Source organism: Haliotis cracherodii, unplaced genomic scaffold, assembly GCF_022045235.1.
Source record: "Haliotis cracherodii isolate W230 unplaced genomic scaffold, xgHalCrac1.p SCAF_1, whole genome shotgun sequence".
In the NCBI taxonomy this organism is placed as follows: Eukaryota; Metazoa; Mollusca; class Gastropoda; order Lepetellida; family Haliotidae; genus Haliotis; species Haliotis cracherodii.
Window position 1 is genome coordinate 14,330,646 of NW_027266264.1, and position 264,044 is coordinate 14,594,689.

A 264,044-nucleotide genomic window follows, 5' to 3' on the forward strand; every position below is an offset into this window, starting at 1 on the left:
ACTGATCTTTGAGCCATCAAGGAATCAGTTGAGTATTACATCGTCACATCATTTACTGATGCCAGGAACAAGAATATTATATTTCAATAGAAGACGAATATCCGGGAGGGTATTTCGATAAGGGCGCTCCTAAGCATAGCAGTCAAGGTGTGATGTTTTAATTCACGCTGATGAATAATGCACATCTATTGTTCACTGTCCCAAAAAACTGAAGATGAGGTCATCACCCGTGGATAATATAAGTAATAAACTAAAATCTGAACATAAAATTCAAAATTTAAAAGACAATTTTAAGATACGTGTCTTATGAGTGTTCATTTTATTGAAAAATATTTCACATACATATTCATACATTTGTGGAAATTTGATGTTATGTGCCATTTGTTATTATGCTGAAATAATTCGTATTGACACCTGATTCATACCCATGCCACACACACGTCATGTACTGACACAATCAATCATCACTAGTGACTTGCATGTTTCAATAAATATGCGTCATCAAAAGCGTAATATTCGCTGAAAAAGCCAAATACCCTGCACAACACATTTTTGAAATAATTACGTTTTATATATTAACATATCTACTAACTAATGGCTATAGAATACATAATGTATGCATTAACGTGTACGAATAAAATACAAAGAACACAATCCAGAGATAAATATTGTTCACTATATGGTAACAATCATATGTACTGTAAAACATCTACTCGAGTTTTCTTTCATTCAGTTATAGAGAGTTCAGTGCATTGTCCATGTTGACCGGAATAATAGCTGTGATTGCATTTAGCATATAGCAATGCATTATTATGCGTTCATATGCAAATAGATACTCATTCCCGATTGTCCAGTGTATCCGTTTATTATTTATCATAACTTTATTCATAATTATTAAATTATAAAATTATTGATATAATATAACTGAATAATCAAGGATTCGTCACAATAGAAAGGGGATTTAAACATTGGATCAAATTTCAATTGTTTGTACATGATTTGTACATGATAATTTCATGATTAGTTCATGATCAGTTCATGCAGGTATAGTCTGTGTTCTATTCGGTACAGATACATCTATTGGGCGCATGCGTAACTCAAATGCACAAACCTATCGGTCAACAATGGCTTTTTTCGTGTGTCGTGGTAAAGTTACCATTTTATGATTAACTTGACCAACTCTCTTTCACAAATTAAACGTTTTCTTTAGGCGAGGCTTCCAATATGTGGTTCTTATCAACAGGTGTATAAAAATCTTACGTCTTGATTAAAATACTATTTCAGTAAACTTCATACAATCGGCGCAGGGGTCGGTTAGGTTTACACCTTAGGTTAAGTATATGAACAAATGCCTGTATAAAAGGCGAGTACAAATAAAGGTTTCAAAATTCTGTATAAAACACTACTTTTACTATTTACGTCATTAGAAAGTGTACGGTGCGTGTTTTGGCGGGTGGTATTTTGAAGTGGACAATTTCCGACAGACTTCGCATAAGTATAGACATGTTTGTTACCCAGCTTAGGATACGGTAAGTATCAGCCAGGAAACATATGACACGGGAGAAGGAATGAACAGACCGCCAGCAGTCAGTACATACAAAGGAAAAGCAAGGATGAGGCCGTGATTTGCACTATCCTTACAACATATATGTGTATCTACATACATCAGTTTCATACATAGGGGGCGGTCGGGTGGCCTAGTGGTTAAAGCTTTCGCTCGTCAAGATGAAGACACGGGTTCGATTCCCGACATTGGTACAATGTGTTAAGTCTATTTCTGGTGTCCCCCGCCGTTATATTGCTGGAATATTGCTAAAAGGGGCGTAAAGTCATACTCACTCACTCATACATACAGAAATAAAGCCTCTGTACATATGAATATATAATAGAACTAATGCCGTTCAAGTAATGGATCGATCGGTCAATAAAATCCTTTGAATGAAACAGATCTAAAAATAAATTTTGTAACAATAGAAAAGCAATATATCGGGGATCATATACACACGAACAAAATATATGATAAACAACACTACAACAATGATGACTTACATTCAGTGCTGAATAACTGTTGCCTTACGGGAGTCCTTATAACGGGAATATAGCTGGGGGCTACCTGCTCCTATTTAAAATATATGACATTAAGCACCATTATTCTGGCCTTTTAAATGGGATATTCAACTCAGCAGTAGGGAGCCGGTGTGCTAAAATAGCATAGAACATAAAAATAAAATTCATTACACTGGGAGATTCATTACACTTCGACGCTCCCTGTACGTGCATTGGAGATTCCAGATGACATCCTTCTACTTCAGAAGATCGTATGTACCTTGTGGATAAGTTATAAGGTGATTTGTGTTTAACGCCTCCTTGGAAAATATTTATGTGGAAGGAAACGTTAACTGGAGCACGGGTACGTTGCTGACAGACAAAGGGTCATAATAAGAGAGTACTATTAACAGCAGATCCTTGACAGACTAATGCCTTAAACATTATCTCATCCAAATACTTTTTGATGAATGGTAGACTTAAAACAGAAGTCAGATCGTAAGTTGTCTTTGAATACGATTTGAAATGCCGAAGCAGAGCTAATTCCTCCGTAGCTCTGATGAAAGACTGGACAGGAAATGGTATTGAGCATGTTTTTGTCACAAAATATTCACTCTTAACATTCGGACTTAAACGGGTCCGAGCAATTCATACGTTAGTGGATGTGAACGCGGAGACGATGAGCTACCTCGGCCATGTTCTCCCTGATCAGATCGAGATCTTGCTTGTTGGTGCATCTGCGTTCCAGAGTATTTTCCCAAGTCTGTTTCCTTCTGCGGCGCCTGGGACACGACAGTCTCGTACTCTGGGGGGCTTTCTTGTGGTATTGTATCTGTAACTGCATACGGGGGTGGAGCCGGGAGGTTGCTGGGAACGTCTGAAAAAACGTCGTCATACATGTGTTCATTCCCCCTGGGTGGCGCATGGAATTGTGGGCTCAGTGGTTGTGCGTGCTCAATACCAGGGTAAGATGGCGGAAGGTCATCCAGCGAACTGGAGTACGCTGGGTTAGTGAGACCGGGATAAGGTGGTGGGTCCGAGGCTGTCGGGTTGGTAGCACCTACAAATATAGGCGACACAACGTAGACGGTGCTGTTGCTGCGGCTGTACGCAGGGGGGTCCGTGTGTGATGGCGGAGCTGACTGTCGTGACTGTGGTGGCTTACGTCTCAATTTGCCCAGGAAGCAGAAAAAGCATGTGATTGTAACGATCAGAAGGAAGACTCCTGCTGTAGTCGCACCTATTAGTAGACCATCTGATTTTTTCTTTTCGGCTGAAAGAGAAAATGAACATATACTAGTACTGATTGGTTATCATAACGACAGTTTGGGGCGTAAAGACACTAAATAACTGAACCCTTAAAACATCGAATTTGTAAAACATAGAACGAATTTAAATGTATGCCAAAGCATTAACATAATGCGCAGTGATCGAGCGGTGGTGACTGGATAGATTGATGGTCAATAATGTCACAGGCAGCCTAGCTTGAGTAACACGTCATCCTGTCACAGACAAATGAATGAGTGAATTTGTTTTGTGCCAGTCAGCAATATGGACATACAGAGTATTGACTCAAGCCATGGGAGATTTATGACAAAGGTGACTTTTTCATGACCCAAACACTTTAAGGTCGCCACCGAGCGGCCATTTCATAAACGGCTTGGGTGTAAGCGTTGTGTAACAAAATACAGAGTGGTACAATGTTCACTTGTGTAAATTATTTGTTTTGCGCTTAATGTTTGATTGTTTGTTATTTAACGCCGCACTCAGCAATATTCCAGCTATATGACGGCGGTCTTCAATAATCGACTCTGGACCAGACAATCCTATGATTGACATCATGAGCACCGATCCACGCAATTTGAATATTATGGCATGCATCAACCAAGTCAGCGAGTCTGACCACCCGATCCCGTTAGTCGCCTCTGACGACAAGCATAGTCGACTTATACGTCAAGAATGGGTTACTGAAGACCCATTCTACCCCGGATCTTCACTGGTCATTACGCGTAATGAAAATGGTATACTGCTTCAGTGTGCTGAAAGGGAATTCCATTGTGACACATTTTGGCTTCTCGATATTTCAGGACTTGCAGGCTTTAAGTAGGAATCGATGACTATCTGTAACAACGTGTCTTGTATTGTGAGACACCAGGAGTACATACCGTCTGGCTCCTCGACGTCCGGTTTGACTCTGTATCTGAGGGTGAAGCCGCTACCCTGGTTCAAGTCATCGCTGACGAACAACAGGAAGAGGTAGCGACCACTGCTGTAGAACGTGGGGGTCTGCTTGCCACAGAATACCCCCGTCTCGGGACTCAGGGTGCTGTAACCTAGAAACCAAGTGGATACAACTGTATGTGAATGTACCAAATTAACAAGTACAAGTGTAATGGCAATCTGCTTCCGATTATACATGTAAATAAGCAAAACTTTAAAATAAAACAAAAATGAAAACATGAGCTCTCATCAAACATGTACTGCCATCAACATGTATTCCATCAAACATGTATTCCATCAAACATGTATTCCATCAAACATGTATTCCATTAAACATGTATTCCATCAAACATGTACTGCCACCAGACATGTACTGCCATTAAACATCTACTCCTATCAAACATGTACTCCATCAAACATGTACTGCCACCAAACTTGTACTGCCACCAAACATGTACTCCATCAAACATGTATTCCATTAAACATGTATTCCATCAAACATGTACTGCCATCAAACATGTACTGCCATCAGACATGTACTGCCATCAAACATGTATTCCATTAAACATGTACTGCCATCAGACATGTATTCCATCAAACATGTACTGCCATCAAACATGTATTCCATCAAACATGTACTCCATCAAACATGTACTGCCATCAGATATGTACTCCATCAAACATGTACTCCATCAAACATGTACTGCCATCAAACATGTACTGCCATCAGACATGTACTGCCATCAAACATGTACTCAATCAAACATGTACTCCATCAAACATGTACTGCCAACAAACATGTATTCCATCAAACATGTACTCCATCAAACATGTACTGCCATCAGACATGTACTGCCATCAAACATGTACTCCATCAAACATGTACTGCCATCAAACATGTACTGCCATCAGACATGTACGGCCATCAAACATGTACTCCATCAAACATGTATTCCATCAAACATGTACTCCATCAAACATGTACTGCCATCAAACATGTACTCCATCAAACATGTACTGCCATCAAACATGTACTGCCATCAAACATGTACTCCATCAAACATGTACTGCCATCAAACATGTACTCCATCAAACATGTATTCCATCAAACATGCACTGACATCAAACATGTATTCCATCAAACATGTACTGCCAACAAACATGTATTCCATCAAACATGTACTGCCAACAAACATGTATTCCATCAAACATGTACTGACATCAAACATGTATTCCATCAAACTTGTACTCCATCAAACATGTACTGCCATCAAACATGTACTGCCATCAAACATGTACTCCATCAAACATGTATTCCATCAAACATGTACTCCATCAAACATGTACTGCCATCAAACATGTACTCCATTAAACATGTATTCCATCAAACATGTACTGCCATCAAACATGTACTGCCATCAAATATGTATTCCATCAAACATGTACTGCCATCAAACATGTACTGCCATCAAACATGTACTCCATTAAACATGTACTGCCATCAAACATGTACTGTCATCAAACATGTACTGCCATCAAACATGTACTGCATCAAACATGTACTCCATTAAACATGTACTGCCATCAAACATGTACTGCCAACAAACATGTACTGCCATCAAACATGTACTCCATCAAACATGTACTGCCAACAAACATGTATTCCATCAAACATGTACGGCCATCAAACATGTACTCCATCAAACATGTGTTCCATGAAACATGTATTCCATCAAACATGTACTGCCATCAAACATGTACTGCCATCAAACATGTACTGCCATCAAACATGTATTCCATCAAACATGTACGGCCATCAAACATGTACTCTGTCAAACATGTGTTCCATGAAACATGTATTCCATCAAACATGTACTGCCATCAAACATGTACTCCATCAAACATGTACTGCCATCAAACATGTACTCCCATCAAACATGCACTGCCATCATACTAGTACTGCCATCATACATGTATTCCATCAAACATGTATTCCATCAAACATGTACTGCCATCATACATGTATTCCATCAAACATGTACTGCCATCAAACATGTACTGCCATCAAACATGTACTCCATCAAACATGTTCTGCCATCAAACTTGTACTGCCATCAAACTTGTACACCATCAAACATGCACTGACATCAAACTTGTACTGCCATCAAACATGTACTGCCATCAAACTTGTTCTGTCATCAAACTTGTTCTGCCATCAAACTTGTACTGCCATCAAACATGTACTGCCATCAAACATGTATTCCATCAAACATGTATTCCATCAAACATGTACTCCATCAAACATGTACTGCCATCAAACATGTATTCCATTAAACATGTACTCCATTAAACATGTACTCCATCAAACATGTACTCCATCAAACATATACTGCTATCAAACATGTACAGTTAAACACACAACTGATAAGATTCACCTTGTATAGGTTTACAATTTAATTTATTAACCTCTTAAAGACTTCACAGGTAATAATTTCAGATGCATATGCATCGTTATATTCGTATTGCAACGATTTCTAATTGGTGTTGAGAGTTGGAAAGACAAAGCTGTGGGCAGAGTTACCTCCTCGAATATCCTCATGTGAAGACATATCAAGGAATGTGTAAACATAACGGAAATCCGTTAATGCTAGACATGTATTAACATATTTAGAAGAGGGAAGTAGGGCATACCATCAAAAACCCGGACTGCGTCGTATTTGCAGCTGTAAGACTCTTCCAGGTCGGATACCGTCACTTCCACAACGATGGTGGAGTTGGGGTTGTCGGTCCACAGTTTCCACGCACAGTGGGCATGTCTGGAAGCAACATTTACAAAACAGGATTGTCACGAGTGCAGTCTACGGTATTACACTTTGTTTCGATATAAAAGCGAGCTCAGGTTTTTGCCAGGTAACCAGCTGATATATATAATTGAATCCGTGGAGTGATTTAAAATGTGACTAAACAACCCCAAGGCTTATGTCTGCCTTGTGATCATGCAACTACAGTCTCTCGTTACTTCCGGGTACCCCCGTGGCGACGTAATAGGGTCGAGGGGTAACACATTATACGACTTTGACGAAACCCAGAAACACCGTTATGGTGCGAACAGATGAAGAATCATAATCGTCCCAAGGTGGGATTCGAACCCAACATTAACGGAAACTTGTACTAATAGATCACAACCTATAAATCAAATTTTATTTTATGTCTTCAAATACAATTTTTATATAGCAATACAATCTTGAAAGCCAGGAGTAAAGACAACTTAAAACTAATAGATTCATTAGTACTTCATCATTTTGAGTACATTATAAGTACATTAACAAGTACATTATATATGGTACAAATGTGTTACTGGTAAACGCGTTTAGAAATAAGCAAGGATGAGGCCGTGATTTGCACTATCCTTACAAAATATATGTGTATCTACATACATCGGTTTCATACATAGGGGGCGGTCGGGTGGCCTAGTGGTTAAAGCGTTCGCTCGTCACAATGAAGACACGGGTTCGATTCCAGACATGGGTACAATGTGTTAAGTCTATTTCTGGTGTACCCCGTCGTGATATTGTTGGAATATTGCTAAAAGGGGTGTAAAACCATCCTCACTCATTCATACATACGGGGAAAAAGCCTCTGTAGAATATATAATACAATTAATTCCTTAAAAGTGTGGGTAATTCTATGCTCACGTTGATATAATGGCATTGATGTTATGGACTAGTGAATTACATCAACGTCGACCGCGGCTGTCGAGGTGACCTACCTTGGATACTCTCCCCTCACTGGATACTTCAGATACTGCCAGTAGGCCTGTGTGCGCAATGACTCCATCTCACCAGGAAGACAGGCGCGCTGAGCTGGAATAGATACATATAGGCTTACATCAGAGCTTAGCTGACCGCGGTGGGGACACAGTTAACCAATCAATTAGTTCCTTTACCGATTTAATAAATGTTTTAGAAATGGTGTATTTGACAGTATCTCATAAAAACATTCGGTCTTGTGATGAATATAATATTTCTATACTTTTTCATCAGTATTGTCTTTATCGTGTTAAAAAACAGATAAAATGAAAGTCAAAGTTAAATAGGGATCGGTAGACAACTGTTCCTGATCATAATACATTCGTTTATCTTAGAAGGAGAAGCAGCTAAAAAGAAAGATAGGTCGCAGATATAATGGATATTTATGTTCGGTATGCCTACATTGGTGTCCTATCCCTTCATTATAATTAAGAATGCTATGCGTCGCGGTACTAAAAACTTTGATGCCATCTTTCGGTAATACAGCGTTTCGCCCCAAATATACACATAAGATGCTAAATAGTTTTAATAATACCATAGGCATCCATTGAGGCACGCAGTCATGCCAAATACAGTAAACTACGGTTATAACGAACTTAAATGGACTGCTAATTTTAGTTCGTTATAACCGTAGTTCGTTATAAGCATATATACAGCATAACTACAGCAAATAGTCGGGACAAAAAAGTAAGTTCGTTATAAGCGTGTTCGTTATAACCGTAGTTTACTGTACTACAAAAGAATTCTTTTATGAAACATGTTATGAGATATGTATCTCCTCCATGGGACTATACCAATAACTTAGGGTCCTCGTATCATCATCCGCTATAGCATATTTAGAATTCAGAAAGCACATTGCCTGAAGAACTTATGCACTATGTATTGTGAAGCTAGGACTTGTAAAGTACAGTAAATTCCCGTTAATCCGACATTGTTGGTTGCATGTGATTATGACGGATTAACGAGTATGTCGAACTTAACTAGTATCAACGTGCGTGATCGAAAATCGGACAACTACGCGATAGATAACGATACAAACACGTAATAAAAAAATATATATGAAATATTCATATTGTTATGTTACATTGTTAACGGAATATGTTGTCTAATCATGCAACTTCTAAAGCTCAACACAAAACAACTATTACGGACTGTATGACTTATTCAAAATACATTAAGAGCATAGTCTGGAATGAAAGTCGCAAGTTTGAAACTGGTACCGCTAAGCTAAGAAAACTGCTTGCTAAGTGGCTAATGTTAACTTCCTGTTAGTTATTCCATTGGTCGGTCATAGTTCGCGAAAGGTTGTACATGATATTATCTGATATTGCGCAGTTACCAGATTTAACCCTGTGGATGTCACCCTCAGTGAGCTGAAGTTCTATAATGACAATGTATATTGTTGTTGGCTGTACGGGCTATGTTACTAGAGTTGCGTTGTACCGGTACATTGTGAATACCTTTCGTACTTAAATATTCCATGTAAAGAACGGCACCCCGCTTTTCTAGACCTACGGATAACATGACATGTTTTGAAGACCCCAGTGACTTCCTGTAAAATATGATTAAGCTGTTAACAACATGTAAGAGCAATTACCCTGTCCGCTGAAATAGGTGACGCTGAAAGTTCCGGCGTAGCCGGATTCGACGATGCTGTCAGATGAGAAGAGGGACAGATACAAAAATTGGCCGCTGCTTTGGAAGACCATATGTGCGTCAACTGGAAGGTCGATGTGACAGAAATAGCCCAGCAAAGTGTTTGTTTCGCTTACACCTGTGTAAAAAGATGGAGAAACCACATGCTGGGAGTGAGTAAATAATTGATGTTTAAAGCCAGTTTTTAACATTCCAGCTGTAAACAAAGACCTGAAAATAAGGAATCTGGACCAGGCAAAACTGTGAGCAATCTCATTAAAATCAGATCTTAGTTCTCGCTATCGCTAAACAAAGATCTGAGGACATCCCATGACGGGTCACGCCAGAACGACCTTTTATCCGACCAATCAAAGCGTCGCTTACCAGATCATGAAAGTGACAGTCGGAATGTCTTTTCTAATCATGCAACCTCGAAAACGTTAACACGGTGTATTCCGAACGACAGTTACGGCCCGTACGACTGATTCCGTCAAAATTATCGTCTATCTCTCGCTTCCGTGGGATAAATATTTGAACGGAGGAGGCGTTGCACAGTATGCGGAAAGCACTGCTATACAATCTCAAACATGTTTTAGACATTCCAGATTGTTCGTTTGTTCAGTTTTCAAAATTTTAAACTGTGTCGACATATTTTTCAAGCATAGTCTGTAACAAAGTCGACAGGTTGAAACGAGTGCCGTAAAGCTCGAGGAAGCTGCTTTCTAATTGGCTGATACCAACTTCTTTCAGTGGTCTGTCAAAGTTTTCGAAAGGTCGTTCTGACGTGATCCGTAATGGGGTGTCCTCAGATCTTTGTTTCGCGGCTGATTTTAATGGGATTTTAATGATTGAGGGGAGTATGGTTTTAAGCCGCTTTTAGCAATATTCCAGCAATATCAAGGCGGGGGCACCAGAAATGGGCTTCACACATTGTACCCATGTCGGGAATCGAACGCGGGTCTTCGGCGTGACGAGCGAACGCTTTAACCACTAGGCTACCCGACCGCCCCTTAATGAGATTGAACTGTGAATGAAGCATAAGGACTGATCCATTCCACTGGATCACAGTGACGCCTTACCAGCCAGGTAACTGGGCTAAAAAACCCAATCAGGCATTCGTGGCCACCTCGTGTTATTACGGGACAAGCCGTATAGTGACTCGTGCCCCTCTCCTGGCAATTTTTGCGACCGGGTTCCGTCTTAGCGCAAACGGGCATACCTAAAACAATTGGCTACTCGTTGCGTTATGGTTCACGTATTATTTCCCCATGCGTTATATATATTTCAGATGCAATTTAAAGCACATTGGAACGTGCAGAATTATACAGTATGATTGAACACATCTAACTGTGTCTTGGGTATATTTTTAGATCCAAGACATATGTAAAATCAAAAATTATTTCTGAGAGATTCTTTGACGAAGAACTTGAAATCATACGCGCATTCTGATTCGTTTGTGGTATTTTCGCACATCACATTCATCGATAGGGGGACGAATCTTCTTGCAGGTTACGGAAAGGGGCGAGTGGTGACGAATGCCCGACCGGTTGACCTGGCACTTAAACCATGGACAGCCTCTGTGGTCTAGTGGATAGATTGTCTGCCCGGAGAGCGGAAGGTCGGTCGTTAAAACCCTGATCACGTCATACCAAAAGACATTAAAAGATGGTAAATGTGGTTACCCTGCTTGGCGTTCAGCATTAAGGGATAACACAAAGACTGGTCGGCTCGGAGTCAGGAATGTGTGTCTGAGTGCGGTATCCATGTTAAACTGCGGCATGGTATCTCAGCGGGCTAGCACTATAAAACCGGAGCTAGCCCGGGCTAGTACAAGCAGCCACACATACACGTACATCCACGTCGCTATAATCTTGAACGGACCGTTAAACCCTATTTCACCTCACCTTTTACAACCATGGTATAATGTTCACATGAATCCCCAGGTAGACGTGACAGGCATGTACATTTCATGTATAGAAATGAAGGTATATTCAGACTGATAAAACTATGTTTTTAGTTCACCTAATTGTTTTCAGTCAACATATAAATAATTGTTGATGTAAATAGAGGCTTTCCTGGGGTTAAGCGATGCACAAATGCAGAAAAAAGATTCTTGGATAAACTGCGTCCCAAGGGACGCACAATAATATTCATTGTACCCAGAGTACATCAAGAGCAGAAATGGGCGTCTAACATTTCATCCATCAATCATGACCACTGCAAATCCACATGATCATTGATTCATAGCAGGCTCTAAAGTAATTATCAAAACGTACAGTACATTGTACCATTTCTTTACTTTACAGGACTCTCATATTGCGGGCAAGGACCGTTAATATGTATAATTAGGGTTTCCCTTGATCCCCACTTTTTTAAATCAAGGTAAAACCCTGAACTGGTTCAATGTTTTATCGATTAGCTGCGAATGAGGTCTGTAAATCTATGGAGGTATACATGGGGCATCAATACAAACATCGGTTGCATTGAAAGCAAGAAACAGAAAACAGTTTTCAGATGAACAAATGATGCAAGATATTTCCCTTTATATCCATTTACCATTTCAAAAGAAGTGAAATTTGGTGTTTTGGGAACACCATCTACAGAAGAGCCGACACCTTTGCCACACACAATTGTGTCCTTCACATTGGCCTTAATTAAGTAAACACTCGACGTTGGCCATTGTGGACGATGTTACGAAAAACGATTATTTACTATGCCGTTCTTTTGTAAGCCATTTAAAACATTTTGGTCTGGATCCTTTACTTCAATCATAATGAAGTCATCAGTTCTCATGGGAGTGGTGAACATCCTCCAAAACTGAACGTTCATCACTTATTGCGTTTCAGAAAACAGGTTGAAGTTAACGGAATAACAGACGGAATTACAAAGGCTGGTAAATTATCGAGCAACCCAGTAGCTTGCAGCCGCCTGGCCACAAACGCTCAACATCAGCCAAGTCACTCTTTGCAACCATCCTCATTTGTCAGTGTTACAAAATATGGGGTACTGTGGGCCTATTCCGCCCCGGAGATAAGTGAGGCGAGGTGAAATGGGGTTTAACGTCGCGTCCAAGATGCCGATTTATAGTGCTAGGTCACTGAGATACCATGCCGCAATTTTAACATGAATACCCAACTCAAACACAGTATACTGACCCCGAGTCCTTGTTTTAGCCCCTTAATGACGAGCGCCAGACAGGGTAACAACAAGTACCATCTTTTTAACGTTTTTGGTATGACGTGGCCGGGCATCGAAACCAGGACCTTCTGCTCTCTGGGCGGACGCTCTACCACTAGGCCACGGAGGCGGTCCACAAGGTAAGTGGCGACCAACACAGTACATACCGTCGTAGACTGCTAGGGTGTCATGTCTGTTTCTGCACTGTCTCTTGCTGGACCCGTACGTTGTTGAACGTTGCACGGTCACCACGTCGTCGCTTGACGCTGTAATCACCCAGAACCTCCTCATGTTCCTGGAAATACAACCGATGTATACAGCGTCTACCCGCAGTGTATTGTGAGGGAACCGGCGGACCAAGGAACTGTGTAAGATTTTATTGAAAGCAGGATTTACTGAGGTCCACTATAGATTATAACAGAGAAAGCGTTACAGTAAACTTCGGTTATAGCGAACTCAAAGGGACCACAAATTCTAGTTCGTTATAACCGTAATTCGTTATAAGCATATGTACAGCAGAGATACAGCAAATGGCAGGGACCTAAAAACCAGTTCGTTCTATCCACCAGTTCGTTATAAGCGTGTTCGTTATAACCGTAGTTTACTGTATTTGGTAAATGTAGATACAAAGTGTATACTTTACCTTGGGTACGACAACGGGTAGTCCGGTGAGTTCAGTGTCGCGATGTCTTCGCTGGCCGGGATCCTTACAACATCGGGAGTCTCTGGAAATACAGATGTCTTAGATGTTATATCATATGCATTAAACTGATTTTGGATTTAAAACACGTTATTCGTGTCAGTTATCTGATCTTAGAACTAAACAATCGCTAAGTCTGTGCTTACGTAGTTAGCGTCACAGGCAGGCCCTTTTTGACAATTTTAACCTGATCGCCCTTGTAAGCGCGCATCCAGAAATGCATCTACATCACTAGATTTGTTAAATGTACACTGCTAGTTTTAACTGCTGTTAAAGAAAGACATCGAGAAATTCCCAAAAAGCTTGATGATCTAAAGTGAAACGTGACCTAACTATGTCATGTCATCGTAATGATCCTTTACCAATCTCTGTGTAGACTTAACGTAACACTACTTGTCTAAAAGCAAGAGACGGTAGGGTAGCCCAGTGGCTGAGGTGTTCGCTCATCAAGCTGAAAGCCCGAGTCCGACATCACTCATGAATACAATATATGACGCTTCTATCCGTCAAGCAACGTCAAATCTCTTGCCATTTATTCAGTCAAACCCATGAGTACGGGTGGCCCAGTCATCTCAGGCCCCGCAATTCGCGGGCCAAAGTTGCTGTCCCTTGAGATCGCCTGAAACCTATGATTGTGGGCTTGACTCCCGATTCGCCCTGATTATATTTCTAGGCTTGTCAGCACCACATCCGTGATCATAGGTTATGGGTTTCATAACCGTGGCGGGGCGGTCGGGTAGCCTAGTGGTTAAAGCGTTCTCTCGTCACGCCGAAGACCGGGGTTCGATTCCTGACATGGATACAATGTGTGAAGCTCATTTCTGGTGTCCCCCGCCGTGATATTGCTGTAATATTGCTAAAAGCGGCGTAAAACCATACTCACTCACTCTCTCACTCATAAACGTGGCAAAAGTCTGAGACCTGCATCATTTCGGGCTTTCAGACAGACAGACAGACAGACAGACAGAAAGAAGTGTATTCAATATTTTAGGCCTATAGTACAGAAGTGTTGTTGTTTTTTGTATCCACAGTGTACAGTCACGTGTAGGTAATAATAAGTTTACATATAATATTAACGTCTAATTTCAAAAATCTTCTTCAGGAATATTGACAGAGATGATATTGTATTAGCATTGCGGGAGTTCAACAACAAAAAAATTCAGTTGTTCATCTCTGTACATTGTTGAAATCATAGGGAGGTATCTATTTCTAAGAAACTGATAATATTTACGAATGAGAAGTACATGAAACTCATCCTCAACATAGCCCTTCATTACGATAACGGCATAAACTACTTTCTTTAGCTTGTACATTTTTCTTTCTAAGATTATTAACATTAAAATTATGTAATGATATACGTAATTTACACAAAGATCTTCTCCAAGTTCTATCCTGAAGTACAGATACATATTTTTCAGGTACAAGTAATGATTTTATATTCGGGCTTTCCTCCCACATCAAGCTGACACGCCATGATGCAACTGTTCAGAGCTGCGTTAAAACTCACTCACTGACAAGTTGATGTTTACATGACGAGTGGCGCATCTTCACTCGCATCATATTACTCTGCTAATCCTACTTGGCTTCAGTGAGCCAGATTGAAAGTATTTCTGGCATCAAGAGTAATAACGATCTTATATTTTCAAATATAACTGAATATATAATACATAAAAACCAGAAACAAACACACCATGATATATCAGGAAAGTTTCGGTTTGCGGATGAATACGATATTGATGATGACATGAGATGAGGTGTTTCCAAATTAACGAGGTTCTCATGAACACTTTTCAGCAGTACGTGTCATATGCTAACAAAGGGAGGCAACGGGTTTGAGGACCGCATGGTTTCACAGGCTCGTCAACAGTGCATGTACACAGGCAGTACTTACCTCCTGATGGATGGACGCTGTAATAAGCTAGTTTAAAGCCCGTGTCGGTAATGGTACTGTCCGTCGTGAAAGTTATATAAAGGCTTGAGCCAAAGGACTGAAGTGTCGAGGTCGCATACCCCGACCCGCACATCTTGCCTCGGAGTTGACTGGTTGAGGTACCTTAAGTTGAAAACATCATACTTAGTGATCAAGCCTATTGGAGAACTCGGCGGAAACATTGTCAAAATTCAGCGGTAAAAACATAAGTATAAACTTAATTTTAATTTCGTGCATTTAGACGGTTCAGGGTTGGTTTAACACGTCAACTTATGTTGTCATAATACCACAAGACAATTAAAAGTGAGAATTATTTAAGACATTTTTTTTTGTGGGATTCATATTTTGTATGTCTGAAACGCATGTTAAATGTTTGGGCATCATTAGAGTGAAATATTCAACAGAAATGTTTTTAAAGAAATGAAAAATAGTGTATTTATTTCAAAAAGGCAAATTCCACGATTTTTATGCAATTCTGCGGTAAAGTCACATACTCTGTAAGTATTTCCGCGAGAATTCGACTGGGACTTTCCAGTACCTAATTGAACAATTATTTTCGAAACACAAATTGATTGCTTAGAGTGTGCCATCTATGCCAATAGCACTTTTAGCACAGTCACATTTTTAACGCATCTCATCTCTCATTTGTTCATATTAACATTCCTTCCAATCGATACGTATTTAGATTTCTCAAGAGTGCAGCCTTACGCACCTTCGTACACGTTGATGACGTCATGATCGCAGCTGTGTGTATTAATCTGTATGAACTCCAGCTTGATGTTATCTGTGGTGAGCCGGCTGCTGATCACCCAGCTGCAGTTGGCGTTGCTGTGGGAGATAATCCATCCATGAATGAGAGAACAGGCAAATCGACCTTCCTGTGGCCTAAGTTCAGCCTTAAACTTTGCTGGGGGCACGGGTGGCCCAGACGTCTAAGGCGCCGCGATTCGCTGTGCGGAGTTGCGTCCCTTGGGCGCGACAGAAACCTATGATTGTGGGTTCGAATCCCGGTTCGCCCCAATTATGTTTCTAGGTTTGTCAGCACCATACCCGTGCTCGTGGGTAAACGTCTTAGACCTGCATCACTTCGGGATTTCCTCCCACACTAAGCTGACACGCCGTGATATAACTGGAATACTGTTAAAAGCGGCGTTAAACCCAACTCACTCACTCACTCACTTAAATTTTGCTACTGCTACTACATGTTTCATTAAATCTCACAACCAGAAACTATTTATATTATGGGTTTGTGCTACTGGTGCTGCTTCTGCAAGCGGAAAATGATTATCATTTTGCACTTGTATGCCCTGCTTTTAATGATTTAAGATATCGATACATTGATCCTAAATTCTTTGTAAATCCGTCACTGTAATCCTTTGTTCGTCTGATGTCAACTAACCATAAACCTACTATTGTACAGCTGTTGAAATTCATATTGAATGCAATGAAATTGTATAAGTAATTTTATCAGTAATTGTATTTCTGCAATGTTATGTTCTATGGGCCTGTTGCCTCTAACTTGAAACAAAAGGTGTTACATGACGCTGCTACTGCTGCTGCTAATACTACAAGACACCTATGTTTACATCACAAAACCAGAAACAAAAAGAAACCAATATACTTGTTCCAGCCATACAATCCCTTGCATGGCTGCAGCTGACGTTGTTCATGTTAGGGTATTGCTTAAAGCGGCGAAAAAAGAACTACTCACTCATTATTTACCGTGGCTTAGAACGCCAGAAGTAAGATTGATCTTTAAAACAAATGTATGTTTACAATAAACTACGGTTATAACGAACTCAAAGGGACTAATATTTTTAGTTCGTTATAACCGTAGTTCGTTATAAGCATGTATACAGCATAATTACAGCAAATAGTCGGAACTAAAAAGTAAGTTCGTTATATCCGTCAGTTCGTTATAAGCGTGTTCGTTATAACCGTAGTTTACTGTACTTTGCAGCAGATTTTGCCACGAGTGAGACACCCACTTTGGATAGTTGGCCGGAAATCCAGGTGAAGTCAGGTAGTTCCACTGTGTAGATGCGGACAGCTTCCTGTCCTCACAGGTGTCTAGAACACAGGACCGTCAAACGCATATTTAGAACGAATGATGCATCTACCCTTGAACATGGAAACTATCAGTTACCTTTGTTAACATGTTTCCGGACGTTTCGAATGATTTACTCAAGTTTACCCTCCCCGTGATGTTTGATGCAGCTACACTGCCTCAACACTTCAAGAGCTAAATGTAGTTGATAGAAAGTGTAGTTCTATATTAGGAATAAGTTTGAAATAAATGCACAAATAGACGGAAGTAACTCACAGCCCGACTCCCGCCAGAATTTGGCTGTGAACTTCCGTTCGGACCGGAAGTTATTGACTGCGACCATGAGAAAGATGTCACCGAGGGAGGTTACATTCCCGTGTTGAGTATTGCACCATGTCTTGATTTCTTGTGTTTGATCGTTGTCTGAAATCGAGGTAGATGGTATTACTATTGCAATTACATCGCCTCTCGGCGATAATGAAAATGAGTGTGCATTTATCTTTTATTAAGCACAAGGGGTGTCAAGATTAAGGATATTGGTATTGCATACCCACTAGCAATGCTACTGTGAACGACAGCATATCTGCAATGCAGTGAATATCGTTTTAGCTGTCGTCTGTTTAATTAATGCAGCTTGTAAAGCTCACACTGTAACCTACTAATTACTACTAACTTAGTCAGATGTTAGAGAAACATTTGAGCTATTCCAGCAGTGCAGATATTTCTGATCAGTCACAGTCGAACGTTATCTGACACCTTACAATGGCCTTGACACATATACTCATTTCCTCCACGCACTATACAGTTATAGAGTGGTCTGGTGGTAGAGCGTCTGCCCCGGGAGCGGAAGGTCCGGGGTTTGATCCCCGGCCGCGTCATACCAAAAGACGTTACCAGATGGTTGTTGCCCAGCCTGGCGCTCGGCATTAAGGGGCTAAAAAAGTAATGGTCGACTCGGAGTCAATATCTGTGTCTGAGTGGGGTATTCATGTAAAGCTGCGGCAAGGTATCTTAGTGGACTAGCACTATAAAAATTGGCATCAGTCCGGACTTGTTCAAGCACACACACACACACACACACACACACACACACACACACACACACACACACGTGCATGTACTTCGCTATATAAGTGCAGTAATCTAGAACGCGACGTGAAACCCAATTTCTCCTCACCTCTTCACACAGAGGCCACACTTACTTACCGCTCGAAGCCATTAGATAGTTTTCATCACATGTTGTCATGGACAATAACAAATCATACACTTCGAGGTATGTGAGACCCCTGTTGCCATTTGTGCGCAGCCTCCATTTGCAGTTGGTGTTGCTGAAGAGACATCAAAGAAAAGGTGTATATTTATCATGACATGAAGGTTTGCTCCACCTTCTTTGACTGCGGACTGTAAATAATCGAGCATGAAACAGACAATCCAGTGATTGACATCATGAGTATTGCTCTATCCACTGAAATACAGTGGCATGTATCATCCTTTGCGAGCCTGAAAGTGACTACCCGATCCCGTTTACGAAAAGTTCCACCTCGCAAAAAACATCTTAAAGAACAATATGCGATGAGTCCGTTTCGGCAAGTAGAACTGCCACTTTCCACATATTGCGAGTCGTTCAGTTCATTGACGGAGCGTTCAAAGGTACGGTCAATACATTTTCTTACAAAACAACAAAGAAACTGTACGTATTCAAGTTCGAAATATGGAAGAATTGTTGTTCTTGCAGTTCGTATCGAAAAGTGGGCGATCAGTTGGCCTGGGTTTTATGGGCTTCTTTGAACAGCATTTCAGTTGTATTAGGGAACATCAGCTTAATGCACGCACAGATTCAAACCAGAACCAGAAACTGAACACAGGCAGAGACACTATACATGTCTTAACCTACCTGGGGAAGTTGTTGTTCAGTTTCATCCGCGTTGTCGGGAAGGTTAACCTCTGTACGGTGTTTGTTACGGTGATTATCTCGGTGTCTCCGTTACAGTTTTCTGAAACCCAACATGATACGGTGATTGCATTGTAGTAGTTCCTTGTATTAAGTGACCAGAAACAGCAACGACATCCCAATGTCTCCAATGCTATTTTCCTACTGTGAAGAAGTAATGTGTCGGTGCCCATGGCCATACCAATACTGATACTTCACGTATACGATAGTTTGATGGTATGCATATCTTCGTTTTGTTCACTTGAATGGGTCGTAGCGAGGATATTCGTGAACGAGCATGAAGTAAAACTCTCCGACGTTTCTTATTGTATGCTAAAACGCTGAATTCAAGATTAAATTTCTAAATGATCAGAAACAGCACTTCTGTATACATATATTTGTGCTTGGGAACTCCCAGGAGTTGCCCCGGGGATGTCATCTTCCCGAGGCAAGAGAGTTAAAGAGGGAAGATGCAGGGATGTGGGAGTAGTCTGTTTACATCATTTCAAGAATACAGTCTCGTTAAAATCTCAGTCCGTCAAATTATGTCATTCATACACTAATGAACGTCAATTTTGCGATCATGTGACCGACCTCTCGTCCAATTGAGAACTTCACATTAATGTACAGTAAAGTACGGTTATAACGAACTCAGGTTTTAGTTCGTTATAACCGTAGTTCGTTATAAGCATATATAGAGCATAACTACAGAAATAGTTGGGACCAAAAAAGTAAGTTCGTTATATCCGTAAGTTCGTTATAAGCGTGTTCGTTATAACCGTAGTTTACTGCATGTAGATGGTGATCACTGGCAGCTGACACAGACTTACGTGTGGTGTCGATCACAAGCCAGAAACCATCGTCCCGTACTGGTGTCTTGACTTTGATTTTCAACGTTGAACCAGTCCCGGAAATGGCAGGATGGTCGTGTATTGAACACACGCCAATGAGGCGGGCTCCGTCCTGTGTACCTATTGAAGCGAAAAACTAATGCTCAGAACCAATTATGAGATTCACAAACTACAATTGAATAACTTCCCACAGAAGACTAAGTGAGTGACGCTTCACGATGTACTCAGCAATGCTCCAGCACAATATCACAAAATGTGACATCAAGCATGCGTTCCACACATTGTATCCATGTGTGGGACAATACCCCAGTCTGAATAATCAACGATATTTATATCCACAAGGCTACCCCAACTCCACGACATAGAGTAGACATTTAGAGGGAGTGAATGAGTATGGTTTTGTGCCGCTTTTAGCTATATTCTATCAATATCACGCCGGTGGAAAGGCATTTATAGAAGTATACATATTCAGTGAATGAATCATTTAGTGGCAATAGAATCAGATGATTTTATTTGTGATAGCTCTGAAAATTCATACCATCAAAAACATCTACAAATTCTGTGAAGGACATTGTGATCTGGTGCCGCCATTTATCTTGAGCCTCGATGTGGATACACCGCCCTACGACATCAGCTCGGATGTTGATCACCGGTCTTGAAATGTAGAAAACATTAATGTAAGGCATTAACAATTTATTCAGCTGTTGATAATTATGTCCGGGGTTCTAACCAAAAGGCATATCCTTCTGTTCCGAAATGAGCATGGTATGGAATGCTCCAAATCGCCAGTTCAGAATCACGTGACAATCAGAAACAGATTGCCCAGGAGGCTGCGGCGCCGTCATTCGCTAGACAGAGTTGCGTCCCTTAGGCCGGCCAGATATCTTTCTGAACATGATCGGCCATTTCTGCTGAAAATAGACCCTTCTTTGCGGTGACATTTGCCGGCCGATTGGCCAGTAATGTATGGTTGATGGCTCCAAGATTCGCCCTCATGATGTTCCTAGGTTTGACAGCACCGTGATTGCCCGTTAAAATTTCAGCAACGTGATGAACGTCTAAAATCTGCACGATTTAGGGCTTTCATCCCACGTGGTCAGCGTGTGATAATTTGTTCCAGAAAATGCTGAGAAATAATTTGGCTGATCATGACAAAAACAGGTGTGCACTGGACGTGATGTATTGTGTTGTTGTTCGCATACAATTTGCTGGGCTTCTCCTTTAAGGGAAAAATAACTTATACGTATTATAGGGGTAATTTGGAATTGCATTCTGTTTCTAAACAAAATAAAGGTTATTATTTAACAGAGGGAGGACAAATAGATCGAGGAGACGTGTGAACATAACACACACCAACAAGGAGACCAGTCAGTAGGGGCATCTGACCACTCACCTTTGAACATCTGTAGTCATGGATGGAATCCAAACAAAGGATCGAGCAGTTACAGCTTCTTTGTGATATTCCTCGTAGTCATCTGTAACAAGCATTATATCGTGGTTTGGTGTAAGGCCATTTCAAATAATATTTTTGTTACTCTGACTTTGTAGGTATACTATTTTGTGTGTTCCTAGTAAGAGCCACATTCTTAAAAGCAATGATTCTATCTGTATGACATGATCACTATTGGTGACAAGGGCCCCTTGACTTTCAACCCAATGACCAATCACTGCTTTGTTCAGTCAATAATAACAGTGACTGTAACAAGTAACTAGACGGTTTAAAGTGAAGAATTTGTAAAATAACTTGAACACAGGGCATGTTGTTAATATGAAGCACAAATGTGCCCTAATGTTAATCAGTAAATTAAGCATTCACTTCAGGGGCGTTATAATGCCATCACATTCTTTCCCAAACTCTACCCGTGGGGATTCCGGACTGGAAAAGGCCGCCAGTAAAAATTTACGGGACGAGGGGACTAAATGGATCGGTGGTCAGTTTCGGAGACCCCGAGAGCGTCATAATATCAGTCACTGGTTTGTCTGTCCCAGACCCGCTTATATACACATCAGCGTTTTATTGTTGGTATATTGAGGCGTTCACCAAGAGACAAAAACGCCATCCTCAAAACCATGGGTATTACATACCATTACAATGATTATTTGTGATTGAATAAAATATGTAGCCTGTATTTGTGTTCACTTACATTTATATGTGGAGTAATATTTGATCCTGAATCCTTCTCTTATTTTGTTGTGGCTTAACACCTTCAGCGAGGAGCTGATGTAAGCCGAGTTCTCGGAAGTGCGTATAAACCCAAAGGGGCGGGCACTCCCGCAGCTTGTCACGAGTTGGTTCCCCTTGTCGTCACTTCCTGTAACGTAATCAATTCATGGATTGAATGACATTTTACTGTCAGAAATATTTCACTGACTGTGAGTTGCACAGTTGTCGGTTATATCAGCTTAATGAAGGAGAAAAGCCCAAAGTCTAGCAGGTCGAGTTTGTGAGTTTACACCTTTCAGAAACAGCCCAGCCATATAACGGGTAGGGGAACCCGATACGAGCGTCACACATTGTTCCCATGGCTTTCACACTGCGCTCCACAGCTTCACGCAAGTTGACGAGCAGGGTATAATGCTGATAAACCATGATGTAGGATTCGAACCCACAATACATCTCGATCACTGGGCTACCCACTGTATGTTGGAAGGACGTCTGTGCTAGGTAACGTAATGGCCCGCGATACGGCCATGTTTGAGCACACCGTGTTGCTTAAATGAGTCATACACTAAATTCACATATTAGCTTATTTAGTCATATGACTGATTCAGTTTAACATTCGATATAACATATTAATCACATTTGGTAATATGTCAGTGTTTCCGATGCCTGGACTTTTTTACTCATACCACTATGGATGGAATGGGCACGGGTAGCCAGTGGTCAATGGCGTACATTCACCCAGGCGTGCCAGAAATATATCATCGTGGGCTCGAGTACCAGAAACGCCATGATGATGTTCTTGGATTGTCGTCAGCACCACACCAGCGCTGGTGGGCTTCTCATCTTAGGGATAAACGTCTGCAACCTGCATCATTCCAGGCTTACCACATTATGCTGACACGCCTTCACTGAATACTGTTCAAACATTACATTAAACTCACTCACTAGACTGAGCGTGAGTGAATATAGTTTTACGCCGCTTTCAGCAATATTCCTGTAATTTCACGGCGGGGGACTCCAGAAATGGGCTTCACACATTGTACCAATGTGGGGAATCGAACCCGGATCTTCGGCGTAACGAGCGAACACTTTAACCACTAGGCTACCCGACCGCCCTTTCACTAAGCTGAAGTTATTTATCAACATTTTAAATTAAATCACCATCTGAGTTTCAACATAGTACAGTATTACATATCCATCAAGTGCTTCCAATGTCTGCCCTATTCAGGACGTACTACGATGCGGGGTTCTATAGACACGTATTTATTGCATATGTACTGTATGGTTACTAAGACAACAAACTACCGTCAAATATCTGGAAAGGGTTGTCAGCACATGACAGCACATCTTCATCCCAGGATACAATCTCCAACACTATCACCTCATTCTGAGTCTGAGCTTGTATAATCCACGAACACGCCATCGAGCTGAAACCAACCACAGTCAAGTCGTGTCATAAGAGGGCAGTCTCTCGAACGTGCACACAAAAAGGAATGACTGAATCAAGGGAGCAACAGAAATTTCCGCAGCGTTTATATTGTTTGTAATTTGAGATAGTTGCAGTATTAAGCACTGGCCATCTAAGTGGACACTGTTTTACACCATTGTCAGCTCTTTTCCAGCAACTTACTTGTTGTACATGTCCGTGAGAGACAATAGTTCTGCCGTGTGATGAGCCGGCAACACCCGAATACGGCTCCCGTTACAGTTGGTGTTTTCTGGAGGACATAAAGAGAATTACTGTAGAGTGTATATATGATGAATCGGAACATGGCAAATTAATAATTATATTATTATTTTGTTGGATGATTTTGCGTTGGTTTCTTTCAGATTCAATCATCAAAATTTCATTCATTGCTCGTATTTGTGAACTTGAAATGTTGTTTTTGAAAATATTCTTTCATTGTCAGTTCCCCGTCCCCGGCCTATGGCTCGTGTGGTTCTGTTGATGTAACCTGATTCCTCCCTGAGACCCATCAATCTTCGTCCACGCCTCGGCTTCACCTAATCCCTCCGTGGTCTAGTGGTAGAGCGTCATACCAAAAGACGTTTAAAGATGGCACTTGTTGTTACCCTACCTGGCGCTCGGCATCAAGGGGCTAAAACAAGGACTGGTCGGCTCGGAGTCAGTATACTGTGTCTCAGTGGGCTAATCTCAATTTTGAACGTTTCCTTGACTCATGACTTTCAAGATGAAAGAGAAAACCATGTCTTTTGTCAAAGTGTTGCTCTGTCATTTCCTCTGTGTGTATTGTTTCATAAATCTTCGGATATTCATTCGTCCTGCCTTGTTTTTGTCCTCTTTCGTTTTAAGCTCTGGGCTTAACTTTGGATACAATGTTACTCATTACAATATAGGCAAAATCCGTAAATTAACCCAGGGCTTAAAACGTACATTCTCGGTACGTTGCTGGGTGGCAACTCTACACCTAGCCCCTAGGGGTGGGTGGGTACTCACGTGCATATGTGGTGTATACGCGGAGAAGGAAACCAGTACTCTCCTTTGACCAGTCGGTTCTAAATGAAACCCGAACGTGGTTTTTGCCAGAGAAGAACCGCTGCCCGGCAGCCCCGCACCAGACAGCCGTGGTATGTGCACCAGTATCTGAAACGCAGAATAGACATGGTGGACACACATACCCCATTTGCACGCAGATGTTTACACTTATATAAATATAAAATGCCCAGGTATATAAATGCCCAGATTGAAAACTTAAACAGTGGGTAAAGGTGAAGTGTAACGTTTAACGCATGTATGTATGTGGGGATTCAGGTTTTGAGTTGTAAGTATACCATTGATTTATAGCCTCTTTGAAAAACAAAAGGTGTATGGTTTGATGAAATATAACAGTAAAGATGACAGACTTTTTTAAATGACTCTTATAGATCTGAATTTGGATCTAGTTTGGAGCATCCCAAAGTCAGAGTGAAAAGGCTGGAAAACAAGAGCGACGTTAGGCTTTTGATTGTTCCGTCTTATAAGGAGTGAGTGAGTGAGTGAGTTGAGTTTAACGCCGCTTTTTAACAGTATTCCAGCTTAATGTGGGAGGTAAACCCGAAGTGATGCAGGTCTAAGACGTTTACCACTTCGGTGAAACCCACGAGCACGGGTATGGTGCTGACAAACCTAGAGATATAATCGGGGCGAACCGGGATTCGAGCCCACAAACATAGGTTTCTGGTGTGCCCAAGGGACGCAACTCCGCACAGTGAATCGCGAAGCCTTAGACGACTGGGCCACCCGTGTCCCCCTCTTATAAGGATAAATAAAGACGCCGGATTGTCAAAACTTAATATTTGTGCCAATAACCATAACACAATACATATATACCTCATCACATTCTATTTATGTGTTGATGTTACAATGACAACGTATAACATCTCCCTACAAGCCACGTGACTCTTTAACCATAACAGGGTCGGCTCCTGAGATTTGAAAACGAGGGGTTTCACACATACCAAAGTCAGGAATGAAAAAAACACCATGTTTTTATATGTTCATGCGTGACCCCCTGTGTACCGCCAACTGGGCGTGGACAGATATTTTGCAAATCTTTTCATGTTTTTAATCAAGGTGCTCAAGTGATTTGACGCACTTCGCGGGGTAAGACCCGTTTTATTACAATATGGATCTTGATTATCCATCAGATAGTCTTGAATGGGCACAGCCATTTTGTTTGAAGCAAACGCAAGTGAAATGAGGAATCTGATTGGTCAATAGGAGGGGCATAAAAGGGACATAACTAGTAATAGCCACGATGGCAATACGATCGAGGCTGGACATTCCAGCCTAGTTCGGCAAGGGTTGAAACTGGATATTCATAGTCGGTTAACGCCCTTGCCTCGGGAAGATGTATGCCAGTGGCACTGTCACTTTGTCAAATACAGACTTGAACAATCGGTATAAAGTATAAACATGAATGAGAGTACATAGTTCACGTACAGTTAAAAACGTGGTGGTCGGTCTCAGACTATGCCCTGATTTATACAACTTACCAGCGGTGAGTGTCAGGTTGTCAAACTGACAGCGGTCAGTGTCCCCGGGTCCTTCCAGGCTGAACTCCACCGCTTCAACGTTCACCTGCTGAGAACGATCCTTTGCCTGCAGGTGCCACGTCATCTTCAGGTTTCTGTTTGTAAGTGACAATTGGCTGACCATCAGAGTGAGAAAGTGAGTGAGTTGGGTTTAACGCCGCTTTTAACAGTATTCCAGTTATATCGCGACGTGTTAGCTTAATGTGGGAGGATAGTCCGAAGTGATGCAGGTCTCAGACGTGTACCACTTCGGTGAAACCCACGAGCACGGGTATGGTGCTGACAAACCTAGAAACATAATTGGGGCGAACCGGGATTCGAATCCACAATCATAGGTTACTGGCATGCCCAAGGGACGCAACTCTGCCCAGCGAATCGCGGCGCCTTAGACGACTGGGCCACCCGTGCCCCCTGCTGACCATCAGAGAGTGATAGGATTACAGTACAGAAAGTATTGATGAGTATTTATCCCACGATTCTCTGAAAAAGTATATGGGTGAGTGTATGTTGTTTTACATCGCAGTCAGTACTATTTCAGCTATATCGAGGCAAAATGATCGTGCCTGGACTAGAGACTAGCAAACCAGTTAATGATATATGGTAAGAGCAACGGTCAACGCCGTCGGGGCACGATGACACACAATCAGGTGCCTGGCTATAATACACCTAGGCTAATTAGTCGGCGCTTACAGAAAGGATGGATTACCGGGGATGTACTCTGCCCCAGATGTTCTAACCTTCAGTTGAATCACTAAGGAACATTACTAAACCTCACATTTTGGTGTCCCACTTCTTATTATAGCTGGAACATGCTAGAATCGGTATGAATTTCAAGTTATTGTAGATCAAATCGGAGGTCGATAGCGTGTAAAAGTTTACCTCTCCAAGGTCCCTTTAAACATGTGAGTGTAGAGTTTGAGGAAAGCCTACATATGGCACAGATCGTAGACGTTTACTATCATGATAAACCCATGAGCACGGGTTTTGTGCGACAGACAGGATGCAAATAGGGGCGAATCTTGAATTTGAACCCATGATCAGCAGATCCTCACAAGCCTAAGGGATATAACTCTGCATAGCAAGTTACGGCGCCTCTGACCACATCAGTGTAATTTGGGTGGCATATACTTACTGAAGGTATGATGAAGGGTAACCCAGAGAGTATATATACATAGGGACTTGTCCCACTAAAATGGTCTCTGTCAGCTCCTTCTGGTAGAAGCTCCCTGTAAGGATAAAAGTATACAATCATCGTGTGTACATTATAGTCAGGTCGAAATGAACTTTGATGAATGAAGGAAATGTGTGAGTGAGTCAGTGAATGATGTGTAACGATATAGCCAGACAAATCAGGCCTATGACCAATCGGTGGGACGTGAGATGATGTGAAATGGGCTATAACGTCGAGTAAAAGAGTATGGCACTTATACAGCTAGCATGCGTGCCTGTCTGCCTGCCTGTAATGCCGGTTTTATAGTACTAGCCCACTCAGACACAATGTATTGACATCGACTCGACCAGTTCTATCCCCTCCAAGGGCAATTAACTTAAGAACACAAATTGCGATTTTCTTGCGAATATCAATTGTCTTAGATATATGAAGTCAATTTCCGAGAGAAACTATATCATAACATTCGTAGCAAGGTTTTAAATGTTTAAGTGCTGAAATCACACGCTCCGTAATCGGATTCCCAAACAAACCTATTTGTGGCCGTGGCCTAAAAGCTGTGTGAAACGACCTTTGATCATGACATTGTGAATAATTGAAATAACAATTAATGACTAACTCCTGTTTCGGTACAACAGACGATGACTTCATACGTTTAGCTGGTCAAGGGATAAATGTTTGTTTACGCAATATACACAAATACAAAATGAACAAGTGATAAAAAGAATGAGCATTGTACACAATGTTTGTCCAATTTCCCATTTAACATTTACATTTCCATAATTGACAGCCCAACTAGTTGTGAAACAACATCGTGATAATTGTTCACAGGTTTCTGGTTGGCAAGAAGTTGTCTCTTCGCCCTGTGAAGGGCATGGTCTTGGTTTCGATACTTCTTCGTGATTTTGGTCTCAGTATTGCCTTGCCCAACCTGCACTATCTCAATGGGTATAGAAGGGTACAACAAATCTCTTCAGGTTTGAATGCCACCCCTCGAGGTGATTTGTTTCTTCGTGGTTTGCCAGGAACTTATAAACAGTGTTTCGTGAATCAGCAGCCTAATTATTGTGGATATGATTGTACTTCGTGACAAAGTCATAGCTGGTGTTAATTGTTTATGACAAGAAATACGGTAGTAGAAATATCAGGAATAAGAAGCATGTAGTGAAACCCAGATAAGTCCAAGTCAATCAGATAAAACAGGTTCGATAACACTTCTTCCGGGACCCTAAAACATGTTCTGATATGAACAAATGACGTTCGAGTTATTCAAGGGACTTGGACAGAGGTCAACTGAACAAACTGACAAAGTTAATTATTCGTGACTGCTATTCATTTATGTATTTGTTTGTTGTTCAACACCGCACTCAACAATATTCCAGCTACAAGAGGAAGCCTGTGAATAGACAAAACCAGTGATTGATATTATGAGCAACATCCCACGCCGTGGGGGTACGCTGACACCTATCAACCAAGTCACTAAGTCCTACTAGAGGACACAGCACCTCTTATCCCCACGTGGACATATTCTAAGCCGGAAAAAAGGACTCCAAAATCTAAAGGACTGTTGGGCATCCTTACTTGCTTGTGCAATGACTTCTATGCTGAAGTCCCGCGAAGTGTTTGACCCAGCTTTATATCTGATCTTCACGGCTCCTTTGATGTCCACAACCTTGGCATACGATTGTCCACACCATCGTCCAAGAGAGATCCGTTTGCCTGGCGTATGCGCATAGTTTTCTGCAACACAATTATATACATTGCACGATAACGTCACGTATGTGGCCTCTTCATCTAGGCAAATATCTCCGTTCTTGAAAGTGTTTATTTAATTCATACTGACTGATACTTCTTTCTACAAATATTTGAACTATCCAAATGGATGAGACCTCCACGTTTCATCTCGAAATATCCAACAAGTTTATATCTCGTCATTTATACTTAATTGTTACACGGTACTCCATTATATGTCCACAAGATCAACTATCCCGACCCCTCTCTGCTGCCCCCTTGACCAGCCACATGTGGTATTCGTCACTAGTTTCACTCACGCCAATGCTTAATATGCATGAATTAATGATCAGTATCTCGACATGTCCTAACTCGGAAGTAGTAATCTGTAACTATACATCTCTAACTGACCTTCACCACGAAGTCTACTCAGAATGTAACCATTTTCTACTGATTAATGTCGACATGTCTACCTTTCCTACTCGTGAATATTTCGATGTTTTCTACTTGTCAACATTTCGACGTCTCACACTCGACAATATATCTATGTCTCCCATTCGCTAATATATCTACGTCTCCCACTCGCCAATATATCTACGTCTCCCACTCGCCAATATATCTACGTCTCCCACTCGCCAATATATCTACGTCTCCCACTCGCCAATATATCTACGTCTCACACTCGCCAATATATCTACGTCTCCCACTCGCCAATATATCTACGTCTCCCACTCGCCAATATATCTACGTCTCACACTCGCCAAAATATCTACGTCTCCCACTCGCCAATATATCTACGTCTCCCACTCGCCAATATATCTACGTCTCCCACTCGCTAATATACCTACGTCTCCCACTCGCCAATATATCTACGTCTCCCACTCGCCAATATATCTACGTCTCCCACTCGCCAATATATCTACGTCTCCCACTCGCTAATATACCTACGTCTCCCACTCGCCAATATATCTACGTCTCCCACTCGCCAATATATCTACGTCTCCCACTCGCCAATACATCTACGTCTCCCACTCGCTAATATACCTACGTCTCACACTCGACAATATATCTACTCCTACTCTCCATGTGTATCACCGGTCAATATCTAAACGTGTATTTATGGGTAAACTATCAAAATATTCTATTCAACTTGGCCAAAACTCTCGCCGTTTCCTTATAGGTAATGTCATACTTCCTACCTGTTAGTATCTCGATATACTCTTCTTGACAGCCGGTGCTCTCCTCCAAGTCGAATGTCGAGGTCTTAATGCGGAGTATGTCAAGTGGGTTTTGGGGACTCAAGTTGAAATCACAGGTTGCGTTGCTGAAACAGAGAGTGAGTGAGTGAGTGTATGGGTGAGTGAGTGAGTGAGTGAGTGAATGGGTGGGTGGGTGGGTGAGTGAGTGAGTGAGTGAGTGAGTGAGTGAGTGAGTGAGTGAATGTTGTTTCAAGCCACAGTCCTAAGTCAGATAAATAGTGGTTGATAGAATGAACAACGACCCAGGCGCTCTGGTTACCATAAATCAGTTACCATCATCAGTCCAATTGCTGGGGACTTATTCTGACCATGAATTCCCCGTCTGGAACATGGAACATTGTCCACGACACCTGTCATTATCTACGTTTCACATATCAGACATATAACAATCGAGGTACTACATGCTGTACCTGTGAATAATGTCAGGCCGTCCATGACAACGATACAGAAAATAAAAGCGACAATGGCCTTTCCATTATAATTAAAAATATCTGAAAAAGAGGAATCCACTGTCTGTTCCGATAATATGTGTTAATGAATCACTATCGAATAGTGATGATACCAGGTGTTCGTGAAAGGGTGAGCGTATCCTGCCCCACCCGTCACAAACACATGCAAAAGAAAGCCAATTGTTCATCTACCAACAACGGGAATATACGGTACAAATGAATACAGGGAATGCATTGGCCATCATTTTGATCACCGGTGCTTCAAATTTGGAAATGCCCTCCACAAGTCTACCAAAAAACTTTTGAAATCTCTACTAAGGCCTTGAACGTTGTAACCCTGATCAAAAACTCTTAGAGCAAGAGCCAATGCTTAAAAAGCTTGCAGTTGCAGCACTACGTTCCTCACTGATGGAGCATGGAAAAGCGGGATAAAAACGTTTGGGGAAATCGAACACAGATCGAGAAATGGCTACCATCAGCCCCTAATGTCAACCCAAATGCAGTTCAAAAGATGTTTGCCTGTATCGACATACACACATAAAAAGGTACTCACGAGGGGTAGGAGAACGGGTTAAGGTATCGCAAAGTAGATATGGCGGTCCAAGTGTTTCTAGTTACCACAGTAGCACTGGTGTTACATTGAATGCAGCATCCACCACCCTGGCTGTATCCTGAAAACATAAAGAGAGTGACTGAACGAGATATTACACCACCGGCATTACTATTGTATGCTTCCATACAGACCCTGAAACTATCCAAAACAATCATCATTTCAAGTCTAAATTATTTTGGCAAGTCTAGATTTCCCCTGAAAATAGAATAAATTCTCAAGGCTCCTTTCTTCTTTCATATGAATAACATTTAACAAACATTTTCATGAAAATAATTTTATTTTAGAAAAAAAATAGTTTAATAATGGTATTGCAGCAATATCACAGACTGGTACACCGAGAGTTGTACACTGCAAATACGGATGTGGTGTAAAGAAGTGTGAAACAAAGTGATGCAGGTATCTGAAATTTCAAAATGTGTAGTCCGCCTATGTGCTTAATATCCTTCCTTATTTGTGTGCGTAGAGCGTCCGCCCGGTGAGCGGAAGGTCCGGGGTTCGATCCCCGGCCGCGTCATACCAAAAGACGTTAAAAGATGGTACTTGTTGTTACCCTGTCTGGCGCTCGGCATTAAGGGGCTAAAACAAGGGCTGGTCACCTCGGAGTCAGTATACTGTGTCTGAGTGGGATATTCATGTTAAACTGCGGCATGGTATCTCAGTGAGCTAGCACTATAAATCGGAATCAGTCCGGACTAGTACAAGCAGCCACACAAACACAAACACATACACGTACATGCACGTCGCTATATAAGTGCAATAATCTTGGACGCGACGTTAAACCCAATTTCACCTTATTTGTGTGCATGTCAATATTTATAGTAAGGTGTGTCTTCTGGTTTCTGTTCACAATTCCCATGGGTTTTTTTCTGTCGGGGTATCGTAACAGTAATTCCAATGAAACCTTCTTTGGGATAGTACACTCACCGTTTATTGTAATATATGTTAAAGAGACTTGTTAGAGAATGTCTTCAGCAACCCACGCTTGTCGTAAGTGTCAACTAACGGAATCGGATGGTCAGGCTCGCAGACTTGGTTGATGCATGTCATCGTAACCAAGTTGCGTAGATCTATGCTCATGATGTCAATCACTGGATTGTCTGGCCCAGATTCGATTATTTACATACCGCCGTCATATAGCTGGAATATTGCTGAGTGTGGCGTTAAACAACAAACAAACGGGACACTGGCAAGAAACGTAATATACCTCAGTACCTATGTAACCGCTGGGAACTGATAAGTGCAGTTTCAAAGAAACAATAGACAGTGGGAAGGTATCGGTAATAATGTGCATTGATGTATTTTCTCTGCCTCGGCTTATTGCATTTGAGCAACACAAATTGTAAAAATAAATTCGTCTTTGGAACAGACTCTTTGGCAGAGGACGTTGGTGTTCCATGTAATGGGCGAGCGTGTCACCCACTGAGCCACCCCCCTCCGAAACAAAGTATGCTGATTGCTCAGTATGCTTCATCTGGGCCAGTTATCAAATAGCCTAGTCAGAAACCATCCGGTTTTGTCACATGAAGAGCAGTAACAACTGCAATGGGATTGTTTTACTAATCCTGTAACAATGCCGGTCATTGTGTAATTTCGTGCGTCAATTAACGTCATCGTCAATCCCTCCGTGTTTCATTTTCAGGTTTGATGTCAGTCACGCAATCTCTTTTCAAGTGGGCGATTCGTGTTTATTTAAGTATTCATCAGATTACCCACGTATTCAATTCATAAACTGTAAGCATGTCGTTTAGTATTTTCTAAACTTTATTCATATTCATTCTGCAGCTGAAATACAATCTACAAATATACACGGGCGGATCTCGGATGTTTCAAAAGATGGGAAGGCATATTTTGGGATATCGATAATCCAGATTATTACATCTCCATTCTATACTGATAAATACATGGGACACATTCGTACTTGATTATTTTGTTTACTCTTTCGTACCATCGCTGGTGGTTTGAAGAGAAATAGACTGTTTCTGTTTTGTTTCTTGGGCGTGTCAGAAACCTTTGCACGTGGGTTTCACCAAATTGGTGAACGTCGAAGACCTTCGCGTGTCTCCCACATCATGCTGACACGCCATGACATTATTGTTCGAAGTCGCGTTAACCCAAACTCCCCATATCAACTCAAGTCTCAGAAGGCAGATACTGGTAACTGAAACAGAAAGTCTAATTTATTTTAATTCAGCCCATGTTACTATGCGTTAACCTTTGGCCACGAATAGTCACCTGATTCACTACCTCCCAGACATCCACAGCACAGATTGTGCCTTTATAGATCGCCGATCACCTTTAACGTGACAGTCACAATGACTGTGCTCTATCGGCAGTCTATGCCTCGCTCCCTCGAGCGTTCTTTTAAAGCCAACGTGTTGCAATATTTGCTTTTACCTCAAGCAGTGTCGTGCATACCAGTTTGCCTTCTAGCCATCCAGTATACTGGGGTTTGTAACATCGAATGAGATGGGGGGGCGGAGGGAGGGATGTGTGTGTGTTATATGATGCCCTTACAACCCACGTATCTGGAGCGTAATGTCATGCATGGGTGAAACAGAGCGGGAAAGACAGTGTAAGAAGAGGGGCATAGAGATATACATACATAATTTCTTAATAAATTTAGCACATATGATATTAACTATTGATCAGATCAACTTCAATTTTGATCATTCTCCATGTAAGATTTGTGGTCTTCACCATATGTGAAGTTTTCTATGGCGTGGAAGTATTTCATCAAAAATGTATAAGCTATCTGAATATATATTAGTACTTTACCAATTGAAAACAAATAATTTTCTAACACGTTTTACTTGGGGTCTCCAAGTATATGACGTTTGATTTAGTTCTGAAGGCCTTCCGTAATTTCTTCATACCATTCTTTTAAAGCATCTATGATTTGATTAACTTCATCACATATGTAAAAAAAGATATTTGCGAGATCATTGCATAAACTAAAGAGATCATTTTCACCTTTTTCAACTTTAAGTAAATAATATTAAATGTACACTGTTTATACATAATTGGAAGTAATTTCTTGATTTTAAAGGAAATTATCGAGCGATGTCCAAAGGCTGGAAGACCTACAGAAACACGTGACCTACATACGTCATTCCCTTTCTGCACAAGATGTCAATGTTATATCCTCCATTTACGACTTATGTGCACTACACGGTAAACAGTGACGGTTACTTTAGCACTACGGTTTATGCTTCGTTTTGGGATCTTGCAGTATTTTGAATGAATGTCCGATGGCTACCTTTAACCATACCGTAACGAGACAAATCGATAATTTAAACAAATGAACTTTGCTTGAAAGACGAACTTGGTTCTTTTTCTACTGTACCGTATTTACTTATGTGTTATGTTGCATTGTTAAGGAAACCGACTTTCAACTCTATCAAACCCGTTCATGGTTTCGCAAGTAACATTTTACGAGTTTATGGAAAGAAACAGCAGTCCTTCATTCATATTTCATTCGCAGTTTAATATCATTTTAATATGTATATTTTGTAATAGGTATTTTATCATCAAATATAAGATCGTATCGCAAAGCCTATAGCTCAGCTCGAAAGCTTTGTGGCTATCTGTTTGGATGCCAAATTCACGCTCAGGGGGTTTATGTATGTATTCAAGCATATTAATGAGTCACATCGGAACACCTTAGAGGCATTATGCGTCAGCAGTACCGCGCTATATAATACATGCTCAAAGGCAAACCAACAGTGACAGCGTTCTTTTTTATCAGGTTAATGGTGTATGTTTTTTAGATGGATCCATTAATACAGGTTTTCTGAGGAAGGTATTTTTCAATCATAATTTATAATTTAACCAAAGTCAAACTTCAATTTCAGATTCTGCCAAATATGTTTTGTGTTTAACAAGTCGTTGTGAAATAGCTTGTAACATGTATTAATATTCCCACAAGAAATACACAGCAGTTTGCAAGAGAAACAATGAGATGTGACTTATTTTTACCTCAGCCCAATACGTAGTTAAAAACTACCTTGGTATGTCTTGACAAGTGGCTTGAGTATAAATGTTTACGTAAATGCAAAACGGTATAGTAGTATAGTAGAGGCTGTAATATTGTCAAAACTCGAACTTAAATGAAACACGTGTCCGTATAATGTTAAATGAAGATATATTACTATATTAGGTTGAGTGTGATATCTTCAGAAATTGTTTTATACAATCAACATTGCGCATAACATCATGTCTCTTCAATTAGATACCCATGAAGATCCGGGTTAGAATAAGTCTTCAGCAACCCATGTTTGTCGTAAGATGCGACTAACGAAATCGAGTGGTCAGGCTCGCTGACATGGTTGATTGATGCATGTCATCGTATCCCAATTGTGTGGATCGTACTCATGATATGGCAATCACTGGATTGAATGGTCCAGACTCGATTTTTTACAGAAGACCATCAAATAGCTGGACTATTGCTGAGTGCGGCGTCAAACAACAAACAAACATCAATGAGGAAAGAATAATAAGACAAATCTATGATTGCTTTCCGTATCACGGTAAGAGCCTTTGAAGACGTTCAAGTGGCATGTCACGTACACAGGCGTGGCAGACGTGATTTACAGACTTGCCGGAGCGTCAACGAGTAAGACGTTACATGATAATTATGTCATGAGTCTAGGAACTAACGTAAGTTCATCATTACCTATGACGCATGAAGCAGAAATACTACAACACTTTAAAACATGTTTTACAATAGCATTAACCTTATTTGTTTACAGAGAAAAGTAGACAGAAAAAAACAACGTGACATTACATTTCTTCATTAAAATGGACCATGTCCAGAAAACGAAACGTGTCCGGGTAAAAATGGAGGTCAAAATGAAAGGGTTGCAAAGAATTTGATGCATTGCATAAACAATCGTACTCATAATAGAGTATACATGTTTCCACGTGCATATATATATAGTATAAGGTCTTGGGTGTGATATTGGATATGCTAAAATAGTTTACATGTATGTTTATTGTTTCACACACTGATAATTTCTATCCATATTGTATTAATTCAAAATAGAACAACATGTTTGGGTTTTTTTCAAGAAAACCCTTCTGCACATATGCATATGTGCAGCAGCACGCATGATCAAAATTAAAGTGTGACAATTTGATCCGATCCTACATACACCATAGATGGTGTTTCAATAATAATTTCATGGCGCCACAAAAATATGATTGTTAGTCTCTTACAGACTCCAGAGCATATGTTTTATATGTGTACACACTGCGCAAAAAATACACTTGAAAATTTAATTTCATCAAAACAGTACAAGCGTTACAGAAACGTTCCTCGGGTCGCCGAAACACTGCAAGGTCCAAAACCTAACTGTGATACCCCGGAACACGTATCAAAAACATCACCGTCTAATAACCATTTCTTGTTTGTTTCATTTATATCCATCATCAAACTTTCTTTTGCCCGGCAGGCTTGTTTCTTATTTTCTATGTTCGTCGAAATGAGTGTCTGTTCACTGGAATCTCACCTCATTTAAAAAAAATAAAAAATATTATACCTCCCTTGTTGTGTCAAGGAACAAAGGATGATTCATATGCATGTATGCATACCAACTTCCTTGTATAAAAGCCTCACAACCAATCGTTTGTATGAAAGGGTAAAAAATAAACCCAATTAAACCTCAGTGTGTGCACTGACAATATAATGTTAATACCGTCAGTGAAATACGTTTCAAACACACTTCCAGCGTCCTTTGATCTTAAAACATATACATGTACTGATCCACATATTTCTCAAACCAGGTCCATATTTTTCACATTGTAATGGTCCACGCGACATATAAACTACTGAAATAAATCTGGCGCTCTGCATCGAACGAATAAACATTTAGAAATTATACAGGCACAAGAGGCTCACGCTGTGTGTAAACAAACCACACAAATGAAAAGGCAAACACCAAGACTGCCACAAAGCACTGTGCTAAGGGTTAAGTCGCGGCTAGGAATTAACGTTACGCCCGTACTTTAGGGCGGTGTCTCATGGTATTATCTATAAGCACATGAAGCACATGTACTTTTACACTGCCCCTATATAAAAATGTTACTAAAAATATGTTAGTTTTATGTTCAACGTTAAATGCCATTTTTTATGATATGTTTGATGTTAATCAGTTAGCTTTTATTATGTCATGCCCATATATTTTTAAAGTTACTGCCAAAACCTGCATGGATGTCTTAGATGTAAGAAAATTACTTTTATATACATCTTAAATTTTTATAAATATTTTTATGCTATTTACCCTTTTTAATAACGTATATATATTTATTCCATATTTTATGTCTGCGTATCTTTTTACGTTCTATAGTCTCTCATAATCCCATACGGGATGGCTCATCACACGTATTTTATCACGTGACGTGTATATATTTTATTTGTATGAGGTGAGACATGAAATATATTACTTACCTACCTATAAGGAATGTTTCACTAAAACAGTATTGTGTGTTGCCAGGTATGGTAGAGTTTTCAGGAGACAACTTACTATGAGGTTAAAAAAACGGTTAACGAACTCGTCACCACAATTACATTCAAAACGCTGGCCTCTGTTACTGTCGTCTAAATCGTCCTATCATCAAAGTAACGAAATGCTTGAGAATAACATAGTTTAGTCTACACTAATTTAACGGGAGCGAGTCACATTTCAGTCATGAATGTCAAGGTCACATATGATAATCCGGTTATTGCGATACAGCAGTAATCCACAATAAACAGGTAGCACAATGAACAAAACAATGGTGTTTACATGACCGCCACAATATAGCCACAATAAAGCATTAGTATCAAATACACAACACAGATTATTGCCGACATAATCTCATTAGTCGCGGCTCAAATATGTACAATACCTCGTGGTTCGTTGAACATTATAGGTAGCTAGTTATTACTTACCTTGATTAATTATCATGTAGATACAAACCAGGTGTATCAACCAGGCGACAGGTACTGTCATGGTAACGTTTTGTTAATCAAATACAGCTCGGAGACACTCCGTCTTTTGAGTAAAAACTGTGCAAGCCCATTTGTAATCCAGGTAAAACAGACGATAATGCTTGTGCGTGCGTCACTACTTCCCGTTCACCTGTACTCCACGCAAGACAATACGCCGATAATCCTTCTAGTATCGAATAAGAGTTAATATTTTTCACGGTTTCGTTGAAAATACATCTAGATATCGTACTCAATGACGGTGGACAACGTTTTAGAGACCCAGAAATGGCGAGTCTATTCAACTTTGAAGCACCTGGCGCTTGTCAACCTGACTGTATATCTATAAATAGACCGGAACGGGACATTTCCCCCGCTATAACACCCTCCGGCATGAACATCAGATCTTGTAACAAAACTGGTTTGTTACCAGCTGGTTACATCAATGCTGTTAGTTTTGTAAATCGATCCGCCTGTTATATAACATAAGATGTGCTGACGGCGACGTCACTCAAAGCTGTTAAACGCGTTATAGTGAAGCATTGGGATTATCGATTTAATCTAATTGGCGAGAAATCGAAACGAACTAAGAACATACATGGAATAACCGGCAGAGCAATTTTAGTATGTGCTGAAGTAGCATCTTCACTTCGTTAAGGATGACAGAGCAATATAATAACACTGTTGTGTACAACACATGTTCAAGGAAAAGACTGACAAATGATCTCAGGAACATGAAATGTTGAACTTTGGGAATCTGATAAAATCTTTCGTATTGTCATCCGTATGTTAAAAAACCTAATTCACAGCATCAAGTAAGAAGAACAAGTGTATGCAGACTGGATAAATACACTTAATAATTTCAGACGTAGATTTTGAAAGTGTACTGTGTTATTCAGTGTCCAAGCTCTTAATTAATTCCCCCCTTGACAGTCAGTGGCGGCATATATGATCCGGTTAAACAATGATTATTTCCAAACCATTAAGAAAAAATGGGGATGGTAAACAGACGACAAAATGTCTATATGAATACTTCTCGCCATTAATACAAAAGCAATATTCAAATGTTTTGTTTGTCTGTTTGTTGTTTAACGCCGCACTCAGCAATATTCCAGCTATATGGCGGCAGTTTGTAAATAATCGAGTCTGGATCAGACAATCCGGTGATTGATATCATGAACATCGATCCACGCAATTGGGATCGATGACATGCATCAACCAAGACATCGAGCCTGACCATCCGATCCCGTTAGTAGTCTCTCACGACAAGCATAGTCGCCTTCTACGGCAAGAATGGGTTGCTGAAGACCTATTCAATCCCGGATCTTCACGGGTCATATTCAAATGTAACCAAATTGCATCTATGTATCTATGCACGACCACCTAAGCCTAGACACGCAGAATCGGAGTTTTAATGTTAATGTAAATTATTTTTAAAATATATTCTGTCTTTAGGTACATGCGTCTTGTGACAATGTTTTTGCATGTACATAACACCCGTGAAGTTTTGGGGTAGAATAGGTCTTCAGCAACCCATGTTTGCCGTAAAAGGCGACTATACTTGTCGCATGAGGCGACTAACGGGATCGGGTGGTCAGACTCAGTGACTTGGTTGATGAATGTCATCGTATCCCATTTGCGTAGATCGATGCTCATAATGCCAATCGCTGATTGTCTGGTCCAGACTCGATTATTTACAGACTGCAATCAAATAGCGGGAATATTGCTGAGTGCGCCGTTAAACAACAAACAAGCATGTACATAACGGTAGTCGTAACGGACAGAACAGAACTGTATTCACTCAAGGCAACACAGCATAGCATGATGACATCGTTATCAGAGATCAATATACAGGTAGATACAGGACAGTAACCATTGATCGTTGTCATAGTTACCCAAATGTAATTATTCAATATGTAGCAATACCGCTAATACACTTTAATAATAACTTAATGTTGGGACGGGTTAATGGATAGTGTTTTGTCCATGGTATATATATATAGCAGTGACAACTGGGATTCTTCTTATTTATAATATATGTTGCTAATGGTCTGCCGGATTCATGACGACCTTGGGCGGACTCGCCATGGAAGTTGATCGATTATAGTTGGGCGTTGTCCTTCAGTTGATGATCAGTGATTTTGCTTGAGACAAATGGCACTCGGATATGTTTTTTTATGATTTTAAACCTGTTTATACATTACGTATCATTACTTAAGTAGGAAAAACATTCTTTAGGATATTTTGGTGAAAATCAGTCAGTATCCTACAAAATGAGCCTTTATATACATGTCGTGATAAATTGTAATTCTACATGCGAATTGTTCCAATTTTGTTTAAAGGACTGCACATTAAAATATAAATAAATGTTAAACTCACTGGCTTCATGGCACGATTGTAAATTGGCCATGGGTATCTTTTACGTATGCTTCATTTAACACTGAAGCCCAGTAAGACACGGAAATATCCGAACATCTCCGGAATTTGTCGGCACCAATATGCTCATGGATAGGCTGAACTGTTTTTGTTTACTTTGCGTAGGGTTATACCAACAATGCACTTAAGGAAGTGATTTAATTATGTACTTATCAATTCACTTTTTTGTCGAGTCTGAGGACGGGGAAAAGGTTGACGGAGAACGAAATAAATGCCAACATGATTTCTTTTAAAGATTTTTAAGGATGTTTTCCTTTGAAAATGGTCATGTATCAATGTTTGATAAGTCGTTATTATAATGCATTATCTTAACCAATGCTTGGTTTGTCCCAATCATCTGTCTTCAGCTATTTTAGACAAGGCAGTAACATAAAAGAATTAATTAAGGAGGTACAAAAGTTTACGGATTAACTCCACAGAATTATCATTTTGGAACAGAAAGTCACTCCGGACAGATAATCCTGTATATTTTATGTGTCAACCAGTACATTTTCATTAAAATAAATACTTGAATTTATGTCGAAAAATATTTGTTTGACGATCACGCTAAAAACAGATATGAAAACATTGTGTTCCAATGACGTCAAAACTCATGTGACGTCATGAACAATGGATGGTGTTTGTGAGGTTGCACGTATACAATAATCCAAAGTTGCATTCACTTCTCTTTCTGGGTAAAATATAACAATGACACCGAGCTCCAGTTCAACAATGGGAATGTCATGATTAAAATTGACAAGCTCACTTTGGGAGGGTCATATAATTATAATAGGCAAGGCGGTCGCATATAAATACGGACAATTTGGGAGTGTCATAGATATAATATGTTTGTACACGCATTGCACAAAATCGTTCCCTGAATCTGTCGGATTATCTTTAACACTGAATTGGGATTAACTGTGATTATTGTATTAAGATTATATGGGACTTAACTGACGACAGGGGACAAAATGATAGTAAAAAATAAATTGTTTATGGGTCTTACTTTCGAATCCAATAAAACATATTTCATTCAATTAATTTCAGTATTACACTTGTTTGTGCGGCCACTAGGCCTCATTTATATATACGACTATATAAACGTATTAAGAAATATATATGAATAGTTTATATATAGCCACGGGCCCACATGTATGGGTCCGTGATATCGCGGAACATGAATTTGGGGTAAAATAACTCAAAATTAGTTCACGAACTATTCAGAGTGATAATTCAACACAAAGAGGTATAATTAATTTTTATCACCTGTATATGCCATCATAACAACAGCAAAACCCCTGAAATCCAATCCGACCGACCCCCATCTCGCTGCACCCTAAATACGAAATGCTCCCTTGGACACGTCGAAACAATCTCCTCAATACACCGTGGGAAACTGCCGACACTCTGGTGAGTTTTCCGCATTTGTTTCGTTTCCGGGCTTTTAGGGACCTGTTCAGTTTTATAGATGCTACACGTTGTCAACCACATCGATTTTGAATGAATGCTGAAAGGGTTCGATGCAGAATCAGCGCAAACCCGTAGTTTGATAATGTTCTTCCAACATGCAACAAGCACTAGAAACCCTTTTGACCCTACAGCGAGTTGGGGGCGGTGACTGGGTTTATTTCCGCATTGAAAGGCTCTTGCTTTTGTCGTGTTCAGCGAGCTTGTGTGCGATACTCCCAGACTCGGTATTGTTGGTTTTAGTCTTTCTCTCACACTTAGAATGTTGGAGTATACAATTATTGGCATATTTACTGTATTTGGGGATTCTTTTTCATGTCTGTTACTAATTTATTCCGCCAGGAGTCGCTCTGGCTGGGCCCCTAGGGGTGGCAATATGGCGATGTGACTGAAGATGCGATTTGATTACAAAATTGTTATGGAGCCTGTTTTGACAACTTTTAAGCTAATTTGTAACAGACAGATTGTTGTTATTGTTCCTTAATCCGGTAAGAATAAATTACTTCACCGTGATTGTATTGACTGTTTGCACAAGGGGCTTCGAGGGATTAAGGGAGCAGTCATTATTTCGTGTAACAACAGGTGCTCGTCTGCTTGGTTCTTCATTGCTTAGGAATGCTGTTTGTTCTATATCTATTTGTCGGGAATCCAGGTGGAACGTTTGGCGCATTGTGACTCTTGTTTTGCGTGTGCATATTTTAAGTATATTTCATGTGCATTCATGAATTAATAACATTAATAATAACAACAACAACATGTATAATACCATGATAAGTTGAAAACTGGATCCTATTTGACATGGCTCTATCATATTCTGTGTTGATCTTTGTATTTGTTTACATATATTGTCTTGAGATGGCATGTTTGTTATCACTGAGGCTTAGCTACAAAGATGAGGGCAAATTGATAGATACATATTATTTTTAATTCTTCATTGACTTTTAGCTTACATGTGATCAGTGTATTTACATATTATGTTGATACAAGCTAAGCATAAGTTAACAACAGCTCATACGGGAGGATTTACACAATAATGGTATTTCACTTCTTAACATTCTCTATAGATTAATATTTTTGAAAATTGCACAATTGTTTGACATTCTGTACATTAAATAACTGCATTGATTTAAAGACTGATAGATTATTCCATTAGTAAGGCTTGAAAAACAGAATCTTAATGTGATAAAACATGTGACAAATAAAAATAAAATGAAACTTGTCTTCTACACTATGTATACAAATGGACACGCCCTGGAACTAACTTCTTAATCATGTTAATGTTGATACCTTCTATTTCGATAGCTAACTCATGTGTTGATATTCTAAATTCATACGTTTTCTGTATGGTAATGGTATTGGTTTGCTCAAATAGTATTGTAAGCTAAAAGAATCTAGAAGATGTACATACATTTAACATTTTGATTACACAGAAAGTGGACAAATTTATTGCCTGATCTATAGTTCTCTATTTAATAATGAAAAAAAAGAAAAGAAATAGAAACGATAAATACTTAACCAAATGTTTTAAGGTTCTAACATGTTTAATTTCCTACATTTGAATATTTACTTTTAAAAGCTTATCTGCCTCCGAGCTTTCTGCAATCAAGAACATGTGGAAATTGTTACTATGTTTCAGTGTTTGATGTGCATTTTACATATTTAGAACTTTGAACAAAAAGCAATTGTTATTATCATTGGGGAAAAAAAGTAATTCAAAAATATGATTTTATAATAGAGCAAAATATTGTGCAGAGCTCCAGATAAGATCTGTATATGTGTAAAATACTTATGTAAATTCACTATTACCCAATTAAGTTTGAGTTCCATGCAATCATATAAAAGCACTGTGCATAATTACTGAATGTGGCCTTAATGCACAAAAGTGCGACATTGTGCTATGGTAACTTATCATTGTTATGAGCTTACTAAAAGATACCAATCTCATTAAAATCAGATCTGAGTTCTCGCTACCGCGAAACAAAGATCTGAGGACACGCATTATGGGACACGTCAGAACGACCTTTCATCCGACCAATCATAGCGTCGCTTACCAGATCTTGAAAGTGACAGTTGGAATGTTATTTCTAATCATGCAACCATGTAAACTTTAACACAGGGTATTCCGAATGATAGTTGCGGGTTTAATGACTGAATCCATACAATCTAGACCATCTATTAGCCATTCCAGAATGTCCTTTTGTTCACGTTTCAAATTTGTAATCGAGAATTTGTCAAAATATGTTTCGAAGCGTAGTCGCCAGTTTGAAATGAGTGCCGTAAAGCACGCGAAAGCTGCCTTCTGATTGGTTAATGTCGACTTCTTGTCGGTCATTCCATTGGTCGGTCAAAGTTCGCGAAAGGTTGTTCTGACGTGACCCGTAATGGGATGTCCTCCGATCTTTATTTAGCGGTTAGCAAGAACTAAGATCTGATTTTAATGAGATTGTAAAAGATACATAAATAATATGAAGATACATAAAGATACTTGTGTGTGAGTAAAATACTCAATGGTATCTGAAGCACTAATGTGATATGCAAAATGGATGAGCTGGTGGCATGCATACACTTGGGTATACCAATATTACCATACAGATCTGTGCTGATAATTTTAGGATGCCATGACTTTGTTCATTTAACTATTGAAAGTGTGGTTTATAACAGTATGGTCAAGGTGAGTAGTTGCATAATTGGTATAAAACAACATTCACTCATTAAGTAGGAGGGTCACATAGGTTTTAGAATCTGCTGGTCATCTGACTACATCGCAGATTCACCGCAATTGGTCTGCTTACATCTTTGTGCTTGTGGATTTAACCAAAGTGGTAAACTATTACGAGCCTTGTCACATTATGCTTTTCTCTGTCCTGTTATAACTGTAATGCTGTTCCAAATGGAGTAAGACCCATCGCAATCACTGAAGATCCTGGTTAGAATAGGTCTTTAGGCAACCCAAGCTTGCCGTAAAAGGCGACTATGCTTGTCGTAAGAGGCGACGAACGGGATTGGGTAATCAGGCTCCCTGACTTGGTTGATGCATGTCATCGTATCCAAGTTGCGTGGCTTAATGCTCATGATGTCAGTTACTGGATTGTCTGGTCCAGACTCGATTATTTACAGATATAGCTGGTATATTTCTGAGTGCGATGTTAAACAACAAATATCAGTCACTGAGGTATTTTCATAGCTTTCTTTTTCTGTTTTTTAGAAGACATGGAACAATGGCGTAGGTGATGATGACTTTTCCAACTGGCTATACCTGAAACCTGACCTCTGACCTGTAATCCCACGATGCGACCCAAAGGCAGCACTAAAAATGCAGTGCAGGTCATTACACGCTACATGTGTCGATTCTGTGGCCGGCAGTTTCAGAACCTCCAAGAGATGCAGACTCACACACAAGTGCACTTCAGCGAGAAGCCGCCACATGCTTGCTATGTGTGTGGCCGCACGTACCGCACACCATCCAAGCTACAACGACACGTGCGTGTACACAGTGGGGAACGCCCATATGCCTGTTCCATCTGTGGAAAAAGGTTCACACGATCTGACCATGTGAAACAGCATCTGAAAGTGCATATGCCACAGCGGCAAAAAAATGTGTGTCGTTTGTGTGGGATGAGGTTCATGAGGCGACAGACACTTCAGGCTCATCTACGGAGCCATGGGATTGTTCAGGTGGGTAGGCATGTGATTATGTCAATGAAATGTTACAAAATTTTATGTCTGTTTCCCTATCTATTTTTCTGTCCATGGAGATTCTCCAAACAGAAGAGGTTCCTGGTAGTAGTAAGCCATGCTTGTCATAAGAGCCGTCCAGTGGAGAAAGGGTGGTTACAATGTATGACCTTTTGTGCCGTCCAGCGAAAGGACACATCAATGCATCATGATACGTCAAGTTTCAAAACAACTAGGCCTGTGAAGATTCCGGGGTAGAATAGGTCTTCAGCAACCCATGCTTGCTGTAAAAGGTGACTATGCTTGTCGTAAAAGGCAACTAACGGGATCGGGTGGTCAGGCTCGCTGACTTGGTTGATGCATGTCATTGATCCCAACTCGATTATTTTACAGACCGCCGTTATATAGCTGGAATATTGCTGAGTGCGGCGTTTAACAACAAACAAACAAACAAACAAACAAACATCAATACAACTATCATATAACAAGTAAATGTTAAGTAATGATATGTTACATTAGTCAGGTAGTTACTTAAAGTCAAAAGCCCCAATCTGGTTAGAATTTATTTTGGTCTCACTTCAAAGAATATTTCATGGATGCAAGTAAACCTGAAATATATTCTAACCTGAAAAGCTATAACATATAGGGAGACCCCTAAAAAGTTTGAAATTTTACCAGTGAACAGGATACCTTTAACATCAGACAGACTGACTTGCATCTCCATTAGTTTGCTGACTGCCGTGTCAAACAACATTCACTAACTGTGCTTGTCTATTCAGGTTTTCTCTTGTAACCGGTGCGGAGAAGCATTTGAATCAGCGCTTCAGCTACACCACCATAAGGAGACTCATAGCAACATCTTCTATGGACACAGCAGTGATGGCCTTGATGCAGAGGGGGGATTGCCAATCAGCATCAAACGAGAGCCAGGGGAGGGGGGGGAAGTAGAGGAGAGTAGACCCATTCTTGGACTTGCCAAGTTCGGTCTTGGACCTCAACCAGATGTCAAAGAAGGCCTGGATGGACAAGTGAGAGAGGAGAGTAACAACCCAGCTGTCCTGGCCAAACAAGCACTTGACATGGCCTTGAAGGCTCAGGAAGAACCAGAATACTCAGAGGAAAAACCTAGTCAGGTTAATGGACACTTAGGGGATGATGATGAAAGCAAGTCGATTGTTATTGATAATGACATTGCTGAACAAGATGATGAAGATGTTGAGAATGATAATGATAATGATGGGCCTTCTGTTTCAATATCTAACTGTTTCTCCCTAGCCGAGGGTGAAAACTCCATTGCCGATGTAGATCTTAAAGAATTGGAAGAGGTGAAAGCTACAACTTTCAGTGATGGCATGAAGATGATCCTGATTCCTTCAGATATCGCCGATGAGGACAAATCGGAGGATTCCAATGAAGAAGCAGACGATGCTTCTGATAAGAAAGATGATGAAGATGAGAAGAAGGATGATGATAATATTCAAGTAAGCAGCTCAGCAGACGTGTCATCATCTTGTAACCGTGGAAACCGGGCATCTGGTCATCTTGTCTCCCTCCTTCCAAAACCTCCACCAATCATAGCAGCTCCATCAATGAGAAAAGAAACACTGAGCAACCAATCAACATCATACATCAACATGAGAAGCCTTTTAACAGCAACACCAACACAAAGCATTCGACCATCTCGTCCAGAACCGCCATTGCTCTGCATGGGAGTTCCAGGGTTGTCATCGGCAACAGCAGGAGGCAAGAGTTCAGGGTATCTTTTCGGAAAGAAGATGATCCGGTGTGATCACTGTTGCATTTGGTTCGAGGACCATTCAATGAGTCTTCTTCACATGAGTCTTCATTCGGCCGACCCATCTGATCCTTTCACGTGTCGCAAGTGTCTGAAGCGCCTCGGGAACCGCCTGGAATTCATGGCTCACATTGTCTGGCATCTCGACCCCAGCATGGAGGAGAGGCTTATGAAAAGTTAGTCAGTAACGGCCCACTCAGATATCTGATCATGCCATTTTCTTGATTAAGTATTCCTTTTCAGAAGATGTCAGTTTTTATGAAAAGGTGTCATGGATATTTTATAAAGTGCCCCATGCCATGACTAAGATAAGAGACTACATATCATTAGAACAATATTGAGATTCTTATTTCTACCAGATAAGTGTCCCACCCTTTATCAGCTGTTTATGAGTACTCTCTGTTACAGAGTTTGTCTATTTTGCTTGCATCCTCCCTGCTTGCAAAAATACAGTTGTTTTTATTAAGTGCAACAGTCCCTGAAGGGGTTCTCTAGGAAATCATTTCTGTAAGCAATAATTTGTTGACATAATGTAAGCATGACTTAGGATCACATTCAGGCATGGCTATTTCTCCAAAAGGCCATAAATGGCTATTTATATGTATTGGGAAATATCTTCCACAATTACAGATTATAATAAACCATCTTTAACTGTAAGCAAAAGTCGAGGTCCTGAGAAATAGAACTAGCTATTTAATGAAACACGTATCATTAAATTGCTCTCTATTGATCTGCAAGTAAGCACATCTGTACATGCAAACATAGGAACTACTCAACTAACTCACCGATAGTATGCTGATAAAGATACTCACATGCCTTGCAGAAACCTATGTGCCTGAGACAATTATTTGGTTGAATATGGTAATATGGTATACAAGTGTACATTGTGGTGAATGCAGTTACCAGTTAGGACAACATACACATGGTAGTAAAACTGTGTTACACACGATTCTTTCAACAAACAGCTGTGAAAGGAGGGATAAGTATCTTGTTGAAAAAACTTTTAAGATTAGTGAGAGAAAAGAATTATTTGAAACTTTTTAATATTGCAATTTATGAAACTGTAGAATTCAATTTATCATCTGAAGCGATTAACACTTTTTCATGGGTTTGGCTTTGTTGGTTGGAATAAAGTCTCATGTGATTTCTGGTTTGATTTTGAAAATATTAACCAAGAAATATCAGTATGGTCAGATATAAGGTGCTTTGTGTTTCAACATGTAATTATGCACAAATTATCTTGCCCCATATATTATAGATACTGCTTGTCCATGACATGCAGGAACTTCACTGGAATATTAATCAATGTTCTGTTTCATGGTGTGATACAAAATACATCTAAGCAATTTTAGCAGAGCAGAAACGATAATTATATCATAATATGTTTCTTGTTTGTGTATTGTTGACTTCTGAAATGTGCCTATACACTCTTTCTATTTTGTACCCTCAAGTACTTGTTGCAACAATTGTGATATGACTGTTATTGATTGTGGGTTTGTATTTCATCACTCACATTGAAGAGTTATCTCCCTTGTATCAGTGGTTTATCTCACTGGAGACTTTTCCAGGTTGGTTATCATTGTTATATTTCAGAAAATATTCAAGATATTGAGTTAACTTTATTCATACACCTGTATTTTTGGAAATATTTTGAATAGGTGTATTTGGTATGATTTCTGAGAAAATACTTAAATTTGACAATTCTTTTATTCAACAAGTTAGTCCTCATCTTAATTTAATTTGATTGCATGTATTTCAGAAATTTGATTTTCATATGGAATCGCATAATTATTTAGGATAATCTTCAGATAATCTTATTCTGAAAGGTACTTCCTGTTTAATGTACAATGCACTGGGGCTGAAACGATTGCCTGGTAAGTAGTAGGTGATTACTCAAGTACTCTAGGAGTCAGCTCCCTTCTCTATTTAAAAAATGACCACCATGACAAAGTTGGTAGACAATGTTTATCCCTCTGAATCCACCATGTGGAATTTTTGCAACCAGAACACAAGAGACTGGCCATTCAATACTCTAGGGAAGTCTGAAATTTTTGTTAGAGACAAAATATATTTTCGGCCAGAGACATATGATGAAATTATTATTTGAACCACAAAACAATTTTTTTAAGACACATATTTGGCTCGCTTTCCAAATATCAAATAGTTTTAACGGTAATACAAACTGAAGAATACGCAACTCAGTATATGGGTAAAAGTTTAGCGAGGAACGCTTGCACCAAAGCCACTAAAAACTTCGACACTTAAGACTTCAAATGTGAATATTTGAGTATTCATTGAGCACTTCATGGCAAGATCAGTCCAGGAAAACAATACTACATTGTACCTCTTATAATGCACCATACCCAAATCCTGCTAGTAAAGGAAATTACAAATCTTTGCATATTCCACTGGAAAGTTTAAGATCGTATTTATTCCTCATTAACATGCATTTGTAAAAGACTTTTGTTTTTTGTATTCTACATTTCTTGTTTTTGTACGCACCGCTGTATTACAGTGTTATAAGTATTTTATATATATATATATTTTTTTTATTCAAAATCAAAGTCTTTTTTTTCAAAGTAGGAAAACCATCTTTTGATAGATATCAGGGGTGTGGAAATACAATTTGTAATGTGTCCATCCTGGAAGAAATGATTGTCACACAAATAGAAATGTTCCGTTTGATCATCGATGGACAAATAATGATATTGACTAGCAACTATCATCAAATTTCCAAACAGATGATTTTGCCGAGTTTTATATTAGAAAACTATTGCCAAAACTATCCTAGAATACGGAAAACAACCATTGACTCTATATATGTAGATAGGGATAGTTCACTTGTCCAGGGACATGTGAACATTGCTAAGATTTCCACAGCCCTGGAAAATACTTTCGTTTATTATCTATGAATCACAAGTGCACATTTTCTTTAGCATGTGGTTTTCAAGTGTAGTGTTTGAATCATTGTCTTTGTTTACAGTTTTGCATGTTTTCTTGCATGACAGTAGAGAATATAGAATATTTATTGTATTTGTATGAGATTATTGTTTAATTATTGATATTTTGTCGTATTTGAGTGTTTGTATTAAAAAGCACCGTTTTCCCATTTTTCAAAAGAGGGTCAATTTAGATGCATGGTAGTCAGAAAATGAACACAAAGAGTAATGTCATATTCTTTCTTTGCTTCTCCTGATTTTCGTTACCTGTAAACTGTTTTTGTTACAAATTAAGAGATAAAGGAGGTAGCTTTGTGGTTCGAGTGTTCGCCCATCATGCCAAAGATCCAGGTTCAATTTCCCACATGGTTGCAATGTGTGGTGCACATTCTTGGCATCCTTCATCGTGATATGACTGGAATATTGGTAAAGGGCGTATTATTCAACTCATTCACTTAGAGAACTGAGGTAGAGATAATTTAAGAAAACATAACCGTTACCATGGTAACATTCTGTTGCCTACTGCTAATGTAAGCTTGCTGTAGCACAATCATCTATGAATAGCACAAGATCATGTTAAGATGACTTAACATATTTCAGTCATTAGTTATTTTCTGAAGGCTCAATGTCTTCTCTCAAAACAAAGGAGAATATATTTGTTTTCAGTGTTGGAAGAAATATTGTTCGCATAATATTCTGTGTAGATGAAGAATATAGAAACAGGATAATTTATGAATTGATTTCAACATGCATTTTATTGAAATTGTTATTCTTCTAAAAGAATGTGTTTTTTAAGACGATGATCAGATGGAATTTATGCAGTGTTAATTTATAAAAAATGTCAAACAATTGTCTTTGAAACTTAGTGCTCTAGTAAAATTAGCTGTGAATGTATACATGAAATTCAAGCATAGTACATTTTAAGGCGATGTGATATGAAAATATTTGACACTATTGTATGAAAAGCCTTCTTTTTATTTTATTATGTTGTTTATTTAATCTTATGTTTGTGTTTACTTTTACCTGTTAATTACTCTGAATAATTTAATTTTCTTCTGTAATTTATCACGTGTCTTCTAGTCTTGTGGTAGCTCTTAGTTGATATTTATGAAGGTTTGTTCTTGTGTTTGTCAAGTCAAATATGAAAATTTGATAGTGAGGGCATGTACCAATAGACTGGTACTCTGGGAATTTGTACAAAATGTACAATTGTTTGTTTTTATTCAAGGAAAAGTATATATTTGCTATTTAAGACATTTTAGACAGGAATTATTGTGACAGTCACAAATTGATTTCATCACCAGCACTTCAATTATTTGCCAGACATCTGAACTGTACTATAGTATAGGCTGGAAATACAGATGTAGATGGTATCCAAAGTTTGGAAATTAACCTGTCAGAGTTGGCTTTGCAGTACTTGAAATAATTGGTTGAAAAAGCACCACTTAAAAACAGGATTTTTATTTCTTTAAACTTACTACATGTGTGGTTATGGCTAAAATGAATGCAACCAAAGACATATGTCTCAAATTGTTACAATCATGCAAAGAAAGTTGATCATCACCCCTAAGGAGAGTACAGTAGATCATTTGTCTAAAGTGCAGTAGTTTGCTGAGCAGAGTTGTCTTTACTGGTTACACCAGGATGCACTGGTTTGGATTTGAATCCTAGATTCGTACACATACTCTACTTGAAGATGACACATGTAGGATGACATTGTCGCCTCAGGTCACCCATCTGGTGAAACCTGTAGATGTATGTATTTCCAGCATGAGGGATGTTAAGTGTTTGACAAAAAGTAGTGAAAGGGAAGTAACTCTTAAAACATGTTATGCACATGTAGTGAGAACTTCAAATTACTTTCATGTAAATTTGTTAAAATCTGTCTCATAAATATTTTATATGAGATATGAACAGACTGTACTAAATTTAAGACATGTCAGTTGTCTAAAAACAGGTACATGTACATTAATTCATCTAGCCTTCAAGAAGGATATCCAAATTAGCTGTGAGTCATACTTTTGACAAATTCAGATAGAATTAACATTGTCTTTTTATAATTGAAAATATCTAATACCTAATTGCCTTCAGTTTTTTTGGTTATGTGTTAGTCTGAAGTGGGCTCGATCAGTCCCAGCATAATGAATCCTACAGATAGGAACCCAATGCCTAGTGACTCTGTTGTATTTGATCATGTCTGCGACTTCCTGTAGGGTATGGCTCTTGGTGGTGACATCTCATTTTGCCTTTATGATATATTCTAGATATATTTTGTGTAAATGGGTTTTGTTTGTAAGTTCAGTTGTTTGGTAAAGTGTGCTGTTTGGAATTGAGACATTGTAAGAATTATTAACATTTGCTATTCAGGTTATCTACAGGAAGACTTATCAGTGCCAATGTGTGATGTTGGAGTGCTCGTTTTGAGTCAGTACTGCCAAGAAGCTTGCATGCATCTTTGTCAGTAGTGCCCCCAGTTGTCACATGTCATTTAATGTCTATTTATATGATTGCTTTGGCATATTTAACACATCTGTGGGTAGAATTGAAATTCTGTTCTGAAACCCACTGACCGATGCCCCCAGCAAGTGGACCTTTGAGGATCAAAATTCATTCACAAAATAAAAACTTTTGTCTGGCCATTCAAAAATGTAGGTGAAACCTCAATCATTCAATTCTTTTCTGATGGAATAGTACAAATAACATGAGGTTTGAACTGAATTTTTTTAAAGAAAACAGAAAAATATTTCATGTTATAAGTGGGAGTTACTTGGCCCCGAGCCCATTATCCAAATATCACATCCCCCGTAACACTGCTTACCCGTCTCTCCTTATCCATCACACAACCCCCATCATCCTGCATGCATCCCCCTTACACCTTACCTTTACCCATCCCCCTAACCCACACCATCTCTCCTTACTCAGAACCATCTCTCTTTACCCCACAAACATCTCTTCCAACCCCACACCCATCACTCCTTACCCCACACCCATCTCTCTTTACCCCACACCCATCTCTCTTTACCCCACACCTATCACTCCTTACCCCACACCCATCTCTCTTTACCCCACACCCATCTCTCTTTACCCCACACCTATCACTCCTTACCCCACACCCATCTCTCTTTACCCCACACCCATCTCTCTTTACCCCACACCTATCACTCCTTACCCCACACCCATCTATCTTTACCCCACAAACATCTCTCCCAACCCCACACCCATCACTCCTTACCCCACACCCATCACCCCACACCCATCTCTCCTTACCCCACACCCATCTCTCCTTATCCCACACCCTCAGACAAGCAGCAGTAACCTCCCTACCGCCCCATCTATATTCCCCTCTCTCCTGCCCCACCCTCTCCCCATCCCTCTAAGATATTGGCCCCTCCCATTTCTGACTGTACCTTGTGAGTGCCTATCAGCTGTTCATGTGATGTTTGCTAGAGATATAGCAGTTGCTTGTTATATGTTACAAATGTAAGGGAGGGGGAAAATCAGCAGCTTTGTTCCTGAAATCAGATTTTCGACATTTGTAACCCGGATATTTTAAATCATTGTTATTGCAACTATTTCATGGTGAATGAATTAGGCTGTGTATCCCTATCAATGGTTAAATTAGATGTTCATGTTGGAACATGTTTCTCTGTTTTGCTTCAGTGTCCAATCGGTATTTACCGTTACCCAAAACACACCCTTGATCAAAGTGCCAGCTCACCCTTGATCATGGCGGCAGCACACCCTCGATGGTCGTAGCACATCCTTGATCATGGTGGTAGCACATCCTTGATCATGGTGGTAGCACATCCTTGATCATGGTGGTAGCACACCCACGATGGTGGTAGCACATCCTTGATCATGGTGGCAGCACACCCTCGATGGTGGTAGCACATCCTTGATCATGGTGGCAGCACACCCTCGATGGTGGTAGAACATCCTTGATCATGGTCGCAGCACATCCTCGATGGTGGTAGAACATCCTTGATCATGGTGGAAGCACACCTTCGATGGTGGTAGCACATCCTTGGTCATGGTGGTAGCACATCCTTGATCATGGTGGCAGCACACCCTCGATGGTGGTAGCACATCCTTGATCATGGTGGCAGCACACCTTCGATGGTGGTAGCACATCCTTGATCATGGTGGCAGCACACCCTCGATGGTGGTAGCACATCCTTGATCATGGTGGCAGCACATCCTTGATCATGGTGGCAGCACACCCTCGATGGTGGTAGAACATCCTTGATCATGGTGGCAGCACACCCTCGATGGTAGTAGCACATCCTTGATCATGGTGGCAGCACACCTTCGATGGTGGTAGCACATCCTTGATCATGGTGGCAGCACACCCTCGATGGTGGTAGCACATCCTTGATCATGGTGGCAGCACACCCTCGATGGTGGTAGCACATCGTTGATCATGGTGGCAGTACATCCTTGATCATGGTGGTAGCACATCCTTGATCATGGTGGCAGCACGACTTCGATGGTGGTAGCACATCCTTGATCATGGCGGCAGCACACTCTCGATGGTGGTAGAACATCCTTGATCATGGTCGCAGCACATCCTCGATGGTGGTAGAACATCCTTGATCATGGTGGAAGCACACCTTCGATGGTGGTAGCACATCCTTGGTCATGGTGGTAGCACATCCTTGATCATGGTGGCAGCACACCCTCGATGGTGGTAGCACATCCTTGATCATGGCGGCAGCACACCTTCAATGGTCATAGCACATCCTTGATCATGGTGGCAGCACACCCTTGATGGTGGTAGCACATCCTTAATCACGGTGGCAGCACACCCTTGATGGTGGTAGCACATCCTTGATCACGGTGGCAGCACACCCTCGATGGTGGTAGCACATCGTTGATCCTGGTGGCAGCACACCCTCGATGGTGGTAGCACATCGTTGATCATGGTGGCAGCACATCCTTGATCATGGTGGTAGCATACCCTTGATGGTGGTAGCACATCCTTGATCATGGTGGTAGCACATCCTTGATCGTGGTGGTAGCACACTCTCAATGGTGGCAGCACACCCTCGATGGTGGTAGCACATCCTTGATCGTGGTGGCAGCACATCCTTGATCATGGTGGCAGCACATTCTTGATCATAGTGGCAGCACACGCTTGATCATGGTGGCAGCACATCCTTGATCATGGTGGTAGCATACCCTTGATGGTGGTAGCACATCCTTGATCATGGTGGTAGCACATCCTTGATCGTGGTGGTAGCACACTCTCAATGGTGGCAGCACACCCTCGATGGTGGTAGCACATCCTTGATCGTGGTGGCAGCACATCCTTGATCATGGTGGCAGCACATTCTTGATCATAGTGGCAGCACACGCTTGATCATGGTGGCAGCACAATCTTGATCATGGTGGTAGCACACCCTCGATGGTGGTAGCACATCGTTGATCATGGCGGGAGCACATTGTGATCATAATGCCAGCACACCCTTGATCATAGTGTCAGCAATATGATTTTTGTTAAATGTGATTTTTTTTTTTAAGTACTTGAAGCCTGAATAAATTTATGGAAATGGTGTGTTGGGAAACTTATAACAATACCAGAATAATAAGAGAAATATTTTGTTTTGGTGTGTTTAATTTGTTAAAGTGAGACAAGTTATATGTTGGTTTCACCACTGAAACGTACTGATTTAGTCTGTTACGTATTTTATTTATCTGTTTCAAAAACCTTAAAGATGTTTTGTCACACTGTAGTTGTTCGAGTCGATTCTGTGCTTGAGTTTGTTTTATTTTATTATTTGTTCACAAATTACCCTTGAATATATCTCATCACCTCCACCGTGTCAACTTCATTGTTTATTTATGGTAAATAAACACTGTTGAATTATTTTAGTGTTCTTTTGATTAATCCATGTTGGGATTTCAAGGCAAGGTAGGTACCTAGAGTAAGCAGAGAATTCTTTCCTTGTGATAATTCTATTTAACAAAGTGAAACAGGAGGCATAAGTATGTTTTCAATCTGTTATCCTGGGACATATTTCTCTACGGACCGTCTGCGCACCGCTTTCCTCCACATCAAGCTGACATGCCATGATAAAACTGGAATGCTGGAAAGACTTCCGCCGGTATCCCCCTCCATGTATGCATTGCCGCTCAATCCTTTTAATTATATATATATTATTTGAAGGCTCTCCACGTACAAAGGCTGGGGCGGGTAACTCGGGTACTCAGGTCGGGTGGGTCCTGAGTAGGACCAAGGTACCCACAGGACTACCGGACCCGTGGTTATCGTCACGATATATTAAATTGTTTAATGCCACGAATTATCTAAAAACTCTACGGTTACACTATAGGTCACTAATGTTGCCATTTCTTTCTGACAATGCACCTCTGTTTTTTATATGTTTGAATAATGATAAAACTTCATGCAGTAAACTTCAGTGTTTGCATGACCAGATCGTTTTACATGTGTATCTAAATACAATTTGCCAGGGCTACGATCAAACTTTTCCAAATCGGACAGTTTGTACCTATCTCTAGATATCTACAGCGGGTATCCGGCCGGGTAGAGTCGGGTGATAGGGTGGTGGGTACCCGGGCAGTAAATTTGGACTCGTCCCAGCCCTACCATGAACCGTGGTTAAAGGGGCACTGATCTACAGCTTTAGCGCATTTGTCACTTTGATTGATAGTATAAGGGTGTATGGTCACATTGATCAACCAAATGATATACAGTTTTGGAAATAATAAGGAAATGTAGGTGTCTTTGTGGGTAGCATCGGCAATTGTGACGAAGTTTTGATAAGTCGCTTGGTAATTGTGCGATTTTCGTTCACACTATTCTGACTTGCAACACAAAGTAAATATTTCACCTGAGCATTGCTTATTTTATCGTGTTAATATTTTTAGTCAAAATGTGCAAAATTTTCACTTAGGAAATTTCTTAAACCCCTAAATCTTCAGTTATTTTACAAATTGACTGAAAAATATGTCTATCTGTAATATGACAACGAATTTCAAACATTTTCATGATTAATATCATCACCAAGAGACTGAAAATGTTACGATGAAAAGCACATTTCTATATTGTTTGGCTTCTAATCCTACATGGATTCTAATAATCTATTGTGATTGTTTTTTTGCCAATCCGTTAAGGAAATGGACAGATTTTTAAGTCAAAATGACTGAAATATTTTGACATTTTACAAATTGACTGTAATATATATACACACTTACAAAGGAAAAGACTTGTGAAGACAACATCTATCGCGCATCAAAGAATTTCCCAACCAAGATGTAGAGGAACAAGAATGAATCTGTTCAATGCTACAGCAAATGAAGGAAAAAAAATGCAAATATCATAATTACAATCTACCAAATTTATGTGTATAATTTTAGGCAGCTTCGAATTCCTAGTTCGAGGAATGTATCCGTGAATATCCACATAAAGGAACAATATCCCACACGTATGCAGCTGTACGAAGAAATTTATTCGATGCCACGTGTCTCTGTCATAATCAAATATTTTAAAATATATATATCGTTTCGGGATATTATAACCCGTGTTCGTTTCTTAACTGATCACTTAGATTGTTTCTGGTGTTTCACATAGGCGTCAGGTCGGCTGAGAAAGCCCACGTGACAACTTTTTTCATAACTTCCACGGTTTCTAAAAAAATCCATCGAGTTAGATGACAATGAGCAATCAATCAACGTATCATCGGTTAACCAACCCTTTGAACAAAGTATGTGGTTTTTATATCGGCACTACACGCCATGATATGAGTGTATTCCTCTTTGCTTTAGTAAACCTACACATGTAAACACTCACATTTGATATCTAGATCTATCCACTGTGCAAGATAAAAGTGATTAATCAACGTATTTCTGTTAATCCTTTGATGACAAGGAATGATCCTTTGATTTACAAAAAAGTAAATCAACTGATCATTCTTTCTCTTGCTGGGCTGTCACGTGCAAATTCACACATACAGAAAATACAACAAAAAATTAGTCCAGCGATCCCGTGTATCTAGGCCTAGATCTACGCTGGATCGAAGCAGTTGGGCCTTTACTGGCAACTGCAAGGCAAGAACATTTCAAAATGTACAGCTGATTGTGCCACTATTTCAGTTTCAGATTTACAGAAGTGGTCTTCCCGTACTATTTATAAACCGGTGAATATATTATTTACGAGTGCAGAGTCAACAAGAACTGTACCCCTCGCACTATCGGCCATAGTGATGGTCACGTGGTTACTGCTGTATAAGGTCACGTGATAAACGCATAATTATAGGCGTAGTATGGCATCATTTACAGAAAGGAAGTTGACAATTAAACCAACTATATTTTAATCATTATATACTAGGACCCCTCGCATGCAATGAAACACTACTATTTGCAAATTTGTACCACTTATTTCCCCATCGACAACATGGAGGTTCTATGGTGTAATGGTTAGCACTCTGGACTCTGAATCCAGCGATCCGAGTTCAAATCTCGGTAGAACCTAATCCTTTTCCCTATTTTTGTAAGTGTGCATTTTATTTTTACGAGATTTCAAGCCAGTACACATACCCTTTGGATTAACTACGGTTTAATTCTACTAATTATGATAATGTTGATGGGTATGATTGACATGTAGGTGAATCCACATGTTTGATATGTTACTGTATGATCTGTTTTGTGAAGTCAGGAAACAATGGAGGACACACTCTAAATGTCTTTGCAGGTGTTGTAGACAATAAAATGCTGTGAGGCAGGGTGTTTGGTTGTGAGATGTGCAGGGATGAACTTATGATTCCATCTGAAGTCTGTTATGAACTGTGGCCTATATGATGTCAATCACTGGATTGTCTGGCCCAGACTCAATTATTTACAGACCACTGTCATACTGCTGAGTATTTCATTAAGCAGGCAGACAAACAAAACAAGCTATTGCCTATTACTGAGTGTTAAGTGGGTGAAAAGTTTATTTCCATCTCTCCTAATAAGGGTGTTAGTAAATATATTTTAGGTAAATTCATTCCATTTATATTTATTCATTATAATAACTAAGTGAAATAAGAAGTTTATGTACCCAGTAGCTGCCGTAACTATATCCCTCTAGCGCTCCCTATAAACTATAAATATAGTTTGATAATTGAAAACGTTTATGGGGAGCAACACAGAGATGTAGTTACCGCAACAATGTACCCAAACTAGGGCTGGGACGAGTCCAAATTTACTACCCTGGTACCCACCCCGCTATTACCAGACCCTACCGGGTATCCGCTGTAGGTCTCAAGAGATAGGTCCAAATGTCTGACTGTGAACATTTTGACCGTAGCCCTGGGAATACGTATTTAGATACTCGTATAAAACGAACGTGTCATGCATACACTGAAGTTGACAGAAGTTTTATCTTTATTCAAACATTTAAAGTCAGAAGGAATGCCTGGATAGTCAGAAAGAAATGTATACATTTGTGACTAGTAGTGTAAGAATGGAGTTCTAGATAATTTTGCCAATAATCAATATATCACGTGACTAACCATGGGTCTGGGTAGTCCTGTGGGTACCTGTTTCCTATTCAGTACCCGCCCAACCCGAGTACCCTGTCCCAGCCCGAACCCAGAAGCATTGAACAGTTTGTTGTAACATATATACTTTCAAAAATGGCTCTTTATACTTGCCTCAGCTATTAAATGGGTGAAAATTAGGGCTGGGCCGGGTAACTTTGTTTGTTTATTTGTTGTTTAACGCTGCACTCAGCAATATTCCATATAGGCGGCGGTCTGTAAATAATCAAGTCTGGACCAGACAATCCAGTGATTGACATGTGCATCGATCCATGCAATTGGGATACGATGACATGCTTCAACCAAGTCAGCGCACCTGACCTCCCAATGCCGTTAGTCGCCTCTTATGACAAGCATAGTCGCCTTTTACGGCAAGCATGGGTTGCTGAAGACCCTAGTCGCCGGGTAACTCGGGTACTCAGGTCGGATGGGTACTGAATAGGACCCAATACACAGGACTACCTGGACCCGTGGTTAGTCTTGTGATAGAGTCACATTTAATGAGAAAAATTCACTACTAAAACTCCATGGTTACCTACAAGTCGCTTATGTTCGCATATCTTTCTGACAAGACGCGCATTCCTTCTGACTTGAATATACTTTGAGTAAAGATACAGCTTCAGTCAACTTCAGTGTATGCATGACCAGATCAGTGACAGATGTACCTATATAACTTTTAGCCAGGGATCTGGTAAACAAATCCTAATCAGACACTTTGTACCCAACTCTTGACACTACAGTAGGTACCGGGGGTGGGACAGGTACCCGGGTTGGGACAGGTAGCTGGGGTGGGACAGGTACCCGGATTGGGACAGGTATCCGGGGTGGGACATGTACCCGGGTTTGGACAGGTATCCGGGGTGGGATATGTACCCGGGGTGGGACAGGTAACCGGGTTGGGACTGGTACCCGGGTTGGGACAGGTACCCGGCGTGGGACAGGTACCACGATAGTAAATTTGGACTAGTGCCAGCCCCATGAAAATATTATGAATTAGTGTGTCCATATGTTCCCTTATTTAAATATCAAGAGAACACAGAGCAACTTTTTTGCATTCAGGACCGGTAGTAACAGGAATATGTTGTTGTTGTTGCTTTGTTGTTTTATGCCGCACTGACATCATGAGCATCGATCCACGCAATTGGAATATTATGGCATGCTTCAACCAAGTCAGTGAGCCTGACCGCCCGATTCCGTTAGTCGCCTCTTACGACAAGCATAGTCGCCTTTTACGGTAAGCATGGGTTGCTGAAGACCTATTCTACCCCGGATCTTCACGCAGGAATATGTAATTCCCTAAAATGAAATTTTAAATATTCAGTTATATTTAATATAAAATTTGATGAACAGAAATGCATGCTGACCTCTTGAGTAAAAATTGAACAAGATAACATGGCAGATGTCTTTGCAGATTTCGTAATGGGACCAAATGAAACTTCACAGCAAACAATGAAACCATTACATTTTATAAGTAGAGATTATTTATGGATAACAACTTCTTTATTTACAACATGATGGACAGAGAACAATTGTTCAATTGGCTTCCTCATCATGTGTACTCTGTCCATTATGTTGTTACTCCGTCACTTCTGTTGTCATTGTTTTTTACCTACTCATGTTAATCTCTCTGGTGTATGCAATTGTTGTTACTGTTAATCTTCCACCTACCATATATATTCTGTATCATGCTCATTTTCAAGCTTTGCTTGACAACAGTATAAGGATTTATACCGAAATATCGCCTTTACGGTAAAAAAAGAAGTTGTTTCCATAAATTATCTCTACTTTGTCATCTGTCAGCTTCTAAGTAATGCCAATCAAACAATTCAATACCTATGCTGATTTTTCTAATATTTTCAATGATAATAAAATATATGATGATCAAAAACTATATATTTATATTCAATACCTATGCTGATTTTTCTAATATTTTCAATGATAATAAAATATATGATGATCAAAAACTATATATTTATTTCAACAATTCAATATGTCAAAACATTCATAAAAATGACAAACTGTACAGCAACATAAATTTGCAGTAATGCATAGCTACAACTATCTCTAACATGCAAGACCTAAACAGAGCCATTGTAAAACTACAGTAAAATACACGCTAAATACCAGCAGTTGTCACACAGAGGGAACACAATTTAATACATGGTTGATTTCAGTAAATAATGTATGATTAGCAACTGTTTGAACTTGTGATATATCTTTCATTAAAAACGATCTCCAAATATTAAATTAATTTTCTCATTTATGAACGATTCCGTGTGTAAAAATATAACGCAGTGAGTATTGTGGTTACAAATACAGTCGACTTATGTTACAGTTGACTCAAATTACGTAGATTATCAGAGGAAACAGGCAACTCATTACATACATATTAGTTTGTTCATTTAACATCACATAATACCACGCTTCCCTTTGTGGTATTTCAAGCCCTTTGATGTGTAATATCTTTCTATTTAAAAGTGTGTAAACTTACACTATTGTCCACTGTCTGTCGATGGACAGGGCATCGTAAGTTGGACAACTTTTGCCCAATCACTTGACCTATTAATGTCAATTGAATTTCTCTAATACAAAAACTAAATTCTGCTAACTAAGTCGTTTAAGAAGATATTCATCATTGCACAAAGGTGTTCTCTAAACATGATATCTATTCATCAATGAAAAGATTGATGGTCATGTTTTTGCATCTGCAATTACTAAGTCATCCTCAAACATCCATTGCTTTAAATCTCCATTTATTATTATATAAATACTCTGGATACATATCCACCACAGCTTTGTCTTGGGAGTGACGTCACAATGTCTATCTCTGTAATCACCTACTAAATACTGGATTTCTTGTCACTTATGAGAGCAATCCGACAGGACTGCTCTTGTTAGTGGCATGTGTGACAAATATGGTTCAAAACAATATAAGGGTGGCGAATAGGTACAGGGTATTTATCACAAAGGAATAGAAAGGTAATTCGTTGGGTAATCAAGGATGTTACAAAGCATCCATCCTTTTCGTACATATTTCAATTCAGGGTATTGTATCTTCAAGATTCACAACATGAAAGTGCTGGAATCATCTGAGGTTGATAAGTAGAATTACCCCGGTAGTGATAAGTAGTTTTGGGTAAGTAGTTTTGGTCCTCTCACTTCAATTGGCATATAACGAGAGTCGACTATATCAATTCAGCATATGTATAGAGTTGCAAATTGTTATCATGTAGCACAACAGCAGCACATTGTGATATAATGAAAGCGTGATGCCAGTCAGCAATACAAGTATGTCAGCTATAGTGGTTGTGTGAACACCTATCTGTTCAGCTTTAGTGGTTGTGTGAACACCTACCTGTTCAGCTATAGTGGTTATGTGAACACCTATCTGTTCAGCTATAGTGGTTATGTGAACACCTATCTGTTCAGCTATAGTGGTTGTGTGAACTGGGAACTACAGTTGCATCCCGGTCTGGAATCCCCAAAGTTGTGACAAGCATTGGGGACTACAGTTGCATCCCGGTCTGGAATCCCCAAAGTTGTGACAAGCACTGGGGACTACAGTTGCATCCCAGTCTGGAATCCCCAAAGTGGTGACAAGCACTGGGGACTACAGTGGCATCCCGGTCTGGACCCCCCGAAGTTGTGACAAGCACTGGGTACTACAGTGGCATCCCGGTCTGGAATCCCCAAAGTTGTGACAAGCACTGGGGACTACAGTTGCATCCTGGTCTGGACTCCCCAAAGTGATGACAAGCACTGGGTACTACAGTGGCATCCCGGTCTGGAATCCCCAAAGTGGTGACAAGCACTGGGTACTACAGTGGCATCCCGGTCTGGAATCCCCAAAGTGGTGACAAGCACTGGGGACTACAGTTGCATCCTGGTCTGGAATCCCCAAAGTGGTGACAAGTATGGGCCACTTTGGATGTATTCTGCCCCGCATTTCTCATGTAAAACAAGCACGAGGTTCGCATCTTCCCTGGAATCCTCATCATGGTCTTTTGGAACCAGATACTGTGTCTAGAATCCCAAAGAGGGCGACAACCATTGAGAACCAGATACATGCCTTTGTCTGGAATCCCAAACAGGGCGACAACCATTGAGAACCAGATACATGTCTTTGTCTGGAATCCCAAACAAGGTGACAACCATTTGGAACCAGATACATGTCTTTGTCTGGAATCCCAAACAGGGCGACAACAATTTGGAACCAGATACATGTCTTTGTCTGGAATCCCAAACAGGGCGACAACCATTTGGAACCAGATACATGTCTTTGTCTGGAATCCCAAACAGGGCAACAACCATTTAGAACCAGATACATGTCTTTGTCTGGAATCCCAAACAGGGCGACAACCATTGAGAACCAGATACATGTCTTTGTCTGGAATCCCAAAAAGGGCGACAACCATTTGGAACCAGACATATGTCTTTGTCTGGAATCCCAAACAGGGCGACAACCATTTGGAACCAGATACATGTCTTTGTCTGGAATCCCAAAAAGGGCGACAACCATTTGGAACCAGATACATGTCTTTGTCTGGAATCCCAAAAAGGGCGACAACCATTTGGAACCAGATACATGTCTTTGTCTGGAATCCCAAAAAGGGCGACAACCATTTGGAACCAGATACATGTCTTTGTCTGGAATCCCAAACAGGGCGACAACCATTTGGAACCAGATACATGTCTTTGTCTGGAATCCCGAACAAGGTGACAAGCAAGGTTGCTTTGGGCTGTAACCTGCCTCGTACCCACATTGAGCATTGACATACAATCTTTGAGCACGGAGAGTTAAATAGGACTCAATAAGAAACAAATAAACACAAAGAATACATAGCTCACCTGGGACAAGGAATTAATGACCTCAGTTAATACTAATCTAAGTCCTAAATAATACAATCAGCTCACCTTAGCATCTTTGGTGAGGTGTTTCGCTGCTGTTAGCAATACCCCAGCCATACTACGGCAATGGATGCAAACCGTGGGCATCACACACTCCAATCTATGTGGGGAATCGAACCCTGTTTTTACGTTACAAGCTAACACCACAGCCACTCAGTTATCCCACTGTACTTCTTTATAAAATCGATGTGTACCAAGAGAATCTACCACAGAAAACATTTGACAAAAGTTTTATCCAATTATAATACAGATTCAGAGATGGTTGTGGCCTAATTTCAAAGCCTCATTTCATTTCAGAGTTACTTAATCTATCACTTTTGATTTTCCAAAAAAGCTAAAACACTTAAATTCTGAAACACAACTGTTAAGAGTTCATATGTAAAACCGAAATAGAATTACTCGAAAAAATTCTAAACTATTTACAAACATTACTCAACCTCATCTTCATTGATGACTCGACAAAATATTCTAGAAAAAAAAAATATATGTCAATGTCAACATGCTCAGAAAAATCATTTTTTATGACATACAAATTTCCCACTGCTTGCACAATAAAATCAGCACAACAATACTATGCCAACAATACTGTATCTAGTTAAAATGATTTGGTAAAATCATCAAATTATGCAACCCCAATGAACAATGACAGCCATGGAACGGATGGAGTGACTGACAGCCCTGTGTGGACCCATGGCCTTGTGCCCAACTAGTCTAATGTAATCTAACTAACAAATATAAAACAAAGAATTGCATTTGCAAATATTTTGATATTTCCTCATAAATTATTGTAAACAAAGTCTTGGCAAGTTGCAATGTATATAATAATAAAAATACCAGTACACTTATAAAGTGCATACGTCCATGTGGAAGGCAAGCTCCAAGCACACAAAAAAAGGGGGAGATAAAACTCTCAATAGTAAAAGCTTAATGTAGAACTATGGATTGAATAAAGGTTTTATGATAAAACTTTTATCTGTGAAGGGATGTTTTTTTAGTTTTGTTCTGAACATTGTCAATGAAGAGCACACTGGTTGATGACATGTAAATGCAAGATTTATCTTCACACCTTGAGGCTGGAATCCTGACATAGATGTTTAAACTTTAGTCACCTAATATTCTGAGGATATGATTAGTAGTTAGCAAAACATATATATAAACAATTCTGGATGATTGTTAGTTTTTGGTGGATTTTTTTACCCTGCTTTAATCTGATTAGCTAAGCCTTTCTTGATTTTTTTTCAACTCATTTGCTAAGTGGATTCATGGCAAACATGAAATAGGAAAACATGGGAAAAAATAAATTTGTGACCAGATACAACTCAATACAATGCTTTGATTTATGCACTTTCAAGTCAGAACAACAGTATTCACACCAAGGAATATTCTGCCATTTATCACAGCATTGTCTTATAATTGTGTATGGCACAGCTGCAAAATATCCACTAAACTACACAGTGACAACAACTCGGATCTATAACACATTTACCCCACATCTTCATGACACTACAGTAGACATGTACAACAAAGGCACATGGAATAGATATGAAATGTGTATTCTACATGTTCTCCTTCAGCAACTGGTGTCCTCAAGGAGGCAGTGTTAAAATATTGTATCATAGTTTTAAGCCAGGGTGGTCAAAATGTCTTCTACCATATCCAAAATGCCAAGCAAGGTCTCAGATTAGCGTTTTTTCACCAAAAGCTAGAAAGGCTTGTATATACTGTACTTTACCATAATCAATGTAATTAGCAACCTAACAACTGCTCTTCCCCTACCAATATCACTCCAATCTGAGCCAGCCTGGTTCAGCAAGGGTGGAAGCTGGACTTTTACAGTTAGTTAATTCCCTTGCTGCAGGAAGATGAACATCACTTTTTTTTTCATTTTATTTTCTGACAAATTATTAATTTATAAAGCATGATCATAGGATGCAATGTATGACTGAACTGTCCCGATGCACTGTGACTGTCAGTTGACTTGGCAATACATCGAGCGAGCGAGCGAGTGAGGTTTTACGGCGCTTTTAGCAATATTCCAGCAATATCACGGCGGGGGACACCAGAAATGGGTTTCACACATTGTACCCATGTCGGGAATCGAACCCAGGTCTTCGGCGTGACGAGCGAACGCTTTAACCACTAGGCTACCCGACCGCCCCGGCAATACATTGCTGCCAGTTGACACCAATACTATGCTGGACTAGTTTCAACAGACGTAAGTTTTAACGTAAACCAATGAAATACATCCATGATCAACTCAGGAGAGTGGGTTGGGCTTCATGCATGTCAGCTAAACATGGGAGCAAAGCCCCGAGCAACACTGACATTGTTGAATTACACAAGATTGGGCATTGTGACATTTGAACTCGCAGTCACAGGACCCTTACACACATAAGGGAGACAACTCCTCACAGTGACTGGGCCACCTGTTTCCCCTCTGGCAGTCAAAATTGTTTTGTAGAACAGTGCTCTGGATGCTTATTAAATCAATTCATCATGGTGGTATAACACAGTATCCTGGTTCAGAGAGAGTTACTCATTCCAATAGTCTAACACCACAAAACAGCCATCCACCTAGACTCTATAGAACTTCATAGACTTCCTACACAAGCAAGAGGACACAGCGAACACATATGTTGACAGTGTAAAATGTAATAGAATTAATATAGCACAAACCAGGTAAAAAGAGCCCCGATAACAGTTTGATTGTTCTGGCTTAAGTCAAAGGACCATTTATTGCACATCGTCTTAGCTACAAATATCAAAAACATGAGATGAAAGAACTCAGTTACACCAGATGCTGACAATCTAAACAAATGCAATGATAGAAAGGACTGATTTAAGTACACCACACTAACTGATTTAAGTACACCACACTAACCTCTTAACAGGATAAAACACAGCCCTCATTTTATCCACGGCCCCCTGAATGGGGACACACTTTTTTTATAGTCGACTAGTTTATAAAGATTTAGTCAACCAATTAGTCTGGGTAGGTTAAAGGATAAACACCTAAGATTGTGTCGCTCAATCTCTTTTATTGTATTGAGCTTGACCCTTTGGGTCTGTCGGTGGGGACACTAAAGGCTAAATTGGTTTAACATGCAAGAATATAACTATCTTCTACAGTGATATGTAAGATCGCTGTAACATTAGCAGTCACCTGGTCCAAAAGATGGTGTATTAACATCTGCCTGCAAGATAAGTACCATGCATGGGCTAAAAAAGTCCTATTTGTAATGCATATGTCAATTGCCTTCCCTCTGCTAAGTACCAATGTCTGATGACATTCTTCTCCAAATCACCCCCCAAAAAGTAAGATCTATTTTAGATCTCTCTCTTCTCCATATTAATATCATTCTTAACAAGTGATATATATTGTCATTATGCATAAAGTTACAATTCATATTTAAAAAGGGCAACATGCAAAATACAAGCAAGTGAAATATTGATAATACATGGAAACATTTGCAAGACAAGGAGAAAGTATTATAGCTGAGATTCAACATACATGTATCAAGCATAATGTCCACAACTAATGTTCACAAATAATTCATTAAAATGTATAAGCACATCACACTTTGCCTGGACAAAACTTAAAGCACCTTCAATACATGTATGTACAACATATTTCACTAAAGATTTGTCTGATTAAAACAGAAGTTACTCATGGTTTGTGGTTTTAATTCAGATTACGGCCCTAAGGTATACCAAACTGTATTTCAACATAATGGCTAAGAGAATCGTCATTGTTGCCTGGTTCTCCAGCCGCAGAAACACACCCAACATGAAAACCTTCAGGCAAAAAAACCTTTTGGCAAAAAAAACCCAAAACATCCTCAGGTATAAAAAAAACCCAAATAAACAAAGACCACTCATACAAGATGTTTGATTGTGGTCACTGACAAAGAACCAGTTGTTTCTATTTTCTTAGTCTAATTTTTGTTATTATTATTATTGTAAAAAATGTCAAAAGGACATGAAAAACCCTAATGATATGGTTAACAGTTTAGTGAACCGGTAACCATGGTGACTACTTTACTTTTTGCATTATTGGCACCTCATGATCCTACAAGGTGGACACCAAAAGACAACGCTTGAAGCATTAAAAGATAAATACTTGTTTTGACTACCTGAATCAGACATTTGCCAATATATTTGGATACAAAAAACTAACTTTCCCTGAATTCCTTAAATTAGAGGTGGGAGGAATTTCATTTTAGAAACATTATTTTGTTATTTTGTTTTTTGGCAATTCAGAAAGAAAGAACAAGCAGAGGTTCCAGGCAACAAGTAATGTCACAGGTCTGGCTGATGCTGGATCTGTTTCTTGTACCAACACACCAATAATACACAGTCAGTAAATACAAACACAGTTGCCAGTAGCAACTGTACATACAATCAATACAAGTAGGGGTGGAGTGAAGTGAAGTGTTATACACATATTTATGTTATAGGTGTCAATAGTGACGGTTCTCAATATTTGGTTTACACAGCTGCTTTAAAAAATATGAGAGTAAAAATTCAAATTAAAAACATAATTGAAAAAATACCCAATTTCCTTCTCTGACTATGGTTCTAAGCTACTGTAAGCAATATTCAATCAATATCTTGGCGGAAGACACCATTAAGGGTGCTTCACACAGAGGGGTAGGGGTACCCATTTGGGGAATCAAACCTGGGCCTTTGACGTGACGTGCAAAAGCTTCAAGAACAAGGCTACCCCACTGCCCACCTTCTTAAAGTGATGTTTTATATATATATATATGATCAGTAAGGTGGGATAACAAACATGAAATGTTTGTTTGTTTGTTTAACGCCTCACCTAGCAATATTCCAGCTATATGACGGCGGTCTGTAAATAATCGAGTCTGGACCAGACAATCCACTGATTGACATTATGAGCATCAATCCACACAATTGGGATACAATGACATGCATCAACCAAGTCTGCAAGTGAAATGTGCTGCTTGTAATAATCAATAGAAGTAAAATTCTTGAGGCTACATTTTAGCCACAGGTAGGCCTATTAGAGTTACTTCCCTTGTCACACCAATCCACTGTACCGGTACTCAAATTGTTAGAAGAAAATGATACTGATCATACTGTTCTAATTTTTTTTTACTAACATTTTTGATATTTTGTTTAAACAAACCTGTACACCAAGTACTAAGAACCCACCAAAACATGTAGTCTGGTACAAAGTGACAATGTGAAGATTCCAATAGTATGTTCTACATCAGATCACCATTACATGTGAAAATATGTACATACTCAACCAATTCAGTTCCAATCCGATTTCACAGCTCCAATCCGATTTCACAGCTCCAATCCGATGTCACAGCTCCAATCCGATTTCACAGCTCCTATCCGATTTCACAGTTTCCGATCCGATTTCACAGTTCCGATCTGATTGCAAAGTTCCAAGGACTAACACAAAACAATCTCATTAAAATCAGACCTTAATTCTCGCTACCGCTGAACAAAGATCTGAAGACATCCCATAAGGGGTCACGTCAGAACAACCTTTCATCTGACTAATCAGAGCGTCGCTTACCTGATCATGAAAGTGACAGTCGGAATGTGATTTCTACCTCGAAATACATAACACGGGGTATTCCAAACTATGCTTACGGGTTTAACGACTGAATTCATACAATCTAGACCATCTATTAGCCATTCCAGAATGTTCTTTTGTTCAGGTTTCAAATTTGTAATCGAGAATTTGTCAAATTGTGTTTCGAAGCGTAGTCACCAATTTGAGTTGGTGCCGTAAAGCACAAGAAAGCTCCCTTCTGATTGGTCAATCCCTTGGTTGGTCAAAGTTCACGCAAGGTCGGTCTGACATGACCCGTAATGGGATGTCATCAGATCTTTGTTTAGCGGCAGCGAGAACTAAGATCTGATTTTAATGAGATTGAACACAAAATGACAATTCCTGCCCAGGCATGGTAAATATACAAACACGTTGAGGTAATTACCCTACAAGGTTGCTCACAGCAGGCTACAGCTGCACAAATCCACAGTGGTACTAACAGGGCATCGTGATAAGGTAAGACACTGATATGTTGCACTACACAGAGACTATCATACATCAGGTTGAATCTTATATCGAGTGCAGATCAATGCAAACAGTGGTACCAACAGTCCTTTTCTACAACACAAATTGTGTTCTCAGGAACTGTGTGCAATACTCTGTACAAAGATAAAACAATTAATTTCCATATATTGCACACTCATGTATGTTTTGTCCACACAAAAAAATCTGCCTCTTGCATATTCACATGTGTCAATAGATACATGCATTTCTTGACCTTAATGAGAATATCTTCTCAATAAATACTGCTTTGGATAAGACTGCTCTTGTAAAACATCTTCTATTCTACATTCATTAATTAAATCAGTTTTGATTCTAATTATGGTTACTTAATATTTTAGTTGATGACTAGTTTATTAAAAATCACATACATGTATATCAATGAGTAATTCCATTCTAAATTAGATTTGATGGGACTGATAATGAACATACCTGATTCTGGCAAGGAAGAGGCATAAATATTAAAAGCATTTCTTGATACTGTAAGTTCTCAGAAGTAAGTCAGATGGGTGTCTCCTAAGAACCAGTGATTGGTGAAATGGTTCATATTTTCAGATGAGATTAGGGGTCAGTGAGCAGGACCCTTTTTTTTACTCAAACCATTTATATAGATAAGTTCTCCCTAACTCAAATCAACACAATGATGCAACCGTCTCACGCCCTGCCTCCTCTATCAAGCATCTGATTCTTACAATGATGTTCATAAGGCCACAAAAATTTGTTCCGTGGAATTACCAAGACTCATTATCAAATTCCTCCTGGAATGAAAATCCTATCTTTCAAGAAAAATAAGTGCCCCCAAAAGCCAAACTTAATGACCTGTTGTCTGTTCATGTGTTGTAAAATACAAAAAAACCCATGAGTATAAGACATATATATACTGAACAAATGACTTTCTGATTCTATCTTAAAGATAAATTAGTCATTCTAAAGGAGAATGCTGCAAGGTCCATTCATTGGACGAATATGATAACCAAATGATAAACATGTTGTGACCAATTATTTCTTCTGCTGTTTCGTCACCAGTGATGTGGGTTTAGATGGGTGCCAGTTTCCACTTGAGGTCGTCCGAGAGACCAGGGTGCCAGAAGTCCATGATAAGAACCAGTCGGAACTTGTCTCCGTCATGCCACACCTCATGCTCGAACGAGTCATCGAATATTATGAACTTGCCTTCCTCCCACTCTCTGGAAAAAAAATTTAAAATCATTTGTTTGTTTGCACACATCAGTATTCCAGCTATATGACAGCAGCCTGTAAATAATGGTGTCTGGACCAGACAATCAAGTGATTATATTATGTGCAATAATCCACACCATTAGGGTACGTAAAGTTGCCTCGTATAATCAATAGGTTGCTGAGGACTAATTCTAACCAGGAATACCCACTGGGCTGAGGAATAATATCAATGGAGTAGGGAAAGTGGCAAATCATTTTCATATTTCGATTGCATGTATGTATCACAGCTAGGTCTGAGAAAGCATTGAGGAAAGTGACAAACAAAGAATTTGTCTTAGTATCCGAAAGGGAGACAACCCAGAATCCTGACAGAATCCTCATTTGGGAACTCACCTGGTCCTGTTCCCGACTCACCTGGTCTCATTACCAACTCATCTGGTCTCATTACCAACTCACCTGGTCTCATTACCAACTCATCTGGTCTCATTACCAACTCACCTGGTCTCATTACCAACTCACCTGGTCTCATTACCAACTCACCTGGTCTCTTTACCAAACCACCTGGTCTCATTACCAACTCACCTGGTCTCATTACCAACTCACCTGGTCTCATTACCAACTCACCTGGTCTCATTACCAACTCACCTGGGCCCACTTGCACAAAGCGATCTTAGCGCTACAATTATTGTAAATCCTTAAGATCGCGATCTTAGGCTTCGGCTACAATCGTCATCCACTTGCACAAAGCGATTGTAGGCTAAGATCATTGAAAGCTACAATCGAAACTTACAATTGGTCCGGACCAATCGTTGTAGTCCCTGAATAAGCTTGACAAAATGGCGTGCGAGGCTTGGTCTGTTTCACATGAATAATCTGCTTTACGTTCAAACATTGCCTCTGTATTTTGTTAAACTTTATAACTCGAATCAACACTTTAACAACATGAAGAACGCACCACAGATTTAACGTCAGAAATATCGTTAATTACCATAGTTAAACACGTAACTATCGAGTCGATAGCTGAAAGGAATATTCCCATCCGACTCAATACTGAAAGAAATGTGAAACAACATACCTTTTCGCTAAACAAGGGAAGGAAAAAAGGCTAAGTCGTCCCGCAAGCGATTTGTAACGTCCTTGACCTTTTCGATAAATCAAGGGCAGCTGATCTTAGTTTATACTCTAGATGAGAGTGGTTTCCCTTTGTTTCCCTATAAGCCCGTAGAGTACAATCTACCTTACCCAGTGTATCAATGTTGTTGAATCGCTGAGCTCCCCCTATATTTCTTTTGGGTCACATTCGTGTCAGTTACTTTGTCTTTAGTTTATCATTAAATTAATTTACAAATAAATACAAGCTGAAGAGCAAATCATACATGTTTAAATCTAAAATCAAATGGGACGGGGACAAGCGGTTAAATATCAGAGTTTAAAAGAAAGAAAATACAAGTATTCATCGAACAAGCAAATATTCATGATGAAACATTTGATTTTTTGGCAAAATATCCCATAAATAGCAAAAATAAAATTCACATTATTCATTATTCTTATTTCCCGTCTATGCGTTTTTGAAAGTTCCCGTCTTTCTGTGTTTTGAAATGGTAGTCATAACATCCTTTGTTGTAGCAACGAAACGAAAACATGAAGGATATATTTAGTATTTTACGAAAAGCTCCCCCAAACAATGACGCTCATGCATTTTCGCGTTATGGTTTTAGGAAATATTATTATTATTATTTATTTTAATTTACATAATAATTGTGTTACTAAATAATGTATTTAGATTCTGTTCGTATTTCAATACTTTGATAAAAACATGATTAGGTATTTATCTTGTTGAAATAGAAAGCAATTCCTAAATCACGACAGTGTTAATGCCGACAAGAATATATGCCTTCGGTCTAGTAATCGTTTCCTTCAAATAATTGGGATAACTGTGCAAAGTGCGATGGAGGGAGGTACGTGTTGCGTGTCGTTACCGGTTCCACTTATTGTATGCGCAGCAAACTATGCGCGTTTGCAGACAACTGTAGACAGGAGTCGAGTTTAAAATATTCGTACCTCCACCATTGAAGATTTCAGTCTTAGCTAAGATCGCAATCTTAACTTCAAGCCGTCTTACAATCGCGTTACGATCAGTTTGTGCAAGTGGAATAGGACAATTAAATGGTGATTTTAAAGTTGATTGTAACCGCCTAAATCGATTGTAACTAAGATTGTTCTGTGCAAGTGGGCCCTGGTCTCGTTCCCGACTCATCTGGTCTCATTCCCAACTCACCTGGTCTCATTCCCAACTCACCTGGTCTCATTACCAACTCATCTGGTCTCATTCCCGACCCACCTGATCTTGTTCCCGACCCACCTGGTCTCATTACCAAACCATCTGGTCTCGTTCCAAACTCACCTGGTACCATTACCAACTCACCTGGTCTCATTACCAACTCACCTGGTCTCATTACCAACTCACCTGGTCTCATTACAAACTCACCTGGTCTCGTTACCAACTCACCTGGTCTCTTTACCAAACCACCTGGTCCCATTACCAACTCACCTGGTCTCGTTAACGAACCACCTGATCTCGTTACGAACTCACCTGGTCTCGTTACCGACTCTGATGCGTGGCCCCGGGGGAACCACGAGTCCCAAGTGGGACCTGATCCGGCAGTTGGTGGGCCCACAGTGAGGCCACACATGCACACCTGGCTGCATCACGGAGAACTTCACCTGCAAATACACAGCACAATGTTGGTTGTTAACATACTGTTATCAATGCATGTTACAGTAGATTAGCTGTGGTAACTGTATCTCATGTTCTGACAAGTGCTACATGGTTCACTCCCCAAGGCACTTGTCTTCAAATACGAATACCTATAATTTAGATTGTGCAAAAACATACTCACTTATTGAGCTGGAAACTCGATCAGTAAAGATTGTTTATCCACCATTGCACTTGGTGAGGGGGGACCCAAAAATCTGTACCCTCTCGATGATCCCAACGTGATAAGTGTATAGAAAGTTGCATGATGGAAAATATAAGTACTCATATTTGAAGGCAAGTGTTTCAGGAAGCAAATCATGTTGCAGTTTCATGGGCTTACGATTCATGCACATTATACCATGGTTGTTAGTGAAGTATGATCCGAATTGGAGATCTATGAGGAAATCATAGTCTGGAGCAATATCAAGCTCGTTTACAGGGAGCAAGAGGTAGGGTACCTGCAGCTAAATTGTTACCGAAAAAGTACTTAAATGGTGGGGGCTGGTGGGGTAGCCCAGTGGCTAAAGCCTTCGCTTGACACACTGAAGACCCTGGTTCAATTCTCAACATGGGTACATTGTGTGAAGCCTATTTCTGGTGTCCCCTGCCGTGATATTGCTGGAATATTGCTAAAAGCGGCATAAAACATACTCACTCACTCATTCACTTAAATGGTGGGAAATGATCTCAAGAAAGTACTGTGTTTTTGGAGTATGTTACTTTAGATTTGATTGTGGTAAAAGGAAAGGTATCAAAGCAGTGGTGCACCAAGAGCCTCACTCTGGCCCAACACCAAAACAGTCAGGAGGAGAGACACCAGACATCATGGGGAATCTCCATGAAATATTTTTGCTCCCCACAGATGTTCAACAGATATGAAACTGATACAGCAATTGTTTCACGTCATGGCGACAACCTATCTCCACCCCAAACATACCAGTATAAAAAAGAAATGAGATCTGAGGGTAAGAATAAGTATTCCTCAAGCCAAACCAGGCATTTTTATGTAAACACATTTCTGATTGGTTTAGACTGACAAGAAGTAAGCAGAAGACAAACGACATAAGCAAATTGACCTTATTACCACGAATGCTCACAATTATTCAACTTGATACTGACATACGTAATTCTTGAGCAATACAACATTTCAAGAATGGCAGGGCAAAATTAAAAAATTAATTGTGTCAACAGTTCATCTGTGAAATAAATGGGAGATACCCACAATTTCACAACTTCAGGACTCGATTTATCTGAAAAGCACACCCATATTTAGGAACTGAGGAAATATAAAGTTATATTGTTATCAGTAATACTGATAGTGTTATTAGTGTCCACACGACTGAGAACAGCTGGTGACAGAACTGGGTGGTGGAAACCATGACAACCAGACTTAGTTCCTTGCCAGACAGCTATCACTGGAATAAGATCTAGTTATCCGTAGTATGAGATAAATGGATGTACAAGAGTGCCATTGTGCCATTGTAGATTCTGAGAGAATGGTAGGGTTACATCATCTAAAACAAGATATCAAGTTAATATACTGTTTACAAAGTTTAACTGTATTTTTTCACCGACAGAAACTGGTTCTGGCCCAGCATCATCAACAGTGTTCCCACTGGCTTTTGAAACTGCCAGTCCCAGTGGACTGGCAACTCTAAAACTTACCAGTCCCACCCAATATTTGTCAGTCCCAACTTTGAACAAATAAAAATTGCATGAAAATTACCTGGTCTTAATTCTTTCAACATCCGTTTCAATGCACTGTACTTTGTTGGCTGACAAATTCAGTGACATCATTTCTGAAGTAACTTATTTAGATCTACACACAAAGTTCAATCACAATTTTTTCCTATTTCTGAATATTTCACTTTGATTCAAGACTAAGTCACTACAAATAGATATTTAACCTCCAAGCAAAGTGAAATATTATTTCCATGCACTACAAATAATCCAGGGGAAACCCTGATGGTAATGGACAAGCCGACATCTTTTGAAAAGTATACTTTTTTGACTATCGACTGTTTTGTTTAACAACAAAGATTTACAAGATACCTTATTAGCCGGTTCACAGGGACTGGCACTCACAAGAACGACCGATCTAAACCTAATTTTGCCAGTAGAAAACTGGTAATTACCAGTAAACGGGACCACTGTATCAATGATGGGTAGAGATGATATTTGTCATAATCTATTTTGATTCTGTTTACAGGTGATGGCGAGGTTGGAATTTTGCTTTTATTAGTGACCAGTATTTTTTATACAGGGAGCGATAATATATGACATATTTATGTGTTGGTAGTTTCAAACCAAATAGCGAAAAAAATATGAAAAGTTTGGAAATATGACCATGTATGTTGACCATGGTGAGAGTACAGACCTGGCCCCGGGTACAGTCCCGGACGTCCGGGATCTTGTCCACCAGGGAACACGTCACAGGGGCCTTCTCACAGTTCTTCTGACTCTTCTTCCCTGACAACACAGAACACATTGGAGATGCATAATTAACTATAACCCTTATACGAAGCTCATACAGATTTCAAAGGGCCTGGGTGTTGGTCAAACTCATGTCTTTGCATTAAGTTACATTTCACACGCTTGTGAAATGTTAAGTCCACATAAGTACAGGGCTGTTTGCAGATTACTCAATAAGCGGATGGGCATCTTATCAAATACCAGTATCTCAAACAGTCCACTCAAACAATGAACAGTTTGATAAGCAGCCTTATCATCTACCTAAGTAGTAACAGTCACACATGACCAGACCAACTGCATCAAGCTCCTTCCCAACGCGTGACACCTTCGTTACACTCTCTGTAACATCGCTGCCACCAGTGTGGGCGCGGCCATTACAAGAATCTTGAAATTTGCCCTCTAACCCCTTTACGTAGTAACGTTTATACTTTTGTTTATGTCTTTGGGAATGCCATCATATTTCATTTTGAAAAGGTTTACGACTGACCATGTTTTCCAGATGAATTTACTATGTTGTTTTAATAATCAGATTGGTTGAGATTGCAGACTAATGGAAAATCAACCAACTTCTCCCTTACATTCTTACTATATCAATTAAAGATGATACTCTTAATGAAATAGAAATTCAATTTGACAAACAAAGAAAGTAATTTATCAGCGGTAAGTGATGAGTCATCACTTGTTTGTAAACATAACAGTCATTCGGTTGCGAGTTCAAACTCCAAGCATGGTTGGAGCCACCTAATCAGAGTGGGGAGTTTTGACTGGTGGCAGCGATAGTATAGAGAGCTCCGTGAACGGACTATAGCTGTGAGGAGCTTGCAACTGCATATGCAACCAACAATGCCCAATTCCTTCATGTCCAGATCAACACTACCAATGTTAACCCACAACATCAAACAACCAAGGAGCTTAATCAACTGGAATATGTTTTCACTCAAAAACATATGTCTCCACACTCCTTTTTTCGATACAGTTGTTCAAGTTGTCACTGTGAATGTGTTTGCAAATAATAAAAAAACAACAATAATAGCAAATTATGGCCCCGAAAGATAATAGTTTCATGCAGAAATATCCATTAGCTGTAGAGTCTTGGAAGGAAACAAACACTACTTATTTCAGATTAAGATCAAATTGTTTCCATGGAAACGTATCAAAATAAATCTTAGAACAATTGCAAAATAACAAAGGGCACCTGTTAAGCTGATGAGCAATGCATATCCCAAGATTCACTGAAAAATGTTGAAAGGTTGTCAAGTTTGAGAGACAACCACCACCCTCTCACTAAGAAGCTTCTTAAGAGCCCCCAACAAACCATTGCTGGTCTACCTGCAGCATGCATTCAACACAGAGTCCTATACTTATAGTATATGTCTCACTAAGAAGGAGGTTCATGCAGTCTTTTTAGATAGTCCTGTTTGAGTGTGTTTTGTATTTTATCTGTTAAATGTTTACTATTTGGTTGGTTCACTCTTTCTCACCTTGAGTATAGAGAGTGAACTGTTTCCACTCGCCCTTTTCTCTGAGATTCTCGTCTTCAAAGATAAATCTGCTGGTATCAACATTGAGCTGCCGCAGTCCCTCGTCTCTGATCTCCTGCCAGTGCTGCTGTAGTGCCTGCCAAAAGAACCTCATCATTATCCTGTATAAGGCTATACATACTCTGTCCCTCGTTATAGCCCTCAGGTGTTGAGCAAGGCCTGTCTCACACTACCCTCTTTCAGTCCCCCACTACCCTCCTTCAGTCTCCCACTACCCACCTTCTGTCCCCCACTACCCACCTTCTTTCCCCACTACCAACCTTCAGTCTCCCACTACCCACCTTCCGTCCCCCACTACCCACCTTCAGTCCCACACTACCCACCTTCCGTCCCCCACTACCCACCTTCTGTCCCCCACTACCCACCTTCTTTCCCCACTACCCACCTTCAGTCTCCCACTACCCACCTTCCGTCCCCCACTACCCACCTTCAGTCCCACACTACCCACCTTCAGTCCCACACTACCCACCTTCTTTCCCCACTACCCACCTTCAGTCCCACACTACCCACCTTCTGTCCCCCACTACCCACCTTCAGTCCCCCACTACCCACCTTCAGTCTCCCACTACCCACCTTCAGTCTCCCACTACCAACCTTCAGTCCCACACTACCCACCTTCTGTCCCCCACTACCCACCTTCTGTCCCCCACTACCCACCTTCTTTCCCCACTACCCACCTTCAGTCTCCCACTACCCACCTTCCGTCCCCCACTACCCACCTTCCGTCCCACACTACCCACCTTCAGTCCCACACTACCCACCTTCTTTCCCCACTACCCACCTTCAGTCCCACACTACCCACCTTCTGTCCCCCACTACCCACCTTCAGTCCCCCACTACCCACCTTCAGTCTCGCACTACCCACCTTCAGTCTCCCACTACCAACCTTCAGTCCCACACTACCCACCTTCTGTCCCCCACTACCCACCTTCTGTCCCCCACTACCCACCTTCTTTCCCCACTACCCACCTTCAGTCTCCCACTACCCACCTTCAGTCTCCCACTACCCACCTTCAGTCTCCCACTACCAACCTTCAGTCCCACACTACCCACCTTCAGTCCCCCACTACCCACCTTCCGTCCCCCACTACCCACCTTCAGTCTCACACTACCCACCTTCCGTCCCCCACTACCCACCTTCAGTCCCCCACTACCCACCTTCAGTCTCCCACCACCCACCTTCCGTCCCCCACTACCCACCTTCAGTCCCCCACTACCCACCTTCCGTCCCCCACTACCCACCTTCAGTCTCCCACTACCCACCTCTAGTCTCCCACCACCCACCTTCAGTCCCCCACTACCCACCGTCCGTCCCCCACTACCCACCTTCCGTCTCCCACTACCCACCTTCAGTCTCCCTCTTTCCACCTTCAGTCCCCCACTACCCACCTTCCGTCTCCCTCTTCCCACCTTCTGTCCCCCACTACCCACCTTCCGTCCTCCACTACACACCTTCAGTCCCCCACTACACACCTTCAGTCCCCCACTACCCACCTTCAGTCCCCCACTACCCACCTTCTGTCCCCCACTACCCACCTTCCGTCCCCCACTACACACCTTCAGTCTCCCACTACCCACCTTCCGTCTCCCACTATCCATCTTCAGTCCCCCACTACCCATCTTCAGTCCCCTACTACCCACCTTCAGTCCCCCACTACCCATCTTCAGTCCCCCACTACCCACCTTCAGTCCCCTACTACCCATCTTCAGTCCCCTACTACCCACCTTCAGTCCCCTACTACCCACCTTCAGTCCCCCACCACCCACCTTCTGTCCCCTACTACCCATCTTCAGTCCCCTACTACCCACCTTCAGTCCCCCACTACCATCTTCAGTCCCCTACTACCCACCTTCAGTCCCCCACTACCATCTTCAGTCCCCTACTACCCACCTTCAGTCCCCCACTACCATCTTCAGTCCCCTACTACCCACCTTCAGTCCCCTACTACCCACCTTCAGTCCCCTACTACCCACCTTCAGTCCCCTACTACCCACCTTCAGTCCCCCACTACCATCTTCAGTCCCCTACTACCCACCTTCAGTCCCCTACTACCCACCTTCAGTCCCCCACTACCCACCTTCAGGTGCTGAGCAAGGCCTGTCTCTCTGGGTGTCCACCAAGGATGAGATTTGAGGTCTTCTACGTTGTACAGTGATCGTTGGTACGGAGAGAGAAACAGACCCAAGGAAGCTGCCTGCTTGTAATATCTGTAAGCCTGAAACACGTGATCGTAGCTATACATGAAATTATGTCATTCGATTATGAGATTACCCAGGTTAGCGAAAAACGTGTTGCCACTAGACCAAAGCCTGAGTCTAGTGAAATTATTTGGGGTATGGTTTGTTTGGAAATACGAGTCCATATGATAACACTAAAATTGACCAAAAATGATGCTGAGAGCCAAGTTTGGGCTAGCAGACTCAAGAGTTTTTCACACAGAATGCAGATACCACAATATCGCCTCTAATGTACATAAGCATTTAGTACTAGACCAAAAAGGTAAATAAGTGTTTTGTATTTTTTCGTTAAGAGCCTCTTTGTTTTCATACTGGCTCTACCTTTTCTGTGTTCCCGAGTCTATGCAGTGCATCACCAAGATGGTAATAGAAACGTCCATCACGGGTCCCCTTAGCTGCACTCTTCAGTCCACGTTCCAGGTATGGAACTGCCTCAACAGGATTCTTCTCGTCTGTCTTCAGAATAAATCCAAAATGGACGAGTGCAAAGCCATCATTTGGGTCCAGCTTCAGCACCTGCAACATGACATGTGAAAAGAGTATCACGTCATAGTCAGCCACACAAGAAGCAGTTGTGTGCAGTTATTGCAACTGATTGATGCACTAACTTTCACAATCACAGTCATGTTTTTTCTTATTCAGATTCCAAAAAAATTCATCCCAGACTTTGAGGCCTTTTTCGACCTGACTTGTGTCTTATCTACTTGCCGAGAGTAAACGCCAAATTAATGTCAGCTTCCAACGCTATTCTGGATTCAAGAGCGGAGACATGGCTGTTTCAAGGCATTCCACGGTGCCAACATGGTAGACATTTCTGAGTGCACCTGCACTAAGTCTAGGGCCTGCTACCTATTGGTGCTGCCACTGAAGCCAACCTACCTTTGAGAAGATTTGTTTGGCATCCTGGTTATGGCCTATCATCAGGTAGCTCACTCCCAGCTCCTTCATCAGCGTGATGTCGGTCGGGAAGCGTGATGTCAGCAACTCAAATGTTTTGGCAGCTCGGGGACTATAGCCTTAAAGTAAGCACCCAAAACTAAATAAAACCACCAGCGAAGTAGATAGTTTGGCATGGTTGGGATTTATCACAATCAGAAACAGTAGGAGCATCAACTATAAAAAGATGCTAACATCCTGGTTCTATTTCTTGAAAAGACAGAAAAATCTATATTTTGTCTGAAATCAGGATGTTTTAAGTTCTTAAATACAAAGGCAGGGATCCGGAAACGGTCATATGCGCCGGACATGTCCGATTGGGTATCTCAAATGTCCGGTTCAAAAAATTGCATACCGGACATTTTTAAAAACAAACAGGGTCCAAATAATTGATGAGCGTTATCATATCCGTTCAGAGAATTCAGGTGAATAAACAGGTATAACAAACTTGGTCAATAAAAGTATGAAATTGGATATAAAACATCACTAGACATGATGATTTACCATTTAAAATGTATTTCCTGCTCTCCAAGGCATTGTTTTATATGCAGAGATTAAGATTACTGTGTGTATTTTCTCATAAACTAAGCCAGAAATAGCAATCAGCTGTGCACACGTTTCCTCCCAATATACTGATGATTCAGTTAAAACGTACCCAATGAAACAACTTCAAAGAATTTTGATGCAATGGTTGGAAGAAATTGTATCTGAAATCATTATTTTATAAGGAATAATATATTCCAATATCGTGTTAATTTAGTTGCAGCTTCCACCATGTATGCTTAAACAATTTTGACCAGTCACCGTAGGGACTTCCCGTGCTACATGTATTTCAATTGTGAAAACATTATGTTGACATTTAATAGTCAAACTGTCACAGATATGACTTCTAGCGAGTCATGGTACAGTATTTATGATATGTATATCCATTCTCTTGCAACTGAAATTCATTTCACAGCCCTCTAAGTTCGTTTTTTTGGCCAGGGTGCCAGGTGGCTCCAAAGGTAAAATATCTGGGAACCAAACATACATCTTTCGGGTATTTTTCAAGGAGCCAAATATTTACAACAAAAAACAGCAAAAGCAAGTTTTTCTCCAGACTTTTAATATCATGTTGAACTCAAGATTCAGTATCTTGGTGTTAAATTGCTGCAAAAGACAGCTGAAACAATATTGTTCAGATTAAGGGATTAATCTCACTGTACAACACAACACGTAATACCGTTACGTTACCAAAACTCACTTAAATTTCCAATAATAATGCCACAAATGACAACTGAAACTGGTTAACTTTCTCAAACACTGACTGTCCATCAGAAGTGTACATCTTTCTCAATGCAACTGTGCATCTAGCTCAATACAAGGTATAGCTATAACATGAGGTACATCATGTTTCAGTTTAGCTGCCACACCCCCTTTCTTCCCATCATAACTGGAACCCCATCTGAAGTAAAATCCACTTACCTATTTCTGTTTTATTTTCATTGTTTACGTAATTGGAAAATCATTTTAAAAAGAATTATAAATATGTTCTGTCATTACCCATTTCCCGATAACAGCGGCTGTCCGCTCAGTAACATGAAGAAATACCCCCGTTTTCAAGGCTTCGTATGAATAACACGTTTGTCGAAGAATGGCATATGACACATCGCTGGAAAGCTTATACCTTCATCTACACGCTAATAACATCGCCTGTTTTTTTTTAGTAGTTATAACAAGCGATTTCATTGATTAAAATTGGTTTCTAATGACGCTTTCTTGCCGAAATCTGCTACAAGTTTCGTGATTGGTCAATTTTGAGCACGTGACATAAGGCAGCCAATCAAATAACAGCTGTGATACCAAACTAGTGTTTGATAAATTTCAGAAGTTGGCGAAAGATTTTTGTTAAATCGTGTTATTCTGAACGTTTTAAGCAGCAAATCACGATATATATTAAAAATATGGAACTTTGTGTGTGAATGTATCGTGCTAGGTTACGAGCTGTGACAAAGATTTTTCATGCATATATTTTTACATTAAACATCGTGTCCGAGCTGAGAATTAAAGGCGACGAAAGCCGAGATGTCATTTGACTTACATTACACGCGATCGCACGAAAAGATGGAAATAATAACTTAGATGTAAGTTTGATTGCTTTTAGATATATTTTTTTTGATTTTATTTATTACTTTGTATAATATATTTAAAGATTTGTTTAAAACGTCTTTATTTTGCTCTTTGACATGTTCGATGTGGACCCATTGTCGAAATGTGTGTCCGAGAATTTTATTTTCAATAACATCGCGGGAAATAGTGAATAATTTTTTTAATTTATCGATAAAAAATGATAAATTGAAATGGAATACGTATTTCAGACATTGTGAAATGTGATAGATTTAATAAAGGAATGATATTACAGGTAGGTCCATAAAAATATATAGATTTTCTACTATTTTGACGTGACTACGGCTTGGCCGGTTCACCGGACTACGGTGTCTGGGGACTCGACGCTTCTTTGGCTGGAAAACCGGCCTTCGGTGTTGAAAGAGTTAATTGCTGACGAGATTGATATTTATCATTAAAATATGACTTATATGGCAAAGGTAGATTATTAATTCCTATTTTCCAAGCGTGCCATCGAGGCAAAAGATCATGATTTAGCCGTGCCATTTTTATTTTAGGCATGTGATGGCACGCAAAATACGGTTAATTTCGAGCCCTGTATACGATCGCGAACATGTACAAAAAACATGGCTCTTCGTAAATTTCCAAAATAGTCGCCAACTGGGTTTAAGATAAGGTAGCCATGTGGCGACTGGTAGATCAATTTAGGGTGCCAATTATAAAATAAGGTCGCATTGGCGACTAAAATGGTCGCCACTTAGATGGCTGTTTCAAGGTGTCAATAGCGGTAATCTGACCGTGGTTGCTGTACAGTGAGTTGTGCGATCTACCGATCACTTCGCCAAAATTATTGTAAACATTATCATAATTATTGAATGAAATTTGGAATATGATTAATAAAATATATTGCAAACATTAGTCCAGATAAACAATGAACAATTTTTTTATTACCAGATATTACAATAATAGGATTTAAATTGCGTACTTCAGCTCGGATTTGTTGACTGGTATTTCCGGTGTTACGTTATCGCGGTGATCAGCTGATAATGTTTTCTGAGATGGGGGGAAAACATTGTGTCATTGGAAAACTTGAGTTTATTAAAAATGCTAGTAAATTTTGGGAGCCATGCTTTACCAGGCGCTAGAACCGAGTAGGTGCTGTATTGAAGGGCACAATAACGAGGGAACACTGAACGTAACGACTTGTAATGTGTTTGAAAAGTCGTACTGAAACACGCTACCGGGTATTTGAAGGGGGCGTGGCCTAAATGCAAATGTCCGATTGGGATTTAAAATTTTCCGGACGCCTGTACATAGGTATTGTTGACTGAGTTTAACACTAACTGTAAAACCAAATATCATACCTTTTCCATTTTATTTGTCATGTTTTCATTTAAATACAAGTTACCTTTCAAAAGCTGTAAATAAAACATTTTGTAATACACCGAGTTGGGAAATTTTGAATTCCAATTTGGTAATTTGTAATAATTGTACTGACATTTGATAAAGACCTGAAGCTAATATTAACCTCTTAAAATGCCAGGAAATAATAAATAAATCTGAAGGGAGAACAAAGAACACTCCGCAAACTTCAAGTCATTTTACAGCGACCTACAAATACTCAATCTGGGCCAGGCAAACTAGTGTCTGAAAACAGCCAATATCCATGCCATTCGGGTCTGATGACTTGCAAGTCTAAAGATAAAAGACACTTCTTTACAAAACATCTAGCAACAATCAGAACCAATATCACAATTACAACAGCTAAACTTCTTACCTCTAAATTGCTGCCTGTCTGCTAGTCGCCGTCCAACTATCTTAAACAACTGGTCTGGTACATCGGGTATTTTCAACACCTTTTCAAACGCTACCATGCACATCTCCAATATCTCATTGCTGCGACGCTGTTCGGCAAGCCTGTCCAGGGCCACACCACGGCCGTACAGCGCCCTCGGACTCACGGGGTTGCTGTCCAGGATCTCATTATATTCAGCCAAAGCCTCATCTACCTTGTTCTGAAAAATAGAACATTCAGGGTTTAAGACTGAGGACCAAATACTGTTTGTCATGCACTTGCAAACATATTTGTACCACCCATTTTTAAATTCCAGGCAGTCATAAGTGTTTCTGTTGACCAGTAATTACTGGTTTTGAGGCAGTCTACTGACTGCGCTGGAATCACAGGAATTCTTCCGGTAACTATGGAAACTATTTCAGAATAGCATTGACTTTTGAAAACGTTTAAGACACAGAGTGATGATCTAGATGTTAGCCAGCTGACAACTGAGTCTAGCCATGCTGGAAGCTCTACATCCAGAACTTGCAGACAAAAATAAATGATTTGTGATTCCATTAACTGTTGTAGAAATCTCATTACCCAGACAGAAAATCAAATTCATTCTGGAACATGGAATTTTGTCATTTGTCAACTATTTTCCATAGTAAACTAACTACAGTGTCTACTATTTGCAGAGATAAATCTAGGCTGCACTGTAGCAGAAATCTCGCAGTATCACTGCAAATTGCTCCAAGATTATTATCTTAACAGCCTATCACTAATATCTGTCAAACATTTTCAGTATCATGTTGCACAATCAACTGTCACTTGTCTATTGTCACTGAATAAAATCTTCAAGCACATATAAAACTCAAGGAGGTAGACATCTGCCATTAAGTCAATAAGGAAAAGGAAGTTATCAAAGCAGCCAATGAGAGAGGTTGTTATGATGCTATTAATGACAATATTGTCATCCTCTAATCACACATTGTGTTTCAAAGCGCAATAGTCCACAGTCAGTCTCCCTGCTTCATTTTCATATCTGTGAATGTCGGACAGTAATTAATTCAAGTATGCTTACAAGTTAGTTTAAATGCCCAACCCACTCTGCAATATTAGTGAAAGAAATTCTTAATCCCACCCTTACAATTTGGATGGGGATCTTCCTCTCACTACATTGGTATCCTGGATTTTTCTCCGGGCATTGCCACATTACCTGTTCCAGCAGAGCGTCCACTTGATCCAGATCCTTCCTGATCCGGAAGTCACCAGCACTGGTGATGTCAGCCTTGGCATACACGTCCTCCACCTTCTGTCTCTCCATCTTGCTGGCCCCTCGTGCAGGGGGGTCACCCTCCTCACTCCTTACTTCCCTCTTCTTGTCTTCCTCTTTGCGCAATTCTTTCAACCCCTCCCCTGGGTTACTTCCCTGAGTTTCTCCTTTACTGATGTCGGCAGATTTATACTTTTCTTCCCTTGTCTTCCCGTTCCTTGGGGAGGAATCATCTTTTTTATCTTTCTTGCCTTCAGGGGAGTTTTTCTCAAATTCTTGATCCTTTGTATCCTTCTGGGATGGTTTCCCTGAAGACTGTTTCCATCCTGGACTGGGAACATCGGTTTTGTCACTTGTAGCACCTGTGGCATCTGTTTTGGTATCGACACTTTCACCCTTGTCCCAAGATGAGAAACCAGGGAAGTGTTCATGGACATATTTTGCTATCACCTCACCTGAAACAAAGTGCCAAAGATTTGGAATCTCATATAATGAAACTTCTAGAATTGCGAATATGTTTGTTTTGTTTTCCTTGTTCTTTAATACTGCACTCAGTAATATTACAGCTTTATGATAGAGGAATCTGGGTCAGACAATCCAGTGATTGATATTATGAACATTGATCCACGTCCTCAGGGTACAATGACAAATGTTGCGCAGTGGAATATAAACTATTAACAAAAATGTGAATTCCCTCACTATTGTATGCGGGGAACTAAACGTGACCATCTTGATATGATGAAATAATTCAGATCATAAATCTGGGGAACTAAACGGGAATCTCTAGAAATGTAAATGTGACAAAATTAACTAAATATGATTCTCAAAATCTATTGCTATCAACCCATCAGTGTAGCCCTATTTTGGCTAGCATTGTTGCGTCCTATTGGGACATCCTATTGTACGAGGAGTGTTCATTAAAGATTTCCCCTAAACCACTTAGGGTTATCATATTTGGTTGAAATTTCACATGTGTAATGATACATGTATCTATGGGTTATGTCTGAATTTGCAGCACCGAACTATTAATCTTACCACTTTTACAGGTGTTATGATCGAGTAGGGTGTGACAATGGAGCCAGTAGAATACCGAGCAGTGATTAGGTTTTTATATTTGAAAGGTCGCACACCAAAAGACACTTTCGATGAAATGAAAGCAACTTATGGGGAAGATGCCCCATCACATGACGTTGTTAAACACTGGCATCGCCAGTTCAAGTGTGGTCGGACATCTGTGGAAACAGCTGCCATTCCTGGTCACCCCCATTCAGCCATTGATGAGGACACTATCCATCAAGAATCTTCCCGAAGCAAGGGAGTTAACTGACTTTAAAAGTCCAGTTTCCACCCTTGCCCAACTAGGCTGGAATTACTGGGCTCGACCGTAGCGCCACCAGTGGCTACTACCAATTACGTCCCTTCTAAGCCTCTCCTAAGGACCAAGCAGATTCCACCTCCCGTATCACTTGCGTTTGCTTACACAAAACGGTTGCGCCGGTCAGGACGATCTGATCGATAATCAATATATATATTGTGATAAAACTGGTCTTACATCTCGAAATGCACAAAATCACGTGAGCACCTTGATTAAAAACATGAGAAGATTTTGAAATATCTGCTTACAACGTGTTGGTGGTGCACATGCTGCAATCGACCGAAATCTGCACGGCACTTTACGAACCGGATTTCAATTTTGGTGTGCGATTTTGATTGGACTATGCATAGACTCGTTAGTCCAGCCAAAATGTAACTCCATAATACCAGCCTAGTTCGGCAAGGGTGGAAACTGGACTTTTAAAGTCAGTTAACTCTCTTGCCTCGGGAAGATGTCCATCAAGTGGAGACTGCCATTTTGGCAGACCGATGTATAACTGTTCACCAGTTAGCACAAGATGTCAAGATCAGTGTAGGGTCTGTGGAAAAAATCATCCATGACAATTTGAACATGCATATGGTATCTGCACAACTGATTCCCAGGTTGCTCACACCCTTCCAAAAGCAAGGAACGAATCAATAGCTCAAAGGATCTTTTGGACATGTGCCAAAAAAAACCAGGCAAACTTTTTTGACAGACTTATCACTCAGGATGAAACATGGGTCGATCACTATGATCCTGAGACTAAAGTTCAGTTGATGCAATGGAAGCATGTGGAGTCACCACCCCCAAAGAAGGCAGATGTCAAACCCCCTGCAGGCAAGGTCATGCTCACGGTGTTTTGGGACCAGCACGGAGTAGTGATGATGGATTTCTTGGCAAAGGGTACCACAATTACAGGAGCTTATTATGCTTCACTGCTGCGGAAATTGCGGGACGCTATCAAGCTTAAGAGGCGTGGCATGCTGACCAAGGGTGTCCAGTACACAACTCTCATGTTGCCCAGACAGAAGCACGGTCCTGTCGCTATGAAATCCTTCCACATCCTCCTTACTCTCCTGACCTTGCACCATCTGACTTCCACCTCTTTCCAACCATGAAGTCATTTTTGAAGGGATAACATTTCACAGATGATGAAACACTGATTTCTGAAGTCAAGTCATGGTTTAAGACGCAAAATGAGGGCTTTTACAAGCGAGGTCTCCATAGTTGCATAAAACGATGGGAGAAGTGTGTAACTCTTGGTGGTTCCTATGTGGAGAAAGACTAATACCTTTGCCAAGTTTCATTCCATTAGGTCCATCGGAAGTGGGTCAGGGGAAATCTTAAATGAACTAACACATTCTACTATGTGCTACCTTGACGCGCAATAAAAGGAAATTGTTCAATGTACGTCATATCGCGACGACATATGAAACCAAACTGATGAATGTGCGTCCTATCGAGCCAAACTATCAAAACCAAAGTGAACTTAACTCAAGTCCAATTTACCTCGTTTTTCACGTGCTCGGACAGCATGTGTGCCATGTCATACATTTGTTTTTACTCAGCGAAGCAAGATGCGTTCCAGCTATCTGTTCCAGCTGACCATGTCTTCAAACGAAGAAGCAATCAACCAAGACACTGAGTGGCAATCAGGGATGCAACTTGGCACTAGCTTGGTAGCTCCAGTTAGTTTGTCCAATGTTAAAGATACCCAATTAGGGGCTTACAGAATTCTGGGACATCACTATTCAGGATAGTAAATGTTTCAGGTTGAGCTGCATACCTGTGAGTCTGATTGGCCAATACCAATAGGTTATCCTCTACTGGGACTGTGTTACAGATACAGTGACTGTTACAGTGTAACTTACCCACAACATGCTGCACTTCAGGACTGACGTAGTAAACTGCTACTGCTGCTACGAGGCTGCTGGTGAAGACAATGGCCGCTAATCTTATGCTGGAACCTTTGCCGGCCTTCTTAGTTTTGGTCTGTGCCTCCAATTTAGGTTTAACACCATTTCTTGCCTTCTCTGGTTTGGATGGTGGTGTAGTCTGGCGTGACGGTTTCAAGTCTACATAATAATACAGACAACTTTCACAATTGACAATTTCTTTGACAGAACTGCCTCCAACCATCAGGCATACCAATGTAAAATTCTAAGTTGTGTTCCAAATGAAATGTGTATTTTATTGGTTTGAGATGCCCACACATCATGGATTCTTGAAAAAGGGAAAAAGGAAGTAAATGTGTGAATACCTCAAAAAACATCATATGAATCATAGATCCTATGAGCAAATGAGGTTTTCTTTTTGGAGATTTCCAACCATCTAAAGAAATAATGTCAAAATGTAAGTGTATTTCACACCATTTAAAACATCTTGATGATAAATCCCCCCGGCCTTAACAAGTTCGAAAGAACAATCATTTGACTTATTTTAAGTCCAACTTGATGAAATTCTATCTAACCTGTCTGTCCATATACAATAGTAGTTATCAAAACAATTTCATGGAATTAGGGTTCGGAACTGTGTATTTCTAAGTCAGGTACACACCACAATGAAAAGAGTCAAAGTCAAACTTGCTGCCATGGAAACAAGAAAAACACATTTTTAAAAAAACAAAACATTCCTAAATAGCAAAGGGCACCACTTCAGCCCTTGATAAATACCTGTACCAAGTTTGGATGAAAAATATTGAACAGTTTTTTAATTCTCCTCTGCTTCTAAGTTGTTTCCATGGAAACATAGAAAAATCAAGTTTTGAAAAATTCCTATATTGCAAAAGACACCATTTCAGCCCTTGGTTAATACATGTACCAGGTATAGATGAAAAGTCTTTGACAGTTTTAAAGTTGTGCTCTAGAAACGACACCAAGTACAAACTAAGTACAAACTGTTTCCATGGAAATGGAGAAAAACATAAATGCCAAAATCTATAAATAGAAAAAGGCCCCACTTCAAGATCCATTTGATTTACCTGCCAATTTTTGTTGAAATACATTTAGTGGTTTTTGAGTTACGCTCCCGAAAGAAATGGCTACGGACGGACGGATGGACAGACGAGGCATTGACATTATATGCTGGGGGGATAAAAGGGGTAGGTTGGTTCTTTTTTGGTATTCTGGTTAAATGACTGAAAATAATATTTTCATTTTTTTTCACGTGTGTGTGTGTTGGGGTGTGTGTGTTGGTGGGGGGGGGGTGGGGGGGTGGGGGGGTGGGGGTTGGCTTTTGGGGGTGGGTGGGTGGGTGGTAGGTGGCTACTGAATGTGGGGTGGGGTTGAGGGGGTATATTTTTTTACATGTATTGTCATCAATTTATCATATAAGTCAGCTTCAAATGAATCATTTCAAATTGCATTCATACAGTGAGCAATTTGTGTGACCTCGATATTATTTGGAGCTGAAAGCTGAGAGACATGAATTAATATGTCATAGCACAATATGTTATATATACATTCCACTAGAAGTCGAAAACCATATTAATATTACCCATGTTTCTTAACAGTGACTCAATTTCACGTAAACGTAAACAGATACAAATATGTGTTGCAATTCTAAAGTGACATAGATTTCTACTGAATGTATTGCCGATAGGTCCCCAGGCTGTTGTGTCATGTCATGAGCTATCGTGCAGTTATTTTGATTATTACCCTTACACTTGTAATTATATGCATGAATAACTAATGAATCAACAGAAACGCATTTGAATGAAATCATTTTCTTTGTCCCGGTGACGCATGGCGAAGGTTGAAGTGATAAAGGGGGAGGGGTACTTCCATAACAGATCTCGACTCGGGACCAAAGTTAGACAATGCTGCCATCGTGGCACCGGCACTATTGACGTGTGACATGTCACTGGTTATAATGTAAATGTTGTTACCTGTTCTCTGCGCTGAGCTATTCTTTGATGCATTCTTCTTCCTGGACCCCATCGTCTGCAACTCGCATGCATTCACCAACCTGTCATTTCAGCTTCGGTATTGTTGTTATTGATCGCTCCCGCCACGAACGTGGATCGATTGCCGGAAGTTTTGATAAAGGGGGATAACCCAAAAGAATTTCCTAGGGAATACTAGTATCTTTACAACCAAATAAAGACTTGTAAATAATGTACAAACGTTAGATGATACAAATATATAACCATGACAAAATGCTTCTATAATAACAATATTCTGATGATTAAGATATGTTATTGGCCGTATCGTATATTTCATATATTAGAAATAAATGTTGTATGCCGAGCGCAATGGATGTTTTTATTCTTAATGTGTGCTCTTCACAATACGGAAACAAGCGAGGGTAACAAACTCTTTTATGTTATAATGTCATTCTTAAAATAATCGAAGATTAAAACTATTGCTATTCACTTTAGAAACTGCATTTGAAGACAAGCCTGCGTGAACAGCTCCATTTATGATGCAGTGCCAAATAATTTACATCCATTTTATTTTTAACAGAAGCACTCACGCATCAAGAGAGTGATATATCACATTTTGAACATCGATGTACAGATCTTACAAAAGCTCATTTGCACATACGTTTATCGGACTGCCTTTTGCATCGATAACACTTTCCGTTATAAATATATATGCAAATGCGTTCACCTACCAGGAACTACTATTAATCCTTATACATCGATGCAATGTCTGCTCGATCAACTACTTATCTGACGTTGTCTAGCTGACGTTCCCAAGAAGTTTAGATGGGGTTTTCCCGATGTATGGTTGCAAGGGTGGATCCAGCATTTTAAAAAGGAAAGGGTCCAAATTGTCAAAATTAGAATGTCTTTGCCAAGGTTTGATTTCAGGAATGACGTATATAACGATCTATATACGTCTTTGATTTCAGATTTGAGAGATGTTGGCGTTTCCAGATCTGTTTCACAAAACATCCAATCAGATTCAAGTGAATCAGTATCTGAAACAGACATGATAGTCTATGGCATCACGTTAAATATTGCCGATCCAATCCTATCGTCAGCCTTAAACCAATATTCATCTCTTGCACAGCAAGGGGCGGTCGGGTAACCTTTTGGTTAAAGCGTTCGCTCGTCACGCCGCCGAAGACCCGGGTTCGATTCCCATGAATACAATGTGTGAAGCCCGTTTCTGGTGTCCCCCGCCTTCATATTGCTGGAATATTGCTATTTACGGCGTAAAACCATACTCACTTGCACAGCAAAGTTTCGCCGGAAGTGGTCCTCTGCATTTGCACTATGGGAATGTTAGGCGGATGACATTGCCTTCCAATCTAGATGCCTGTACTTCGCCACCTACCACATCTGCAAGTTTTAGAGAGACATGAGTGGAATAAATGTCTTCAAATTCTTGTTCAATATTCTTTGTCCCCTCTTGTCTCCCACAGTTGGTGGTGTCTATCAAAGCGTATACGCGTGTACAACATATAAAGTTCGACTGCCAATGGCTTCAAGTCAAGAACGTTTTCCCACACGAGGATGAGTGTCAGACTGCAGTGTGCGTAAATATCCTTTGGTAGTGTTGCACGTTTCTCTATCATATGACCAGTCACCTGACAATTCAAAGGCTGGGGGATCATTGACTGAATCAAAGCAGATTTAAAAGAACACCTCCAAGTGAAAAAGGTTCAATGTATCAAACAAATCAAACATTGATATCTACTATACTGAGGCACACTCATCTAATAATATCTATTTTTCAAATCATTCACTGTAACTTATTTTTACCGGCGGTTTTTTTAAAAGAGGAAATTTCTAACGTGTTAGTAAATAGCTACCGGCTCATCTGGAGCTGTAGGATTCCGCCACTGTTCCCATTCCTAATCGAAGTCCAGATGCTGCAATCAGTTTCTTGTGTGAAACTGAGACAATATCGTCATCGTGTAATTATAATATTAGAAACCAGGACAAGGCGTTGTCTGAATATCAAACCTATACGTGCCGCCTCCGTGGTCTAGTGGTAGAGCGTCCGCCCGGAGAGTGGAAGGTCCGGGGTTCGGTCCGGGGTTCGATCCCCGGCCGCGTCATACTACAAGACGTTAAAAAATGGTACTTGTTGTTACCCTGTCTGGCGCTCGGCATTAAGGGGCTAAAACAAGGACTGGTCGGCTCGGAGTCAGTATACTGTGTCTGAGTGGGGTATTCATGTTAAACTGCGGCATGGTATCTCAGTGAGCTAGCACTATAAATCGGCAGCAGCAGCCACACAAACACACACACGCACATGCACGTCGCTATATAAGTGCAATAATCTTGGACGCGACGTTAAACCCACTTTCACCTCACCTCACCAAACCTGTACGTCTACAAATCGACTGCAAATTAAACTATCAAATAATAGCAGCTCTTTAGTACTCAAGAACAGAGACATTTTTAGAAACAGTCCACAAAAGAGAAACTTTACAGTCTACCTGTTTATCCTAGTAATGGGAACAAAGTCGACATATTGATTCAAAGCATAAAATTAAATAGGTTCTTATTTATAAGATATATGTGCACGTACGCTTACAGGGTTTGTCATTGGGATATGTTTTGGGGAAGGTGAATGAGTTGCAGCGTATAGACATCACGACGTGTCAGTTCCGTGACATTGTTGGTAACTATATATGGTGAAACCTACGAGCACGGCAATACAGCGTAATGTGTGACAGAGCAAGGATCATAATCGGACTGAAGCTGTATGATATTCGAACCAATGCATGTCCAGGGAATCCAAGGGGACATAACTCGCACTTAGGCCAATAGACATTTTTTGCTTCCCTTAAACAACAATAACGTAAACGGAGATGCACAACAGCATTGACGGTAAATATCAAATCAGAGGACCATGTAACTAATAATAATATCATAACAACTATAAGTCAGCGAGCCTGGCCACCCGATCCCGTTAGTCGTCTCTTACGAGAAGCAAGGGTTGCTGAAGACCTATTCTAACCCGTATCTTCACGGGTCCACATCTATTTCAATGGAGCATCTTGTAGTCGCGTCTGGCTGTCTTATGTCTTTGTTGCATAACATTACTCAGCAATATTCCAGCAATATGACGGTGTACATAATCGAATCTGCGCCAGACAAACCAGTGACTGATAATTTGAGTAGCACGTAAAGCTGCCGGATACGATGACACCGTATACAGTTATTAAACCAAGTCACCGAGCCCGGCCATCAGATCCACATATAGAGTGAGTGAGTGAGTTGGGTTTAACGCCGCTTTTAACAGTATATTCCAGTTATATCGCGGCGTGTCAGCTTAAAGTGGGAGGAAAGCCCGAAGTGATGCAGGTCTCAGACGTTAACCACTTCGGTGAAACCCACGAGCATGGGTATGGTGCTAACAACCTAGAAACATAATCGGGGCGAACTGGGATTCGAACCCACAATCAAAGGTTTCTGGCATGTCCAAGGGACGCAACTCTGCACAGCGAATCGCGGCGCCTTAGACGACTTGGCCACATATAGACACTCATTGAGACAAGATATAGATGCTGGGGAATTGGTCTATAACCCAGAATCTCCAAATAATATATGAACACCTCGTGAGTATTCAGGGTAAGAAAATAGGTCCCACAGCAACCTAGATCTATGCTTGAAAGAGGATCGGTGGCTTTGTTGATTGCATTTACCGTTTCCCAGATACGTGAATCGATTATTTACAGGTCGCCATCGTATAGCTGGAATATTGCTGAGCGCGGCGTTAAACAACAAGCAAACAATTGCTCATGTTCCCGAAAGCCTTTACTGACTAAGTTATTTTAGTCACAGACATGCAAATGTTGAAATAAGAACTCATAAAACGATACATCTGTAAAATACAATATTGAATTGCGCTTGTGATTATTGTAAGTGGATTTACGAGCGTTTTTGAGACAAATCTAATTGCTTTAGAAACAATTTCATTTTCTAAAAAGGACTAAATAAAATACAAAAATAGTTTTGTGACAAGGAACTGATATTTTTGTCAATTGCATATCGTATAACGTGTTAAAAACATCGGATCTCATGTCACTCATGCGTAGGAAGTTGTTATAGTACTATCAGTGGTAGGAAAATAGTAGACAGACAACTCGTACTGGCTTCATTGAAAATGTTGACTTTTGTCACATTCCTCGATTTCTTTACGCTCTCTTTTATATATAACATTTAATCACCAGCTATCCCTTAAATTAAATGCATTATTCGTCAAATGGTTGCGATAGGTGTTGACACGCCCCAGACACATGTTTATCCAATGTTTTCATTTGTTTACAAACCGGCTGAGAACGACTAACTAGTCCGACTGATTACTACGCCTTTGCTATCTAAAAAATGCAGCCACAAACAGCCACAAATCCGAATTGAAGTATTGTTCGGGTGTAAATATTTATAGACACTGCTGGTATAATATGAATTATATTATTTATATAAATGAAAAATATATTTGCAAATTCATAGTGAGACATATTTCTCAAAACAAGCGGACTACGTTTTCACACGATCGGCGGCGAGTCCGAGGCTCAGCACGGTGGTGTGACCATGATGGAGTCGACATGAGATGAATACCTGAAGATTGTAGGTTTACTTTGAATATGATTTTGAACATTTCCTTGCTGGATTTCACGTGAACAATCATCATGGGGTCATCGGAGAAGTGTTTCACAAGAGCTGTTCACACGACGTTGATCGTGATGTTCAGCGTTCAACTGGTGAGTTGAAATATGCGACTTGAATCTCGTCTCGAGATGATTCACAAATCGCAAATAAGGGGTCGAGTTTAAAAACAAACTATGTTGGCACGTAGGTATGGAAGCAGGACACTGTTACTGACATACAGTTGACAAAACTTGTTACCTAGAGGCCTTCTAAGCCATCAAAGTACTGGTTTACTTATCACTGCCCCGGTATGTCATTACGTCAAATAGTGATCTTGAGCGCACCTAATGTCAAAACACTCTCCAGATGAAAAACAGTATAATTAACCTGAACAAAGTTTAGTTTCCACAGATGAATATAAATGTTTGTTTTTTTAGTGACTGAAATGATTATGAAAAAGTTTCTGAATTTTTTAGTTTTAATTTTCTGATATCAACCAATTTTGTATTGGTTAGTGGTAACATATCTATGGGTTAATGTTAGCAAATGATACTGGTAGTGTTATGACTAATCACATAGCTGTATCTGCTCAGTGTCTGTAATGATTGACAGTAGACTTGGTAGACAGTAGTAGACACAGACATTACAATAAATCATTCTCAGTCGCCAAATTGTAATCCGTGTCACCTGCCAACAAAATGGCCGAAGCCTGAAAGCCCTTTTCAACAGTGGTTCATCCATTAACCAATGTTAACAGAAATGTTATGAAGAGTAATCTTGATTTTTCATGCTTAAATTTGAACCTATTGAATGCTGCTAAGATATTTGTAAGAGTTGTCCATGTTAAAGTGTAAATCCTCTATAGTGTTCGAATGCAAGGTGGGGCCTGGGGTCCTTAAGAGTTACGGCTATAATATTTGAGTCTAGGGATCTCATGATCTTTAGCTTTTAACATTGTTGTTATCATGGTTGACAAGGACCCCACGACTGTCATGCTTAAATTCAAACGCTGCTTCGCTCTAGTGACATATTTTGTGGCTGACAACAGTAGTAAGGCACAGAAAGAGGTCCTGTTTCCTGCTAACTTCATTCGTGGGGCTTGTGAAATTGTGGCAATTAGCACAGGTAGACCTGTATAGCAGTATTGTGCTCACTGATCCATGCAATAATCTGATAACATGCCTTTACTGCCAGCCCTGGGCTATTCCCAGAAGTACTGTTACTGCTGGTTGTAGTGTATAGCTCACAATTGTGACATTGTTGGCTCAGGACAATAGCTGTTTCTTGTGTGACTTGGTTAGGTTTAGACTTTTTTGTAGTGACTTATTCAGATATGTTATGTGTAATGCAAGTTGAAATGTCTGAATATTTGAACCAACACCCATTGTGTACAGACCAGGGTACCTTATTGTGCACTAAATATCTACGACATCTACACTAACTGATATTCAGTTTACATGGTTTAATATTTTCATCTTTTCGTGGAATATTTGTTTTGTTTAGATCTGAATGTGTTCCAAATATTACATACTTGTTGTACAAGGCTGATGATGGAATGGTTACAATGCTTACTGCCAAACTCTGGATTTCCTACTTGATTATTTACAGACTACTGAGATCTAGCAGACTACAAAATTCATTCAGGGATTTGAATTCTTGAAATTTGTCATTTCTTAAATAAGATAATTTTCGTAGTAGTACTTTTTAAGATGTGCTGACTAGTGACAACTAAGTGACCGACTATCAACATTTTATAAGCGTACAAGTATATTTACTGTTATATTTCTGCAATTAAGTAGCTGCTTGATGGAGACAGATGTTTACTCTATTCAATATTATATAGACAATATTCAACATGTTCAAACTGTTCCAAGTATGATACAATACAAATCTATATATTCAAATTCACATGGTTCATATAAATGTCAATACAGTTTAGTCCTTCCCTTGGGTTATCTGGGATTATTGTTAGAAAGATGCAAACTGAAAGGCAAGGAAATAGAAAGATGTTATCAGTATTACACTGTAAGGCACTGAAAACACCCACATTGTCAGGTCCCCCATTGTCAGTGAGATTGGGAGAAGGGGGTCAGGTCAGGGTCACTGACATTCCAACAAGGGTCAATTTTAAACGGGACAGTACAATGTTCTGGCTTACTTCATGCCTGTTTGGTTTGTTGGTCATGTGGTGTGATTTGTTACTTCACATGAAAACTTGGTCATTTCAGTCTTTTTCTTTTTTGGGAGGGGGTGCTAGGTTGAAAAAATAATACCAATTTCAAAATATGTTTTTCTTTTTCTTATGATTAGTCATAATTCATTGTTTTGAAGATACATTTTCAACGTGTTTGAGTATTTCAATATTTGAGAATTGGCGGATATGTAAGCCAAGTTCATGTAAAATCTGTCCTCACGAAAGTGTCAACTGATTTTGATGTTATCGGTAACTGTGGTGAAGCATCTGCATGTGAAAAAACTTAAATTTTAGACATTGTCATTCTGTATTTGAGTTTATCATGTTTAATTATTATACTACTCAAAAGAAGTTACGTACCACTTTACTATAGTTAACTGTCTTTTCAGTAGTATACATAAGGATGATATAACATTTTCATTTGTATGTGTATTTTTGGATCTTTGTCATAGCCCAGACATGTTGACTGTTTAAAGTAAAAGATTTTGGGGGTCGTATCCTAGATTCCAAAGAGGACCCACAATTTGCCCAATAAATACTGTGATACACACTGTGACGTAGTAAAGGAAATTTGGATAGTATTACACCATGTCTATACTGTGTGTATGTGATAAATTCAGTATCTCTCAGATCCGTATGGTGATGGTCACACCCTGTTTATGAGAAGGATCTGGTGAGTAAGAGTTGATTGGTCACCTCCCTGTCCTTGTGTGGCAGTGTTACTTCTCCAGTATTTGCACAATGTGCCCTGCACATTCAGGGGCTGAATGTCTCAAACACACAAAATAAACACAAGTCGCATTATAGTGACCATGGAGAAGCACACCGGGTCTGTAGAGAACATTTGTATGGGTTGTGAATGGATCCATGGCAGTTTGCCAGTGGATTACAATGGGTTGTAATGTGAATTATGATTTTGTATAACATGTCTAAGTTGTAATCGTCCTTGCAATCAGGTTGCAAGTCCTCTCCCCCCAATATTTGGATTTTCAATAACTGACTGCCCCTGTATTTTACTTTCTAGACTATTGTTTATTCATATGTTGAATCAAGGATTCACTGATCTTATTTTTGTCAAATACGGAAAAACAAATAAAAATCATAATGTATACTTTGTTTTTCCCACCAACATGTGACACAGGCAAAATGTTTTGTGATTACTGTGGGGGTTTTTAAAACCAAGATAATTTGATGCTTAATTTTAAGTTCATATTTATTCAGTCATTCATAATAGCTGATCCCATGCATAACGATATCATATCTCTTGCCCTTGATACTGAGATTTTGATGAATTTAATCCTGTAATCTTCTGAAAACCCCAAAGCTTTGCTATAGACAATGGGAACTTGTAGTCTGTGTTACAGACCCTGATACAAATGTATCAAATATAGCCCATGCAAGTCTATAATGTTTGGCAAGTCTAGATTACTGCAGTATCTGAAAATAAAGAGCATCTCTGGGCTCCTTTTTATTTAATTTTTATTAAGATAATTTAACAACTGTTGTTTTTTTCTGTACGATATGTTCATTTCAGAGTCTAGATGTTAGTCTAGGGAACAAGGTCAACTCCTGTATCCACTGGATTCATCTGTGGTGTCTGTTTGAGTCCAAATGGGATCAAGTTGAAAATGGCTTTAGCAGAAAATAATCTGCTTTTCAACAAATAGAACTAATGACCTTCCTGTGAAGATTCATGAAAATTACGTTAAAATATGATGAAATTTATTGCCTGGCCAACCAACATCTGTGGTATACAGTATAGGGAGAGAATAGTTATAAAACCTGAGTGTTTTATTTGTTTGCTAGTTAAGTATTTGATGTATGTTAGGTATAAAAGTTATTTGTATGTCCTGTGCAATAGCTGTAATGTGTATTTTTATAAGAGGTAACACCCACCTAGGTTCAGAGACCAGCACTAGCTGCTTATAGCTGTTGTCTGCTTGCACTGAATGTAGCAGAGGCCAATCCAGAGTCACAACATAAACAAATACACATAAGCTGACAAGTAACCTGTAAATAAATAGGGTGTGCGCTCCCCTTGCACCTCCCTGTGGATGTGCCTGTGTGCAGTGTGGTGCACCCATGTGTAAACACTGGTACCAGGTTGAGACATGTGACTGGTGTTAGCATGGTCAGATGGCTGGTATAATTCACCAACTCCACTGTACATTTCCGAATATTCCAAATTACATGCTGACGTGTCACTATGTCATGTATATGTGGAGGTATTTTATCTTGCTTATAATTGCACTGATCTTGCTCTAAACTTGGTTTTACAAATGTTGCCAAAAATGATCGTCGGATAATGTTGACAAAAAAGGCCATCAGATAAAACCAAATGATCAGATGATCCTCATATGAGATTGGTCTTTTTAAAATGGCTTATGTAAGTGATTTAATCATTTTAACAACTATATTTTAGAGAAGAAAAAACTCCACATTTTCCCCAGTGCCAGACGAGTGGCTGTGTCTAACTCTCTATGTTACTGAATAGAATTAATTCAGAAATATGGATCTGCGTCATGCCCATGTACCATGACAAGTGCACTACTCCACACTGTCAACATCAATGTTTATGACTAAAGCAATATGGATAATTGATATGTCTTTTGTTCCTCCAATATGTTTTGGGGGCATCATTTTATGTTTTCAATTTATTCAACACAGTATATTAGGACACAGTTACCAGCTGCAGATTTGATGGTTTAGATTGTTGCAATTTGCACGGAGTCAGATCTTGCTTCTAACTAGTTTGTAAAGTGTAATAAAAAACAAACAACATGTGCATGGAGATATGTATACGAACTATTTTGTCACACATGTAGGTTAACCAGGTTTCGTCATATGTAAACATCAAAGTCTAGTTGGTCAAGTCTCTTGTGGTATACTACTATGTACACAGCAGTGATATGATATTCATGTGTAAACATGATGAAGGACACTAGGCAGTAGAGGACATTGTCAATGAGAGATTACTTATGAAAGCAATTGATGATATAAAGACTTTGAGCATGTTCAAGAGCTTGTATGTCAGGACCTGGTCCTTGTAGTTATGGATGGTGATAGTCATAGAATCAGTATTTAAGCTGGTTTTAAATTAACAAGATCAAAGGTAACTGGACACATAGGTATTAGCATAAATAAATAAAAGAGATACACATGATAACAGACTTATTCTGGAATTGGTTACAATCTCAGCTTCTCAAGCTACAATCACCTTTCATGCCCACTGTGCCTGTGGCATAGGGGCTGGTGTCAAAGCAGTCTCTGCAAATGTGCTGCAGAAGGGCATTAAAGCTAAAATCATTATCAGACAGTAATGTCTCATTGGTTATTTTCTTTGCCCTCATCAGTTGGTGAGGTTTTAACATTTTTTAAGATGGTTGAGGTAAAGTTTTTGACATCCAATCAGTTACTGCTGTGACAGGGTAGTCTTCTTCTTTTTAAAAAAAAAAATCATCTTGAGCGTGTTTGTTTTCCATGCTGTAGTGTGGGAGAATAAATGATGAATTTATTGTTTCCTGACAACTGTTTTGTTCTGAATCATTATTTTAATTTTATTTTAGGCAGTTACCTTTTCTACTGTAGACATGGTAAAATAACTGTATGTATTAACTCAGAAATCTTGTTTTGTTTGACCCTTTCCTTTCTTCGGAAGTATTACATATGGCCTTGTATTATGGCCATAGTTAACTTGCATGTATGCATACATCATGTATATAAAAGTAATGATACATTCTTGAAAAAATACTCTCCAAGGACAGAAGTATTGATTTTCACACATTCTTGGATGTTGGCAGTGACCCATCTAAGTCGATTAGTCTACAGATTACAGAATGTCAAGACAATATGCATACTAGCTAATGTGGAAATCACTGTTTTAATGTGATCAAGAGTCTAGGATTGTCAGTCACTCTGAATTATATCTAACTCTGTCTAACTCCGCTGCATATTGTATCATCTGCTAGCCGATATTGACAGGTCATAATTAAGCATAAAAGTCAAAGGATTCTTCTCATAACCCTTATGTTAAAAGGTCAGGATTGGGGGCATGTGTTGGGGGTAACCAGATTCAAATACCTGGTAACCACAGGAGAAGACCTCAAGGGCCCCAGGGGCGGTCGGGTAGCCTAATGGTTAAAGCGTTTGCTCGTCACGCCGAAGACCCGGGTTCGATTCCCGACATGGGTACAATGCGTAAAGCCCATTTCTGGTGTCCCCCGCCATGATATTGCTGGAATATTGCTAAAAGCGGCGTAAAACCATACTCACTCACTCACTCACTCAAGGGCCCCATGACCTCTTAAATTTTGTACACTGCAGATGGTTTCTTCATAAATAAATTTGGTGTACTTGTTTAGGAACACTTTGTATGTACCAGTTTATTTATCAGTCAATACTGAGGCCAGAAAAACAGGAACAAGATTAAAGACTTGGAGATTCTGGTAGTTCTAAATGTGATGAAGTAGACATTGTTAACCATCAGATTATTTTGTGAGGCTTTCGTTTGATATTAACATGGTGTGGGAAGTAAGACATTAGTCTTAAATAAGTGGATTGATATGTCAGTATAATTTGTGAGACTGAGGGTGTATGTGGTCTAGATTTTTGGATCACGATATGTTTTAAGGAAAGACAATTATTCTGAACATACAGGAAATATTTGTGTTAATAACTGAATGTGGGTGTCACCACTCAAACCTGCATGAATAGCCTTGCATATTGGAATCAACATTATGTTAATCATACAGTTATTTATAAATATATGGTAATTCTTTCATTGATAAGCTGAATTTGATCGGGGTCCTGATTCAAAAATTGTGTTCATATTGCAATTAGCAGTTGGAGCCTATTGAAAACATATTTTTCTTGTGTTCTTGCACTTATCTTGTGTAGATCAGTGGTAGATTTAACAACAAATTTGTATGTAGCCAGCAGGGCTTGCTCCTTTTGAAAGTTATCGGCCCTTCTTCAAACTAACTGGCCAACAACTAAAATTTTAGAATTCCCCACCCTTAAAATGCCTTTTCCTGCACTCTGAGATTAGATCTTGGCTTACATAATCCTCATTTTGTGGTAGGCAAATAAAGAACACAACATTACAAACTGGCACTGGTTGTCATTCTACTGAGATGATAGACATATATTTTTCTTGGAGTTAATCATTCACATTACCTCACCCCACCCCCCCTAAATAATTTCTCATTGAAATTACATGATTCACAAGCAGTGTCAAATAAAAATTTGAATATTCATGGAGAAGGTGTGAAATTTTAACTACCCAGATGGGCCATCTAGTTTACATTTCAACAAGTCCTTTGTAATTTGAACGGGTCAGCAGTTAAATCCACCCCTCTACATCTGTTTGACAGAAAACTGCAGCCCAGAACGGGTATATAATTGCCTCGTATTGTTATCCCAAGGTGGGTGACATGTACTGTTATGGCTGATATTTTCATCCTCTTTTTTTGTTACAGGTGAGCACAGTTGAGAGGCAGGTGTTCGACTTTCTTGGCTTCATGTGGGCGCCCATCATTGGCAACTTCTTCCAGCTGTTTTGTGTCATCATTGGCCTGTTCGGCACCTGTCAGTACAGACCAAGGTTTATAATTGTGGTGAGTCACTGGTCACTTAAGCCTACCATCTAAGGCAAGGGACTGTAAAAGTCCAGCTTCCACCCTTGCTGAATTAGGCTTGAATTTCGTGGCTCGATTGAGCGTCACCAGTTGTGATTGGAAGTTATGTCCGTTCTATGTCGCTCCTATCGGATTCCATCCGTCATTTGACTTGCATTTGCTTCAAACAAAATGGTGACACCCATTCAAGACAGTCTGATCGATAATCAACTGACAAGATCTATTTTGTCATATAATAGGTCTTACCTCGCAAAGTACATCAAACCACTTGAGCACCTTGATTAAAAAACATGAAAAGATTCGGTAAACATCTGTCCACATGCTCTGCAAATCCTGCAAATGACCGAAATCTTCTCTGCAGTTGCCATGTTGTTTATGAACCGAATGCCAATTTTGTTTGGATGTTTGATTGGACTATGCATAGACACGTTACTCCAGCCACAATATTACTCCATAATTCCAACCAAGTTTGGCAAGGGTGGAAACTAGACTTTTATAGTCAGTTAACTCACTTACCTCGTGAAGATGAAGCCTACTCGCAGGTTCTACATGTACTAGACCCCTTTTCATAGGATTAGGTGCAGTGTTTTTTATGCATTGTAACTTAGAACCTAGTTGCTCTTACGGAAATATTTTGATGGATACTACTGGTACTACAAGCTGCTGCGCCACTGCTTGACATATAATCACAAGCAGCAAGGCAAATTAGAGATCTCTTCAGGATGTGAAAGAGAGGGAAGTTTGCATTATAAGCCCTGACCATTCTAGGTTTCACTTATTTTTGTTTAACCATGTTGACACCTAGCTGTTTATTATCCTGAAGCATCAATAAATTGTTCCCTGAAGTTAAGGTGCTCTGACTTTGCCCAGATAAAGTTGAAGGCTGTACTGTGAGCTGTTATTGGTTGGGTTCACTTGAACTGAAATACCTTATGTGGGTAGATATGTCCTTGTGGAATGACGTACGCCAGGTTACTGTGGTGATATATCCCGGATAGGGGAAATCAATACTCATTGGTATCAGCATCATGGTTAATTACCATAGTAGGAGCAAGGCCCACAGCTGCTTCTATATGTAGATTTATGATGTATGAAGATTGTTCTGGTAAGTCACACAGCCGAGATACTTGGTACAACTGTTGATCCCAATCTGGATGCATGTCCCTGAGGTATACTACTCAGTTTTACAAGCCAAGGGGTAGTCAAGTAATTGTTAATCCCCGTTAGTATTGGATGATCTGGATCATATGAAAATAAATGTTGACATTTATTGGATATTCATTGATTGTCGACTGAAGGAATAATCATTATCCCGAAGGAAATTGAAAATTTTGATTATTTACTGTCATGTTCGTGAAGACTCAATTGATTTTAGCACAGACTGCATTTATGATGTGCCATAGTGTGTTGTGAGGGAATAAATGTGTTCTACTAATTTCATTTTTTAAGTGGAAGGAAATGTGTGAACAAAGTGCTGATGTGACATATTTTTGGCCAGTGATAAGAAGATTAATTGATTTGGTTCATTAACATGATCAGATGCCCAGGTAAGTAGATAATCTGGCTTGCACTAGACTACTAGCTTTTGGGGATCAGCTGTAGTCTAATTGACTAAGGGATCGGAATAGTCACATGTGGCAATCTGTCCCATACTAAAGATATCTTTGACATTGTTAGGGCAAGTAAAACTTGATCCTGTCAATAGGCCCCTCTAACTGATCACCTTATTCAATGTTGTTGGTTAGAGTAAGGTCTGATATTCATTGTTCTCTAACATTATATGGCTGAATACATGTCGAAATGCAATGTAAATATTGACAACTCCTGCATGCTAAGATGTTTGGACTAGCCTTGACTTCTTATGCTAATACTGGTAATAGGATTACGTGTATTGACCATGTGTAGCACTGCAGCTGTGTGAGAGAAGGCTATGTGGCACTTGATGTGGGTGACCACTGGAGGTGGATTAAGGATGATCTGTTATAATCTGGCAGGATAATCCTTACTCCCATCATCCAACATGTGGAGACATACAGGGACACTGAGACGAGCATGTTGTACACAGTGCGTGGAATTCTTACCTCAATCCACAACAGTGACGTTAGTTCATCATGTCAGTGATTAAACTGTTCAGCATATATAAAGCAAAATCTGGTGATATGTTATCTTCTGGATGTGGCTGTGGATGATTTCCTAACGGATTTCCTTCCTTGGTTGAAAAAAGACAAATAGATTGTTTGTTAAATTATATTTAGTCATGTTGGTGATTGGGATTTGTTTATTTTTCTTAGGAACTAGCCATGATTGATAAAACAAGTTACTGTTTGTTCAACATGTTCAATTGGGACTTGTTTCGTGGAAGACAGGCTCAACATATGGATAATCAATTAGGTGGTTTCTTTCAGGAAGTTACTTTGTAAATGCAGGTTTTGTCATTTGCTCAACTGGAATGAACTTTTCTTGTTTGATAAGAGTTATATTCAACATGAATTTACCGTACCATAATCATGATAATGATTTTGACACATTGTTTGATGCCCATGTGAAATAAGTGGAATAATCTTTCACATATTTAATTGAAATTCCATAAGCTACGTGGGTGTAATGTAAATGTATTGCAAAGATCTCAATGAATTGTGTTATCATGCTCACTATGCGCATTAGGCTCCACATTTATTTCTTCAGACCGATTTGCAAATGAAACTAATTTGAATGTAATATAGGCAGTCATCTTGAGAAAAGGATGTGATTTACACACATTTATTTGTATTTCCCTTTGGTATTTCCCCTTCAGTTTGAACTTTGACTGATTTTACACAATGATATTTATCTACTCATCATGTTTTGTATTTTTTAAAACTCTGATCATTGTGGGGTCTTTACCCTTTTTTGATTTAAGTTTGTGTGAGATGAGTGCTTTTTGTCGGACTGTTCAATAAATTGAGTTCAGATAATGTATTTTAAAAAATTCTTGATAGACATCTGTTAGTAGAAGTTACTACATTAGCTTCTCAGCCAAAGCATCAGATGTGTTAGTTTGTTTCCATACATTTGATTGCTAGTGCTTCATATATTATTCAACATCCATTGAGAGTTCAACCATGACACAGTATGATTTGGTCAATTGATCAGAAGCAATCTTTGATTGAATTGTTTTAATCCTCATAGAAATCTTGGTACTAGTATAGTAATCTTTGGTTTGTCTGCATTTATCATTATCTTCACTCGATATCTTCCAGCCTGAACTTTCCTGTTGCCTGGTCACTGGATTATGATGTGAACCCATGAACTTGACATGAGATGTCCTGCACCATGACTTATGAATATATTGATTTTATGAAAGAAAACAAAATCTAGATATGTATAGAAAAGCAAGTCTAGCCAGCTCTTGCTAGCTCTATTCCATATATGAAATCAACTTTGGAAAAATTATTGTTTAATATAAGCGTCCAGAAGGGTATTGTGTAATGTTAGATTCATAGACTGAATGTTAGTCTATGGTATGAGCTAAGCTAAGACATACATTTTTCTCGTCTCATCTTTGGACTATTGGCAAAATTCAAAGACTGCAGCACTAACACTCATTTAACAGTGGGGAAAACTTAAGATGGTAAAGTAATAAAAGTTTTATGAAGTACTCTAAAGGTTACCATCGTAATATATCATGATATGTACTGAAGCAGTTTGATACTGGTAGGAATATTGCAACCGTTTCATGTTGCCATTTTGAAAACTTCAGTGGGAATACTGTGCTTCGATAATTCATGGATTATATGTTATAAAAATCTATCATGATCGTTTCGGTCAGTTTCTCAATAAACACTTGTTTTTTCAATAAAACAATGTACAAAAAACTACAATGGCCACAGAAATTCCATGCTTGAATGATCTTGCATTACTGAATAAATATTCATGTACCTCCTCAAGTGCCCACATAAACAAATGCTTGAAGTCATTTCGTACCATTTTTACTTTATCATATTTATTGCCATTGTAACTAAGGCCAGCTTGAATTAAACATTTGGAAATCAATAAACCCTTTGCATTGCATGAGAGAATATTGTCCTGTTGCCACAAGCTGCCTCTATGCTGTAGATTGCCCCCACGGAATCCAGCTGAGTCCAAAGTCCACTCTGTATGTGATTAGCTGTGGTCTCTATCAGGCTAGGAAGAGATAGCTTGCTAGGGAAGAACTGGATCATTAAAACTATAAATTATTCTTCTTTCCTAACACCATTGTGTCCATGGACATGCTGTGTTGTGTCTGGGTCATGTCACTAACCGATATAGCTCTCTAAGTGTCTAGCATTATTACATCAAATAGGTGTGTGTTTGTTTGTTTGTTTGAGTGTGTGGGGGTTGTTGGCCAGAGATATTCATCCACGCATGTGTTTGTTGTTGAATGTCGAACTCGGAAAGATGGTAGTCTGTAAATATCCAAATAATACTGTGATTGACATTATTGACATTGATCCACACAATTGTGATACGATGGTACACAATCAACCAAGTCACCGCGTCTGACCACAGGATTCATTTAGTCGCTTCAGGATTGCTGGGGAACTGTATTTTTACCCTAAATCCCTACACATGATTATCTCTGACACATGGAACTTGACTAGAAAGTACCCATCTGTTGATCTGTAGCTCAAAAAGTGTGCATGTTCAAGACATTTCTGTGATGAATCCAAGGGTAGACACCAGTGGTCAAATCGATATAGTCCACCTCTCATTTTGGACTGGTGGTTTATGTTAAGTAACTAGATTTTGTGAGAACACTTCTTAAATCGTGTGAAATCTTCACTGGTATTGGACAAATAGAGTGCTTGCTGTGTCTATCAATGATGATTCAATGTGAACATGTTGAATTGAGGGTTAGCATTGTTAGGTGGTTAAGAAGTCTTGTCAAGCACTTTTTTGGTGAACTTGATGTTTTCCTTCCAGGGATATGATATATGTGCCAGAATGTCATGTAAGATGTCATAGATGATGATTGCTTTAGCATGTTGGAGGGTATACAAAATGTTTTTCTCAATGTTTAAAAATTCAAAATAAGACTTGTATGGTGTTTGTAGCCCTTCACTCACTTGGTTAATGAAACTAAAGACAGTTATGCAAATGATTGGTCCTAGTTGGTAAACTTAAGATCACTGACAGAAGTCCAATTAGATTGAAGCTGGTGTAAAGGGTGCATGTAGTCACTCAGCCATGAGTCTATATTATTATCATTGACAGAGTCCTTAGTTTCTCATCCATGTCAAGACAAATGTCTTGTGGTTCAGTGAGATCAGCTTCTACTAGCCCAGGACTCAATATGCTAAGGTTAAATAATACTGAAAATAATGCCCTTATACTTATTCAGGCTAGTAGGCCCATGTTATTGGCACAGACTGCATTCCTAATTTGAAACACTGGGAGTGAATAGTCATGTTTTTATGACCAGAGCAGCCTTTGCTTACTGGAAAGCATTGTATAATTTAAACTGTTGAAGTCAAATTTATGTTCACTGCAAGCACTGTTTTTGAAAGGTCACATCAGGTTGTCATTGTTGCAAAGGAAGTGTCTATTCACTTTGCTCTGTCACATACATATATTATCCCTTGAGGAAAATAAGCTCACAATGATGTCAGCCTGAATGAATTCATGCTGAGAAAATAATGGTTCAGAATTGCACATCAGTATGCGAAAGCCACATTAGTCAGTTAGTGACAATTATAGGGGCCTATTTATGTCCCTGAAAGGGTTAGCTCACTTCCCAGTGACTCATCTTTGTAAGGCTACACTGTGGGACCCAAACATTTGCCACAACTTCGCAGCGATCCATCAGGTTGTGAGGTAATTCTAAACAAGAAGAGTAAACAAATGAATTTATCCTCCCATTAAATAATCATACCTACATTTAACTTGATGCATTCATGTTTACTTGTACCATAAAGCATGATAAGATATTGCACACTGGAATGTATGAAAGGATGAATAGGTTCTGTCTGGGTTGTTGATATGGCAGTTCAAGGTCTAAAGGAAAGAGGGATAACGTAGACTCAAGCATGCAATACACACATACTGACACTTGGGCTTTAGCAGTTCTCATAGTGTCTCCATGGTCTAGTGGTAGAGTGTCCCCCCCCCCCCCCGAGAGCGTAAGATTTGGGGTTTGATTCCTGACTGTGTCATACCAAAAGATGTTTAAAGATGTTGTTACCCTGCCTGTTCTTGGTCATTATTGAAATAAGACAAGGATAGGTCGGCTTGGAGCCTGTATAACATGTCTGAGTGGGGTATCCATGTCAAACTGCTGCTTGGTATCTCAGTGGGCTATAAACCGACATAATTTCAGACTAGTGCAAGCAGCCACACATAATCTTCGAACGCAGAACATCACCTCACCTGATATTTCACGAGCCCTTTATGTATCAATTTGGCCAAACACATTAGCCTACTGAACTTTGCACCTTAAACAAATAGGAATGTCTAACCTGGTTGTGTTAAGTACTAGTTTCTTCAGAACTGGCTTGAAATGTGTCTGTGATGAAAAGAATTAACTTTGTCCTGGTTGTGAAAATTATCGTGTCATTTGAAGGATATAATCAGATAAGTGGTGAGTGATAAAAATTGCTACTAGTGTATCTGAATAAATCAAACTGATTTAGACTAGTCCATTTGATATGAAAAGTTCTGAACCGAACTATGATGGACTGCGTTGATGAAGGTGGTTGCAAATCATATTTTAACATATCCTCTCTGAGATCTGCCAACTTCTGGAGTGCCTGGATCCCACTGGTGTTGAACGCTTTTCCTGGCAGTGTCGGAAGTCTTCTACGACTGAAATGATGTCATCATTTGTGTCAATGCATGGCAAGTTTGGGAATAGGTGGAAATTTGGTGAATACAGAGAATGTTCACCAAATCCGGTGAAGATGGAGGAAGTTCAATGAGATCAATGCTTTGCACCAACAGACTTGTGCATAGGTTTTTCTGATGTTGAGCCTTGTGTTCTCACGCTGTTGCCTAAGCAGATTAGCATAATGTTAGCTATTAATGGTCTGACCTTTGACTGATGACACCATGTATGCTTGGATGGCTGTTGGAGTTAGCCCTTTTGGTTGGAGAAACTTGATGACTGTCTGGTAGCCCTTTTTGTCTATTTACATTAACAGGGTATACCTATTCACTTTAATACCTACAGAAATATGCTTTCTGGTTGTGTATTTTGTTCATATGCAGCCTGTAAACATGGGACGTATTGTGCTTTGTACATGCAAATTGTTCAGGGCATACCATTCATTCTTCATAGTTATGCCTCGGAACCTTTCAGCCGCCCCTTGTAGCCTTGGGTGAACAGGACTGCATAGGTATTGTACGCTGCTCTGACTTCTCTTGACTTGCCCCAGTATGACTAATACAGGCCATCCATATCAATACCTAGAAGAAGTTTCATTATACACAACATGTTTACAACCTCAGGAAATTAATCTAGCAGTGAGTTAATTCTAATCATATGAGATCTTACTATTATACATTAAAAGCAATAGCAATGTTTGTCTCCAACATTTAGAGAAACTGCAAGCACCCGTGCACACCTGTTGCTATCTTTCACTCAGCATGGAACTACGGGAATGTTTATTGACTGTTACATAGTATGTCTCTCATAAAGTGAGTTATATTTGTGAAGCTTATTGACTTGATGTCATGCGGACATGCAGAGCAGGAACAGACATGGATGTTGAATGTTATTTCCTTGATGCTTGCTAAGCATGTTAAGTAGATAGCTAAGTCTGTGATGACATATTATCCCTGGTGATGTTATCATAACATGCAGGCCGCATTTTAAGGGTTTTTCTAAGAAATCATAACTTTTAACCTTTGTCAAACTCATACTGATACAGCCCAAAATTTTATCTTGGAATCAGTAGATTTTGGTATGAACATCGTTTAAAATTTAGGGGTTGCCCCTATAGTACATGATAGTAGGTTAACATTATCCAGGCAACTCCTTCAGTCTTTGAAATATAACATAAAGGGTTATGATAATGTGCAATGTCAACTGAAAAAAATACTAATTACATTTATGTTTATGTATTTCTGTTAATTGTCTACTTAGGAGAAATTACATTATACTTGTGTAGTTCTGTTTATTGTCGACTTTAAGAGGAATGAGTGCATTTATATATCCTTCAGCTGTTCATTTCATTGGCATGTGGGAGACACTGTGTAATAGTCGTAATTTAATATATTCAGAGTGATGACATGAAATAGCAACTGTTGTAAAAGGTTTGGTGGATAATTGTATTTAAGCAATGCAACATTGTTTTATTCTTGTTGTGTCAATGTGAGTGTCTATGTAGATGATACTATTGAAAGTGTAACTGTTAGATGTATGCGACTTTTAAGTCACGCTGAATAAATGTTGACGCGAAATCTATGACAACTATGTGAAAATATTGTGGAAGTGCAACCCAAATCAACTATAAGGGTAATGCTATTTTTCAGGGCATTATCATTTGCAGAAGCTCGAGGTCTTCCATTAAGTGCCCGAAGGAGGGCAGTTGAAATGACCGAGGGCTTCTGCAAATGATAATGCCCTGAAATAGCGTTACTGTTATTATAGCTATAATGGATGGAATTTCTTATCATATAAAAAGAAACAACAATATAGGTTTTGAAACGTTTATTGCAATCAACATGAATGTCTCTGACCGACTTTTACAAATATGGAAACGTCATAGAACAAACCAGATGACATCACTATTGAACGTGACGTCACCTATTCCTATCCTATGACATCACCTAATATCAGGCGTGATAATGGCCCGTCATCAAGCAATATGAGGGCATTATCATGTTACAGTGGCCTGCTTTTTCTTTATAACATGCAGGCGGTTTTATGATAATTCTATCCATTTTAGCTATAATAGATTGCAACTCAGAAGCAGACTGATGGAAATAAAGTTGGATGGTTCAACCTGTTTGACCTGAGAAGGGGATGAGAATAGAATGGGGGTGATAATATTATTACTGTATGCTCTGGGGTCTGTAAAAGATACAACAGAAGATCATTTATGTGAAGTGAAAATAATTAGCAATTTGTGACGCGTGACCATATGCAAATACCATCCTGAAGATAAATCAGAGCAGACCTCCCTCCGCAACTGGATGTGAATCATTGGATGCAGTAGATGAATCCTTGGATGTTATCCGAATAACTATAACTGATTACAGGGTTGACAATACCCATTAATCATTAATCGTTAATCATTCAGCCAAGGTGTTTCTCAAGGCGACTGTAAATGGAGTTTGATGATGAGTGAGAAGAAGAAAGATTTTTAATGTTGATGAATGATCTCAACACTAATATTTTGTGTTTCAGTATACAGTCTGGAGCTTGTTATGGCTGGGCTGGAACCTCTTTGTTATCTGCATCTATCTGGAGGTGGGAGTATTGAGGAGGGTAAGTTGTGATGCTGTCTGTCGGGACTAGCCAGGCAAGTGGAGAAATGAAGGCTCGCTGTACTTGCCTTATGTGTGTGAAGACAGGTGTACCTGCACTACGAATGAGTCAGATTCACCACAAATGCTCTGGCCTAGGAAATAAAATGAAGTTAAGAGTAAATATTTGGCATTAGCTTCAGTGGTGTACATCACTGCTTTGTGAGATGGGGTGGTATAGCCTTGTGGTTGGTAGGCTGGAATTTCATGATCAGTGTAGAAAAACATGCATGAAGCACATGGTAAACCCGGATAGGATAGACCTTGCTAGATCCATATTATAGGGGATTTATGCATTATGATAACTTGCAACTGTTACGACGTAAAAGACACAATTGTTTTAAAGTAATTGTCGTTTTGGAATTTGTATCATTACTGGTAGTTGTGGCTTACCAAGTGTGTCTATTGAACTATTGGAAACAGCTTCAAAACATTTATTGTTGATTTTATTTTGTTAAAAACTGGAAACTATCATACCCATTCAAGTTTTGGCATAAAATAAACTATCTTTCAGGCATATATTATCATAGACAGAACTCAAAAGTATAAATTAAGATATGGATATATGAAAATATTTGCTGCATTTTGTTTCAGGATAAAGAGTTGTACATTTTAACAATTGGAACAAAAAATAAGAGTTGGTGGTTGGAACATGGAGTTGGGTGCACCGTGACCAACACTTCATGGATGAGCTCAGTGCCCCCCGAGGCCAGCCGCCCCATCCCCCCAGAGGAATTTGTGGACGGCTGTATCCTGCAGTACTATTATGTTGAAGTAATCCATGCTGCTGTGCAGTGTCTGTTATCGGTGAGTCCTCCAGTTGCCAAACAATATTTGGGTAAAACATGGTATTGGGGAAACTTGAAAGAATATGCCTCTTGCAACAAGGGCTAAATTGTGTTGGGGACAAAAAGAAGAAAAAATATGTTTAACCACAGGCATGTGTCCCAAAATAAGAATAAAGAATAGAAGTGGGAAACTTCATTTCTACTTCCTTTTAAGTCAAACAATATCATTAAAATAATTAATCTATGGCACTTGATGGCATTTCCTAAGGTAAGTACTCTCGAGGGTGGACACATTAAATACAGTATACAGTTTATGTGTATAAAATTAGCATGTCCTTGTCGTGAGCCTAATGGTATAGTTGGGGGTCCTCAGATTATGATACTTTAACCAAAAACCTGCAAGTACCCGTTTTAGTACTGACATACGAGTGAAAAGTGATAGTTTTCCCATGTCTCCATGCCTGCAACCTAGTCAAAAGGAAGTTTGAAATGTGATATAATAGAACCCATGTTGCTGTGTTGCTTGCAGCTCCTGGGTTTTGTGGTGTCGTGTGTTACAATCTACGCCTACACAGAAGAAGAGGAGTCTTGTAAGTACATTGCCAAATCTCGTACTTATAACCGCCCAAAAGTGAGCGCCGTGGCCAAGTACCAACCAGTGCAGGTGCGTGACAGCTGGTGTCTCCCGACATACGTCTCATACACGGACAGTATTGAATGGTCCAATCAGAACCCTGCTCCAAATCAGTCCGAAGCATGATTTGAATGGTTGCTCGCTGGTCGAGCAGCCGCCTTCAAGCTAGTCAGTTTCAGGTTCGTTTATTTTGCCAAAAATTGATTTCATTGGTGAGGTGCTCCCTCTCCCTACTGTCTGCTACAGTGCTGCTAGTGGTAAACATTGGAGTTGACGGTCTTGGTCTGCATTGGGAGGGGAACTAACTTAATATTGTTGGTGGTTTTCATAAATTTGCTTATTTTGAAATTGTATTTGAACTCAGATCTTCATTTTATTCATTTTTTCCATTTTGTATTCAATCCCCTAGTACCCTGTCATCCGAAGCTGTAATCCGAAGCTGTAATCCCTTAGCTGGTGTCATACCCTGCTCTGATGTCCAAACTTGGTAGAAGTTAAACCTGATTTACCATATTCGCCGTAATATGCCCCCTCGATATCAGCGGAAGGGAGCAAATTAAGTTCAACGTCGATGGAACGAAAATGTTTTTGATATCAGTTACAACATACAATGCTTTTGTTTTCTGTAATATGCACAAGAAAATATGGACTGGCATATAAATTTTTGGTCTTAGTAGGGTGTGCTTATAAAGGTTATTTACAGATTGGTCTAGAATTTGGTCAAAGGACGCTAATTTGAGCAGGACGTTTGATACTGCGAATATGGTATTATCTCTCGTTATCTATGACATGATTAGCTAAAATAGTACCAGTCAGCCAAGACCTTTGTTCATTATTACCAATCCACAAAGTGTAAGCTTAACTAAACTATGGATCGTCAATATGAATCATGGTAAACTATTTTGTAACCCAGAATATTTAGTGAAATCAACTCCAATTGTTACCTGCAAAACAGGCATTTTTGTTGCATTTCCATTGCTGTAAGATGCCTTATAGGGCTGTTACGCTTTTCAAATTTTGATGAAAGTTATATACTGAAGACACAAGTGCCTGTTGTAGCCAGCTGCGGAAGCTATCTAAACCAGCACTGCTTTCACAACAGTTTTTCACCTTCACTTCATTAAAATTTAATCTGCCATGGCTGTAAACCCTGGGTGTCCATCCTTGTTAAGATGGAATTTACAGTATAAATGTTATGCTGGTTTGGAAGAGTCCATTCTCTCAAGCTTTGCTCACTTCAGGTCATATAGTAATCACTTCAATAGATCTCACCAATAGAAATCCATTTAAATAGGTTTTTTTTCTTTTATTAAAATCATCATGTTGAGTAGACAGAATTTGGTGACAGCTGTCTTCTAGCCTTCTGTTTGAAATGGTAAACTTTTGACAGAGGAAACTGATTTCTTTTGCAACACTGTTGTAGAGCAGGAGGAGCTGCCCACAGGACTTTCACTGGCTGTTTTCTCATATGTCCATAGCTTCTCACATCATCCTGATGGCCCATTGGGCATTCCTGGTACATGTAGTAAGAGGTCCCCAGCAACCTGTTTTATTGTATGAGGCGACTGAACTTAACTGGATGCTCAGACTGTTTGGTGTGGCTGATTGCATGTTATGGCATGATGCATCCTAACAATATTGGATGCATCAATCACTGGTTTATCTGATCGTGACCTGATTATTTACATGCTGCGGTGTTGTAGCTGGAATATGCATTAAACAACATATGAGAAACATCATTCTTATTGCTTACTGCCAAGGGACCCTACTGTGTAGGTTGTTTATGTTGGTAACATCCAATACACTGTAAGTATTCTGATGTGTTGATTGGCCTTGCTTCGGATTGGATCATCAGGGTTCTGACTAGCTGCGGTAACCGTATCTCGCTGCTGCTCCCTAAACGATTTTGATATTGACTTGTCGATACACAGAGCTACAAGCAGTCTCACTTTTTACCTGATAGATCCCGATCCAAATCTGCATTGCTCTTTATATGCTTCAATGAAGTGCATATGTCAATTCAACATGAGTACTTATATAATGATCATGCAGCAATATATTTACTTTTCGATTTGGAAACCGAACCAGGAAAGATTTTTAATCTGCCATTTCTGAGGTGAAGAGGGCGGCCAAAAATCCACACCCTCTCGATTCAAACCTGATAAGTTCATAGAAAGTTGCATGATCGAAAATATTAAGTAGACATCTTTGAAGGCAAGTGTTTTTGGAAGCGAATCGTGTTGCAGTAATTGTGGGATTGTGATTGATGTACATTATGGCAGGGATGTTGGTGTGGTATGTTTCAAATCTGGATTCTATCAGGAAACAGCCTGTAGCTCTGAGTACTGACAAGCCAATATCAAAATCGTTCACAAGGAGGAGCTAGCATCTGACAAGGACAAGAATTGAACCAACAAAGAGGAAATTGTGGACAGTTTATGCATTAGATCATGGAAGCATGATGGTCATGAGAAATAGCAATGACTGTTCCGTGTAATGGTATGAATCAGTAGACAGATTAATGAGAACAATGTTTTGTAGCATAAACTGTGAATAATGAAATCCAGATGTCAGGACATTTCCTTTTTAATACTCTTTTCTCCATTCTTGAATAAGATCTTTATTTAATTTTTTTTGATAAAGTTTTTCTTTTCTGATATTTGTGAATGTGACTCTGACTGTGATTTCCATATGTTGGAATCTCTTGTTTATGAAACATCCTTTGAAGCCTGATCAGTCTAATGTAAGGGAAATAACCCTACACACTCTAAGGGTGTGTAGTGTATAACCTGTACCGGTGGGTTAATACTGTGCCAAGCTAAACAACTAGAGCTGCAATGAGTGAAACATATTAAATGTAATAGTTAGATATAATTGATGCCTTACCTTAGGTCTCATCTGGACAAAACACTGATATATGTTTGTCGCCCCTACCAAAAATCTTAAGATTGTCACAAGTACAATCTGATTGGGTTTTTTCTGGTGGAAAAATTATTGTCTTATAATGACAAAACAACCGCTGTTCCAAATTTCATGCAGGCCAATCAAAAACAGATGCTAGTCCAAATAGTGATGAGAATTTACGACCCCATTATTAAAAATCATAAATTATTCTAGCCCCTAAATACCTTTATCATTAGACACACTTGGACTCGTGTACATTTGCACCGGTTATAATTACTGTTAATAGAGAAACATCACCAGGTTCCATCTCTTCCTGAACCTGTTTCAAGCTCTTGCAGTGCCCAGCACTAAATGTTGTTGATTCCTAGCACAGACGGTTGTTTACCGTCAGGTTGAGTCTCCACCCTATCTCACTGTCACTGCTGTCATTTTAGTTCCAATCATTTTGTTGACAATATCTGTCCATCTTTCTCTTTGCAGTTGATTTTATCCACGGGTATGACACAAATCCCTCTGATCTAGCTGCCATCAGGGCCTCCTATATGCAACTGCAGCCTCTTTTTACAGATACAACTAAAATTTAAAGGTTTCATTTTCAAATTGACCTGTTAGCATCTTGAGTTGCCTTGATGACTAACTCTCCCTGGTTGCCCAAATTTTAGAACCTTATTTCCTAGATAATATCCATGTTTACCACGTGATATTCCGTTCTTGGATTTTCTTTTTGGTTCTGTGGCTTTCATTTTCTTTTCGGCTCTGTTTTCGTATTTTCCACATTTCATATTTACCATCCTCCCCTTATAATGAATGATTGCAGCTTCATATTTCAAGACGGCAAGCTCACATTACCCATATCCCTGAATGGCAATATTTAGGTCACGTTGACCTGACCTTGTAGGTCATGTTGACCTATTATTTTAATAATTAGTGAATGTAAATGGCTGCCTTTGCTTTCAGTTCATACACTAAGCTGTGTTTCCCTTTTACCTTTGACATGTCAGTTCCTTTCTTGTCATTTGCTGTTTATATCTCTCTTTAACAGGCTCAAGGTAGAATATGCTGTTTTTGTCTTTCTAGGATATTTGAAGGTCCTGATAGAAGATACATGCATTGACGTAACGATTACTCTTTTAATCTTCCATTAGGGTCTTTGGTGTTTTATTATTTAATGGAGATTGGAACTTCTCTGGATATAATAGATAAAAATTGGTTTCCAGAAGTTTTTGATAATTCAATGCGACTTTTGTTTTCCCCAACTAATTTCTACAGAACTGCTAAACAAGAAACAACTGTAAAGCTGTCATGGCAGATGTTTGATTGAAGAACTTATCGCGGAAGGCGTTAGTTGTTGATAGTTTTGCATGAATATTTATTATTATTATGGGGGTTTAACCAGTATTACTAGTAACTATGTACATGATTTGATTTTATGAATATTAATTGGACATACAGTATATAACTATTAGACTTAAATCAAATTGATTATGTGTCAAACATAGTATATATAGATCATAGAGTTAATTATAACACTGAAACTAAGATCTTGCTTGTTCCATTAGACTCAAGATCAAAGATGATAGTGTAACATTGGGCTCAGATCAAAGATGGTAGACATGACATTGGACTGGAGCATTGAGAGAGCGCTAAGACATAATGTAAAGTGTTAATGTTTTCAGATGATCAGTACATCCGTTACACAGAAGGTAACCTTACCCCCGTCACGGGCAGCACTCCATATTTTGTTATCGTTTGTAACCCTCACCTCCTAGTCACCCATTCGCCAGCAGTACTCTCATTCTAATCCCACTAACCCCCATCATTTCAGTTGGCCATTGTTTGTCCGAGGGTGTTTGCTTGTCTACTTATGTGTTCGCATTGTAGTGATCTTTGTCATGGTATGTACATATTTGTAAACAGGATGAAAGTGTAACTGTCTGAAAATGTCACTGGTATTGCACAATGTGTTTTCTCTGCTGAGGCTTTCGGACTTTTTGCATGGACGATTATGATTTTTTTACTCTGTCACCCAATTCTTTACTGTATGCCATGCCACAAGTGCATTTTGTTGACCTTATTGCAGATATTAAGTTGGCTTTTGTATCTCTTACACGTCGTTTAGGTGCATGTTAGGCCATGTGCAGAGATAACTACAATTGTTGATCTTGCAAATACTTATCAAGAATAATTTTGAAGAAACACTAATTTGGTCAGGAAGTGAGAAGAAATTTTGAGTTTTATCATATTTCTGAGCATATTATGCGCTAGTTGTGTTACTGCGTAGTAGCGTCATAGCTGTTTTACGTAGGCATTTTTACAGTAGACATGCAAATATGATCATACTGTTTGCATTAAACAATATTTTACAAGAGGCATTGTTGTGAATGCTATTTCTAACAATTGTAGACAACTAGATGACATGAGTGAAATCTTTTTATCATCATTATCAGATATAGTTTTGACAAAAAGGCATGAATAAATAGTTATGTGAATGCAGACCATATTTATAACCATGATAACTATTAAATAAATATTTATTTATTTATTGTGATAATCAGTAGGTTATGATTTGGATATAGCCTTTGATGTACATTTTGTATGCTCAACTGAATTCACAAATACATTGCTTCAAGCAAGTGAAATTTATAATTTAATTTTATTTTAATTTTTACATCTAAATTTGAAGCCTTTTAGCATGAGAAGTTTATGAGATCCATTCTTTGTTTTTCTGCACAGAAATGTTATTTTGTTGACAGCAGATTCCACAAATAATTCATGGTAATTTCAGACATCAGCACGATCAGCCGCAAGATCTCTTACCCTTCATGATCATATCATACTTACAGATTAATACTGAGTGTTTATGTTTGTCCTTGCTAGAAAGAGCTTGCTTCAGATGTAGTCACCTGCGTGTAATTATCTTGTGTGTGGAACATGAACCTCATGTTTAATCTGTGTGACAATCGTATTGCAGCCAGTCCAGCCAATGATGAACTGGAGTTTGTCAAGATGCGATACCGCTCCCCAGCACACAACGCTTACAGAGACAATCAGACATTTGACCACGTAAACATGTCCGAGTTTACCACGCTGGAGATGCCCCCTAGTTACGACACCACGATGAGGGACAACAGCCTTGCGGACACGACCGCTGCCAACCTGTACTACGCTTCTGATAGGCAGAGTGTTCGCAGCAAGGCAAGCACGCGGTCCAAGAGATCCATCCATCGCAATGGGACAACCCCTATAAACAATAACTATGAACGGAGGGAGGAACTGCCATGGGTTCAGATCACACCATCCGCTCATGGAGAAAACAATCATCACAGGAATTACCCATAACGTACATGTCATATCATACAGGATTTTGTGCTTTAAAGTGTTTTAACTTAAATGTGGAAGAGAGGAGTCAAACCATTTCCACAACCCACCTTGATCAGTTGGGAGATGAAGTGTCCTCGAATGCTGCACATGTCACTGACCTTTGACCTCTGGAGCTATGTTTTTGGAGATGTGATAATTTAGTCCTTGAGATGTATGTATGTGAAAACAGTGCTGTTCCTTTGTGTGTGATGTGATATGATGCAGGTGAGGATGGACCAGATTTGCATGAATTCTGTACCTCATGGTTGATGGCAAGTGACTGGTTACCATGGCAACCTTTTACAGTGATCTCAAACCTCGTCATAGGACATGTCAGTGTTTTCCCTCCTGTTGTTGTTTATGTCACAAAACATGACCTTGGGGATCAATCATGGTGTGGTAAACTCGCCTCACCATCCGCTGTGGTCTTATGTTGTAGGTGGTAAATCTTTGAAGATCAGTTTGCAACAAAAGTTACAGTGAAGTTTAGAATCAGTAAATGGATATACAGGGGTGTGGAAAATCAATGTTACGCAAAATGGCCCAAATCAGCTTTGTCTATGGACAACCTTAAAATTTGTCAGACCTTTAGTCGAGTTTGATAAAATATTATAACAGATACTAAATATACCTTGGAAACGTGTAAACATCGCCAGTATGACCAATCTAACTGATGGTGGTGTATTGTTTACTTCCTTGTTCTGGTTGCGATGGCACTTTGTGATATGCTCTCTGATTGGTTGATCACAGTACCACATAGCCAATTGCTCATGGCAGACCACACTGGCTGCTCAAGACATGTGGTTTGAGTTTCATCACGGCCTAGCAATGGATGATTTTCTTTATTAGTGGTGGGGGAAATCGTGGAGCTACATCAACTGATTCAATCAAAGGCAGTGAAAGACAAGTGTGATAACCATTTTTGGTCAATAATCAGGACAAGTCCAAGTTTGTCTCTAGACAAGTTAATTTTTATTGTTCACTTGACCAGGGACAACCTCACCATGTTGATATTCCCACACCCCTGCATTATAATAATTTATTAACCTTGCTGAAACAAGATGACTAACCTCTGGTAAGTGCTGGACTGTTGTAATCTTCTGTAAGTTTTAGATGAAAAGTGCACATACATGTATGCTGCCAATGCAGCATTACGAGATGGGACTATGGCTTATGCTTCATGGACAGCTCATCTGCAAGTACAGTTATTTCAGGTTAGGATCATGACAAGCTCTCTGTTCTGATGGCTTTCTTAAGGCAGTGCAATACAACTGGCTATGTTTATAGGTATTTACAGCTGAAGTGTGATAAGATTCTCGAGACGTTTTATAGGCTTAGAATTTCTTCCAATGTTCTGACAGACTGTATTAGACTAGTTTAAAGTAACAGGGGGATCATTTGATCTGTAAAAGCTTTTATTTTTTATTCAAAGTACTTTGCTCTTGTCAACCATTTGTGTTGAAAACAAGCGTGGAAAGGAATTAGTTTCCTGTTTCATGTCTGTAGAGTGTTTCAATAAGCATTCCAGGAACTTGTATTGTATTTGGTTTGAGATTTGTTGATTTTATTGACTAGGGCAAATTAGGGTAACACAATTATTTCGTTGCAATAATATGACAGTTGTTTGTTTCTGTTAGATATATTTTGAACATGAAGCATTTTCGTAATAAAATATATTTATGAACTTCAACAGCTGAACAGACTGCAAGATTGTTGTAGAAACAGTTTTAGAACATTATCTAAAGTATATATATTTATCTACCTAAACTGTCTTCCACTGCTTGGTAAGCATTTCTTGATGACTAACTATACAGTCTGTGAACATGTTCAGCAAATATTTGATAAGTACTGTTTTGATAGCTTTTTATCTATGTTCTTGCTTGTATATAGGTTATTGCCACCTTGGTAACCTCTAGTTCATTTAATTTAGTCACTCATACAGCTAAGAGATTATAGTTTCTTGTGAAAAAATGTTTTTTGAGAAAAAGAACCACCAAAATTTAATTGAGTCACTCATACAGTTAAGAGATTATAGTTTCTTGTGAAAAAATGTTTTTTGAGAAAAAGAAGCACCGAAATTTCAGCACGAGTCAGCATCACAATCAGGATGGTAGTGGTGTATGTGTACATTCTGGTTTCCAATGGGCTGAAATGTCATTGTGCTTCATGTTTGTTCAGAAGCACTCAACAGACATTTCAACACTGTAAAGAGTGTCCTTGCTGCAATGGACAATGTTAATCTCACTTGTTACACACAACATGTTGAATTATATATTGATAATTGTAAATATGTTTTCACACTATTGAATATGACCGTCATGCAGGTATGTCGTTGATTATTTATAACATCACTCACAATTATTTCTCCTAACACCATGCTGTATATTGTGCTTTGGGGGTTAATGTAAAGTTTCATCACAACCTTACCTTTACTGCTTGTCAAGGCTATTCTGGGTTTTTTTCAGCCATGGGTATAATGATCATTCCTTTATGTTAATTTTAACACTCTTTATTTGCCATGTAAGTTATGGTGACTTTTCTTGGTTGTGATTTGTAAAAAGAAAAGTCTGTACAATGATAGAATATCTGATGTTTATGTTTATCAAAACTAGCTTCATTAGTGTATGGTTTTATGTAGCTATCCAGGATTTCATAGAATATGTGTGGTATGTTGTTTATGAAAAACTTTGGAAGTGGAAATGTTTTAAATATTGAACACATACACATAATCAAGATAACCAGTCTCTCTTTTCACCAAAATTTGTTTTACCATTTTGGCCATTTCACAGTTTGTTTCCTTTGTTGACTGTTAGCATCTACGTAAGTCTTTTGTAGGAATAGTTGGGATCACGTTCCTTTTAACCATGTTGTGTCAACTTCATTGTAATATACTGTGCTCATTTGTACTTACATTATTGTGATATTATCAAACAGATTCATCATAGACTGTTATATTGTAGATTCAATTACTCAGTGTTCATGTGTTGGATGAGGACAGTGTCCAGCCAACATTGACCTTTTGTTGTTTTTAAATCTTGCCATCTTATAGACAAGTCAGATTATTGACTTTTAATGACGCAGCCTATGTTTTAGTGTTTGTGAAATTACCATGTAGTTTTGCCATCAGTTCATCTCATCAGCCCATGCATAGTTCAGCCTTTAGGAGTTCAATCTGCCATTTTTTGGGTATCACAACATTCTTCCGCTGTATTTAGGAATGTGTCTGGAGTCTTTCTTTGCCTTGATCTAGAAATGCTCAGCTTGGGCTTAAGGGTTGTTGGTGTCTGAAGGTGCTGCATTTTGCTGTGCAGAGTTGTAGTTCATATACTGTTCATAGCATTGTTAAACCCAACTTACTCAACCATTCACCTAGGTGTTGACTAGAATTTCACAGGTAATTGTCAGTTTCATGCTAATTATTTGAGGTGGGCTCCTGCATCAGTCAGAAGGTCAGTCAAACACTCAGACATTTCCCTCATTGGGATTAACCCTTCCATTCCATTGTATTACCTCATTGGGAGGTAGGTATTTGTCCACCAAGGTAGAATCGTCAGTGGATACAGGATTGTGTGTACTGACTGCAGTTTGGTGCAGGAGCTCTTGCAGCACATCTGTGATAGAGGGAGAGGAGGGCCACATGTGTAACTCTCTCCAGGTTTGCACTGCTGTTGTACACTACCTCCAGGTCATGGTGAGTGAGTTAATAATTAACATCACATCGGCAATATTTCAGCCATATCGTGACGGTCCAGGTCAGGACATTCTTGATGAGGAGGGAGACCTATTTGTCACTGTACAGAAATTCACTTGATACGAGAGGGTCATGACTCAACTGCACAAACCATGTAGGTTTATCACATATATAAGTTTTGTCCACCACTCAACATATGGCTGGAGTATTCTATATATAACTTGGGTGGATTCATTATTCTTGCTGTACTGTTGACCTGTACTAGGATTGAAGATTGGCTGAGCAACACTGATGCAAGTAAATATCAGTGGATGTTTTTCTAACAAAAGTTAATGTTAGCTTTGTGGCTGTAAACATTCATTGTGCCACTCACTTGTGAACATGGCCATGTTTTTTTTGTTGTGGCTTCTCATGAAGTTTTCTTATAATCTTTCTGAAGGCAGAGTTAGGATGGGTAGTATCAGATCGTATTGATGGCAAGACCTTTTCCACGCAACTATTTTGGGTTACAAAGAGTTGCGAAACTGCTCAATCATATGTTGCAGAGGGAGGGTTGGGTGGAGATAAGAAGTCTTGAACTCTGGTATAGATAGGCTGTGGTGAAGGTGTTTGTCAACACCTTGTATGGACTTGCACCTGACCAAAAGTGTCATCTATCCAGTGGTGAATCATTTTACATGTATGCATTGTGAGCTTGGGTATGCTGCTGTATTTTGAGCATTGTTCACAAATAAAACTATCATTGTCTTGAAGTCAGTGTTTTTCCTTTAATGTTATCTTGAATTACCATGTTTGCCAAAAGGAGGCAAAAATGTTAAATCATGTTTTATTGTCTCAAAGAAAAGGGATTGCGGAAAAAGTTGCTTAAAATGCAACAGTGGTTTGTCTATATCAGCGTCGATTACTTACTTAACACAGTAAAAGGCGACAATGCTTATTGTAAGAGGTGACTATCAGGGTGGTCAGGCTCGTTCACTTGGTTGATGCATGTCATCGTATCCCAATTTCGTGGCTCGAGGCTCGAGGCTCATGATATCTATCACTGGATTATTTACAGACCGCGGTCATATAGCTTGAATATTGCTGAGTGTGGCGTTAAAGAACAAACAAACAACACCGTTATCAAAGAAGTATACACCTTGTCAAAAGTATTGCACCACCAAGAATTTATAATTATCAGAAGAGAGATGGGTAAGGAGAAGCTGGAAAGCCAAAGAAAAACAACCAAATGTCTTAATGACAAATAAGAAGTTAATTTTACGAATAATACTGAAAGTGAGCATTTGCAGAGAAAAAGCAACTTTATTCACCAGCAACTACAAGGTCTGTGATTGGGGACAAATAGAGGCAGATAAGTATGGTAACCGTCAGGAATGAGATGGACACATGAACACGTATGTGTCTTTGTAACGTTGTATCCATGGCACAGTTAAATGATCAACAGTGTAAGTCAATATCAGCTGTTACCACCCGGTATAATGATCATATCTGCAAGACGTCATGCTCAAAATCAGACGCCTAGTCCTCAACTGAGGGATGTGTTGCCATTCCGGGTGCAATTCCTGGGTCAATTCTTGGTGATTCTGTACTGGAGGATCCCCGGCTCTAACCCTACGCCCAAACTGATCCCATAGGTGCTCGAATGGATTCAGGTCTGGGCTTCGATAAGGCCAATGCAGAGCCTGACACCAGTCTAAACGGTCCCGCATGTATCGCGGCGAACCGAGTGGACGTTTTCTGACCCTTATAGGCCTTGGGCTAGGTATGACCCACGAGCACCCCCCCACATCCAAACCCCACTAAATTTTTTTAAAGCCCATAAACATATTAAACATGATTTTGAATGTTAACAAGAAAAAAGTTGGGACGAACTTCTTGTTACAGCCTATCAAAGTATGGTACCCTATATTGCGTTTTCGCCCCGTTTTGCCGTATATCACTTGGGGCTATCATTACGTTTTGGGTTGTCATCTCAATAGTGATCCACTGATCTTCAAGTGTGATATACCACTGGAAGCCATATATAAGTACCTCTCCAATGAGGTATCAATAATTGGTATTGAGTGAATATGGACCAACCCTTGGCAAATCGAACGTCATATATCCCGACAAAACCAAATTCTTCTCGCAGAAACCTTTAATCCGGAATATGTTCTAGGTACGTGTGCCTGATTCCACTATAATCTTCAAACACATGTTCCAGTACAGTCCCGAACTATTTATTAACTCTCAACTGTATTTAACTCTTACGAAGAAGCCAGCTGTCTGTCTGTAAGAGTGAGTGAGTGAGTTTGGTTTTACGCCGCTTTTAGGAATATTCCAGCAATATCACGGCGGGGGACACCAGAAATGGGCTTCACACATTGTACCCATGTCGGGATTAGAACCCGGGTCTTCGGCGTGACGAGCGAACGCTTTAACCACTAGACTACCCGACCGCCCCTTCTGTCTGTAAGAACCTTCTCCCACTCTTAAAAAAACAAAAGATGTTTGTCTTTGAGTAAAGACGTAGAACATTCCAAAAATGACCTTTTATTATCAAAACAAAACATACACACGTTTACACAAATATACATAATATTTTATGACTCGACCATCTGTATCTCACGCTTCTTTATCCAATCGTCATATTGGATCAATGTCGGCGCCCTTCATAATAATGTTAGGTGATACAGCATGACGTAGATGAGGTCAGCCGTATGCGTGGTCAGTGTTGGAATAGCAGGCCTGCTGAACAAGGGAGCATGAAGGCCCTAGTTGGTCGCTGGAAATGTCAATTTTTCAAGCTGGGGAAGTGTTCGAACTTCGAAAGAAAGTGTTATGATGAGCAATTCCGTGATCCAAGATGAATATTGTTTTTCTATGTTTTTACCATTTTATCTGGAACGAAAATCAAATTGGTAAGACTGGTCGGCACACTTGAGTCCTACCCCTTCATTCAGCATTGTTACCAGTCCTAACATGCAAAAGATGAAATGAACACAGTCGAATTCTCATACAAGTGAACAAACAACCGTCATGATAATTTGTAAAAATATTCCTAATTTATTCAATTATTTGATCAATATCCGAAGAGCAAAAATGGCCAATCAGCTACCTTGTCCGGCTGTAACCCCACTTATATTCTCTGTGGGTTTAATACAGAATATAATCACTTGTGCAAGCCTTGATGGATCTCCCTTTGAAACGGTGCCTATTTCAAAACAGATACCACCAAGCCGTTCATAACCCCCTGTGCTTGTAGTATCAGTTCATCTCAATTCTCTATACTTTTCGACCATCTCTTCATATGGATCCTAACACGGACGAGTCACCTTGTCCATTAGTCCAGTGGGGTGGCCACGTTGTCTTCACTGATGGTCTGTCCTTGACCTTGTTGTAGTAGGCCTGCATCGCGGGGTATTTTTCAATGTCAAGGCCATATCGTACAAAAAAAGCCACATATGGAAACAGAAAGACGTCCGCCATGGTAAAGTTATTTCCCACGAGAAAATCACTTTTCTGAAACAAAATCCAAATGCATTGTGTAACATAAGACCAAGTCATATGTCACCGTTTGCTTAACATTCTTATGATCATGTGAGTAAATGTATGGAAGGTGTTTAATGGCGCAATAAGCAAAATTCCAGCTTTTCACTGCTGCCTGCAAAAGACCAAGAGTCATATATCGGTATACTGTATCTGAATTGATCGAATCTGGACTAGGCAAAACATTGAATGAAACATGGACGATTCACGCCATCGACCCTAGCCACCAGTTCCAATTCAGTCGCCTTTAACAAGCAACAACTTCTTTGAGAGGCATTTAGAAGTTGGGGTGCTAAGTAAGGATAAGATATATGGATGAACAACTTCTTTATTACATCAGCCAGAGTTGCTCTGCACAGCAAGCTGTGACACCTGGGGCTATGAGTCACCCACGCCGTTATTGTAAGACAGGTGATGCTTATATTACATTGACGACTTAAAATTGCGCGTGTCGTTACTTACGCCTGACAAATAGCCTTCCCACAGAAGCAGTTCTCTCCGAGCAGCCTTGTATTTGGGTATCATTCTGTCCTGGAAATAGAAGCAGTTATTACAATGTTTCCGCTTGCTTGTTTGACCAGGGGACATGTTATAGCATAATACAGAGTAGTTTATTATCAGTGTTTGTGTAATTTCTGATGCGGAATTACTTACCTCGTCAATCTTGTCCTTGGGGAAGAGGAACCGCACATGAGCGACCTTCTTCATGATGATGAGGCCAATGTTGTCTGTCTGGAAGGTTGTCAGAAGAGGTTAACATTACATTTAATGACCGTTGTAAATGACATGACATGAGAATATTGTTGATGTTTGTCCCTTACCCCACCCACAGTTTCACCTCCACCCCCACACAGTCTAACCCCCGCTCAACATGTCACCCCCACCCCTACACAGCATCACCTTCACACACCCCACCCTCACCTTCACACCCATACAACATCTCCATCCCAACACCCCCACCCCCAAGCCTCGCCTTCACACACCCGACCCTCACCTCCACACCACCCACACACATTCTCACTTCCACTCCCTCAACCCCCTACTTCCTCATAAATATTAGAATAATGAATTGATACTTGAAAATATCCCGAATAGCAACCCTCACAAACAGTCTAACCACCACTCCATACAACCGCTACCCCACCCTCCTTCCTTCAAACCCACACAACATCTCCACCTCAACACAACCTTACCTGAACACCCCAAGTCTCACCTCCACTGCCACACAGCCTCAACGCCACCCCTCAGACAGACCCCCGTCCTATTACACAACTACTCAGTTCCTCACATATTAAACTGGAATGTGTTTCGCTCAAAACAATGTGTCTCCCCTTCCTTTTTTGATACATTAGTTCAAATTGTTACTTTAAACGTATTTGCAAATCCGAAAACCTGAACCAGCAAATTATAACCTCGAATGATAATGGCTTCATGCAGAAATATTCATTAGCTGTAGAGTTTTGGCTGGAAAGAAACGCTAGTTGTTAGAGATTTAGTCCAAAATGTTTCCATGGAAAACACAAGAAATTAAAGAAATGAAAACTTGAAAAATATAAAAAGGCATTATCTGAGCATGTGGCCATTACACATGTATAGCTTCATGAAAAAATATTCATTGGTTTCAGAGGGAGGCATAACTAAATAAATAATATATGGAAATATCCAGACATGAGCCAGTGACTTATGTATGTGCAGGGAAAAACATTCACCACCCCCTGCATCCTAGGTTCTCCACACCCACCTCAAACATCCTCTGCAGCACCGCGCCCCGGAGTGAGTAATCATCAGGGAGGAGGGTGGTGCCCTGCTTCTGAAACTTGTGCTTGGAACAAAAGAGAATCATGCACTTCATCATTCTTACGTAAGGGCGTGTCATATTACGCTACGTTGCTATTTTGTGAAGGGGAGGTCGTAGAGGCATATCCTTGAAAGGGAGCATGGTGCTCACATAAGAATATCAATCGTGTTCGAACCCACAACCAGTGAATATGGATAGCTAAAGCACATGCAATCTCATTATAATCAGTCCGTTACTCCTACACCATACTTCTCAAAGTAAGATCAGAGGACATCCTAATGTCGCGTCAGGTGAACTTTATTTTCAGCCGAGCATCGACGAAGCTTATAAATTCCCTTTAAAAGTGAAGGAAGCATTCAGACATGGATGTCTGATTTCTGTACCTCCAAAATGAACATAATCCGGGAGTACGGAATGCAAAATACTAAAGCCGCAATATCACATCATCTTGTCGTTTCTTAGCACCATGGTATCTACACCCAAAAGGGTGTACGATCCGAATGGAAGTGGTAAAGAAATGAAACTGTTTTTGAAAGCTGACCTCCAATTGGCACAAGAACCCATGAAGCCTTAATTGGAGGGTCAAAGTTCGCTCATGCTTCGCCTGGTGCGACCTCCTATGGGTGGTTTCCTCGTCAGATCTTCACGTATTGTAAAACATCCGATATGAAATATGGTGGCAGAGCCCACTGGGCTAACAGTGTTCCCAAGTCTAATGTAATTTACTTGTTATTTGAGATAAATCTAAAATAGGTGTTGCTTGTTTGTTGTTTCCCGCCGCTCTTAGCGATGTTTCAGCTATACGACGGCGGCCTGATAAATAATCGTGTCTGGACCACACAATCAGCGATCATAGGATCCTGGCATCAGTAAGGGACGCAACTCTGCACATCGAATTGCGGCCACTTACACTAATGGGCTGCCCGTGTCCTATTTATCACCCCTATCGTGTTCTGAGTACACCCAAAGACAGAGCTACCTCCAGGTATAGACATACGGCACCGGATTCCTTTAACACAGTGCTGCCATCTTGGAAGATCGGCACCTGAGAGAAAACAATACATTAGTCCAGTAGTGTATCACTTGGTACAAGTAAGTATTCTTTTTTAATTAGTAGCATAAAATGTTGCTGAATGTTTGTTTACCTTGCTCTTTCTCTCATGTGTGTTCATGCAATCGTATTTATTTTGTTTTGACAAAAAAAATCATGTGTATCTGTTATCAAGTAACTTTCTGAAATTTTGAATAAATATTCCTTGTGCTACATTTGATTAATGAATACATTTTGATATAAATTAAGTTACTATTCTGAACAACACAAAGTGTAAATAAGACATCATTTTGCATTAACAGACTCATTTTTATTTTCCAAATCTGAACAATAATCGGATGATTTTCCCCAATATTAAGATGTAAACCAACCCAGCGTTTTTCTAAAACAGCTTTTGTTTCTGTATATAAGCATAACACATATATCAATAACATAACATGAAAAAACCTTATCAATCATCAGAACAACGACTAAAGTGTAATGTGTTTTTTGTTGTATCTAAAGTGAATCTAATGAAATATCGTTTATTTCGGTACGATGCGTTTCTGCATGTGCGTTGTCGTGTCGGAGTGAAAGATCTCGTTTGATTGAATGTGTTTCACAACGAGACACGCCAAAGCGGTGACGATTGAAAACACAGCCTATGATATATGAAGCCTTGTATCTTACCTGCCCTCGCGGGTTCAGTTTGACAACATCATCAGACTTAAGGTCCTCCAGCGTAAACCTCAGCCTCTTGTTGGGATAATCTCTCACTCCCTTCTCCTCCAGGACGAGCATCACCTTCCAACACGGAGCGCTACCTGACGCCCAGTGCAGGTGCATGTCTGATGACGCACCGGTCACTGACGAGCACTTGCGGCTGCAAACTCGTTTAAGTTGCTGAGAAGAAACTCTGAGCCCGATTTGTCGACATACATAACCCAACATGCTGACTGACCATTGGTATAGGTGGCCTAAATACTCGGAATGAGATGTTCACAGTTTTGACCGAAAGGCAAATTGAGACGGGCTTGATTGTGGAACAGGGGAGGTAACTCTAAATACCTTACTGGGGTATCCACTCTTGATTAAATACAGGTTAATGTGTTTATAAACCTAAAATAGTTTCACCATTTCACAGGCTACTATACAGAATAGGTGACAGCATTGGGATTCGGAGTATACGTATACTATCACAACGTAATTTAAGATGATTATGAAAATGATAATGCGGAATATATATAATCATCATTTTGTAAATAATGGGCATTGTTTTCTTTTGTTTGACCTTGAAATAATTCTACGTCCCATCAGAGTGTTTGTGTACAGAGCCATAAAACATTTAGACACCTGTCCATTCAAGCAGTTGAAGAAACCTATTCATTGCGAATCTAGGATTCGATCCCAGATTAATACGCATCTGGCTGGCCTAAGATACGCAACTCTGCACAGACGTCATGGCGCCCGTTCAACCGGATGTGTTGATCCGGGACGCTGTTTGAGATGAAAACAATACGACTAAACTTATGAGTCTTGTGATTTTTTCTATTTTATTAGCCAATATGTTAATATTTGACACATAACCATCTTCCCTAGGGAAGAGCGTCCACTAGCCTTTTTATCAGTCTTGTTTCCACCCTTGCAACATCAAGCCAACTTTCCTGTTATAAATATGATTGGACTATTGCACATATCGATAGTCCAATTAGACAACGTTTCACAAAGTCAACATCAACGACTGGTACACCTTTGCATGAAAGTGATTTACCGCTGGAATATGTCTTTTTCATCTTTTACCTGAGAGTGCTTTATGTAACTGGTCAGTACATGGTGTGTCTGCTAGTCTCAACTGCTAAGAGGCAATTGTTATTTAAGGAGTCGCGATCGTCTTGGCGCTGAGAGTATTTTGTGAGCATGGGCCATGGCGTGTCTGCTTGTCTCGGAAGAGAAGAAGCAAGATCTACTTCAAACATAAAATGTCAAGCAGCTGACTTCTAAAAAACACGTTACATAGAAGGTTTGCTTGGTGAGGCGGACTTCTACACAGCATTACCATGAACTGTATAGCTGTGATATAATACTCTTCTCGACATGACACAGCAGTACATCAAGCAGATGTGCTGGAGAGATGACTCCTTTTACCTCACTTACGTTTATCACCGCACACAAAATGAGACAGTCGACAAAATGTTCTGAATGGAAGCTTTCTGTCGGAGGATCTTCACACGTTAAGAGATTTCTATAGCCATGGTACGTCCTTTCATTTCGTCACACCTAGCTTTCATTGGAGTTTTCTAAGATGGTGAATTTCTCATTTTACAGTGTAGACGTCGTCGATAAAAAGGTAAGTTTTCCGGTGAGATAACTTAAAACTTTCACACTGGTATGGCTTATCCTTTTTTAGTTGTATTTGCCTCCCATGGAGATTACCCCGTTGGTATGGATCGTTTTTCATGATATCAATCACTGGTTTGCCTGGTTGAGAATAGGTTATCTACAGGTAGTCGTGCTATAGCTTGAATATTGCTGATACTGGCGTTAAACACCATTCACTCATTCATTCTAAATTTGTAAATATTTTGATCATTATACCCAAATGGGACTAGTTCTCCCTCTAGATTTTCACTACCCTCGGACTAATGGACGAGTAGTCGTGTCTACCTCAGCCCAAATAACCTAACTTAAACACGACAGAATCAATGAAAGACATTTTGTATTTCTTAAATATAAAGTGATTGATAATATCAGCAACGTCCCTCGTCGGCTACCGGAACACACGATCAGCTATCTGCAAGTTAACGAGCCCGTCTGTGAGAGTCACAGCCAGCCAACAGCATAACACGGGAAGATATGGAGTGTATTATTTTATTAAATGACAGAACTACACTACACAGCACAAATGTAACAATTCTCCAACAACTTCTTTACACATATCCATAAAACCTTTCCCTCTTTGCTTAACATAAACAATGCCTTTACAACGAAACCAAACCACCAGCATAACCAGAATGTAAATAATGCTGAAATAAATCTAGTATAATGAAACAATTGCCATTATAATCCAATATTTGTAAATGTTTTCGATAAAAAGAGAAACGTTGCAGACACCGATGTCTAGGGATTGAAGTAACAATTCAGTGAGTTAAGCGCCGGCTCAACACCTCTTGGCGTCAGTTGATTGTGGTAACATTGGTAATCTAGCAGGAGCATTGTTTTGATGTTGACAGAATCTTGGATTTCAACTTAAAACCGACGCACAGCGAATTACTAAGCCCAGGCCCACTTATTCCACTCGTCGTACTCGTGTACCATGGTTTGAATAAAACGTGTTGCGTGAGTGAGTGAGGCACACCGCTTTTAACAATATTCGAAAAAATATCATGGCGGGGAACACAATAAATGGGCTTCACACATTGTACCCATGTTTTCAATCGAACCGGGTCGAACACTTTAACCAATAGGCTACCCCACCGCCCCACGTGTCGTACAAAGTTAGGTTATCGTAAGTCAGTTTACCGTAAAGGCCGTAAATTATAGAGCCAAACACAAACCATACGCCAGCGTAATATGTAAAACTATACATCTTTTGCAATATAGGGACAAATGATTATGACTGAAGCATAACTTATGCTAAATTGAAGATGGCGTTGCATAACAGGCTGGAAAGAAGCGACCTCTGTCGTCATTCTGAGCCACAGCTCCTCACACGGGTCCCATGATGGAAGAGTCGCCGGGTCCGTCAGTCCAGTGTGGCGGCCATGTTGCTTTCACTGATGGCCTGTCCTTGACCTTGTCGTAGTAGGCACTAATGGCGGGATATTTCGAGATGTCAAGGCCGAGTCTCACCCCGAAGGCGACATACGGGAAGAAGAAGACATCCGCCATTGTGAAGTTGCTGCCGACAACATAGCCTTGGCTCTGTAGTAATTGAATGCATTTATTAGAATAGTCTCCTCAAAATAATAACAATCACCAGTTTCTTGTATTTACAAAAAAAACAAGGTATTACCTTAACAGGGCTTCAAGTAATTTTTAAAATATACAAAGCTCACAAATATTCATGGGGTAAGGGGATCAAACAGAATGGGGAATCGATCTAAGGTATTGAAAATCGATCCCAGGATATTCTGAATGATCCATGGAATTTGGGAATCAACGCCTTGTCAAGGGGAATCGATCCAAGTTATCGAGCAATAGTATGTCTTGTTTGTTCCTGCTGCGGTCTGAAAATAATCGAGTCTCGACAAACTAGTGATTGACATCACGAGCATCGATCCACGCAAATGACCTCCTGATCCATTTAGTCGCCTCTTCCAACAAGCATAGGTTGATGGGGGGTCTATATTTTTCCAGGAATATTCCGACAGGTATGGGGAATATAACATTGGGTATGAAAAATGGACTGCCGATATTGAGAATTCCACCCTTGGGCACAGTTGCACAAAATGAACTCTGCACCAAGGTGATCGCAATTCCCACACTGTAACATAGGCTCAGATAGGTGTAGCGCTAAGAACGCTTTGAGCAACGGGATTAGTAACAGTACTTACAGCCGCCAGGTGCTCCTCCCATTTCTTCAACTCAGTCCGAACAGCCTCGTACTTCGTCTTCAACAGCTCCTAAAATACAAGAAACAACGTCTAAGCCAGTACACTGTGAGTGAGTGAGTGAGTTGGGTTTAACGCCGCTTTTAACAGTATTCCAGTTATATCACGGCGTGTCAACTTAATGTGGGAGGAAAGCCCGAAGTGATGCAGGTCCCAGACGTTTACCACTTCGGTGAAACCCACGAGCACGGGTATGGTGCTGACAAACCTAGAAACATAACAGGGGCGAACCGGGATTCGAACCCACAATCATAGGTTTCTGGCGGGAGGTATATCTTTCCTTCGTGCAAATAATGAAAATATGTATTGTGAGCATTGAGGACACAAACCGATGGCTGATAGTGTGAGCAACAGTCCCGTGGTGAAACGGTCAGACTGTTCACGGTGGTCAGTTATTCAAATATTTCAACACTAGAACGTAATTTACTTCAGCCTGTCTTGCAGCATGGTCAGATATAGAACCTTGATTTGCGAATTGCGTCCCTTACTTCAGTACAGGATCCGCTAGCCGTTTATGATTCTTGGTGGGTCAGCTAAAGCCAAAGGGGTGAAAAGCAGGCTTGTGTGAGGATGCGTGTTGTACTGTGTACAGTTTTATGGTGCGAGCCCACTGAGATACGACACTGACTCATACCCGACACATATACAGACTCCCAGCCGACCAGTCCTTAGGTCATGTCTTTTATGCCGGGCGCCAGCTATGGTAACAGCATGCATACATCTTTCAGCGGCTTTTGATATGACCAGCAAGATAAAATTTAAAAAAATAATATTTTGTGCCAATTTTTGTGCTTTATGTTTTACGAAATAAATTACGCTGAACGTCCTGGATGGCCTGATTTTTTTGTGATAAAACAGTAATTGTATGGCTTCTCTTTCAGAGAGAAAGTTAAATTATATGTCTTGAAGCCCCTAAATGGTTGGTACCTACGGTAGACCTGTTATGGTGTCACAAGGGTGGACACGGAGGGACAGATCGGACATGACTTTGACTGGCAGTCTAGAAGCTGGTGAGCAAGTAAGGTGAGGTGAGGTGAAATGGGGTTTAACGTCGCGTCCAAGATTATTGCACTTATATAGCGACGTGCATGTACGTGTGTGTGTTTGTGTGGCTGCTTGTACTAGTCCGGACTGATGCCGATTTATAGTGCTAGCTCACTGAGATACCATGCCGCAGTTTAACATGAATACCCCACTCAGACACAGTATACTGACTCCGAGCCGACCAGTTCTTGTTTTAGCCCCTTAATGCCGAGCGCCAGACAGGGTAACAACAAGTACCATATTTTAACGTCTTTTGGTATGACGCGGCCGGCGATCGAACCCCGGACTTTCCGATCTCTGGGCGGACGCTCTACCACTAGACCACGGAGGCGGTCCTGGTGAGCAAGTAAGAAAACATACAGCTGTAAGGATAACTTCTGGTTTATTGCACATAGCGACGTTTTGATGTAGATTCTTGCACGTTATCAAGCTGGAGTGATGTGTCACCCCCATGATCTGACATGACTTACCTCATCAAGCTTGTCTTTAGGGGTCCTGAATCTATAGTGAACCAGGTTTGTGATGATGCTACTATCCACGTTAGACACCTGCAAAATAAGCAAATCGTATATAGTATGTTTGAGCCAGATTTGGTTGGTATGCAGTCACAATAAGCTCACCCAGTTATTCTACAGTCACATTGATTTGTATGCGGTCACGATATTAATATGCGATCACGATATTTGCATGCGGTCACGAGTCTGGATTGTCAATAGTCACAAGGTAGTATGCAGTTACAAATACAATCAGTCACAATAAACTAGTCTGGTTTCAGAATCGGCAACAATACAGTCACAACAAGTTGTAGGCTTTCACAATATTGTTGGTTGGTTGGTTGGTTGGTTGTTTAATATTCCAGCTGTATGACGGCGGTCTGTAAATAATCGAGTCTGGACCAGACAATCCAGTGATTGACATCATGAGCATTGATCCACGCCATTGGGATACGATGACATGCATCAACCAAGTCAGCGAGCCTGACCACCCGATCCCGTTACTCGCCTCTTACGACAAGCATACTCGGCTTTCACGGCAAGCATGGGTTGCTGAAGACCTATTCTACCCGGGATCTTCACGGGTCGTCAAATTGGCTTGTCTTGACTTACAAACACCCTGTAGGGAGTCGCAAGCTAAAATGTCGTTGTCTATAGCAAGCATATAATGGCAATTCTGTTGTCACCGACAGGTATCATAGTCTCAATTTGCTGGGTCGCAATTAAAATCAGCTCGACCAGCGAACAGTCACAAACAGCTCGTATTGAGCCTCAATTAACTAGTTTTCTGGAAATCGGACAATAATTCGGTAGCTAGCTTGCAGCAGCAATAAGTGCAGTCACTGTTGTGAAGGTCAAACAATCATAATGAATGAACATGCTTCGAGGCCGTAGTTAACTTTTGTTGACAGGGAGGGCAAATAAAATTATTCATTTCTTATTGAAGTTAATTTTCACAAGGAAAAATGTTTTCTATAAAAAATCCGGGGGGCGGGGCAACTGACCCAGGATTTTAGAACAGGTAGGAGATATTGTGTCTACATTGTTTCTATCTCGAACTTCGACATATACCTCGAACACTCTCTGCAAGACTCGGGCACGCTGGGCATTGTCGTCGGGCAGCAGTTTCGTTCCTTTGTCTGAAAGTTTGTTCTGCAAAATAAAATCATTTCGAATACATTACATTCCCGCACAACTCTCTCCAGTTTGTGCGATAGGGTAGCCTAGTGGTTAAAGCGTTCCCACGACCCCTGATAGGTCAGAGTGTCGTCCCATGAATATGTGTCGGACAGTGTGCAGACAGGTCGGGATTTCAATCGAAGTACAGCGCTATCAATTAGAGTTACAGTAACATAGTTTCTACACACGTACTGCGGAACTCACATTTACTTTTTCGCCCTGAAGGACATGTGATAACATTTAGACCAGTTGATTATGACACATGCTAATTTTGTTACAACAGAACAAATCTTCAAAGAAAACCCCAAAAATAATAACTCTAGGACTTCTAGGAATAATCGATTCCAATTGGTCAGAGCGCATCACATTGCGTCAGACTCAAAAGATCTGACGCTGTTGGTCAGTAAATTCAACATTGGTTATATTGTGCTGGCACAATTAGGTCCTTATTGATCTGGAAACAGCTAGTGGATTCATTTCCATGTACGCTTAATTTAGAAATCCCAGCAATAAAATTAACTGATTGGAGAATATTTAATACATAATGAGTAATTAATGTATCTGTAACTCTAGAGAGAAAATGAGCTCCCTGATAATGCATCTTGTGTACTTGAAACAAGTATACGAAAAACCAACACCACCAAAACAGAAGCCATAAGTAAACTCTCGTGCATCTTGTCTTTTCATCTACGTGCCCAACGACCCCCTTGAGGTACGATGACGCGCAATCAACGTCTTTGGGGACCTGTCCCTTACGACCTTTCAGCATACACGTAGATTCCTGGGAGCCTTACCCGGATCTCCGACTGGGTACTTGAGGATGCACTGAAGTATTTATGGATTTACGCAAAGTGTGCACACCGGTTGTAAACGTTTCCGTTTATACATCCATAAACACAAAAAATCAACCCCGAAAATCTATATTGAAGCCAATTGGTATAAATAAACAGGCCAACTATAAAAACTCCACAGACCGATTACTTGTTCATTAAAACAAACAGAAACAAAACGAGATCAGATAGATATATCTACATCGTTCAGCGCAAGAATACAACACAAGCCCCGCCAATTCTATTATGATCCAATCAGGAAACAATAGTCCGTTATATTAGTGGACGTGGCGACCGCCTCCGTGGGTCTAGAGGAAGAGCGTCCGCCCGGAGAGCGGAAGGTCGGGGTTCGATCCCCGGCCGCGTCATGCCAAAAGACGTTATATGGTACTTGTTGTTGCCCAGCCTGGCGCACAGCATTAAGGGGCTAAAACAAGGACTGGTTGGCTCGGAGTAAGTATACTGTGTCTGAGTGGGGTATTCCTGTTAAACTACGGCATGGTATCTCAGTGGGCTAGCATTATAAAATCGTGCCTGTACGTCGCTATCTAAGCGCTATAATCTTGGACGCGACGTAAATCGTCATTTCACATCACCTCATCCACGTGGCCTACTTTTCAGTTTGTGCTAAACGACAAAAATAATTGCTTGGTTAGCCAATGAAATGACCTGGAAAGACTTACAGTGTATTTATTTCAATCTAAAACACGACAACGTTACTTGGAGCACGTACTCGGCTTGAGCCCATTCCGTCGTTCTACTCGCATCTCTCCCTAATCAATAAGAAGACTTGTATTGACCCGGAATGTCACGAATGAGAACATCGGGTGATTTGACAGAGAAACGAGATTCAATATCACACAGATTTATCTTTACCACATTCCGGAATGCCGCGAGCAGTATGAATGCATCAACTATAGTCCATACGGCAGGTTTAATACATTTAACGACTGATTGATAACTAGCTCAACAACCATATACCACTGCCAGATATACCCGTCACAAATGACCAGCCCTTAACAACGTGGACGTGCTGTATGGAATGTACTCGGTCGTTACAGACAGCCCCTGCACGATGTTACAGAACACGCATGATACAACTGACCCCATATTTCACGGGTCAATATTTAGGCGCGACGTTAGGGCTGGGACGAGTCCAAATTTACTACCCGGGTACCCATTCCCCCCTATTACCCGACCCGACCCGACCCGACCCGGTACCCGCTGTAGGTCTCAAGACATAGGTACAAACTGCCCGCTTGGGTAAAGTTTGACCGTAGCCCTGGCAAAATATTTTTAGATACACATGTTAAACGAACAGGTCATGCATATACTGAAGTTGACTGCATAAAGTTTTATCTTTTTTTCAAACATATAAAAGTCAGAAGGAATGGTGCATAGTCAGAAAGAAATGGGAACATTATTGACTTGTAGTGTGGCCATTGAGTTTTGTCATTAAACGATCTATCCCGTGACAAAGCACGGGTCCGGGTAGTCCTTTGGGTACCCGGGTCCTGCTCAGTACCCACCCGACCCGAGTACCCGAGTTACCCGTCCCTGCCCTACGACGTCAATGTTGCCACACACACTGGGTATACATTATGCGATAAATGGCATGTGTAGCAAGTACCGTATCAACGTATGAAAAATGAGGGTGCCAAACCCCCCTCCCCTGAATCCCGAATACCATTTAATGTTTTACTCTGACTCTCATTCGCACACCCCTGACACATGAATACTAAAATAAAATATATACAACATTCAAAAATCTAAAATCTAAATGTTGAATCTGCGTACCAAAGACAATTGATACTTGTTTTCCGGCTCGTCACAATGATTACATTTCTGTTGTTATCAAGTTCTACTTTACCTCAAGATAAAAGCAGATTGCGCCAGACTCGTTCACAACAATATCGCCATCTTTGAAGGTCGGTACCTGAAACAAATTTCATACACAAGTGTAAACAAAAGAGATAAACATAATCACAATACGCTCATTTACTTCTTCGTTATCACTTTAATCTGGAGTATTGACAGCACATTTTGCTGGGCTTTAGAATATTTATTTATATTAGCATAAAAATATTTTACAACCTGACTTGAATAACGTAAGTGTGTGGTTGACCCGAGAAGGCTAAGTTTTTGCTCTGTTAATATTTATAAACAAATCGATGCTCATGATCGATAAGTCAATCACCGGATTGTCAGGTCCACAATCGGTTATCTACAGAGCACCGTCACATATAGCTGGAATATTGCTGACCGTGGCGCTAAACGGCGTTAAACTAAAAAAACAACAAACCCTATTGAAAAAGTCAATATTAACATTCTTATTCATAATTTAGTGATTTTGTCCATGGGAAATTTGTCTTGTATAATGTACTGTGAAAGCACAATTTTATTAGCTTTAGACGAAATATATAATGAAAGGAAATAATGCATTCTGATTGTTAATAACAATTTATTCATGACAAAACAATCTTAAATTTCTTCATACGAATATGGAGTCTGCTCGTAGTGACACATTGACTTGACTTGACTTTGTCAATAAGTACACAAGTACCCGGTCCTTGAAATTTGAATGCCTCAAAACGATCTTTTCGATGTTAAGTACGTGATATTGTTTAAACATGATTCACTGTAATTCTATAATTGTGAAACCAAAACCATGAAATTAAACAGAATATATTTTTTATGGTCTCTCAAAAATGACTCGGCAGAAACCGGTGATAACGCATCTTTTACTCCCATGAGTCCTTGAACTTCGGTGTTTCAATATGACCTCTTTTCGATGTTCAGCGCAATTACTGTGCCGGTGATGACGCAGTTTTGAGGCCCATGACATTAAGCCACCTACCTGTCCGCGAGGGTTGAGTTTCAAGACTTCCTCCGATTTGTGTTCCTTGTCGCTGAAGGAAATCTTCTTATTCGGGTAGCCCGCCAGTCCCTTTTCTTCCAGAACCAACATGGGCTTCCAACATGGAATGCTCCCAGAACCCCAGTACAGAAACATGTTGGACGACATGTTGGAAACGCTCAGTGCTTATAGTTTCGCCCTACAGTTCGCTCCTTGATCAGAGTAATGTGGACCCGTTGAAGCAGTGTGGTCTATGCGCGAGTGTTCACGGAAGTGTGTCTGTTCAAAGGTCAAGGACGACAAGCTATGTCAGACAAGGCCAGTGTCACGATGTCAGGTGAATAGATGAACTGTCGGATTGTCAACTGAAAAGTACAGTTAAAGGGAGGTAACTGTAGAGTTACACGCAACAGCAGCTATGAGCTGCACGCTCGCAGTCCATCTTTGAGTGTTGATACTGCCTTTGAAACTCATAATTTGGCATGTGGATATATACTAAGTTTTGTTTTCTAATTTTTGTATACACAATGTTATTAAATTTCGATGATAAAAAGACAAACGTTTCCTATTTTGAGTGAGTGAGTTGGGTTTAACGCCGCTTTTAACAGTATTCCAGTTATATCGCGGCGTGTGAACTTAATATTGGATGAAAGCCCGAAGTGATGCAGGTCTCAGACGTTTACCACTTCGATGAAACCCACGAGCACGGGTATGTTGCTGACAAACCTAGAAACATAATCGGGGCCTACCGGGATTCGAACCCACAATCATAGGTTTTGGCGTGCCAAAGGGACGCAACTCTGCCCAACAAATCGTGGCGCCTTAGACGACTGGGCCACCCGTGGCGCCACCTATTTTGAGAAGAGTTTCGTGTCATTAGCACCCCGTTGGCATGTGCGGTTTCTCGTGATATCAATCACTGATTTGCCTGGTCTAGAATGGAATTTAATAGAGAATATTTACAGGTGGTCGTGCTAGAGCTTGAGTATTGCTGATACTGACCTTACACTATTCACTCTTTCATTCTTAATTTGCATATTTAATTACCATTATACCCAAATAAGCTCATTCTCCATTGGAGGACGATCATAATCATTGGAAAATACACATTGCTAACGTATCAAATTCACAAGCAATGTCACAGCGGCAGCAAGCCAACAGCATAATACCAAAGCGGGTTTGGAATTTATTATTTTATTAAAACAACAATGAACGCACAGTCTATATCACAGCACAATCGTAACGTTTCCCAAACACGGTCTTTTAAACATCATTAAACATTTCCCTCTATTCATTGAACATAAAAAAATAGACACAACCATCCTGTCAAAACATTCATTAGACTATGATTATAATGAAAAAAGTGGTTATTATAATCATAGTCTTATGAATGTTTTTGATAAAAAAAATGCGTTGCTGCCACGGATGTCCTCTTTGGTTTGGAGTGAGTGTGTGAGTGTGAGTTTGGATAAACATGTAACGCTGGTTGGAACAGTATTTAATTCGCTTGGAACAGTATTTATAGCGGCGTGTATTGCAGTATACTAGACGTGTAGCAGTCGAGGGACGCATAAAACCGCATTTTCCTCAAGTGATACTGCTGCAAGAAATTTATCCTACTGATATGTTTCAATCTGCCATTGTAAAAGAATTACTAATTGAAACTGATAGAAAACCGCTGTTCGAGTATCTTGTGCTGTGTCACTTGACTTTCATTGACGCGCGTTTTTTCGTCGTGGCGGGGTATAGGAGATTGATTCTCCCGCTCAGAAAAAACAACTGTTTTTTTCGTGGGATGAACCCACGATTAGCGGCGTAACCCCTATGTAGCTTTAGTCTGCTGGACCACCCGTACCATGTTTATCACTAAATGTTCGTGTGTTACAATAATTCTAGATAAGCGTTAAAATCAATATTAAGTACCAACACAAAACATAGGAACATCACGTAAACCATCAACTGCGATATACAGATAATATAATTGTTACTGAAGCGTAACTAAAGCTGAAGAAGTAAAGGCGTTGTAGAATATGCTGGAAGGCAGCGACCTCTGTCGTCATTCTGGACCAAAACTCCTCACACGGGTCCCATGATGGAAGAGTCGCCGGGTCCGTCAGCCCAGTGTGGCGGCCATGTTGCTTTCACGGATGGCCTGTCCTTGACCTTGTCGTAGTAGGCACTAATGGCAGGATATTTCGAGATGTCAATGCCGAGTCTCACCCCGAAGGCGACATACGGGAAGAAGAAGACATCCGCCATTGTGAAGTTGCTGCCGGCCACGTACCCTCCGCTCTGTAGCAAGTGAGACATTTAATAGTGACCACAAATAATAATCACCGTTTTCTTCTAGTATTTACACACAATAAGCTATTCTGATACGGTTGTAACATGGCGTCGAGTAATTAGAAAAGCCATCGGAATAGCGTACTTATATAGAAATCGATGGCGTATGCAGCTTCAAACAACGGGTGTGGGGAATCAAACACTGGAAATGGGGAATCAAACAACAGGTATGGGGAATCAAGCACGGGGTATAAGGAATCAAACACTGGAAATGGGGAATCAAACAACAGGTATAAGGAATCAAACCCCGGGTATTGGGACTTAAAAACTGGGTATGGGGAATCTTACGCCGAGTATGCAGAATCAAACACCCTTTATGCGGAATCAAACACCGGGTAAGGGAATCAAACACCCGTTTTGGGCAATTAAACACCGGGCAAGGGAATTAAACACCGGGTATAAGGAATCAAAGACTGGGTATTGGGAATCAAACACTGAATATGGAGAATCAAAGACGGGATAAGGGAATTAAACATCGAGTATTGGGAATCAAAGGCTGTGTATGGTAATCAAACACTGGGTATGGGGAAATCAAACACCAGGTATGGGGAAATCAAACACCAGGCATGGGGAAATCAAACACCAATGATGGGGAAGTCAGACACTAGATATGGGGAAGTCAAACACCAGGTATGGGGAAATCAAAAACCAGGTATGGGGAAATCAAACACCAGATATTGGGACCAAACACCAGGTATGGGGAAGTCAAACACCAGGTAAGGGGATCAAACACCAGATGTGGGGAAGTCAAACACCAGGTATGGGGAAATCAAACACCAGGCATGGGGAAATTAAACACCGGATATGGGGAAATTAAACACCAGATATGGGGAAGTCAAACACCAGGTATGGGGAAACCAAACACCAGGTAAGGGGAAATCAAACACCAGGCATGGGGAAATCAAACACCAGGTAAGGGGAAATCAAACATCAGGCATGGGGAAATCAAACACCAGGTATGGGGAAATCAAAAACCAGGTAAGAGGAAATCAAACCCCAGGTACGGGTAAGGGATATAAGAGTATAGTAATACAACCCCTAGCGAGGTCCGCATGATAAGTAACGGTACATACAGCCGCGAGGTAGTCCTCCCATCTCCTCAACTCAGTCCGAACATCTTCGTACTTCGTCTTCAACAGCTCCTGAAATACAAGAAACAACATTGCGCCAGGGATAGAGGGGCATATCATACAATGTAAACATGTGTTGTGGAAGATCAACTGGTGGGTGATGATGTGAGCAACAATCCAGGGGCGAAATCTCTCATAAACAGTCATGCAGCGACTGACATGCATGTAATCTTCACCCGATGATCGGGTGCGTGGATTTTTGCTTTCACATAATGTTCTTATTTGTTGCTCCAAGTTTTAAACACGAGAGATTGTTCACTGGACATTCTAGACATTCCGAAAATAGAAACGTGAAACTGTTCGGATTCTTCTCTCTATTTGTAACCAAAATCCCACCCCAACCCCAGGTACCCCGAAATATTAATCGGCACGATCCCAAGATATAGCCGTTCTACACTATAACCGCTTAACGCACCTCATCCAGCTTGTCTTTGGGAGTCCTGGAACTATATTGAACGAGGTTTATGACGACGCAGCTGTTCAAGGTATCCACCTGCAGAATCAGAATAAACAGATAAACCGAACGTGTACGACACTTTGAGAGAACACATACTGAGCGTTTTCCGATACTATATACGTCCGCATAAATGTATTAGTGCTTTTGTCCGAGCCTCACCCCGAAAGTAGGATCATATATGAGAGTGTCCATTTTCCAAAGGTCACAGACCCTTCTTTAACTGACTTATCACAGCGAAACAATCAGCTCAGTTGACTCATCTTTTGTGGATATACCTTTGTGACATATGTAATTTCCACAGCAAATCATTTCACTATTACGCAATTCCTTCTGTGTCAAGGTCAGCTGTATGCCGTCACAATCAGCTTGTGTGCAGGTACAAATGCAATCAGCCACAACAACCTAACATTCTGTTTGTAACCTGTAGTATTCATATAAAAGCAGGCCTCTTGTCACAATCAGGTATTATACAGCCTCAGTGTGTTTTGTCGCAGTCACAAGCTGGTATACAAGTATATAGTCACAATCACCTAGTCTTGAGTCACAATTAACAGGTTTTCTTTTCTCTCAAATGGACAATAAGCTAGAATGCAGTCTCTGATTACAATAGACACGACGTTTACAGACAGGGGTTTTCAAGTAGGTTCGAGATGTTTTGTACGTTTACATTGTTTCTATCTCGAATTTCGAAGTAGACCGATTTCTCTCACCTCGGCAACTCTCTGCAAGACTCGGGCATACTCAGAGATGTCGGTTGGTACCAGCTTCGTACCTTGGCCTGGAAATTTTCTCTGCACAAAAAAGTAAACATCATTATATTATGAAACTGTGAGCTGACCCGTCGGGTTTGATGTATTTGTAAAGTATACTATCATTTAGGTCCGTGTCAGTTTAATATGTTATATGACTGCTTCCTTGCCAATACCAGCCAATTGTTACCCAACCCTTTGTATAAAATAGAGCCCAAGTCAAGGCCCATTCTCATCGTTGAGTGCTTAATCCCCATCTAACATTATCTTAATCCGTAAGGGGCGGTCGGGTGGCCTAGTGGTTAAAGCGAAGACCCGGGTTCGATTCCCGACACGGGTAAAATGACTGACCGAAATGCTATCCCTTTTGTCTGTTTAATGTACAGGAAACGTTCGGCGTATCTCAAGCAAGTAACGTATTTGCGTAATGCAATATGGCCATCAAAAATCAATAAATCTTCCATATTTGAGATTAGGTCCCATATATTGATGAAAAAAGCATGTGTTGTATTGCGAAAGAGCCATATTTTGTTTCTTAAAAGATATTCACAACTACTGAACGTGTTCGACGATTGACAAATCAAATTGGACGCCAATTTCAAGATGGCCGACAAGTTTCCTAACTGTGAGAATAGACTGTGGAATCTTTTAACTCTAAAAGAGTGTGTATGACTGATATGCATAATAATAACTTGGCACACTAACTCATTGACGTATAGTTAACACTTTTAAATTCGAAACTCGGTCACCAGATCCCTCTGGTGGACCAAACTTTCAAGATGCCAAACGATTGATGGATAGACATAGAATATCACTGTTGGAAGACACTGTTGGACTACACTGTTGGTCTCTGATGACATATATGAGTGATTTAAACTGCTACATTGTTGTAAACAGACCCAAGGACGCGTGTAGAGTACTTATTCATTTGCATAAGTCAAATATGGCCACCAAATATTAATATTTATGTCTAAAATGACACGTTTTGGTGAGTTTAAAAATCAGTGCTGTTTGTTATTGTCTGTATCTAGTTATTATAAAAACTGTAACAAGTTTTGTTTTCATTCATGTAAAAAAAAGTATGTCCACATCAGGTCCCCCCAAAATACCAACAGTATCCAGTATAACCCCCAATACCAATATTTTAAAATAATTCTGAAAAAGATTTGACTCCCAGCTCATTCAATTACATGATTGTGTGATTCATGAACATTATTATGTGAAGAATAGTGGAAAGTTGTCAGGGTGAATGTTGAAACTAGACGTTGCATGATCATTATGTGAAGATAGTGGAAGGTTGTCAGGGTAAATGTTGAAGCTAGACGTTGCATGATCATTATGTGAAGATAGTGGAAGGTTGTCAGGGTAAATGTTGAAACTAGTCGTTGCATGATCATTATTATGTGAAGATAGGGGAAGGTTGTCAGGGTAAATGTTGAAGCTAGACGTTGCATGATCATTATGTGAAGATAGTGGAAGGTTGTCAGGGTAAATGTTGAAGCTAGTCGTTGCATGATCATTATGTGAAGATAGTGGAAGGTAGTCAGGGTGAATGTCGAAGTTAGACGTTGCATGATCATTATTATGTGAAGAATAGTGGAAGGTTGTCAGGGTAAATGTTGAAGCTCGACGTTGCATGACCATGACACCTCGAACGCCTCAACAGCTTTGTCATCATCAGCCTGTTCCATGGCATTCCCCGCACATAACACTTAAATGAAACCATATGTCTGGAAAGTGCTCTTTCTTGTCTTACAGTCTCTTTTGCAATTACAGCAGACGATGTCCATGAGTGCTGAAAGGGCTGCTGGCTGATCTGTCTGTATTGGTAAGCACAGTCCATCTGCCATCTGCCATCCTCACTCCAATGGATTCATATTGAACGATTTCCAGTCCATTATCTGGTAGTAGACATGGGGGCTGTGGTATCTTGTGGCTGCAGAGGATGGTGTCAGTGTGTGTGCTTCTACATGCGATAGGTTCTTCGTCACCTTCTCACACAATCCCTTGTACCTTAAGCTATCCAGTCTTTCCTCCTTACATCCGCCATATAAAGACACAAGTTAATGTTCACCTGTTTCGCATGTACAGATCTGCACCCAGGTCTAATTCAGTTTGTCACCCAGATGGGCAATAAAGAGCTGATTTGTTTGCGTTGTTCAAGAATACTACCTTCTTCGCATCTTCCCGAGGCAAGAGAGTTTACTGACTATATAAATCCAGTTTCCAGCCTTGTCGAACTATGTGGGACTTATGGAGTTATGTACTGACTGGACTTACGAGTCTATGCCTAGTCCAATCAAAATTGCGTAATATCAACATCCTGTACGTAAACAGCCGTGCAGGTTTCGGTCGATTACAGGATTTACAAAGCATGTGTACCGCCAACTTGGCGTCAACGGATATTGTCCAAATCTCTTCATGTTTTTAATCAAGGGGCTCACGTAATTTGATGCACATTGCGAACTAAGAACCTTAGTATTTAATTTTTTTTTCTTGATTATCGACCAGATCGTCCTGACTGGGCGCCACCATTTTGTTTAAAGCAAATGCAGTTGATATGGGAGGTGGAATCTGATTGGTCAAGAGGAGAGGCATAGAAGGGACATAACTTGGAATAGCCACTGATGGCGCTACGATCAAGCCCAGAAATTCCAGCGTAGTTTGGCAAGGGTCGAAACTGGATTTACGTAGTTTGTTAACTGCCTTGCCTCGGGAAGATGAACCCTGCAACGACTACCAACAGCATTCACCGATACAACTTTTTCACAGTTCTTCACGTAATAATGTTCATGAATCACACAATCATATAATCAAACATTGGATCAGACTTTTTCCGATTTATATTCAAATATTGGTATTTGGTGTCTATTTTGCATTTCCATAAATGAACTAAACTAGTGTCCAAAAGAAACGATACCACCTGTTTGCAACGACATAAAAGAAAAACTAGACAATGCAGAAGTTTAGGATTGGTGTTATGCTTTTGAGAAATCCTTTCACAACATCTGTACAAATATTTCATTTCAATAAAATCTGTACAACCAATATGACAAGCCTTTAAAGATGGGTGGGGTCGAAAAATGAACATTTCGTTAGAGCACTGATCACAGAAACAACGGGAAATGTCACACCACACGTCTCAAAGTCAAGTCAGTAGCGGGTATGTCCACCGTGAGCATCAATACATGCCAGAACACGCCTACGGACTGATGACGTCAAACGTCTGATGACGTTGGGGGTGATGCGTTGCCATTCCTCGAGGAGAGATCGTTCCAAGACCTGGACGTTGACTGGAGGCACACGGCGACGTCGGATTTGCCGATCGAGGTGGTCCCATAAGTGCTCGATGGGATTCATGTCCGGTGAACATGCGGGCCATGGCAAAACCTGTACGTTGGCGTTGGCAAGGAAGTTCTGTGTCAATCTTGCTGTGTGTGGCCTTGCATTGTCATGTTGGAAAAGGAGTCCACGAGGCTGTTGCTGAATAAAGGGCACCACAACAGGCCGTAGGATGTCATCAAGACAACGCTGTGCATTCAGGTTTCCACGAATTACGACAAGCATCGTTTTGACGTCACCACATATGCCACTCCAAACCATTAACCCTCCACCTCCAAACGGCCGGACCTGTTGGATACAGTTAGGCGCCAAACGTTTCTGAAGATGAGGAATCTGCTCTCATCAGAGAACATAACACGTGCCCAGTCCCGCCGTTGCCAACGTCGAACTCGCCTGGCCCAGATCAGTCTGTTGTTCCGGTGTCGAGGCGTCAGGAGCGGTTCGCGGTAGGGATGACGTGGCCGGATACCATACTGCCGTAGTCTCCTGTAGACGGTCTGTCGACTGACCCTGTGTCCCAGTGCTGTAGCCGCCGTGGACGTTGCTGTTACAGTGCGGTTCCTCAGGTGTAACACCCGGATGTAACGATCTTCACGGGGCGTGGTTACTCGTGGTCTTCCACTCCTGGGCCTGTCTGACGTAACCGCTGCATCAACCTGGTGATAGTGATGCGTGCGCAGCCCAACCTTCTGGCGACGACGACGTGTGACTCTCCTTGTTGGACCATTCTAACGGCTCTCTCTCTCTCGATGGCTGTCAAACGTGGCATATCTTGTGTTCTTTTTGTTGCTGTGATATCAACGTGTCTGATCAGCCGTTTTATACAGTTGTTATGCACGTGCAGAACATGCTAGAGAGGGAAATGTCACTTTCACGAAATTTACGTTTTTTCCCGGAAGTGATCACGTGTTCCCGATATTTTATATCGACTATGCTGTGTTTGGGATGTGCAATACGAATTGGCATGTTTTCATACTAGACAATTCACTTAGTAAAAAACAATTTTGAAAATAAGTTGGTATCGTTTCTTTTGGACACTAGTTTACATGGGATATAACTCAAAGATTACTTGTGAAACAACTGGTTGGGCTTAATTCTGAGAGGACATAATCCGGTCATACTTATTTCCAAGAAGTATGTATATGAATGAAAACAAAACTTGTTATAGTTTTATTGTCATGGTAATAACTAGATACAGACAATAACAAACAGCACTGATATTTAAACTCACAAAAACATTTTAGACATAAATATTAATATTTGGTAGTTATATTGGACTGATGCAAATGATCAAGTACTCTACATGCGTCCTTAGGTCTGTTTTCCACAATGTAGCAGTTCAAATCACTCATATATGTCATCAGAGACCAACGGTGTATTGACATTCCATGTCTGTCCATCAATCTCTTACCTTTGGATTTTTGGGCCACCAGGAGGCTCTGGTGAAGGAGTTTCTTATCAACAAGAGTAAAGTATTCTAGAGTGAGTAAGTGTGCCAAGTTATATGCATATGAATCCTAATTCCAAATTCCAAACCTCCACATTATTCTTTTCACCCATCTACTATCAAGCTGTGGAATGATATACCATTAAATGAAATAACTTGTGGTTGAACTCAACATTTTAAGATACTTATAAGTATAAGTGAGCCCAAGGCCCCATCGTACTTCTCTTTTGGACAGAGAAATCATAATATTATACATAGTAAGCTAAGGCATAAAAGGCTAGTCAGTTAAATTATGAGTTACGTAGACTAGTATAAAAGATACAGCAGAATGTTTATGTGGTAGTAAAAGTGAAAATGTATATCATGTTTTCTTTGAACGTGACTCGTTTATTGAAGAAAGTGTCCTTTTACTATGAAACATAAGTAGTGTAGCCGAAAATACACTAACTGATCTCAATTTGATATTCAATGGAATTTTGGGATTTACCAGAACAAGATGACATACAATGTATAAAAAGTTATATACGTAATACAAAGAGATTTATGTAAACTATATTTTTCTTACTGTTACCTTATCTTTCCTACAGGAAAACGTTACTTTCAGGACATATTGAGGACTACGCGACTTGTAACTAAAAGCATCCCCCCGTACCCCACAAGAGGATTTGTCCCTGAATGACAAAAGTCGGTCACGAATGAAATAATGCCAGAAATGAAATTTCCAGCAGGTTTGATAAGGGCTGATAAAGAACTGTGACTAACTCAGCTACCACACAACAAAGCTATCTATCATGACCCGCCCTCAACAACGTGAACTGTTGTTTGTGATGTAGTCGGTTGTAAACATAACGCCACTTAACAATGTTACAGTACTCACATGATACTATTGCCTGGCCCCCTGCCCCCACAACCCCAATCCCAACCCCAACCCCACACACACCCTGTGTAACCCCTATCCTGATAAATATAAAGAGGTTCAAATTTTGTTTTCACAAAATCTTGATGTGTTTCTGGTTTACCTCAAGATAGAAGCAGATGGCGTTGGACTCGTTTACAACAACGTCGCCATCTTTGAAGGTCGGCACCTGAAACAAATTGAATCAATTTAATTGATGCACTAGAGACTTATTATATATGAAATATCCACATTTAGGGCGCAGATGATGGGATTCTGGAGATAGATATATTTGTGTAAAAGACATATTTTAACAAACATTTACAAAACTAACTTATTATTTATAATGTAACGATTTCGACAAAAGAAAGTATGAACAATAGAGATGTGTGGTTGGATTGAGAAAGCACATTTTGCTAAGGTTCAGACGACATATGTATTCATATTAACATTTCCATCTTGAATAATGGACATCCGTGGTTGAACTGTGAGAGCACAATTTGCTTCGCTTCAGACAAGTACGCTTCAACGTACCAAAATATTTAGAAAAAGTAACATCTGATTCATGATTTAGCTATTTCGACAAAAAGTCTCTTGAATTATAGAGTATGTGGTTTAACGGATGCCGCCATGCAACCCGCGAGCAGTGTCTGTAATCTTCGGGTTGAAGAAGGAAGAAAGGGTATTGCGTTTTAAATTAATATTTATATTGTCTGATCGATGTTCTCTATCCATTACATATTTCTTTTGATTAAAAAATAACAGTTCGATTTAAAGGAAACAAAATGTTTTGTAAATAACAGTACCCATGACAAAGCAATTTTTTTTCATACGTCTAGTCGCATCTTAAGCAAGTACATAGAGACTCGAATGTGTTACGGCTGACCTAAATAGCTCAATGAAAATATGAATTTAAGTACAGCTCTTCAATTCCGATATTTAGTGTTATTATTATGCTATAATTAACAATTATTGCACCCCAAGCGACTCCAAACGAAGTCGATGACGATGCACTTTTGAGGCCCATGACATTAAGCCACCTACCTGCCCTCGAGGGTTGAGTTTCACGATTTCCTCCGATTTGTGTTCATTTTCGCTGAAGGAAATCTTCTTATTCGGGTAGCCCGCCAGTCCCTTTTCTTCCAGCGCTATCATGGCCTTCCAGCAAGGAATGCTCCCAGAACCCCAGTACAGAAACATGTTGGACGACATGTTGGAAACGCTCAGTCGTTATACAGTTTCTCTTCACTGTGTGGTTTGGACCCGAAGTACTGTGTAGTCATGGGGAATGTTCGGGGAGGTGTGTCAGTTCATAGGTCATAGGTCAAGGGCGACAATAGCCGAGAGCCGCGATATGGTCCTACGGTCAAGACATCAACGTACGTGCTCATAGGTTTCACCATAGCAGTAACGTGTAAGACCTGCAGCACTTCGGGATTCCCCGCAATCGTTCTCGCTGAAGAAAAACTTCTTATTCGGTAGTCCCATTTCTGCCAGCCCCAACATTTCAACAATGTTACTGTATCACATTGTTTCTGTTGAGATTCGGTAGAAGCTCACTGAATTGTATTTGGACCGTGATTGGTTGTCGGGAATTAAGTAATAGTTAATTTAAGCAGTTTTGAGGAAGTTAATATATATAGATGCTAGTGTCATGTGTAAATTTCCGGAATACAGCGCATTGAGATAGAGTGAAATCAGAAACATGTGGAATATTCTATGTTGTGAGGCCACTGTGTGGAAATTTCCAGAAGCTAGTTAGACTGTAGGGGACAAGAGTGTTCCTATCGTATCTCTCTCACATATTTCATGATATCAAGTCCAGCTTTCGTGTGAAGGTCACTAATCATTCCTGATTCCCTGCCTAAGCCTTTATCGGAAGCTCAACCACTGTCGCCGCTAAGTGAATATTCTATTATTACTGATTTTGGCTATCACCACTGTATTTGTATATTTGATATGATTTTTATTGATTTGTTAACCAAGGTATTTTGGTTATACATTTGTGTGTTTTGTTTTTATTATTTAAATTTCAGCAGTTTGATATCATGCAAATATGGGAATCAGTTTAACACATTTAACATTTGTATTCCATTTGTTGGTTGCTTGTCGGTTTCACACTAGGTTCGTTTTACATTTCTGGGTTCACATACTGTTTCAGTTTGGGAATCGACACGTAACAAAAGATGCAGTGGGATAGAAAAAGTAATTAAGATTCAATTTCTTTGAAAATATTCAAAATGCAAGAATACTATGTGTGTGCGTATGCGCGCGCGCGTGCGTGCGTGCGTTGTGTGTTTAATTACAAATATTCCAGCTTGATAACGGTAAGAATCTATATGCAATAAACCAGAACTTGTTATCCATAAAGTTGTACGTTTTCTGAATAACTTTCTAGTTTGAATTTCCTTGAAAATATGAACATATCCTCGAAAGAACAATACAAGTACCTACGTTCTCCATGAGTAGATTAAACTGTATGTTATTATTTTACTACTTTTAGAAGATGCTACCTCCACTTACACATATTTTTCCCTTTTACGTATCTTTAATTTATGTAAATTAATATGTAAAAGATTTACAGTCATGATATTTATCCTTGCTTTTCAGAGTTTTGCTATAAATGAGGGAAAATATGTTTTGTGTAATGGTACAGATGTGATCATCTGATACCCTTTCACAATGCTTAGTTACAAGGTGGCTGCTTCATCTAAGCAAATAATCATCTGCTAGCAGAGACTAAATTCTCATGTCCAGCACATGCACTGTCTGTTTCCAGAGAGATTCAGGCAGAATTCAACAGTATTACAGCCACACTGACATAAATAGTAACCAAAGCTACTAGCTTTTGTTTATGGGTACTTGACTTGTGTCAAGGGTATCAATACAAAGATAAAGCTGACAATATATCATTTTAATTTCAAATATATTACATATGTAGATATTTCTAACACCATATATCTATAAGAGTGATGATATTTTATATCAAAGTGGACACAATTTATGGATAACAAGTTCTTTAATTACTGTAAGGCGACGTTTCGGTATAGATCCTTATATCGTTGTCTACTTTGTCATCCGTCAACTTCTAAGGAATGCCTATCAAACAATTACTATTTTATATCATACTGATCACGTCATGGCTGGAAGACTGTTGCCGTTCATTCTTGGAAAAGTATTTGCCTGGCGTTAAACAAAAAACAAACAAACAAATAAGTCCACCCTCTAAATACAACTTCTAAACAAGACAGGCATTGTGAAAACACTCGTCACAGATTGTGAAAACGGGATTTACTTCAGTCGCTGACAAAGCCCGTTCCAATCAGTGCTGAGGTAATCTTTTTAAGTTTATCGAATTTTGACCTTTCTTTGTCACATGTTATAATACCTCAATTTTATTCGTTAAAAGTTAGATCTGACCATGAACTCATGTGTGTCCCAATCGGACAAATACCGGTGTCCACGTGACCGATTGAACATCTCTCTGATTTTCTTACTCACAAGGGATTTTAAAGATGAAAGTGTTCTACCTCTTGCAGATTAATAAACTAATCGACGACCACGTGGAAACAATCCGATGATAAAAAGGAAATGTCCTTTCTCTATTGATTCCCTTCGAAATCCCGAGTTTCTGTCACCAACATTATGTACAAGGCAACAACTTCATTGAAGCTATCGCGGCGGTAATCATCATTTCAAAGGTTTAATTGGATACAATTTTCTAAGGTTTCTGAGATGCATTAATCACAGTTTACACAGTTTGTCATCCATCTGAGGACGGTCTAGATCATAAGAACATACACACTGCAAATGTATCTAATTCACGAGCAGTGTCACAGTCGCAGCCAGCCAGCAACATACTAACAAAGAGTTTATGGAATTTATTATTTTATTAAAACAACAATGAAAGCGCAAGAACTCACAGCACAATCGTAACGTTTCCCAAACTCGGTCTTTTAAACAACATCGTTTCCCTCTATTCATTGAACATAAAAAAATAGACACTACCATTCTGTCAAAACATCTGAAATACATGTAAGTATAATGAAAAAAGTAGGTATTATAATCATAGACTCATAAATGTTTTTGATACAAATATGCGTTGCTGCTGTGGATGTCGTCTTTGGTGTCGTTTTCATGAACATATAACGCCGCTTCGAAGAGTATTAAAGTCGCTTGGAACAGTATTTAAGTCGCTTCGAATAGTTTTTAAGTAGCTTCGAATAGTATTTATTGAGTGAGTGAGTGAGTTGGGTTTAACGCCGCTTTTAACAGTATTCCAGTTATATCGCGGCTTAATGTGGGAGGACAGCCCGAAGTGATGCAGGTCTCAGACGTTAACCACTTCGGTGAAACTCGCGAGCAAGGGTATGGTCCTGACGAACCTAGAAACATAATCGGGTCGGACCGGGATTCGAACCCACAATCATAGGTTTCTAGAGTGCCCAAGGGACGCAACCCTGCACACCTAAACGCGGCGCCTTAGACGACTGGGACACCCGTGCTCGCCCCCCAAGTATTTATTGCGGCGTATGGGTTGAATGCGTTCTAGTACATTAGAAGTTACCTAGAGCAAGGCTTTAGAACTGACGGGCCAAGGATTATAATCGTGACGAATTTTGGTTGTGAAGTCACGACTAGCGGAGGTAACTATGTGCAGTTCTGCGCTTTGGTCCACTGCCCCACCCGTCGTATGTTACACTAGTTTTAGATTAGTGTTTAAAGCAATATTAAGTACCAACGCAAAACATAGGTACTTCACGTAAACCATCAACTGCGATATACAGATAATATGATTGTTACTGAAGCGTAACTAAAGCTGAAGAAGTAAAGGCGTTGTAGAATATGCTGGGAAGCAGCGACCTCTGTCGTCATTCTGGACCAAAACTCCTCACACGGGTCCCATGATGGAAGAGTCGCCGGGTCCGTCAGTCCAGTGTGGCGGCCATGTTGCTTTCACGGATGGCCTGTCCTTGACCTTGTCGTAGTAGGCACTAATGGCGGGATATTTCGAGACGTCAAGGCCGAGTCTCACCCCGAAGGCGACGTACGGGAAGAAGAAGACATCCGCCATTGTGAAGTTGCTGCCGACCACGTACCCCCCGCTCTGTAGAAAGTGAAACATTCATTAGTGACCACAAATAATAATCACCGTTTTCTTCTAGTATTTACACATAACAAGCTTGGCGTCAAGTAATTAGAAAAGCCTTAGGAAAAGCCTAAGTAATTTAAATCTAACAACGGGTGTGGGGAATCAAATACTGGGTATAGGGGGATCAAACACTGGGTATGGGGAATCAAACAATAGGTGAGGGGGAATTAAGCACCCGGTATGGGGAATCAAAAACTGGGTTTGGGGAATTAAGCACCCGGTATGGGGAATGAAACACTTGGTCTGGGGGAATCAAACACTGGGTATTGGGCATCAAAGACTGGGTGTGGGGAATCACACTCTGGGTATGAGATTCAAACACGGGTATGGGGGAATGAAACACTGGGAATGGGAAATCAAAGACTTGGTGTGGGGAATCAAACACCAGATATTGGGAATCAAACACAGGGTATTGGGAATCAAACAACAGCTGCAGACATGGGGAATCAAACAGCAGCTGCAGACATGGGGGAATCAAACACCAGCTGCAGACATGGGGGGATCAAACACCAGGTGTACACATGGGGGAATGAAACACCAGGTGTAGACATGGGGGAATCAAACACCAGCTGCAGACATGGGGGGATCAAACACCAGCTGCAGACATGGGGGGATCAAACACCAGGTGTAGACATGGGGGAATCAAACACCAGGTGTAGAAATGGGGGGATCAAACACCAGGTGTAGACATGGGGGAATCAAACACCAGGTGTAGAAATGGGGGAATCAATCACCAGCTGCAGACATGGGGGAATCAAACACCAGCTGCATGCATGGAGGAATCAAACACCAGCTGCAGACATGGCAGAATCAAACAGCAGGTATTGGGAAATATTACAACGGGTATAGGGAAATCAAAAACCAGGTATAGGGAAATCAAACATCAGGGATGTAAGGGATCCAGAGTATAGTAATTCAGCCCCTGGTGTGGTCCGCATGATAAGTAACGGTACATACAGCCGCGAGGTAGTCCTCCCATCTCTTCAACTCAGTCCGAACATCCTCGTACTTCGTCTTCAACAGCTCCTGAAATACAAGAAACAACATCTACAACATCGGGCGTCAAGGGTGGTAATCGTCAGCGATGGTAGTTGTCACTTATTCACGAATGGTGGTGGTCACTCAAACAAGGGGGGGCGGTCTTCACGAATGGTGGTGGTCACTCACTCAAGGGGGGCGGTCTTCACGAATGGTGGTGTTTACTCATTCAAGGGGGGCGGTCTTCACGAATGGTGGTGGTCACTCATACAAGGGGGCGGTCTTCACGGATGTTGGTAGTCACTCCCTCAAGGGGGGCGGTCTCACGAATGGTGGTGGTCACTCACTCAAGGGGGACGGTCTTGACGGATGTTGGTAGTCACTCACTCAAGGGGGGCGGTCTCACGAATGGTGGTGTTTACTCATTCAAGGGGGGCGGTCTCACGAATGATGGTGGTCACTCACTCAAGGAGGGCGGTCTCACGAATGGTGGTGTTTACTCATTCAAGGGGGGCGGTCTTCACGAATGGTGGTGGTCACTCACTCAAAGAGGGCGGTCTCACGAATGGTGGTGTTTACTCATTCAAGGGGGACGGTCTTCACGAATGGTGGTGGTCACTCATTCAAGGGGGGCGGTCTCCACGAATGGTGGTGGTCACTCATTCAAGGGGGGGGGGGGGGGGGGGGGGGGGGGGCGGCCTTCACGAATGGTGGTGGTCACTCATTCAAGGGGGGCGGTCTTCCTCGACGGTGGTCACACATTCAAAGGGGGAGCTTGGATTTCTTTTCAAATAATTTGTACTATTATGTTCCTCCGGGTTTTAGATAAGTACAATCGTTCCCTGGACATTCTAGACGTCCTGACACATAGGTGGAGCTGTTCGGAGTTTCCTTTCTATTTGTAACCAAAATCCAATCCCCCAACAGGTGCCTCCCGACATAAAAATCGGCGCGATACCAGGATATACCTGTTCTACGCTATAACCACTTAACTTACCTCATCAAGTTTGTCTTTAGGGGTCCTGAATCTATATTGAGCGAGGTTTTTGATGATGCAACTGGTCAAATTTTCCACCTGCAGAAATCAAAATAAGCAGATATAAAATGCAAATGTATGCAATCTATGTAAAATGTACGACACTTTGATAGAACATATATTGGGCGTTTACCAATATGTATACATGTCCGCATACACGCATTAGTGCTATTGTCCGAGCCTTGCCCTGAAAGTGGGATCATATATGATTTTCAACTGACTTGTCACAACGAAACAATTACCTCAGTTGACTCAATGTTTTGCAACCACCTTCTTGATCTAGCAGTGGAGCGTCCGCCCGGAGAGCGGAAGGCCCGGGGTTCGATCCCCGGCCGCGTCACACCAAAATACGTTAAAAGATGGTACTTGTTGTTACCCTGTCTGGCGCTCGGCATAAAGGGGCTAAAGCAAGGACTGGTTAAACTGCGACATGGTATCTCAGTGTGCTAGCACTATAAATCGGTTTTGTCAGGACTAGTACAGCCACACACACACGTGCATGCACGTCGCTATATATGTTCAATAATCTTGGACGCGACGTTAAACCCCATTTCACCTCACGTCACCTCATTGTTTTGCTATCATATCTCTGTGACATCATGTAATGTCCATAGCAAAACGCTTCACAATTACGCAATTCCTTCTGTGTCAAGGTCAGCTGTATGCAGTCACAATCAGCTCGTGTGCAGTGACAAATGCAATCAGCCACAACAACCTAACATTCCGTTTGTAACCTGTAGTATTCATATAAAGGCAGGACTCTTGTCACAATCAGGTATTATACAGCCTCAATTTGCTAGGTCGCAGCCATAATCTGGTACAATAGTATGCAATTTCAATCAGCTAGTCTTCAGTCACAATTAACCGGTTTTCTAGCAAACGGATACAAGCTAGAACGCAATCTCTGGTTATAACAAACAACGTTTACAGGCAGGGGTTTTCATGCAGGTTCGAGATGTTGTGTACGTTTACATTGTTTCTATCTCGAACTTCGAAATAGACCGATTTTTCTCACCTCGGCAACTCTCTGCAAGACTCGGGCATACTCAGAGATGTCGGTTGGTACGAGCTTCGTACCTTGGTCTGGAAATTTTCTCTGCAAAAAAAAGTAAACATCATTATATTATGAAACTGTGAGCTGACCCGTCGGGTTTGATGTATTTGTAAAGTATACTGTCATTTAGGTCCGTGTCAGTTTAATATGTTGTATGACTGCTTCCTTGTCAATACCAGCCAGTTGGTACCCAACCCTTTGTATAAAATAGAGCCCAAGTCAAGGCCCATTCTCATTGTTGAGTGCTTAATCCCCATCTAACATTATCTTAATCCGTAAGGGGCGGTCGGATGGACTAGTGGTTGAAGCGAAGACCCGGGTTCGATTCCCGACACGGGTAAAATGTCTGATTTTATTCCTGGTGTCCCCCGCCGTGATATTGCTGAAAGCGGCGTAAAACCATACTCACTCACTCTTAATCCGTAACCGTTAAATGAGCAACTGTAATATTTTATACCTGGATGTTAACTTTGTGCAACTGTGAAACATTGATGTTGTTATCTTGTTTATATATTGTGCATAAAATGTTCCGGAACGGTGATGCGAATGAATGTCTTTCATTTTCACCGAGAGCTAATTCTCTCGAGGTGGTGTCAACATCATTGTTTATTTCGTCTAAACAGGATAACGTTACTTTCAGAACATACTGAGGACTACGCGACATCTTTCCGTAACCTACAAGAAATATGGTCCCGGAATGACAATAGTTGGTCATGAATGATTAATAAACAAAATGACGTCACAAACGTTCGAATTCATTACCACTCGCAGTTATCTGTAAAACATTCTGGAATGACGCGAGTGGTGACGGATGCATCCACTAGTCTATCGGTTTTGCAGCTAATGCAAGCCGACCGGTTTGATAACGGCTGATAAATAAATGTGACTAACCACACAACGCAGCAAAGTATCATGACCTGCCCGCCCACGACAACGTGAACGTCTTGTATACGATGTAGTCGGTCGCTAACTTGCTAACATAACGCCCCATCACGATGTTACAAAATTGACATGATACTATCCGCTCCCCCCCCCCCCCCCCCCCCCCCCACCCCCCCACCCCACCCCACCCCCCCCCCCCACACACACACCCTGAGTATAATATTAATTTGAGCTACGAATTAAACATACATAATGTCACCTGGAGGTAGTTTTTATACAGCTACTGTCTGTCACCTATATCATAGCTTGTCGATCGTCGTGTCACACCACCAAACACGCACCCCCTCCCCAACTCACCCCCCCCCCCCCCCCCACACACACACACACACATATATATACCACACACACATATTATCATTGCATTACTCACTCTGTTATGAGTGAGGACTCTTAAAACATCTTCCCAAACTCCAAACTTTCATTGGAGCCTACTATTATGTATATAGTACAAAAGGGGGGTGGAGTGGTAAAAGTGTTCACTCGCCAGGCCGTAGATAGCTTTCGATTCCGGACATTCAGAGTGTGTGCATCCTGATGCCCAATACGGCCGGAATATTGCAAACAGTGGCGAGAAACCCACTCTCTGGGGCCTCCTGCCTGTGTTTGCGAGATGTAGTTCCATTTGGTTTGTAATCAGGTTCAAATTTTGTTTTCACAATATAATTTGATGTGTTCCTAGTTTACCTCAAGATAGAAGCAGATGGCGTTGGACTCGTTCACAACAACGTCGCCATCTTTGAAGGTCGGTATCTGAAACAGATTCATCACCAATTTAATGTAGACAATAGAGATTTATTATTTATGAAACATGCTCATTTACAGCGCAGATGATGGTCTCCTGGATATATATATATATATATATATATATATATATATATATATATATATATATATATATATCAGGAGACCATCATCTGCGCTGTATATATATATATATATATATATATATATAACACAAATATTTAAAAATTTAACCTATGATTTACAATGTAACGATTTCGACAAAATAAAGTCTGGAAAAAAGAGATGTATGGCTGAGTCGGGAAAGTACATTTTGATGAGCTTCAGACGACATATGTATTCATATTAAATAAAAAATATATTTAGAAAGCAATTGTTAACATATTATTCATAATTTACTCATTTCGACAACTGCAAATCCATCTTGAATAATGGATATTTGTGGTTGAACTGAGAGAGCACAATTTGCTTCGCTTCATTCATATCAACATACCAAATGTTTTTGAAAAGTTAACATCTGATTCATAATTTAGTTATTTCGGCAAAAAGTCTCTTGATTAATGGAGTATGTGGTTAAACGGATGCCGCCATGCAACCCGCTAGCGGTGTCTGTAATCCTCGGGTTGAAGAAGGAAGAAAGGGTATTGCGTTTCAAATTAATATTTATAATGTCTAATCGATGTTCACTATCCATTTACATATTTCTGATGATTAAAAAAAATAACATTTCGATTTAAAGGAAACGAAATGTTTTGTAAATGACAGTACCCATGACAAAGCAATTTTTTTCATACGTCTAGTCGCATCTTAAGCAAGTACATAGAGACTCTTATGTGTCAAGGCAGACCTAAATAGCTCAATTAAAACACGTATGGAAGTACACAGCCTTTGAACTCCGATATTTAGTGTTATTATTATGCTATAGTTAACAATTATTGGACCCTAGGCGACTCCAAACGAAGTCCATGACGATGCACTTTTGAGGCCCAGGACAACAAACACCTACCTGTCCGCGTGGGTTGAGTTTCAAGATTTCCTCTGATTTGTGTCCCTTGTCGCTGAAGGAAATCTTCTTATTCGGGTAGCCCGCCAGTCCCTTTTCTTCCAGCGCTATCATAGCCTTCCAGCAAGGAATGCTCCCAGAAACCCAGTACAGAAACATGTTGGACGACATGTTGGAAACGCTCAGTCGTTCTACAGTTTCTCCTCACTGTGCAGTATGTACACGATGCACTCTGTCGGCAAGGGGAGTGTTCGGGGAGGTGTGTCAGTTAATAGGTCAAGGGCGACAAGAGATATGAAACGAGGCCAGTATATAAAAAAATATATTCATGAACGGTGGGGGCCAATTGGGAAATGTAAGGGAGGTAACTGTAGCATTAGAATCTTGTGTTGTGGGTAATAATACGTTTTGTTTTCTTATTCTTCTGGAGACACTGTAATTATGTTTTACTATTATTACTGATGTTTGATGTGCGACTGTAAATTGACGCACAGATTAACCTGCACCAACGATAGATATTTTTCTTTGGAGTAAATTCTCATTTTGAGTAAACCTTTAGGCAGACAGTTACAATTCGACACCAGTGTCCCCAGTACTCCTTTCCTGTAGTACTAGCAGACTAAAGGAGGATCGGGTGGTTAGAATGGCTGCTTACCCACCAATGCACATAGTACAATCCACTGATTTACTTGGTCAAGATGCGATTACAGTAAACTACTGTTATAACGAACTCGAAGGGACCAGTTAAGTTCGTAATAACCATAGTTCGTTATAAGCATATATACAGCATTTATACAACAAATGGTCGGGACTAAAAATAAGTTCGTTATATCAGTCAGTTCGTTATAAGCGTGTTCGTTACAAACGTAGTTTACAGTATGTTCAGACAGTCTTGATATAGTTGTAATATTGCCGACTGCAGTGTTAAACATTCATTCCCTTAAGGTGAGGAATCACTTTTTGTGTTTCAAGACGTTTAAAGTCGCATTTTAACGACGGGTCATAGATAACAACTCCCCAAATTATGTTCACGTTCCAAATGAGATATATACTTTGATTAATACCTTGTCACCGGACCCGTGAAGATCCGGGTAGAGAATAGGTCTTCAGCAATCCATGCTTGCTGTAAGAGGCGACTAATGGGATCGGATGGCCGGAACTTCACGGGGCCATAACGATGTAGTGAGAGAGTTATGACCATCGTGCTGAAATAGGTTATGACAAACGGCCGATTGCCAGATGTCCGTCACTACAGGGCGAGTTGGCGCTCTATGGGAGGAAAGTAACTGTCGGAGGTCGTCCATATGTACGCGGTATAACCAATGGCTATGGTTCTGGGAAAATAAGAAGACACATTTGATTATTTACGTCACTGTTTGATCAAACAGCACCATTGTCGCAGCCAGCCAATAAGAACAAGCGAGGACATGGAATGTTTCTTTTTATTAAACGACAATAAAAAAGGGCACACGACAGCTACAGCACCAACATAAAGTTTCGTGTGTTTGTTTGTTGCACATAACACATAGTTTTACAAAACTTAAACATAACCAGACTGTTGAAATAAATGTTAGTACCAAGATGAGATCGCCATAATAATTGTTCCGGAAAGAATGAGCGTTGCAGATACGGAAACCGGAGTATTGTTGCCGCACTCAGCAATATTCCAGTGAAAGTGTAGAGCGGGTGGAGTACACGTGAGTGGGATAAGTTAAAAATATAACGCCGCCTTGAACAGTATTTAAATCACATCACAGGGTGTTGCTTAAATGCGGTAGCATCATATGTTTACCATGAGCACCGTTACGATGCTGTCAGGCGCTCAGTGTGGCGGCCATGATGCTTTCCATGATGGTCTGTCCGTGACCTTGTCGTAGTAGGCACGGAATGGCCGGATATTTCGAGACGTCAAGGCCGAGCCTCACCGCGAATGCGACACATCCAGAAGCAACGTAGTCTCCGCTCTGAAGTAAGGGAAGACATTTATTAGATTATTTGTGTCTTTAATGGCCTGTATATAATCGAGTTTGGACTATTGATATTTAAGCAACAACCCACGCCGTCGGGCAACGATGTCATGCTTTCCAGTCGCCCGCTACGACCAGCGCAGATTACTGGGGATATATATCAATGGTCATCAGAACATACTTATCACAATTAAGAATTTTCTACAAGCTGTGCTTTGAAACTTGGATTCAAGGTGAGGTGAGGTGAAATGGGGTTTAACGTCGCGCCCAGGATTATTGCACTTATATAGCTCGTGGGTTTCACCGAAGTGGTAAACGTCTGAGACCTGCATCACTTCAGGCTTTCCTCCCACATTAAACTGACACGCCGTGATATAACTGGAAGCGGCGTTAAACCCAACTCACTCACTCACTACAGTGATGACATAAAACTTGTCACTGGTCAGGCATGTGACATGTTATCATACTGAACTTAGTATAAATATCAAGACATGATACCAATAAAACCCAAAATGTTACAACGAGGACATTTATATCAAGCAGTATGTCACTTTTAGCATGGACCGTTTGTTGAAGTGATGCAGTTTTTACCCTCGAACACGGGGATGATACTAAAGGGGCATTCGTTTGTCCATTTTAAATGAACAGTGTGTTCAGAATTGTGCTCAAAACGAATAGTTTGCGTTATCTGTGGAATGAATAGATTATTTGATGGTGTTCAGTAAATAATTAGTTGGTTGGATATAGCTTGGGCAAAATTTACCCCCTGCAAATGGATGCTCCCTAATAAACCAAGAAACACACTCAGGGCGAATACAGGATTCGCACCAGCGACCACAGGTCTCTGACACGCCTAAGGGAAGCAACTCTGCATGCAGACGAGTGGTCCACCGTGTGCAGAGAGACGTTTGCCCCAAAAATTGATGTGTTTTTAACTTACTTCAAGGTAGAAGCTGATGGCAACAGACTCGTTCACAACAACGTCGCCATCTTTGAGGGTAGGTACCCGAAGCAAATTTAATAGCCAATGTAAGACAATAGAGATTGGCATTATCAGGATATGCTCGTTTGCCTCCTATGCATTTTGCTGGTCTTCGAACGAACAAATAATAATATCCATATCAACATAAATCAAATATTCAAAAGGATAATGAATTCCTAATTAATTGTTTCGACATTTGCAAGTCTCCGTAATCATGGAGATGTGTGGTGCGAACGGTACCTCATGTTTGTTAACGGGTTCATGCAGACAATATTGTTTTGTTTTTAAAGCCTATCTTAACATCTGATAATTTAGTGATCTCCAAAACAGCAAGTTTCTCTTGAATAATGGATGTGTGTTGTTCAAATGATTAAAAATATATCTACAAAATAACAAAACAAAATCCAAATAGTGCAGGTATAACATTTTTGACTGGTGCAATCGTCTCGGTGGCTGAGACACCTAGGCAATGCTTCTGCCTCTTTTCTGCCTCCTTTGAGCTACCTGTACTGCCTCCTCAGCCTGCCTATAAATAGAGGGTTTGTACCTGCAGCGTTTCACTTAGTTTGCAGACGCTGAACAACTCGAGCAGTTACTGCTGAACAACTGCTGGAGCAGTTACACAGAGACATGATTTTCTGGGACAGGCGACCATTGAGCGTCCTGGCAGGTTTTTGATAGCTCATAGGTGGCACAAAGGTCGCAGCCCTGTGTAAAGGGGGCTTAAACAGAGTATTATTAACCCGCTGCTCGTTTGCAGTCGATATGCAGGTTTGCAGGTCGGTGTACCAGTTCAAATTTCAAGGAGAGAAGCGACAACAAATCGAGTGTCACGGTGACAAATATAGTATAATCTGTGGCACAGAGAGGGAATGATAATCTAAGGGAGGTAACTCAGGCTTACCAAGGAAAACCATCCGAGAGCTCTCAAACTGTGGAATATGTACACACTTAAAATGGAAATAGCCACACGCATTAGAAACAAACACACAATTCCCGTAAAGTCTATGTCGTAATGATAAAAACACGGCACGTTTTCAATGGAACCAAATACAGTAAATCACGCAGAATGGAACCAATCCTTATGGATAATATGACGTTTACCTAAAAACAATATTTGCTTTCATTTTTCATTTTATGAAGGAAAAATGAAGACGGAGAAAAAATAAAATTATTACGTTTACATTTTATTTTGATCAGAAGAGAAATTGTTCATTTATTACCCAAGAGTTAGATTTAATAAAAATCGTATGCGCAGTTGTGCAAATATCACTTCACGCATGATGATATTTTGTTAATACTCTTGTTGTAAGCAAACTACAGCAGATGTTCCTGTAGAGCAAGTCGAGCATACATACGCTGATGTTACCTCTCTTTTTTAGGAACTATTTTATTCCGCGATACAGCTGGTTGTTGCATGGATGTCAGTGTAAACATGAAGTCACACATACTAAATAACAATGTGTATAAATTTAGGCATAGACCTATATCTTCGAGGTAAAAAATAGTGACAGGCCTATAAAAAGTGATAAGAATTGACTTTCACATTGTGTGAGTTCATTGGAGTATGGACCTTCATAGAGTGAGGGCCAAACTGTATGAAGTGAAAGTCAATTCTTAAATAAAGTTATTATTTTACGTGTCATACTGATTTCATGAAATTCGTGAATGAATTCATGTATTAAACTCGTTCTCGTTCGGTAAATACAAGAAATGTGACACTCGTTTCGTAAAATCAGCATAACAAACATGCTTGTATAATAATCTGTTTACCTTATCCGTGATAATCCACCTACAATATCCACCTAAAATGACAAAGTGTATTTTTCTTTGTGTAAATAAGATATATGTTTGTGAATACTTAAGTTGAGTTGAATATTAGAATGTGCGGAATGTAGGTTGCTGAACGATTTTCGTTGATTTGTTCTGAAATAAATATATCACTTCGTCCACGGAAGAGAATTTGGGGATGTCGACTTCTTTATAATGAGGAACACAACGTTACTCCTTCATCAGGTGAGTGAATGCTATGAGCCCGAGAGCATATATATGTACAGTGTTTGCTTCCATTGCCTATTGCTAATCACCTATCAACGCCAATTATCTGTTGGCTTCCCTTGTTAAGTTTCCACCTTTTGTTATCTTATTACTTTTGTTGTTCTTACGTGTACATATATATGCTCTCAGGCTCATAGCATTCATTCACCTGATGAAGGAGCAAGCGTATGCTCCGAAACGTTGTGTTCCTCATAATAAAGATGTTGACATTGATAATTTCTCTTCCTTATGTGTATCACTTCTAAATGCCTTTCAAAGGCTTTACTTCGTCCAAGTATCCATAAACACATTTGAATTATAGTTATGGCGTATATAGATATAAATCAAAGGAGATATTTCATTCTCCACGGAACTCTGACCAGTTAATTAATTCATCACGACGGGACTCTCGTCAACGTGTTTATGAAATAGACCATTTAGTACTCTAATTACCTTGACATTAATACAGTCAAAGAGTTCAGCTGATCTGAATATCGTTATTAAAGATTAAATGTAGTTATGTTGCTTCGAAACAAAGACCCCCGTAGTTAGTTTAATTAGGCATTGATAAATATAGCAATTTTAGTCATTTTCTAATTAACAAGGCACAGAGTTCTTAGTGTAAAAAGGCTTGGGAGAGCAGAAGGATTTTACACTCCGACCTTTATTCTCTGGAAGGTTTCTGTACCGTAAGAATTAAAATAAGAGATACGTGTATAGTGTTGACCGTTAAGAGCTGCATAAGATGGTCACACGATCATTTAGTGTGTGAGTGAATTTGGTTTTACGCCGCTTTGAACAGTATTTCAGTTATATCACGGCGTGTCAGCTTAATGTGCGAGGAAAGCCGGATGCGATGCAGGTCTCAGACGTTTACCAGTTTGGTGAAACCCTCGAGCACGGGTAAAGGTGCTGATAAACCTAGAAACATAATCGGGGCGAACAGGGATTGGAACCCACGATCCGGAGGTTGGGGGTTCGAATCCCTGGCCGCGTCATAACAAAAGACGTTAATCATGGTACTGGACATAGAGTGGAGACAACAAGGACTGGTCCGTTAGGAATCGGTATCATGTGTCGCAGTGGAATCACTGGTGGTGACCAATACAACGCAGATGATAACCCATCTGTTACTTTACATGAAGACGTAGCGAGAGTTGGGAGTTGTGGACCCTGGTAACAATTGCAATAAGTAATGGACCAAATACAACATTGTCATAAGTCCCACTTCGTGTTCAGTAATTTTTAGGAAAGCAATTTTTAAAAAAGGATCGAATTAATGCAACACCTACACTGGAACATTATTATCACACAATAATCATTTGTGGTGGGGTTTAGATGAAGTTATATCATTGTGTGAAATAGTGGTTGCTACTTGTTAGTGAAAACATGGAAACTGGCCACACCAAACTTGCCTAACGTTGTCTCATGATGTTTCGGGTAGTCCAGTGGTTAAAGCGTTCGCTCGTCACGCCGAAGACCCGGGTTCGATTCCCGACATGGGTGTCCCCCGCCGTGATATTGCTGGAATATAAAGCGCCGTAAAACCATATTCACTCACTCTTAATCCGTAACCGTTAAATGAGCAACTGTAATAGTTATATCTGGATGTGTTAACTTTGTGCAACTGTAAAAATATGATGTTGTTATCTTGTTTATATAGTGTGCATAAAATGTTCCGGAACGGTGATGCAAATGAATGTCTTTCATTTCCACCAAGAGCTAATTTCCTCGTGGTGGTGTCAACATCATTGTTTATTTCATCTAGTTCAGTGGCGTCTCAACAGGATAACGCTACTTTCAGAACATACTGAGGACTACGCAACTTCTAACTAACAACATCTTTACTCACTCACTCATGATGTTTGCAGTGGCGGAAGTGACGTATATCAGCAGTACTACTGTAACGGTTTTTGACATTTAAACACAAACTATGGTAATTGCTGTCTGCTCATGCAGAGTTTAAAAGGACGAGACTCCGACCAGATCAGTGCCAGCAGCAAGACGACATCATGAATCATCCTATAGTTGTATGCATATTTCTCGTGGTTGTGATGCTCTTGGCGTGCACGGGTAAGAACATTGTGTAGTTTCATAGAGTTCTCTTTAAAAGTTTCTTTCCAGACTTTATGCTATGCAAAAAACAGCTCTCAGGTATACTGCATAAAGACTGTAAAAACTCACATTACTTCCATACTTGACACATACGTTTTTGAATACAAGAAATTAAAACTTGGATTCCGGTCTGTCATCGGATCGATTTGATGGTACAAAATCTTTATTCCTTTTGATTCATTATGGATCCAATAATCCCCTAAATCTGGTCGTGAAAGATGGCTAGGTAATTAGTGCCGAATATCCCTTTACATGCACAATCATTTAATGTTAAATACCAACTTTAAGATTATCAAACTGTTTATCAAATTATTGTCACTATGTTAGCTGTTGATAATTCTATCCCTTAATAAGCATTAATACCATTTTTCAACAAGAATTCAAGTAAAAAAAAAATTCAAAATATCATAAACATGTAGTTAGATTCATTTCCAAACACAGTAAAACTAATAATTGTTTGTGCATATGATTGCAGTGCTTGTGTTATATCGTCAGCGTTCGATATAGGTTCTACTTATTCCGAACTCTAAAGACCTTGGCATATTATTGCAGGCACAGCTCTGATTCTTTGTATCAAGAGTTTAGTGTTTATTCATACTTGTATTATGTCGCGATGCTAACACTATTGGGGTGAGTGGGTGAGTAGATATTGTTTTATGTCGCAATCATTAATGTCCCATCTACCTCGCTGTGGCTAGTAAATAGTCGTGTCTGCAGCGGGCAGCCACTGATCGAAAACATGAGCAACGGTCTTTGTGGCACAATGACATAAAATAAGCCTGTTCAAATATTTAACCGCCCAGTGTTCATGAGCTGTCACTCACGACAAGCACCTGGTCTAGACTGCCACAATTTGGGACATGGGCCTTTAGGTTTTTGTCCTCAAGTACCGGTGTAGACAATAACCTCGAAATAATCATTCTCAAAAGATGAAGAACAATCCTGCCACCTATTCTGTACATTGGCGTTAATCATACAGATGCTATAAGCGGATCTCTAGGATTGAAATAGTCACTTCCATTTGTGCATTACATGGCGTTATGGAAAGTAAATGCTGGTGCAAAGAGAAATGCTATGTCCTGCAAACACATAAGGAAGAGATTGTATGGATGTCAACTTATCTATTATGAGGAACACAACGTTTCAGGGTATATGCTTCTTTCATTGACCTGATGAAGGAGTAAGCATATATTCCGAAGCGTTGTGTTCCTCATAATAAAGTAGATGACATTCATTCTCTTTCTTTTGTGCATCACTTCTAAATGCCTTTCAAAGACAAAGATACATACATATACAATGTATATTGCACCGATTTTAGGACCTTGCTTTATGCTGATGTTGAGGACACTAACTGATGACCACGTGTGTCAATCAGAAAAAAACCTTTGAGGGTGTATTTCGGAAGACGCTAAATTATAATTAAAAACCAAGAAACCTGCGAAATCAATTATTTAACTAAAATTAAACACATTTCTGGGTGATTAGAACCGATTTCGTAGATGAGTCTTTACTTTTGCTCGGTATTGTTACAGACGGTACTGACTATTGTCTAACAGACGGTATACACCGCAAGCATATCAGTCCATGTTATGTCTTTTCATGTTTCTCATCAACGACTGACCCTAATTTTTGTTTGTTTGTACATTTCACATGCTAAATTGATCAATTTTCCGTATAAATATGTAACTGTTATTTTCCATTCCGAAGTTGTAGCCTTGAGGTAGCCCATCCTACGGACCTGTAATGCTGTTCGTGTTTCTGCAAATAATCGTTTATGTCATTGTTTATGTAGTACAACTCTGAATTGAGGTTGGAGACGTTGTGAAATAGAAGAGCAAATTCAATCAGCCTCAATTTTGTGTGTGTAAATTGTGCAAATTATTATTATGGGCTTACACTGATTAGTTACACAGTGTCCGTGTAGACCCGGGTTAGAATCGATCTTCAGAAACCCATGCTTGTCATAAGAGGCGACTAACTTGATTGTGTGGTCAGGCTCTCTGACTTGGCATGTCATCGATCCCAATAATGTTGACTGATGCTAACTCTGTCAGTCACTAGATTATGTGGTCAGATTCGATTATTTACAGATCGCCGTCATAAAGCTGGAATATTGCCGAGTGCGGCGTTAAACAACATACAAACAAACAAAACAAATAGATTCACAGTACATAAGGAAGTACCGTTACACTATCTGCATAGAACTGTGTAAGTACCCTGCACGAAATTCCAATGCATTCTCAGTTAGTAACAACCCCCAACATCTGTAGTGTTAGATCTGGCAGTGCCATTGGAAACACCAAAGTAAATTAATGTAAAAACGTTTTAGTCTGCTTTCACCCTTCAAAACTGGAAACATGACAAAAGATTCCGCGGAACAGCTGTCAATCAGATGCAACTGACAAGGCTTCTCATGTCAGCATCACCAACAGCTGTTATTATCGTATCATGTTGCAGGCATTTGTATGGATATCTGTAATTGTTAATGGATAATTGAGCTCGCAATTGCAGAGACAATTTTCCGAGTGTGTCCTATTGTATGCCGTGGTGTATTGTAACCTGCGAATGTCAGCGTCATGTAATGAGTAACTGAAGCTAGAGCTGTTCTGTTTTAATAATATCTATGAAGGGTGTTTAGATACATAAGACAATGTTGGGACTTAGGTTTAACAACTGCTTAATTACAGTAAGGATTGTCACTCGATGAAGTAACTATCCACCAACAATATTTTAACTAACATAACGTACAATAGGCGCACAGATACTCCATTAATATTGTGAGAGTGTGATTACGCATTTATCAAAATTCCAGCCAAAATACGCTTGAGGTTTCCAAGAATTGACACATACAGTAAACTACGGTTATAACGAACTCAAAGGGACCACTAATTTTAGTTCGTTATAACCGTAGCTCGTAATAAGCATTTATACAGCATATATACAACAAATGGCCGGGGATAAAAATAAGTTCGTTATATCGGTCAGTTCGTTATAAGCGTGTTCGTTATAACCGTAGTTTACTGTACTGTGAAAATATAGGGAATGAAACCCGGGCCCTCGGCGTGATGATCGAACACAATATCCATGAAACTACCCCAAAGCCCACAAAATGTTTTTTTAAGTGAACCTGAAAACACAGACATAATAAAACAGGAGATTTCATACATAACTGTAACACATATAAGAAGTGCTGTGAATTTGTTTTTGTATTGTAGAAACAGGTTGTTTAGCTCTGGTCATTCTGAGAAATAAGAGTCTCTCTCCTTGTTCTAGTCACGGGGTCTCACATCAACAGTGTGGCGGAAGACGACAACACGCTCAGCGCAGCGAAGAAACAGTGAGTATTGGATATGGGATAAAACTGTATGTCATCTTTGTTCTGAAGGCCAGTGAAACGCGAAGGACGAAGTCCCCGGTATAACACTGTATATCGCCTGTGTGTAAAGCTTCTAAGATTCAAGAACACTTGGGTATTCCATTTCATAGTCTTGGTCCCTAGCAACACAAATGCATGTCGTAAATGGGTCGGGCTCTGTGACTGGGTTGTTCGAGTGTCATCGTACCCCGACGGTGTGGGACGTTGCTCATGATATCAATCACTGGTTTGTCTGGTCTAGACTCGATCATTTACGGGCCGTCGTCATACAGCTTGAATATTGCCACTTCTCTGCATTCATTATCATCAGCAACCCATGCTTGCCATAAGAGGCGACAATGCTTGTCGTAAAAGGCGACTTACGGGATTGGGTGGTCAGGCTCGCTGACTTGGTTGGTGCATGTCATCGTGTCCCAATGGCGTGGATCGATGCTCATGATGTCAATCACTGGATTGTCAGGTCCAGACTCAATTATGTACAGACCGCCGTCATATAACTGGAATATTGCTGAGTTCGGCGGTAAACAACAAACAGACAGCCAGCATAACCATAAGCCAGGGGAAAACGGACATGCAGCTGAACGATATTTCTCTGAGCACTAGAACAAACTATTTTTACAACCCCTTCCACTTGTGGGAATATTATAATAAACCATGGTGGAATAATTGCAAGAAACCATCACCCTTGCCATAAAACCTTCACATTCATGGTGTTAGCTAATATTTAAACTGGACATTGATAAAACAAAGCCGAACAAACCCAAACGTTGATAATCGGCATGAACAAAATGGTACACACAGCAGTACTTAATGCCATGCAAAATGGCCATGCAACTGTTCATGGCCCGTGTGATTTTCAGATTGTGAGAACAATTTCCATGGTGAATGTAGGATTTATGTAGATATAGTAGTAATTGACCTATCAGCTTGTTAGTTCATCCGAATTCCGTCATTATCCGCAAACACTAACAGGGGGTATTTGTCTGCAATTGACGCCACTGAAATCCGACCTTTGCAGCTTCAGGAGAGTGGTCGTGTTTACACCATTCATCGACGTTAGATTTGCGACAACAAACATGCATAAGAAAACACGTACAATTTGCTTATGGGTTCGAGCCTGAATCTGATGTATTAAATAGTCCTTTTGGAATTATCACTTTAGCTTGGTCACAATAGTAACTTCTGTCACTTAAGCATTGTATTGTACAAAACTGCCGGGCAAAAGAACGTTTCCACCCATGTCTGATGATGGCTAAAATAAAACAACAAGAAATGGTTATTCGATGGTGATGTCATTAGCAGAGTAAAGCAGGCATTGCCATGATCAGTTTGACTTGGTTCATCAGCCAAGTAGCTTTTCGATAACGTTTTCAGTTTTTTGGTTAAATCCAATTTTCATGTGATTACTTTCTTTTGTCTAGCAGTGTATATTGGTTTTCCTACTTAAGTTAAAAATCACCATTAATTAAAGGTACGGGTGGCCCAGGCAGTGATGGTATTTAGTGTGCAGAGTAGCCTCCCTTAGACGTGACAGAAACGTATGATCGGGAGTTCGAATGCTACAAACGACCTGATTGTGTGTTCTAGGTGTGTTACGTAGCAACATGACCATGCAATATTACATGAAATCGATACAGGTCCGTATAAAATAGCTGGTAATGAATGATTAAGGTCGTTAAATGATGTATCGATGTCGTATAATTACAGGGTCAAGGAGAAAGTCGTGACCCGATCTGACGAGTGCCAGGATCTTGGGGACGAATGTGGTTGGTTTAGCGGCTGTTGTGAGAGAATGACGTGTCAGTACGAGACGTGGACTTCCGGTCATTGTTGGTTTGACTGGTAGAGATGCGCGTGGGACACGACACAACTATCGATGTATCCCAACAGGAGTATGGTGATCAACAAGTGACAATTAGTCTATTCATTTAACTATTTTTATTGATAAAGATGAATACAACATATTTTCTTGTTTGTTGTTGTTGTTTTCTGGAAAAAGCGAACCTTTGCTTTTGTAAAAGGTGGGCGGTGGGGTAGCCTAGTGGTTAAAGCGTTCGCTCGTCATACCCGAAGACTCGGGTTCTATTCCCCAAATGGGTACAATGTGTGAAACCCATTTCTGGTGCCCCCCGCCATGATATTGCTGGAATATTGCTAAAAGCGGCGTAAAACCATACTCAAACTCAGTCTCTGTTACAGATAGTACACTTTATAGACTGATACTACCAATACCCTCGACCATTCACCACATATGAAGGGTAGTTCACTCACTCACTTATGTAAAAGGGACGAACACTTGTGAAAGAAAGCACTTGTTGGGCTCGCATTAGTGCCCTAACAAAATATCGTAATACTATAGCAGCTATTACAATGCGAATGAGGGCTGTCGTTGTGACGCCGGGATAGAATTGGTCCCCAGTAACCTCACTGGTCGTCAGATACAACTAAACGGGTCGGGTCGTCAGGCTTGGTTGATTACGTGTCACCCTACCCCGACCGCGTGGAACTTTGCTCATGATATCAGCCCCTGGTTTGTCTGGTCTGGACTAGAATATGTACAGTTCGTCGTCATATAAAGGGAATGAGTGAGAACAGAGTTAAAGAAAAACAAGCAATGCTAGTTAAAGCCATCGACGTAGTACATTTCATAAGTAACGTGTTATATAAGGTGTGATTCGTTTCCTATCTGGACCGAAAATATATGTTTGGCCGCATCCGTAATATATCCTGTAATGGTCTTTGTATGAATGAACACTCAAGAGGGAATTGATATTTTAGTGTAACAAATATTTACAAATCTCAACCTCTTAATCCAGGAATTCAATTGAGATGCATAAAGTATATTTCTGTCGTGGGTTATAGAAAAAGTGAAGTGTACTTGATAGGTGGTGAATTGTCGAGGGTATTGGTAGTATCAGTCTATAAAGTGTACTACCTGTCATAGATGGTGAATAGTCGAGGGTATTGGTAGTATCGGTCTATAAAGTGTGCTACCTGTCATAGGTGGTGAATAGTCGAGGGTATTGGTAGTATCAGTCTATAAAGTGGGCTACCTGTCATAGATGGTGAATAGTCGAGGGTATTGGTAGTATCAGTCTATAAAGTGGGCTACCTGGCATAGGTGGTGAATAGTCGAGGGTATTGGTAGTATCAGTCTATAAAGTGGGCTACCTGTCATAGGTGGTGAATAGTCGAGGGTATTGGTAGTATCAGTCTATAAAGTGGGCTACCTGGCATAGGTGGTGAATAGTCGAGGGTATTGGTAGTATCAGTCTATAAAGTGGGCTACCTGTCATAGGTGGTGAATAGTCGAGGGTATTGGTAGTATCAGTCTATAAAGTGGGCTACCTGTCATAGATGGTGAATTGTCGAGGGTATTGGTAGTATCAGTCTATAAAGTGTACTACCTGTCATAGGTGGTGAATAGTCGAGGGTATTGGTAGTATCAGTCTATAAAGTGGGCTACCTGTCATAGGTGGTGAATAGTCGATGGTATTCGTAGTATCAGTCTATAAAGTGGGCTACCTGGCATAGATGGTGAATAGTCGAGGGTATTGGTAGTATCAGTCTATAAAGTGGGCTACCTGTCATAGGTGGTGAATAGTCGAGGGTATTGGTAGTATCAGTCTATAAAGTGTGCTACCCGTCATAGATGGTGAATAGTCGAGGGTATATGTAGTATCAGTCTATAAAGTGTGCTACCTGTCATAGATGGTGAATAGTCGAGGGTATATGTAGTATCAGTCTATAAAGTGTGCTACCTGTCATAGATGGTGAATAGTCGAGGGTATTGGTAGTATCAGTCTATAAAGTGTGCTACCTGTCATAGGTGGTGAATAGTCGAGGGTATATGTAGTATCAGTCTATAAAGTGTGCTACCTGTCATAGATGGTGAATTGTCGAGGGTATTGGTAGTATCAGTCTATAAAGTGTGCTACCTGTCATAGATGGTGAATTGTCGAGGGTATATGTAGTATCAGTCTATAAAGTGTGCTACATGTCATAGGTGGTGACTGGTCGAGGGTATTGGTGATATCAGTCGAGGGGTGGACACTGATGATTTCCTTAAAACCAGGTGTTACATGTTTTATACACTCACTGGTCGTGTCTAACAATGAAGAGTTCTAGGCAATAGTGAGTGAGTATGGTTTTATTCCGCTTTCAGCAATATTCCAGCAATAGCAGGGAGCCGGACACCAGAAATGTGCCTCGTACATTCTACCTATGTGGAGATCACAGTAATTGAGACCAAAACACTTCATGATAACAACACTTGTTTTACTTATTCTCTTGTACCAAACACTACATTATATATGTGTCCTTTGGAATGCAAAAAAACCCAAATCTACGCCATCGTAATGCCTGACATTTCACACCAATGCTTACAATGTATTTGTCATTCGTCAACACAACAAACATTCTCCTGAACCTCGATTGGTGTACATGTATTCGGTAGTTAATTCATTACATTTATTTCTCAGCCACCACATGTTATCATTATGTCATGTGAGTAGCATGTTAAAATACAGAATATTAGATACTCGAAAGGAAGACATAGAAAAATAAGTGTCACTCTAATTCGACAGATATGACTGCCAATTCTAGCTGTACTTCCGGTGACCTTCGCGACACCCAGAGCGAGGCTGCAGCACGATGGCTTCAGTAGAATGCATGCGGTAGTTATCTTGGCAGGGAGTATATAATATTCCTGCAATTTAATATCCACTAATTGTGAGAACTACGTGTATATAAGTCAGGTCACATGAGAGTTCAGTTATCTCAAACATCTCAACTGACCGACCAGTGAAAGGACGCAGACAAAGAAGATGGCCAAATTCGCTGCTATTGTTGCTGTCGTTGGCTTGATGATTGTATTGGCAGATGCGAAAGGTACGTGGTAGAACATTTTCTTATGGTGTACACTTCATATAAGCTCCGTGGGGATTCCAGGTTAGAATTGGTCCTCAGGAACTTATGCTGGCGACTTAATGTATCGGGTGGTGAGCAAGTTATTGAAGCACATATCACATACGAATTCATGGTTTCCTAACAAATACAGCACCAATCCTTGTCAGACAACACAAGCGAGTATATGGCAACAATCTGAATATCAATTTCCATTATTTTTGCAATTTTCATTAGTAAATGTCAGAATGCATATTGGTTAAGACAGGCCATTGTGTATGATACATCAATCCAGGTCGCTGTAAAAGATGCAACAAACATTAAAATATTAACAAATTCTATTTGTTTGTTTTCTTGTATGAGAAGCGTCGAAATACTTGAATTTTATAACTCAAATATTTTCATTACAAACCGAAACTAGAAATGACCATTATTGTTTACAAATGTATGTTAAATCTGGAACACGAAGTTTTAAAAATTAACATGGAGAAGTTGCTCACTGTCCTCAGCCTATAGAAACCATGAAGATTCCGCACTGTTGAACATCAATCGAATAAGATGTCAGATTAATTTATTCTTTATTATAATAACAGGACGATTTAATTTACTTCCAAACAGTTGAAAATAAAATCATCCCTACTTCAAGGGTTTGTATACACTACGCTCCTCCATCAACCGTGATCACACACGGCCAATTTATTGCGAAGCTGTAACGTGTCTGTTAGTGAAATGAGATCTATTCCATGCAGGGACTTTAAGCGAAGCCTACCCTTGTCTGATATTGAATTGGCTGTAGGTTTTCATGGATAATGTAAGACCGCAGGATGATGCGAAGTATTGACGATGTTCAAATAAAATGTATAATGACCCAGATCTGTTACCGTCACAATGTGAACTTTTTTTCAACCATATTTTGTTTTCACTTGAAGAATCCGAGTCCGCCGACCATCGAGCAGCAGCAGCAGCCGAGGTATCCCGACAGGCGAGATCAGTGTGAGTAGGGTGGTCAGTGGGTTATAACTGGGTAGTGTCACACCGCTTTCAGTGTTTCAGTTTGGGAAACCCACGAACACGAATATAGTGCTGACAAAACATACAAACGAAATCAAGGTGCATCGAGAATTGAATCCACGTTCATTGGTTTCTGGCACGTCTAAGGGACGTAACTCTGCACCGCCACAGACGACTGTTTGTTTGTTGTTTAACGCCGCACTCAGCAATATTCCAGCTATATGACGGCGGTCTGTAAATAATCGAGTCTGGACCAGACAATCCAGTGATTGACATCATGAGCATCGAACCTAACAAATGGGATAAGATGACATGCATCAACCAAGTCAGCGAGTCTGACCACCCGATCCCACTAGTCGCCTCCTACGACAAGCAAAGTCGCCTTTTATGGCAAGCATGGGTCCTATTGCGACCTATTCTACCCCGGATCTTCACCGGTACATAGAGACTGGGCCACCCCTGCCTCAAGTAGTATTGTTTAACATCGAACAAGGGCAATAGGTGGTATTCCCTTAAGGTGGAGTAAAATTCCCTCTCTGCAAAAACCTTGCGGTGCACGTGCATGTATATAGAAGTCGCCAATTCTTTAACTGTCTGGGGTGAGTGAGTGAGTTTAACGCCGCTTTTAACAGTATTACAGTTATATCGCGGCGTGTCAGCCTTATGGGGAGGAAAGCCCGAATTGTTCTCAGACGTTTACCACTTCGCTGAAACCCACGAGCAATGGTGCTGACAAACCTAGCAACATAATCGGGGCGAACCGGGATTCGTACCCACAATCATAGGTTTCTGGCGTGCCCAAGGGACGTAACTCTGCACAGCGAATCGCGGCGCCTTAGACGACTAGGACCCCCGTGCCCCCTGTAACTGTCTGGATGTCTCCTTGTCGAAGCCGAGTACCAACCCTGGACGAAGGAACCGTGTAATTCACCAGCTTCTCTTTTATTCCCATAAAATGTAACTTAGACAATGTAACAATTGAACGGCAAGCATTTGATCCCTGATATTATTTAGATTTTAATGCATTCAGAATACACGTGTTGACCCATTCTGTTGAAACCGACCCCAAAGCCTTGTGATGGTGCTTGGCGCTCCATTGAAAATCTACAGCTGATTGGGATTCCCCTGGCATGTTGTTGAACTGTCACTGTTCGATTGACGCAGACCCCAGGCAATCAAAAACCCTGCACTTTAATACTGTTCATAGTGCTGGACGCACTGCACGTGCAGCTCCATGGCCCTTTTGTTAATGCACTGGGTGCGTTTTTCCGAATCGTACGTGTTTCCCGACTAATGGTTTGCATGTCCTTGTTGTGATCGTTTTGATCCGGAACAATTTGTCACTGACACTATAAAACATTCATTTTGCACTTCTTGGTCTGCTTAATTTGCTTTTATGGCAAAAAATATTGGTATTACATTTCTTTTTTTTAAAGAGAATGTAAAGAGAATGAAGTATGTTTTAGAAGATTTGGAAAATATCTGTCTATTTGACGGTACACATGCTTTGCAAATCCTGCAGTCGACCGAAATCTGCACGTTGAAAATCCATGTTGTTTACGAACCGGATTTGATTGGACTATGCATTGACTCGTTAGTCCAGCCAACATGTAACTCCGGAATTCCACCCCAGGTCGGCAAGGGTGGAAACTGGACTTTTATTCAGTCAATGCCCTTGCTTCGGAAAGATTGTAAACTATGTAATAAAAATTAATAACATAAGATAAACTTATATTTCACTGTAGCTTTATTATGAGGTAGAATTCATCTTATTTTAATGCATGTAAATAAAACGTTTTCGAACTACGACACTGACGAAAGATGAACCATTTAACGAAGATATTCATAATTTAGACATTATCCATTTGCGTTTCAGGTCTGATGTCATTGCCCGTGCGATGAAGCGGTCAGGCAAGGATAGTGAGAAGTGTGCGGACTTCGGCGATGAGTGTGGGTACTGGTCTACCCAGTGTTGTGAAAGCAAGGGTCTGGAGTGCCAGTACGACAACGATGACTGGTTCAGTAAAGGAACATGCTGGATGAAATTCTAGACATCGAGTCATCCCGCACAAAACGACTTGCTGATCTGACGTGACGTCGTGATGTTGACGTTATGCGGCATCACGTGATTTTCTAAAGTAATTTCTGTGTCTGCGACCACGCCCCTGTTTACGTAAAAAAACCTGGTCACATGGTCAATCGAATTAGATGGTTGTAAGCGGACAGTCCAAAATACGGACGAAAGTGACCGCGTTCATGTTTACGTCACCAGAGTACGTTTTAAAGATGATCAGACTGAATTATTGGACACAATTCAAGTCACAATTAAGTTTCACTGTCTAAACAAATAAATTTGTGAACATATGTTCAAGTCTCATTGTCTTTTACTCGCGTCATCGTAATTTATTCTCAGTGTATTGTTTAATCGAGCCTGAAGCATATATATACACCAATGCTTGATAAAGTGAACATGAGCTCACGTAGGTAGGGGATGATGACGCACTGCTCTGGCCAGGAACATCACAAGTAATACCTGTAACTGATGATCAGTGGTACGTTTATATTTGTACATCAACAGAGGGACACTTGTACGTTTAAATGTGTTGGCCAAAAGAGGGTCACTGGTACGTTTATATGTGTTAGCCAATAGAGGGTCACTGGTACGTTTATATGTGTTGATCAACAGATGGTCACTGGTACGTTTCTGTTTGTTGATCATGGGAAAGAACTACAGATTCGCCCTGCTTGTGACAAATGCTGTCAGGACCATCTCCACCTTCCCCAAAGTTGTAGTCGTCCACTATCTGCCTCAGTGTGTCCCTGCCACATGAGCTGACACGCCACGTTACAGTTAAATACTGGCGGCCAAACCAAACTCATTCATTTGTCATATTCGTCCATGCTTTGGTGGACACGTCAAAAAGGTATCTCCTAATCCGTTATCGATTACATTTTTCATCGAAAGTTAACTTTGAATAACAAGTCAGACTAAAAACAAAAACCTGTAGCTGTTTCGTGCTAACCGCCATCTTCTTTTCCAAAACCGTAATGTGCATTTTTTGTTATGTAATCATTATTCAAAGTTCACTTTCAGTGAAAGAAAGTCAACATATTTGCAGATAAGTGATAATGAAGAAGTTGGTATATTGGCTGTACCACATTGACCGACCCTTGTAGCGAGTCGATCGGTTGCTCCCTGTAGTTACATAGAGAAGTGGTGACTATGAACGATAAGCGAATCGGGGGTTAACCGCAATTGAGTAATAGCAATGCACAGCTTTAATAAACGCGACATCACTAGGACAGGTGCATTGCACACCAGGAACAAAGGTTAACCTTTGTGGGCGCGAACAGGTGGATGACGTCATCAAATTCCGCTTCAACTCCTTTTTGATTGAACAATAAAGCATCATGCATGCGGGCCAGGCATGGCGTACACAGTTATGTCCCTTAACTTCCAGAATTTATTGGAAGTGGGTTGAACGTCCAAACCAACCCAAAATAAGGTTGCACTTGAAAAGTTCGTTTTTAGATATAAACTTGGTTCCTTAAGTTTTGATACCACCACCAGAAAAATCAACAACAAACGGACAAGAAAACAAACATAATTGTGAACATACTGACTCCTTTAAATATATCTTTTGAAAGAAAAACAGGCAAATTATAGTAAATGTTTGCGAGGATTTAACTGGAACGATGTTTCTTGTATTTTATCTCACTTTACCTGCGATATAGTTTCTGTTGATTCCCCATAAATAAATAAATAAATAAATAAATAAATAAATAAATAAATAAATACATAAATAAATAAATAAATAAATAAATAAATAAATAAATAAATAAATATTGTTGGGACAGTAAATTCTCCCAAAAGAAAAAAACCCAGTGTCTTAAGATTTCTATAAGTATTTGAACCTTCAACTGATCGTTAAAACCATTGATCTGCCACCACAACAATTTGCTCTTGGGTTTCACCAAAGAGTAAACGCGCTGGTCAATGTACATAATTTCGGGTCTTCCTTCCACACTGAAAATACGTTACATGACTATTGAAATTGCCCTCAAACCCAGTGTCACTCACTCACGTACAATACACAGCTGGGTGAGTGAGTGACTAGGTTTTACTCCAGCAAGAATTACGGGGACATAGAACCACGATTCATCTCTTTTTGCTAAATCACAGTTCAGTTTACAATGAGCTGCAGTGGAAACACACTGTTCAAACCAAATCATATGTCGCAAGATTTTATATCAAAACAATATTTAACTTAAATCAATCTGTCAGCTGGTAATCGGAGACACGTTATTTCAAATTGCCAATCTATTAAATATATCCTTCTTGCCTTGGCAACAATGAGACAAGTTCTGGACATGATATCCATAAAATCGATTCTTCAATCAGCTTCTTCCCATGATGCATTTCTCAAACCACAACACAGCTCGCCTTCTATTTTCAGCGTCCATAATGCTGTATTGAATTAAACAATTAATATTCAATTCACACGATTCAAGATGCCAACAAGAACCCCGCCATGAACCAATCTTAGCCTTCATTTATGGTCGTCTGCCATTTATATATGCCATCACAGCTTCCTGGTGCTCTCCGCATCCCCCTCCTCTATGACCTCCTCCCCCTTTACCCCCTGTTCCCTGACCCCCCTGCTTCCTGTCGGTGGGTAGTAGTCCGACAGCTGGATGTCGCCAAGGATGTGTTTCATGCCCTTTTTTATTTTCACTTTTTTCGACTCATCCTCTTTCCGAATGCCCAACTGTAGGTTTTGTGGTGGTTTATACCCTGGGTGTTTGTATGGAGGGAAATAAGAAAAATAAGGCCGCTTGTTCGAGTTCTCCAACGCCCAAGGGTCTCTCTTCATTTTCTTTATCCTTGCGTCAGCAAGTGCCAACATGTATGCCTGTTTGTGGACGTTTGGGTCGACTTTTGGTAAGGCAGGATTATGTTTATTCCTCTGTTTCGATTTCATAGTTATTTCCAATTTTTCCCTGTAACTTAGCGTCTTAACCTCTGTGTCGTGCTTAAGAATTCCGCCCTGGTCCTTTTTATTCTCCTTCACAAAAGAGTTCTGTTCGCTGAATCGGACTTTGTGGTCGCCATCCTTCCGCTTGCTGGAACACTCGCGCCTGTTGTGGGAAGTACTGGATAGATCTGTGGCTGTTTTATCTGGTGATGGTAAAGGCGTGTGGGTCCCATGTCGATCGAGACGACCATGGGCATGCTTCCGTCTAACAGGTTTGCCACACTGGGGGCACAGTCCCATTTTAGACACACACCATTTTTCATGTCCTCCAGTTTGGAAACACTCCTTACACCTTAGCAACGCTGTATCAACATCGGGACACTCGCACCAATTAGCTGAATTTATCCTTAAAAACAGAAACGAGTCCGGAGTCGTCAGAGTGGTCTCCCTTGATATGGAAAGTGGTCCTGGTGGGGAGAGGCTGAATGTTCCTCTGCGATGAAACTCAAACGAAAGATCTCTGGAATTAGAGTTTTCTCGTATATTTTCTTTGAATGGACTGGACTGACCTGCATATTTGGCCCAGTCGTCTTTCTTCCCGTGTTTGTATTTGACGGTTCCCCCAGTCATTTGGTCTTCCTCTCCCCAGAGTTCGATACCAGAAGGATGCGTGAATGCTTCTTTGGGTTTCTTTTTCCTCATTTCATCCCCATTTCTACTTTTCTTATCACTTCCTCGTCTATCGTAATGGTTACCATCTCCTAAGGTATACGAACCCTTTCGATTCAACACTCCGCTGCCATCTTGGGACAATGACCTTGACCTACCACTAAGTTCACCATTCCGACCAATCATCGATCTCTTCTCATTTGTCAAGGACGGAAGGCTCAGTCTCCCCTCCGCTGCCCTCTTCCTTTCTTTGGACACCGGAGGATTTGTAGTGAGGAACGTATTTTCGCTTACAAGAGGAAGAAACCTACCATCTTCTCCATGTATCTGTTTATCTTTTTCGAACATCGGAGGAAGCTGAAACCTGTTCCTGTTTCCTCTAGGCAACGCATCCCTGTTGAGGACGGCCGTATCAAAGAACCTCCCGTCTTCGGACGCGGGTGTGTTTGGAGGGGAGAAAGCCAACATTGTCGGGTGGGGGGCCGGAGGCACGTGCTCACAACGCTGGAGGTACCCCTTTCCAAACAGGTACCTGTAGGGGTTACCCATATAGCGGCCATCGGGACCCAGTCGACTGCATACATAGCAAAAGCTGTGAGGTATATGCTTGCGATGAACCTGAAAGAGAATTAATAAATGTAAACGTTCTTTCGGTTGCATTTAATCTCTTCCAATAGTAAAAATGCAGTATAATCTGTCCAGATATAATTTTTAATTTGACCAGGATATCCACGGATTTTCAATACCAACTGTTGTCAAAAATAAATTATTGTAACTAAAGCATGGAAACAGCAATCCTTCGGACTTTAAAGTGTCCAATTGACTCATTGAGGCCATGCCCTTGTTACTTATAGCCATGGATACAAGTCAGGTGAAAGGGGTTTAACGTCGTCGCGTTCAAATTTATTGCAAACATACTGCGTGTCTGCTTGCATAGGTACGGACTAATGCCCACTGAGCTAGCATGCTGCAGTTCAACACGGATACCCCACTGAGATACAGTTTACTCCGTCCCTTTTTCCTCCTTAATGCCAAGTGCCAGGCACGGTAACAAGTACATGTACATTCGTTTAACGTCTTTTGGTATGACGCGGCCAGGCATCGAACCATCGACATGACGCTCTATCCACTGGACCACGGAGGCGGTCTGTCTTGTACACAAGATTTGTTTGTTTGTTTGTTGTTTAACACCTCAGCTATATGGCGGCTGTCTGTAAATAATCGAGCCTGGACCAGACAATCCAGTGATTGACATCATGAGCATCGATCCACGCCATTGGGATACGTTGACATGCATTAACCAAGTCAGCGAGTCTTTTACGGCAAGCATGGGTTGCTGAATACCTATTCTACCCTGATTCTTCACGGGTGAGTGTATACGAGCGAGCTCGTAGGAACACTATGTAATATAGCACGTATATAGTTATTAGTAAATCTAAAAGAATGTATTCAATATTAGGTCTCCTAAAGCAGAATTTTGATACAATACATAATCGTTAATACTCTTAAAATAATTTACATAATAGTATTCAATGTTTTCCTTTTGTATTCTTAAATAGCTTAACCAGCATTTATGAGTCAGTCAGAGAGTTTCAGTTAAATCACAACTTGTCATTTTTTTGTCACGCATTTAGAGTTTTCCACCTTTGACGTGTACATCAGTTAGTGAGTGAGTATGGTTTGCCGCCGCTTTAGCAATATTCCAGCAATATCACGGCGGGGGACACCAGAAATAGGCTTCACACATTGTACCCATGTCGGGAATCGAACCCGGGACGTGTACATCACCAACCGTCTAAACACTCGTAGTTCGTACATACACATATTTAAAAACTGCTGTCCAGTATGCAATGTACATGTTTCTCACACAAAAGGTTCGTTTTCGTTAAATGATTTCATATTCAACGACATGTAACTTGTACACTGTAGGTTCAGGACGTGATTTACAGGGCATGTATCATGTTAGTGCTAATTCATGCCAATGTAATACCCAGTTTCAAGTAACATTTACCTGTGATAAATATCCTCGTGGAAATATGACATGGCAGAATGTATTTAATATTATACTGCAGGTTTTGTAGTACAATTGATTTCTTCCTATGTTGTAAATATAGACATGGGAAAACAGTGGTAACGATGGATGTTCGCTTTTGAGTACCATACAATGGAATACTGAGTGGGTGATTTAGTGAGTAGTGTTTTAATTAGTATCGTATTTATGTCATCGCGAGGCGTTGACGTTTACCACACTTGCATCACCCACGAACACGGGTATCCAGGATCATACCCGGGGTAAACCTGTGATTCAGACAAGCGAAACGTGGATGCTTGCATGCTAAGGGATGCAACTCTGCACACGGAATTAAGAATACCTTAATCATTGAGCCATCAGTGAGCACGGTAGCATTCTCACCATCCAATCAACACTTTTTCGCGTTTTAAGACAATCATATTATATCATGGCATATTGAACAACGTCCAAGTGTACGGGGACCTGTGTCACGGCCATGTGTATTGGGACCTGAAGTCATGTCCAAGTGTATGGGGACCTCTGGTTACGTCCATGTATCTGGGGACCTGGAGTCACGTCCAAGTGTATGTGGACCTTGAGTCACGTCCTTGTATTTGGGGACCTGGAGTCACGTCCAAGTGTATGGGGACCTGGAGTCACGTCCATGTATTTGGGGACATGTGTCATATCCAAGTGTATGGGAACATGTGTCACGTCCAAGTGTATGGGGACCTGGAGTCACGTCCAAGTGTATGGGGACCTGGAGTCAGGTTCAGGTGTATGGGGACTTGTGTCACGTCCAAGTACCTGGGGACCTGTGTGACGTCCAAGTGTATGGGGACCTGGAGTCACGTCCATGTATCAGGGGATCTGTGTCACGCCCAAGTATCTGGGAACATGTGTCACGTCCAAGTGTATGGGGACCTGGTGTCACGTCCAAGTGTATGGGGACCTGCGTCACAATTATTGCAAGCATCTCTGGCCACAACTTAATTTCAACTCACTGCAGCCCCTATTCCACCCCGTGGAGTGGCCCCACTCAGCAAAGCAGCCACCCTCCTCTGAGTCTTCTTTATATCCCCCAGGTCGAGGGGGACCGGCGGTGCCCGGGGGTAGCGGGTCGTGGTCGGCATAAGGAACAACTGCAATAAACACACATAATTATTCTTTGACCTACCTTCTGGGGGAACTGATAGTTGATCATGTGAATCAGATCATCCACATTCATGATCCCCGGGGGGTCAGGCAGGAGGGACATTGTTGGGTGAGGGGGTAGTCTGTGTCGGTGGTCTTTAATGTTCACCGATATCCTTTAATCGAAGTATAAATCCACGTGAATGAGTTTATTTGTTAGATTAATTGATAGCCCCTGCTGAACACGTCAAGGCCGAGTTGCCTTCGAGGTTGACACAAATCTGTCATCACGACAGGCTAAAGTCGGTTTGGTTGGAAATTTGATATTTGTATTAAGCCCAAAAGTTCCAGGCTTTTGTTTGGACCACAGAAATAGCAAACCAAAGTTATAAACCTCTTCATGATTCGTATTCCTTCATATTCCTTCCGGAATAATAAATATCCTAAAGCATCATCCAGCAACTGATCAAAGACATCAATGTGTTCACCACGTGAAGTCGAGCTAAAGTCGAATATAAGTCGCAGATTAGCATTCAAATCACAGGTCCACTGGAGTCAATATAACCAATACAAACTACACTAAACTCTTAGTCCCAGTTCTTCCGACATTAATTCTTCCGGCCTCCTTTGAATCACGGCAGTTATTGACTGCAGGTCATGAAGTCTGATTCATACGACGCTATCAAGAAAATGTCACAATTTCCTGTTATTGAACGTAACGTATCGCCGATCTCCAAATCTGTGTCTTGAGAGTCGCTGACAACACATCACAGCCTGAATGGTAAGGATTAATGAATGAATTGCAAAGGTGGATATGTACAACCTAAGGGATGCTGTCGAAACTTCAGCGAAAGGCTGACCGACGTACAACGCAATAGTCGACGTCAGTGGCGTCCATTTACAGCAGCACTGCTTCGACACGTGTTCTTTCAGGACGCGTGGACACGATGTCTGCAAGCCATCCTATGAGTCACGTACGGAGGCAGTGTGACCAACAGGGTACAGGTGCTGAAGAATAGCACCAGCTTATATTGCAAAAGGCAGCGTGATATTAATCATTAATCCCAAATTCCACATTGCAGCCATACACGCAATTTATCAACTTGCATGTCGTGAGAATAATCTAATCTTATCACCCATGCCAAGTGCCCAGGAAGCTAATATGCAAGCCCAAGCGAGGTTGTCGACGTGTTCAAATCGTTAAAGTTCATCCAGGGTTATAAACGATCCACGATTTACTATCTTGTCCAACGTTACCCCGTGACCACCAAGAACAAACGGTAAATCCACTTCAGCTTCCCACGGTAACCGGCAATTGATTAACTCCAAACATCAACAAGTCATGACCGCAAGGTTGTTTAGTTGAGTGTAAGCTCCGATTTCAGTACCGTTACTGCAAGTCTTCACGGCATGGTGCCTTGGAACAAACGCAAGCAGGTATTCAGAGACAGCGTTATTACACCGTAGCATTCTGCACTCGATCGCATGACGAACCCCCATAACAGAGGCATTAATCCAGCGTATTAATATAAAGTTGCAGTGAGCATTTCCTTAATGAGAGGCACAGGTATGTAGCAAGGGAAACAAAATCCACACAGTATATTAAGAAACCCGTTTTAACAGTATGATCCAATCTCCAGTTGTTTATTCAACAGCGGTGATATCAATGTTTGCATGGTAGCCCACGTTCATAGTAACAGTAATCCCCAGTGTCGAGGTCTTCTTAACAATGGGGTATGTAATTACCGACTTGGTCGACCATCCAGGTATGTCGAGACGAACACCGCGGACACCTGTATCATTGTCTGAGGTCGGTGATAGGGTATCAGTGACATTGGGGGTACGATAACGTATCAGAGCTCAGTGGAGTAGTGAATGATTTAATTGGCAACTCGTGTTGGGAATGTGAAACAGTTACTCAGCAAATTGCGATACTATATGCAGTTACATAGGGACCACTTGCACAAAGAGACCTTAACTTTAAGTTAATGATGATATGTAAGAGTTACTATGGCCTTGGCACTAAGATCGTTCTTTAAGAGGTCCAGCACATGACTGCCCGTGTGTGTAGTTGTTTTTAATTACACACATCTGTACTATTGTTTTACTGTACTTCATACTGGGTGTTTCGTATTGGTGTTATTTCTAATTTGTTGAATTGTTTTGTGCTAAGGGTCGTTATAATAGGGACACAGTATTTATAAGCGTGTTCATATTGACGCTGGTGATATTGCTGTCATATTTTAAGATGTGTAGGTGAATATGTTTATGGGAGTATTGTTGTTGACGTTACCATTGATGGTTGTGTTGGTGTTGACGTTAGCGTTAACGGTTGTATTGGTGTTGGCGTTAGCGATTATGGTTGTGTTGGGGTTGACGTTAGCGTTAATGGTTGTATTGGTATTGACGTTAGCGATAATGATTTTGTTGTCGTTGACGTTAGCGTTAAGTGTTGTATTGGTGTTGATGTTACCATTGGTGGTTGTGTTGGTGTTGACGTTACCGCTGGTGGTTGTGTTGGTGTTGACGTTACCATTGATGGTTGTATTGGTGTTGACGTTACCATTGATGGTTGTATTGGTGTTGACGTTACCATTGGTGGTTGTATTGGTGTTGACGTTACCATTGATGGTTGTATTGGTGTTGACGTTACCATTGGTGGTTGTATTGGTGTTGACGTTACCATTGGTGGTTGTATTGGTGTTGACGTTACCATTGATGGTTGTATTGGTGTTGACGTTCCCACTGGTGGTTGTATTGGTGTTGACGTTACCACTGGTGGTTGTATTGGTGTTGACGTTACCATTGGTGGTTGTATTGGTGTTGACGTTACCATTGGTGGTTGTATTGGTGTTGACGTTACCACTGGTGGTTGTATTGGTGTTGACATTACCACTGGTGGTTGTATTTGTGTTGACGTTACCACTGGTGGTTGTATTTGTGTTGACGTTACCACTGGTGGTTGTATTGGTGTTGACGTTACCACTGGTGGTTGTATTGGTGTTGACGTTACCACTGGTGGTTGTATTGGTGTTGACGTTACCATTGGTGGTTGTATTGGTGTTGACGTTCCCACTGGTGGTTGTATTGGTGTTGACGTTTCCATTGGTGGTTGTATTGGTGTTGACGTTACCATTGTTGTATTGGTGTTGACGTTACCATTGGTGGTTGTATTGGTGTTGACGTTACCACTGGTGGTTGTATTTGTGTTGACGTTACCACTGGTGGTTGTATTGGTGTTGACGTTACCACTGGTGGTTGTATTGGTGTTGACGTTACCATTGATGGTTGTATTGGTGTTGACGTTACCATTGGTGGTTGTATTGGTGTTGACGTTACCATTGTTGTGTTGGTGCTAGTGCTGGTGCTGGTGCTGGTGCTGGTGTTGGTGCTGGTGCTGGTGCTGGTGCTGGTGCTGGATGTGGCCTAAATGGTCCTTCCTTGTAGGTTGAATTTGGTATGGATTAAATGATGAATTCGTGTTTGGATTGGTTCTACGATTTTGTGTTGATGATTTTGTGTATAATTTGACATTTGGGAAGCATACACTTGTTGATGAATACCGATTACAATTTGTAGCTGTCTGTCGCCTTGACATGTATCACGATGCACGTAACCATGTCATTCGTGAACATGCAATTTATTACCTAGCATAACAGGAATGTTCATCCAAATGCCACGACACACGTCCTGCATTAAATGAATTAAGTCCTCAAGTCCCCAACTCTTTCATTAATGACTGTAGATCGACAAGGTTTATCCAACGGTGCTAAAACTCAAACATGTCCTCTTCAGAATGTCACCGACGCATGGAGACCCTCACGGACCCCATCTAACCGTGTGCTGTCAGTCTAGTCCCTGATATAATCTGTCTCCCTCCACACTAAGATAGTCACAGGATCCTTTAATCTGAATAATCTTATCACCACTGTCAACCCTTCAACTGTCAATATTTGGCCAAGTCCTCGTCCTTCATACAGTCCTATAAAACTCAGCCTGTGTATCACGTACACATGAACTCCATAAAGGGCGTCCCCGCGTGATACATAGTTTTGGGTTGGGGGTTGGAGGGGCGTGGAGGGGGGTCTGGATAGGTATTGATTTCGAGTAGTTACAATATATACAATGTAATCTTGTCGGTTCAGTTTGACCCCGTTTTAGAAATATGTAGATGCTATCTATTGAAAATATTGATTGAAATCGATATTTCAGCAATCTCATTCATTCCAGATTATTGACATGTATTACTTTTCAATACTGCAATAACGTCTTAATAGTTCTGATGCGTTATCTGCCTGTGAATATTGAATATGTATTTGAGAAAAATTCCATTGTGCATTTCAGCCCCTCTTATTTCAGAACATGAGTCACGGGTGGACCAGTCATCTGAGACATTGCAATTCGCAATGCGTATCATAGGCGCGTCTTGATCCAATGGTCGCGGGTTCGAGTCTCAGATTCGCCTTGACACTGTCTCTAGTTAGGTCAGCACCATACCGTGCTCTTGGATCTAAGACCTGTGTTACATTCGCTTTCCTCTAACATTAAGCTGTTACGATCCGACTAAACTTAAATATTGTTCATTCAAAGCTTCGTAAAACCCAAATGACCAAATCACTTTAGTAGACTTAATGTTATTTGAAGCAATTCTAGTATTTCTGTAAATAAGTTACGGGTGCCACAGGTGGGGCAGGATACACTCATATTTTCGCGAACACCTGGTATCATCATTATTTGATAGTGATTCATGAACACAGGCTAATGATACAGTCCGAATCGCACAGTGGACTCTACTTTTAACGGAGAGTTCTTATGATTATGGAAAAGGTTTCAATATGCAAATCCGTCAAGATGACGTCTTTTTAACCATCATTATTTGAATAAAACTAAGCATAGTTTATCATATATTGACTGGCGCCAAGCAATATAACCAACTACCGAAATACGAAGGTTACGTTATATATTACAAGTAAACACCAGGTGTCGTATGATCAGGATAGCTGCGACCGGGACGCGAACACTTAGCCCTACGGTCGCGGCTGATGGGACGTTTGTTTTGAACAGTACTGTACATGCCATAAGTCACAACACAGTAGTATGATTTCAACACGCCGGTGTTTAATAAAAACAACTAAAGTAACACCTCCAGCAAGTTGTACGTATTTTTGCACTACTGACCAAAACAATCGCACCCACAATCGCGACCGCCACGCGTAATTTTCACGCCACGGTCGCGATGTAGTGGACGTTTATTTTGAACAGTAGCGAATGTTATTTATCTTGGGTTTGGATTCTAATGGCTTATATCAACATAATATCGACTTTTTTTCATTCAAGGAGTTTTCAGTCTTTATTATACGGTATTGTTTCATGAATATGTTTCAAAGAAGTATATATTATACAGTCGAGCCCGTTATCTCGAACCTAGCGGGGCCGTGTTGTAACTTCAAGATATTCGGACATTCGAGATAACAAGGCATGAACATCAAGACAGATCAAGCAACAGTATTATAGATACATAGCAATACGATTGCATAAACAAGGTATTAAGAGCTCTGTACATTTATGCGATGACAAAATGAAATGAATTTCGTCGGCAATAATCAAAGTACCATGTACATGTACCTTATTTGACATAGCCGCAATCATTATTTAGCCTGTCCGCGTGAAAAACATCAAATTGCCACTATCGCCTCAAGCTTGTTAATTCACATCTTGGATATTGCGTTACTCGGCTTTGATTCCTTTAATCCAACCCGATAAACACTTTTTGATGTGCCGTCCTCTTTTTGCACATGTCTACTCGCGATGATGTTTTTGTCATAATAGATAACCATTGCAACTGAATTTAAAGATACATTGATGTGTGGGCAAAGGGCAACTTCGAGATAAAGTACAAAATTCTATAGTTCAGTCAAAGCTGGGACCGAGTTCAAGGTTCGAGATAGCGCTATGTATTTTTTATCTCGAATTCCAGATAAGCGGGTACATTTATGATTTATGTATCTATATAGTGGGGCGGGCGAGACCAGAGAGTTATATCGATAAATCGGTACTTTCGAGATAACGGGGTTCGAGATAACGAAGTCGAATCTACGTGATACTAACAATGTGTCTGGAACACTCCAGATTATTAAGTATATATGTATGTACGTAATGTAATATAATCACAAGAAGTAAATCGATCGTTATCTATCACGCCTTTGATAATCTGAGCACCTTTGTGATCTACAGACAGAATCTCCAATCTTCTGTCAGATCTAGAGAAGCGTTGTTGAAGCATGAGCAACTAGCATGCCATATTCCGTGCTCTGAAGTATTTTCTCATCCACCGCGCACGTCAGACAGCCAACTATGGGGAACACTACACCAAGGGGGAAAAGTTGATTGCATATGAATTGCACAAATAAAACGTACGTCAGCCCCTTGTATGTGAGAGAAAACGTTTTCAGAAATATATAGAGTTTGTTTACTTGCGGGATATAGTAAACGCATCTGAACAATAAAATGTAATCTTTCCATTACAGAATACAAATGAGTGAGTGAGTGTGGTTTTATGCCGCTTTTAGCAATATTCCAGCAATATCACGGCGGGGGACACTAGAAATGGGCTTCACACATTCTACCCATATCGGGAATCGACCCCCCCCCCCTCCTCCCCCATTACAGAATATGGTATACTATATACATTTGCATAATACTTTCTGATGTTTAACGCCGATTCGAAATGAATTTCAGTTATATATCCATCTGGTCGACCACTACGACCAGCATGGAATTGCTGACGACCAATTCTAACCCGGAATCCCTTCGGGGTTGATAGACCTAGGGTAAATTATAAGTTTCTGGTACGCCAAAGGGACGCAACTCTACATTGCGAATTGTTGCAGCGCGTTAGACTACTGATCTATACGTGCCTACAATTTTCGTAATAATTTAGCTGGTGTGCAGTTGAAAGTATTCTCAAACTTCACGAAGATCATCTTCCTGAGGCAAGAGAGTTAACTGACTATAAAAGTCCAGTTTCAACCCTTGCCGAACTAGGCTGGTATTATGGAGTTACATTTTGGCTGGACTAACGAGTCTATGCATAGTCCAATCAAAATCGCGCCCCGAAATCGAAATCCGGTTCGTAAACTGTCGTGCAGGATTTGCAAAATATGAGCATCGCCAACTCGTTGTCAGCAGATATTTTCCAAATCTTTTCATGTTTTTAATCAAGGTACTCACGTGATTTGATGCATTTCGCGATGTAAGACCCGTTTTTATCACATTATAGATCTTGATTACCGATCAGATCGTCCTGACCGGGTGCCACCATTTTGTGCGAAGCAAACGCAAGTGATACAAGAGGTGGAATCTGATTGGTCCATAGGAGAGGCTTAGAAGGGATATAACTGGTAATAGTCACTGGTTGCGCTACGATCGTGCCCATTAATTCCAGCCTAGTTCGGCAAGGGTGGAAACTTTACTTTTACAGTTAGTTAACTCTCTTGCCTCGGGAAGAGGCACGAAGATATGTCACACATTATTTTGTATTTTGCGAAAAAGGCACGGATGCTTGTGATAACCGTCATTGAAGATTGTGTCAGTGATGGTGTTAAGAATGACAATGATAATGATACACTAATTTCTGTTCACTTCGCTCGTGTCATGCTGATCTTCAAATACAGAGAGAATTTGATGAGGCCGATTTACGGGACCTTTTACGAACGTTATTGAAACTGTGTCGATAAATTGTCAACAATAACAATGATAAGACATCGTCGTCTACTGTGATGTCATTACATACGAGGGGATATCAAAAGGATTTGAGCCTCACACAGAAAAAGTAAAAGAATTGGATTGTTACTACTTTATTTTTCAACATAGTCCCCTCCCAACTCCACACACTTGTTCCACCTAGTTTGCCAGTCACTGATGCCCGATCGGTAGAAGTCAACACTCCGGTTCCCTAACCAACCCTCCACAGCAGCAGTTAGCTCATCGTCATCTTCAAATCTCCGGCCCCGGAGGTGTTTTTTCAGCCTTGGAAAGAGGTGGAAGTCACTGGGGGCTAGGTCTGGAGAATAGGGTGGGTGAGGGAGGAGTTCGTAGCCACATTCTTGCACAGCTGCCATCGCAACACGGCTCGTGTAGACTTGTGCGTTGTCCTGGTAAAGCAGAATCCCTCGACGGATTTTTTCACGGCGTTTCACTTTGATGGATTGGCGCACCTGCTTCAATAACTTGGCGTAATACTCCCCATTCATTGTGGTGCCATGGGGCAGGTAGTCGATGTGAATCACTCCTTTGCTGTCCCAGAAGATGGTCATCATAACCTTCTTGGTGGATCCGGTGGCTTTGAACTTCTTTGTCATTTGAGAAGTGGCGTGTTTCCATTCCATCGACCCCTGTTTGCTCTCCGGATCATAATGTTAAACCCAGGTTTCATCACTGGTTACAATCCTAAAATGAAAATCATCTGGGTTGTCGTTGTACCGAGTTGGCAAGGCTCCACTGATGGTGACCCTTGACAGCTTCATGTCATCTGTAAGCATTCTCGGGGCCCATCTGGCACACACTTTGGACATGTGGAGTTTGCCATGAATCATATTATGTATGGATCCATATGATAGGCCTGTTGTTTCTTCGCGCTCATGGAGAGTAATACGGCGGTTTTCCATCACTAGTTTGTGTACAGTGTCAATGTTTTCAGGACTGGTACTGGTTGATGGCCGTCCGGACCGGGCATCATCTTCTAAGCTCTCTCTGCCACGCTGAAATTCCTTCACCCACCGTTTGATAGTTGCAGGCGATGGGGAAAACTCTCCATAAACTGCAGTCAATCGCTCTTCCACCTGTTTGGCAGATTGACCCTCTAGGACAAGGAACTTTATCACCGCTCTGTACTCTGATTTGTCCATTTTGCCAATTCACTAGGGGTAGGTCTCTTCCACGAAGTGTTGTGACAAAATAATTGCAGCCAGCAATATGTGTAGCGCATTGTACCATTCGACCAGAAATACTGTGTGAGGCTCAAAACTCTTTTTTTTTATATCCCCTCGTATTACGTCAACAATGCATGTGTGCTTCGTATGAATTTATTGTGACTTGTTTGAATGATAAGGAACGCATATGTGTAATGAAATGTAGTTAGGAAGCAACCACGCATACCTACGTCCGTGGGCATTATTGGCCGTCCTCAAAAGTACATTTCCAACTTTGCGGCATCAGTGACCAACTTGATGTCCGATGTAATTCCCTATTTGGACTTGTACAATATGTTCCCGTGTTTGTTCAGAAGAATACTTGACTTGTCTTTGCATGGGTTTGTGACGGGTGCCATCGGTTGGGCACGATACGTTCTCCTTTGTGCGAACATCTGTCAGGTTTATGGTATAATCGTAATCGTAAAACGGAGATTTCGTATGATTGTCGATATAGGAGGAATAACAACCATATAAACCTAAACGGTTGATGTATCCTGACTTTCAAATTACAAACCAACAGACGCATCTGCGTTGAAACACCAATGGTGTCAATGCAATGAAAGATACTCCGATAGCGGTATGGATTCGACAACTCCCGGTGTTCTGCTAAAAAACATACAGATAAATACTGACACAATAAATCATGATCCCGCTTCAATTACGATGAGTTCTTCGAGGAAGTTCCAGTATTGCTGTCCAAAGATATACAATGTAGCTCAATACTTTCTTAAGAAATATTTCATTTAAGAATTGACGTCAGTATTATTTGCGTTAAGGGCCTGTCACACCCAGGCGATTTGTTCGCCGGAGCTATGCCGGAGCACAAATTTGGCGATTTTGGGGGATCGGTACTACTACGGCAGCGCAATGGTATCATATCGCTAAGAACGGTAGTACATCGTCAGGACATCGTCAGAACATCGGGGAAAAATTGGCAACGGCAGGCGACGGTTGAATTTTTTTTAACATGCTCAAACATTTCGGCCGTTGCGCTGCCGGAGCGGGCAACGGGACTACAACGGCAGTATTCCGGTGTGGCTTCGTTAATGTCGGTAGAGCACCGGTAGCGCCCCGTAATGGATCGGCGGCTCTCCGGTGGCCTCAATGTGTACCGTAGTACTACCGAATACCACCGAATACCACCGAATACCACCGAATACCGGAGCTCAACCGTCACATCGGCAGCGCAACGGTATCACTCCGCTCCAGCTCCAGTCAACGGTGGTACATCGGTATAACATCGGCGGCGCGTCGGTAACACTAAGGTGACGAAAGAGGTATTCGGTAGCACATCGGCTGTAACATCGGTAGTCCAACGGTATCACAACGGGAAAGACGGTACTATTTCGTTATTGCCACGGTCAATTTTGATTTTTCAAGTGCCGGACGGGTCTCAACCCAAAAAGGTACGAGAATCTGTACTTTACTAAGAAAGTGTTATCCCAAATATAACATTTGTTACATTTGACCACTTTCTAAATGGCATTGTGTATTCATAGCTTTCGGCCATGGGAGCCGTGCCAATCTACATTTGTCAGAGGGGTACTCAAAGTACGTGATCTAGACTACCAGTTGTCGGAGTTTCATTTCGTGGAAGCCTCAGTGGCTGAGTGGGTTAGATCGCTGACTTTACTGGCGATTAGGTGCCTCACTCTGGCAAGTGTGGGTTCGAATCTCGGACGGGACTCAACCCAAAAAAGTACGAGAATCTGTACTTTACTCAGAAAGTGTTATTCGAAATATAACATTTGTTACATTGAGTAAGATAGTAGCATTAGGTTAAATGTAAATCCTTGAACGACCGGAGTATATTTTTTGCGGGAGATCGCGAGACTTGGGGTTTATTCAAGACTGGCGTCTATTTGTCTCAGAAGAGGATTTTTACTTGAGATTTACATGAAAGCCTTGGTTTTTTCTCTCACGTTCTGTACAGCACCCTCATCCACGCGACATGGATCCCTACAGACAGTAATTGGTAGGATTCACGGTATTTTCACTCTTCAAAATGTCAGTGAAGCGTAGACTAAAATACGACCCGGCATTGATTCAAGACAGGCGTTTATTTGAGGATTTACGATATAGAAGAAGAAGAAGAAGAGTTTATAATAGTTTCACGTGCACATAAATCAATAGTCATTTCACAGTTTCAAAACTAAAATATGAGCACCTAGCCAATATTACGCGACACTTTTCAAACATGTACAACGTAATTAAAATATAGTTGATTATGCTGACAATAACACATGTTTGAATAAAATTTAACAAGATATAATAATTACATTTCGTAAAAAGTGTCTTCAGTGAGTTTCCGGGTTAGAAAAGGTCCCAATTAAGCAATCTGTGCTGGTCGTAGCTAAATGGATCGGGTCGTTAAGTTCGATGACTTGGTTAAATGCCTGTCATCACACCCTGATAATCACTGGTTTGTGTGGTTCAGACTCACAATGTACGATTATGTACAGGCCTGGGTATAGCTGGGATATTGCGGCGTCAAACATCAAACATAGAAGTCAAACAAAGTCTACTATGAAAATGAACGGCACCTACCTGACACGGACGTCAAGCCGTTCTGTCTCACTTCTCACATCCCTGCCACAGAGCAACGACTACAGCGTTCTCTTCATCATCTACAACTGCTGAAGTGAACATCCCCTCCGTTACACTGTCACTGCTCCGTCAGTCTTAATCACTATCCAGTAATCTGAATACAAACCAGTCGCCATATCGACATTCCAATCAGTGACGTCATTATCCACTGAAATCTGACAACAATCTAACAATGTCCTATTGTTAAATGTTTTACTTTCAAGAAACACATAAATAGTGTCCTACAAATAACTATAAATTAAAACAATGACATACAGATTCACTTGGAATCCTATATCACACAGCTGACTTTCTTGCAACCCCCCAAATTATAATACGGCTGACGAACTCTCATCCGTTGCCTGGAACGTCATACAACGCTCTCGTGCGACCCTCGCGAACACTCAGGTACGGTATAAATCTCCTTGTGCTGGGCGACCGTTGAGAGAAGCAGTAGCACATTGCTGTAAACCCGTCTCAATGCCGGGAGGAGTGTAATTGATTTATCGACAGGTTGATATTAACTACATTATGGCCTGATCAGTGATTGAGAATATGTCAACAATCAAATTAAGATCTAACGCTACCTTGCGAAAGAAAGCAGGATTAATGAGAAAACATAATACTGTTTTAGATTTCTGTTTAAGTAAGGTATTTGTGTTGGGTAGGCATTAATAACGAGCCGTGCTTTATGCGGGTTATTAGAATGAAAATCGATCTTTCTACTCTGTGCCTTAAAGGATATGAAACTGTATCTAATCCTTACTAATACGTCTAACAGTCTGGGAGTTTGGATTAAGAACTGTTGTTATATTAACGTGAATGGAAGTTAGGGGACACGGGTGGTCAAGTGGTCAAAGGCATGCTGGTCAGAATTGAGACCCTTTGCCCTCAACATCCTTAAAGAGGCTGTACATAATGTTGATATAACACATTAGAAATATACGATGAGTGGGAGTTATATAACGTATTGAGGCCCTCATGGTTTATTCTCCCTGCAGTGTTGTATTGTACTATAAATACCTCCCACTTGTCGTTTTTTAAAAAATAATGAACAAAACTACAAAGACGAATAACGCGTTTAATAGATTCGTGTAAACTATTTCAGTGATTACTATATCTGTATAACACTGATGAACCAATAACATGCAGGCTACTGGCAACACGGTTTAAGGCGGAATGTCATTATTTTGGGTTTTAAGTTATATAAATCGTTGTACTTTGGTACGAGAGAAATTCCATATTGACATGAACTGTTTAGGCGCAACCGTACGAAAGTCAGCGCTTCAAAACGTACATATTTCATCTCTGAGAGGAGGAGACACCAGATCTGCGGACCCACAATATGTCATTTTTTATCCAGCTTGTACTGTGATCAATGACGTTCAACGACACTGAAATATCATACTTTCTCAAAACCAGAGGACAAACTTTGGGGAACCGGCAATTTGCTTTTATTTTCCAAAAATAGACATATCAAGCAAGAGAAAGAGAGAAGATGTTTATTTAAGTCTAAACTTTCTGTACATATCATGCAGATGACATTCTTCTTGGAGATAAAACAGGTTAAAAATACAGTAAATAGCTAATGTACAGGACAAACCCGGAGGTTATGACTCGTAAAATCAATGGCAACAGTTAATTTGATATATATCGAAACCCGAGAACAGAATTTGGGGAACCGGCAATTTTTTTTCCTATGATACACATTATATCTTGGGGAGAATACATTTCCGGTTGGAAGATAATTTTCTGGTTCAAGCATGCTTTTAAAAATCCTCTTTGTAAATGGTATCTTTGTCCCGTTACACAAAGCGATTTTAGCGCTGCAGCCATCGTAAGCCTTTGTTAAGGTATAGGAATTATGATCATCTTAACGCTAATATCGCTTTGTGGAACGGGGACCTGGAACTATTATACAACGTTGACCTGCAATCTTGAGAAAACATATTTAGAGCATATTCTTTAAACAACTTTATAAACATATATGATGATTGATTGATTGAGATTCGAATATGTTTTCATTCCGATCTTAGCATTATTGCATCAATATTAAGGCGGGGTACACTAAGAATTGGCATCACATTTGGTGCCTTTTCTGGAATCAAACACTGGATCGTCCATGCGATGACCTAACGTTTTAACCGTTAGGCTAACCCATCACTTCTGAGGCATCGGGATGGGTACACATAAGCTCATAGTGTACTACATTCAACAATCGAGTTGATGGTTCCACAAGGGAATTGACAATTCTTTTAAAAAAACGAAATTCCCTATTGATATTTTCAAAATAGTTGGCAAAATCATATAGTTCATTTGTATTCTTTCCTCTACATGTATCCTACTATAAACTACTTCAACTGTCTAAGTGCTGAAAACAATTGGATCTCGTGTATGTGAAAACAAGGCTTGATCAGCCACAAGGTCAAGATTTACCGACTGTGATTCAAATGGTATCCACACACATTTCATCAATGGTACGTACTATTTATGAGTTTGAAATTGGTCAGGCCGTGCCGCATTTACAGAGAAACTTAGACAATGTTACTTAATAAAAACTAGCCAAGACAAGTCAAATGTTCACTCGCCCTTTTTTCCGAAGTACGGATAGTTGAAGTTGGATTTTTCCCAGAAATACGAATATTCAATATACATAAGGAGGAGAATTTATGGATGTAACTTCTTTATTACGAGGAAAACAACGTTTCGGAGTATATACTTACCCCTTCATCAGGTGACCTCATAGCATTTATTCAACTGATGGAGGCGTAAGTAAACGTTGTGTTCCTCATAATAAAGAAGTTGACATTCATACTTTCTCTTCCTTATGTCTATCACTTCTAAATACCTTTCAAAGACATCAATATATATATATATTTCGCGTTTGTATGTTTCAAGAATAGCTTCGCAATGAAAGGAATGTCAGATATCCATCCTACTTGACGTAATACACAGTGCATTCTTACATCAGTAGATCTGTGCCGTGGATGTATGTGCAGGTAGTTCCAGTGAACCTTCTTGTGACATTGGGTTGTCGTTGTAATAACAATATGAATGTGACTAAACCAATGATTTGGTTAAACGCTGCTTTGAATAGTATTAATGCATATGCGTCAGGTTCGTGTGAGAGTAAAGCACACAGTTTCCGGATAGACGTTTTAAGAAAATTTCAATTGGTGAAACCCATGAGCTGGAGTGTGGTAGAACTTCTATAAGCTCAGACTGAGCAGGAGAATAGGCCGAACATCAGTTATATATATGCTTCTATCAAGTTCACAAATCTCAACTACGCTGCCATCCCTATATTATATAAAGATTTTCTCTGGCATGTCTGACTAATGTTCTACCTAAAGAGAAAACACATACAACTTTCATTGCCATTGTTTCTTTCATTGAGACGCGTGAAATTAGAAGCGTTTGGAATGCTATAAACAACAATTCCGTATATGATCTGAATCATCAGTCGTATATACAAGAATATTGTCAACCATGATGTGAATATGAAATAGAAATGATTATATTCTTTGGTTTCTAGAAAACATATACAACTCACCCCCACCTAGACACTTGGCATCAGAAATTGACACTTGGTGGATATCTCACAAGTGGCTCCGACAGATGAAATACGTTACACCCCTGTGTTCCCACAAAAGAAATACGTTACGCCGCCCATGTTTAATGCATACATAAATCTGGGTAGCATTGTGTGAGACAATGCCAATCCTCATAAGACTTAGTACATACACAACGTGGGCCTCTGCGAAGCTATTATCTCAGAACAATGCCATGTACCCACGTCAACTCACTTGGTAGCAGGGACGTGTTAGTATGGGTCGTGTTACGCCTCCATGTATGGGAACACATTACACAGGCTATGTATGTGTCATTTTTGACACGTGACGGAACATTTAAACAGTGGAGACAATACATATATTTTCTCCCAATTTGAGAATACGACATTCGGTTAGTTTTTCACACGACCACATAAATTGTTTAGGAAGATAGGGATATTGTAATTTGCAGTTAATGTACCCATTTTGATTGAGTTTGCTTGTTGTTTGACGCCGCACGCAGCAATAAATTCCAGCTACATGACGGCGGTCTGCTAACAATCGAGTCCAAACCAAATGTCAGGGATTGACATCAAGCGTTAACAATACAATACAATACAATACAATACACTTCAGGAGGCAACAGGTTTTGGGTAACTAATATGCAATGCCATGTAAAGTCCTGCCTGATCAATTTATTTCAGCAGTTGGATATTTTCTCCCAATTTGAGAATACGACATTCGGTTAGTTTTTCACACGACCACATAAATTGTTTAGGAAGATAGGGATATTGTAATTTGCAGTTAATGTACCCATTTTGATTGAGTTTGCTTGTTGTTTGACGCCGCACGCAGCAATAAATTCCAGCTACATGACGGCGGTCTGCTAACAATCGAGTCCAAACCAAATGTCAGGGATTGACATCAAGCGTTAACAATACAATACAATACAATACAATACAATACAATACAATACAAAGTGGTTTATTTTTGTCTCATCATTTGTACACACATATGATAAAAGTCTGCGGAGCATGATACATTAAAACACATTTACAAACGCCACCCAATCGGGTTATGAGAGAAGTAAAATCAAGAATAATTCTTGGTAAAAACATTAAAATTACATACACATAAGGTATATAATATATGAGTATATATACATAACTAAACGTAATATACACCATAGAGAAGGAACAAGTAAATGAAATAAAATACATAGATAAATAAATGCATGAATTTTTTTTTTAGAAAAATACATAAATAAATAAAATAAATAAATTATGAATGACTGAATAGTTTTACTGCGGGTGAACATTTTTAAGCACTTTGAACCTAATGAAGGGGCTATGGTATTATCGTTAAGCAAGTTAGTGTCAGAGCAATCACTAAATAAGAGGTCACTTCGGCGGATATCATTATAAAAAGAACATTGAGGTAGGAAATGGTTTTCATCTTCAACAGCATCTGAACAAAAGTTCCAAAAAACGTTGGTTTGCTGGGACAGGTGGTTACTGTATCGGCCCGTTTCACTCTCCAACTTGAGGGGGTCATGTCTCAAGGATGCTTCCTTCCTCGGACGGATCTCTTAAGGCGTTGTAGTTGAGTGTAGGGTTCAGTGTACAATTCCGACTTAAACAGTTTATCATAAGTTCTGAGTTTAGGCATTAACTGAATACCATGCAACCAGTTACGTTTATCAATGCCGGTAAGCTGAGGTAAAATATTGTTCAGAACCCAGGAATGTGATCTGCAGGTAGGTGTTAAAATGTCAATTAATCCAAAATCTGTAAAAACTCGTTGCACCTTCCTCTCCCAGGACTTCCCCCGTGCCAGCGACCACTGTGAACTTTATACACAAGTCTATCCTCAGGTAGCGCTGGAGTCTACACCACAGACGGGCAGTTTCCATGTACAGTTTCAACTGAAGGTCCAGCCATCCCATGTCACCCCGCACACCCAGGTTACACGTATTTGGTTTGGTTTGGTTTGTTATTTAACGCCGCACTCAGCAATATTCCAGCTATATGGCGGCGGTCTGTAAGTAATCGAGTCTGGACCAGACAATCCAGTGATTAATATCATTAGCATCGATCCACGCAATTGGGACCGATGACATGTATAAACCAAGTGAGCGAGCCTGACCACCCGATCCCGTTAGTTAATGACACTCCAAGGAATATACGACATGCACTGTTCTGGATAGCATACACTTCCTGGTATTTACATATGCCCCACAGTCCGGAGCAGTATGATAACAGGGATTGCATTACACTGTCATACAGTCTTGCAAACACGTTAAATTGCATATCACCCCAAGAATAAAATTTATGGGTAAGAAGACTCGGTGCTCTGGAAGCAGATTTAAGCAGTTCCCTTGCAGCATAACGTACATCACAGTTGTCATGTGATCATTGCCCGAGGTAACGGTAGCTATCAATGTAGTCGATTACCACGTGACCACAGTAGAAAATCCCGCTATTGCCTTCTTCACGTTCACGCTCACTCTCCACTTAGGCGTCAATATGTTGAGTTCAATAAGACTTGTAGACTGTCGGCAAAACTGTATAGCTGCACGGCACCGTTCACGTCGTCAATATGGATCCCACAATTGCTCTCTTACAGCTCCGTAGCAAGATCGTTCATGTATATAGCGAATAAAGTGGGCGATAACACACATCCTTGTTTTACACCGAACAGTAACAGGGAAGATATCAGCTTTATACTGGCTGACTTGGACACTGGAAAGTACAGTGTCATACAGGGATCTGACTAGCTTGGAGAATATTGCCTGAAATACCATATTTCATGAGTTTGTACCACAGTCGCCCCCTTTTCAAACGCTTTTTGAAAAATCAATAAAACATGAAAATGTTGCTTTTTCATTTTTTTCTGTTATTAACAATGCGATATAAACTATGTATTTTGTCGTGACAGGACCTTCCTTTTCTGAATCTGTTCTGTTCGTCAACAAGAATATCCTGGCTTCGAGGTATTTTCGTAGCCTCTGATTGATGACGTCAGCATAAATCCTGGAGGGGGTGGAGAGTATGGGGAGAGGCCTGTAGCTCAGTGGGTCTCGCGAACAACTGCCTGACCTTCCTTAGGGATGGGTTTAATCTTGCCTTTATTCCAGATACCTGGCACGCTCCCCGGGAGATATGGGATATGGGAGATAACTCCATACAGTTGTTCTGCACATACTTGATCATTCTTTAGCACAACACTTGATATATTATCAAGTCGCGTTGCCTTCCCAACTTTGGCTCTGTATATGGCATAATTCACTTCGTCTTTAGTGACTGGGTGTTTAGAACATGTACGAAACTCAGAATATGGGGAACATACAAGTGGGTGAGTGAGTGAGTATGGTTTTACGCCGCTTTTAGCAATATTCCAGCAATATCACGACGGGGAACACCTGAAATGGGCGTCACACATTGTACCCATGTCGGGAATCGAACCCGGGTCTTCGGCGTGACGAGCTAAGTGAACATACAACATGATGTGGATCGAGGCTGCACAGAACACAGCCATGCATGACATTCTTCCTCGGGGTGAGAATATATTGACAAAAAAAAGACAGACATTTTTTTACCAATGTCATACAGTCTCTCATAACCCAGTAGGCAATGGCTCGTTACTGTAAATGCTTTTTCACTAATATATTTTTAAAGAGTTTATTTCCAATGTATTATAAATGTAACGCGGTGAGACTCAAATAAATTGTCTGTCTGTCTGCCTGTCTGTCTGTCTGTCTGTCTGTCTTCCTTTTCGGAATCTGTTCTGTTCGTCAACAAGAATACCAACATTTAATGCCATTATAATATTTCATTACGGTAGCATAGGGCTGTTTTTCATAGGGTACAATTTGGACGTACACCGGTCAGACTTCTGTCCGCGAGGGCACCGTGACCCGGGCCCGCGTGTGCACTGTGGCTGTGATACGCCTATAAGTTCACCCAGTCTAAGTAAGTAGAACAGTCTTGCGCAACAAACTGATAGAGTTTTCCGCCCTTCTTTAAACTCAGAGGGGTGCCGTGTCCTTTCTTTAAATGCATGAATCGCGAGGGAGGTATACATATTTCCTCTGAGCACCAGCAATGTGATAAGAGCCAGCGTCCAATGACCGTCGTGTACGAAGCAGCGTGAAACCACAATAAGCGCCGGGTCATTAATAAATGCTGGTTATGAAACATTTAAATTTACAACTCCGTGGAATACATAAAAGCTTAGAAACGAAAGTCCCGTTTCAGCACCCCAGTTGAAATATTAATGCACCAAGTCCCTATCTAAACGTTTGGTTTGGAAGCTTTTTCAAAGAAGAAGTGCGTGAGCGCTTGTTAGAGGAAAGACGGTATGAGGAGGTTTTTCATGAAGTTGAACTTCTGTGACTAGGGTGTAATAAATGTTACTTAAGAAATGGTATACAACGTGGTAAAAGTTCACAGTGTTATTATCATCAGCTACATATCACCAAAGAGAGAAGTCTAAACTGACGGGAACCCATTTGTCTCAGGCAAAGTCACGGATAAACAAACAATGAACGAATATGCAAGCTCGTCAACTAGACAACCGTAACTTCTTTGAGAGGCAATTAGAAGTTGGAATACTAAGTAAGGATAAGAATTTATGGATGAACAACTTCTATATTACAATTAAGATCGACGTTTCGGTGTAGGTTCTAACACCGTTACAGTGTTTTTTTAAGGTGGTGGGTACACGATAGTTTCCAGTTCCTTGTAGGTAACATTGTTGCTGGGTCAGCAGTACGAGAACATACAACACAGAGTCAAAGAGTAATTATATCTGAAGGGTCTGAAACCGCATAAGGGTACTGAGATGAAAACTCCAATGTTACACCTTCTGTTGGCATTGTTCATCACAGTTATTGTAATGAGTGACATAATCACATTTTGTTCTGGGATATTTACACGGTGTTAACTTTATGATATTTTGGAGTATAATGAATGAAAACTGTCAATCTTCATTAGAAATTTGTCATCTTTGTTTAGTTTCAGATTTCCTCACAATCCAAGCAAGACACTACTAAAATCAATTAGAAGAGATATACATTAATACAAATTATTTCGTACGTGATCATGATAAATTTGATCTGTGATCTTTCACACAGAACGTCCACGGGTTTACGATGCCATCTAAAAGCAAATTCCCCTGGATGGAGTACGATGGGCAGGAGGTAGCTGACTCGACACTGTGCATCAACTTCCTCAACCAGAAGCTGGGGGTGGACCTCAACAGGGATCTGAGTCCTGCTGACAGAGGTGTAGCTCAGGCGATGCAGGTCATGGCGGAGGAACATCTGTACTGGTGAGAAACAGGCAGCCATTTAGTCCTATTCAGCTCTGATCTGTCTGTCCAGCAAACATCTTGCAAGCCTTTGGATAAACCCATCTATAGTGTCTCCAGTATGCTACATTCGAATTGTGTTAAAGCTCACCACTGCAGCATTAATGGACATGTTAAATATCCCCGCTTTAAAGTACAAGGATCATGTTGACTTTTTGTTTACAACCACGTTCGGTAACATTACATTGTTAAACGTAGCCAGGTATTCTCGTACCGATAGTTGTAACAGTTGGTGTCATGTCCAGGTACAATGTCATCGCATCCCGACTGCGTAGGGCGATGGTCATGATGTCAATCACTGGATTGTCTGGCCCAGACTCTATTAGTTATTATAGACCGTCGTCATATAGCTGGAATATTGCTGAGTGCCGCGTTAAAAAACAGAAAGGAAACACACACCATCACCCCTAAAAAAACCAACAACAACAAAAAACAAAAACAAAACAAAAACGAAAAAGAAAATAACCCGAAAGAAAACAACCAAACAAACAAAATCATTGAACAATCACGTACCAGACACAAGTTTGAGTGGTCGTGGCTCGTGGTCTAAGGGAGACAACTCTGACAACATTGTCGCCACCACTTCTCGATGGTATTTAATGGATGTTATGCTAATGGTAGCACACTCGTCAGACCTGAGATCGCATCATGAATATGTAAATCATACCCTAGGTAGTCTGGTTGCCTTGGTAGCGGGACTCTTACCCAGATAGGCGGTGCGCATGACCAGGTCTAAAAGCTGCCCTGGTCTCGCGCATCATCACACTCACTTATCTATGGCTGCGTCTCTTTCGCTTCTAGTTTCTTTCCCCTGTGTGGACTTTGCGCCAGTAAGACAGTTTGGTTGTGTGTGTACATGTATAAGATCCGTGAAGATCCGGGGTAGAATAGGTCTTCAGCAACATTTGCTTGCCGTAAAAGGCGACAATGCTTGCCGTAAAAGGCGACAATGCTTGTCGTAAAAGGCGACTAACGGGATCGGGTGGTCAGGCTCGCTGACTTTGTTAATGCATGTCATCGTATCCCATTTCCGTAGATCGATGATCGTGATATCAATCACTGGATTGTCTGGTCCAGACTCGATTATTGACAGACCGCCGTCATATATATAGCTTGAATATTGCTGAGTGCGGCGTTAAACAACAAACAAACAAATTAACATGTATTATGCATACATTTGCAGCTAAGGCACACGACCATGTTGGAAACAAACGCTTTTTTCGTTATATCATGAATTAATATAATTTTGTTTTTATGAGGAATCGTTAAACGTGCATTAGCAAACAATAGTTTCTCAATATAAACCTGGTTTCTTTGTTTACCTAGTTCGAGTTACCTTGGCAATATATTTAGCTGACCCTAGTAGGCCCGCATTAGTGATTATTACGTTTCCGAAAATCCTACAGTTACATATACTTGCCATCTATCTATCCGTTAAGGGAGCGGGATGTGAGGTTGACTTTTAACACAAGAAAAGGAATGGACATATATGAGGTTTTACAATACTGCCGTTTATATTTACAAACACTGAGGGACCACCGCCACTCAGATTTTAAAATCAATTTTGTTCAAAAAACAGTCCAAAGCTCAAACAGTCGAGTGTACAAGTCCGAGTTGTGACGGAATGAGCCGAGGGATCCCGAGGTTACCAGCAGACCCCCTGTGGTTGGTAGGAGCTGAAACACACCAGACCAACACAACAGTCCTCGTCATATTCGCACCTCCGTCCTAGCTGCGTGCACGACATTCCATATAGGCCACGGGTCTTGTGATCTGTAACCAACCTACAAGACAAGAATTATAACTGCGAAATATGTTAAACTAAAACGGAGAATTCATATTCATGTCGGGGCACGGGTGTTCCAGTCGTCTAAGGCGCCCCAATTCCTTATGCAGAGTTGCGTCCCCTAGACGTGCCAGAAATCTATTATTCAGATCCTCCCCGTTTATAGTAACATCATATTCCTTGCTGTGGGTTTCACCAAAGTGGTAAATGTCTAAGACCTGCATCACTTCGGGATTTCCGCCCACATCAAGCTGCCACGCCGTGATATAACTGACATACTGTTCAAATAGGCGTTAAATCCATCTCACTCACTAATTCATATTCGGAAATTGAAATGTTTGTAAATCTCTAAGGTTTTCGCATTTTCCAGTTGAGCACACCTTTTGACAGAGTTTCCTATTTCTGTCTCGAATGCCATCTGTAATCAGCATTTCAACAAGAGTACAGAATCCCTAGTGCACTGAGAATGTAAATCGAGTGGACACTGATCGATTGGCAGGGGTAATAATATTGCGCTTTCGGCACGCCCTAGGGTGTGGATTTGGCGCATTACAAATATTTTAAGCTGTTGTTATTATTATTATTATTATTATTATTATTATTATTATTATTACATACCTTCGGAATATATTTCTGTTTTCTTCTTTAGCACGGGCTACTGAAATAACAACACACAGAGGATTGAAATATATTGAATTGTTGATAAAACAAGTAGTCAATACATGCTAATTATGATCTAATCTGATCCTGGAGTGGAGTGGAGTGGATTGGAGTGGAGGATCACACGGAGATAGTTGGGATAAGGAGAAGAAATGGAGACTCTGGAGGAGTTGGAGTAGACTGAAGAACAGAACGAATGGAGGAACACATGTACAGAGGGTAGGACAAGAAATATGGGGTCGTGGGCGAAAAAGGGTATGGCCTCAGTTGAAATGCTGGAAATTTAGGCTCGTAGAAGCATGAGGTGATGAATTAATTTGTGACAAGTTAAATGATGAGTATTAAAGTCAAGATAATGTGAGACTATAATAAAACGCATTTTTAACTGGTCGTGTTGGGGTCGTGGGCGAAAAAGGGTATGGCCTCAGTTGAAATGCGGGAAATTTAGGCTCGTAGAAGCATGAGGTGATGAATTAATTTGTGACAAGTTAAATGATGAGTATTAAAGTCAAGATAATGTGAGACTATAATAAAACGCATTGTTAACTTAAGACTTGTGTTGTGCTCCAAGACAGAGTTCCCCACTCATAGCCACATATATGGGCACGTGTCTTACAGGAACATAGAACATACATAGCACATATGCCACACAGCATGAATAGCCATGGTATAACTATGAGCAGAAAATTGAGAATAATGTTAACTAACACAAGACACCTATCTGCATGTCATATGAAACTGTTCACACATTCATGTTGGTAACAAGATGTTTTCAATATCTTTACTTATGTATATATAAAGATTTTATGTTAAATGGAAATAACTAATCACGAACAAGGTTCTCTTACAAAATAATATACGTGCCCCAAACTTTAAACAGCTTGTTTTACAAACACATATTTAATAAACATTTTCATAATGTTCACTGTTATTGGTGACTTCATTGTTGATTGGTTAAATAAACTACGCAATATCCATATAAACATATTCATGACATCAGAGGTGGCAAAGTTAACATGATACAGACATGTCTAATCATTAATTCATGATATAGCAACTGCTATGAAATGTGATATTAATTATCTTCCTGTCATATACAAAAAATAATAAAAAATTGTAAGTCAGTATTCATAAATTACAATCGAAAATACCCAACACAGACTTACCTTCCGAGCTCACCATGACGCAGTAGAGTACACAGAGAAGCGACAAAATCACCACCCTCGTCATGATTGATGTTTGTTTAGTGAAATGTAGAACTGTAAGCTAATTTTCTTGTCTATTGCAGGTCGATGACAGAGTGCTGACAGCGAGCGGGGATTTACAGCAGGCAATTATGGCGTATTTCCTCGTGGTAGTTGATGTGACATTCTGCAATATGTGGGGAGTAGAACTGTCACGTGACTTTGACAACCCGTGTGCTTTTATTCGGTCAGTTTAATGAGAATCAAACGCTGTGATTGTTTATGTTACTTGAAGTTGTCAAATTTGTAATTTCACAATCATAATGGATTAATCTTGACTTTGCCTGTTCTAAAATACACTCTTCAAAAAAAGAAACGCACAGGTAGATTTTAGTAAGTTTATTGTACCTAAAGAAGTCGATATATTTAATTTAATATCACAGATGCAAATATGAAATTGTGGAACTCGATAGTCACATGTTGTCGTTGTACAAAGGCATTGAAAAACTGTTCATTGTCATGTCACATCAGGCCATAAGGTTGCACTGAACTCAGTGTCTCGTGTGACCGCCTCGGGCAGCAATCACGGCTCTGCATCTCCTCGGCACTGACTAGATAAGTGTACGAATTCTGTCCTGCGAAATTCTGTGCCATTCTGTTATTCATCGTTAGAAGAAGAATTTGTGAATCATCGTTAAACCACACTCGTCTCCAGTTTCTCAAATTTCAAGGCTGTAAGGTATGGCTCCAACGCAAGCGTCGCTGTCGATGGATCTATTGCAAAACAGGGACGATAACTGGTCTTCTGGGTCGGGTTCGAGCCTGGCGAAGATGGTTCCTGACAGTCTGGACCGATATCCTCCTCAAACCAGGGATGCGTCCTGCAGTCTCGTAGCTGTTGCATTGCGATGACGTAGGTGGAACAGTCGAATGTAGTGATCCTGTGCAGGGGCGGTAACAAATTATTGACTTATGCTTGCCTTTTTATAGCCAGTACCCCGACTTATGAATGCCATAACTTGCACTTGCATTTTGCATTACTGTTTTCCTCCATGACATTTTTGAACAAGTGTGAAAACAATGCCGTTGAAGACATTGCAAATCGACAATGGCTGCGTTTTAACGCACCGTTTGTCGAATATCAGGCCACCAACATTTTCCAATAACATATATCCAATTTATATACCTGATTTTTTGTGTAGTCAGGTTCATGAACTACATACTACCTGTGCGTTTCTTGTTTTTGAAGAGTGTATGTTTCAGAAAATGAAGTTATTATATTTCGTTGACGATGTTCTGTTTGAAGAACACGTTCCCCTTTTCAAAAGAACTGATGGTTGCTTGTGGAACTTGTGGAACATTCTACTTCTGTTTTACGGCAACACATTCAAAACAGTTCTCAAGCACTTAGTTAAAATCTGACTTTTGTATTAGGCCGTGTGCTGCTGACTACGGATAAATGTCATTGGTCAGTAACATTGCGGGTTATTATAATTCTTTTAAAATATAATCTCTTATTAATAACTTACTTAAAATTATAATATCGGATTTAACTAAACTGTCGGAAAAAGCAAAACATACACTAGAAACTTTGATTTGATTAAAAAATATTTCCAAATTATCAAAACGTTACTAGGCTGAAAACAGTCGTCGAACACAGCAAACTTAAAGTGTCAAATACATTACATCAATCAACCATTTCTTGTTTGTTTCATTATGACCCACATTCAAACATGGGCGTATACTTTGTGTTGCCAACATATATGTTAACTACACGAATACCGATGTAAAGTTAGCCAAATATCGGCTGCTAATTTAAAATATTTGTAATTTTCATCTTGACATTTCGAATACATTTTTCTATGCAGTCCTCTCAACACTTTCACCGTTATTTCTCCGTCTGGCTCAGTCAGTGGTTATTGATACCAACACATAATTACTCACACGAGTAATCATCAGTAATCATCCCGCAGAGACACTAATCAGACAACCTCATTACGAGGCGGGGCGTCATTATGCCGCTAACAACGTCCCAAGACCACGTTTATGGATGCTTTACAACTTTGACAGTTGACCAGTGGTCAAGAAGACACAACTAGCCTAAATTAATGCAAGATATTTACGAGTTTATGTATTAAACGAAATGGCAAACATTTGCACATCAATATGCCCCAATCCCTTGGTACTCTGTCGAATGTCCTGATCAGGCTATGCATATTTAACTAGGCTAATTAACTGGTTAGTATTCATTATACCCGCTGGCTGAGATATGAAAAAGAATGCGTTACGAAATCATTCCGACGAAGACGAAAGATTGGCAAGACCTCCCATTGAAGGCTTGAGCTAAGACAATGAAGTGCGTTTTGTTGATCGTGTTTGGGATTACAGTCTGGGCCCTCGCAAGCGCTCAAGATAAAAAAGGTAATATTTTACTGAAAATATCTTAACGTTAACTCACGGGGAGCTTATTTTCACCTTTGTTTGAAATTAGTCTGTTCAGACCAGTGTGAAGTAGATGTATGCCAAAACAGACATTATTTCATTGTATCAATACGAATGTGAGTCAGTGGGTGAATACTAACGCATGTTATGGATACATCGCCTTCAGCTTTAGTCTTAATATTAAGAGATAACGATAAACTGCAGATTCATCAAGACAAAAGTTTAATAACAAAGTTGGAGTAGAATAATCTTTTCCAGCTTTCTGCAAGGCAATTAACAGATCTAAAAATAGGCATAACTTTTTTTCTTTCATTCTCTATTCGATTCTGTTTCCGCATTTTTAGAGTTATTGTTTTTTCCCGAAGTTGCACTTTTTGTTGTAACCCATCACGAAGCCCAACAATGCGGTTCGTCATTTTGCAGATGAGGAATGGCTGGGGAGTTTTGGTAAACTCGTCAATTGATGGTGGTGTTGTAAGTTAATTGAACATAACTAGATAGTAAAAATACACACGGTTTATGTGTCCGACATACATCTTACAGTTACATTGAAAATCAAAGAGGAAAGTGGAAAGAGTTCACAGCTGGTAGTGGCACAGTTGTTGGAAAAAGGTTATCGCACTTTACCGTTTTATAACCCAAGTACTTCTGACAAACCCCTCTCACGCCATTGGGCGTTATTTAATCCGGATCCTGTGTATTCCTACAATCTCTGCTTGGCAGTCTACATATCCCAATGTATGGTCCCAGAACAGGTGCACTGAACTCTTTGTCATCAAGGTTATATCATGTCGAGGTATTCTTTTGTAAAAGAAATAAGTAAACACATTCGCCAGTAGCTTGTTTGATGTAGCCGGTTAGATACCGACTACATTACCTATGTTAAATATTTAACTTGTGGGGATTTCGAACTCGGGGAGCCCTGTTACGACGTAAATTGTAATAAAAAAGGTAAATTGTAATACTTGCAGCAAATTGTAATAATTTTGACGTAAATTGTAATAACAACGTAAATTGTAATAAAATTTGACGTAAATTGTAATACGCAAATTGTAATAAAAATTGACTTGAATTGAATTGTAATAATCTCAACTTGCGGTTAAATGTAATACCTTTTTACGTAAATTGTAATAACCTTATAAGTTTAGGGTCAAAGGCATTAAATGACTAGAACCTATCCTTGTCAGGGTTGTACAGGGTTTATCGTACAATCGTCATTAAAGTATAGGTGTGGGGGAGGATTAAGGTCGTTATCGTACATTGTTGTATAATTATATGTATATATAAACGCATTGGAAGAACTCACAACAACTTACTGACAACCTTTGCTAGGATAATAACTCCTTGCCCCAACAACAAAAATAGAATCCATCATGATAACGGCACGAAATCATAATTCAAAGCATACACAAATAATATCCGGTATCTTCGGGCATGTCTTGTTAAGTTTCAAAGAGCATCAGAATGTATAATAAATTTGTTGCAATCAGTTATTGCTGAAATATATCTGTTTTGATCAAAATTGAAAGGATGGAAAATCTATAATGAAAAGGGTTTTGTCACTAACGTAAATATTCTCTTTGACCTTATACGAAGAGTATTCTAAGATCATTAAACTCGGCAATCGTTGGTGGATTGCGCCAAGCAACCTTGATACCAAATTTGGTACCTCACGTATAATGCGGTACATAATTTTCGAAACAGATAATTACGATTTTCATAAGTTATCACTAATTTGTGACACATATACGGACAAAAATTACCTCAGAGGATAATCTTCTCTGAGTGTTTAAGAGGATTAAAATAATTTCAGCTAACATCAATCACTGTAATACAATATTGAAATTATAGCATACCTTCTTAACATTCCAATGAAAAGAATAGTGACTAACTAAGAAACCAAATTATATTTATCTCCGATACTATGCCCTCAACAGTATACGCACACATATACACACAAACACACATATGTATGTATGTATGTATGTATGTATGTATGTATGTATGTATGTATGTATGTATGTATGTATGTATGTATGTATGTATGTATGTATGTATGTATGTATGTGTGTGTCTGCGTGCGTGCGTGCGTGCGTATACATGTATGCCAGTAAATACGACCTCTATGTCATTGGTATCAGATCTATGACTGACCTTCTACATATAGTTCCAAGTGAAAGATGAGTGACACTACTTTGTGAGAGGTCCCACAAAAATGCTGATATGAGCAATTAAAGGTTATACAAAATGTAACAAATGAACAAAGTAAGATATTTTAAAAGATAAAATAGAAACACAGACCTGTAGATATACGAATTAGAACGTAGCAAATACATTAGATAAACGTATCTTCTCGGTAGGTAAAAGGTATGTCCAACGAAGACATAAGTATATTCTTCGTAGATAATACGTTTTATATTTTTTATCACTAATTTGAGACGGACAATAATCCCCTGAAGGCATAACCTCCTCTGGGGGTTTAAGAGGATTAAAGTAATTCGAACAAACAACAAGCACTGTAATGAAATTACAACATACTTTGTTAAAATTCTGATGAAAAGACTAGTAACTATCTAAGAAACCAAATCATACTGTTGCTGCGATACTTGGGCCTCATCAGCATAGACACACAAAAACAAACAAACACACACACACATACACACACTCACACACACGCACACACATACATTCACACATACACACGCACGCGTGCGCGCACACACACACAGAGACACAAACACGTGTTGCACACACTACATACCCTTACAAAAACACCCCCACACAAACACTATATGTGTGTATACATGTACGTATGTACGTACGTACGTACGTACGTGCGTGCGTGCGTGCGTGCGTGCGTGCGTGCGTGCGTGCGTGCGTGTGTGTGTGTGTGTGTGTGTGTGTGTGTGTGTGTGTGTGCCCGCATGTAGGTGTGTATGTAATGACAGTAAATGTATGTAAAGACTGCACTTCTACATACTCTAGATGACAGTATCATGTACGTGGATGAAAGTGTGTAAGTGGACGATAGTATCTAGATGGCAAGTATCATCAACGTAGATGAAAGTATCTTCTACGTAGATGATAGCATGCCACAAACATCACATCACTTCCAATAAATGTCTTTCACTATGTTGACACCACCCTTTAATGACGAGTGTACGATAAAGCCTATACCAACCATCCCTAACTTAACATCTTTGTACGTTTGTCATCACACACATTATTTCTCGAATTGTACATGTGAAACGCAAGCTCAATTGACAAAGATCATTTCTAGTCAACTGGCGTCTTGGACACTACAATAGTAAGGTCATTACAATTTACGTAAGAATGTATTACATTTTACCGCAAGTAGAGATTATTACAATTTACGTCAATTTTTATTACAATTTGCGTATTACAGTTTACGTTAAATATTATTACAATTTTCGTTGTTATTACAATTTACGTCAAAATTATTACAATTTGCTGCAAGTATTACAATTTACCTTTTTATTACAATTTACGTCGTAACAAGCCCCATATTGAATGCCTAATGAGTGAATTTTTGTGGGTTTAGTCTCATCGTCTATTGCATTGCGTGTATATCACCGCTTAACACCTTACCGTTGAACCAAACTAAAAGTGACGCTTGTCACAGATGCTTTCAACTTATCATAAGGGGCTCATTTTTCGGATTCGAACCCACAATCACGATTCTTGCAGTGCTAGAAAACTATATTTTATATACAGTAATATGCGGAGACTGGGACAACTGTTTTGCCCCACAGTATTAATACAGTTTGATAAAATATTATTTAATAAGTCCATGAGGTATGTCAGTAAAATATGTCCCAAGAAGACAGCCAGGAACTCTTTTGTACTGACGGGAAAAACTACGGGCATTGGTCGACAATTCCGGGGGCGTAAATATCAAAGTGTGACCATTAGAGTTGAGGCTGTAATATATACATATATTTGTGAATGGGAAAGTTGAATTAACAGTTGTCGAGGCTCATTATTGTGCCGACATTGATAGCCTAGATTAAAATGCCACTTGTGTCGGGGAGTGTGTGGGTGTGGGAGAGAGAGAGAGAGAGAGAGAGAGAGAGAGAGAGAGAGAGAGAGAGAGAGAGAGAGAGAGAGAGAGAGAGCGAGCTTCAGTATATATTATATTGTAGGTTATTGTGGGAGGAACGTCCGAGTGACGTAGGCCTTTGACGTTATCTAGAAGATGGATGTTGAACGAAACTAGATCTATAGCGAAAGAGTAGCTAGATGTCAAATAATCGATCTGTGTGCATATATGTGTTCGTAACTTTAACCCTTTGCACCTAATTGGATATGTTGTTAAAGACATTTGTAAAACATATGTAGTGACATGTGTAACAGCCAGTGTTGTCCTTCTTACAGAGAATGTTGCTTTGCCGGATGATATGCGTTTCCTGTGAGTACAATTCCGTTATTTCTCAGTTAGCAAACGTTACCATTACTTAATAAAGAATCTAGCTATATGATTGACTAGTAGGTCAGCTGGGGTGCGTTGCAAGCACCAATCGCTGGCTGAGGTCGCTTCGTTGTGAAAACAAAATGGCGGCTGAGTTCGACAGCGGAACGAGAAATATTTGCCTGGATCAGTTGGGAAATGGGCAAAGGCAGCAAACTCCAAATCATCCCGAGTCTGCTCCACATCTTCAAAGTAGTCAGAAATTAATCAGCTCGTCATCGAGCCTCTTCTGTTACGTTCCTCATTAGAGCACGACTACCAAGCGGTAGTTGCGCCGCCATTTTTGGAAGAGTGCGCAAGCGTTTCGAGCTGTTGCAGACCCCGGAAGAACGATTAATTTACGTACGCTAAGCGATTCGTGGCTTGCAACGCGCCCTTGGTTGGTCTGTAAAGGAATCATGACGTAATGATTTCCGATATGACGTCACAATTGACCCTGTTTCGAATTACGGAGTTCGATGGAGATAGATCTTACTGTTACACTAGAATATTTCACTGAGACTAAATCGTTGTTAAGTGTGAACTCGTCATGATATATTCGTTACATATGTTAAGAGATTTTCCGACCTTGGGTCTCGTGGTGTACAAGCCCATTCGTCCTGTGAAGATCCGGAATAGAATTGGTCTTTAGCAACCCATGCTTGTCGTAAGAAACGACTAACGGGATCGGATGGTCAGGATCGCTGACTTGGATTTATGCATGTCATCGTATCCAAATTGTGTAGATTAATGCTCATAATGTCAATCACTCGATTGTCTAGTCCATACTCGATTGTTTAAAGGCTGCCGCCAAAAGGCCGGAACATAAGTGAGTGCGGCGTTAAACAACAAACGAACAAACAAACAAGCCCATTCGTAAAACGAGAAAATGATGAAAACACGAATAATAGTTTATGGAAAGGTTAACAAGGAAAACATATTTTGGTGAACCTCCTTTAAAGAAAACTCATGCACTGACATCGACGCCATACCAGGCCTCGTATTGTGTGTTAGTTGTGTCAAACAGTTTGTCATGGACGCCATACCAGGCCTCGTATTGTGTGTTAGTTGTGTCAAAAAGTTTGTCATGGACGCCATACCGGGCCTCGTATTGTGTGTTAGTTGTGTCAAAAAGTTTGTCATGGACGCCATACCAGGCCTCGTATTGTGTGTTAGTTGTGTCAAACAGTTTGTCATGGTCGCCATACCAGGCCTCGTATTGTGTGTTAGTTGTGTCAAACAGTTTGTCATGGACGCCATACCAGGCCTCGTATTGTGTGTTAGTTGTGTCAAAAAGTTTGTCATGGACGCCATACCGGGCCTCGTAATGTGTGTTAGTTGTGACAAACAGTTGTCATGGACGCCATACCAGGCCTCGTATTGTGTGTTAGTTGTGTCAAACAGTTTGTCATGGACGCCATACCGGGCCTCGTATTGTGTGTTAGTTGTGTCAAAAAGTTTGTCATGGACGCCATACCGGGCCTCTTATTGTGTGTGAGTTGTGACAAACAGTTTGTCATGGACGCCATACCAGGCCTCGTATTGTGTGTTAGTTGTGTCAAACAGTTTGTCATGGACGTCATACCGGGCCTCGTATTGTGTGTTAGTTGTGTCAAACAGTTTGTCATGGACGCCATACCGGGCCTCGTATTGTGTGTTAGTTGTGTCAAAAAGTTTGTCATGGACGCCATACCGGGCCTCGTATTGTGTGTTAGTTGTGTCAAACAGTTTGTCATGGTCGCCATACCGGGCCTCGTATTGTGTGTTAGTTGTGTCAAACAGTTTGTCATGGACGCCATACCAGGCCTCGTATTGTGTGTTAGTTGTGTCAAACAGTTTGTCGTGGATGCCATGCCGGGCCTCGTATCGTGTATCGGCTGTGTCAAACAGTTTGTTATGCACAAGGTTGGCTGACTTTTCATCAGCTCTTGTTCAATAAGTGGTTGTTACAACCTAAGCCATCCCCGATTATTGAGTGTGTTGTATCTCCATTCTGTTAGGATGAATAACTTTTACCCTTCTGCTCCCACGCCTTTATTTGGCTAGTGACGTCCTATCTGTAAGTACTTAAAGAATTTCTCTCGCACATTATTGTAATGCAATTGGACGGCTCCATTTTAATATTTAGCGTCGTATAATTCGATTTATAGGGAAACAAATGGGTAAGTTCAAGTAGGAAACATCTTTGTTTGTTTTTTCTTCCAGAGCACGTTCTTTACGTGACAGACTCCTGTCCAAGCGGAATTTCTGCGGGACTTACAAAAAGGAGTGTGGCTTGTTGCTTCCGTGCTGCGACGGATACGAGTGTCATCACGACGGAGGTTACAGTGTGGGCGTTTGTAATAAAGACTGGAAATAGAAGTATTCCGGAAGTAGATCCACCGGAAGTCGACAGCTCTGTGGCAACACTGACGCAGTTTGGTACTTTGGCATTTTGCTGACATCATTTCTGTGAGAACCGTGCCAGAATTGGTTCTGTTCTAGTACTGTTCACGTTATCTATGAATTAAAGTTGTTGAAGAAGAATTTGTCAATTTATTTGAACGCGTATATCAGGTTTGAGCTATACCAGACCTTTTTCGAAACGGCTTGTGCTATATGCTACTCAAAAGAATTTAACGAACACGCGATTTATTCATGTTATTATCAATAATTATACAATATTTAACAAGAGTCATATGAAATAATCGGTTGTTCTTTAACTTCTGTTGAGTAGTATATTTGTGTCCGTTTAATTGATTATACCTGAGTTTCAATCACTCAATTTAGTCTTCAAAATTAAGGTACTGGAAATGTAACAATGACGTGTATTGTGTTACTGTATTACGAGGCTAAGAGAAGATCGCCGTTAGAATATGGGTATGTCAGAGGATGAAACTGGCAAACAGTGTCTGACAATTACTTATAAATTGTAATCGTTATAACCCGTGTATAGTTTATAATCTAAATTCCGGCTCCATATTTAGTTAGCTTACACTTAATATTCCACACAAATGCTTTCAAAAATATGTTATGCCGCCTTTTTCGTTGTTTACACACTATTGGACAATACATTATCTGGAATTTAAAAAAATATCATTAACTTAATTGTATATTGAACTTGCAGTCCTCCAACTCGTTCTGTCTTCATGTATGTGTATAATGTTATGACTGCCATAGAATATCCTTAGTTTGTGGTAGAATATCGACACATTGTGGTGTCTCGATCTACGAGTAACTCGATGTGCTTCGGAGTGTCCACAGGATTTCAAGTTAATCTAGTTTATTCTCTGAATTTGCATTCCTTGACAAGTGTCTTCTGTCGCGTGTCAATACGGAGAGTTACCACGGCGCCACATAAGTAGCATAAACATAACCCATGACGTCATACATGTGCAAGCATTTATAAAAATCCTGTATATCATTTTGGAAGTTTCCAATTGTCTCTCTATATGGAGACATTTTATGAAAGACGTCACAGGCACGGTGTACGCTATTCGAAACCTTTTTGATCACGCCAAAATATATCCTGCTTACATTCAATCAAAACGTTATAAGCTGAGCGTTTCTTGGTACTTGTGAATTAAACGAGAGCCATGGCGGGGAGTGATTGCCTCCAGGGTGGCAGTTTGTTTACGTCACTAGACCACGTGACTTATACCGGACCGGAACCGACTTACCTTGAAACTTCTCCATCAGCAACTTGACTGTTAGTTTGTTTGTTGTTTAACGCCGCACTCAGCAATATTTCAGCTATATGACGGCGGACTGTAAATAATCGAGTCTGGACCAGACAATCCAGTGATTGACATCATGAACATCGATCAACGTAATTGGGATAAGATGACATGCATGAACCAAGTCAGCGAGCCTGACCACCCGATCCCGTTATTAGTCGTAAACTCATTAAAATCAGATCTAAGTTCTCACTGAAACAACTAACAAGAAGTCGACATCAGCCAATTGGAAAGCAGATTTCTCGAGCTTTACGACACTCGTTTCAACCTGGCGACTTTCATTTCAGACTACGCTCGAAAAATATGTTAGAACACTTCTCGATTAAAATCTTGAAAACTGAACAAACGAACATTCCGGAATGTCTAATATGTGGTTGAGATTGAATGGCAGTGCTTCCCACGAACTGTGTAACGCCTCCTCCGTTCAAATGTTTATCCCAAGGAAGAGACAGAGATAGCGAGAGATAGACGATAATTTTGACGGAATCGGTCGCATGTGCCGTTACTGTCGTTCGGAATACCCCGTGTTAACTTTTTCGAGATTGCATGATTAGAAAACACATTCCGACTGTCACTTTCATGATCTGGTAAGCGACGCTCTGATTGGTCGGATGAAAGGTCGTTCTGACGTGACCCGTAATGGAATGTCCTCAGATCTTTGTTTAGCGATAGCGAGAACTATGATCTGATTTTAATGAGATCAGACGACAAGCATGGGATGCTGAAGACCTACTTTACCCCGGATCCTCACGGGATCATGGCTGTCATCTGGTTGATGCAGCAATGGGTTTATTGCGTCTCAGTTTGACAAACGGTCATTTTGTTTTGAGGCTCCTTCCTCGTTTAACATGTAGCGAAGTTACAATTTACTTGGGCCTCTCTTTTTTTATTTGGTGTTTTTATATTTATCAGCGTAAGGGATTAGGAAAGCAAGTTTGTGATCATGTATGTTATCTTAATATTATTTTATTTTGCAATGTAGACAGTTTCGTTATCCTTAACTTGGTTTGTTCGGTACATCACGGTGTACGGGTTCATCGTGAAGGAAAGTAACATCCGTCGCAGACCTTTACCAAAATAGTGAAGGTCACGAACACGTATGTATTATTGATGACAGAGAACCAAACCATTGCGGATCTGGGATTTAAACCAGAGACCAACGCACCTTTAATAGCGAGCGCTTAACCACTGCGCTACTCGTGTCAGTGTGCAGACCTCGACAACATACATGCACATGTGTCGAATGCATATTTGAGAACTTCTCATCATTTAATGCTTATGTTACAGCTCACCGAAAGTGTTATTACTAAGCTAATGCGATTAAACGATGTGTGATATAGCACTAAGTGCAGTCCAGTGCTCTCATGTTAAATCTATACCAGTCTATATAATATCAGCAGTCTCAGAAACAAACAAAATAATATTTTTTTATCGGCCCATTTTGTAAGAAATATATTATATTAATCCATGTCGCAATATGAGCCGTGTGTTATTCATATCGCAGCTGGTTATGACCCTGGCATTAAATCATTGTAACTAACTACATAAATGTTCTAATAACTTCCTGTCAACGATTACTGCGTTGCAATCGCCACGACCTTTTGAAGTGAGGGAAATGTCAATCCGGCGAATAATCAGACTGATTAGTTGTGTTGGTGAAGCTTCACATACCTACATGACCATTATCATCATCATCATCGTCATCGTCATCATCATCATCATCATCATCATCGGCAGCAGCAGCAGTAACAACAACATAAACACGTCAAAAATATTTCTGTAACAAATCCGCACCTCGTCTCTACAGCGAGTGACAATGAGTGAATGTTGTTTGGCGCCGCAGTCAGCAACGGCCCAGCTGTATCACACCGACTTGTAAATAACGACATCTGGGTAAGGCAAACTAGAGGTTAATACATTAACAGGGGACCAAGTTGCCAAGAAACGATGCCATAAAGTCACCCAGGTTACGCAGTGTACCCATGCGATCCACATTAGTCGGCTAGAACAACGAACATGATATACTGGAGAACGTTTCCGGAATCCCAACGAAGTTTGTTGCTCGGCTCGTCTCAGTAGAACAGAGCCATTGTATTATGCAGGTTGTGGAATAAGAAGAGTCGAAATGGGATTCGTCCCTACCGGCAATAACAACATTTTTTTAAAATGTGAAAACATTTTATTTCTTGATTTTAACACAACATCTTTTCTTCATCATTGTATTGATCCGAAACACAGACCCCTACGTCGACTCTCACGCGCAAACGCCCGAGTGATGGTACCATTTTTGGCGCCTGCATCTCAGCTGTCCGCAACAGTGGGTCTTTAAGTAGCTGCAGGACTCGCCCAGAGCCCCACAGCGGCCTCCTAGCCCCAACGCCACATTCTCACGTCGGCTCAAGTCGGACCCCGAATTGGCAGCGGCGATTCTTATATAAACAAAAAAGAATATTTTACTTAAACGGCAAAGAAAAGGTATGATAGGGTCCATTTCGGTCCGCTGAACCGATAACATGTAAGGTAAGTAGACAAAACCTTGGTAAATGCGTTACGGAATCGTTTTATTCAAGCAGTATAGTATCACGAATGCGCTTCAAGCATTGTACCCATGTGGGGAACCGAACCCGGGCCTTCGGCGTGACGACCGAACACTTTAACCACTAGGATACCCTACCGGCCCATCAGGATAAAATTATAAAAGACATTCTGACTAAAATGAATGAGTATGTTCTGTAAATGTGCTAACAATGTGCACGTTCCTTGACTCCAGGTTTCTTTTCAACCAATAGACGGCACTCGGGGTGTTCCATACATTTCCTTACAATAGCAACTGGAAAATACTCACTGTAGTCTTATGCAAATGTGGAAGGACGTGGTATGGACAAGACTACCTACAGGGTTTTAAGATATTTTTTGATATTTTCAAAATTTGCATGTTTTCGGATCACGACGACAGTAGAATGTGATTTTTTTCTATTATTTAGAGGGGCGGTCGGGTAGCCTAGTGGCTAAAGCGTTAACTCGTCACGCCGTAGACCCGCGTGCCAGACAGGGTAAGAATGAGTACCATCTTTAAACATAATTTGGTATGACGCGATCGGGGATCGAACTTCGGACCTTCCGCTCCCCGTGCGTACGGTCTACCACTAAACCACGGAGGCGGTCGATACATGTGTTTAGCGTGGAAGTATTGCTATTTCTACATGGTACAAGTCCTAGAAAGCAACTATCTAGTCTTCACATTCAGTGTCAGGTCGAAACAGGTGGATATAACGAAACTAAATATAACGAATAACCGTCAAAACGATTTCATGTCTAAATTCACTGAATGGGTTATGAGTAACCCTGAGAGGCTGAGTTCGGATACAGTGAACTGATTTTGGGACGAATAAACGCACTGAGTATGCCAACTTATTATTAACTTTGAAACACGTAAACATTATTCTTACTTTTCAACGACATCTTGAATCTCCTCCTGGAGTTCGTCGTGGCTGTCCCGAGCTTGGCGTTCAGTCTCACTCAGGCTACGTGTCAAAAACTTGAAGGGGAATAAAGGTGACAGATCTCCTGCTCTAGCTGAAACAGAAGTTGAACAGAGTGTTGGCTGAGCAATACAAGAGTGTGAACAATGGGCGAATGACTGCTATGTAAATAACAGAAGTCACGCAAATGGTGGTCAATAGTGTCAGCACCGATCCAATTCATCGGGACATGATGATCCATGTGTTATGTACACCCCGACGCATTTGTAATCACCAGAGCCGAAGTGCACAAAATGATTGAACACTACGACTATCTTTAGTCTATGTTAAGCTAAACTGATGTCAAAGGTCTTTTGACGTTAGAAATACACAATGTAAGTGAGTTTGGATTTACGCCACTTTTAGCAATATTCAAGCAATATCACGTCAGGGGACACCAGAAATGGGCTTCACACGTTGTACCCATGTCGGGAATCGAACCCGGGTCTTCAGCGTGACGAGCGAACGCTGTAACCACTAGGCCACCCGACCGCCCTCCAAAACTCCACTAACAGGCATGCATGGTGAAGTGTTTTTCATGAATAATGTGTGAATACTTATGTACACGATCGCGAACTAGATGATCATTTGGTTTGAAAATGACATATGCCGTGTACACGTGGGGTATTCGTTATAGTCAGGACTGACAGCATTCCATATACAGTAAACTACGGTTATAACGAACTCAAAGGGACTACTATTTTTAGTTCGTTATAACCGTAGTTCGTTATAAGCATATATACAGCATAACTACAGCAAATAGTCGGAAATAAAAAGTAAGTTCGTTATATCCGCCATTTCGTTATAAGCGTGTTTGTTATAACCGTAGTTTACTGTATATAACTGTCGGGCGTAAGAAAGAATGCACTTAAAAATTGGGCGTAATCAAATAATTACAAATATTATGAAAACGTTTCTGGGCTGAAAACAGCAGAAACACTGCAACCTTTAGGTCCAAAACACAACTATGATACCCGTATCAAATACATCCCCATAGAATAACCATTTCTTGTTTGTTTTAAGTTCAACCATCATCAAACATGGGCGTCTACTTTCTTTTGCCCAGCACTGTATGTATGCTTCATGTACTATCACTACAACGTCACGACAACAGCTCAGAAATATCCTTCACTGAAACCAATACGATTATTAAATGCACAACACCAGTGCACGTTTTATGCACATAATGCAACTTCATACATACGTGCTGCTGCATGCGTGATGCACACCAGTCCAAGGACACACACCGCTGCTAACGCCAGACGTCCCATGTCGAGAGATAGTCAAATCCCGTAGTAATGTTTCACACAAATTCATCAGAATATATAGCCATATTTCGCAGAGGCCGGGTTTAGGGCCGTCACGTGACAGTTCATGACATTTAGGCGGATGTCGGAAATTGGAGGGTAGAGGTGAACAACTTATAGGTCAGAGTTCATTCATCTCTAATCACAAAATTAGGAGCTATTTTCTCATATGGGTATGACATTCAAGGTGCGTATATTTGTTGATGTAAACGTTTATGCATGTGTTGAAATGTGTCAATTATATCCAGGCGTACGGCCACTGAGTATAATTACTGTCGGTATAACACGAGGCATGACATTAAGTAAGGATAAGAATTTATGGATAAACAACTTCTTTATTACAATTAGAGCGACGTTTCGGTATAGGTTCTAACACCGTTATCAAGCAAGTGATTTACAGAGTTACTTACTTACTTACTTTGGAGATTTAACGTGCGCTTTCCGACTGATGCGTATTTCGCACACGATCCCGGCCAGGCCATTTAATGTGTTTCCGAAAGGGGCGAAAGTGGTGTGTGCGACCCAAGAGGGGCTTTAGGGGTTGCTTGTATAGAATTTGGAAATTTTTAGATTTGGAATAGATGCCGATGGGGTTGGGGAGTAGAACTAAGGGAGCTGGGTATGGTGGATGTTTGATTGTGTATGTGATTTTGATTTGGTAGATTGTAGTGTTTTTAGATGCGTTTTATTAGATCCGTTTTGATTAAGAATACGCCTAAGGCCTTGAAGTTTTTTAGTTTATTTTGTGGGTTTAGTATTGCTTCTAGAGTGAGAGCCTTATTTAGATTTAGGGTGGTTTGTGGTGTAGTTCGGTGTGTTAGGTAGTGAGTGCAGTGGATGAGTGCGTGTTCTGGGGTTTCTAGTTGTTTGCAGTGTGGGCAGTTATTTAGGTTGGTGTGTCCTGTTTGGAGTTTAGTGATTTTGTCGATTCTTATTGATGGATGGAGAATTTTTGGTTTGGTTAGTGGTTTGCTGAGTACTTTTTTGATTTGGCTATTTGAGTTTAGATATAGGTTATGCCATTTTTGGTGATTTTTTGCTTGTTTACGCTTTTAATTTCTGATTTTGAGATGGGTAAGTTTAAGCTTATTTCTGGGATTTTGAGGGATAGTTATCGGCGTTTTCATTACCGTATATTCCTACGTGGGCGGGTATCCAAAAGAAGGTTATTTGTTTGCCTGCCTTAGTTAGGTCGTGGGAGCTTTTAAGTATTTGATTTATTAATTTAGGTCGGTTTTTTGGTATTTTTGTTTTGGAGGGCTTGCAGTCCACTTAGGGAGTCGGTAAGTATTAGGATTTTTTTGGTGGTTTTGGAGGGCTGAGGCCATGCCCATTAGTTCTGCCGTGAATATTGGTTGTTTGGGAGTCGGAAGGATTGTGTGGTTTTAGTTCGTTGTGTGGTATGGACTCCGAAACTTGTGTGTTTGGAGGTCGGATCTGTAGATCCGTCCGTGTAAATGTGACACCAATTTGGCCAATTTTCGTGTATGTATGCTAGTGTGGTGGTTTTAGCTATGTTTGGGTCGGTTTGTTTATTTATTTGGCTAGCTAGTGTTGTGTCTATTTTGGGTATTTTAAGTTTAGGGGGGAAGATATTTGATTGTTTGCAGTTTTGTTTAAGATTTTTAATTTGGTGTTCATTTAGGTAGTTTGTTATTCTTTGGGATATTGGGGTAAGTAAGGGGTGTTTACGAGCTAGAGCTTGGTTTTTGGATTTACAGAGTCTGACTGACTGATATAGAAGATTTAACGTGCGCTTTCCGACTGCAGCGTATTTCGCACACGGATTTACAGAGTTACTTACTTACTTACTTACTTATATTGGAGATTTAACGTGCGCTTTCCGACTGCAAGCGTATGTCGCACACGGGCCCGGCCAGGCCATTTAATGTGTTTCCAAAAAGGGGAAAAGTGAGTTTGTGCAACCCAGGAGGGGGCTTTAGGGGTTATTTATATAGTAATTTTGAAATTTTGAGATTTGGAAAGAATGCCAAGAGTGGGTGGGGGACGAACTAAGGGAGCTGTGTGTGTTGGGTGGTTATCAAATAAGGTAGTTTTGGTTTTAATATTTTATTTGGGGTTTAAATGCGACTAATTAGTCCTGTTTTTATTAGGTATATGCCTAAGGCTTTGAATTTTTCTAATTTATTTTGTGGATTTAGGATTGATTCTAGTGTAATTCCGGTTTTAAGATTTAGGGTGGTCTGTAGTGTTGTTCGGTGTGTTTGGTAGTGTGTGCAGTGAATGAGTACGTGTTCTGGTGTTTCTTGTTGTTTGCAATGTGGGCAGTTTCCTGTTGTGTGTAGTTTAGCTATTTTACGGTGATTATTTAGTTTGGTGTGGCCTGTTTGTAGTTTGGTAATTATTCTGTCGATTTTTTTGGATGGGTGTAGTATTTTTGGTTTATTTAGGTTTTTTTTGAGTACTTTCCTGATTTGGCTATTTGAGTTTTGGTATATATTTTGCCATTTTTTGTTAATTTTTTGTTTAGTGACACTTTTGATTTCTGATTTTGAGCTGGGTAAGTTTAAGCTTATTTCTGGGAGTTTAAGGGATAATTTTGCTGCTTTATCTGCCTTTTCATTTCCAAAGATTCCTACGTGGGCGGGGATCCAAATGAACTCTATTTGTTTACCTACCTTAGTTAAGTTGTTTGAGCTATTGAGTATTTGATTTATTAGTTTGGGGCGGTTTTTAGTGTTTTTATTTTTGAGGGCTTGTAGTCCACTGAGGGAGTCGGTTAGGATGAGGATTTTTTGGTGTTTTTTAGATTGCTGATTGTGTAGTGCTGAGGCCATGCCCATTAGTTCGGCCGTGAATATGGATTGGTTGTTTGGGAGTCGGTAAGATTGTGTGTCTTTGGTTGGTTGTGCGATGTGGACTCCGAAACCTGTGTGTTTTGAGATCGGATCTGAGGATCCGTCTGTGTATATGTGACACCAATTTGGCCAGTTTTCATGTATGTATGCTAGTGTGGTGGTTTTAGCGATGTTAGGATCGGTCTGTTTATTTAGTGTATCGGCTAGTGTTGTGTCTATTTTTGGTATTTTAAGTTTTGGAGTGAAGATATTGGATGATTTATTGTTTTGTTTAAGATTATTTATTTTGTGTTCGTTTAGGTAATTGGTTATTCTTTGGGAAATTGGAGTAAGTAGTGGATGTTTCCGGGCTAGGGCTTGGTTTCTAGGGCTAATATTTTGTTTTATTAAGTTTTCGATTAGTGGGTTTGATTGGGACGCGGCCCAGAAGTTTAGGGTAAGTTGTTCCCTACGTAGTTTAAGTGGCATTTCTCCTGTTAAGGCCTGGAGTGAGGTGGAAGAGGTGCCATGTTGAGTTCGTGTGATTAGTTTTAGGGCCTGATACTGGATTGAGTCTAGTTTTTTAATGAGAGAGTTGTTTAAGGTGTCGTAAATGGCACTGCCATAGTCTAGTTTGGACCTAATTAGTGATATATAGAGTGAGAGGAGGGTGTTTTTAGAGGCCCCCCAGTTGGAGCCGGTTAGGCATCTTAACGTGTTTAGGTCTTTGCTGCATCTGGTTACAAGGTTTTTAATGTGAGCATCCCAGGTGAGATGTTCATCGAAGATTAATCCTAAGAATTTGGTTTGTTTTTGGAATTTGATTGGTTTGTTGTTTAGTTGGAGGTTTAGGGTGGCGGGTTGCATATTTTTGTGTTTAAATACTATTCCTGTGGTTTTTTCTGAGTTTAGGGAGAAGCCCCATTTGTCAGCCCATTTTTGTATTTTAGTTAGAGATTTTTGTAGTAAGTTTTGGGCCATTTTAATGCTTTTAGTGCGGATCCAGAGGGCTCCATCATCCGCGAATTTTGATGTGTTTACTTTGGGGGATAGTCCCTCGAATAGATCGTTAATCATAATATTGAAGAGTGTTGGGCTTAGGATGCTGCCCTGGGGAGTGCCATTTTCTAGAGGACATTGGTCCGATAGCGTTTGGTCTATGCCCACGGTGATTTTGCGGTTTGTTAGGAAACTTTGGATGTAGTTAATTATTTGACCTTTAAGTCCTATTTTTTGTAGTTTTTGTATTAGCCCGTTATGCCAAACCATGTCGAATGCTTTGGAGAAGTCTAGAAAGATGCCTGTAGTATATTGTTTGTTAAGTTGGCCTGTTTTAATGTCCTGCTCTAGTCGGGCGAGGTTATCTAAGGTTGAGCGTCCAGGAGTGAAACCGCTTTGGTCTGGATTTATTATGTTGTTTTGTTCTAAGTAGTGTTGTAACCTGTTTTTGGCCATTGATTCCATTACTTTGCATAAGTTAGAAGTTAGGGAGATTGGTCTGTATGAATTAGCCTGGTCAGCTGGTTTATTGGGTTTGGGGATTGGTATGACCAGGGCTTGTTTCCAAGGTGATGGGATCTGTCCGTTTAGATATATGAGGTTATAGAGTTTCAGTAGAGTTTGGAGTAGTTTGGGTGGTAGTTGTTTAATTATCTGGTATGAAGTAAGGTCTAAGCCTGGGGCTGTGCCCTTTTTCCTATTTTGTAGGACGTGGAGTAGTTCTTCCATTGTGAAATGGAGATTAATTTCTAGGTTATTATCTTTTGGCTCTTTGGTAAATTTGGTTTCTGCTTTTAGTTGTTCCTGGAATTTTTGGTTGAAGTTGCTATTGCTACTGACGGCCGAGAAGTGATTTGCTAGGTTATTAGCTTTTTCAGTGGGGTTTGTTGAATTGTTTACGTTGGGAGTTTTTTTATGACGTTTAATGCCCCTAATGGCGTGGATTTTGCGCCAAACTGTTCTGGCGTCTGTATGATGGTTAATTTCTTCGCAAAATTTTTTCCAGTCTCTTGTTTTAGCTGTTTTAACTAAGCTTTGTACTTTGTGATTTAGTTCATGTGCTATCTTTAGGTGTTTAAAGTCACGTTTGGCTTTATTGAATGCGGATTTGCGTTTACGCCTAGTTTGTTCTATCTCCTCGTTCCACCAAGGAACCGAGGGTTTGCCTATGCTGGTTGTTTTGAAAGGAATGGAGTTTTTAGCTGCGTTTATTATATAGTCAGTGAGGTTTTTACAGTAGATTTCGGGGTCGTTACTTTCTAGGTCAGCTAGGTTGGCCTGGTTGCAAATATCCTGAAATTTGTCCCAGTCGGCTTTGTTGTAGTGGAATTTAGGTTCCTGGTTTGGGGCTGGTGATGGGATGTTTACGTCTCCTATAGTTATATTTATGGGGAAGTGGTCACTACCTAGTGGTACCCCGTGTACTTCCCATTGAATACTTTGGGCTAAATCTGGGGTGCATATGGTTAAGTCGATAGCCGACATTTTGTGGTGTATTTTGTCGTATCTAGTAGGTTGGTTGTTATTTAGTAGTATTAGGTCATTTTGTTCTATCCATTCTGAGATGAGTTTTCCGTGTTTATCTATTTTATCTTCTATACCCCAGGTAGGGTGGTGGGCATTAAAGTCTCCTAGGAAGATTGTAGATTTATTGCCTATTTGGAGGAGGGTGTTTAAATCCTCAGGTTTGACCTGTTTTTCTACCCAGTGGTATATATTTATGATATTAATTTTTTGGTTGTTATTTGTTATTTGGATACCGTTTGCTTCTAGGTTCGGTGTGTTTATTTTTTAGTTCTTTGTAGCTTAAATCTTCCCTGACGTATATGATTAGGCCGCCTCCGGCTCTACCTGGGTTTGTTTTGGCTCGGTCAGTTCTTATTGAGTTATAGTTTGGTAGGGTGAATTTAGATCTGGTAGAGAATTTAGTTTCCTGTATACAGACTATGTGTGGACCTTTGTCTCGTTTGAATTTAGCTTTAAATTCCTGGCCGTGGGAGGCTAATCCGTTGGCGTTCCACTGAAATATATTTAGTCCTTCCATTTTGGGGGATGAGAGGTTATTAGTTTGTTTTGAGTTTTAGGTTTTGTTTAATTGGTAGCTTCCCTAAGTTGGGAGAGAAATAACTCAAAGGAGAGAGTTGTGAGTTTTAGTTTTTGTGCTACTGAGTGAAAAGCTTTAGTACTAGCATTTGGTGAGTTTTGCTTATGCATGTAGGCTAGGAGTAGTGTGAGGTTATTAAGAGTTTTAGTGCTGGTTAATTGAGGATTTTTGCGCCTGAAGTTTTTGTTGGTTTTAGGGGCTGAGAAAGTGATTTCATTTATTTCCTCGGTGGAAAAATACTCGTCTTCGTCGGTTAGTTTTTATTGTTTGAGTTTTCATTGGGGAGGCCTGTGGAGGTGTTTGTGGTGTGGGGTGTTGAGTTTGTGCTTGCGTGTTGGGTGTAGCTGTGGTTTCCTCAGTGTTTGAGTTTTTTTGTTGTGGTTGCTTGTGGGGAAGTGTTGTTGCCTTGTGGGCTGTAGAGTGTCTGGATAGGGGTCGTTGTGTGTCTGTGGTTTTGCTGTTTGCTTTGCATGCGGGTGTTGATGTTATGGGGGAGTTGGTAGGTGGCTGAGTGAGGTGATGTGTGGAAGTGGTGGGTGCGGTTTCTATGTGGTTGCCCCAGATTGAATCCGAGAGTTTGTGTGTGGTGTTTGAGTGTGGTGTGGGGAGGAGAGGTTTGGATGTAGGTGGTGCATATTTTCTTGTTTGGATTTTGGCCGAATCTATGTTTATGTGTTTGTTGGCCTGTTGTGTTAGGGCATGTCTGTGCGGACACTGGTTTGAGAGTGATGTATGTTTTATGCATTTGCAATGGATGCACCAGGGAGAGCATGTACCTGGGCAATCGGTTTGGGCGCATTTTTTACATTTAGTTTTTTTGAATGTACATTGGGTGGCCGTGTGGTTATATCTAAGGCAGTTAGAACATTGTTTGACCTGTTTGATGTATGGTTTAACTTCCAGTTTAGTGTGGGCACCGAAGGAGATGTGATTAGGGGCTTCAGGAAATTTAGCAGTTTTTTTTAAGTTTACAATAACGATTGATGTAGGGACCGTTTTGCCGTTTCTGTTTGTTGTTATCCTGCGGGTGCTTGTTATTTGGGGTTGAGGGTATTGATTTGTGTTTGCTTCTTGGGTGTAGAGTTCTAGGTCTTCGGCTGTTTCTCTAGGGTTTACTCTTATTACCCCTCGGGTGAATTGCTGCCAATTTGGAATTTGTTTTGTTACGGTTACGTGAAAAATTTGTACTATTTTTTTAGCTGCATTGAATGAATCTTGATTTGGGAATATTATTTGGTAACCTTTATTTGCTTTTTTGATGTTGCTGTAATGGATTTTTTCGCGTTTAAACCATAAACCTATCCTGTCTGCTGAGAGTTGTTTAGTTAGGATTGATGCTGAGCCTGCGGCGAAGAAGTATAGTGCGAAGGTGGTGATGAAGGAAGCCGGGGTGGGTGTGGGAGACGGTGGTGGAGTGGATGAGTCGAGCTTACGTTTTTTGGGGTTTGTGTATTGTGGAGGCGAGTTGGCTGGTTTGGTGGGGGTGGTATGTTCCATGTCTGAGCCATACTCGTCCGGAACAATGTTTTCGACTGTCCTCCCGGAGGTGTTGTGCGCTTCCGCGGGTGTGGGTAAGTCAGGATCTGGGGTGTCTGCGTGTGAGATGATGCGTGTGTCTGTCATGTTTTGGGGTGTTTGGTTTGGGTGAGTTGAGATGTGTGGTGCCTGAACCCTAGAGATTTATTTTTTTGCTGGAAGGCTGGGGTTGGTGAGACAAGTGGAAAGCTGGGATTAGGAAATATTTAGTCGAAGGAGTGGAGTGATAGGTGAGTGGTGGGCGTGGGTGGTGAGTAGGAAAAAGCGTGCGTTGTGTTTAGGAGAAGGGGGGATTAGGTGTTTTTTGTTTTTAGGAGTTGGGTCAAAGGGTGCGTTTGAGTGGTGGGCGTGGGTAGTGAATAGAAATGAGAGCGTGCTGTGTTAAGGAGATGGGGGAGGGTAAGGTGAGACTAAAGGGTGTGTTTGAGTGTTGTTGTTTTTTTTAAGGATTTAGGGGTTTTGTGATTAATTTGGTGAGAGAGATAAGAGTATGTGAGTAAGGATGAAAGGATAACGTGATGATAATTACCGATGGTGAAGTTTCCTTGGCTGGCTATCAGGCAATGCTCTGTGCTGGCTTGGGAAGTGTTGCTCGCTTCGGGTACAAACTGCAACTGATTGTCTGGCCAAGACTCGATTTTTACAGACCGCTGTATTATAGCTGGAATATTTCTGGTTTCGGCGTTAAACAACAAACAAACAAACGATGAGAGTGATTTTAAGAGTATGTGAATAAGGCTGAAAGGATAACGTGGTAATTACCGATGTTGGAGTTCTCCTGGGCTGGCTATCAGGCAATGCTCTGTGCTGGCTTGGGAGGTGTTGCTCGCTTGGGGTACAAACTGCAACTGAAGTGTGGTTGACAAGTATATATACAAGTAGGAGGCAATGTTTATACAGTAGAGTAGATATTGTTATACTGGAGTAGAGAAGCCTGTTATGTACACACAAGGGTAGTGATGACAATCATCGCTGAAGTCAGTGACATAAACAAAGGATGAAGCCAGTAATAAAAACAACGGGATTATGGCTGATTGGGGTCTTTGATGAGTTGATGGTACGCCGGGGGTATGTAATAGCCTTGGTCACGGTTGATTGACGGCTGGAGTCTTTTGATGTTGATGACTTTTTGTAGTTTCCTTATCTTGAAGTCTTTGAGGTTTGTGGCGAGGGTTGTGACTCTCTCCCACTGAATGCTGTGGCTTGGGTTGCTATATGATACACATAAACATATTTATTTCCATAAAGTGGAGGGATTGGCAAACAAGCAAATTTCAGTGGCTTGGGTTGTCACGGATGTGGTCTGATAGAGCTGATTTAGAGTCATCTTTGGAGACTGAGCTTTGATGTTCTTTTATCAGTGCGATATTTGTTTTATACCAAAACTAAATGCATGATGGAAAACATGCTTCTGGTGACTGTATTGTCCTGCTAGTCGTTGTTTCTCTCCACAGCATGTATATGTTGAGTGAGTGATGCTTTACGCTGGTTATCTTCAGAAATACATCCAAGCACCAAGAATTCACTTCACGAACTGTTCTCATATTAGGAATCGAACAGGTATTCAGCGAACCAACCGTAAAATAAATGGCTACCACAATGACCAATAGTTTAGTCTTTCCTATTTACAATTTACCTTGTTCATTCAAATTTATTTTAACTGGTCTAGGCGCAAATTAAAAACTACCACAGGGTGAGAAAAGGAGTGATGTGAAAACCACAAAAAACGCAGATACAAGGGCAGGACCACTTAAAGTGACTCATCAAACATTCGTTACAAGAGATGCTTAATTCTAAAACGATTCTTACATTCTCGTATAGTATCTAGCGCAGGATTCTTTTCTACACATATGTTTTTAGTGGCAATTATATTACTTGTGTTCTATAAGGAAATTCCATTTTTAAGTAGATCACGTGTTACTTTAAGTCGTCTAGCCTTTGGGTATCGTTTGTTGGCTTTCTTTTAAGCTTTCTGATGGTAAGTTTGTTATACTATTTTTATGATTTTCACGCTGACTTAATTTTGTGTTATTAAAGAGGGTCATTAAAACGGGCAGTCGCGATTCATAAAAAATGTAAGATTATATATTGAAGCCTTTTGAGCTAGGAATTACATTCTCTGGTAAACAGAGAGATCTATATGTTCACATTGTATCGTGAATGGGTGGATTGATTTGAATAGTAATTCAGCAGATCAGATGAATGATTGAGTGCTGCTTTACGCCGCAATATTCGTGCATAAATCATGTGTTTCTCATATTGTACCCATGTGGGGAATCGAACTCGGATCTTCGGCGTGACGATCGAACGCTTTAACAACTAGGCTACCACACCGCCCCTTGGATCAGGTGAGAGAGGGTGAAATGGAATAGACTGACTCCGGACGACCATTTCTTGCTTTATTCCCCTTAATGCCGAGTGTCAAGGACGGTATCAAGAACTACCATATTTTAATTAACGACCCGTAAAGGATATTGAAATGAGAATACACTTATGTCCCTATAACAGTGTTACACAATTAGAACGTGGTTGCTGGGACTAAGTTAGTGCGGACTGTGGAGGTTCCGCAGTACAGAGATGCACATGTAGGTTGTCACTGTTATCTAAAAAACACAGATACCCACATGTATGTCACTATCTATTTATTTAAGTGACACATATTGGATTTATACATGAAGACGTTTTTTCCAACCATAACATTATATTCTCTGAACAAAATACTTGTGTTCGCGATTGATACGTTCTTGCACGAGAACATTTTTAATATTATTACCTATAAGGTTAGTAATAACCGAGTTAATAAAAATCGTTTGTGCACTCGTGCAAATATCATTTCTTGCGCATGAGTGTATTGTTACCGTCATCCGGACGCCATTGTTTCCGTCATTCGAATCTTATTGTGGCATAATGTCGGAATGACGTCACACTAGAAATGACGTTAAAGCTAAAATTGTTGACATCATTCGAAAATTGTGATTTTCTAGGACAGGGGTGGTGATCAGTGCTTTTTTCTAATGAAACTCGTGTAAGAATTCATGTATTACCCTCGCAATAATACATGCTCGTCATACATGCTCGTAATAATAATCTCTTTATCTCAAACATGTTGTAGTGTTTTAGTCCCGTGTGGTTTACCCTACCACATATCACATACACATGTCGTAGAGACGTCAAATGAGAATGGCATACGCAGGCTTTATTATTGTGCTGATCGCGTGTCGTATTCCCCGAATAGTGTTTATTTACAGAAGAAGAAAAAAAGAAGAAGAAAAATGGTTTATTTAAGTGTCCAGCGGTGTATACATAAAATTACATCAGTTTATACAGGAAATAAAATATATTAAAAGATATACATCGCCCGGCCAACGTGGGCCTATTAGACACTAATGTTCTTAAAAGCACTGCAAGTGCTAAAATAGTTATAGTGGACAGTGATGAATTTATTAATGGTGCACAAAATAAGTGATAAAAGTATAATACTCGTACATTTATAACAAGCATTGCTATACAATGACATGTTTTATAAAATATACAGGGGCATACAATACTAGAATTGATTTATGACACGTTGTTATATAACCTACGTTTGTACATTGATTTAATTAGTGCAGCCACAGAATAGGATAAATTATCGCACTTCATAAGGAATGTGGTTTGATCTATAGGGGTCATGAGACAAAACTTTGGGCAAAGAGACGAGGCGTAACCCCAAACATATTCTCGTTGATCTACATAAAGATTACACGTTGTTAAGAAATGAACCTCGTCTTCGATACTGTTTGTATTACAGTGTTTACAAATACGATTATGTAAGGGAATTTTTGGTTTCAAGAAACGACCGAGTTCAATTTCCAGAGGGAGGGTGCCACATCTAAATTTAGCAAATATACTACGAAGTTCTCTGTTGGCTAAATTAATGACATATTTGGAGGTACTTAAAGACGTTTTAAACAGTCGATATGTTCTTAACTTAATACCATTTGTTAATCCTCTGTCATCCCAGAGCTGTTCCAACCATAATTCCTTATCCTTATTGATGAGTATATTTCTAGCATGGTCGAAGTCACAAGATAATAAATTAGTTATAACAGAAGTAATTGATTTCACATCGAATAATTTCTTAACTGAATTATCCCATGACTTACGAAATTTAGATGACCATCTTTGCACTATATGCATTAGCCTGTTTTCATCTGCCAATCTCAGCCTTTTCCAGAAACGTACTATCTCAGTTTTTTGCTTTGTATAGTTAGATGACCAGCCCATTTCCCCTCTTACTGCCAAATTAGGTGTTTTGTTGCCTACTCCCAAGAAAAAGCGGCAAGCTCTATTTTGGATAGCGTTAATACAACTAAATTCTTTGGTGCCCCAAATAGCTGAGCCATATGATAAAATTGGTTGAACTAGGTTATTGTATAAAGTAGTGAATACATCATAATCCATGCCGCCCACCGCTTTAAACTTACTGATAATTACCCCAAGTGCCCTACTGGCTGATTTAGATATTTCTTTTGCTGTATAATTCATATCTAAGTTTTCATGTAACCAAAGCCCAAGATACTTATATGAATGAACAATTTCTATATTTTCCGCACCACAAGTAAAGTGATAGGATGACTTAACAGAAGATATGTTACGATAATGAACAATTTTTGTTTTTTTGCTATTTATTTGAAGGCGCCATTTCTTGCACCAATTGCCGACACAGGTTAACATTGATTGTAATGACTTTTCATCGGGTGCTAAAAGAGCGATATCGTCGGCATACAATAAAATACTGATTATAGAATTATCAACCTTTATTCCGCATTTCAGATCATTAATTTCTTTAACTAAATCATTAATAAAAACAGAAAATAGCATAGGCGACAGAACACAACCTTGTTTTACACCGCTAAATACAGCGAAGCTCTCAGTCATTTTACCATTTATAAAAACCCGAGAGCTATTATTTTCATATAGCGATTTAACTGATCGGAAGAACTTTCCGTTTATTCCAATCTATGTTTACAAGCCACCGTGGTATAGCTGGAATATTGTGGCGTTAAAGTGATGGACCCAAGTTCAAGGACACACACAACTGCTAACGCCAGACGCCCCGTGCTGAGAGTTGTGCAAGCCAATTAGTAACTTTATTCACACAAATGGACGACATTATTGTTCTACCAGTTGCAGAGGAGAGAAAATGATCTTTTTTAGATCCTGTAATTTCTGCTTTGAAAGGTCGAAGTTGGCATCAACAGTTTAAAGTTATGATTTAATTTCTGACATATGTGTGACGGTAAAGAGATGAAAATTGATAATCTGCATCACAATAGTGCAAAAATATAGAATGCATTAATTCTTTTTATATGCTGTGTCAATATGTGGGTGTGGCCAGAGAGTCCTCAGTTAGTTGTTGTTACTGAATGGGCACATGGTTAATTAATGCTAGGTAATTCATTTAGCTGTCCGAAAGTCTACGCTGAATCCATTTAGAACTGTATTGATTACGACTGGGTGGCCCGGTCTTTTAAGGTGCCACGATTCGCTGTGCGTGTCAGAAAATATGATAGTGGTTCGAATCCCAGATTCACTATAATAATGTTTATTGCTTTGTCAGCACCACTTCCGTGATTGTGTATTTGGTAAACGTCGTAAGCCTGCATCACTACAGGCTTTCCTCCCACATTAAGCTGACACACCGAGATAAAACTGGAATACTGTTCAAACTCACCTCTCACTCACTCACTCATTGATTGAGATGGATGCTACTCTCAAACACAGAACTCTCTCAGACACTCATATCACAAAATATTTTCTTGAAATTGTAATGTATTTTAGAACGTGTACCTGTGTCATACTAGTGTGTTTATATAGTTTGTAGTGATAACTATGACACTTACATGTACGAATGTCACAGTCTAGTGCAATATTATGGTTTTAAGAACTCAGCAAAGTGTACAAGAAACTGGCGAATGGTAAATCATGAAATGAATGTATGTATTTGTATAACCATCAAGACGGAACTGTGTGTGTGGACCAGTACACTCCTGTAGCAGATTGCTGCTCGACATTGGTTGAATAGAATTGTCTGCACTTTGTTTTAATACGCGAAGGTATATCATAACCGATTTTTGTTTCGTGCTTTATACTTGGAATATGTCAACAGACGAATGCAAAGGTTTATTTGAAAGATTGTTTCTTTGTTGCTTAACGCCGCCTCAGTATTAGTCTCCTCGTACGACAAGCACAAATTGCATGGAATCGAAATCGCCAATGCTGAAAGATTATTCAGTCCGTCCAGCATAACTTTGGTTTACCGGCTATTTCGAACGTTCATATACAGTTACATGGTCTGAGAAAATATATCGAGTAATTAAGTTCGAATTTAATATATCGAGTTAATAAAGTTTGACTCATCCTCGGTTTTTCTGGGTATTAGATTTGCATTCAATAATGATAGATCCCCTTGACCACTCGCTACAATACCTTCGTTTCAAACGAAGCTGTGGTAGCTATGATATCCGTGTAACTAAACCTCAGATGAGTGGGGGGCGGTCGGGGGTGGTTCGGTGGCGGTCGGGTAGCCTAGTGGTTAAAACGTTCGCTCGTCACTCCGAAGACCCGGGTTCTATTCCCGACTTGGGTACAATGTGTGAAGCCCACTTCTGGTGTCCCCCTCCGTGACATTGTTGGGATATTGCCAAAAGCGGCGTAACACCTGACTCACTCACTCACTCACTCACTCACTCACTCACTCACTCACTCACTCACTCACTCACTCACTCACTCACTCACTCACTCACTCACTCACCCACCCACCCACCCACCCACCCACCCACCCACCCACCCACCCACCCACCCACCCACTCACTCACTCACTCACTCACTCACTCACTCACTCACTCACTCACTCACTCACTCACATGAGTGATACTAACGTTTCAAAGTATTGTGACGTGCAGAAAGAAACATAAGGACATCAATCAAGGACAATTGACAAATGCTAGAATGGATCCAGGATATTTATCACGATAGATTGGATGCAGTGAAATCGAGAACGGACTGACTGTAAACGTGCAGTGTGTACTTATCAAAATAATATTCGACAACTTGTGTGTGCCCACATTTCTGTGAAGTCGAGGACATCCATAATAGTCGAGTTACCTGTTTTTTAGACAAAGGCCACTATTCGACCATCATGACGATGAGGATTCTTGCAGGACAACATGTTTAATGCATGGTTAAAGCGTTCGCTTGTCACGCCGAAAACCCAGGTTCGATTCCCCAAATGGGTACAAGACCATTTCTGGCGTCCTCAACCGTGACTTGCTTGAATATTGCTAAAAGCGGCGAAAAACTATATTGACTGACACACTCCAGGACCACAACAGGGCAGTGGAGTTCGAATTAGCGAAGTTTAATATATATTAGCCAAAAAGGTAGAGGAAACAAAAATGTTATCACCGGTCGTCAGAAAAAGAACAGCTGACTGCCAGGGACAGCAGGGTTTCGGAATCAAAACCTAACGCCCCAAGATACCCGACCATGCAATTTCTCAGTGCACATGGCCATGGGTACATGTTTTTGTTTTGCCACTTCACTCTCTCACATGAGCCTTTAGTATTGTTGAGTTTCACGATCCACAGTGACACATAAGCTTTCTACTCTTCTTTCAATGCAGTATTTGTGATCAGATTTGGAATTCTTCGACTGCAGCGTGATGCACGCTTAAGGGCTATTGTTTCTTTGTTTGTTATTTAACGCCGCACTCAGCAATATTCCAGCTATATGACGGCGGTCTGTAAATAATCGAGTCTGGACCAGACAATCCAGTGATTGACATCATGAGCATCAATCCACGTAATTGGGATGCGATGACACGAATTAACCATGTCACCGAGCCTGACCACCCGTTTCCATAAATCGCCTCTTTCGACAAGCATAGTCGCCTTTTACCGCAAGCATGGGTTGCTGAAGACCTATTCTACCCCTGATCACTATGGGTCTATTGGCAGCTAATAGCCAATATGTCCAACGTTTTTCGGTCTGTTTTTCTGTCAAATAGACACATTCTAGCCACACGCCAATGGTGTTTAGGGCATAGAATCTGGGGAAACACCGATGGTCTCGTGTAATGTTTTCAGACTGTCTGTCTGGATAGGCATGGACATGCCTGGAGGCGTTCAAACTAACGCCATGCGAACGTCAACATAAGGCAGCAAGACATATTGTTGGTCAGTATGATATGGAACAGGATGAATATGACTACCGGAATCGCATATTGTCCATGAAAGAAACAGTACTGTCGAGACAATATACTAGCAATGCCATTTGCGCGTTTTGTGGTTCAGGACCATAACGTTCGTTTCTACCGTTCTTGTATCGAAACTGACTACCTCGGGCAGCAAAACATCCCCACAATGTAATGTCCAGCCAGTGTTGTGACCTTTCCTCCGCAGAGGACATCTGACACATGATCGGGAGACGTGCATGGTGATTCGGACCATGCCACGCCCTGTAATCGAAGGTCTCCCCAGTCCTGTGGACATGACCCATTATTGATCCAGTCATCTCAAACGTTCATCTTTTGACTACACATCTCTGTCCTCTTTCTTGGTTGTTTGCACTGTTACATGTTCTGATGATTGTCATGTTACACCTAGTGCTTCGTTGCACAGATAAAACTATAAACATTTCAGTTGTGTTATTCCAAAAAGTAGACGAAAATCGTTCACAGGTCTGTCTTTTTCTTCCATTAGTATAAGCCAGAAGCCTCCATGTTCCTGGCATTTTATTCCTCTTCTATCTAAGCCCATCTATGTCATTTTTTGTGTTTATCACCTCAATGTTTTGCTTGAGAAGGAGCGAGCTTTTGGGAGACACTTTATACTTTCTGACGGGAAAAGGAGAATAGTTTAAGGACGGAAATAACAGTGCCATAAGTAGAGTTCCTATCCCTTTTTTAACCTTTTGAGCGGTGTTGTAATTTTGGTCGTGTGGAAGACGAGTAACACCAAAATACATGAATGCTCACAGATCAGAGAATAGAAACCCGAAATGTATACCTGACAAACACCTGTGAACCTGAAGTGCGCACAGTACCTACTGCCCAAAAGATCACACGGAACGGACACATCCTTTAGGGTGCATCTAATTTATTTCAACAGGACAGGTAGGAAAGATCACCATTTTCCCATGAAGAATTCAATGTCAATCCATATAAAAAGTAGTTCACGCTAATGGAATGGGCCATACCAAAAAATTAAATGCCAAATGTATTCGTAATTTTAAAAAAATATTGTTTTGTTCAGTCAGTGTACACTAATGGCGCGACGGTTCCCTCCTCAGAGAGGAGTTTGCATGTGCCCCTCCACTGCAGGTTGGGTCTGAAGCAGGTTAATCCCTCACAGCAGTAGGGGCCGGAGTAGCTGCAATTCTCCAGCACCGCGCCACAGGGACCCTCCCAGGGCCAATCTATATCACGTCGGTTGTCTGGGCGTTCCACGTCGCCTTCAGCACTGTTAACCCTAATAAACACAATGTATCAAAACCTTTGTATGCACAGTCTATTAAATAGCGCTATTTTATTCTATGGAGTATGAATGAAACTGCTTGAAGATAAATACTGTTTACTCTCTTTTCACAATCAATAAAAAAATGATTTATAATTTAGAAAAATACAGAAACATGATGTCTGACTTACGCATCAATCAGTTGATGGATCTGCTCTTGCAGTTCATCCTGAGCTTCTCGTGAGGTTTTCTCATTCTTCAGCACACCAGGAAAGCTGGCCCCTTCTGCCTCTAAATGAAAGAATAGATAGTATCAACTGAATAATGAACTTAGGGGCAAACCAATTGATATAAGGAGTGGGGGTGGGGTGCTGGTAGTGGTGGTGGTGATTGTGGAGGGGGTGTCAATGAAATTTGAGTTGGAAGTGAAAGCACTTACAGCATGCCAACGGACACAGATATGAGTATATAAAGTGCGATTTATTGTTCATTCACACCCAGATTAACCCTACAAAGTACAAGTTGTTGGTATCATATATCAAGGAGCAACGCATGGTTACGTCGCAAGGAGTTTTGGCTGTAGACAAATGATAGTCACCAGGACATCATCATTATTCCTGCAATGCAGCATCATTATTCCTGCAGTGGGGCATCATTAGTCCTGCAGTGGGGCATCATTAGTCCTGCAGTGGGGCATCATTAATCCTGCAGTGGGGCATCATTAGTCCTGCAGTGGGGCATCATTAATCCTGCAGTGGGGCATCATTAGTCCTGCAGTGGGGCATCATTAATCCTGCAATGGGGCATCATTAGTCCTGCAATGGGTCATCATTAGTTCTGCAATGGGTCATCATTAGTCCTGCAGTGGGTCATCATTAGTCCTGCAGTGGGGCATCATTAGTCCTGCAGTGGGTCATCATTAGTCCTGCAGTGGGTCATCATTAGTCCTGCAGTAGGTCATCATTAGTCCTGCAGTGGGTCATCATTAGTCCTGCAGTGGGTCATCATTAGCCCGGCAGTGGGTCATCATTAGTCCTGCAGTGGTGCATCATTAGTACTGTCGATGCAGCATCTGTAGACAAGTCAGTACATTGACCAATCTCTCTACCCTGCTGTACTACCTTTCTTGCAACAGAACAGGACAGACCTTGTCTCAACAAGATAACACAACGCCTCATACAACATCTTGCCTTGACCAGCACAATCACCAGACATATCACCTCTAGACCTCTTGTGGGATTACCTTGGAGTCAAATTAGAGTACCACCAGGTCACCCTTATAACAAGAATCAGTTAGCACAGGCGCTCTGGGAAGAGTGGTGTTGAATCTTTTTTCTTGTGATCAGAGGTATCACATGAGTTGGTCCCATGAAGTGCATTCATTCGCATGATTGTTATACTGAAAATACTGTCTGATAATTGTGACATTCTGAAGTATTAAAAGGAGTTGCATGAGCTGATTTCAGTCTTGATGGTTGATACAATAGGTTATCTATTTTTAGAAATGGCGCCAATTAGTGTGATTGATGATTGATTATGACGTTATTGCACAAGGAGAGAGGGATCCATGTTTGTTTTCACTTCAGATAGGGTTACAGATATCAGCTTCCATCACTTTCAGGTAAGTATTAAATGTTGTAAATTAAAAGTAATCGTAATTTTTATCGTTGCAATAGTTTAGGTAGAAAGTTTAGAAGAGCTAGATATATTGAAATATTGTAAAGTAATCAAATCTTTTTTGTTTGTATATTTTTGTGTTCAATACGTAATTTTAGCTTGCGAACTTGCTAGCCGTAATTTTTTTGGGGTCGCAGATACTTAAATATTAACACGCTTCTGTTCTGGCCAGACTAGTAAATAATCCAAACAAGGCTACCCAGATGCGTTACAATGGTTGATCGAATACTGAACAACTGATCCGATCCTCAAAATATACAATACCAATACAAATACAAAGACACAATACCTTTTTTGTGTTCTCATTCATGGCATAACTTGTAATGATGTTGATATATAATTATGTCTGTTGACAATACAAGTATATTTATGCTGTATTTTTATCCAAGGGTAAATGGTGCCAAATCACATTACACAACTAATCAATAACTAACAGTCATATCACAACTGGACAAATGGAGTCAATAACCTTGTCAAAGGATACGACACAGATATGACATCTGGAATTGAAAGATTTGAAATGATTATTAAAAACTAAATGTAACAGGCATAATGTCTATCATGCTCACAACATTATGAGCTGGAGTCTTTTTAAATGGGAAAATTTCTACATTTTTCTCCACTGCTGGATGTTACATATTCAGTTGGACCTGAGTTTTATCATTTCTGAGTGGGACAGTATCAGAGTGAGATAAGAAACACAAACGAAATACACATGAAGAAGGCGAATATGGCAAAACGTCAAAAATAGCAGCATTTATCAAAAAAATAGTTTAGTAAAATTAACCAAAGACATTAAACTCTGATATGACACTTCCCTGTGTCAAGATCTGATGAACTCCAGACAAAGTCGCGTCAGGTGAATTTTCTGATCAGACAACCAGTGTCAGGGCTCCTAAATTCTTGGTGAATGTGAGCAAGGACCCTTAGCAGCGATATATGATTTCTGTATCTCAAAAAGAAAAAGATATCAAGCCCAGCTTGATATTGTTGTGCACATTACATATATCCTGTAGTTTCTGAGCGTTTGGCATCTCCATCCAAAAGTGTGTCAGGTGGAGGGTTTGTGGCGTTATGTGGCAGTTTTCTTTTGCACGTGTCCAAATATTCCGAATTGAGGCGGTAAAGAAATTAAGCTAAAATGTTTTAGAAAGCTATCAACAGTTTGCTCAAGAACCCACAAATCCTGCAAATCATTTGATGGTCTCAAGTTTGCTCAGGATTCCCTTGATGCAACCTTGTAGAGAAGTGTCCTCTGATCTCCCGCAGAGAGGTCCAAATTCAATGTGGTTGTTTTTTATTTTGCCTAATGAGTATGGTGGAAGGAAATGTTGAAATTTTCCCTTAGAATCCAACCTCGTCAAGCTTTTTGGGTGATTTTTTAAAGTTTTATTCAACTGCACTATCGATTGAGCAGGAGGAGCATAAGACCACTGGAACATTGTTTCAGTTACTTCATTTAGAAGGAAACATCGTTTTGCACTTGGTGAAAACTCTTAGCTTTAATATGGTGCTGACAAATCAACGACCATAATCAGAGCTAATATAGGATTCAAAATAATGATCACAGGGACGTAACTCTACACAGGCTTAAATGTTCAGACTTTGAGGCGGAGGATAAACCAAATTGACACAGGGCATATACACCCACTCCAACTCTTTATTTTATGGATTTGATTTATCGGAATAAAATGAGAAAATTGAAATATCAAACACAATAAAAAATGATATGAAAACAACTTTTGCGTTTATAAAACAATTGCAATTTACTCTGTGCATGCTGAAAATACTGAAAACGGTAGTCCCATCAGTGCCAAAGTAAGTCGCCAAGAACAAAACTTTGCACAATGCACATGATGGGTGTTGACTGAGTCAGTTCAGTGCTACTCACGTGTCAAAAGACAGCTGATCGCAATCCATGCAAGTAGTGTGATACAGTTCATCCTGTTGTCTGTGGGGCTGACCTTCTTAGCTCAAGTTGGACAGTGAATGGGATTTATAAAGCGTGTGTGGCATACATATTCAGAAGATAATGTCATGATTCATAAGTAAAGGTGACCTTTCAAAGAATGCCTGAACAACATAAACACGTTAACATTTAGATGTGGCGCTGGTATGCAGTCGTTTCCTAATTAACGTTCAAAACTTTCTTTGACCATAAAGGACAAATACATTTCGGAATTAAACATTTATTTCCATAGTTTCATGTCTCCAAATAAACTTAAAATCTATAAATATAATACATTCAAAATAATAAATTGCCAAAGGCGATTCTGTAATTTGGATTATCATATTACTATACTGAAGTTATATTTTTCACCAAATCTGAAACAATTTCGGTTTGCAACAGATAAAAGACTCATGTAAGTGTTCAAATGGTTTAATTTGCCATACTGACTTCAGAAAATGCGTGATTTCATTAAATAAAACATGAACATGTCTAAATGTCAATTTACAAATCAATAGCGTGTGTGTCCACCTCTGGTTGCGATGAAAGCAACATGTCTTCGTCTCATGGGGGCGACGACGTACGGTTTGTGAAGATATTCGTCGAAGGCCAGGGATGCTTCTTGCAGTCACTGTTGCTGGCTGGAATCAGTTTTGTAGGTGTGTTCGAATCCATTTGTCTTGTCGATTATTGGTTAGGCGTGGCCTGCCACTCCGAGGATAGTCTCTGACTGTATTCATCTGTTGCCAACGTTGCCAACGTTGCCATAAACACCAAATGGTGTTTCTGGGGACGTTAAATTGTCTTGCAACATGACATTGACTCGATCCTGCTTCAAGCATACCATTCTGTAGCAGTTGCGTTTTTGTGACTTGATTCCATACATGTACTACAATATTGAAAACCAAACTTATGTTGTTAGAAAAATACACTAAAATATTGGTGTCACGGGAACTTTTGTTGTTGAGTATAATTACGAGACCTTGTGTTAACACAAGTCAACAGTACATGTTCTTATGTTTTGTCAACAACAATTCCATTGAAAGTTATCTTTTTATGATGATTAATTTCCAATACGTATTCTGCCAGGAATGTGCGGTTATACACACATGTGTGCAGTGATGGCACGTGATGTACAGTAATACAAAGGGGTGGGTGGTGATGGCACGTGGTACAGTAATATAAAGGGTGTGCAGTGGTGTCACGTGACGTACAGTATTACAAAGAGGTGACAGGTGATGTCACGTGATGTACAGTGATACAAAGGGGTGTGCGGTGATGAACAGCAAATCAAAGGTTTTCTCCCGCATCTGCATCGTTGCTATTCAGTTTTCTCCGCATCTGTATCGTTATTATTCAATTTTCTCCTGTATGTGAATCGTTGATATACAGTTTTCTCCTCTATCTGTATCGTTGCTATTCAGTTTTCTCCTCTATCTGTATCGTTAATATACAGTTTTCTCCTATATCTGTATCGTTGATATACACTTTTCTTCCGCATCTGCATCGTTGTTATACAGTTTTCTCCTGTATCTGTATCGTTGTTATTCAATTTTCTCCTGTATGTGTATCGTTGATATACAGTTTTCTCCTCTATCTGTATCGTTGCTATTCAGTTTTCTCCTCTATCTGTATCGTTGATATACAGTTTTTTCCTGTATCTGTATCGTTGATATACACTTTTCTTCCGCATCTGCATCGTTGATATACAGTTTTCTCCTCTATCTGTATCGTTGTTATACAGTTTTCTCCTGTATCTGTATCGTTGTAATTCAATGTTTTCTCCTGTAACTGTAATGCTATAATGTTATAAATTCGAATCATGTTTGAACGTTTTTAAACTCTGAACATGTTTAGATTACGTACAGTCCGTTTGACTCCAAATGAGAAGGATGAATTGCAAAATAACTCGAAATCCAGAAAAGTGTATGAAACATCAACACGGTACTTGACCATGAATACCCTGTAGCACGTGCAGACGGTGCTTGCGCTGTTCCTTCCACGGTTTGTCCCACCTACGTGTCATGTACACATTTCTATACAAAATTACATGATAGTTTCTTAAAGAACTTCATCCGTCATGGGTCTTAAAATAAACAAAATTCAGATTTTGTTGGTTACAGGGTATTCATGGTCAAGTACCGTATTGATGTTTCATACACTTTTCTGGATTTCGAGTTATTTTGCAATTCATCCTTCTCATTTGGAGGGAAACGGACTGTTGTAGTGTTTTGGTTGTGTTTATGCTGCGAGATGACAGCTCATGTCGTGTGTTTAGACATAAATGCGTTCAGAAAGAACACACCAAATGTCCATTCCGTTTAGGATTTAAACACATTCCTTCGCATGTTTAGATCTAAACATGTCTTCCCTGTGTTTACATTCTGAACATATTTTTTACAGTGTCGTCCATATTCCCCCGTATATATTCTGTTGTTATACACGTACCCTGTATCTGTATTGGCGGTATACATCCACACTCGTATATGAATTAGTGTTATTATACCGGATTATTGTTATCTGATTTTATACATGTCCCCTGTACCTGTATTGGATTCATTTTGGTAGGACAGTCCCTGAAGGTTACCTTATATCTTTGCTGATTGTTCGGCATCTTGTCATGTGTTCGTGTGTTCTTTAAACCAACAGTAGTAAATAAACGCTAAACCTCTTATATATACGGGCATATACACCACGAAGGGCGTCAAAATGTTGAATCTAACACATCTTGTGCTCTGACACTTGCAACATATGCATGTCTGAATCATGCAACAGCATGTTATAAAATTAAAGTCTTTCAAAAAAAATGAAAATAAATAGGGGCGGTCGGGTAGCCTTGAGGTTCGATTCCCGGGTTCGATTCCCGACATGGGTACAATGTGTGAAGCCCATTTCTGGTGTCCCCCGCCGTGATATTGTTGGAATATTGCTAAAAGCGGCTTGGCCTATTATGTTCGTGTTATGATTAACTTTAAAAAGATGACAATTTTCAACTTGCAGGCCGACGTTGAATCAACTCTTAGAATCACGAGTTTTCGATTCCCTTGATGGCTGGTATTGTTTGGTCAAGGCTAGTTACTCTCCGTGGGAAATACGCTCTGTGATTATCTATAATGTTCACATCGTGTGTCATGTAGGGAATCGAACCTTTGTTCAGGGCGTGGCAACTACACCAACGACTGGTTGAATGAAGTGAATCAGTGTGGGCGTGGTTGTGTTTGACGCCCCTTTGAATACCATTTGATCTGTATCAGGAGTGTGTCAGCTTCGGCTTTCGACCCCAATTCCAACAGAACGGTGACAGTTGTTATGGACCAAGCATCATAAGCAGGGCGAGTCGGGGAGATGGAAAAACGACGAATGTTTTCTGACTCCTAAGGGACGCGCAGAAAATCGTAAATCATGGTGACGTCCGTGGACCTTCTTGGTATAGTGAGTTTGATGATTTAGTAGTGCTTCATTTATATCACGGCGAGTATAATGTCACAGGAAAGCCTGAAGTGATCCAGATCTTATCAGTTTGACGTTTATCAGTTTGGTGAAACCCACAAACAAAGGTTTTGTGCTGACAAAGCTATGAACATAATCCAGGCGAACAGGGATTCAAACATACGATGACGGGTTTCTGGCACGCCTAAGGGACGTAACTCTAACGATAATTACGGCGCCTTAGACGACTCAACGGGTAACCATAACAGTCATATGCTGCCCAGACATGTCCCAAAATCCTCGTAAAATACCGGGCAAAAGAAAGTATAAATACACATGTACACTTCAAAATTAGATTTGAACTAAAAACGTTATCAAACCGTTACCAGGCTGAAACAATTCACAGTTAAAGTCCAAAACACAGCTATGATACCCGTATTAAATAAATCACCATCAAATCACCCTTTCTTGTTGTTTCATTTTTAGCCACCATCAAACGTGTAGGCATACTTTCTTTTACCCGGCAGTTTATATTGTACAATGTGTGTGCGATAACCAGCATGTAAAATAATATTTGCAAAAGAATCAAGTATAAACATACTCCATTATGAAAGCCAAGTTTTTTTCAAGGTGGAGTAATACATTAGTTGTTTAATCTTTGATACACAACAATATACACAATTGTACTGATTTTGTGAATCTTTATTAAGTCGACGTCAGCGTTTACAGGCAGCGACCCCCTGTGTCGGAGAAGCGATGGGTCCAGTTCTTGTACTTGCACGTCATTGGATCACAGCAGTGGGTGCCCCAGAAAGAACACCACTCGTTGTGCCCGCCACATCGGCCCCCGAAACCAAGCACCTGCCGATCGCGCTTGGCGTACCTGACGTCATTGACGTCGCCGTCAATCGCTCGTCTGGCGGCGGAGCTAACACTGAAACAAGGAATTATGAGTCAGTTGGGATGCAATCAGTTAAATTCAGTAACCTTTTTCGAGGGTGCATTATTAGAGAACCCATTCCAACTGTCACTTTCCTGATCTGGTAAGCGACGCTCTGATTGATCGGAAGCAAGTCGTTCTGACGGGAGTTTGGATGTCCTTACAATTTGTTCAGCGGTAGCGAGAACTAGGATCTGGTTTTAGATAGATTGGTTGGGGTGGTTTTACCCAGTTTGTAGCATTTTGACAACCACTTGATGTTTTATGCCGGTTTGAACAATATATCAGTCTTTTATAGAGTGATTGATATTATGAGCAACGTCTCACACAGTCGAGTTACAATAATACGTAATCAACAATGTCACAATTCATGTCTTCGCCTCGTACGTCAATCATTGGTACGGAAATTTGCCACTTTGGTTAAACCCACAAGCACGGGGACGGTGCTGACAAAACCAATATTCATAATCCGGGTGAATGTCGAATCCTGGCATGACTAAGGGAAGCAACCTTGTGCAATTAATTGCACTGCCTTTAGTGATTTGGCGACCTGTGTACGCGGAAATACGATTGAAGAGATCCTGCTTAGAATAGGTCTTCAGCAAACCCATTCTTGTCGTCAGAGGCGACTAACGGGATGGGGTGGTCAGGCTCGCTAATTTGGTTAGTTAATGCATGTCATTCAAGAAGTATCACTATCATATTGTTTTCTTAATGCTGAAAATTTGTTTTCAACCTCAGGGGAACTGATCTAAGCTTCGAAAAAATTCTGTAATGAACTTATGATTAATCTATTAGAAATGTGACTACATTAATCGCGCTTTCCAAAGGAAGAAATACGGTTGTTGAATAAAATAAAAACATATCTGTTTCTTACCTATGAATCATGTCTCGAACGTGTCCATTAATCTCCTCTGACTTGTCGTCTTCTGCTAATGAAAAGTAAAACAGGAGCGGATTAATAAAATACGACAAAGATAAGCATGAACAATGTTACATAAGGGTAGATGGAGTAGCCTAGTGGTTAAATTTTCGCTCGGTAAGCCACGGTTTGAATCCCACTCTTGACTTCGTCTGTGCTGTGGCTATCTCCTCCCTGAGGAGAGTGGAAACCAAACTGCCTGCTAGGCATTATAGAAGATTGTCCGGGGATTTCACATCTTCCTCTCATTCCTCCGGGAAACAGTGAGTGAGTGAGTTGGGTATAACGCCGCTTTTAACAGTATTCCAGTTACATCACGGCGTGTCAGCTTAATGTGGGAGGAAACCCTGAAGTGATGCAGGTCTTTGACGTTTACCAGTTCGGTGAAACCCACGAGCACGGGTATGGTGCTGACAAACCTAAAAACATAATCGGGGCGAACCGGAATTCGAACCCACAATTATAGGTTTCTGGCGTGCCCAAGGGACGCAACTCTGCACAGCGAATCGCGGCGCCTTAGACGACTTGGCCACCCGTGCCCCCCACCGGGAAACAGAGTCAAATTACAATGTAAGGAGCTATCACAGGTTATTTTGTCTGTATTTCACTGTTCACCCTCCCACCGATAATGCCGTGGCGTAATCGATGTACTGTTTAAAATGGCGTTAAACCCAACACACCCGCTCGTGGCAAGACGGGAGAAAGAACAAACATTACATTCAATCAATTTTTCCCCCAATTAGGAATTCTAGGCTAGAATTTGTCCCAAACAACCTATGCTTGTCGACAAAATAGATCGGATGGTGAGGTTTGGTGACTTGGCGATGGATTTGATCGTCACTCGTGATATCAATCACTGGTTTGTCTGGTTCAGACTCTGTTATTTACAAGCCGTCATATGACTGAGAGTGGCGTTAAACAACAAACTAATCACTCAACCAGAATAGAACAGAGAAGAAAGAAATTGGGCAAATGCACACATTTATGCACTGTAGAAAATGTCCTCAGATCCTAAACAAAAACCTAAGCACGTTCGTCGTCCCAAAAGTTTGTTATGTTTAGGATTGTGCTCAACTTGTGCAGCTACAGTAAACTACGGTTATAACGAACTCAAAGGGACAACTATATTTAGTTCGTAATAACTGTAGTTCGTTATAAGCACATACACAGAATATATACAGCAAATGGGCGGGGCCAAAAATAGTTCGTTATATCCGTCAGTTCGTTATAAGCGTGTTCGTTTTAAACGTTGTATACGGTAAATGTGTTTTGGGTCTAAATGTGGGAAAGCCCCCTTTGATACTTTGTGTTATATGGCAGGGTATTTTATTGTTTAACAATGGTTGTAGCTGTGTTTCATTGTTTCTTTTGGGATTCGTTAGACGCTGATTGCATTGAGTTTGGACAGTGATCAGTCGTCAGGAAGTTACTATATGTAGATGATCGTGTGGTGTGTAAACCTCCGGTCCGGTATACCGCGGACGATTATAGTATGTTATTGGAACTTCTTCAATGTTCTAGTACCGTTAGACTGGTGAGGGCACTGTGCATAAATTTCCCGTAGCTTGTAAGGCTGTATATATAGTGAGACAAGAACGTATTTACGTATCTCTCGCGCATGTTCATTACACTTGGGACCAGCTTTCATGTGAGGATCGCTCATCATCCCTGACTCCCTGCCTAGCCTTTCTAGAAAGCTTGATCACTGTCGCCCCTTGGTGAATATATATTATTATCACTGACTTATGCTATCAACAAATGTAATTTTGTATTTGATACTGAACACTGCAATCACATTATGTACTGTCAAAGAATATTGTACTACCACTCTATTGTGCCCTGCCATTGTAATTACTGATACTTGATACTTAATATACATTCATTGAAGGAAAGTAGAAAGGGACATTTCTATAGTTTTTTTTCGTTTTATGGGGATACAGAAGTATGGGGGTGGGGGCCGGTGTGTGTGTGGGGGATGGGGGGGGGGGGGGGGGGGGGGGGGGGTGGTAACTAAAACAGTTAAAGGCCTATCGTAGTAATCAGATGTGCTTTTATTGTTAGCTTCCGTTTCCTGCCTGCAAGAAACAGCAACAACACATTCATGGACGCAACATCAGCTTTTCAATTTATATTCTTGTACATCTTGTCCATATGTGACTTATTGCCAAATGATATGCAATCCATTTAAACTCGTTTAAACGTGTTTAAAATCTGAAATTCGAAACATGTTTTAAACGTGTTTAGATAGAACACACCAAATGTGTATTCCGATTAGGATTTAAAAAACATTCCTAAACATGTTTAGATCTACATATTTACATTCTTAACACATTGTTTTACAGTATACAGGAAGTGAAATGTTAAAGAGAGAGCCACGTCCACATTAGCAATGCTCCTATCACTAACAAGTATAACAAAAATAAAATTGATGGATGTTTAACAATCAATTATATTCCCTGTCCAAATTTTGATGAGGATAACAATTTATCTTGGGTACAAAATTGGGGATGGTGACACAGGATTGGAGGTAATCAACCAAATATAATAGGCCTGTTGGCGAGGAACCTTTCGCGACATTTAATGATGAATGCTAGACAGCTGTCGCTATTGCGTCATGAGGTACGCAGATGAGACAATATGAAAGCCAAAGCTTACACTGGTTAATCTTTAATCAACCCCCTTTATTTATGAATTATGAATTTAATTACTAATTGACTTTCACTTTCATTGGAGAATGAACCTTCACAGAGTGAGGGCCAAACTGTATGAGCGTCGGAGCTTACTGTCAAGTTATTTAAGAATAGAGAACACTAAAACACGAGCAACAATCAAAGCCACATAATTAAGTTCATAGTACCAAACATAGCAGCCTGTTTTTAGCAATATTCCAGCAATATCGCAGTGGGGGACACCAGAAATGTGCTTCACACATCGAACCTGGGTCTTCAGCGTGACGATAGAACGCTTTAACCATGCACTATACATGTTGTCCTGCGAGAATCCTCATCGTCATGATGGTCGAATAGTGGCCTCTGTCGAAGAAACTTCAGGTAACTCGACTATTATGGATGTCCTCGACTTCGCAGAAATGTGGGCACTCACAAGTTATCGAATATTAGTGTGATAAGGACACTAGGCAGGTGTACAGTCACGTCCGTTCTCGATCACACTGCATCCAATTTATTGTGATAAATATCCTGGACTCATTCTAGGATTTGTCAGTTATCTTTGGTGTGACGAGCGAACGCTTTCGCAACCAGGCTTCCCGACCGCCTCCCATATTTAGATGGACTCGCAGCTTCTAGCGACTAGAATGATTGCATTTTTACAATCATTTAGTATTTGTAAGCTGAAATGATTAAAAATGCATTGACGCGCACGTGCTCTAACGGTGTGGGCTGGAACAGTACAGTACGGATGTTGCTCCGCATAATAAATGACACGAAATATTAAAGATGGCACTGTATTATTTTACTTGCGGTACACTATTGCTATTATTAAATTAATCATATTTCAAATTTAAATTATATGTTTCTATATTTTTATCAATTATACAATATTTTTAACACACACAGCTTTCTAGTTCTTGGTTTCGCGTACCTCTCACGAAGGTATGAAAACAAACATATTCTCAACAACAATCCAATTTCATTCATTCTAAGTCTTCAACACGACACCCAAACAGTGTGAATTCCATGACAGTTTCGCGAAGGTAAGGAATAAAGAAGTCACTCACCCAATGCATGGCCGAGGCACGCCAGGGCAACGAGACACGCGAACACGTGCACAAGTAGGCTCATTCTTGACTGTAAAATCGCAACACCCCAGAAACTGAATCTTCTCAGTGAATATTCCCGTATGTGGCTTAAATCTCACAACACTTGAACAATTTATAGAAGACGTAGGAGTAATGGGTGCAGGCTATGACCTTTCCATTTTACTGAAAATTGAAAATCGAGGTCAGGATAATTTACCACGTCAACAAAATGTCGGTCTCGTCACTTTCAGCAAGAGGTCATATCTATAATTGATGTCACTTTTGAAGATTTTATCATCAAGAGAAACAAATGCCTTTAATGATAGTCACAACCGGTCTGTCATCAATATCATACTACTTAGACTGCAAATAAGTTTAATGTGATCCCCATAGTGTAGTGTGTTCACCACATATATCGCGTGCACCAGTGTAGTGTGTTCACCACGGATAGTGCGTGCACCAGTGTAGTGTGTTCACCACGGATAGTGCGTGCACCAGTGTAGTGTGTTTACCACATATAAGGCGTGCACTAAGGTGTAGTATGTTCACCACAGAAAGTGCGTGCACCACAGTGTAGTCTGTTGACCACATATATCGCGTGCACCACAGTATAGTGTGTTTACCCTAGACATGGCGTGCACCAGTGTAGTGTGTTCACCACGGATAGTGCGTGCACCAGTGTAGTGTGTTCACCACGGATAGTGCGTGCACCAGTGTAGTGGTGCGTGCACCAGTGTAGTGTGTTCACCACGGATAGTGCGTGCACCAGTGTTTCACCACATATACGGCGTGCACTAAGGTGTAGTATGTTCACCACAGAAAGCGCGTGCTCCACTGGGTAGTTTGTTGATCACAGATATCGCGTGCACCACAGTGTAGTGTGTTCACCACATATATTGCGTGCACCACAATGTAGTGTGTTCACCACAGATAGTGCTTGCACAACAGTGTAGTGTGTTCACCAGATATTGTGTGCACAACAGTGTGGTGTGTGTTCACCATGGGTAGTGCGTGCTCCACAGTGTAGTGTGTTCACCACATATATTGCGTGCACCACAGTGTAGTGTGTTCACCACATATATTGCGTGCACCACAGTGTAGTGTGTTCACAAATATTGCGTGCACCACAGTGTAGTGTGTTCACCAAAGATAGTGCGTGCACCACAGTGTAGTTTGTTAACCACGTATATTGCGTGCACGACAGTGTAGCATGTTCACAAATATTGCGTGCACCACAGTGTAGTGTGTTCACCACATATTTTGCGTGCACCACAGTGTAGTGTGTTCACCAAAGATAGTGCGTGCACCACAGTGTAGCATGTTCACAAATATTGCGTGCACCACAGTGTAGTGTGTTCACCACGGATATAGCGGGCAACACAGTTGTGCTGATTATTTGTAGTATAGAAAGTAAACATGATCCGGCATCAAACTTGGAGCCATCGTCATCGTGCCACTCATCAATGATTTCTAGAATTGTTAAACGGGTATAGGTGGTGGTCCAAACGAAGATAATGAGTGAAACCACCAACCGAAACAGTAAACGTTCATCTGTGTGACGTATCACCGATTGCAATGGTCCCTCTCTGTGGCGGGTCGAGGATTTCTCTAAAGGGGTCCATGCCTTTTGGTTATACAAGTTTAAGATGAGTGGTTATAACAACTCATATTTTAACAAGCGAGTCGGCTTTTATGTCACTGGTCTAGTGGGTCTATGACAGATCATATGGTCTTCAAATACGGGTACGGTGGTAGTAATGTGGAAATAAGTGTAAATAAAGAGACAAAACCCTTTCCACAATCATATGGAATCTGTTAAAACACACCCCATTGAACTATTCCGACTTATATTGTGAGCATGTATTAATAATTCACAATCAGATAGTAATACAAGCAGGTGTTCGCGAACAGGTGAGCGTTTCCTGGACCACCGATGGCAGCCGCCTCAAACACATGTCAACCATGTCTGTGCCTGGTTTGTGCAGCTCAGTCGGTGCAGCTAAAGTTAGGCCATCAATGATAGGTGGATAATAACACAATGCCCGCTGAACAATGTAAGATCTGAAATATACACATTCCTTGTTCTGCGTGACATGAGTGAGAGTCATGTGCTTGTGCACTGAACGGTGTAAGTAAAGGGAGATAACTCCAATCAGAAGCTGTGCTCATTCGTCAAAGGAATGAGCTTCGATCGCTGTTAGTCCCACATCTGTGTTGCTGTATACATGTTTCCCCATATATGTTCTGTTATCCATGTTCCCTGTAACTGCATTGGCTGTGTACAACTTTTCCCGTTTCCGGGTCCAGATTAATCATAAACAACGGTCAAAGATGATATATCTTAAGTTTAAGATAAGATACATTTTCCAAACTATCTTAAATATGTCGCAGTTCGTAAAAAGTAACGATGCTTATTTTGTTTCACACTTGTTTCAGCATAAACATAGAAATTTTATTTTAGACTATTGACTCAATAGTTGCGACGCGAAATCTTTGATGCGTTCTTCGTATATTCGAGGGGTCGATTGAATCACAATTAAAACAAAATGAAATGTCAATGTTTCAACGTAAAGCAGATTATTTGTTTGAAAAATATTTTTAGCAAGGCATGCCTCCATTTTGGATGAAGATAAAATAAGACTACGACAGGTTTTTTTGTTTGGTTTGTTGTTTAACGCCGACGGTCTGTAAATAATCGAGTCTGGACCACAGTCCAGTGATTAATATCATGAGCATCGATCCACGCAATTGCATTTACTTTCAAACATCAGCATTATATCCATAACTTTTTTACAGATCCGCTCACATCTGTCTGGGGGTGCCCCAGACGACTGCGATGATGTAGATCACCTGAACCATGACACCGAGATCCGTCACTGGCGACATCGTCTGCGACAGCCTGGCGATCTGGCCAAGCCTTCAAATACACTGCCACACACGTCCCTCTCAGGACAGCCCCTCGAATCGGAACTATGTATGTTCTCAGCAAGATGTACTGACAATAAATCGTATGTGAATGCCATTTTGTCAGGTCGCAAACTGGAATGCGTGGTCAAGCTACCACGGGTGTTTATTCTTGTAGAGGACCGTGAGAAGTCTCAAGATGTCACCAAGAGGACAAATGCCGAACTGGTTGACATGATCGCCGCAGAAATGTGACAGATTGAAGACCTTGGATCGAAGGATGGGGCAGCATCTCTGCGTCAGGACTTTCACCTCCACGCCAGGACTGGCACTGGAGTCTTCAGCAACCATCTGAAGGTGTTGAGACATCAGGTAGTGTATGCTTTTACATGACTACTAATATTGATGTGCGTTTCTTTACGTATGAAATGTTTACATTGTGTAATCATACCTTCATCAGAGTTCGCTTTCTGGAGCATATGGTGTTGGATCGTTTTTTGGAGTCTGCTACAAATGTTCTTGGCATTGGTCCCTTGTGATGAGTTTTCACCAATGTAGGTCCTTTTGCATGTGTTTGCCGACGTTTTGGATGTCGGTAGGTTTCCGGAATCTGTTTAAATGCATTTTCTTTATTTACAGGTACCTCACCTGCTTGACTGCACGCCACTCACATCAAGTACCTTCATGATTCCTCAGTGTATATGGAGTGACAGTGACACTGGCGTACTCCGAGTCATCTGTGATATTTCATTCCTCAGTGTATATGGATTGACAGTGACACCAGCGTACTCTGATTCATCTGTGATATTTCCTTTTGTGCCCATCGATGTTGAATTGTTCATTGTGTCGTGTTATGTGCAATAATGACCTATGGTTTTAACTTTTAACCCACCCATGCCGGTCCCAAGCCCGGATGTGAAAGGGTGAGGGTTGGACAATACAACGTAAGTCTTGTTCATAAAAGTGTTTTCTTGTTTTCATTATCATTTGATGTTTCATATATTATTTCTTTTGTAGTTTATAGTATTATCTCACCTCTATTGTGTCTTTGTCTTGGTCACTAGCCTCCTCCTGGTGTTCTTCCATGATTTGTTCTCCAATTAACCACTTAGATGCCTCGTTCTATTTATGTACCAGTGGTAGACAACATGTGTGATTCGTGTACTCTGTCTTCACACACGTCGATCGGGGTATGGTATATACGCCAATGGACGTATAATACTATACTATACTATATTATACGCCGATTGGTGGTTATCCCCGACCTGGTTACTACTTTCGCTACATGCTCAACCACGGACACGAAATAAGTCTTAAGATCATTATTTCTTCAGCTTACCAGTCTGAATGTCCAAAACTATCTCTGTGTGTGAAGTCCGACTTGCTTCTTGTGAATACCTCAGCCCGTTCTCCGAAGGAGGCCGCTTGCTGGTATGGAGTCCAAATACAACTTCAATATGCCCAGTGTACAGCGCAGAGGTTCCACAAATTGCGTAGATTCCTGACTAAGATTGAGTTTTAAAATCTCGACGTCCTCAAATTCAAAATTCATTTTCAGTAATTTGAGATAAAACATTGTCACCTTCCTCATCGAAACATTTTTATCAAATGACGACCATGTAATTCAATTGTTCACTCAACAACACCAGTTTCCACGTGGAGTACGCATACGCACGCAGCACTGGCTATGTGCACGTGGAGTAC

At 40.3% G+C, this 264,044-nt stretch overlaps 14 protein-coding genes, 3 long non-coding RNA genes and 1 other non-coding gene across 24 annotated transcripts; 6 read left to right on the plus strand and 12 right to left on the minus strand.

The window, feature by feature from the left end:
* Window positions 1–1,904: 1,904 nt before the first annotated feature.
* Window positions 1,905–39,050, minus strand: LOC139473385 (cubilin-like). Its single transcript, XM_071255944.1, has 26 exons — window positions 38,693–39,050; window positions 31,705–31,822; window positions 30,643–30,767; window positions 29,294–29,452; window positions 27,677–27,770; window positions 26,506–26,639; window positions 24,968–25,114; window positions 24,140–24,227; window positions 23,815–23,936; window positions 22,490–22,657; window positions 21,739–21,820; window positions 20,884–20,999; window positions 20,325–20,465; window positions 19,459–19,558; window positions 18,771–18,892; window positions 17,841–17,987; window positions 17,506–17,587; window positions 16,230–16,345; window positions 15,479–15,640; window positions 13,531–13,612; window positions 13,055–13,182; window positions 9,673–9,849; window positions 8,036–8,129; window positions 6,958–7,082; window positions 4,212–4,379; window positions 1,905–3,319 (listed from the first exon to the last, which is right to left on the minus strand). The coding sequence occupies exons 1-26, from the start codon at window positions 38,751–38,753 to the stop codon at window positions 2,676–2,678; spliced, it is 3,702 nt and encodes a 1,233-aa protein (XP_071112045.1). The 5' UTR covers window positions 38,754–39,050; the 3' UTR covers window positions 1,905–2,675.
* A 3,456-nt stretch (window positions 39,051–42,506) lies between these two features.
* Window positions 42,507–55,241, plus strand: LOC139473391 (uncharacterized). 3 transcript variants are annotated; one of them, XM_071255972.1, is made up of 3 exons: window positions 42,507–42,553; window positions 45,819–46,285; window positions 47,065–55,241. In XM_071255972.1, the coding sequence occupies exons 2-3, from the start codon at window positions 45,899–45,901 to the stop codon at window positions 48,259–48,261; spliced, it is 1,584 nt and encodes a 527-aa protein (XP_071112073.1). In that variant the 5' UTR covers window positions 42,507–42,553; window positions 45,819–45,898; the 3' UTR covers window positions 48,262–55,241. The 3 variants fall into 3 exon arrangements, with proteins under 3 accessions (XP_071112073.1, XP_071112059.1, XP_071112067.1); XM_071255958.1 differs by having other exon boundaries at window positions 42,511–42,553; window positions 45,816–46,285; XM_071255966.1 differs by lacking the exon at window positions 42,507–42,553 and adding an exon at window positions 42,826–42,837.
* A 4,196-nt stretch (window positions 55,242–59,437) lies between these two features.
* Window positions 59,438–59,509, plus strand: Trnaq-cug (transfer RNA glutamine (anticodon CUG)). Its single transcript has one exon. It is a non-coding gene; the product is annotated as a tRNA-Gln (tRNA).
* A 7,237-nt stretch (window positions 59,510–66,746) lies between these two features.
* On the minus strand, window positions 66,747–93,234 carry LOC139473408 (aspartyl/asparaginyl beta-hydroxylase-like). Of its 2 annotated transcripts, XM_071255982.1 has the most exons (11): window positions 93,087–93,234; window positions 91,072–91,275; window positions 87,787–88,298; window positions 86,571–86,808; window positions 82,631–82,767; window positions 82,073–82,267; window positions 81,592–81,729; window positions 79,454–79,589; window positions 77,878–77,969; window positions 75,336–75,466; window positions 66,747–72,750 (listed from the first exon to the last, which is right to left on the minus strand). In XM_071255982.1, the coding sequence occupies exons 1-11, from the start codon at window positions 93,136–93,138 to the stop codon at window positions 72,600–72,602; spliced, it is 1,986 nt and encodes a 661-aa protein (XP_071112083.1). In that variant the 5' UTR covers window positions 93,139–93,234; the 3' UTR covers window positions 66,747–72,599. The 2 variants fall into 2 exon arrangements, with proteins under 2 accessions (XP_071112083.1, XP_071112076.1); XM_071255975.1 differs by lacking the exon at window positions 93,087–93,234 and having other exon boundaries at window positions 91,072–91,339.
* A 4,453-nt stretch (window positions 93,235–97,687) lies between these two features.
* On the plus strand, window positions 97,688–127,196 carry LOC139473420 (sodium/potassium-transporting ATPase subunit beta-1-interacting protein 3-like). 2 transcript variants are annotated; one of them, XM_071255992.1, is made up of 7 exons: window positions 97,688–97,864; window positions 105,423–105,560; window positions 114,949–115,029; window positions 115,662–115,874; window positions 116,385–116,445; window positions 121,070–121,096; window positions 122,365–127,196. In XM_071255992.1, the coding sequence occupies exons 1-7, from the start codon at window positions 97,793–97,795 to the stop codon at window positions 122,730–122,732; spliced, it is 960 nt and encodes a 319-aa protein (XP_071112093.1). In that variant the 5' UTR covers window positions 97,688–97,792; the 3' UTR covers window positions 122,733–127,196. The 2 variants fall into 2 exon arrangements, with proteins under 2 accessions (XP_071112093.1, XP_071112098.1); XM_071255997.1 differs by lacking the exon at window positions 121,070–121,096.
* A 1,812-nt stretch (window positions 127,197–129,008) lies between these two features.
* Window positions 129,009–133,809, minus strand: LOC139460231 (glutathione S-transferase A-like). 2 transcript variants are annotated; one of them, XM_071241750.1, is made up of 7 exons: window positions 133,491–133,809; window positions 132,750–132,815; window positions 131,714–131,794; window positions 130,627–130,704; window positions 130,435–130,503; window positions 129,759–129,945; window positions 129,009–129,324 (listed from the first exon to the last, which is right to left on the minus strand). In XM_071241750.1, the coding sequence occupies exons 1-7, from the start codon at window positions 133,749–133,751 to the stop codon at window positions 129,305–129,307; spliced, it is 762 nt and encodes a 253-aa protein (XP_071097851.1). In that variant the 5' UTR covers window positions 133,752–133,809; the 3' UTR covers window positions 129,009–129,304. The 2 variants fall into 2 exon arrangements, with proteins under 2 accessions (XP_071097851.1, XP_071097843.1); XM_071241742.1 differs by having other exon boundaries at window positions 129,009–129,945.
* A 1,845-nt stretch (window positions 133,810–135,654) lies between these two features.
* Window positions 135,655–144,195, minus strand: LOC139473435 (glutathione S-transferase A-like). The gene is made up of 6 exons (XM_071256008.1): window positions 143,815–144,195; window positions 142,828–142,893; window positions 140,020–140,100; window positions 138,925–139,002; window positions 137,354–137,422; window positions 135,655–136,721 (listed from the first exon to the last, which is right to left on the minus strand). The coding sequence occupies exons 1-6, from the start codon at window positions 143,980–143,982 to the stop codon at window positions 136,506–136,508; spliced, it is 678 nt and encodes a 225-aa protein (XP_071112109.1). The 5' UTR covers window positions 143,983–144,195; the 3' UTR covers window positions 135,655–136,505.
* Window positions 144,196–145,749: 1,554 nt separating this feature from the next.
* Window positions 145,750–155,403, minus strand: LOC139460248 (glutathione S-transferase A-like). The gene is made up of 6 exons (XM_071241759.1): window positions 155,222–155,403; window positions 154,302–154,367; window positions 148,455–148,535; window positions 147,703–147,780; window positions 147,231–147,299; window positions 145,750–146,106 (listed from the first exon to the last, which is right to left on the minus strand). The coding sequence occupies exons 1-6, from the start codon at window positions 155,387–155,389 to the stop codon at window positions 145,891–145,893; spliced, it is 678 nt and encodes a 225-aa protein (XP_071097860.1). The 5' UTR covers window positions 155,390–155,403; the 3' UTR covers window positions 145,750–145,890.
* A 2,658-nt stretch (window positions 155,404–158,061) lies between these two features.
* Window positions 158,062–165,357, minus strand: LOC139473443 (glutathione S-transferase A-like). The gene is made up of 6 exons (XM_071256018.1): window positions 165,087–165,357; window positions 164,024–164,089; window positions 162,359–162,439; window positions 161,305–161,382; window positions 160,287–160,355; window positions 158,062–159,284 (listed from the first exon to the last, which is right to left on the minus strand). The coding sequence occupies exons 1-6, from the start codon at window positions 165,252–165,254 to the stop codon at window positions 159,069–159,071; spliced, it is 678 nt and encodes a 225-aa protein (XP_071112119.1). The 5' UTR covers window positions 165,255–165,357; the 3' UTR covers window positions 158,062–159,068.
* Window positions 165,358–172,047: 6,690 nt separating this feature from the next.
* LOC139460258 (uncharacterized) lies at window positions 172,048–177,503 on the plus strand. The gene is made up of 3 exons (XR_011652792.1): window positions 172,048–172,142; window positions 175,458–175,521; window positions 177,268–177,503. It is a non-coding gene; the product is annotated as an uncharacterized lncRNA (long non-coding RNA).
* A 2,708-nt stretch (window positions 177,504–180,211) lies between these two features.
* On the plus strand, window positions 180,212–183,840 carry LOC139460265 (uncharacterized). Its single transcript, XM_071241773.1, has 3 exons — window positions 180,212–180,450; window positions 181,395–181,458; window positions 183,353–183,840. The coding sequence occupies exons 1-3, from the start codon at window positions 180,387–180,389 to the stop codon at window positions 183,525–183,527; spliced, it is 303 nt and encodes a 100-aa protein (XP_071097874.1). The 5' UTR covers window positions 180,212–180,386; the 3' UTR covers window positions 183,528–183,840.
* A 2,219-nt stretch (window positions 183,841–186,059) lies between these two features.
* Window positions 186,060–190,390, minus strand: LOC139454306 (uncharacterized). The gene is made up of 3 exons (XM_071235931.1): window positions 190,310–190,390; window positions 190,137–190,274; window positions 186,060–187,739 (listed from the first exon to the last, which is right to left on the minus strand). Exons 1-3 carry the CDS (start codon window positions 190,388–190,390, stop codon window positions 186,060–186,062), a joined length of 1,899 nt encoding a protein of 632 aa, XP_071092032.1.
* An 8,293-nt stretch (window positions 190,391–198,683) lies between these two features.
* On the minus strand, window positions 198,684–199,172 carry LOC139454311 (protein GVQW3-like). The gene has a single exon (XM_071235943.1). It carries the CDS (start codon window positions 199,170–199,172, stop codon window positions 198,684–198,686), a length of 489 nt encoding a protein of 162 aa, XP_071092044.1.
* A 12,829-nt stretch (window positions 199,173–212,001) lies between these two features.
* On the minus strand, window positions 212,002–214,569 carry LOC139460275 (uncharacterized). Its single transcript, XR_011652793.1, has 3 exons — window positions 214,358–214,569; window positions 213,150–213,189; window positions 212,002–212,529 (listed from the first exon to the last, which is right to left on the minus strand). It is a non-coding gene; the product is annotated as an uncharacterized lncRNA (long non-coding RNA).
* A 2,099-nt stretch (window positions 214,570–216,668) lies between these two features.
* Window positions 216,669–223,804, plus strand: LOC139460281 (uncharacterized). The gene is made up of 3 exons (XR_011652794.1): window positions 216,669–216,796; window positions 221,213–221,246; window positions 223,491–223,804. It is a non-coding gene; the product is annotated as an uncharacterized lncRNA (long non-coding RNA).
* Window positions 223,805–227,157: 3,353 nt separating this feature from the next.
* LOC139460289 (uncharacterized) lies at window positions 227,158–229,835 on the minus strand. The gene is made up of 3 exons (XM_071241788.1): window positions 229,727–229,835; window positions 228,451–228,577; window positions 227,158–227,430 (listed from the first exon to the last, which is right to left on the minus strand). The coding sequence occupies exons 1-3, from the start codon at window positions 229,791–229,793 to the stop codon at window positions 227,256–227,258; spliced, it is 369 nt and encodes a 122-aa protein (XP_071097889.1). The 5' UTR covers window positions 229,794–229,835; the 3' UTR covers window positions 227,158–227,255.
* A 16,554-nt stretch (window positions 229,836–246,389) lies between these two features.
* On the minus strand, window positions 246,390–250,450 carry LOC139460299 (uncharacterized). The gene is made up of 3 exons (XM_071241795.1): window positions 250,332–250,450; window positions 246,955–247,054; window positions 246,390–246,778 (listed from the first exon to the last, which is right to left on the minus strand). Exons 1-3 carry the CDS (start codon window positions 250,381–250,383, stop codon window positions 246,559–246,561), a joined length of 372 nt encoding a protein of 123 aa, XP_071097896.1. The 5' UTR covers window positions 250,384–250,450; the 3' UTR covers window positions 246,390–246,558.
* A 4,054-nt stretch (window positions 250,451–254,504) lies between these two features.
* On the minus strand, window positions 254,505–259,588 carry LOC139460309 (uncharacterized). 2 transcript variants are annotated; one of them, XM_071241809.1, is made up of 3 exons: window positions 259,416–259,588; window positions 255,635–255,686; window positions 254,505–254,751 (listed from the first exon to the last, which is right to left on the minus strand). In XM_071241809.1, the coding sequence occupies exons 1-3, from the start codon at window positions 259,477–259,479 to the stop codon at window positions 254,541–254,543; spliced, it is 327 nt and encodes a 108-aa protein (XP_071097910.1). In that variant the 5' UTR covers window positions 259,480–259,588; the 3' UTR covers window positions 254,505–254,540. The 2 variants fall into 2 exon arrangements, with proteins under 2 accessions (XP_071097910.1, XP_071097904.1); XM_071241803.1 differs by having other exon boundaries at window positions 255,635–255,689.
* Window positions 259,589–264,044: the final 4,456 nt, after the last annotated feature.

What these genes read in the sequence shown, in the direction of transcription:
- LOC139473443 (XM_071256018.1), bottom strand. Translation starts at nt 165,254, where the DNA reads ATGTCGTCCAACATGTTTCTGTACTGGGTTTCTGGGAGCATTCCTTGC. An exon ending in TCTTGCAGAGAGTTGCCGAG is followed by an intron (nt 161,383 to 162,358) that starts GTGAGAAAAATC and finishes TGATTTCTGCAG; the next exon opens with GTGGAAAATTTGACCAGTTG. An exon ending in CTAAAGACAAACTTGATGAG is followed by an intron (nt 160,356 to 161,304) that starts GTAAGTTAAGTG and finishes CTTGTATTTCAG; the next exon opens with GAGCTGTTGAAGACGAAGTA.
- LOC139473391 (XM_071255972.1), top strand. Translation starts at nt 45,899, where the DNA reads ATGCGACCCAAAGGCAGCACTAAAAATGCAGTGCAGGTCATTACACGC. An exon ending in GGAGCCATGGGATTGTTCAG is followed by an intron (nt 46,286 to 47,064) that starts GTGGGTAGGCAT and finishes TTGTCTATTCAG; the next exon opens with GTTTTCTCTTGTAACCGGTG.
- LOC139454311 (XM_071235943.1), bottom strand. Translation starts at nt 199,172, where the DNA reads ATGGACAAATCAGAGTACAGAGCGGTGATAAAGTTCCTTGTCCTAGAG.
- LOC139473408 (XM_071255975.1), bottom strand. Translation starts at nt 91,339, where the DNA reads ATGGTTGGAGGCAGTTCTGTCAAAGAAATTGTCAATTGTGAAAGTTGT. An exon ending in TGGACGCTCTGCTGGAACAG is followed by an intron (nt 86,809 to 87,786) that starts GTAATGTGGCAA and finishes TCTATTTTTCAG; the next exon opens with AACAAGGTAGATGAGGCTTT. An exon ending in CCAAACAAATCTTCTCAAAG is followed by an intron (nt 82,268 to 82,630) that starts GTAGGTTGGCTT and finishes GTCATGTTGCAG; the next exon opens with GTGCTGAAGCTGGACCCAAA.
- LOC139460265 (XM_071241773.1), top strand. Translation starts at nt 180,387, where the DNA reads ATGGCCAAATTCGCTGCTATTGTTGCTGTCGTTGGCTTGATGATTGTA. An exon ending in TGTATTGGCAGATGCGAAAG is followed by an intron (nt 180,451 to 181,394) that starts GTACGTGGTAGA and finishes TTTCACTTGAAG; the next exon opens with AATCCGAGTCCGCCGACCAT. An exon ending in TCCCGACAGGCGAGATCAGT is followed by an intron (nt 181,459 to 183,352) that starts GTGAGTAGGGTG and finishes TTTGCGTTTCAG; the next exon opens with GTCTGATGTCATTGCCCGTG.
- LOC139473435 (XM_071256008.1), bottom strand. Translation starts at nt 143,982, where the DNA reads ATGTCGTCCAACATGTTTCTGTACTGGGGTTCTGGGAGCATTCCATGT. An exon ending in AACTCAACCCTCGCGGACAG is followed by an intron (nt 142,894 to 143,814) that starts GTAGGTGGCTTA and finishes AATTTGTTTCAG; the next exon opens with GTACCGACCTTCAAAGATGG. An exon ending in TCTTGCAGAGAGTGTTCGAG is followed by an intron (nt 139,003 to 140,019) that starts GTATATGTCGAA and finishes CTTATTTTGCAG; the next exon opens with GTGTCTAACGTGGATAGTAG.
- LOC139473420 (XM_071255992.1), top strand. Translation starts at nt 97,793, where the DNA reads ATGGGGTCATCGGAGAAGTGTTTCACAAGAGCTGTTCACACGACGTTG. An exon ending in GACCAAGGTTTATAATTGTG is followed by an intron (nt 105,561 to 114,948) that starts GTGAGTCACTGG and finishes TTTGTGTTTCAG; the next exon opens with TATACAGTCTGGAGCTTGTT. An exon ending in GTACATCCGTTACACAGAAG is followed by an intron (nt 121,097 to 122,364) that starts GTAACCTTACCC and finishes ATCGTATTGCAG; the next exon opens with CCAGTCCAGCCAATGATGAA.
- LOC139454306 (XM_071235931.1), bottom strand. Translation starts at nt 190,390, where the DNA reads ATGTCCCTCCTGCCTGACCCCCCGGGGATCATGAATGTGGATGATCTG. An exon ending in ACTATCAGTTCCCCCAGAAG is followed by an intron (nt 190,275 to 190,309) that starts GTAGGTCAAAGA and finishes TGTTTATTGCAG; the next exon opens with TTGTTCCTTATGCCGACCAC. An exon ending in GGGGTGGAATAGGGGCTGCA is followed by an intron (nt 187,740 to 190,136) that starts GTGAGTTGAAAT and finishes ATTCTCTTTCAG; the next exon opens with GTTCATCGCAAGCATATACC.
- LOC139460309 (XM_071241803.1), bottom strand. Translation starts at nt 259,479, where the DNA reads ATGAGCCTACTTGTGCACGTGTTCGCGTGTCTCGTTGCCCTGGCGTGC. An exon ending in GTGCCTCGGCCATGCATTGG is followed by an intron (nt 255,690 to 259,415) that starts GTGAGTGACTTC and finishes ACTTTTCATTAG; the next exon opens with CAGAAGACGACAAGTCAGAG. An exon ending in GTTCGAGACATGATTCATAG is followed by an intron (nt 254,752 to 255,634) that starts GTAAGAAACAGA and finishes TCCTTGTTTCAG; the next exon opens with TGTTAGCTCCGCCGCCAGAC.
- LOC139460231 (XM_071241742.1), bottom strand. Translation starts at nt 133,751, where the DNA reads ATGTTGGGTTATGTATGTCGACAAATCGGGCTCAGAGTTTCTTCTCAG. An exon ending in AACTGAACCCGCGAGGGCAG is followed by an intron (nt 132,816 to 133,490) that starts GTAAGATACAAG and finishes GTTTTCTCTCAG; the next exon opens with GTGCCGATCTTCCAAGATGG. An exon ending in CCAAGGACAAGATTGACGAG is followed by an intron (nt 130,504 to 130,626) that starts GTAAGTAATTCC and finishes TTCTATTTCCAG; the next exon opens with GACAGAATGATACCCAAATA.
- LOC139473385 (XM_071255944.1), bottom strand. Translation starts at nt 38,753, where the DNA reads ATGACAGTACCTGTCGCCTGGTTGATACACCTGGTTTGTATCTACATG. An exon ending in CACCCTAGCAGTCTACGACG is followed by an intron (nt 9,850 to 13,054) that starts GTATGTACTGTG and finishes CTTTTTACACAG; the next exon opens with GTGTAAGCGAAACAAACACT. An exon ending in GGACGTCGAGGAGCCAGACG is followed by an intron (nt 3,320 to 4,211) that starts GTATGTACTCCT and finishes TTTCTCTTTCAG; the next exon opens with CCGAAAAGAAAAAATCAGAT.
- LOC139460299 (XM_071241795.1), bottom strand. Translation starts at nt 250,383, where the DNA reads ATGAACTGTATCACACTACTTGCATGGATTGCGATCAGCTGTCTTTTG. An exon ending in GATCAGCTGTCTTTTGACAC is followed by an intron (nt 247,055 to 250,331) that starts GTGAGTAGCACT and finishes TCTTTCATTTAG; the next exon opens with AGGCAGAAGGGGCCAGCTTT. An exon ending in ATCCATCAACTGATTGATGC is followed by an intron (nt 246,779 to 246,954) that starts GTAAGTCAGACA and finishes TGTGTTTATTAG; the next exon opens with GGTTAACAGTGCTGAAGGCG.
- LOC139460289 (XM_071241788.1), bottom strand. Translation starts at nt 229,793, where the DNA reads ATGGGACGTCTGGCGTTAGCAGCGGTGTGTGTCCTTGGACTGGTGTGC. An exon ending in CATCACGCATGCAGCAGCAC is followed by an intron (nt 228,578 to 229,726) that starts GTATGTATGAAG and finishes CTTCTGTTTCAG; the next exon opens with CTAGAGCAGGAGATCTGTCA. An exon ending in ATTCAAGATGTCGTTGAAAA is followed by an intron (nt 227,431 to 228,450) that starts GTAAGAATAATG and finishes TGTTTATATAAG; the next exon opens with AATCGCCGCTGCCAATTCGG.
- LOC139460248 (XM_071241759.1), bottom strand. Translation starts at nt 155,389, where the DNA reads ATGTCGTCCAACATGTTTCTGTACTGGGGTTCTGGGAGCATTCCTTGC. An exon ending in TCTTGCAGAGAGTTGCCGAG is followed by an intron (nt 147,781 to 148,454) that starts GTGAGAGAAATC and finishes CTGATTCTGCAG; the next exon opens with GTGGATACCTTGAACAGCTG. An exon ending in CCAAAGACAAGCTGGATGAG is followed by an intron (nt 147,300 to 147,702) that starts GTGCGTTAAGCG and finishes CTTGTATTTCAG; the next exon opens with GAGCTGTTGAAGACGAAGTA.